The sequence below is a fragment of the Toxotes jaculatrix genome, chromosome 1 (assembly GCF_017976425.1).
Source record: "Toxotes jaculatrix isolate fToxJac2 chromosome 1, fToxJac2.pri, whole genome shotgun sequence".
In the NCBI taxonomy this organism is placed as follows: domain Eukaryota; kingdom Metazoa; phylum Chordata; class Actinopteri; family Toxotidae; genus Toxotes; species Toxotes jaculatrix.
The window spans coordinates 26,274,297-26,509,550 of record NC_054394.1 but is presented as its reverse complement, the minus strand read 5'-3'; the positions used below and the strand labels follow the sequence as shown (position 1 = coordinate 26,509,550).

At 39.9% G+C, this 235,254-nt stretch overlaps 8 protein-coding genes across 11 annotated transcripts; 4 read left to right on the top strand and 4 right to left on the bottom strand.

Moving 5' to 3' along the window:
* Positions 1-1,027: 1,027 nt before the first annotated feature.
* Positions 1,028-18,806, bottom strand: LOC121185822 (neuronal acetylcholine receptor subunit alpha-7-like). Its single transcript, XM_041044280.1, has 10 exons — positions 18,684-18,806; positions 15,312-15,451; positions 14,748-14,792; positions 12,657-12,766; positions 10,363-10,442; positions 7,117-7,284; positions 6,802-6,996; positions 2,992-3,078; positions 2,479-2,588; positions 1,028-2,331 (listed from the first exon to the last, which is right to left on the bottom strand). The coding sequence occupies exons 1-10, from the start codon at positions 18,736-18,738 to the stop codon at positions 1,789-1,791; spliced, it is 1,533 nt and encodes a 510-aa protein (XP_040900214.1). The 5' UTR covers positions 18,739-18,806; the 3' UTR covers positions 1,028-1,788.
* Positions 18,807-35,286: 16,480 nt separating this feature from the next.
* On the top strand, positions 35,287-47,226 carry LOC121183761 (ceroid-lipofuscinosis neuronal protein 6-like). Of its 2 annotated transcripts, XM_041040995.1 has the most exons (7): positions 35,287-35,467; positions 37,393-37,513; positions 37,662-37,760; positions 39,453-39,641; positions 42,269-42,324; positions 43,458-43,580; positions 44,333-47,226. In XM_041040995.1, exons 1-7 carry the CDS (start codon positions 35,412-35,414, stop codon positions 44,601-44,603), a joined length of 915 nt encoding a protein of 304 aa, XP_040896929.1. In that variant the 5' UTR covers positions 35,287-35,411; the 3' UTR covers positions 44,604-47,226. The 2 variants fall into 2 exon arrangements, with proteins under 2 accessions (XP_040896929.1, XP_040896938.1); XM_041041004.1 differs by lacking the exon at positions 35,287-35,467 and having other exon boundaries at positions 37,394-37,513; positions 39,427-39,641.
* A 40-nt stretch (positions 47,227-47,266) lies between these two features.
* On the top strand, positions 47,267-51,416 carry LOC121183772 (calmodulin-like protein 4). Its single transcript, XM_041041015.1, has 4 exons — positions 47,267-47,725; positions 47,916-48,056; positions 48,607-48,795; positions 50,796-51,416. The coding sequence occupies exons 2-4, from the start codon at positions 47,990-47,992 to the stop codon at positions 50,891-50,893; spliced, it is 354 nt and encodes a 117-aa protein (XP_040896949.1). The 5' UTR covers positions 47,267-47,725; positions 47,916-47,989; the 3' UTR covers positions 50,894-51,416.
* Positions 51,417-54,005: 2,589 nt separating this feature from the next.
* On the bottom strand, positions 54,006-118,028 carry LOC121183339 (A disintegrin and metalloproteinase with thrombospondin motifs 7). The gene is made up of 24 exons (XM_041040381.1): positions 117,700-118,028; positions 114,016-114,383; positions 105,547-105,730; positions 104,052-104,248; positions 100,776-100,859; positions 99,799-99,923; positions 97,531-97,680; positions 93,837-93,980; positions 89,812-89,956; positions 84,270-84,362; positions 81,372-81,517; positions 80,397-80,566; positions 80,117-80,250; positions 78,964-79,084; positions 77,805-78,049; positions 77,397-77,538; positions 74,704-74,830; positions 71,762-71,975; positions 68,606-70,447; positions 68,060-68,212; positions 67,242-67,415; positions 66,150-66,296; positions 65,810-65,972; positions 54,006-55,692 (listed from the first exon to the last, which is right to left on the bottom strand). The coding sequence occupies exons 1-24, from the start codon at positions 117,818-117,820 to the stop codon at positions 55,547-55,549; spliced, it is 5,535 nt and encodes a 1,844-aa protein (XP_040896315.1). The 5' UTR covers positions 117,821-118,028; the 3' UTR covers positions 54,006-55,546.
* Positions 118,029-119,460: 1,432 nt separating this feature from the next.
* Positions 119,461-120,606, top strand: LOC121184920 (relaxin-3 receptor 1-like). Its single transcript, XM_041042885.1, has one exon. It carries the CDS (start codon positions 119,461-119,463, stop codon positions 120,604-120,606), a length of 1,146 nt encoding a protein of 381 aa, XP_040898819.1.
* A 5,437-nt stretch (positions 120,607-126,043) lies between these two features.
* Positions 126,044-163,065, bottom strand: itga11a (integrin, alpha 11a). The gene is made up of 29 exons (XM_041035165.1): positions 162,926-163,065; positions 153,009-153,121; positions 152,441-152,532; positions 152,078-152,192; positions 151,812-151,939; positions 151,476-151,624; positions 151,235-151,379; positions 150,547-150,712; positions 150,005-150,075; positions 147,734-147,878; positions 146,660-146,808; positions 144,496-144,639; positions 141,072-141,275; positions 140,347-140,477; positions 139,914-140,080; positions 137,933-138,072; positions 137,343-137,453; positions 137,164-137,249; positions 136,796-137,006; positions 136,594-136,692; positions 132,209-132,285; positions 131,914-131,997; positions 131,543-131,633; positions 131,330-131,443; positions 130,019-130,102; positions 129,803-129,913; positions 129,508-129,603; positions 128,255-128,368; positions 126,044-127,356 (listed from the first exon to the last, which is right to left on the bottom strand). Exons 1-29 carry the CDS (start codon positions 163,063-163,065, stop codon positions 127,279-127,281), a joined length of 3,555 nt encoding a protein of 1,184 aa, XP_040891099.1. The 3' UTR covers positions 126,044-127,278.
* Positions 163,066-188,489: 25,424 nt separating this feature from the next.
* On the top strand, positions 188,490-226,751 carry coro2ba (coronin, actin binding protein, 2Ba). 2 transcript variants are annotated; one of them, XM_041031852.1, is made up of 12 exons: positions 188,490-188,572; positions 210,644-210,844; positions 217,324-217,440; positions 218,313-218,462; positions 218,989-219,153; positions 220,484-220,600; positions 220,702-220,806; positions 221,798-221,894; positions 222,007-222,119; positions 222,393-222,483; positions 223,902-224,041; positions 224,485-226,751. In XM_041031852.1, exons 1-12 carry the CDS (start codon positions 188,558-188,560, stop codon positions 224,617-224,619), a joined length of 1,446 nt encoding a protein of 481 aa, XP_040887786.1. In that variant the 5' UTR covers positions 188,490-188,557; the 3' UTR covers positions 224,620-226,751. The 2 variants fall into 2 exon arrangements, with proteins under 2 accessions (XP_040887786.1, XP_040887831.1); XM_041031897.1 differs by lacking the exon at positions 188,490-188,572 and adding an exon at positions 208,081-208,211.
* A 101-nt stretch (positions 226,752-226,852) lies between these two features.
* anp32a (acidic (leucine-rich) nuclear phosphoprotein 32 family, member A) lies at positions 226,853-234,943 on the bottom strand. Of its 2 annotated transcripts, none has more exons than XM_041031997.1 (7): positions 234,772-234,943; positions 231,348-231,497; positions 231,142-231,264; positions 230,854-231,052; positions 230,601-230,716; positions 230,448-230,502; positions 226,853-228,127 (listed from the first exon to the last, which is right to left on the bottom strand). In XM_041031997.1, exons 1-7 carry the CDS (start codon positions 234,823-234,825, stop codon positions 228,060-228,062), a joined length of 765 nt encoding a protein of 254 aa, XP_040887931.1. In that variant the 5' UTR covers positions 234,826-234,943; the 3' UTR covers positions 226,853-228,059. The 2 variants fall into 2 exon arrangements, with proteins under 2 accessions (XP_040887931.1, XP_040887995.1); XM_041032061.1 differs by having other exon boundaries at positions 226,853-228,124.
* Positions 234,944-235,254: the final 311 nt, after the last annotated feature.

Genomic DNA, 235,254 nt, shown 5'->3' with positions numbered 1-235,254 from the left:
TGCTGAATCCAGCCACTAGGTGGCGGTTTGGTAGTGCAGTGAAGTTTAATTGCCTTCAGACAGAAACTGAGCTTTGAAAATTTACAGTGATGTTATTTACCACAGTCCCAAAGGACTGCCTCCAACATGAGGCTGTATATTCTACATGGTAGCTGAGTATTTCAATGCATTGTTGAGGCTTAGTTACAACTACTCTGGACAAAATTAGAGCATCCTGATGCTTTCACACAAGGCTGTAAAAAAATAAATTAAAATTCACAGCACTTCAGTGTGATAATGCACTTGACTCTGTTGATGATATAAAACTCATGAGCAGTATGCAAACTGTCTTATCAGTATATGTAATGATGAATTTGCATGCAGCTCATAGATTATAAATTGTATTAAAAGTTTTGGTAACCTGGTAAATAAACAAAAGCTGTAAATGTCAATTACAAAATTCTCTTTACAAGTTTTAAAGACTCCACATAGCTATTCAGCTCTATTGTTTCAAGCAATCTCTGAAAACTTTTTTTTACATTCATGGAATGAGGAATGTAATGTGTGCTGTAATGTGCTTACAAACTGATTTGTAAATCTAACATGCAGCCTTGTTTCAAAAGTATATTTTCTGTAACAAGTTGCAGTGAAATTTAATTAGTACAATAATCAGTAGACTAATAATATAGTCCAACTATCACTGAGGATAAACCATCAAGCCAAGGCAATAGAACATACTGGTTCAATGCAATTTTTCATTCAGTTTTCTAAAATTGGATGCAGGCTAACTCATGACTCGTTATTCTTAACACAATTCTGCAGGAGCTGTATGGTAGTATTTTTGTGTTTTATCTATCCAGAATAGTTTTTTGCTTTTGTTGGCTGGATGTCAAAAATCCTGCTGCATCAGTCTGTTATATTTATGTTGGCTGTTTCAATGTGATAGTGCACTGAAAGTGGTTGAGGTTATCAAATACAAAAATGTGGACTGTGCTGCAGGTTACTTGGACTTTCTGAGCATACAAAATAGTTCTGTGCAGCATTTCCAAGTACAAAAGATACATTTATTTGTGAAATCTCACAGTACAAATCTTTACTGGACAAAAACAGAAACAAAATTAACTGACCAAAAATCTACTTTGACCTTGTGGTAATTGGTAAAGTAAGAACATGTTTAAAATGAGGTGTTTGGTTTTGCTCATGATAATAATCAACTGTAATTTGTGTTCATAGAAAGGCAATTTACACAAAAATAAAACTGAAATTTCACAAAACTGTTTTTGTTATACAAGTATTCATATGATACAACAAATATATGTCGATACAAGACACTGTAGTTGTTTCATATATGGAATATATTTGAGTATAAGGATCTCCTAAGATACAGTGTGATGAACAATAATACACAAGTGACATCACATAAACCACAGTTGCATTCTCTGTAAGTAATCAAACTGTATCACTTAAAGTCTTGTAGTATCAGAGTCAGTTTAAAACAGTACAAGGAGATCAAATTCAACTTTTAGTACACAGTTAACTTTTAGTACACCATTCGGCTGGGTTATATAAAAAGGCAAAAGCTGGTAATTTTCACCACCATAATGTAAGGCATGTCATTATTTATGCATTTCTTACACTTTGAATTACAACTCCTCAGTTTGGTTAAATGTTTAGTGATATCCAAATCCCATAGACTCTAGCTAGCTTATCTGGGTCTAAATTACTGCCCCATGATTTTACAAATTGTGGCAAGTGTGGTTGGTATAGACTTTTGTTTTCACTTGAGGACTTTATCAGGAGATAAAGTCCTCAAGTGAAAAAGTCTTTGGAAATGGCCTCTACAAAGTTGGGCGCTGACATGAGGATTCCAATGGTGCAGAGGATCGTGAGCAGAGAGAAAGCCACGAGACAAAGCCTGTCGATAACAGACGCTGCAAATTTCCACTCGTTGCACACCAACTCATCCTCATCTTGGTCGCGGAAGCGTTTGGCGATGTAGCGAACCTCATCCAGGATCTTGGCTAGCTCTGGTTCCACGCTCCCCACGGAGGAGCTCTGACCTACGGGGAGGAGCACCTCCTCCTCACCTGCTCGTCCAGCCACCTGTCCACACAGGACCCCGGAGTCAGGTGAGGTGGCGGCTGTGGAGTACTGAATGTTCTCCAGGCCGCGGACGCCAACATAGAGCATGTTGCATTTGGTGGATTGGGAGGCTGAGGCGCTGGCATTGAGTTCCATGCTGGTCAGGCTGCTCCGTGTAGCCTTATTGTGACAGGCTGAACGCACTCGCTCCTCACCTGGGCGCTTCATGCGCAGGAACCAGGCACACCAGTTCAGCAGGATCACACGGGTCTAAGGGCAAAAAAATGTATTATACAAAAAGTATAATTTCACTGCAGAGGGTATTGGGTGTGGCCAAGAGGCAAATGACTAAAGTGGTGTTAATGAGATCACAGTAAAAATTGCAGATAACGGTGTAACATGACACAACACACTCACCCACTTTGGCATCTTGCCTCCATCAGGGTCATGGTGGTGATATTGTAAGACCAGAACTGTAGCAATTACTGAGAGGCCAACAATAACCATGGTAGTGGCAAAGTACTCAGCTGGGTAAAGAAGAAATAGAGGAGGCCGTAAGAAGTGATATAGAAAGTTGTGCCATGCAGTAAAACATAAGTCAGTAAAATCATAAGGAGAAAGCAAGAGAACAAAATAAAACGGAAAAACATCTCACAGTCCTGCCGGGCAAATCCACCCTCTTGCCTCACACACTACTCACTTGATGTTTGTCAGAGAAATGCAAAAAGCAGTTTCTTTATTTCACAGTTTCAAATATAGTGACTCAGATCTATAAATAAAAACTATCTAAATATTGGATGGCTGCTTAAACTTAGTTACACTGTGATATAAGAGAACCCCCGATGAAAAATGACTAATTTTTCGCCCGTGTCGTCCCACTGATAGTAGTTGACACCCGTAGCGACTGCATTTAACTTTAGCCAGGCTTACCTATTAAAGGCACTGAGTCTGATGTGGCAGGCATAATATCTGCAACCAGCAGCATGAAGACAGTCAGGGAGAGCAGGACTGTAATGCCTGGGAGAGAAACCAAATCTCAGTTAGCACTTCACAACAGTATTATTAAGTGCAATGAAAAGTATTTGAATCACACAGTTATGACAAGGCCTCGTGATTCTTTGAACCTGCACAGGTTAGGTATTACTGTGAATGTCAAACACGCTTTTTTTATCCTTAAAAATAATTTGGTAAGTATATGCAAAAGATTAAGTGGGCTATGTTTTGATTTTTAGCATTATGAACACTCACTGTTTTCTTCCATTTAAGTGTTCCCAGTTGTACTGGAGTCAGTTCTATTCCTTTGTTCACATTTTGTTCGTATTTTTGCGTAAAGTCCTCCAATTTATTCCATGCATTTGTAATGCCTTATATTCTTATGCTAATTTTGCCTTGTTTCAGATTTTATGCTACTCTTCCACAGTGGGATACTGCACTGTAACCAACTGTGAAGGAATATCCCCCAAAATCAGAACCGCAGAGCTGTTAAAGCTTATCGTGTACCATAGTCACGCACTACATCACCAGAGAATGTACAAGCAGAGAAAGACAAACGGGTTTCTTTAATGTACCTGTGAGCAGACTTTATAGTTGGATCAGTCGAGGAGTTTCCACTAATGAGCTGACACTGTTAAGCCACTGGCTCTTGGTGTCTTACTAAAAGATGGGTTCTCTCAGCAGGATTAAGAGCCACAGGCACACATACAGTGTTTTTCTGCTACTGCATTTCAAAACAATGTCTGAATGACATATCTTTACAGAAACAATGCTTCTCTTACTCTGGACAATCCAAGCACCTCAATGCCAATACTTGAATTAAGGAATATTTTCTACTAAAAGCAGAAAAAACTAATAACAGTTCCTAGAAAGAGTGTTTCAGCACATCTAAACTGCATTCACCAGTGTAGCCTTTAGAGATGAAGGCAGATGTGAAGGTGAAAAATTCTCTCTCCAAATAAAACTTCACTATATGCATAGCTAGATGCCACATGGGGCAACCTGTTTTTGCTTTGTGATTTGAATGAACCAATTCTTTAAACCAATGAATAAAATTCCACGAAGTACGATCCCAGTAATTCATGTAAATAAAAAAAAAAAGAAAAAAAAAAGAAAGAAAGAGTCCGGTATTGCCAATGAATCTCATTATAAAAACCTTTTCCAACAATAATATAAAAAAAGATGCAGACATAAACTTATAAATCATACTCAAGATATAATGTAGGTATGACTGCATTTCTGTATTGACATATGTCATTTCTTCAAAGCTTTGCAATTACTCTTAACATCTTAGTTTTTTGTACTGCCCATGCTAAGTTTTCAGTGACCATGGCTGACATGCTCAGCAAAATGCAGAGACTATGAGAGTAAAGATTCACACACAATAATAATAATTCCCATTGGTCCATTTGCACAGTTTTGCTGCCACGAAAACACATTTCTCAATGAAGTTTCACCATTCTCGACTAATAATGGCAACGAGAGGCTGGGTTGATGTACTGACCTCATATACGGCAGATCTGTGAAACTACAGTGTATAATACCCTTTCAAAAACATTTTTAATAGAGAGCATTAAGATCATCATAACAGCTTACAAACTCTCATTCCCAATTTCCCAATCTGGGAAATGAGCCATCATGAAAAAACATCAGAAGGAATGCACACGTGTGCAGACCCACACACACGAGCCAACACATCTGGCTCCACCACCACCAATCCCACGCATATACTGTCTACAAAGAGCCTGTTTAGAGTAATTTCCCCAGCTTGAGGGATTAATAAAGTAAAAACTTAAACTTTAATTCATGCATGACACATTCAAGTCTACTGTGACATCTGAGATACAATTAAACAACTTTCCCAATCCTCTGAGAGTTTAGTCAGTCGCTAAGTGCTGATTATCAGCTTACTTCAGCAGCCACAGAGGAAGTGGATTAATGACAAACCATTGTTTTTCATAAAATGTGCGATTACCCAAGATACAAATGGGCGAGGATATCAAGTTGTTCTATATGGAGAAAAATTATAGAATAACAGAAAGGCTGCCTGTGTGTCAAAACCACTTGGGCTGTGAAGACTTGATCATGATCTCATTATCTTTTAGCCATTTTCTTTAAACTGAGCCATTTCTCAGCCACACACATACATAGCAGGAGGCCACCAAAGTAATGCTCAAGAAAAACATATTCACACAAAATGATAAAATTTAGCAGCAAGCGCTGTTTCAGTGGTCATGTAATTTTTACAGTAATTAGAATATAAAAGATTGGGAGTCAGAGAGAGAGAACAGGAAGAAGAAAAGAAGAGGGAACATCCAGAATGAGCTAATTCTTCAAAAGTGTATAAGATATGTGGCAAAAGTCATGAGACCTGTCTCGGGCTGAGCAGAATACCTAGATATTATAATAACGGAATATGATTTTGCCTACAAATGCATTGGCAGTATGAAATATTAACTGAGAAGTGCATAGCAGGTCACAGAGGTGTGCAAAGGCCGTCTGCCAAACTCACTTTACAATTGAAATCATCTTAGTAAAAATGTAGTAAATGAGCTGACAGCTTAAAAATACCGTCAAATCAGAAAGTATAAGGATAGATAGACGCAAAATAGCACTCCCAATGCTTTGTTAAGACAGCAGATTGGTCTTGTGTATACAGAAAATTTCTGTACTGGACAGAACATAAGCCATCTCACAGTTTTCAGACAATTTTTAGTTTCTTCTTCTTAGTTTTCAACAATTAAATAAACAGAGGCTTGTTTCTGAAAAAGTACAAAGCCTCTGTAGTCTCAAATTGACAGGCCAGTGTTTGGTTCCAGATCTAGTTCAAGTCCAGGTATTGTAGCAAGACTATAGTTGTCCCTCCTTAAATAATTAATATTAAAACAAGACGAAGAGTTTACAGCCATGCTAGGAGCTCTGTGAGGCTGAACTTAGTCACAGCTCTGATTTGAGCTAAATGCTAATGTCATGATGCTAACATGCTCATAATGGCTGTGTAACACCATCTCAGTTTAGCTTTAGTTTAGTGTTAAGTTGACACAATTCTGCATAACATTCAAACTATACTTTGCGTTGATGTTGTATTGGACTGCTTATTACTATCATCATGGAGGTTAAGTTTTCAGGTCATAGTTTGTCTTTTTGTGACTACGATCCAAAATAAACGGAGTGATGGGCACAAAATAGACACAAAATAGTCCTCTCGGTGCTCTGTAAAGAAAGAAATGTATTAACACATTTTAAATGAAATTGAAGTGATTGTATTTTTAGGTTGGCTCTAACAAACTTATCTTTTCACTGTTTTTCAAAGAAGCTCCTGCACTCAGATGAATTAAAAAATGGGGCACTTGTATTCTCTGATGTATATTGCTGTGCGTATTTTGATACAGATCCACACCCAGAGGCAGATTACATGCAAAAAAACCCCCAAAAAACATTTACTGGATTCTTGTGTGGAAGTACCTGCCAAGGGTTCTCGGAATTTCTTTATCCTAGAATTATCTGTCCTCTGAGTGTTCTCTGGTATTGCAAAGTATTTTACACATACGGAGGAGCAAAAATAAAAGACTAACCTTAAGACATAATGCAATGTAACACATCATAAACCATATTAACAATGATTAGTGTGAAATGTATTCTTTACAGTATCACTACTTTAGTTCTGCAAAGAAGCAGGACCAGACCAGCGATCTGTAGTATGTTGGGGTGTGTGTGTGTGGGTGTGTGTGTGTGCATTCCCCTAACCCAGTGAGATCTTCTCCCCAGAGTCTGCAGGCAGAAGGAAGACAAGCAGGGCCAGAGTGGAGATCAGGACACACGGAATGAGCAGATTGAGGCCATAGTAGAGGGTCCGTCTCCGCATCACCACAGTGAAGGTGATATCGGGGTACGGCTCCTCGCAGCACTCGTATAAACGCTCGTTCTTCTGTCCTGGAACCTCTGTGAGGCAAAACAAGACACAATCTACTCTGGCAGAATTGGAGTGACAGGTTATGGAGAATTTATCGCTTCACCGACATATCAATTCTTTGCACTTCACAGGACACTGGTCCCTCTTACCAACAAGATCCCACTCTCCGTTAGAGATGTAGTCGGAGATATCTGCCTCTATCATCTTTAAGTCCAGAGACCAGCCCCCATATGTCCAGGAGCCAAACTTCAGGTCACATCTCTGGACATCAAAAGGGAACCAGCGCACATCGATGTAGCAAGTGCTCTTGAAGATCCCTGTTGTGGTTAGAAACATGTTATGACCTTTGATATGTGCTATACTTCACTTATAGAAGGCTACATAAGAGAGACAAAAACTGATTAGAGTGTGTTTTCAAATACTCGGTAATAAAGGAAGCTCAGAGGGATTGGAAAAAAATATGACAGAACCCAACAGCTATAGAGACAGCAAATGGGGTTTTACTCCGAGAAGATATGGAGTTTAAGTGCCATCCATCCTAACAAGAATAAAAAAAAAATTTAAAAAAAAATCCAATTTGACAATAAGATGAAAGTGGCCAGCAATCCTTCAGCAGAGGCACCAAACTATTTCCATCCATATTTAAGAAAGATATGAGATGCTGGCAGTAAACAAGGTTTCTACTCTGTCTCAGTGCCATGAAGATGATGAACCTCAGCAGGGAATGAACGGAGATGGGGAGCAGACAAACAGAATGGCTCCTTTTTTACTGTAATGAACCTCAGTGCCGAAGACAAATGTAAGGAAACTCGGATGATTTGGAAGGTCATATCTGCATTCAGTTTTACACATTCAGCAGATGCGGTGAGCTCAAGTGGCGAACGGCTATTTTGCGCCAATATAGCTTTCAATGAGGGTTCATTTGGAACAAGGTTCCAAGGCAATTTACTTGTGACAGAGGCAATCAATCCGGAAGAAATTCAGTGATGGAGCTATTTATGCTGGTATCGATTAAGATGCCGAGGTGAAGCAGGCCAACGCTTTTGCATGGTAAGGAAAAAAAAAAGGGGGGGGTGGGCGCAGAAGAGCCTGCCAGGGAGAGCAGTAAGCGCAGACCTTTTACGACGACACAGCAGTGGCAGTAGTGGGTCAGTAGTGGCTTGATCGAAAAGAAGGCTGGCTGCTGGCTGCTCAAAGCGTCTGGCTCTAACTGAGTGTGACAATGATGGGCCCATGTGTTTGGGGCATTTGACATTAAAATTACATGGTGGGATAAGACAATTTAATAAAACGATTTTAGCAACAGTTCAACATTTTGTGAAAAAGCACTTGTTGACTTTCTTCTTAAGAGGTAGATGCCACACTTACTTACTTATGTCCATTCAGTGCAAAGCCACAGCCTATAACCGGTTAGGTTAGCTGTAAATAGGGGGAAACAGCTACCCTGCCTCTGCCGACAGGGGCCAAGTCAAAGTTTTGCACAGATTAAACAAGGGAAATGTATTAATTAGTGATCCTTTGAGTTGCTGATCAGATGTCTTTGTTTTTACCTTTGAGCCTCAGAGCAAGGCTAGCTGTTTAAGTTAAGAGAAGCTGCAACACCCAGATAGTTACAGACAAGAGTTGTATCAGTGTTCTCATCTCAAAGAAAATATTTGGCGACAACCACACAATTTCTTTGGTAAAGAAACTTTGTGAACTAAAGCAACTTTAACGCAATCAACTAGAACTTTTTGATAGATTTCTTTAAAGACATGGAATAAAAAAGACCAAGAAAAACCCAAACTCAATATAACTTTGAACCTAAAAAATAAACCACTGTGAAAGTAAGAAAAAAAACAAAAAAAAAACCAACCAAACCCTAGCTTTATGGATTTAATTCAACGCTCCAATTCATGAAAATTCAGCGGCTGCTCCTGTTTCAATAACCCTTTGTGGAAATCCCCATAAGAAAACACAGCACAATGTTTATACAGTTCATCATAGTTTATCATTATTTATACAGCGAAATGGTAGGAGCATGCTGAATATAAATTTTAGGAAAAAAAAAAGTGTATTTGAACCAAGGAGAATTATGTGTGCCTCTCACAGGAGCTAAAACCTTTTTATGAACAAATTAATTCAGTTTATATTTTTTATGAAATGATGAATCAAAAGACTGACAACTATTGATTGTGGTTTGATGATATTTGCAGATGATTCAGCCATGACAAAATAATGCGACAATACCTCATCATAATTAATGTCCCTTGAAAAATAACACCGGCACATCTCAGCGGCCTAGAGTAAATATTTGCTCAATATTTGCTTTGTTTATGCTGTTGCTGCTAAACTAGACCTGAATTCATGTTCACTGCTCTGAATTATTAAAAATTCCACACCAAAGGGTAGTGACAAGTACCTGTTCAATAATACTCATGTGGGTACAGATGCACACTAATAGCAGACTTAAATAATGAGAGCCATTCTCATATATTAATGATCCAAACCCACGCTGCTGTCCTTTGTGGACGGTCACACTGAGTTCTTTTAGTTTCACTCTAATGCAATAAAGGCTTGATAATTGAAGAAGTGAAGCATGATATGCATGTTTAGATATTTAGTCACACAAACATCAAATACTGCACAGCAGGGGTTAGGAGTTTGATCACAGACCAGTGTTTTTTTTTTGCTGTTGTTTTCTTGAGGCAGTGCTGAAACAGTCCTTTATTTTGTCTGTTCTTTTATTTCCTTTAACAATAATACAGACTTATAAATCTGTTTGCCTTTTCCTTCCATGCACTAACTCTTCTGTCAACTTAGATCCATTCTCCATCACCTGCCCTCCCCCACCCACCCTCCCACTCACACACTCGCCCCCCGCCCCCCCCATTAGCTTTGTAAAATAAACACTGGCCACTCTCATTCACCTTTTACCAGATTGTCAATTGCGTTGAAGCAACAGCTTTCCAGTCATCTGTTTTCTACATACTCATATGCAACCATTAACACTGGTTATGTAATTTACAGACAAAAATCTTAAAACTTAGTTTCTGTTGGACTTTAACATAAAGACATACCAGTGCCATCGTACTGTAGGGTAGTCATCTTACTGACTTTCTACCTTTTTTTTTTTTTTTGAAAAGCTCTAACAATAACCTGACCTCATTAGAAGGGATCCCTTACTATGTAAAGATGAAAGTCTTCCCATTTCTGCTTATGTACATTTAGCTGTTTCTCAGGTGTTTCTCAAAACAAGTAGCATCTCTGACTACTGTAAAATATTTCTATGTGGGGAAAAAAAAATAGCAGAAAAAAAGGAAGCAATGCACCCCACAGCTAACATTTCCAACGAGTAAAAATCTAGTTTTGTCTGATACTGAAATGTGAGTTTTAACTGAGATTAAGATACTTACCTGGAGGTATGTAGGAGCAGGTGCCTGAGGAGCTGACCACAATGTTGGTGTGGACTGTAGCATCGAATCTTTCATCTGCACTGTGGACAACACGGAACTACATCAGTATTTACTGCAGAGCTATCTGTAACCAAAGCACATCTTCAGTGGAAAACACATTCATATACTGATATAACCTTCACAAGGACCTATCAATTAGAAGGATGCAACTTAAGTTTGAATGAGCCACAAACAGCGAGGGGTAAAGATGTAGATGGATAAATACAAATATTTCTCTAACTCATTATTGCAGCAGGTACACACAGCACATGAGGAGTCACAACTGATGCAACGTTTCCCTGGAGATGGTTATTCAGTGGTTACCCTCATTCTCCCCTGCTACCCACGATTCACTGCCTCTAAATGAACTCCCCAGAGGTTGGGGCAGGGTTGAGCTGGAGTTCAAAGAGTTGCGTAAAAGAAGAAAAGAATAAAAAGAAACTGAACTTGCTGCAGCAACTAATTCAAAGAGTCTCAGATCAAGGCTTTACTCAGTGGGACAATGACAAATGAAGTACAATGCTTTTCCCACTCATTAGCTGATGGGGGAGTAGAGTGCCTCTAATGTGATTTGTTCAGATCTTTCTTTTAAAGATTGATTAATAGTGATCTCTTTAGCAATTTCCATGAGGTACATATAATAAAATGCTTTCTCCCATCTTTCTTATACAAGTTTATTCATTTGTCTAAATGATTTATTGCTCCAAAGAGCTCTTTTAGACTGCACCGCATATATTTAAATTGCAGAGCACCACTAACCTTGAAGGGTTATGTTCCTGTCTGAGAAGCTCACCCAGGAGGACGAGCCGCAGCAGTGCAACACTGCTTAATTTAACATTTATTAAGCTTGTACTGCTGCTCAAATTTAACAAAGAGATACATTCACTTTATGTATATTAATCTTTTAAGCTTGTACCAGATGCAAATGCTTAGTTTTGAAAACAAGATATAAAAACATAAGTTTTTTTGTTCCAAACTAAATAAGATTTAAGTTTGTCATATTGGGCAAATTTGTAGTTGAGACAAATTTAAATTATTAGAACAAAATAAATATAATTTTTTTAAAAAATAAGATGCTTTTGGATGTTTGTTGTAACATTTGTGTTGGTTTGGCAAATTACAGTAGTCAACATTTGAAGTGGATCAAAATTTTTCATCAAAGTTGTCCTAAAACCAAAATGGTTTTTGGTTATCCAGTGCAAAACCATTATGACCATTGTCTTGGCTCCTTGAGGCACTACACTCCTGCACTGCAGGTAATAATGTTAAAGAGGCATTTCCAGTCCATTGTGACTTCAGGTGAATCACAGAAGTACTGAACAACCAACAATTATTGGTTACCCTCTTGTCTTCACAAATGTGTGACAAACCAAAAATGGTTTTAGGACAACTTTGATGAAAAGTTTGGATCCACTTCAAATGTTGACTACTGTATATAAAAGCACATTTTCATTTTCTAATCCTGAGGGTTGTTTTTTTTTTTTTTTTTAAACTTTGTACACAAGGTTTGATCAAACACGTGTTTCATGTCAAGATTCAGAAAACTCTCCTAACAGCTCAAACGTCATAAATTGCTTGTTTCAACTTGATGAATGTCACCAGCTCATGAGGCAGGTTCACATCTGTGTGATTTGATCATTAGCAACATCAACACCCCCCTAAACTCCCCTATATAGATGCACCTGCCACATTCCACTTGAGGGCAAATTTCATTCACAAAAATGTCACTTAAGTGCAGAAGAGGAAATTTACACCACATTGCTTCAATTTCCAAAGAAATCAGCAGATGAAGACATAACAAATTTAGCAGTATTAATAACACCCCCCCCCCCCCCCCCCCCCCCCCCCCCCCCGAAAAAAAGATGTGAAATTAAAGACCAAAAAAACAAACGCAAAGCAAAGCAGTCCTTAAATATGGGAGTTGCTCAAGGAGAATTTCATAATACATTCACAAAGCATTAAATTAATAAGTAACAAGTTTTCTACAGATATCTTAACACAATGTTTTTCTTAATTACACATTTTTTAAAAAAAAGTCAGATCTGTGATGTATAATATATCCCAGTCAGTGTCACTGTACCAGTCTCATTTCTGACTCTAGAAACACAAAAATCCAACAGGCATCATCTCTCCAAGACCCCCCCCCCCCCCCCCCCCCCCCCCCCATTACATTGTGCGGAGGACAAAGCATGCATAGTGAGTCTGACACCATGCATATCCAATTACAGTGCAGCAACTGTGCTTACAATGTCTACCTGTTATACAGCAGAATGTCTGGCTTCCAAATGAGATGGTCAGGAAATCTCACATTGGTCACACCTGGATAGTCCGATTCATTCCACTGGAGGTAATGATCGTTCCAGTTCTATGGGATACAGGAACATAACATACTTTTCATATTTCACATATATATCTTCTATATTATCCTTTAAACCTGTATGCAGCTCTGAGTCGCCACTTTAGTAAGGCTTGTGTGAAAGCTCAAGTTGGGACAGTTTTTATGGGTAACATCAAATGGTGACATGCTACAAACATTGAGTTCTACATACACACACACAAACACACACACACACATCTGTTGACCAGCTGACTTCATAGCACTTGGACCTAAAACCAAACGGTCATCAAACAAGACCAAGAGTCCACAGTCACACCAGCAGTGTCAGGCACAGCAGCCAGGAACATGAGGGAAAGAGGACCCAAATGCAAAAACCCCAAGATGGACAGATAAGTGAATAATAGTCCTTCATTTAAAAATTCAAAATCACTGGTATAAAGTCCAGGAAATAAAGGGCCGGAAAACAAAACTAAAACAAGAAGTACTTAACTATCATACACAACAGAGAACACTTCAGGAACATAAACATAGTCCAAAACGAAAATGAATTTCCACAGTCATACCTACCAACTTGCTACTGCTTTTAAAAGAAATACTGATTTCATTCACTGATTCAAGTCTTCTTTCTATTGTTTTTGAGGAAACATGTTTATTTTCTTTCTTGCTGAGAATAAGATGAGAAGAATAACATGTATTGGTCTGTTAAATATGAAGCTGCAGTCAGTCGGCTTAGGTTGTCCTAAGGACACGAAAGTAAAGGTAAGGTAAGGTAAAAGATTTCATGTTTGAGGTCTTGGGTGTTTTATTATAATTTAACGAGGGTCCTCCTTTTTAACATTCGTGTGCACCCAGAGGATGCAGTGTGGCCACACAACATTTCATCAGGGAGCAGGCTATGAGACGTAAATCTACCTTGGACAGAAAACGTTGGCGCAGCTGGTATATGGATATAGAGTCCTACCCGACCAGGATTTGGATCCGGTGTGCTTGCTGGCTGTATTCATGGGTGAAGTGTGTTTCAGTATTGATCAGTTACCTGTCATTTATTTATCACCTATAGTTCTTATGGTCCTCAGTCAAGTCTAGGTAATTATTGGGATATATGATTTGCTGCCTTTTGGGAATGTGTACAGTGTCTTTATCCGTCTATCCGTCATATGTGTTAGTGCTCAGTGCAATAAACACTGAAACTAAAACTAGTGTCACTCAATTATTCATGTCATTATTTTCTAAATGCTACAGCTGTCAGTGCATTTATACTATGTTAATTCCAACACTATCCTGAGGCAGTAAAACATCTTATAATTACTACTCTCTGGCACAGATGATTGAGTGAACAATCTTACAGAGCCATCTTCAACATTTCAGAGTGTCCTTCAGAGATGAATGCTTCTCCAGGACATTTCGACTTTCTTTCCTGGAGTCCACACAAGTAGACTGAGCCAAGGAATGCTAAATCGACACTAACAGACAGCAGATACTGTGGATGCTGTCTGCGCTATCTTGTGTTTGAGAGCCGAAGTCGATTTTGCAGGTTGTGGGGTGAGAGAGACTGCCGCTGTGATTCCACGTGGTGATTTAAAACAGACCAAACAGCGCTGATACAGCATGCTGGCGGTGCAGCAGCGAGGAAGCTAGTGTCACACAATGGACAGGCTGCGATAAAACATCTGTGTCCATACACTTCATCTCACTACATGGAGCAGAAAGGGGCGTATTGCTCCTGTGGAAGATGAAAGGGAAATGATTGGGTACAAGTTGATGTGATAAACAAGATTTTAAGACAACTACGCTACATTTCAACATACTATACTAGTAGTTAGTTACATTTTTGTAATTAAATGCACACACAAAATACCAGGCTGAAGGCTAAAGTTAATGGTAAAGAGAGTTAAATGAGGGCTTCAGCATCAAATGGAAAGATTTATTATACAAAATATCGTAATATGCAGTTGAGCAGGTCAGTTTTTCTGTGATTTCACATACAATACAGAGGGAAAAGTCTTACCAGTCGTAGCCAAATGTTGGTTGTTAAAACCTGGTTCTTCTCATCCTGTTAGAAAAATTTGATATTTATTAATATTACTGTTTTGTTGAATATATTTATATTTAATAGATATTTAAGAATATTATTAATTTTCATTAAGGAGGAATCGTGCCAATCAAAAACTTTAAACGTCCACAGTAGTTTCACCTCTTAGCGCTGTGGTAACAGAAACCCAAGGCAAGCAAGTGTAAAAACAGAACAAACGATGATAATCGGGGGGCTTCCATAAAGAGAAGCTTGTTCTATCTCTCAGATTCTTTAATCAGTTGTGCTAAAGCTTTCTCCATGAATTACCCTTTGAATTTGTGACTTAAAGTTATTCAAACTTGGATGTAAATGATCCAAAACATAAAAAAATAAAAAGTTAGTTACTATTGACTCAGTACTGGAAAAAAAGAATATTCTTACACACACAAATTGGTTTTAGCTGTGAAGGGAAAAGATATTTACATTATTTATATTAACTGATGATAACTACAACCCAAACAAGATACATGCATACGTGGAGAGCCATTATTTACATACCACGTCCATGATCTGCCTGAGGCTTAAGCCGAAGTGAATAGTGAGTTTTTGAGAGTCATTGAAGACTGGTCTCTCCAGACGGTTGTAGTTAGCCATCAGATCACTGAACAGTCTGCGCTGGTTTGGCCCCTGGAGAGAAACTACAGAAGAGAGAGGAGCTTGGATGGTAAATACAGTTTCATAATCAGTTCAGAAAAAAAAAACCATAGTCAAACTTCAATTTACACAGCCACCCTACAGCACAAACATTTTTCCTTCTATAAACTGAACTTGATGAGCGACCGAGACTGCATCACAGTTCAGTGTCTGTCTTACAAGGCTAAGAGGATTTCTCTTTCAAGAATTAGCAAAAGCACTTTGTTTGCAAAAAACAAATAAAGAGTAAATGCATGAAGTGATGACCATGAGCTAACAATGACAAGAATGATGCTATGATTTCACCAACAGAAAATCTTTGTGAAATTTGGTGCTGAGCAGATAGTGTACAATGTGTTCCTAGAGCTTTTCTGTTGAAAATAGCTGCCTGCTGCAACCAAAAACTTCACTGAGGAGAGCCACCAGAGTTAAGTTTTAATCCATAAAACCAAAACAATGAGCTGCAAGATGCTAAAATGCTCTGTGAAGCTGAGGAGAGCTTCAGCTGTGAAGTGCTGGGTGATGTGATCAATGTGATCATCACTACAGACGACACCTTTCACATATTTGTAGTCATGAATTATGGTTAGTATAAAAAAAGTACAATGCGACTGAGCCGTCTCTCCCTCTGTGTGGGCCTCTCTTCACACCTCCTACCTCCCACATCACCCACTCTTTGCCTGAGGTTCTGGTTAACCATTTTCTCATTTTTCTTATTAGTGATCTGTTTCCTCTTTCTCTGCATTGTTCATCTCTGCATTGTTTCACCTTACAGCAGGTGACTCTCCTGCAGAGACCTGCTGGGATCCACCCTTGCTCTGAGCCATGCAGATTCTACAGCCTGAGTATGTGCCAGAACCTTTCTTTAAAATAATTTTGCATTTCATTTAAAGGCTGGCAAACAAATTCAAACCCTGGACTGGGTTCATCTCACTGTGCAATCTCAAATCAGACCTGCCCCTCATTTTAACACACTCTCGTCTCCCCTCTAGAGTTATGGAGCGTTGTTGGCAGCATGTATTCACTTCACTAATGGCCATAGCCCAATTATACTAAACCACCTATGAGAAGCACATTATCTCGATGATTTGGCAGCAAGCTCGTTGTCTGTGGGCATCACCCCCTTCCTCTGCCCTCTGTCACATCCGTTTTTTTTTTTGTTTTTTTTTTCATAAAAATGACTGAAAGATTAGATACAAGCATATCTTTGTCTGTGTCTGAATCCCATGTGGATCTGCCCCCGTCCCAGCTCCACCATAATCAAATTTCACTGTGAGGATTAGCAAGATGACATCAATGTGCGTAATTGTCTCAAGACATTTCTGCAATACATCTCAGTAGTACATTACTGTCCATCAGACCACATGACATGACACATTTCTGACATGTTGCCAGCATGTTGCTTAAAGCGAGATGGGAGCCATAAAAGGGAGAAGCAAAGCCTTTCTACCTCTTAATCAAATTAAACTGCTCTAATAATGTCAGAGAGACGGACAAGGGCTTTAAGTGCCCCAGACATATGTTCAGACCGTGATGTTCAGATGTGTATTTATGTGCACAGGCTAACATGACTCCTCTCCATCTGCCTCTCTATACTACTCTCTTGGGGAAGCCTCAATTAACAAGTGCAGACCGAAGAGCCTGAAGTCAGTGATTATTAAAGTAATTACCTCAAACAAAATATTAAAAATTCAGAACATATTTGAGTAGAACTGATGAGACGTAGAATGTCTTCAAGGTTTCATGAACTAGTTACCATTTTAAAATCAGAGTTTTTTTTAAGTGTGCATAGCTTGCGTGCTTCTTGACCAAGAACAGAACCGGCAGGGTCTGTAATTCATACTTAAAAATGGAAATATGTTGCAACATGGTGTGAAAGGAACAAGGAGAACACTGTTAAGCTGGTTGTAAGACAGCTGCTCAGTTATGTGTTTCAGTGAAGGTCTTGACATGGAGAAAATGGTTTGACACTTCCGGTGCTTTCCATCTGTCTCTCAGTCTCTTTGTGTCAATCTATCTTAACACAAACACCAAGCTGTGATCACGCTGTGAGCTTACAGTCACAAGTACAAACAACACAAATACAGGTTAATGTCATGTTACTTTCTTCATTTCCATCCACAAAAAAAAAACATCTGTAAGTCTCCACCTCACGTAGAATCAGTCAAATATAAATATATCGTTAATATGCTTAACTTGAGAATTGCTTTTAGTTAATATGAGAGAAAAAGCTATCTGACCATGCTGCCAGGTGACCTGAAATTTTTTACCTGCCGACATTTACTCTGTATTTGGCAGGTGGCAGGTGCTAATGTCACCCTCCGCGGACTATGAGCAGCTCTATGAGTTCATATGAACATGAAACCTATGATGTCATATGTATTGCAATCATTACTGGCAGCTGCAAATAGGACCTTGTTTTTCATTCTGCACATATAAAAGCATATTTCATAATAACAGGGGCAGAGTGGGAATAAAAATCAACCCAGGAGTTTTGACTTGGACTGACCTACTAAAACCCATCTGGAGCAACACATGGAACAGAATCACCTACATGTGAATTATATACATATAATTTTTTAATTGTGATAATCTATTTTTTACATATTTCATGTTCAGATTCTCTGATGGTTTTATGGCTGTAGTTTGTGAAGAAAAAAAACAAATCAGAAACACAGTCCACACCTACACACAACTAGTCTCAAATATGACCATAAAACTGAATCTGCACACTAACAATTATCAGTAAAAGCTCAACACTGATAACCCAGGTAGCTGTTTTATTTATTTTACTGCTGTTCAGTTTGCATTGTATTTCTCTCTCTTTTTTTAACTTCTCCACTTTCAACAACTAGAAGTTAGTAATCTATAGAGAGTGAAAGAGTTCAAACTGGACAATGCAGACATATAGTGGCTTTTCTTTCTCCATGGGATCTTTCTGCAATAAAATCCTGCAGGTCTGAGCTAATCACTCGAACTTTAATGTGTGTTTTAATTAGAAAATTGGAACTTTTGATGTAAACCAGAGCAGAAAACGCAGCTATACAACATCATCCCGCTAAATAAACTCAGACTAACGTCCTGTTGTCTCCACTGGCCAAGCAGCCATTACATACGAAGCAGCTTTCAAGTTAGAGAAAACACGTCTCCTGTAATTCCAGTTAGGAGGCTTGCAAAACTCAATTCAGAGCGAAGCAGGTAGATTAACACACACATTACAGGCAACTGACCGCCTACCTTTCACTGTGCAGCCGGACACTGCAACGAAAAGCAGAAAATGTAGTAAGTCCATACTGAACCGAGCGAGGAGTGAAAGCACGAAGACCCAGTTCAGTTCACTGCTGAACCTGAAGGGATGCGGGAATGATGAGAGAGAGAGAGAGAGAGAGAGAGAGAGAGAGAGAGAGAGAGAGAGAGAGAGACTGTGTGTGTGTGTGTGGTAAATAACTCCTCCTCCTAATTAATAGCCGCTCTTTGGCAGACAGCGAGATTTCTTGTCCCACTGGGCATCAGCTTCAGAGCTCTGCCCACAGTGATTGGTCTCTCTGAGTGGCCATGAACCTGGTATGTGCTTTTTTTTTTTTTTTTAAATCACTCTGTGCTCTTGTGTCTGTTGGGATCTATGTGGCTGAAGAATGTCAAGATGTCATGGTAAGTGAAACCAGATGGCCTGGGTTGTCACTAAGCAGAGGCCCTTTGTAATAAATGAGCCCAGCTGGGAGGTGAACAGGCCCTGACTTCTTGCCAGTATATGGTTGTTTTTGAGTAAATGGCCAATCTCTTTGTTTCCTCAAAATCTGCAAAGAGTGAGACTTTCTTTTCTTCTTGGAGGTTTTCTCCACTGACTTTGTGTTGTTAGGTGCTTGGTTGTTGTGTGCAATGTGTTTTACCTCTCAGCTAGTCAGTGTTTTGTGTGTTTATTGTGTCCAGAGTGTTTACAGGCACTTTTCCACAACAGTAGAGCAGCCACTTTGACAAAATGGATCCCCAAAGGGTCCAGTTCCTCATATATGCATACCCATTGCATCATTTCAGTTAATTTTCAAGACTTGCCTCTTTTTTTTTCCAAAATGAATTTAAAGAGTTTGAATGGGAATGTACAGGGATGCTGAAAAACGTTGTACATCTTACTGAGCTTCAGTAAATTCATTTTTGCAAAACAAGGTGACCTCTGCTGGTCACTGAACAAAATTACAACTATTTCAAAATTGCAGTTAATGGATGGACTCTTCTTGTATTCTATCTTTTGTTGTGCTGATCTTATTGTTTGCCACAGTCAAAGAGATTCAGCAGCCCATACTATTTTGTGGTTCAACCTCTTGGATCTTTTTATTTTTTTATATCAAAAGAAAACAACATGATACAAGGAGCAATTCCCCCTGGATGACAGCTGTTTTGGTGAGAAGGATTACCGGGATTTGTGTCTTATCAGAGGTAAACTGTGCTTAGTGCACAACGGAGTCATGTTCTGTGCTGTTTTTGTGGCTTTAAGTGGCAAAGAAGCACACAATTTGGACGTAAGCCAGTAGACTACTACATAGCGCTTTGGGGTTTCTATGGTGCAAACCACAGTGAACAGCGGTATAATGGCAAAGCATTGGTGAAACTGACCACACGTCCATACAAGATTTTAAAGGAACACTTGTTTTATTTTTGACTTGATGAGGGGATTGATACCACTCTCAATCAGCTGCACAGCATTGCCATAAAACCACAAAGTTTGATTTTATATTTTATGTTAAATAGAGAGGCTGTGCAGCCAAATCATGCAGCTGTGTTGGCTGTTGCAGGATTTCTGCTTTTTCTCAGACCTCCATGGGGACCTGGAGAAGCAGCTACACATCTGTGGGGATATCAGGAGGCAGACCACTCACTAGTCCAGGGGTGGGCAACCCGCTGCTCCAGAGCCTCATGTGGCTCTTTCAACCCTCTGCTGTGGCTCCCTGTGACTTTGGAAAATAAATAATGAGTATTTAATTCAAGTGTATTTTCATTTTAGTTCGTTGGCTTTTTAAATGTAATTCTAAATATGAAAATTACGGTGATCTTGTAACATTAAAATAAAACGTTTTGATTTTCGTCAAAACTGCCAATGTGCGACACCCGGCGGCAAGATTTATTGAGCTTTTCGACCCCCGGTCGGTAAACGATGGATAAATCCAAGAAAAGTTTCGCCGACGACAGCTTACAGTCCTGATGTGCAGACGCTGTGCGCTGAGGTTCAGCAGCAAACATCACATTAACCAGGTAAAATAAATATTTTAATTATAGGCTATTATTTTGCAAATATATATTTCACATTGTTTGCCGGCCCCCTCAACTCAATCAGCTTTACTGACCTTATAAAGTACACCGGCAGGCTGTTCCGTTCAGTTTTTCCCTGCGTTTGACTTCCAAAGTATGTGATAGATAGATAGCAACATTTTTGTGATAATTTCAAACAATTCTTCACTGCAGGTAAGAAACAAAACAAAACAAAAACAAAACAAGAAACAGATGCCTCTTTTTTCTTTTTTTTTTGGAGCTGACAAAAAAAACCCCAAAAAACAACAGCATAGCAACCGTTGCTATGTGTCTGTCCTTTAATGTGTCATAGGTTAAACTATGCCTGTGATGTGTGGATGGTGCCACTGATGACACATCACAGGAGCACTGAAATCTGGCTTATAAATCCAGCCAACACATTCAGTTAGCCTTCATCTCTGCAAGTGTGAAACCGACGGTTTTGTACCTGAAAGTTAACGGAGGACTTCAATGAACAAGTATAACACGCCGACCATCACCATGAAATCACATACACACAAGATACCGGAGGATACAATTGGTACTCTTCGCCTGCTGGTTGAATCTTTTGTAAAAAAGATGACACCACAATGGTGGAGATTGTTTAAACTGGATAACCCGGACGATGCCACAAAGGTTATGTTGGCAACGCTGCTTTTGGACATCATAACAACTGTGTCCAAAGCCGTGTCAGATGACCTTCCTGGCAAAAAAAAAGTGTCTGTGGAACATGTTCAGTCCTTTCTGGGCGACACAGTCCCTCAGTGTTTTGCTGATGCTCTGAGAATTGAACATCAAGAGGAGCGTGTCAGTTCAAAACTACTGAAGAAATTGCTTGTTGAAGAGGTTGCAGAGAGAGTCAACTCAGCGGAAGATCAGCGCATCACTCCCCCCCCCATACTTAATGCAATGATTGGCCATGCCTGCAAAATGTTAAATGCATACATGACCAAGATTGATCATTTTTACATACATCGACCACAGAGACCAAGCACAACCCGACAGCCACCCCTGCTGTTAGAAGACATCGAGGACCAAGAGTGGGAGGATATGGTGTCTGCAGACAGTGAGGACAGTCAGTCATCTGTGGAAACAGAAACCCCTGAGAAGTGTGAGACTGAAACAAGTAAAGCTGTCCAGGAAATAATGCAGAATGAGGTGAGGAAACTTACAGGACATCTTCTGGACAATATTTCCGAGAATGAGTGTGAACTGCTGCAAAGAGAATCATCTTTGGAGATTAAAATTCTGGCTGACGACATAACTCAGTTAATAGCTGATGAGGCTGAAAAGTTGAGTCCGAAGAAGAGAGTTACTGCATGGCCACGTCTACAATTCAAACTCAAGTCCCAGCAGTCTTTGAAAACTATCGGAAGAAAGATGAAGACTCTTGTCATAAAGCGCCTTGCCAAAGCATCTATTCATTGCATGCTGGCACAAGTGAAAACCACTTTCTCCCAGGACTCCAAAACTAAATGCAAGTGGTCAGTCGAGTCACTCATGGCTAGTATTGACTCTCTGCTTCTGGAGCAGGATGGCAAAAAACACAAATCTCAGGACGTTTGTGAGTGGAAGAGGCTGAAGAAGATTTTCCGTGGCAAAGATGGGAAATTCACTCAAGAGCTTAGCGACCTCCTCTACAGTTATATCACAAAAAGGAGAGACATGCCAGAGCTGTATGCTCAGATACAGAACAAAGTGCAGTGTTTCCTGGATCTGATGGCTTGGTGGCTAAACACTCAAGCCAAAAGCCACAGTGACAGGGTGACACAGACTTTAATGGACATTGAGTCAGTGGCAAAAATACCTCCGAAGATCTCTGTCATCAACAAGACAGCGCCTGGTGCAACTGGTGCCGTGTCTGCCTCAAAATGCCAGAAGACACATGCTGAACCCGTACGGCATGCAACAGACCAGACAGAAGAGAACAAAGCAGCTGTCCAGACAATCATAACGAAGTTTGTCTCGCGGGTATTCAACAAGTCAGAGGTGAAGTGGACCACTGTAGACCAAAAGGCCATCGCTCAACGTCTCTTTGAAAAGACATGGGCTGAAGTCCAGAGTGCAGATTTTAAGGTCACACCAGAAGATCTGGAAAAGCTCCACAAGACCATATACAAGGACCTGCGTGCGATCTGGGGCAACAGAGATGTGTTGATGGCTAACCTGACTTTGGAGGATGCACTAATTGAAAAATGGATTTCCAACTGCATCACACATCACCTGACATCACGAAAAAATCCCTTGTCCAGGTTCTTGAAGCCACTTAAATGAAATGTACCACTTTGTTCCCATTCCTGTCCCAAAAATTAAAAAAAATACTGTGGTGGGTTTTCTCCGGGTGCTCCGGTTCCCTCCTGCATTAATCAAACATAAATAAAATTGTCCCTGTTTCTGCCCCCAAAATTGAAAAAAATTATGCAGAGGGTTTTCTCCGGGTTCTCCGGTTCCCTCCTGCATTAAACAAACATTAATTAAATTGGCCCCTTATCTGCCCCAAAATTTTTTAAAAACTATGCAGAGGGTTTTCTCCGGGTGCTCCGGTTCCCTCCTGCATTTAACAAACATTAATTAAATTCAATTTTTAAAAAAAAAGTTTTGCTGTTATAGCTTTATTCATGAATTTCACATGTATACAGTATAATGAACACAGTAAACATTATTCTTTTGCACCAGTGTTTTTTCAAGTGAAAACCACTTGCATCAGCACTCAAATTGTAGACATGACCCAAAATAGTATGTAAGTTAAGGTTAACGGCACAGCCCTTGTGTCAATGTGATCATGCTCTGCCCAGTGTTATTGATTAAATATTAGTTGAGCGCCGTTAACCCCCCCGTTGTTTGAACTACGGCACGATCACGGAGTGCCGTTAGCTAGATCAACGGTAGCTAACACGGAGCCGAAAATGCACTCTGTACGGAAACGTCGAAGCAACGCTTTACTCAGGATGAAACAAAATAGGTTTGTGCGTGTAAGATTAGACTAACGTTACTCATACTTTTTTTTTTTTTTTTTAGGGGCTGGGTTGTTGTCAGTGGAGGATGGAAAGCAGAGTCGGTTTAGAAACTACAGAAACAGCGGGATGTTAAAGAATAATAATAATTATTATTATTGTAACCCAGGTCCCATGTAACTGGAAATAAAACTAGAGTGGGCAATACGATGAGACTGGGCCTGGGCTCGTTGTAGGGAAATACAACTTTTTTCTTCTTTTGTAACTCTAATAATATACTAAAATAAAATTGATGACCACCACAACTGTACTTTAAATGCAAAATTATCCTTTCCCAGGTATTTATTCACAGAAGTTAAATAAAATTCAAATAAAGTATTTGGACTGAAAAAACAAAATTTATAAGTTTTTGCAAAAAGGACAACTATAAAAAATAAATAATACCAAAGAATGTTTCCAAAATAAAATTCACAGGGTTTTTGTTTTGTTTCCTCTTGCTTCAATTCAAAATGACAAGTTAACCCTTCTTTTGTTAGATACTTTAGTTAACAACAGGTACCCTTTAATTTTCTGTTTCACACAAAACTCCTTTTTCCTTTTCAAAGAAAACCCTTAATTTGATACCTTTGCACCTTTTTTCAGTTATCCAATAATATAGTATTTTTAAATGCACAGTAAACTCAAACTCTGTATTATAACTGTGGGCCCACACACTCATTTGAAATACACCATAAGTTTAACCCCTTGCAGGCCCGTTGACGATGCTTGAGTGCGGTGAGGCCCAAAACAACAATGGCCGTTTCACTCAACTGAGCTTAAAATAAAAACAGGTGCACTTTGGTTTGTTCTGTTAGTACTCACGAAATCCCAGGGGGTGAGGGTAAGAGGGGAATGATGAAACTCTCACGGGGAATGATAATGGCAGTGGCAATGAAATGGCAGTCACAGTTCAATCACACAGGTGGCGATGGTACACAGCGGCGAGTCACCAAGAAGGTAAAACACGCATGGCACGTGCGCAGCACACACACACACACCAGGGGCCATCTTGTTGGAAATCCGTCTCGACCTCTCTCCTTCTCCAACATCCGCCTCCTTTAACCATATTATCATAACATGAGCCAAAATATCAAACGCTATCTCTGTTCGACTTAGCATTAGCATCGCTTTAGCTTATGTAACCATCTGAATGCTACAGCTACGATACACAGGCACATTAGCACAGTATGCTCTCGCTAGTTAGCATGTCGCTAAATCCGTTACACATCCCGTCTCTTCACACTATAACAGTTTAGATATAGCACAACATATCCACTTACATATCATATTCACCTCTGGCAGGTTACACAAAAGTTTATATCCAGGACCCACGAGTAGTCGACCTCCTCCATAAACTTAAATGCTCCCCACACAAGGCTTCTTCTTAGCTCTCTTGATCGATAGCGTCTGTCTCGCTCCTGTCGCATGCTCAATCCACAACACACTAACCTTCGCCACTAGTCCCGCCTCCCTTACCCAGTAAACACCTCTGATTGGCTTGTGAGCTTGACCTCAACCAAAGGCAAAACAGGTAATGAAATGATTGACACATGACAGATAACAGGTTAGGCTTTACACATAAACACTGCTTCTTCCTCTCTTCTTTCCGATCTCAGTTATTTTATGAACTTAAATGAACTTAAAGACCTTAATATTTATCTTTTAACTGTAAATAGTCCATTCTTGTAAACCACATATATTTATATTTTTATACAGAACATATTTTAACTGTTTTATCATTATGAACTGTAGTTATCATGAACTTTGCTTAATGTTGTGAATTTTTTAGAACATCATCAACATTATACATTTTAACTGAATTTTTATGCACTGTACCCTATATGAATTTTGTACAGGGCTACATTATTATTTTTATTTAAAAAAAAGGGGGCGCAACGAGTAAGGCGGGAGTTTGACATATGGAGCCGTTCAGTGCAGAGCCCTCATCATGCTCATAAAGTTTGAAGACAACCGACAACAACCGACAATACTCCAGCCAAGGTCGGTTCGCTGAGCATATGGATGACCTTCTTCACCTGACACGACCTCTCGTGGAAGAAGGGCTTGTTGACAGTTATAGCCGATCAAAAGACCTATTTCACAGTCCAATGATGGTGGAATCTTGTCTGCTAATTTTTCAAGATGAGGCCACTTCTGAGCTGTCTCTGAAGTAGGAATGTGCGATCTGTTGGCTGGAATGAACTCTCTTGTAAAGAGTGGTGGTAATAGAATCCGTTTAGGTAGACTGTACCCTCTTACTTGTAGATTAGTCAGTTTTTGACTAGGGATGACTGTTGACTTTGATGACATCGTAGACAACCGCAGATTGACATTTTCTTTCCTTGTGTTTAAATCTCTGGCTACTTCATCTAGAATGAACGTGGTGTCACTCTGAGTATCTAAAAGCGCATAGACCAAAACTTCATTATGTGGTTCGTCTACAGCTGAGATCCACACTGGCACGATGGAAGATGTTTGTGTGCTTAGATCACCTTGTATGACTCTGTTGGTAGTTGCTGTTGCAGCTATTTCTTCAGTATCTGCTTTGTTTTTTGATTTGTCATCTCCTTTTGGTGCTGACCTTTGATGTTTAAAGTTATCATCATGCAAACATGTTGGGTGTCTCTTCTGACATTTTTCACATGTGCTCTTGTTATCACACTTTCTCGAGTGATGACCTGTCTTTAAACAACCAAAGCAAAGCTTTTCTTCTTGCACGAACTTTACACGATCTTGAACAGTCTTGTTACTGAATTTTCTGCACTTAGCAAGAGTGTGAGCTGCTCCTTTGCAGAAAACACAGGATGGGATGTTGCTCTGTGTCGTGTTAGTGGACAATGACTTTGCTTGAATAGTTTGAGCTTTGGTGTATTTTGGTTTCTCACCTTGTATACTCTTGAGTGCTTGTATGGAGGATATGGGATCACAAGCGAGATCCGCTTCAGTTGATATAAACTTTACAAGCTCACTGAATGGTGGGTAATCCCCATTGATTTGTCTGACTTCCATCACTTTGCGGTTCCACCTGGATACTAACCAGTCTGGCAATTTCATTAGAATTTTCTGACACTCATTACAGTCATTGAGAACTTCCAATGTCTTGATGTGGGGAATTGCAGCTTCACAACTCTGAAGGAAATCTGCAAGTTCTCTTAGCTCACATCCATCTTTAGAGCTTATTTTTGGCCATCTGTACAGCTTGTCTCTGAAGGACTTGCCAATAATAAATGGATCTCCAAATCGTTTTTCTAACAGCTGCCAAGCTGAGTCGTATGCCTCTTCAGTGCCCAGTAAGAAGAATCCTTCTACAGCTTTCTTTGCAGCACCACCCAAGTATTTTCTTAAGTAGTACAGTTTCTCAGTTTTTGGAACATTCTTTCTATCTATTAATGTCTCAAAGGATAGTCGCCAGTCCTTGAACTTTAAGGGATCTCCATCAAATATTGAAGGCTCTGGTGTTGGAAGACGATTAGCACTTATAGCCTCTGCTAGTGCATGGACAAGATCAGAGCTATTTGGCCCTTGAAATGTGGGTAACATAGCTGGTGGAACTTGAGGTATGAATGGAGGACTTGAAGCATTGAGGTTACAATGTTCACCTTCATCATTTAACAAGTTGATTCCTACTGAATTTTCTTCAGCTTGATCATAGACTTTCACTCGAGCTCTTGCAGCATTTAGCTTCTTCGTCTCTTCAAGACGCTCAAGCTTTCTTCGTTGGCTTTGCATTGCTTGTTGTTTAACAAAGCTCTCAGCCTCTAACCTCTGTAGTTCTGTCTCTTCCCTTTCTTGTTCCCCCAATACCACTAAAATTTCCTGTGCAGCAGCAACTTCAGCCATAGCTTCATTTTTCTTAACTGAGTGGGTGCTTGAGTAGACAGAGCTACATTTCGTTCGACAAGATGGTGGCCTTGATACTGAACCTGTCGAATCCAGAATTGATCCCATGTCAGGCCAGAGTTCCTTTTCTTTATCTGATGTGTGCCCTTGAAGTTGTCTTTCTGCCTTTTGAATTATGAAGTCTGAGACAGATATGCATGTGTCAACTCTGCGACGCAGGTCTGATTCAGGAGTCTGCATCCTTCGCAGCTCTTCATACACAGTTCTTACATCCGAGCAAGTGCGTTGTGTATTCTCAATCAGCTCATTTAACTCTTCTTCAGAAGCGCCATCTGTCAGTATTTCCTTTCCTATTCTTGCTTGAGATTTCCACTTCTCATAAGTGATTCTGTAGCGACGCTGTACACCCTTTAGTCTTTCCTCTTGAAATCCTTTCCCCTTTTCTGTCAGGGTTTTGGTTCTTTGACTTCTCCGCAACTTCTCCTCTTCAGGAGATCCACTGTCAGTGGCTTGAGGTTGGGCTGCTACCTCAGCGCCTTCTTGGCTGTTCTTGGTGCTTTTGTCAGACATTTTAAGTGCATTTAAAGCCAAACTAGTGTATTGTGTCAATGTAGTCTAAAGACAATGAATTAGCATTTAATCCTACAACCTTAAACTAACAACCTTAATAAGAAAGTTATCAGTGTTTGATTTAAAGTGTGAAACAACACTTAATTGTAGACTATCTATGCCAATAATGTGCTAAATCACCTTATCTTAAACAAATAAAGATTTTCTAAATACACTTAAATTTTCCTTAGGTACCTTTTAAGCTTGTTTATGTTACACTAGAACTCAGTGCACCAAATCTTTAGATCTTAAACTAAATAAGAATCCTTTTTTACCATTGACTTAATAAAGAAAAAGAAACATTAACCTTCAGCATTGTAATTGTCACTTAAACCTTTAAACTTTAGATTAATTGCCTGCTTATGGCTGAATAACTGTTTAGACCCTTTAACACAAAGCAGCAAACATTGCACATAAGATGAATCCCAGAACGCATAGGCTTAGCACAGTAAATGAATAGATCTGAGTCCTTTGCTACAATCTTCAGTTTAACCACTTCTCACACCACTTTACTTGTTAACGTTGGTGGAGCACTCTCTGGCTTCGTCCTGAAAGTTGCGCCTTCAACACAGTCTAATCACCGTCGCTCGGGTTGCCATGCCGACGACGTGCCTGGGCTTGCTCGTCTCACACGCGGAATGCTCGTTGTGTCGTTACTCGCTGCGGTCCGGTCATCTCTCCTACCCGCGATGTGCAGGCGAGTTCTCACTGTAGCTCTTTTCACGACGACAGACGCAGGTTGGTTCTTTCATATACGGGCGTTTATTACTTGGAATCATTTGCCTTCTTCAAGTTCTTTCCTTCCACGTCTTCACGCCGTGAGAACTGTATTTGAACATATTAATGTCACATAAAACATATACAAACAACTTAAAGATGACGTGAAAAAGTAATTAACAACTTATAAAATACCTCGTTGGCTGCTGGTCATGAAAACAGGTTGATAAAATAACTTAAAGTTCGTCTTTGCCGTCCGTTCTTTCCCGAGCATCTGTATGCCAGCTAGGTGAGCTACGCATTTTGCATTGTTGCTGTCCCTCATAGTAAACCGTTGGACTGTAGCAGCGGTACGGAACGAAAATTAAGTTCCGCCAGGAGAACGAACATACAATGTACAACAATAGTTTATATATACATGTTCATACATTACAATCTTTGAACCGGTTTTAACCCTTTATGAATTAACAATCTATTAATTACACAAAATAATGTAATTGTAATATAATACATGAAATATAATAATGAAACATATTCAGTGCATTTATAAGAGCACTTACAGGTCCAGTTCCTCATATATGCATACCCATTGCATCATTTCAGTTAATTTTCAAGACTTTTTTTCCAAAATGAATTTAAAGAGTTTGAATGGGAATGTACAGGGATGCTGAAAAAAGTTCTTTAAAAGATCTTACTGAGCTTCAGTAAATTCATTTTTGCAAAACAAGGTGACCTCTGCTGGTCACTGAACAAAATTACAACTATTTCAAAATTGCAGTTAATGGATGGACTCTTCTTGTATTCTATTAGGATAATGTTGCAAGCACTGCTCATATTTTTGTTGTGCTGATATTATTGTTTGCCACAGTCAAAGAGATTCAGCAGCCCGTACTATTTTGTGGTTCAACCTCTTGGATTTTTCTTATATCAAAAGAAAACAACATGATACAAGGAGCAATTCCCCCTGGATGACAGCTGTTTTGGTGAGAAGGATTACCGGGATTTGTGTCTTATCAGAGGTAAACTGTGCTTAGTGCACAACGGAGTCATGTTCTGTGCTGTTTTTGTGGCTTTAAGTGGCAAAGAAGCACACAATTTGGACGTAAGCCAGTAGACTACTACATAGCGCTTTGGGGTTTCTATGGTGCAAACCACAGTGAACAGCGGTATAATGGCAAAGCATTGGTGAGACTGACCACACGTCCATTCAAGATTTTAAAGGAACACTTGTTTTATTTTTGACTTGATGAGGGGATTGATACCACTCTCAATCAGCTGCACAGCATTGCCATAAAACCACAAAGTTTGATTTTATATTTTATGTTAAATAGAGAGGTTGTGTTGTGTTGGCTGTTGCAGGATTTCTGCTTTTTCTCAGACCTCCATGGGGACCTGGAGAAGCAGCTACACATCTGTGGGGATATCAGGAGGCAGACCACTCACTAGTCCAGGGGTGGGCAACCCGCTGCTCCAGAGCCTCATGTGGCTCTTTCAACCCTCTGCTGTGGCTCCCTGTGACTTTGGAAAATAAATAATGAGTATTTAATTCAAATGTATTTTCATTTTAGTTCGTTGGCTTTTTAAATGTAATTCTAAATTTGAAGATTACGGTGATCTTGTAACATTAAAATAAAACGTTTTGATTTTCGTCAAAACCGCCGATGTGCGACACCCGGCGGCAAGATTTATTGAGCTTTTCGACCCCCGGTCGGTAAACGATGGATAAATCCAAGAAAGGTTTCACCGACGACAGCTTACAGTCCTGATGTGCAGACGCTGTGCGCTGAGGTTCAGCAGCAAACAACACATTAACCCGGTAAAATAAATATTGTAATTATAGGCTATTATTTTGCAAATATATATTTCACATTGTTTGCCGGCCCCCTCAACTCAATCAGCTTTACTGACCTTATAAAGTACACCGGCAGGCTGTTCCGTTCAGTTTTTCCCTGCGTTTGACTTCCAAAGTATGTGATAGATAGATAGCAACATTTTTGTGATAATTTCAAACAATTCTTCACTGCAGGTAAGAAAAAAAACAAAACAAGAAACAGGTGCCTCTTTTTTTTTTTTTTTTTTTTTTGGAGCTGACAAAAAAACCCCCAAAAAACAACAGCATAGCAACCGTTGCTATGTGTCTGTCCTTTAATGTGTCATAGGTTAAACTATGCCTGTGATGTGTGGATGGTGCCACTGATGACACATCACAGGAGCACTGAAATCTGGCTTATAAATCCGGCCAACACATTCAGTTAGCCTTCATCTCTGCAAGTGTGAAACCGACGGTTTTGTACCTGAAAGTTAACGGAGGACTTCAATGAACAAGTATAACACGCCGACCATCACCATGAAATCACATACGCACAAGATACCGGAGGATACAATTGGTACTCTTCGCCTGCTGGTTGAATCTTTTGTAAAAAAGATGACACCACAATGGTGGAGATTGTTTAAACTAGATACCCCGGACGATGCCACAAAGGTTATGTTGGCAACGCTGCTTTTGGACATCATAACAACTGTGTCCAAAGCCGTGTCAGATGACCTTCCTGGCAAAAAAAAAGTGTCTGTGGAACACGTTCAGTCCTTTCTGGGCGACACAGTCCCTCAGTGTTTTGCTGATGCTCTGAGAATTGAACATCAAGAGGAGCGTGTCAGTTCAAAACTACTGAAGAAATTGCTTGTTGAAGAGGTTGCAGAGAGAGTCAACTCAGCGGAAGATCAGCGCATCACTCCCCCCCCCATACTTAATGCAATGATTGGCCATGCCTGCAAAATGTTAAACGCATACATGACCAAGATTGATCATTTTTACATACATCGACCACACAGACCAAGCACAACCCGACAGCCACCCCTGCTGTTAGAAGACATCGAGGACCAAGAGTGGGAGGATATGGTGTCTGCAGACAGTGAGGACAGTCAGTCATCTGTGGAAACAGAAACCCCTGAGAAGTGTGAGACTGAAACAAGTAAAGCTGTCCAGGAAATAATGCAGAATGAGGTGAGGAAACTTACAGGACATCTTCTGGACAATATTTCCGAGAATGAGTGTGAACTGCTGCAAAGTGAATCATCTTTGGAGATTAAAATTCTGGCTGACGACATAACTCAGTTAATAGCTGATGAAGCTGAAAAGTTGAGTCCGAAGAAGAGAGTTACTGCATGGCCACGTCTACAATTCAAACTCAAGTCCCAGCAGTCTTTGAAAACTATCGGAAGAAAGATGAAGACTCTTGTCATAAAGCGCCTTGCCAAAGCATCTATTCATTGCATGCTGGCACAAGTGAAAACCACTTTCTCCCAGGACTCCAAAACTAAATGCAAGTGGTCAGTCGAGTCACTCATGGCTAGTATTGACTCTCTGCTTCTGGAGCAGGATGGCAAAAAACACAAATCTCAGGACGTTTGTGAGTGGAAGAGGCTGAAGAAGATTTTCCGTGGCAAAGATGGGAAATTCACTCAAGAGCTTAGCGACCTCCTCTACAGTTATATCACAAAAAGGAGAGACATGCCAGAGCTGTATGCTCAGATACAGAACAAAGTGCAGTGTTTCCTGGATCTGATGGCTTGGTGGCTAAACACTCAAGCCAAAAGCCACAGTGACAGGGTGACACAGACTTTAATGGACATTGAGTCAGTGGCAAAAATACCTCCGAAGATCTCTGTCATCAACAAGACAGCGCCTGGTGCAACTGGTGCCGTGTCTGCCTCAAAATGCCAGAAGACACATGCTGAACCCGTACGGCATGCAACAGACCAGACAGAAGAGAACAAAGCAGCTGTCCAGACAATCATAACGAAGTTTGTCTCGCGGGTATTCAACAAGTCAGAGGTGAAGTGGACCACTGTAGACCAAAAGGCCATCGCTCAACGTCTCTTTGAAAAGACATGGGCTGAAGTCCAGAGTGCAGATTTTAAGGTCACACCAGAAGATCTGGAAAAGCTCCACAAGACCATATACAAGGACCTGCGTGCGATCTGGGGCAACAGAGATTTGTTGATGGCTAACCTGACTTTGGAGGACGCACTAATTGAAAAATGGATTTCCAACTGCATCACACATCACCTGACATCACGAAAAAATCCCTTGTCCAGGTTCTTGAAGCCACTTAAATGAAATGTACCACTTTGTTCCCATTCCTGTCCCAAAAATTAAAAAAATACTGTGGTGGGTTTTCTCCGGGTGCTCCGGTTCCCTCCTGCATTAATCAAACATAAATAAAATTGTCCCTGTTTCTGCCCCCAAAATTGAAAAAAATTATGCAGAGGGTTTTCTCCGGGTTCTCCGGTTCCCTCCTGCATTAAACAAACATTAATTAAATTGGCCCCTTATCTGCCCCAAATTTTTTTAAAAACTATGCAGAGGGTTTTCTCCGGGTGCTCCGGTTCCCTCCTGCATTTAACAAACATAAATAAAATTATCTACTTTTCTGGCCCAAAAATTTTTAAAAATTATGCAGAGGGTTTTCTCCGGGTGCTCCGGTTCCCTCCTGCATTAAACAAACATTAATTAAATTCAATTTTTAAAAAAAAAGTTTTGCTGTTATAGCTTTATTCATGAATTTCACATGTATACAGTATAATGAAAACCACTTGCATCAGCACTCAAATTGTAGACATGACCCAAAATAGTATGTAAGTTAAGGTTAACGGCACAGCCCTTGTGTCAATGTGATCATGCTCTGCCCAGTGTTATTGATTTAATATTAGTTGAGCGCCGTTAACCCCCCCGTTGTTTGAACTACGGGACGATCACGGAGCCGAAAATGCACTCTGCTGGGTTGAGGTCATGGTGTCAAGAGACTTTTTTGTGCGTCCGGCAGTGTTCTTTATGTGTATTTTAAATCTTCAAGGGGGCGCCGTTGTGACATTTTGCCCTGCCCGATTACAAAAACCCCATCAGAGTCTAGGACCAGCCCCCAAGAATGTGTGTATGAATTTTTATGATCATAGGAGGTCGTTAAGGTCATTACAAATCCAAACGTAATTTCACGGCGGGGGATCGACAGTTGCCGCGCCGCCACACAGATGCCATTGCACCCAGCTTCACAGCCTTTATAATGTAGCTTCACCAAGTAGTTGGGAAGGTTGTAGAGCAGAAACGAAGCCGATGCTGTCAACTGTTAATGAGCAGTACACTTCAGAGTAAAAATAGGTCATTTCCTGTTACCAGCAGGGGATGCCACGAGTAAGGCGGGAGTTTGACATATGGAGGCATTCAGGGCAGAGCCCCGATCATGCTCATAAAGTTTGAAGATGTTTGGATAAAGTATGTGGGCATGAGAGCCATTCAAAATGTCATGGCAAATTCACGAAACGCCACCAAACTTTGGCGAGCCACAGAGGCCACACCCTTTAACTTAGAGGAAAGCCTGTTTATGGAGGCGTTCAGGGCAGAGCCCTCATCATGCTCATAAAGTTTGAAGGTGTTTCGATAAAGTATGTGGGTGTGAGAGCCATTCAAAATGTCATAGCAAATTCACGAAACGCCACCAAACTTTGGCGGGTTTGAAGATGTTTCGATAAAGTATGTGGGTGTGAGAGCCATTCAAAATGTCATAGCAAATTCACGAAACGCCACCAAACTTTGGCGGGCCACAGAGGCCACGCCCTTTAACTTAGAGAAAAGCCTGTTATAACTTTTGATTATCATGGTCTTGAGGTGAGGTCCACCAAATATGGAGTCGATTGGGCGAAATGCCTAGCACAAGTTCGTCCGCATACTACGTGACTAACATTACTCATACATGTGTACAATTTTCATGCACCTATGACAAGCTAAGCCCAATGCGAGGGGGGGTTTGAAAATTTCAAGGGGGCGCTGCGGAGCTGTTTTGCCCCCCCATTTACAGCGACCACTAAATATCAAATTTTTCGCCAGACCTGATGAGTGTGCAAAATTTCAGGAGTTTTTGAGCATGGGGAGGGGTCGAAAAATGCAGTTGTTTGGGAGGAATAATAATAATAAACATTAGAAAAACAGTAGGGCCTTCGCACCACTCGGTGCTCGGGCCCTAAAAAGAAAAAAATAAACGTTGTTGAAACGTTAAACGTTTGGACTGCTCTTGAGAATGCTTTGAGCTGGATTAATGCAGGCCTAGAAATCGGCCCTGACAGGCACATGTTGAACAGGTACTGGACAGGTTGATTATAACTGAGAAGTGGGGCAAATATTCCAGCAGAAATCCAAGCTCTACACTACATAGCTCGGTGGTTATGAAACATTTTTAATAATGTGGTAGTGTTTTTAAATTTACGGTTTGGGTTTGAGTTTGTGCCTACGAACGATAGCTCAGGGTTAACAATGCCCACTGCGCTCGTAACTCCTCTGTTGCAATGGGATTGGTTGGATTAGGCGGACGGGCGGGAACACGGCGGCAAACAGGAAGTGGAGATGAACCATGGCAGAGAGATGCAAGTGTAGCTAGTAGAGCGCCGTTAAACCGCCCCGTTGTTTGAACCACGGGACGATCACGGAGTGCCGTTAGCTAGATCAACGGTAGCTAACACGGAGCCGAAAATGCACTCTGTACGGAAACGTCGAAGCAACGCTTTACTCAGGACGAAACAAAATAGGTTTGTGCGTGTAAGATTAGACTAACGTTACTCATACTTTTTTTTTTCTTTTTAGGGGCTGGGTTGTTGTCAGTGGAGGATGGAAAGCAGAGTCGGTTCAGAAACTACAGAAACAGCAGGATGTTAAAGAATAATGATTATTATTTTTATTTAAAAAAAAAAAAAAAACACTTATTTGCAAACATGGTCTCGTTTCCCAACGACTGCATGTGTCTAGAAACGACGACTGTAGACAAAGTCGGCGGTTTAACGAAATAACGAAAGTGTCTCAACTTGTAGACCAGACTGAAGGTGTTTGTTATTAAGTCTTGTAGCTGCTAACGTTTAATAAACGGGCTGACTGTGACCACATCCCTGCGGTGGCATGTGACAGATATAAATAGAGGAAATGCTCGGGGTGGTTGTGTTACCTTCCTCTTGTATTCAGGCTTGCTCTTTTTCTTGTTCTCTTCTTTTTTCTTCACATGACTGGCTGATAGTTACTGCTCTATTTCAGAGTTTATTCAACCAACGCCCCCAAACCCAGTTTATTATCATTTTACAGTACTAGTCAAAAATAAAAGTAGAATTTTCTTTTTTTTTTCAGTTGCTATTCAAATTTATGTGGTTTAATATGTCAATGTACTCTGAAATTAAAGTTTAGGACAAAAAAAACAACAAAAAAATTAGAGGTTAAAAAAGTATATTAATCAACATTTTAGTGATATTTATACTAACTATGCTAACATTTATAACTTCATGTAAGGTGATTTATTAGAAAGTAAGAAACTGTACCTGGAGTGGTCTTTCTAATGATTCCAAGTGCAAGTAAAGTGTCATGCAGGAGGAGGATTTCACACAACCTGGCAACACAAAAGATGTTCTCATTAATGGCTTATAACTGGTCTGTAAAGCATTATTAAACCATATTTTAGCTGCAAAAACAAAATAAAGCAATAAATTAATTACAGCTTATCACGTCTTTATAAATGGTTCCTTACATGGATGGATTATCATATGAACCTGCTGTGCACAGGCTCAAGGGGCCTGAGAGGTCAGGGTGCAAGTGGTCTAGAACCTCTGTAGAGCTCAGTTAAAAGACTACAAAGATAAGGCAAGAGTATCCCAAAGAGACACAAAAAGGACAACAGAAACACAAAACAACCACCGTGAGACACAAAAGAAGTACAAGGAGATGCAAAACCTCCTCAAAGGGACACAAAAACAACTTATTATAGTTTGCTATTTCATGATCTATGTTTATGTCCTTAAATGCTGTCTGGATATTTGAATGATGAGAGAAGGTTTCGGGCAGGAGGTTGGAGGAGATTGACAGCTCTATTAGTCGTCCATATATGTTCTGCTGGTGTTGACAAGCAGCCCGTGTTCCTTTCGTGTGACCTGACAGGCAGGGCTGAAGTACCTACATCGTATTCAGCTGCACTCATTCTCATAGTGACTGTGTTCAACGTGCAGTAAGAAATAGCACAGCTGCACACAATGCAGAGTAATTTGAATTGGTCAGCACAGCCATAGCTGCTGGTGCAAACATCATCTGATTTTCTTTTACATATTCACCGTAGTCTGCTAAAAGATATAAACACATACAGTAAATGCAAATACTTAAAGAAGGGTTTTAAAAAAAAAAAATTCATTAGATATATATGTGCACACATGACTCACACTAAGCAAAGTGCTTTGTTACCTTTTATACGAAGGAAGTGCCCTAGCACTTAAAGTAGTAATGAAGTAGACAAATAAAAAGCAGCAAAGGCAGCCACGTGTTTTAACCTGAGTTTACTGCAGTAGTAAACACCATAGTAAACCTTACTTTACTGCAGTATTCCAAACATGTCTGTTAAACGCTCAACCTCTGTGCTGCCCTCGGCTTTTGTAACATTGCTTCATTACAATGACTTACAGTCGCTAAAAATGTGTGTTGACAGCACTCCTAGTGGTTCGAAGGAAAATGTGCCACAGAAGAAAAGACAGCACTTCCACTTTGACCTGTGGTTCTGTCTGACTCTGCAGAACTGGATACTGGACTTCGGAAGGCCTATTGTCATGGTAAGGAGGCTCAGAGCACAGTTCACGTAGTCTGCACCTAATGCAGTTCAGTGCAAAAAGAAAAAATAAAAAAAAAATAAAATCGATGGTTGCACCCTGTTTTGTGGAACAGTGAACATCAGTGGTGTCTTGGTATCATGTGTATTAGATCGTCCTTCCTCTGGAATGGTTTCCCCTGAACAAGCCCAGTGCTGGAGACTATTTCCACATGGCCTACAATGTCATAACACCATTCCTGATGCTCAAGGTAAGCATGAACAAAACAAAATACTATGGTGATTGAGAAAGAAATTAAACTAATGCAAAGAATGATGAGTATGACCTTTGCTATGACTTTTATAATGAAATAGAGTGTACATTTTAAAGGCAGGCCCACCATGGTAACCATCACAGCAAAACTTATCAAAAGCCCACCCACTAACCAGTGGACAGAGATAAAACCGACGCCAACGTGGACAGAAATACTAAACGCACGAAAACAGGGTTCATCTCAGTGGAATCACTTTGATTCCCATCACATTTATATGAGCCATATAGACAGTAGTCCTTGCAGCACAACCACTTTCTTTAAGACTGGAAGCTAGTGAACTATAATGGCATCTAATTGCCATTATGAATGACATTTACTGTTGCATATTAACTTTGCTGAAAGCCTTAAATTCCTGATGGGTATCTTGACAGTGATTGGTTCACCGTGAGTCGTCCTTGTTGTCTCGTTCCATCACTGCAGGGAATTCTAACATGGCTTTGTGAATAAGAAATATTTTATATAAATAAAGGAGGCCACTCTGTGGAATTCTGTTATTTTACCAACAGAAACTGTGCTTTCTTCTAGTTGTTATAATATATTTTATTGTTATAATTGGTACATTATAAGCGTGTCAATTATATGCAGTATGCATATATTATAGTTATTACTATTCCCTTCCTTATATTCATTATGATCAATTGTTCATCTTGAAACACATGAACATAGATCTCAGTAATGTAGTTCCTCATCTGTATTGTCTGCTTAGCATGCTGTAATGTCCGACCATGATTACAATGAGACTGATGACTGTAGTCAATTCCCACACCTAGTCTACCACTTTTAGGATTTGACCATTGTTTTATCCAGTGCTATTCATATCAGTTTACATTCCGTCATAGCTGTGCGTGTTTTATTTTGTTGAACATTCCTTCTTAAATTTGGACTTAACTTCTTTGTTCTTGAGGATCAGCAGAGTTAATTGAGCCGGTTGATGACCAGCTTTAAGAGACAGTTATCAAACAGGCTATGGGAAGTTTACAGATACTGAATTAAATTGCTTCAATCAGAATTTTGTTTTCCTATTACTGATCTGACATTTGGCACAAAGTGGTAAGGCAGCTCACAGTGACATACCTGCTTTTCAAGGCACCCAGCCACAAAGACCCGAGGTTTGATCCCTGAAGGTCTGCAGTCCACCGCATCACTGCACCGATAAGAACTGTGTAGCACAGAGAAGAGGGTAGAAAGCAGGGTGAAACATCTGAAACAAAGCAAACTACTTGTTATGTATTATGTACATTTTCCCGGGATAAAGACACTGAAGAAATAGTGATGAATTTTACATTTATGGTGGTGCTTTGTTTTGAACAAAGAAAAAAAAAAACTAGACAGCTAGGATTAGCAGTCAAAGTCACCATAACTGCCTGGATAGCGACAGTAATGTAGTACAGAAAGTCGACCTTCAACAAAAAAAAATAATAATTCAAGGAAGGAGATGTCTCATTACCATGCACACCCTCTGAAGTGACTTTAGGAAAAGCACAAGGACATTGCTGCAGTTGTCACTAATTCCTAAAGCTGTAGCCAAAATAATTAAAAAGTAGTAATGGATTATTTATTTTAGGACACAGTTGCTATCACATATAAATATTTATGTTTATAGAATATGTGTGTTGCTGCTCCATTCAGCTGATTGAGCGCAGTTCCAGCGCGCTGCCTCGCTCAGCAGTCTATCTCTGCATCATCACTTTTGTCATGGGAGCCAGCATCCACCTTGTGGGAGACTCCATCAACCACCGGCTCATCCTGAGTGGCTACCAGCTCCACCTGTCAGTCAGAGAGAACCCCATCATCAAAGACCTTAAACCTGCTTCGCTGGTAGGACTTCTTTTCCCTTGAGCGGAGCACAGTTTTACACAGTGGGCACAGTGGAAATACTGGGAATACATTAGGGAAAATGTTAACATTTTGCCTGTCACTGTTAGCATTTTATCTGCTGGCCATCTTGGGCTAATGGGTGACAGAAGTACTGGCAACTGTGTAAATTATTCTGCAGACTCTGTCAACGTTCTTTGTTTATTACCAGTTAAATGTCATACAACAAAAAAAAAAAAACACCTGTGTGTTGCTTGTTATGTGTCCAGAGACAGTTACTTTTAAATTCCTTTTTCTTGTCTGCCAGTGACACAAACCAACAACACACAGCACGCAACACAAAACATCAAAACATATATGTTGTCACACATGCTTGATCCAGCAGGATTTATCCTGCTGTGTGCGAGTGAAGGTTATTTTTTCTCTCTGCTCCTTCACTGCTTTCACAGCGATGTGGTTGTTATTACAGAACAAGTTATTATAGAAAAACATATATGGTATATGGCATATTGGGGCCAGGTAAAAGCGGTTCCAGTATATAGGTTAACTAATGTATGTTTGTTTCATGTGAAGATTTTAAGCACCGGCTTGATTTTACCCCTATCTAGGAAAGTTAATGTCTTGCTTTATCTTCCTACTGCTTCCTGACCAGTGGAGCAACCATTACCATGACTCAGTTTACATCCACAAAAGCAAACAGGTTATGGGAGAAAACAGTTTCAGGCCCAAAATGATTAATGTTTACACGTACTACAATAACCTGATAACTAGTCTGCATTTACATGTAGTTGTTCGCAGATCAGATTTCTCCCCCACTCTCTATCAGACCTGTGGACCAGGACTGTTGTATTTTAAGTGTATTAAAAACTAAATGTTACATAAGAAAACTGTTCAGGAAAATGTGATGTTGATGCTGGAAGAGATTTTTTTTTCTTATTCAGAGCATTTTCATTGACACATCAGTGACTAAGAGAGTACTCTGTTTTTTTTTTTTTTTACTATGCACTTGTGTCTGAATTACATCCCGCTGTGAAAACTGAATTATTTAGACTTATTTTTAGTTTCAGGTCAGCTTTAGTTAGACTTTATATTTAAGCGTTTTGATCTAAGGATGCACAGCTACCAGAAATAATCTTTTTATCCCACCACACTGCTGATGCTTTCCCTGCGCTACACACATAAAAGCCCTGTTGGAAACTGAGTTATGACTATACTGTAGCAGCCCAAGAAATAAGGTTCCTCTAGCACATATCATGCTGTGTATCATCTGGGTTTCATCTGGGTTAGGATTGGAAATTTCTGATGATCTTTCAGAAATGTAGTCACTGCAGAAAGCTGACAACAGTCAAGTTATTGAAGTGCATGTAAACCCACAAGCACCATCACAGTAGATGTTTGAGGTCTGTTATATATATTTGCATCCACTGATCTCTTACCTACATGCACTGTATTTGTCAGTGATTGTAGCAAACATGTCTTATAGTATAATAGAAATAGTAAGCATATGTTATAGGTGTAATACATTTGTTATTGTGTGAATTTTAGTGACACCTAGATCATTCACATATGATCCAGACTCTCTGTTTTCATTATATCAAACTGAACTATAAGTTAACTGTTAAGGTAAATACTAAATGTAATAAATAAATAAATTGGGTTTTACTGTCATCTCCGGATCCGCCATCTGAGAGAATTTTGAGATTAGTCTGATCAAATTAAAACTTTGAGAAGTGATGACAGAGTATATTTAGTGCAGATGTCTCTGTTTGATGATGAATTTAAGTTGTGTGAATTCATACCATGCCGAATTATGTAAATGTTTGCTTGTTTTTAAGAGCAAAATTTTAGACCCTCGCCATGTTTGTTTATGAAGCTTTAGAACTTGAAAAAGTCTGCATGTGTGCAGTGTGTTCAGTCTTACACAAACAGTCATACTTCATATGCACTGGTACATGTGGAAAAGCAATAATTATTTATAATGCATCTTTTTTAAAAAAAGTTAATTACAAGTAAGTCACGTGCCATCCAGTGCTGATGGAAGCTCTTTGAAGGGATTACATGTTACATTATAAAATTGCTTGAGCAGGTCCTGAGGTGCATTGATTGATTATTTTATGAAAAATGAAATTGAAATTAATTCATGAAACTAACAGCACATTCACCTTTAATGAGGTTTTATTATTTATTAAGTCAAAGTGGCGTTGTAATTTTGTGTTATCACAGCTAGATTTTCATTCTAATTCAATTCTGCAGATGTACAATAATTTTAGACAGTTGAAAAAAAATTAATGCTTTTTAAAATAAGGTATTAAACAGGAAAATGTGAACAGATTGTTGTAGACTGGTTCAGTACATTTTAGAAAAAAACATATGCATTTGTTATGCTTCTCCACTCATTTGATCAGTTTTTTCCTCTAATTTTGCACCTGCCTGTACGTGGGATTTCTACTCAGCTGGCGTGCTGTAGCGTAAATGGTGTTTGAGCAGTAGGTGGCACTGTTGCATAAGGCAGAGGGAGACGCAGTGCTTGCTTGATGCAGAAAAACAAAACACTGTGCCAATGAAACATGCCTGTTAATGCTGCATTGAGTTTCTGGTAATAAAACCACCTTTTTGTCCTTTCTTCACAGATTGACTCTTTTGAGCTGCTGTATTATTATGATGAACAGCTGGGACACTTGATGTGGTATGTGTTTGCGATAGCTCTTTGTGTTGTGCATGTACATTGGTGGGAAATGACTGGAATGCGGCAGAATATAGGGCCAAATGGCTTGCAGTGTATCAAAGTTTGGCCACCTCTTTCTGATTAAATCTGACTGGAACGAATGTGTCTTTTGAAAACACATGAAGGGAAGAAACCAATTAAATAGCATGCGAATAGTAGATTCAGATCATTTCAACGCAGTGGAGACCATGGAAAGCTGCAGCCAGTTATCAGTGTGCCGGAATTTGTGGCTTTTTTGCATCTTTAAGTAAAAGATTTAAGATTTTTAGAATGAGCAGATGGGTGAATGGTAATGGGAAACATGAATCGTACAACATGCAGGAAAAGAGCAGCAGAATCAGAGAAACTTTGCCTGATAACTGGGTTGTTATGAAAAAATAAAGATCAGAAAAAAATGTTGGAATGGGGTTTGATTATAAGCAGGAAGAGGGTCTCCCTTGCTTTCATTTTATTTACCTTTTGTTTTTTAGGGTCAGTCTGCTGAGCATAGCCATATATGCTCAGCAGACTCGCTATAGCATTATATTTTCACTCTGGCGGTGACAGAATTTCAGTTTGCACTGGATGATACTGCTGTGTTGTATGAGGTGATCCTGATGTGGGTGTGTTTTGAATATTGCACCTCTGGACAGAGCACACTGAGCTGACAAAACAAACTGCCACAAAAATCCAGGAGGGTACACTGTACAGAGTGGTTTTCTTTTCACCGCCTCACACATTGGTGCTCTTAGAAATCTAAGACAAAATTTTCTGTAGAGTCTGTAGTGGGGCAGTATTTATCAAGCTATCCCCCAGATGTTCATTTTCAAAAACAGATATCAGATTATTACTGTCACAACCTTTTTCTGTCCAGAACATTTCATGGCACTGAGTTAAATTATCTTCAGTGTGAAAGGATTTTCAGTCAGCGAGGGTGTGTTACATGTTTTTTGGCTCAGCTGGCCTTGAGCTAAGTCAGGATGATGAATGATGAATGACAGGTTTAACCAAACAACTTGTGCGGACTTATGCTGACAAACACACACTGTATACACTCTGGTCAGTTTTACATTTTCATAGCACAGTTTATAAGTCTGCCTCTTGTTTTATGTTAGGTATATTCCTTTCTTCATCATTCTGTTCATCTACTTTACCGGCTGCTTCACCGAGGCTGAAGGGCAGAAGAAGATTCCCGTCTCTGGTTGGCTGCTGCTGGGACCCAGCTCTCTCTACTACTGGTCAGTGTGGCTGCACGATACACAGACATCAAAGAAAAGAATAACATGATGATAACGTGAATTAATAAATACATGCTAAAACATTTGAATGATCTCTCTTACAGATTGGAGCGATTATAAAGGATCCTGTAAAATTACAGCTAAACCATTAACAGTTTTCAGTCAACAGTAACATTCAACTGTGAAGTTAGAAAACATTCAGTAATATTATAATAAATATTGTAATTGCGGTAAGGTTGTCCAACCTATTTTTAAAATTAATTTCTGTGTGGCTAACAATGATTCCCCTCCCTCTAAAAAAGAGGTATGAATGTGACAAAGTCTCTTTTGTCTGTTGATTGACAGTAAACAGAATGTAATGCAATGTGGGCATCGCTATGAAAACAGCGGGGGTCACTTACATAATAACAATAATGAAAGTTTGACAATTTAAATCACCATGTTTAACCAGGGCAGTTTTAATGTTTGTGGAAACTGTATTTTATACGGAACAGAAATGGGTAGAATCACATGACTTCTTTTGTGTGGTAGGAAAAAAAAAAAGCCCTGATATTTTCATCTTCACTGTGTGTGCAGAGAGCAGCGTCAATGACTGGCACAAACCTAAACAAAAAGCTGTGACTTTTTAAATTTGAAATTTCCCTGCTCATGTAATGAGTGAACATTTTCATTGTAGAACAGATTTCTGAACAATGTTGTGCAGTTGTGATCTGCCACTAATTAAAAGTTCTTGTGCGTTTTCTTTCTTCAAGGTACTTGGTCACTGAAGGACAAATTACAGAAATTTTCCTCCTCACCTTCCTTGCCATGGTTGCCACGGTGATACGTCAACAGCATAAAGGCCTCAGCCCGGACAGCAACGGCCTGTTCCTGTTCTGTAGTTTCAGTGTTACTGTGCTCCTGGTGGCACTGTGGGTGGTCTATCTGTGGAACGACCCGGTGCTACGCAGCAAGTACCCGGGGCTCATTTATGTGCCAGAACCGTGGTCCTACTACACCTTACATATCAAGAATAACCACTGACTTACACCTACTGAGGTCTGTGATACTTTGTGATTGAAGAAAAAATATTTCTGAATGCCTTGACATCGGATGCCACTTAGATTTGTATGAACTGACTGATGCTTCTTTTTACTTTAAATTCTTTGTTCTTCTTTATCTCTCTTTCTTCCTCCTGTCTATATCTCTATTGATAGACACACAGTGTTCAACAAGTTGGAACTGTGATGCTTGTTGAAAAGTTGCCCATTCTCACATGCAAGCAAACCTGCTCGGATGTTGTGACATGAGATCTGACACTATGACTACATGTCATAAAGTAGGCCAGCACCGCTCAACGTGTACATGTGACGTACCGCAGGTTATCAGGAATAACTGAGACGTGTCGCTGCTCATATCTCGCAGGAAAAGATCTATTTAATGTTTAAGATTTTCTGCATTTTTATCCCACTTTCACAATCACTGATGTTAGCTCTCAGTGACAAACACCCAAAGCATGTTGTTTAATCACAGCCTGATTATCTATAATTAGCTGTTTTTTAACTGACGGTGTAAAAACATGGTTGGGATTAACACACAAGGCAAAAGTTGGTAAAAAAAAAATGCAGGAGCCACCTTAGGGCCCCTTAAAAACCTGGCTAGCAGGTGCTCATCCTGCGTTTGCATCCAAACAAAACTTAACCAGCGAAGTGAATGACAGAGTTGACCTTTTACGTAGAAGCTCAAGATGAATGTATGTGTGGCATATTCTGTGAAGAATGAGAAGAAATTCTAACCTTGCTTGTGCTCATCAAAGAATCCAGACTATTGATTCCTCGATGCTTTGAGGTTGATCTTTCAGAGATCAGAAGAGGAAAAAAAAGAGTCAGGTTGTTCGATAAATGGGCTGCCTCCGTGGCCTCCAAGAACGAAATGAAGAAGAAGATGGCAGTCATTCCTCACTGATTACCTCAACACACAGGTATAAAAGATAATTTTAAGTTAGCACGTGTTAAATGAGATAAACTTCAGATATATCAAATCAAATCAAGCCTTATTGTCACTTTGCTGTACATACACCTGCAGTGCAGACAAAATGAGAGCGAGGAGAGTGAAGGTAAAAACAAAAGAAATAAAAATCGTAATAATAAATACTAAAGAGAAAAACAAACACACCCAAAAACCTGCAAACAGCCCCCATCCCCCTGACCCTCCACCCCTAAGTTAGTAATGGTGGATATGTCTGCAATTCAGCAGTTCAGTACTCTAACATCTTGTGGTAGGAAGCTGTTGATGAGTCTGGGGGTTCTGCCTTTTATGCTCCGATACCTTTTGCCCGAAGGCAGCAGTTCGGTGGAGAGGGTGTGAGAAGTCCGTTCAGAGCTCTGCTACTGCAGCAGCTCTGGTAGAGATCTTGGACTGAGGGGGACTGTCAGCCATACTGCAGCTGAAGTACCATGTGGACATGCAGTATGTCAGGACGCACTCCACCATGCCTCTGTAAAAAGTCCTGAGGATGCTGGTGGGGAAGAGGCTTTTTTTTTTGCCGGGCCCACTTTTGTTATCGCTGAGTCTGAGTCCTCTGGAGGTCGATGATCATTTCCTTGGTTTTGTCCACATTCAGCACCAGGTTGTTCAGTCTGCACCAGTCCACCAGGTGATCTACTTCCTCCCTGTAGACTGATTTGTCGTTTCCCCAGATGAGGGCCACCACTGTGGTGTCATCCGCAAACTTTGTAATCGTGTTCCCCTCAGTTCTGGCTGCACAGTTGTGCAGTAGTAGTAGTAGTAGTAGTAGTGTAAAGAGTTGTGCAAAGAAGTTGTCGAGTCTGTCGGGAATCGAGGCATCGTCATCCTCAACCCTCTGCCTGGACTTGTAATCCATCAGCACGTGAACTCCCTGCCACATTCGTTTGATGTTTCCTGTGTCACAGAGGTGTCGTTGGATTTTCTCTGCGTAGGTGCGTTTCGCAGCCTTGATCCCCTTGGAGGATTTATACAGATAAAGATATAAGATATAAATGTAAGGTACCATTTGGAGAACAGTATATTAAATGGAGGACTGATTCAGAGCTATAATTAAAAAAAAGAAAACATTCTCAGGTATGTAAGGTTTCACGCTTTGACAGATTTCAGTGAAATTTATTTGTCGTTCATTTAGACATGGGAGCTGTTTCCATACGTGGTCATAGTACTATTAAATAGAGAGCTACGTTTATTATTGAATTATAACCCTGCCCTGTTGCCAGCATACAGTCACTGACAACATACTGTTCTATACTGCACTATAGGAGTATATGTAATGAACATGTAACAGTGTTCAGTGTGAGAATAAGTCTGTTGTACAGACTCTTTAATACTATTCAAAAGGTCAAGGAAAACCGAGGAGCAGATGACTATTAAGGTACAGATGAAAACTTTTTTTTAATAAAAACAACTAAAACTTTTACTTTGCTTTTTTTTTTTTTTACATGGTGAGGGTACATCTTTTTCTTTAGAGTTGCTGTTCTTGATATAATATTGCCATTGTTCATGTCTTGTGTATTATTGTTCCTTTGCTTAAGATCACTTTGTTGCTTGGAAAATACCGTGTAGTTACAGTTTAGTTACTGGTTCCTCACTGGTAAGATTTTGCGTCTGTCTATTTTAATTAAAAGGTTAAAACTTACGTTCTTGCTGGTTATTTGACCATGAATGTGCTTTAAATCAACCCTTTACACAGAGATAGTTGAGATAGTTTAAAATCTTGCTCTTTATATGGTTAGAAGCAACTTACTTTTATTATATGACACTGTAGTGTCATATGGTGGGCGTTTAATAATTGGTCCATTCGTTTTATTGGAGGAGTGGAAAGGGAAAGGACAATGCAACACTGGATCTGGTATCAGCGTTTCCACAGCAACGCATATTAAATTACGTAGAGGCTTCCAGGTGGTGGACTTTAAACATAGGTGGAGGGACAGGTGACGCAGGCTATAGAGAAGCCTTTCCTTCCTGGAAAGACACAAAGGAACAGTAAAAATGGTAAGTGCAAAGAAACGTTCCATTAAGAATCTTTTTTCATGTATTTTCTTATGTAACAGCTGTTGTTGTGTACTTACCTGCCAAGTGACGCCGTACTTTTGTCACGTTGCAGGCTAAATTCTTCACACCGGTTCAAATCAATGGTAGGAGCACTCCACAGCACCACATGTTGTTTTTCATGTGTTTGCAATGTCCTTCTTGTTGAACCTTCTTTATTTTTTTTTCAAATATCTACAGTACATAAATCTTTTTCCCCAATACATAATGGGGGGAAAAAATAGGTATATGTATATGTATAAAAAAATGAATATATTTTTTTCATTTCTCTTGCAGAGTTTAAGGAGTGCTTCTCCTTGTATGACAAGAAGCGTAAGGGCAAGATTGATGCCAAAGACCTGATCACTGTTATGCGCTGTCTGGGTACAAGCCCCACGTTTGGTGAAATTGAAAGACATCTGCAAGTTCACAAAATTGGTAAAGTACAACATACAATAATTTGTTTGTGGCCCAATCGTGGTTGTAAAAGCTTGTTCAGGCTTACAGTGGCTAAAGAAGCCAAACTCTGAAGTCTCTGAGTAACACCCTTTCATAGTATTATAAACATACCTAGTGTACCATATGGACTAAGAAGCAGGAAAGGGTGGAGGTGGAGTTTGTTTTTAACTGTGTTAAACTGTCTATGAGTAGTTAGTTTGCCTGATAAGAAAAGTTGGTCATATTAATATGGCTCAGATTTACAAATTTGTCTCAGGGGGCGATTTACGATGTTTACAACATGCAATATGACACGTTAAAATAAATATAGAAAAATTCCAAGAGTTAAAAAGAGCAACGAGCTATATCTCTTCCAAAAACATGTTCTTTTCCAATTCCAGTATTTCTATCTTTAAGTGGCCCTTCCAGTCTAGTTTTACTGCACAGGTTAAATATTATGTGATTCTTGTCTGTCAACTTGTGCATCATTTTTTCTGATTATGTGAAAACATGCCACAGACCTGATGTGTTGTGCTACATTCATGTTTAGAAAAGACGGGTGAGCTGGACTTCTCTTCATTCCTGACAATGATGCACAGACAGATACAACAGGAGGATCCCAAGACAGAAATCCTGGAGGCTTTGAGGATGACAGACAAGCAGAAGAAAGGATACATCCAGGCATCTGAGCTCCGAGCCAAGCTCACCATGTTGGGAGAGAGACTCACGGACAAAGAAGGTAAAATAATAGCTGATTTAACAAGAGGACAAACGAGCAGTGGAACATCTGCAGAATGTGTGGACTGTTTCTCACCTGTGACAGACGAAACTGGAGGAAGCTGATAAGTTGCTGTGTTGATAGTGAGCTACAGTATCAACACAGCGACTTGTGATTAAAAACTTAAGTACAGTTAATAAAAGCTTATCATACATTGTTCCATAACCCAAAGTGAGCACATGGATGTATGGTTCAGACTTACAGCGCAGTCTGTGTGTGTTTGGACAGTTCATTTGGCCATGTGATACAGCACACTGGATTTGGATCCTACACTGTTCACCCAGTGTGGATGTGAACACCTTAAAATACCTTAAATTAGCATACCAGAGTCATTATTTTGCTCACAATACAATGTGCTGAATTACAGCCAAACCAATAAATAACAACTGGAATTTGTAAGGAAGGGTTAGGGATTTGGCGGATTTTTTTAGACAAGACTGTAACTCATGGTTGTGCTCATGAAAGGACACAAATCAATACATATACAATACAGTGCTGTCATTTCCTTTCATGAGTCACTTCTACTGTATCTTCCCAGCTGCCTTTTTAAGAAGACAACAGAGCGACTCTGAACCACAGCAAGTCTGGCTCAGTGTCTCCCTGGGAATTTACAGGCTGCTTCCCCAAATCCACTACAGCTGGCCAGTCTACAGCCAGAAACTTATCTTAGCATAAAAGCCTGGAAACAGTGGGAAATAACTGACTAGGCCCTGCCCAAAAGTAACAAAATCCACCGATTAACAACTTATCTTGTTCGTTTAACTTGTACAAAAACTGATGTGTAAAAATAACACTGGCTGTGGATCGATATTTAACGCACAGATGTGAGAGTGGTATCAATCTTCTCATTTAAGTTTTGGCAAGAAAGCTAATAAATGTATTTCCTGAAATGTTTAACTATCCCTTTAAGCCTTTCAGCTCACAGAGATTTTTGCCTGCAGTTTAAGGACTCATTATTAATTTTTCCTTTTTGACGTTAACATCACTGATAACAATGAAGTAATGGCAATAGTTGTTCAAGAGTTCTGAAGCAAAAAAAACAGAGTTGGTGGAAAGACTCCTGCGGGGATGCTCATTTCCTGTTAAATCTCTGGGGTTGATTTTGATGGCATTTGTGTTTCAAAGCCCAAACTCAGTCAGTCATACAGTTACTGGCCTCAAAGCAAGATAAAGATTTAATTCATAGTGCAGTCGGTGGATGGGTGCTATGCACATAAAGCAGTTTATATTTAAATGAAGCTCAGCTGCTTCCCAGTGGGGAGACATCCAGCACGTTGCTGGATTCCTGAACTACTGAAGCAGATACTGATGCCACTGCAAGTAAAAGAGCAGACAACACCGCTGTGAAGCTGCTCAGCTCCTAAATGATCTCGCTGTTGCTGCTGTTAAACACCAGTTTGAGTTTTCAGGAGATTTTTTTTGTTTGTTTTGACTTTAAAAAGAATGACTAATTTAGAGGCCAGAGCTCTTGTACAGCCGTTTGAATGGCAACTGAAATTAACTGTTCAGTTATGGTTTCTGATGAATTAATTAACATGGAACTAATATTAAATACTTTAATCTATAACAATCATAAAATATAAAATCCACTGATCATATATTTTTAATTAAAATCTCAATCTCCAAAGTAACCACCAATTAAAGTTCTTAAATAAATGTAGTGCAATTAAATCAGGTAACAAATGTTAACAAATTATTGGATATTTAATTTGAGTATGAATTCCCAGGACAATAGGGTGAATGATTTCAGATTTGTGATCCATAGAGCACATCTGATTTAATGACAAGTCCAGGAATAACAAACACACTCACACTCTGGCTCAGCAGGGGTGATGGACAAAACAATGTCAGAACAGTATATAAATATCCAGAGGCAAAGATCAGTAGCGACTAGCTAATGTCAAACTGTTTACCTCCTGGATAACTGTAATAACTCTGTTTTTTCTCTCTTCTGTGTCTAGTGGATGAGCTCTTCAAAGAAGCAAACATCAAGTCAAACGGGTCCATCAACTATGAAGAGTTCACCCAGATGGTGACGCTGCCACCTGTCGATTACTGATTTTTTGAGAAAGAAAAAAACCTTCAGAACAGCAGCCATGATAGGGAACTGACTTTACACACTGATCGCAGTTAGCAGAGAACACATGCTGCATTGAATCTACATGTTTAAAACCGCAGTTCTGTATTGACAGACTTTTGAGACTGAAAATAGCCCTCTCAGTGTTTTTTTTCCCTCATGATAATTCCCTGATTATTTAATTAAATGCAAAGCCTCTTTCCTCCAACTCTTTCCATCGGTTTCCTCTATGAGTGAACCCACTGTGAGGCACCGCTGTTCTACTGTATCGTAACTTAAACTGTACAATAAATTTTAGCATGTTGTTCTTTGTTGGGGTCAAATTTTAAAATGATTAAATTCTCAGTACAGCTTTTGTCAAGCCTAAACAATAATTGTGAATGTAATGTTCAGTCTGATGTAGTGCTGCATGCTTGTGAGCGGCACCTTTCGTTCCCTGATGTACTTTTTCTTCATGTGGCACTGTAAACTTTCCTCACATCAGTATTAAACTGCTTTCTCTTCATAAGTTTGTGTGGTAAAAGCTGTGGACTTATAAGATTATAAGAAACTTCTATTTTAAAAAACTGTATTTAAAGCCCTCAGCAAATCTTTCTTTATTTCAAATGTTTCAGCTGTGTGTCATCTTAAGTCCCCGCAGGCATAATCCTAAATCATGCATTTTTAATTTTTTTTCTTAAGACGACCACTGCCATAAAATATCTGTTTTTACAGGTTTTATTTAGTAGTATAAAGCACAGTATATAAATATCCATATGTAGTAACATATCACTGATTAATACATGAATAACATCTTTTCCAAAACATGTCATTGTTGTATGGCCTGGTAACAGGTCATTAAAATTAAGTTTACAGTGGGATTTTGTTCAGGGATTGTAGTTAGCCAACTGACTGCCTTGAAAAATGTGTTTAATAGCTAATGTGACTGTTAGCCACTTGGCTAGAGTCTTGATTTAGTGCTTGGAAACCAACATGATCACCAAATATACAAGACAAATCTTTAAAAACATAAAACGTACAGAAACAATCAGTTCAACAAACTAAGATGCAGTTAAAGGCTCATGTAATCCAAGCAGTCAAACATCGACTGTGATTCACTGTGGGAGTATATTAATAAATGAAACATGAATGCATCAGTCAATTACAAATGTGATTGACCCCCCGTTTCACCCCTCCCCTGATTGTCCAATCAGTTTAGCAATTACAGCTAGGCAGGGCAGGCGTGTCAAGCGTCAGTCAGAGTCCTCTAAATTATCTCTAAATACAAGGGGGGTGCATGCACAACGAGTAGTTTTCTGCCTCCAAAAACAAAAACATGTAAAATATCTGCTGTATTTACAGCAGATATTATGTGTCCTTATTTGTCCTTGCAGGAAAAGCACAGGTTTAACTAACAGCATTAACAATTTCTGTGTTCCACTTAAGTTCACCTGTGTTTTTACAACCATGACATGTTAAAATGTCTGCTGTAAAGAGGACTATTAAACAGTGTTTCTGCTCCAAGGCAAACATTAACATGCTTGACTAACCCCCTTTACTACCTGAGGGACTCACATAACCTTAGCTAAGTACATTATTTTGTGGGTTACAAGTTACGTTAAATAGCTTTGGCCACTAGGACTGGCACATCGAATGTGTATTAGTTGGCCCCATGTGCTACTATGTCAAAGGTTAGCATGGTATCATGTAGCTTAACTTCACCTATGAGCTCTGTACATTACTCCATTATTCAGTCACATAATGTTCCCTTCCTAAACATAAAAGAGAAAAATAGCAACGTTATCTTGTACCTGTTATCCAGCAGCTGGCTTCAGAGGTATTTAATGATGAAATGTTTGTCCAGGGCAAAATCAGTCTTTTTGTAGATTTGGCTGAATCATATGTTAAATCTGTTGCACAGCTATGCCAAAAATATTGAATATAAACGCCGGTTTCACCCTGGACGCACATTTCAGCTTTCTGGACAGACCGAACACACGTGTGGGACCACAAAAATGTCTTTCAAGATACAACCTGCTGCTGGAGAACAGATAACGTGTGATAACGTAGTGACTTTTCCAATAAAATTTCTAAAAGGGAACGCTATGTGAACAATGCAGAGTGATGAGGATACAAATAAGGCGTCTGTGTACCAATCAAAAGCACATCGAGAACCTTTTTTACAAGATCAGCTAAAAAGTTAGCTGTACGCAGAGTTTGACCGACTTATTTACTCAAATCAAATCTACCGGTGGCAGTAGTCAATCAGACTGAAAATGAGAGGCCAGCTTTTGTCTTCTTCGGTCTGACCTCAAGGACCTATTGTTGGAAAGAAATGAATTCTTGTTTTATTTTTCGATCTGAAGTCTATCTGCCACCATTATCCCCGTAAACAAACGCCACACTCAAATTGAAAGCCAGGGAACTGTAACAATAAAAAAGAGGCTTCTTGCATAATCAACTGAATCCTGAGCACCATTGCAAATGGGTGAAATTTTGAGATAGCAAACTGAACAAGGCAGCATGTTACAGCACGTTACTTAAACTGCTTGTTCTCAGTGCCTGCCTGTAAACTAAACAAAGAAAAATTCACTTTAAAACACATCAAGGTTTAAAAAAACAACTCATTTTTCAGCTGAATAATAGCCCTTTACATGTATACATAATACAACATGGCATTTATAATTTACTTTTAATACACATTACAACTCTACATTATAAAATAATAAGATACTTATGACTTCTAACTGTGTGAGATGTAGTGGCATTTCAACTGTAATTTGGTTCCTGTGTTGCTCTTGTGTAAAGTTGCCTGAGGACAGCTTGTAGGGTAGTCAACAAAAGAGGTTTTGCATCGTCTGAGATTAGATTACCTTCAGCAAACGCCTTCTGTCTACAGAACCATAAATCCAGAGTATTGTTAACGTTCTACTCTTCCAGGAAAGAAATGATGTTTAAAGTTGCAGCGCTGCTTCAACAGCTGTATTTATGGGACCATACTGTCCATACTGTCCATAGGCACCTTATCTCAACTCTTCATATTTTACAAAAGCACATGTTTTTTTTTCTTTTTTCAAGAACTGATTTTCTACTTATATACGTTTCCCCCCCCCCCCCAACATTAGACATTAAACAGCATTAAGATATACAGGGGAATATGATGGAACGGCAGCTGCCTGGACTGGACTGGACTTTTCAATTCCTGCTGAAAAGACTCTGAATTGCAGCCTAGATATGTGTCACTGCTTCCAATGATGAAATGCAGGAAAACCATGGTTGTAAAAGTAAAAATATTTATATACGTTTATATCTACTTGACTTTACAATTAACCTCACTAAACCTAATGTGATATGACACATTACTTCCCTCCATTTTGAACACTTTACACTACTTTACTTTACTAAACATTTATTCTACAAAAAAATTCTGATTTTGACTAATATTTCAATCAAGTGGTTAATAAAAAATCATAACGTGAAATTACCCAATATTCAAGTAGATAAGGCACTGGGCCTGCCAATACCTGACCCAAAATGTCTGGAGCCTGTGTGGCCTCTAGCACCAAGTATTTCCTGCAGCTCCACTTTTCACATTTACATCTTAACTTTGTGACTTGTGACAAAGTGAGTGGTAAAGCCAAAACGTGACATTACACGACTGTTACTGCTACAACTGCTTCACAGGCTGCTTTTTACAAGCTGCTGTGGACATTTCTACTGACCGTTTGCTATAACTCTTCCCCCCAACAGCAACTGTCCAATCATAACTTAGCAACTGTAACTGTCAAGCTCTGGATCTCTCCACATGTTGAAGCGGTGTGAGTAGAGTCGCGGAGTGGGATGAGACGTTGGTTTTGGAAGTGTTTTTCTCCCATTCTGTGTTCTCATATTATTATTTTTTTTCTTTTAACAATATCTGCAATACAGATAAAAACCCTCTACGTTTACGTTATGACCACCAGTTTTAGTCATTTCAACTTTCTTCCTGAGAAATTGTGCTTTGTCCGAAACGCGCAACAGGCATAGAAACAGTCACTGAGGGGGGATCAGGGCTTAGTAAACGGTCAGTAGTTTACTAATTTCACATGAAGCATTTATGCACCACTTAGTTTTAGCTACATCAGACTTGTACCACATTATACATAAAACCACACTGCGAATTTTAAACCTGTTTGTTTCAATCTGTACAGTTTTTGCTGCTGTCAGTGAAATGAAAGCATTGTACCAACCATAAAAATGAATGAGTGGTTTTTTCTACATGTGTGTATGTTAATAAGCTGGCTACACTCACTGGAGACTTTGCTATTTCATGTAGCCCTGCATCTGTAACAAGGAAATTTTGATTCATAAAATTTCATTCTGGTCAGACTGTATAATGTAAAAAATGCTAACAAATATTTACATTCTCATTGTTTAGCTAAGAGAGAGGCAATGCTTTGTTATAGTCCCGATTACTTTCAGATATATGTAATAATTTCACCAGCACAAACATGGTGTAGATTTAGAGTCAGGCTAATTTGTGATTAGTCTGTAGTGGTGGAGAAATCAGGAGAAGGCTCAGATTGTTGACTTTAAACAGTGATTTATATTTCATCACTCCGTGGTGCAATCAGTGCGCCTGTTGATGAGGCGTGTGAGTGGTTACTTTGCTGCGCCTCAGCGGCGAGATGTGCTGCTGGGGCGGGAACGCTGGCTGCAGGTTCTGCAGCACTGTGCTCGTACGTTGGCCAGGTGACAACGGCCAAGCAAGCGGAGGGTCTGGCAGAAACGAAACGTTAGCCGATCACGAACACAAACTGTTCCTGTGTGGGTAACAGAGAGAAGGGGGGGGGGGGGGGGGGGGGGGGGGGGGGGGGGGCGGTGTTACATATAGACGTGGAATACAAACTTACTTGAGCTCATACATGGTAAACTGATCAGAATGAATCTTAGGCACTGTATGAAGGACGTGAACATCATGAGACATGCCCTCTAAGTTGAACAGTGACAGATGAGAGTACACATGACAGCAGAGGCTCCTCGTGCTCCTTCGTCGCTGATTCAACTCAGATAATGTTTGAACAACTGTCTCAGATTTTTTTTTCTTTAATTTTCTGTGTGGGTTTGTGCAGTCTTTTAAAACTGCTGACAGCACCACAAGTGGATATAAATAAAACCAGACACCTTGAAACTGCACACAGCACAGAATCAGTATTGGCACCAATACTTTGTCGTTGTCACTGTTTGTCATTGTTCATTGTTTACACTTTCAGTTACATTCGCTGGGCCACAAAGTCACTGCATCCCTGGTCTCATGTAACCCTACACAAAAACGTTCCCAATAAGAACAAGAAAAACAGACTAAATGTTTGCGTTGTTAGAAGACAACCCACTATAATTAAAAAAAAGAAAAAGGCATTTGTACGTTTGTGTGCACACGTTTGTTCGTATCCATCAACCAGTGTAAACTCTTTGTTTGTCTGCTGCCTCGTCTTTTAAATCTCAGCACTTAAAGCCCAAGCATGAAATTATTAATCATACTGAATTATTACACTTCATCAGAGACTCATTGCTTCATAGTCCGATATTCTTCTCATTTAAGAGCAGCTAAGTGGGCAGGAATCAGAGGCCCTTCAGGAATTGAGCTAGTTTTTCCACCTGTCCTTTAATTTCCCACAAGTACTACTGCTGCTGCTGCTGCTGCAGCAAAATAAAAAAAACAAAAAAAAAAAACAACCCACACTTTCCTGCTAAAATTTTAGCTCAGGTAAGTTGAGATGAGTCAACATCTCTATGAGGAGGAGGCAGCAGCTGATGGCTTTAACAGGCAACTTAAGTAATGTAGGTCAGTTATAAACTGGCTGCCGGTATGTGATTTTCAGTGTCAGTGACAGTTATTCATTTTAGGAGAGAAACGTTTTTTCTCTGAAACCTGAAGCTCAAACTCCTTCAAATAAAGTTGAATTTTTACTCAGTCTACGCATGAACTGTGACATTATGATTATCAGATCAGAAGATTAAAATGCTTTTGTATGTAAATCAGAACTCTCAAAGCTGTGGGTGACTGCAGACAGCAGATGCCTAATGTTAAAAGCAAACTGTTGACTGTTTAAGGAGGGATGCTAAAAAGAAAAGTAAACTCAAACAGCAAACAAATATTTAAAAATAAAAAATGATGATTACCTGCAGCAGATCTGATTGCAAATATAATTTTCCAAGCTTTAATGTTCATTTGACCGATCCTGTGTTAAGTTCTATTACTGTCCTGATATGACTCTCAAATTCACAAATCTGCAAGAGCAAAAATTTAACTTTTAAGATGTGGGGAAAATCAGTGTGACAGTAAACATGCCAATAACACATCTTTTAAATAAATCTTGAAAAATTAGTGCAGGGGTCTGTGCTAAAGAGGACCAGCAAAAAAAAAAGAAAAGTCATTTTCCTGTCCACCTGAAGAACCGAAAGACTGAGTGGTCCAAGTCCAAATATTTACACTCCTTTAGTTCTACTGGTCTCCACCAACTCCTGAGGAAAGTATCTGGCTCTTTAGCTGCTAAATGCTGCACTGTGTTCAGCAGCCAGCCTCTAACAGTGTTCCATGCTGTTTGGTGCTCGATAAAGCTGAGCAGAGCTGCAGATTTGGGTGATAATTAGCTGTGGTTTCATCACCATGAGCGACTCATTTCATACTGTCCTGCTGTCATCTGATACACGATAAGACAAATATTGATTATAGCTGCTAACAAGTGTCTGGGCTGAGATCTCTCAAGGAAGTGGAAATGTGGCTGTTCTATCACTGGCTTTGAAGTTTAATGTTTGTTTCAGTTCACTGGACAGCTACTGGAGAAGAGCTTAGGCCTTTTGCTCTCGCCTCCAACATCCTCTTTGGTTGAACGGTGTAAAATTACAGGACAATATTTGGTCCTTCAGAGGAAAAAAATATGCAATACTTCCCCACCATTGTTATTTCTTGTGGTGTGGCCAAGACTCTGGGAGGGGTATTAGATCATTAGGAAGGGAATCTCTGGAACATACCACTGCCTTTAAATGAATAATTATAATTACAGAGCTGTAGTAAAGATCACTTGTCAAGTCCAGTATGAGTCTCCAAGTTTTCAGAGCTTAAATGATTGTTTAGACGTTTTCCTTCTCTGTACAAGTAGTTGTTTTGTAGTGTATTATTACTGGTACCATTATTATGAACATAAATAAATAAAATTATATAAATATAATTTAATACAAGCAAAAAACAAGCAAAAAACAGCCACTTGTGTGTTTTTTAAGGCTAAACATGAAGTGTGCACTGTGTAACCATTAAAATTTAGAGTTTTCTACATTTTGTGAGCACAATGAAAAAGATGATTAATTACCAATCACGGTTTCCTGGGAAAAGCAAACCACAGATAGTGACTGGTGAAACCAGTGTGTGTGTTTTTGTATTGACAAATTCTCCTGGTTTATTCAAGCTTCTACAGACAACAGATTGCGGGCTCAAGCAAATTGGACAACCCTACCTAAATATTAAACCTACTTAAACCCGACTGGTTATGCACTGGCAAAATCAGGGACAAAGACTGAGAAATGAAATCCAATAAAGACTGAAACAAAAGCAAAACTGTCACGACCATGCTCATGCGCAGAAGCCACAAGCACAGTAAGTGAAGCTAATTTGAACACATACACTTCTTCGGGGGTCAGAGCTCAGAATCAGAGAGTTCAGTACCCTCGCTGCAGTTGAGGTTGAAGGGATGGACGCATGACAGAGTGAGCACTGAAAAGAGCTTAATTAACAAATCTGAATGAAGAAAAGGTCACATTAATGTGAAATGTATCATTGGCTTTTTTTTTTTATGATAAATGTGTCCCATGTTTCTAGAGCACGTGTGCGGTCCATGTGAAGGATGAACTCGCATCAACTTATCCTCCTACTGCTAAGAATCCAACCTCGGCTTCATAGCAGGGTATTAATGACTTGCAGGCAAGATTTATTGTTGGGCATACAGAAATGGAAATCTGTCCTGGGTTTACACAGCTACACACGTGGTCCTGTCATGTCTCGTGTCATAGCACTAGTTTCATACTCTGAATGAAAAGTCAGATTATGCACTTGTAGCTTCTGTGTGCAGGTTGCTGTCCAGGCTTCACAGGCTCTGACAACAGCATGAATGTCCGGCAAAGAGTAGCTTTATTCTTGGCCACAGATTAGACCGGTCTATTGCTTTGGTCAGTATCTCACAGTGGGGCATGTTATATTGACACTCGACCTTTATTAAATGTCAAATGAAATACTGCCCAAGTCAGATTCCTTCCTGACCAATATCCAAATAAAAGTGCCTTTAAATTTGTAGTACTACAGATCTAGAGTTTGATTACTGACTTTTATGATTAGCTATTAACAAAACTACAAAAAGCGTAGTTGACGAAGTTTACACATAATTATACTGTGCAATGAATAAAATCACCCTCTGCTCCACCACTTCACATTCCCACCATGTCTAGTCTCCAGTAACTCTTAAGAGATGTTTCTGATCTGCGTCCAATTACTGTCAGAATCATTCTTTCTATCAATGCAGCATCAGAATGGCTCTGAATTAAAATCTGCCTATAAGCAGTGGTGTGGAGTGATAGCTGAAGAGATTTGAAAGGAATGCTGCTATACATCAGAGGAAACAGGAACTCATTTGAATGCATGCCAATCACACAGTGTAAGGTCAGATCGCTATAAGTTTTCTATTAGGGCAGTAATATATTCCAGAGTGTCCTGAATATTGGTGTGCCACACTGCAGAAGAAAAAATCATTATTTTGTGTTTCAGTGTAGGGTTTTACACTTGTACTTTGGAAAGGCCGAAAAGTGTATTTGCTGCAGGTAAAGACCATTTTAAAAATATATTTCCAGCTTATTTGCACAGCTTATTTCTGTAAGTTATTCTCACTGTAAACTTACATAACTCCTTGATTTTATATTTGAAATATTAAATAGGCAAAAGTTTAGTAAGTTGGTTACTCTATGCACTCCCTGATTACTTTATTAGGAACACCTGTACTCTTGTTTATTCATGCAATAATCCAATCAGCCAGTTGTGTGGCTGTACAGAGCATGAAATCATGTAGATACAGGTCAAGAGCTTCATCAAACATCAGTAAAACATGCACTCAATATAACATGCATCATAGTTTCCATACTATTTCCATAGTATCATGAATGTGTAATGTATAAACAGTGGTTATACATTAGGTGGCTGTTCACCATGTCCAATTTACTTCAACACATACTGAGGTAAGGTTCTCCTTTAATTTGGTGTTTTTTTTCTGATCAATAAATATTTCATATACAGGAACAAAATACCAAGTTTCATCCGACCAGTCTGATAATTATCTCGTTTACATTTTACTAACTGAAAGTGTTTATGCTTAATTGACCATAAAACATATTTGAAGTGTTTCTAACTAGGAATGAATGAAATTTTAAAGCTTTCACGTTTTCTGATTACTGATGATTGCCAGGTTCATTTTAAAGGATACTGATAATATTTCATATGTGTAGCTTCCACAAGTGAAGCTCACCTGTTGTACTCTTGGAAATTAAAAAAAAAAATTATTATTATTTATTTTATTATTATTTAGTAAGACAAAAAACGTCTGCTTTCCTGCAGATGATTTTAATCTAGATGGGTGGAATGCTTTAACTCTGTGTACATGTTTGTCATTTCAAACCTTTCGCACAAGGAACAAACAGTAATATTGTGAAGAAATGAGGGGGAAGGGAATTCTGGCACGACCTCACCTACTTCCAAGCTGCAGGGAAAAAGGATGAAATATGAAGAGGTTAAAAACTCCGGCAACACTTGCAGTACAAAGAACAATTTTATCGGTCAGAGCACCGTATTTCAGCTTGTGGCCTTGAAGCTGACACACACATTGGTCTTACGATAAAGTCGTTCTTTGGGATGCCGAAGCTTTTACCTCTTTTAAGGTTGACAACTGTGCATGTTATGACTGAAAGCCTGCCAGGCTTTGCTTGACAACAGGGGGGAAAAAAGAATGTTTACAACCATCTGATTGCCTTGAGAAACAACGGAGATGATGGTTCACACGCAGCGCCAACATGGCCAGCTGTTTGCTGCCACGTTATCGTACCCCCCAAATATTTATGATAACACTTTAATGCCTCTATGCCTTCAAAATGTCAGGAAAGCTGGCGTTCAGACTCTAACAGGCTGCCCTCTGAGGAACACTGTGATTTCATATCTGATATATAAAACAGAAATGCCACTGAACTGCTGCGGCCTACATCAGAAAATTGAACAAAAGAGGGAAAATGATGTTTGTTTAATTACAGAAGGCATAGATGGAAAATGAGCTGCAAAAGTGCTTAGTATTGCAGTAAATTGCAGTAATTTGTCTCATATTATGAAGGTGATGAAGTTAGATAAGCTTCATGCTCGAATCTGCAAAGAGAGTTGAGCTGTAAATTGTGAGGACAATTTGTACTGAAAGTTCGGGGAGGAAAAAAAAAGCTCTTTTCTGCCAATAACCTCTGCCTTCAAACATCTACTGGAGGAAAAGTATACCTGTACTGCAAAAATGGGGGCCTTTCCTTGTCATCGTCTTCAAAGAGACATGCACATCAAAGCCAGATATATAAACTTCAATCTACTGTAGTTAAAAAAGTTTTGGGATACACTGTGACAGAGTGTAACTCAATGAAAAGATGGAAATGTCAAATCCTGAATGATGCGTTTCAGGCAAAAGAGGACGTAAGACAGCCTATAATTTAATGTTGTGAATAGTTGCTTTGATTGCAAATGTCTTGTTTGAAAAAAAAAAAAAGTTTGAGAAAAAAAAAAGGTTTTCTGCGTGCCTGCTTAACAAAGAAGACCTTTGAGGCAACAGTCGTCAGCTTTTCCACTGGTCTTGTGATGTTGCATCATTAGAAGAAGAGCTGGTAGATTCCTAGTGATATCAGTGCTGCTTGTTGACAGCCAAGTATGGAAAAGTGCACTGCTTCATATAGTCAAAACAGCTGGTGCCATCAGACATTCTAAAAAATGTATACAATAGTGAATATTGAAAGAAATAATACTGCATATTCAAAACATTAACACCAGCTTCTTGATTATGAAAGATGCTCTTATATGGTCTCAAAACCGAAACGTTTCATCCGAGACATATTGTCGATACATTTTGCTGGAGCTCTCAAGAATCATAGCCCTAATTCACACTCACAAGGTCCTGGCAATTGCTCTAGCTTGACATTTCACTTAATATCCCCTATGATAAACACTCACGGTCCAATAACCCCATAACAGCCTTGACCACAAGCAACATCATCAGCAATTGAAATTTTACCTTCAAGTTAATGCTTCAGCCTTTTCTTCTGTGTAAATTGCCTTTTCAGATGTTCTATGAAGCAATTTCCCTTCAGTGGATCAAAGAAGATTTTTTCTTTTTCTGACTCCTGCTGCAATTACTTGACATGTGGGTCCATCCTCTTTTCTCACATATTGCAGTCAAACATACACAATTTCAAGGGCAATAAATGAAAGGAAAATCTAATATAATGTGTCTTAGTAAGGTGTTGAGTTGGCAGCAAGTCTCTAGAACTCTGCTGGAGGTATGGAACATCATTCTTCCAAAAGATATTAACTCATTGGATGTTTTGATGATGGTGGCAGAGAGCGCTGTCTAACTCCTCAGTCCAAAACCTCCCATAGGTGTTCAGCTGAGTTGAGATCTAGTGACTGCGAGGCCGTAGCATATGATCTGCATCATTTTGATTAAACCATTCACTGACGCCTCCTGCCCTATGGATGGGAGCACTGACATCCTGTTTCTCCATTCATTTTTTTCAGTTTTTTGTTTACTTTTGTCTGTACATAAACAAAATCAGAATCGAATCCAAACACTGACGTCCCTGATGTCGGGCCTTTAGACTCTTTCCTGTGGTTTGGAAATAGGAGTGTGGTTCCAACACATTTTCACAGACAAAATTTCAAAGCTTTTCCATGACTTTTCCAAGGACCCTAATTTAATTTCACTGACCATTCACAGCCTTAAAGTACATGAACAGAAGTGTACTGTAGTTGGTTTAGCAAACTACTCAAGATGTTGAATATCTGACAACAGCTGTTTCTTTCTTTTTTTTTTTTTTTGGCATCAGTTCTTCAGCCACCTGACGTGCCCAAAGTACTTCTGTGGTTGAATTGAAAGACCCTGGTCTACAGATACAAACTGGTTAGGAATCAAAATGTTACATGGAAGATTATCCATGTAAGATTACTGTCACATAGTCGTTTTAATTTTATTGCAGACAACAACATCTAGTTCCATGAGTTCTGGACCCAAGTGATTTCCTGACCACACATTGAACCAAAAGACAGGCCAACACTGCAATCCAGTGAACCATACAGCTAGCATGTATAAAAAAAACAGGATAACACCAAGCCCCACAGGAACAGAGGTGCACTGTGAAACAAGTCTGACATAGTGGCCACCATCAAAAGTGGAGGTCACATGACACCCTGGGACCCTGATTCTGCTTAACAGTGAATCGTGTTCACATGTTAATATTATACAGAAATGTTTCTAAATATTCTTTTCTGTGTGGCAGTAAGTAATTAATGCATGACATTGGTCCAGTATTACATCAGTTTATCAAGTGCATGCAAAATGCCTCACACTGTATATATTAATGAACAATATGGCAGTGATTCATAGAGATACGGTACATTCACAACTGAGTCTGATTTAAAAACCATCTTAAAACTATTAAAAATATATTGCTTAAATCATAAATTTCATATATAAGCTCTTTGAATTTGAGGCTTATTGCCTATGCATTTAACTCTTCACAGACCCCTCTACTTACTGAATAAGGAGGGTTTAAAGAATTCATTTGAACTGTTTCAGCTGAGGGATTTTTGTGGACGTTTCTCCTCTGCTTGGCAATGCGCAGTACGGAAAAAAAAAACAAAGGTCACAACCTAGACTAAAACCTTGAAGCCTGGGGCATCAACAGCATAAAATACTGTTTCTGCTGCTTTTCAGTCCCACAATTTAAAACTGCAAGGGAACAGATGACATGACCCCTGGGTCCACAGGGTCTAGTGAACTAACCAGCAGTACCTGCTGGTTAATTTTCCATATCCTCTCAAAAGATGAATGATCATAACTGACACATTACAGATCACCAGAATGCAAAAAAAGAACTGATTTTGCAAGACAAATTAGGCTTTGGAATGTGTGTGGTGTATATTTTCCATTGGAAGGTCTATTTAAAAGTGAAGTGAGGATTATGCTTGAGTTGCCCTGTAAGCCAGCAACCCATGAAACCAAGCTGGAGTGAAAGGGGAGAGGGGAGATTGAACTCTTAAAGCACCCAGTCCCTTAAACCAGACTATTCGTGGTTTTTAAATTGTTAAAAACTATTAGCTGAGCAATAAATAAATAATAAAATTAATTTTCTACACCATCCAAGGCTTTTTCTCATATAATAAAATATTATATGTTTATTCCATATATCCATATCCATATATAAAGGCTATCCTTGTCTTGTTTGTTTTGCCTAGCCTTAAAAAGAAAATCAATTTAAAATTGATTTTCAATTTCATTTTTTAAAATTTCCAATAGAAAATATTTTGTGGTTTTTGTGTTCTCATTATTCATATCAAAAACATAAACAGAACATACACAAACCTTAAAATGCCTTAAAGATAGTCATAGTACATAAAAGAGTTGTTCAGAGATATATACGAAGCAAAGGCTGTTACAAAATGTATGTTTTTTCAAAAAGTATGTTTTTTCTTCTGCTCTTTGCTACTTGCTTATTTGTGTATACAGTCGGCCAACTTGTTCTTTTTAATGTAGTGTTTTTCGAAATTTTTTATCTACCATAGAACTTCTTATGACATGGAGAAAACCAGACATTTCATGAGCAAATACTGATTCTCTAGGTAAACCTACCCTTTCATCCATTTCTTATACCTGTTTATCCTCTTCAGGGTTGCTGAGTCTTGCACCTACCAATTTAGAAGCTGCAGTTCATTTAATCTGCATGGCTTAGGATTTTCGGAAAAAACAAAAAGGAACAAACATTTGGAGAAACTTTCTTTCTGCCAGAACAGAAGAGCTAATGTAGAAGAGCTAATGTGTCACACTTTATGTAAATCAAAACTTAGTCCTGTCCTGTAATCTAGGTTTAAAAATTAATTTACCATAAAAGTAGGACTTTTAGTTCACTGTTATTATCACTGCTAAAATTTACACGACGCTGACACATTAAGTTGACTAGTTTTCATATACTGTACATTAGAAATGTAAAGCTGTGAGGCTGTTGTCAAAAAAAAAAATCACAACATGGAGATTTTCTTTCAGAAAATGCTCTGTATTAAATCTGTGAACTAAGCTTTAGCTGTAGAGCGTAGACCAGTTAATAGTTGCTGCAGCGTGTCACCCACAACATATTCACTGGCACTTCAGATTATGTGACAGCGAGGAGTCGGTGGGTGTGTGGCTTAGGTACAACTATTGTTCGTTTGGCAATCTATACATTGCATGTTGGCAAGCAGGAGGATTATCCGGGTTCAGTCGGTGTAACTACTGATGTTGACACCTAGCAAAATACAAATCCCTCGCAATTCACAACAGGGATCTGGAGAACGGTTAACAATCTTAATCTTTTTAACCGAGCAATAAGCTAAAGGCACACTGTCCTCAAATGCTCTCTGCTGTCATAATCACATCACAGTAATTATAAAATGCTGCTATCACTTGATTCTATAAGTAATATACTTCAGAGACAAATGGAGGGCTATCTGAGTAATCCAATGAGTAATCCAATGTAATCTTACATAACTATATAACCAAATACCCATGTTACATAAAGAGAGGAGTATATTGAAAGAGTAGCGATGGCTTGTTTACAGCTTGATTTACTCACCAGCGGGGGCGCTCTCACACTCCTGTAAGTTACACTTCTGTGTGCTCTCAGGCTGTGGCTCATGGTCACACTGAGCTTGCTCCACTTCTTCTTCTGTCTCAGCCTTTGTGTTAACACATTTGATGAGTCGATGCTGCACCCCGCCACCACAAGAAGCTGAACACTGCAGAGACAATTTTGAAAAAGGACTTTTGAGTGTCTTGCACACAACACACTGCAAAAAAACACACAACGTACATCCTGCTGTATTACTCTCTCTCATTTGAACTGTTGTGAGCTGTTTGTCTGTGCATGTGTGTGTGTGTGTGTGTGTGTGTGTATATATATATGTGTAGTGTACCTGTCCCCAAGATCCAGTAAGCCACTGAGCACAAGGCTGGCTGTTGCATGATTGGATGTTGCTGGGCTGAAGGTCCCTGTCGCATAGATCCTCCTCGGGACAGGTGACTATACGCTGCTGCTCACCTCCTCCACACACCTCAGAGCACTGAACAACACACACACACACAAGGACAGACTTAGGGAGGATGTCTATGAGCCTGTGTGTTTAGGTATATGCAGTACAGTCTTGACTGAGCTAATGGCTAAGTTTTTACAGAGGTTTCTATGGGTGTTATTCGGCGACTGTGAACAATCAAAGGATCATACCAGTACTTTTGCATGACTCAACAGTACACTGCAGATTGAGTGTGCATTCTGAATACATAGAAAAATCAGTTTGTAGAGACTTAGAGCTCACTTCACATAATCCATCAATTGTGACCATTTAGTCATTGTTTGTTACATAACTGTTGTTGAAAGCACAGATTCTTCTGAGATGTCTCACTTGTTGGTGAGTTCAAATACTTGTGGGAAGTTGCAGAGTCTAAGAGTCTTTTCACTGCAATATGCCGCCAAATTAATTTTATACATTTGATGACAATGACAGTTGACTGTCTTCCGAGTTTGCTTTTCTAACAATGTAGCTTGGGAATGAAATGCTGTTCAGTCACTACAGGTTAAGTCGCAGAACACCCACACACCATAAATACACAACAATAGCATGATTTTAAAAAAGACTGAATGTTGACTGTGAGTGAGTTTTCATCTCAAGTAGCTTTCAGCTCTCTGCAGGTGGATTTTCTTTTTGCACTGAAGTGAATAGAAACAAAAGGTTACCAGGAGGGTATGAATAAGTACATTCAAAAACCTACTGAAAATACAATTTACAATATGGTATGCTTTGAAGAATGTGTGCATTAGTAATACAATCCTTAGAGAGTGCGTTGTATCGTTCGCACAAATTGATCTAAATTGTTTTAACATGCAGCATGTTTTCCGATACACATTTCAATAGAACCTTCCCTTCCCTTCTATTGTGTTTAAAAACACAATAGAATACACCACTGTGTTTTTTCATAGTGTATTTCATTAGTTGCCTTGTGCGTCTCACCTGACCCCAGGAGGAGGTGTACCAGTCAAGACATGGTTGAGAGTTACAGGGTAGTTGGGTCTGTGGCCTGGAGGACATGGCCCGGCAGTGGAAAGGTCGCAGAGGCCTCTGATCCCGCATGTCAAAACACTGGACCTCTCGTGATTTAATGCCGCTTTCACAATTCTTGGAGCACTGGGAAAATACATGGCATGATTGTTATCGAGCAACAGCCTGAGCTGCTGGAGCTTCTAAGTATCCATTAGTGGTGAATCTAAGGCAACTGGATTTTACTGTGTGGTTTTAATGGGCTTCATCACTCATCCAAAATACTTCACTGAACTAGAGGCAGCTTTAAGTGATGGATGAGCAGCAAAATGTCTTCAAGACCAAACAGCACATTCAGATGCCTTTCACTTACTACATCTGGATAACCTTTGACCTGAATGACTAAAATCTTCAAAGACTAATAACTGTCAATATTTATAACAAGATATGCTTTTAGGACAACTTTTGTTCTGAAAGCACCTCCCTCTGGCTGATCACTTCACTTATCCAGCACAGTTTATCTGATTTAGGGATCATCATTTTCAGTTTCAAACAAAAAAAATCTTGGAACTTATCAGTGTTTATTTTGAATGTTTACAAAGAGCCTACCGCCATGCTAATGCCTCTGTGAGGCTGTACATAGGGACAAAGGTACTTTGAGCTAAGTACATTATTAAAGATGAAACAGTTTTTCCTGATGGGATTGTGAATATCTGGGCCAAATTTTATGACAGTCTAATCTAATCTACAGTAAAACAATGACCGTATCATATGTTTAGTAGTAGTCTCACCTTACTCCATTCCCCAACTTTCCACATGGAGCACGGACGCAGGTAACACCGCTGGGCTGGAGCGGGCCTCTTTGCTGGATCGCAGTCAGAGTCTGAGCCAGTACTGCAAGCCAAAGTCCTCCAGATAGCACCAAGACCACAGGTGGTGGAGCACTTTCCACAAATGTAGTAACAGGAGAAGACTTCTTAAACTTCATGATTTGAGAGTTGGATGCATAAACAGCTCAGGCATGTACAATAATAACAGTGTGAAGCTTGTGTTTGGTGGACAGGATTTAAGCATTTTCATGACATGCACATAAATGCAGATTATTTCAGTGTTAAATGTGCATCACAGCAGGGGTGTGTGTAGAAGGAACAATCTTTCAAATGTGCAACAAGAATTCATTAATTGACATTAGCTCTATCTCTGGGGCAAATGGCGTCTCCAAAGAATTCAGGTCAGTGTGTTCAGGGACCAAAACTGGATGCTGTGCCCGTATAATAAAAGGAGATAGAGGCATAAATAGTGAGATACAATAGGGGTTCAAGTGTGTGGAGACTCACAGCGCTCCAGTTGCTGGTGACCCAGTAGGCGGTCGTAGTGACTTCTGGAGAAGCTGAAGTTTGGGCAGATGTTGGCATTGGAAGTGGTCTCAAAATAGGTGGATGGGTTGGCAAAGGGAGCACAGCGGGTGTTGGTGATTCTGTGTGCTTTACTGGAGTTGTTCTATGTTGAGGAGTGGCTGCTGAGTTTGCTGGAAGCTGATGAGAAAGGCCTGGATCACTGTCACCGCTTCTCCTCAACATCGAGGGAACGACTATTTCATTGTAATCAAAATCGGCTAAATCCAATGGTGGAGCTTTGGATGTGGAATCTGTTCCAGTACTTTCAGTGAAGACAGGTGTTGTAGATATCTGCTCCATTATTGCAGCTGGCAGGAAATCAGCTGGAGAAGGCTGAGTGGCTCCCTCCAGGTTTGTAGGAGGTATGGTTTCTGTTCCAGTTAAACTTGTGGAGTCATCAGAGGCCTCTCGGTTACCTGAGATTGGCAGAAAGGGAATGGGGAGAGGGGTGGATTTCTGAGAGGCAGGAAGCGAGGTTGTGCTGAGGTCAAGGTCTGTATCCCATGAATTACCCTCACTGGTGGCATATACTGTATTAAAATGAGCCTGATCCAAGTCCGAATCCTCCAGCGTGAAGGCATCTGGAAATATTATTGATTGACTGGTTGTTTGAGGTATTTCTGAAGCACTTTCATCCAGTTGGACTTCAGTCTGAACCTGAATAGTTTCTGGTGTGGGAGAGCCAAGTGGTTCTGTACCTTGTTGGTCTGCAGAGATATCCAGATTTGGTGTAGTTATTTCATTGTAACTGTACTGATAATCATCATGTTTCTCCGATTCCTGAGAACTCACTGTAGTAGTGGCAATAGTACTGGTAACTGTTTGATGTCCATGAGTGGGATCATCCTGTTCTGGAATCACAGTGACATCCTCAGGGTGATTTTCCTCCTCAAAATTGTCATAGTTATTTTCAGCCTCCTCCCCATATTGCCCCCATTTCACATCCTGTCTAGGTTCCTTTGTAGTGAAATCCAGACTAGGCATTGTGCCAATATTTTCAGGCCACCACACACCGTCATGTCTCTCTTTTAGAGTTTGTGAATGTGGTGTTGTAGACAACGGTGGTGAGTGAGTAGCCGACACAGGCAGAAGATAATCCTCAGAGAGAAAGTCGTCCAAATTTTCAATATTCATTTGTATAGACTCCTTTGTTGCTGCATTTCCACTGTCCGTCACAATGTCCACATTTGTGTTCTGTGGCTCTTCAGTGTTCAAAGTGTAAGCAGTGGCCTTTGAAATTGTAGAAATGGCTGAAGTAGCTGTGGGAGCTCTTGTAGTTTCCATGAAGGCATTTTCTTGCACACTGTGGGTGGGCTTGTCGTCCTGTGGAGCACTGAATCTGTGACTGTCCCCAGAATCTACCCCATCGCTCTCAAAGTCATCCGACAAGTCCTCATGGAAGTTGATAAAGTTATAGTCATAGTAAAAATCATCAACTTGGACGCTGTTCTGCTCAATATTTTCAATGTTATTGTGGTAGTGAAAATCTCGCTCAACAATGTTGTTGAGGTTATTATGATTTCTTGGCTGGGCTCTGGTGGTGCTGTATTTGGGAGGAGGTTTGGCTTCAGGTATGGAGTTAATTTCATTGAGCACTTCTTTGCTCGACCAGCCACTTCCAGACCAGTCGATGCCTCCAAAGTTATCCACAACCTGCGGACAGTCCTGAATGTGACAGGAACTGACTGCTGCAGGTTTCTTTTGTGGGTCACAGTCAGCGCCTGTGTTTCTAGAGCAGGTTACGTTACGGCGCCGTACTCCACTTCCACAGGTCAGCGAGCACTGCAGGAAAGAAGAGAGAGAACGATGCTAATTATATGCATCAGGAGTTCCATAAGTATTTTTCCCGACCAACGTGCTTTAAAAATATACAGAAAAAATATACACTACACATCATCATACAAATGCATTTAAAAAGTAAAAACTAATAAGCAGAGCACTGCTGGCACTGTCCTTTTAGCCAGGCCTGAGCTTCCACAGCTCACTGAGCATTTCTGCTAAAGGTTTCTGTGACCCAGACTCATTGAGCAGCCTGGCAGCAGTGCTGAGATATTCCCTTTTAAAATGTTTGAGGCTCACTCAGAAACTTTAGAACCAATTAGAGAAGGCCCCTCCTCTAACCCCATGGTTAGAGCAGGTGGGGCAGCCATGTGATCCCACAATCAATGCGCGAATGTGCTCCTGGACTATTATTCTTCTTTTATCAAGGCATCAAGCTCACATTAGTCTGAAACTGAAATTTTGACCTGATGATGGCGCATGAGCAAAAGTAGAAAGATCACCAAGTCATTACAATTCATCCTATGGAGATCGTGAATGAGTGGAATCAGTGTCATGGCAAATCCTCAAAACCACTGTGAGGGATCACAAAAATCAACAGAATTCATCCTCACTGGACCAAGAATGTGTGTCTCTAATTTTTTTTGCAATCCAACCAGCAGTTGTTGAGATATTTCAGTCTGGACCAAAGTGGTGTACTGACCATCTGACAGACTGATATTGCCTTTGCTAGAGCCACACTGTGAGCATGGCTAAAAATAATGAGGTACAGAGACACAGCGGGAAAAGAGTGAGGTAGTCTCGGAGAGTTCAGACCAGGGTGAACTTCTTTTAACTCAGGCTGTAAATGGTCTAAATACGCCTTTTAAATCACACTGAAATTTGAGGAAATATTTTAAAGGTCATTCATTTATTTCTGTGTTAAAAGCAGAGATAGATAATATTAAAGACATGATCTGTGAGTAGTTACCACTGTGTTCACAGACCTGGAGGTTTGAGTTAATCTTCTGGCTACAAGCAATCAGCAATATCAGAAATAATCTCTACTGCTGAAGGCAGGTAGCTTGAGCTTGAGGTGTGAAAAAGTCTTGAGACACATTTAGCCAAATTGAAGAAATGCACTACACAAGAACTAGAAGATAAGAGCATGAATGCCTTACTCCATGATGGCGACATTATTGAATTGAATTTCCTAAAATGAGAAAATGGCCGTAAGCATTTCTGGTGACATGCAGAACAATTAGCATTTTCATTTCCTATACAAACAGCACAGTGCAACCCAACAAACCAAAACCATATATTCCAAGCCAGACTCACCTTTGACCAGCTGCCAGTGGCCCAGTCTGATGGACAGGGGATGTGTGTATTGCACGAGGATAGTGACTCGGGTTTGGGCATGTGTTCGCATTCGCTGGGCTGCAGGGCTCTCTGCTCCTCCACGCTCACTGCCTGGATGCAGAGCACTGTCCTTTTAGCCAGGCCCGAGCTTCCGCAGCTCGCTGAGCATGTCTGCCATTCCCCAACCCACCATCTAAACACAGAGACACAAAAGACGCAAAGATTTCCAATTTACACTTTTTCTCAATTGCTTTGGCAAAATTCCCAAATGAAAATGAATATTTTCAAAACTACATGTGCAAACCTATAAAACCACTGAGTACTTGTTCTTGATAGACCTGAATTTCTCATTCAAGTCCTAGCACATCTATTCAAGAGGGAGTACACTTGTCTGCAATTTGCACAATTCCCAGCCGAATACATCCTGCTGATGAAAACTGATTATGTTGCTTCTCAGCTGCATAGTTTTACTCTCCAAAACGTGTGTGAAGTTTTTCATTGTGTCAGTGATCACATGCATAATAGTCTATTCAATTATCAAAATCTGTCAGGCATTAATTCTTATCTGCACGGAGGTGTACCTTTGATGGATTTAATCATACATCAAGATCATTTATATGATTAGATAAACAGAATTTACTGGGATCATTAAGGATTGGTTTATTAAGTTGAGGCAGTGCTCACTATTTTTTTTGCATTTTCTATCAGTTTAGTATGTTTGCTTCTTAATGTCGTATATACTGCACTCAGTCCTCAGCATCATTACTTATTTTAGCCTTGGCCCATGCATTATCTCTTTCTCTGACAGAGGATGAGATATATTCATTAAACCATGGGCTGTCTTCACCACTGACTCTAAGATATTCTCAGAGATTCATACCTATTAATTAGGGCCAAGAGGGTCCAAGACGCTATTATACAGATCATGCAAAAGGCTCGCTCATTAAAATGTTTATAATTTCCTATAAAAATGTATCAGGGATTAGCCTTGTTGTTGTTTTTTTTAATCACTGGCAACTCTACAATGAACACAGATATCATTGCTGAATATTCCAGCTGCAGAGTATTAATGTAGAAAGTCTGTAAGATGGTGCATAAGCATTGGTCTCAACGTCTCTGCTTGCTGCAATAGATGCTGCTTGTGGTGACAACACAGCAGAATATTGCAGGGGAAACCTGCTTCATGTAGGAAGATATTTCCCCAGTTGCATTGCAAAGGTAAAATCTGTGGCCACACGGGCAAGAGCGACAGGACCTCCAGTCCAAAGCACTCCAGCTTTAATGTTTTATGTAAAACCTTGTCCAAAACTCAAACATGGATATTAGGAACGTTTCCAGGGTCCAGTGACATACCGAGAAAACATCTTGACATTTTGACCAAATCGGTTTACACAATGCCAAAGCAACTTTTAATTTTGAGGGTACTGACTTTACAAGACTTTGTTTTGATCCATGAATTAAATGTTTTGATTGTGTTATGACCTTTTGCAGGTAAACTTTGGTGTTGTGCTCAAACATATGAGCTGTTTTGACAAATGCACCTAGAGCTTTGATTATGTTAACACCGTTTCAAGAAATGAGCCAAAACAATTGCTTGGAAAAACTGTAATGGAACACTGATGATGGAAAATGGCAATATATTACAACTGTGCAAATGTAGATGACTCACACATGCAGCTTTTCAGGGCTATGTTGTAAAGTTTCACTGATTATGATTTTATCGGCCTCCAGCACACAATGTCCACATTGTGTCCTTGGGGTTTTAATATGTTTGATGGTCAATAGCAATAGCAAAGTTTTGCTTCATAAAATGGGGATTTTTCTGTCTCTGAGCCCTGACGTACATTTTCAGCTGCCCAGTGATGGATTACATTGTTAGAAGCCAAACACCAACAATACAAATGAACAATCATTATTAAAATGCTTACCCTGTAAAAGTGCGATAGAGACAGACAGTAGAACAGATTGGCAGCTTTTGCTAAAAGTTTGCTCATGCGTAGAGGCTGTGAATGCTGCCGATATGTTTGTTTCAAAGCTCAGTTTTCAATGTCATTATTTAAAAATGACATTTGGTAGAAGAAAGTGTGAATTTTTCATGTGGTGTACCACAACAGCTGGCTGGATTGGAAGCGTAGTTGAAGCACTGAGCTGTGGCTAATTAGCCACGCAGTTATTTGTCTACTGCGAAACAAAAGCTCACACAGAAAGTTAGACATGTACATAATAGTCATAAAACAATTACACACAAATAATCCCACTTAAAATGACTGATTTCTAACATGAGGAATGAATCACCTAGAGATGAAAACACAATGAAGCTCCTCTCATTCACTGATGATGTGCACAAGGCAGAGCGTGCGTGCACTGTTACTTGAGTTTTGTGTGGGATTGGTGGATCACCACCAACAATGAAAATAAAAAATATTTTTATTTCCATTTTCATTTAATGAGTCATTCTTACAAACATTTTTTTTGTGATTATTTAATGTTGACCCCCCTAAATTATGCAAAGACTTTTCAACAACATGGACATTGTCCTTTCATCTTTATTTGTAACATCCACAGACAAAGTGGACGGAGGCTCAAGCTTGGTGCAATGGAACTGATGCTGATTCACTGAGCTGTTTCACTACTGATACTACCACAAGTTAACAATCTGCACTTTGATGCAATAAAATGTGTGGGAGTAAGAAAATCTGAGTAGTGACTCTGGTGGTGGTGGTTCTTTGATCTCAGTCATTTTTCTGCTGTAAAATCATAAAGTAAACCTCTGACTTTAGGAGTTACTGTGTGTGACTTGGAGTTTGGCAGCTTGGGTTGTTTGCTTCCCCGCATACTGCCAAGTGTTTGCTCCTATTTTTGCCTCCGAGTGTGTATCTATGAATGCTGCTGGTGTCATTTTGTAAATAATGTCAACTCACATTGCTGGACATGGATCCTTGTTACAGTTGGTCTGGTTATCGTCAGGTCGGGTTAAGGGGTCACAGAAGTGCTCCTCCACTATCCCAGTTGTCTTTTCCACACAGTGAACAATCTGCCTCTGAACACCTGGAATACCAGTGAGAAAAGAATCTATGACACCAAGCGGACCACAGGTAGGTAAGAATTAAAGAGAAATAACACTGCTGAATACTGTTTTCAAAGTGCATATTACCGGTTCATTGAAAATTAACATAAAAAATGACAATGGTAAAAAATTCTTTTTAATCCACACTTTCAGTTAAGTCAGTATAACATTTAAATACACATCTTACACTAATGCAAGTAACACAGAATCACATGATCAAAATTTAATTTTCCTTCCTTCAGAAAATTCTAAACATTTCCATCTAAAATAAGATTAATTGGACAGAAACTGATTTCTGTCTCTATCACACTGAGAAGTGTCACATCAAGTTTTCAGACAGCATTACACAAAGCAGTACAAAAAAGGACCCGTCTCCATGGGCTGTAACAGATTTAATCTCCTCCTGTGATGCCTCTCTCCATCATTACTCTTGCCCTCCTGAGGGGATTTCCACCCCATCAGAGCAGGAGAAGCCTCTCACCTCTCTGTGGCCTCTGCTCAGTGCCTGCTGAGGGCCACCATGCGTGTCTGATAGCTAATTTACACCTTCAAAGACATCTCTTAAAGGACAAGACAGCTACGATAGATTGAAGGCCAGATGGTGGCAGAAAGAGAAAAAAAAAAAAGTTCAAAAAAACATCGAGAGCCATAGTGATTCCACGGCCTTTCTGGCAACATTTAAGAGCTACTCGAACAAATACGGCTCTGTGATCTCGCACTGTGGTGGATATTGAGGTCTAATGCATTTTGTATGGGCAGGTCTATTTAAGGCCTATTTTTCACTCTGCCAGCACTGTTGCTGCTACACAAATCCTTTATCACATACTACTCTATAACACTGCTGTGCAAAACTATAGCTGTTGCTCTCATGGCATTTATAGTAATGAGTTTCACCTCCAAACCTGTATCCAACTCTGGGCTCTAAAGATCACAACACATTTTAAGGATTTTTTTTTTTTTTACAAACCCACAAAGACTAGCCCACACACAAAAATGAATTCCACGAACATGCACAGATGTTTAGCTTTGGCAGTTAGTAAGAAGAACGTTGAACAGACTGAAACAGATCAAAATCGTTTAGATAATTTATGCTGCGCGAAAAGGTAGGTAATAGAGGGAAAACTAAATTTGCTGGGGTGACAGAGAGAAAAGAGCAACAATGACTATAAAACTCTGCAAACAGCTGGAGGTGGGAAAACTTCCAAAAGAGTTAGGTGAACCCCAGATAAGTTATGTCTCTGAAAACAGATGAACTAGATGAATATATATTTATTTAACTTTGCCTTTGCTTGCTCTTTTGGCTATTTCGCCTGTTCAGCAGTGAACTGGAGGATGGATCAACAGAGTCTATACCAAAGACAGCAGTCCAGAAAGTGAAGCTTGTTTCTATAGCAAGAACTGACATGATCATATCGAACACTTGTTTCAACTGCCAGGCAAGGCTGCTGTCTTTGAAAACCCGGTCTTTCATTTATACAACGCTAGTTCCACAAAAGATTAACTGCGGTCACATGGGATGTGCTTTCAAATCCTATGTTCGTACATCAGAACAGGACCAACAGTTCCTTTGTTTTCCTTTCAGTCACACTGTAAAGCCCCTAATTGATCTTCAAGCTTCATCAGCAAGGTCAAAACCAGCAGCTCTTATGGTGGATCAGACAGATCAAACACCACACTGAACGAATATTTACTTGACAAATAGCTTAATAAAGAATTACAGAAATAACAGAGAGTGCATACAAAATACATCTTGTATTGACTTGTGAAGTTGCTTTAATCCTCAATTATTGACACATCCTTTTATTCTGCTCATTAGTGTTTTGTTAGTGTATTGTAATTTTAACCGTTGCATAAACAGTTGCATTAAAAATGATCTTTGATAAAAGGCACAAGGCCTGTGTAAACAAAAGCCTGAAAAGAGAAGTGATAAGAAGCATATAATCACTGACTTTAAATTTTGCTGCATCTGCTCCAAAAGAAGTAGAAACCTGACAGTCCTTCTTTTTTGCCTGATGACAAAGTTGTTGCTTTTCATGGAAAAAAGATAAATACTACTTAACAATACTTCCTGGAATAGTTGTCAAGTGTTATCCTACTGAATTTGAATTGGAAAGGTCAAGGTTTTACCTTCCTTGTTGGAGAGCGTATTATTTGGAATGATTATGAATTGAATTTCCACGCACTTCTTGACACGGTGTGGCACTAAAATGACAAGTAGTTCTCAGACGTTTGCTTTCAGTGCACCATTTTATTCTTATTTTGATGAAACTCCTATTCTGTTGCACCTCTCATCCCACCCTTGCGACATATGCACTGCACATGGCACAAGAATGCCAAGTAAAGAAAAATGAATTTCAGAGCCAGGAAAACATAGCACCAGTCTATCAAATCAATGTGCCTGTTTGTGTTTCAGATGCCATGAACACAGGGCTGTTTAGGACTCTGGGACACGCTTTCAAAACTGTCTAGCTTATTTCTCTATATGTCTTTCTTTGAATACCTACCAAATTATTTATGGCAAAACCTTAAGCTGTTTGGTTCTCTTACCTGTTCCACAGGTAACACTACATTCAGTCCATGAACCGTATTTCCAGAAGAAAACTGACACAGGTATGTCGTTGTCCTGTGAGACATTTCGACTGATTGTGTACTCGTACCGCACTCCTGGATTGGTCTCCTGAAAGAGAAGCTGTGACACACAAGACACCGTCCAACAAATTCTGCAAAATGTACAAAAAACTAACTGCTTGGCAAAATATTCCCAGGAATAAGAAACTAATTCACTAAAAAATATATTTTGCATATTTGTCTTTCCACCTTAAGAGACAGCTTTATCTGGACAGCATTTTCAGTCCCACAGCAGCTTGAAAGGAAGGTCACATACAGAGGTAGAAAAGTAAAGTCTCATTAGGACATTAAGACAGCATAAACATTAAGTGAAACAGTTAATCCCACCTGAATCCACAGCGGCTCCATGGTGGGCCCCGGAGACGTTAGGTTTTCCAGGTGTCCTGTCCTCACATAAGTGAATACTGTCCCAGCTGCCTTGTACTCTCCATTCCACTGGATCGTCCAGCCACCGTTCAGAAAATACTTGTTAGGGTTGTCACTTCTTAGCGCCAAGAAATTCCCCGCTTCAGCCACCTCCTCAATCCGGATGTCCCAGGCTCCCTCTGGAATCAGTCCAATATCTACATAGCCTAAAGGACATTACATTTTATATAAGTGAATCTGAAACAAAGGGTATCCTGGTTAACAGTTAATAGACAGATTTACAGTTAAAGAGACAGAGGAGAAAAATGAAACCTTGGAATGCTTTAGACAAACATTTACCAAAGGAAAAAGCAGTGAGGTTTTGTTTAAATTATCACCCATATTTCTGAATTTATTTGCAGTCGCTTTGGTTTTGGTTACTAAACAGTGGAGTAAATGGAACCTACACATGGAAATCTCCCACTGTTTTCTTTTCTAATTGTATCTACAGTGATTTCATTCTGCAGTCCCAACATAATAACATGCTGTACGTCCTTTTTTCTGTAGCCAGAACAACAACATTGAAGAACTTCACAACTGTTAAAAACACTTATTTGAGAGGGTATGATCCTTTTTTTCACAGCAGACACTTTTCTTAAATCAACACAAAGGTGAATGCGGAAGTTTTGTACCAAACAATTTGATCACTATCTGTTTATGACTGGTCTGCTAACCTGATGTGTAAACAGAGTGACTGGCTGTTATGAAAACAGCTGTGACGTAAATATTATTGCATGATTTGTAATACTGTAGATTATTCAGGCTTCCTGTGGAAACAGGATTGACTAATAATGAGTCTAACGTTTTGAATAAAATAGGGTGACTTAAAGTGTTTCCCAAATTGAAATTATTTGTGTCACATTCTGTGAGTGTTAACAGGTGCCAGGTGTTTTTTTTTCTTTTTATACTCTTACTAAATAATTTCTACAGATTTGTCAGTTGAGATACTGTGCATTGTGAGAAATTACAGTCTCATAAAAACATAGCTGGAGTGTGTGAGGTTGTCATTTTGTTATTCACGCCTGTGCTTTTCCTACTGTAACATGACCTACTGCTAAACCCAAATCAGTCAGAAACATACCAAGTCCTTCACTCTCCTCAAATGTTCTCTTCACAGTTGTGCAGGTCGAACCATTTCCATGGCACACCCCACAGCGATCCTCTACAGCACTGGAGTCAATCACATAGTCACAGCCTATATTCTGTAACACACATGCAACAAAATAAATTCCACAATGCAATATATAGTTGAGATGTTGCAGTGATAACACAACAAAGGCAAAATTAGACACCAGACATTATGCTGCCTTTAGGGGACTGAACATCCCTGATCATTTCCTTCATGAGGGATTTAAATCAAAGCCAAATGTTCTTATCTATCATTCACATAAAGATTTGATAAGCCTTTGAACAGGATGTGCTCATGCATACATGACTTTGTAAAAGCCACAAAAAAAACATGTATCTTTGACTTGCTCAGATATGGCAGGTGATGCAAGTGAAAATCCCTTTATATTGTTCTGTGCTGCTTGCTCAGTACTGTCACACCCCATACTGTGCTGCTGCTCCCACCTGGCGCAGTTAAAGGCACAATATGTAACACAGAAAACAACTAAAGGCAGTGCTGGAAGAACTACTCTCATTTTCACTTATATAAAATTAGCAAAGCTACAGTAAAGAAATATTCAGCTTCTCTTGAATTACATTTGAATACTTTATTTATAACTAAATAAATATTATACTTATTTGGCCTTTGATGTTACAGCGACTCTCCAAAACATGAAATGAGGCAGGTAAGGTAGGAAACGTGAGTGCCTGACAAAAATGTCACAAAATGTCATGAAATCAGAGCCCAAGGTCTGTGATTACTGTCCACTAAGTATCCAAACAGTGTCTGTATCAGTGACTGGCATTTTGGCCCAGGGAGATAGACAAGAGCAGGCTGTTATCTTGAGAGATAACAAGCCACCACGTTTTTCCACCAACGAGCTCATTTTCATGCAGAATGTCAAATATACAACACCCGCCTGCAGAGAAAACAAGGTGAGGGTCAACAGAACGTACTGCATGACTAACAAAGCACCAATGCAATAAACAAAATACAAGAAGGGAATAATCAGTTAATCTTGTTTGGGCGGGGGGGGGGGGGTGAAAAACTGAAGAAGAGACAAAAAAAAAAAAGACCAAAAACATTTATCAGAGAATATGTGGAATAGCAGACACAGAGCTGATACCTTACAGATGCCACTGATGCACATTTCTCTGCTTTTGTTGCCTTCATAGCACGGTGTCCCATCGGTGACGGCATCCCGCATCTTTTCAGAAAAATGCTCATTCAGTGGACGGCAGTGCAGCTCACAAGGGTTGACTGATTTGAGTTTTAAGAGAGAGCCAACAGAAAAAGAAGATAGTTATGATAAGGATGAACGTGTGCTGTACACTAACCACCAAAGGTGCTCTGCTAAGTACTCTCCTAAATACTGTCACAGCCTGAGTCATGGTCGATCTGCTCACCTCTGTTGATGACTGCTTCCCACTGGTAGAACTTTCCCTTGTATGGCATGGTGTTAAAGTGACTACACTGGATGTCTCTGAAGGTGGGCAGGTCATAAGGACATGGTGTGATGTTACAGACCTTGTACCTGCGTCGTTCTCCCAGACAATACTTCCCTCTGTACTTCGGACTGTAGGAAAGTCAAAGACGTTATTTCGGTGCTGCTTATGTTAAAAACTTTGTGATATGATGGAAGCTGGTGATGTTTTAGTATTTTGTGTTTGAGCCAATGTTTGAATTGATAAGCATGAAAAGCTTTGTTTCATTTAGGTCAGTAGCTGGTGTTTTGCTAACACAGGCCGACTGAACAAAGTGGCTGTGAAAAGATTCTCGCTCTGAGCAACTGTTTGCATTTTGCAGGGTGACACTGAAGCTAATGAACAGTTGCATTACATAACTGACACATTTGAGCTAATGCTGAGCTAATTATTCCCAAACTACTGCACAATGTTTTGATTCCCTAAGTGGCAAAAATCTCTAAGTACAATTGGCTGGTTTACTTAAATGTTTAAACTGTTTTCAAGACTTACTGATATCACATTTGAGTTAATCCAGTAAAAAACCATATATTTTTTTTAATCTCACACAAAAAAGTCTAAAAAAAAAAAAAAAAAAAGGAGGGACAACTTTTCTGTCCTGAAGGAACTAATCTGTGGTAGAGCCAGACTGATACAGGACTGTAAAGGAAAACACTGATATCAATATGTGAGAACTATAAAATATAGATATGTGCTGTTATTGGTATAACAGCAGATATATTTTTTCCTTTTTTATATATATATACATAGCAGAAATAAACTAAGGCTAAACTAAGGTAAGGTAAAGTTCAGATTCAGAGCGAAACATAATATCTGTTCATTTTATTTGCTCAGCTTTATTTAAAGACAAGAAATCCTGTCAGTATTTTAAAGTGTATATATTGCTGAAAAACTTACACTGGGTTGTCACAGTCTCTCTGGGCACTCTGGACACCAGCCCCACATGTCCTGGAACAGGCTGACCACTCGCTCCAGGATGCCCAGCCCCCATTTACGCTCTCAGGGTTAAATCCAAACACTACACACTCCCCACCGAAACACCACTGATTTACAAAAAAAAAAAAAAAGTTTCATCATCTTGTTCTTAAATGACAGGAAATTAATGCATCATTATCTTGTATAGCTGTGGCCCATTCACTGTAAAGTTTCCATTTTGTCTGAAATACAGACAGTTATACAGTAATAGCTTGCACTCTGTATATGATGATACACTACACATCTCCAGATTTCACTATATGTATATATTTTCTTTTCACTTTCATTGACAGCTGAAAAGTTAAAGTTTTATCAGGTCCATTTCATCGTTTTTCTCTCTGGTATTTTACTTTTTCATCTGCACATAGCACTGTTCAAGGTTCAAGATTTCTTTATCAGCAGCCAAGAGTAGATTTGTTGTGCAGATGGGAGATTCAGCATTCCAGTTAAATAACAAGTGACACAGATTCAAAAGATGTTGAAACAAAATACGTTAAAACAAGTATCATCACAATAGCAAAAGAGAGCTGAGAGCTTTGTTTAGCAGTGAGATGGCCGCAGGTACAAAAACATTCCTGTATCGTTTTGTTCTCTGCCTCGGGCCTCAAACCGGAGCTGGAATTTGCTATGTGAGGGGTGGGAACAGTGCTGAAGAGCAGAGCTCACCTTACCCTGCTGCTTACAATTTGGTTTAAAGATTTTTTTTAGTTTTTCAGAGACAAGTTGCTGATCCATGACACAAAGGAAAAAGAAGGATTGATTGAATCAAAGTCTGATAAAAGTCAATGTGAAAATGGGCTACTTTTCTAAGACGAGACAAGCACTAATGTCCCTTTTTACACACGAACTCAGTTCTTATCAGGTCAAATTAGAGTCTTTAACTGTCTTGATACTTGTAGCTTACAAAGTGGTTTGTAATGATTGTAGTCTCACAGCTTGAAGCACGAGTTCTGAAATCTATGTTCATCTCCTTTGTCGTAGAAATGTTTTACTCCAAGAAAGATTTGTGACATCAGGTGACAAACTGACTGGTCTGTGTTTGTGTGCGGAATATAAAATAAGGGAAGAAGGACACAGATCTGAGATTAGCCAGTAGAAGAACACAATGAATGTGATAAAATGACATTCACTTTCACCCTTTCACAGTTGTTTGTCCAATAAAAAAAAGAAAAAATCCATTATCCAGCCCAGCCCGACTGTGACTCAACACAAAATGCTCTGTCAGAGTCATGTCTAAAATGTGGGGTTGGACAGTGTAAAAGGCTGAGGAAAAAAAATCAATAAACAGTAATCTAGCAGGGGTTGTGTTTCCCTTCTGATTGTGAACAAAAGGTTAAATAGGTTGATTGTAGCATCCTCAGCTCCTCCTGTGTGCCCTATAGGCAAGTTGCCCAGTGTCAAGTGTATACTCAGCTTCCCTTGAAAGCTCTGTCTTCACAACCATTTCAAAAGGTTTTTGTTACAAGTGATGTGAGGGTGACTGAAGTCATTAAAAGCTTTGGGGCTGCCACTTTTAATAACACGGGTGATCAGAGCTTGCTTCCACAGGTTAGGTGGTGCTGATTGTCTTTAAGTTCACATCTAAGTTCCTCAACTTCACCAAGTCAAATTGATCAAATCTCAGGTAGAAATTACCAAAAGCACTGGCAAATTCACTGTCTAACCTGAAGCCATCCATATGCCTACGATTGTTTTTATGCTTTCTATTTCAGTTTTATACCTTTGTTTAGCCCTTAGGATTTAAAAATTCACCTCCCTTTTGGCTGCATCAGTGAGTTCATCAATGTCCTTACAAGAGCCTTTAAACATCTTCCAGTAGGTGCAGTCAAAGCAAGTCAGAGGACAAGCAGCGGATTCCTCAGACCAGATTTTAACCTCTTTGTTGTGGTTGACAGAGCCTGGGGGGGGGGACAGGTGGATTGCTTTATATGCTCCCTTAACTGTACCGTAACAGAGGTCTAAGGTCTTATTCTGCCGATTCTGATTGGATAGGTAACATATCGGTAGAAGTTGTGGAATAGAACTGCTGAGTAATTTTTAAAACTAAGGTTTTGCACAGTGTTGTATAGTGGAGAAAGCCCACTTCACCATAGCAATCTACCTCTTTTAACATCATAAAACTAATGAATACACTCCAATGAAATATAATTAACTTTCAGGTGAAACAAGCAGAAGTGCTATGGCATTTAACAATTCCAGCTATTTAATGAGCGTGTCTTTTGGTTAGAGATGAAACTACATTAACCTAAACTTAATTAATCATGAGAGGAGATGTGTCAGGTCAGGATATGGGTGACTTCACAACCTCGGCTAAACAGTTTCCTCAGGGAAACCCAGAAAACTGCTAACTAATTGCTTTGCCAGAAAAAAATAGAAACCTTAAAGTAACATTACTTAGATGAAGGCTTTATTCGCTTTCATTCATTTCACCTCGCTGCCATTAGTGTGTGTTGGTACAGTTTTCTGTTTACTATCCTAATGGTGTACAGAAAACTACAATCCTTCTCTTTCAGTGTTTCTAATTATATTATTAAAGAACAGTGTTGTGGTAACAACTTAATTATTTACAGCCTTCTCTTCACAACGGTGACTTACATATTGAGCAACATGGTCACACAACAGTCTGAAACAGACCAGCCCTTTTTCTACATGTTGACTGCTATGAATCTGGCAAAAGTAAATACTGCAAACAAGAAAGACTCCCATGAACTAAAGTGCTTCCCTTAATCAAACACTGACAGCTGTCAAAGATGAAACCGGCATTCTAATCACAGTCCCCCGTATCTCATTCCTCTCACGGTCATGAAACTGAAGACGTACCTTATCCTCACCACAACTGGTCCCATCCACAGCCCCATCCAGCTTTGAGTGGCAGGTTGTTCCCACAGTGCACCACAGAGTGCTGCACACATTCTAGGAAAGCAAAGAGAGATTAACATATTACTTCCACAACCTGTTTGCCTTTCAAACATGTTGTTGTTTACAGTCAGTTTGTTTTCACAAGGCTTCCGCAGCACACAAGCAGTGGTATTGTACAAAAACGTTCAATGCCTTTTTTTCCCACTCAGATATACAGTAAATAGGCTTAATCACTGCATTTGAACCCGAAATAATAATGTGCGTATTCAGTAATCTACTATGTAATTGGAAGATTGCTTTGCTTTTAAAGTTTGTTTAAAAAAAACAACAACTAATATTTAGTGCTCTTCTATTAGTTATTATAGCTGCAGGTGTTTTATGTAATAAATGTAGTTTCTAGATTTTCACTATACATGTTGTATTTGTGTTGTTTTCTCCTCTGTTAACCCAGGCTTTTCCCTGCATGTTTACTTACCGTAAGAGGTAAGAAAGTGAATAAGCATATTTCCCCAAATTCTAAACTATTCCTTTAAACTTATGGTCACCCTTTAATTTCAAATAATACTTGACACTTTCCTATAAAACATCTGATGCAATCTTCGTACTATCCTCTCATGTTACAGCTCATGCATATAACAACTTTTGAAAGCCTTTTGAAAATGTATACAGCACAGCACACACTAAGAAACACATTTACCAATTTAACAACACATATAAAGTATAAAGAAATATGCAAGGAACAACAACGTATTTCCGTATTTGCTTATATCATCTCCGTTTGCATTTGTTTTCTTTAAGTGAATTGAGCTCTCAGGGCCACACATGTGAAATTTCCAACAGACCAACCTGTATTTGCAACAATAATGAATCAGAAGACCAAGAGGGAGATGTTTATTTCCTACAGTGGTAACAATCTGTGTGTCAAGACTGATAACACCAAAAGGTTAAATGTACTGTTTATCAAGGAGTTCCTGGCTGATTGGCACAATTGTCTAGGCCCATTCTTGTTGCTGTTGCTTGACATTTGTGATGAATATGTGGAGGATATTTTTCATTTTGGCAAAAATCGTCATACGATAGGATGATTTTTCAGATGTAGATGATTTTAGCATTTCAACTTTCAAATGCAGTAATTAACCGTTATCTGTGAACAATATTTAGCTGCTTTTCCGATTAATAATATGCAACTAACATAAAGATAAAGATTGGGAAAGCCATGCAGTTCAGATTTTCAATGCAGAAATAAACTTCCAAAAGAAAAAGAAAGGACACAGTGTCTGATCATCACATTCCACAGGAACTTTGAAAGACCAGCCCTTCTAAAAACAAATCTGTAGAGCTCACAACCCGGATCTGATTCTCCCTGGCTTTCCGCATGGTTAGTTGAGCCATACCTGTTAGGAGATTTATTAGGACTTTCCCTGACATCCTTCTCTGGCTGCATCTCATGAAAACAATAAACAAATCAATAGAGAAAGCCCCCAAATCCCAAAACTACCCATACATTGAGAAATGTATATAATCCCTTTAGACAACTAGACAAAACAATCAGATGTGCGCCTTACTTTGTCTCCACAGTTTTGTCAAACTGCAGCCCTGCCCAGTGAATATGTCCAGGGGGCTATACTACAAAGCTATTGTCAGTGTAAGCTCATGTTTAAAGCTCTTTGTGAAACTTGGCACAAGAGCAGCACCTGGAGAGAGGGTCAGAATTCACAACCATAGTATTTGACTTTACACAGTAACAAGTATGTGCTGCCTGGACAAATATAATTTGTGTTTAGTATCTACAAACAATGCATCATTTCTTGGGTAGCATGACATCTTCAGAAGATCAGCATCAGTTAGTTTAAATGCTAGAGATAAAGATATATACTAAAAGTTCAGAGTAGAAGTACAGTGGAGAAGTACAGCTTTAATTGGCAGACTTGAATGACAGTTGGTTCATACAACACAGGATAAACACAACTGACCTTTGCAGGTGTTAGACAGTACCAGAGACAGAGCCAAGTTCCTTTGCAGATGATTGACATGCTGAATGAATGAATGACTAGACAGAATGAAGCGAGAGACGAGTAGGTCCTCATTTTGTTTCTTATCATGCTCTGCTCGCATGCACATGATGACTCACATTTACTTGATTTGCACTAGCACACAGCAAATGACATTCCTGCCAAGTGCAAGACACGTGACAGTAAAAGAAGAGCACGTCAAATCAAATATATCAAAGACATAACGCACGTTTCAGGAAGGAAGATGGCTGCTAGTTGATGTAAACAATGAAGATTGTAAACAATTTAAAAAAATATCTTTCCAAGGATTCTGTGCGGAAGGAAATGCATTCAGCATGTCAGCTAGGTCTGAAGGACACACACCATAGATTTTTTTTGAGGGGGTGGGGCGGTAAAAATTTTATGGATTTTTTGACAGTACACCAGCCCTCTGATGTGGCGGCCCACCGGGAGTTGTCCCAGTATGGCCAGTCCGACTCTGCAGCAAGCTGATGGTGTTATAAATCTGTAAACATCCCACAGTTGTTTTTCTGTCCTGGGGGGTTCTTGTAAAACCTGCACATATGGTATCAAATTGTATTTAAAGAGACACTGTGTTGTAAAAATGTATGTGTGTGGTCTCTCTGTTTGTCCAATCTTTTTCCACTCCTGCTGCTATGGCCTAATGTAGTGTATATAAATTATTTATATCTGCTCCAAGCCATAATACAAATTCTTTAAGGCGCACAGCTTTGAAGGCACAGAGGATTTAACTGATGTATAACTTTGAAAAAAAAAATAAATAAATAAAATAAAATGTATGTGAATCAATTCAATACTTCAAACACGCTAACAAGATTCTTCAGGAGTGAGCTTGAATACTGGTTCAAGCCTTGTTAATCTTCCCAGAATCTCAAGCTGGTCCCTGTAATTGCCTCATGCCATGCGTGACCCATGTTACCACCAGCAGCTCCACGGTAAATTGTGCTTATGCAGTGAGTTTAAATCCAGCTCATGTCATAATTCCAGGACTGATGAATGCAGAGACAGGAGTTTCCACTTGCTAAAAGGACATGACAGGTTGTCTGGCCATGCTGTGGTGCTTACAACATGTCAATAAAATGAAACCACTGGGCTGTTAGAAAAGCACATGGGGCCCTTAACTCTATAGCGAGCTCCATCAGATCTGCTCATCTGCTTCAGAAAAACTACCTCCCCCTGCATTTTTCCAACATCCGAGGGGGGCGGGGGGGGGGGGGGGGGGGGGGGGTTAATGTGTCCAATCATTTCTGTAACTTTCTGACACTGACAATCCAACACTGGGTGATTCACACAGAGATTGGTCAGCTATGCAAAGGTGAGAAAGAAACCAGGGCTTGAGCTTCTGTCTCTAGCTCTCTTTTTTCATTCTTGACACAGCAATTTCTGTGACTTTTTGTGTGGGAGAAAAAAAAGTACAGCATTTTGAATGTCTTCCAGGAGAGACTGTCTGAAAATCCTTGTATTTAGAAGACATTGTGTCTCTTCCTGTCTGTGACAGCTGGCTTTTCATTCGGCCTTCCAGTTTGGCCGTTCAGAATAACTGTAAACAATTTCGTCTTCCAACAACGTTGGACAGCACATATACAAACTAGGCTAAGGTTTTGGTTCAAGATCACCTCACTGCTAAAAACATTCAAATAGTCTCAGTGGTGAGACTGCGAGATGCTATCATTACTGATAGACTTGCCTGTCAAAGACCTCACATTTGAAAGGTCACACTCAGCTGTAAAGGTATCATCTGAATTAACATTCATATGAATTGCTAATGGGAAAATAGCATAAAGTGGACTAATATCAGCTCTACCACTAGTAAAACCATTATAAGGTGAGGGTCTATTAAATCTAAACATTCATAAAGAGTAAAAAGCAGTTTAGTATTAAGTGACACTGGTAAAAAGGAAAAAGGTATGTGCTGATCCCCGTCTGGACTTAAAATCTTTAGTACAATCACTGGGATCATTATGGTAGAGGATCGAACCTTGGAGACGTAACTCACTCTCAAACTGGTCTGAAGATGTGTGCAAGTTTTGATAATGACCACGCGAGTGATAACTGAGTGCCAAGGATTGTCGAGGCTGGAGAGCAAGTTTGCCGGCACTGTTCCTGCACCTAAGCTGCTCACATGTTGTCTATTCACAGTAATAAAAAAGATGCTCTCAGCCCCAGAACACATTAAATAATCCATACAGAGCATGTTGTTGACATAGCAGATTGAAGAAGCCGTGTGTGCAGACTCAATACAATAGTGAATTGACCTGCACTGCGGGTAATAGTGGGGAATTCAGCTGGAAATTAAGACTTGTGTCCTAGATTCCTTCAGGACACTGAAAATGTTGATAACTCAATAAGTCTCTCAATAACTCATCCTCGGGCTCCTATTTGTTCAAACACTGGTTTGAATTTTGGCTTGTCAAAATGTTGATCATTGTAATGGTGCAAGGAAGTGTTCACTTTTTGCACACTAGTGTGTTTCTGATTCAATTGTAAATGGATAAAACTGTCATTTCCCCCCATCCATCTACGCTCAATAACCCGTTATGACAAGCACCTCAACAGCATGATGCTGCCAACACCAGGCTTCACCTGAGGGATGGTATTAGCCAGGTGATGAGCAGTGTCTGGAGTTTGACAGACACAGTGTTTGGAGTTGTGCCCAAAGGCTTCAATTTTAGTCTCATCAGATCAGGGAATCTTTTTCCTCATGCTCTCTCAGTCCTTTAAAGGCGCTTGCCCTGTTCAACTCATCACAATTCTATTGGGGAGGTCTAGAGAGAGTTTCTTGGACTTCATGGCTTTGTTTTTGTCCTGATAAGCAATGTCAATTCTGGGACTTTATACACAGGTGTGTTACACTCTAAACTATGTCAAGTCAACTCAATTTGTGACTCCAGTCAAGCTCGAGACTCGTCTCAACAGATTTTGGAGTGCTACAGCAAAGGGTCTAAATACTTTTGTAAATAGGAGATGTCAGTTTTTGATTTTTAATACATTAGGAAAAAATTCTAAAAACGTGTTTTTACTTCATCTTCATGGGCTATGGAGTGTACATTGAAAAAGGCAGTTTTATCCATTTAAAATTAAATCTTCAAAACAATAACACAATAACACAAAACAATAACAATGTGCTATTAACAGTTAATAGCACATTGTTGTATGAACTGAATGCCATCATTAGATGGTAAAATTTGGACACTGTACTGAACACTCAATGGGATGAGGGAACAATGAAGGAGGTTGTGGGGACAAAAAAAGAACATCTTTTATGACAGTTTTAAGAGTTGAAGGTTTAGCCAGAACAAATCAAAACAAAGAGAAAAGAGAAGTTCTAGCAAAGATACGAGAAAGAAAAATACAAAAAACAAGACAAGACAAAACAGAAAAGAACAAATGAGGATAAAAGTCTACAGTGGGGAAGATAAGGAGAATACAAGAAACACACAAGCTTTGTATGGATATATTTAGAGTCTTACGTCCATGTCATCACAGAGCAGTGACCCAGATCCATACTGCAGCCGACACTGATGGGCAGCGCTGTACAGAACCCCAGGAAGCACCGAGTCCAGAGACAGCTTATCCTTCACCGGGGCATCATCAAGGCACCAGCCCCAGCCGCGACTGTGAGGAGTGGGAGGAGGGAGTGGATAGTTTTTTTTTTTTGTTTTTAAAAAGTATTTTATAAAAACAAAAATCTTTTCTACTCTGCCTCTCTCTGCAGCTTATTGTTTCTTTTGTTTCAACCATTAAAAAAAAGTGTCATAACTGTTCTGGACTCATGGATATGCGCAGGTCTATCCCTGGAATTACCCAATATCCCAAATGTAATGCACCTGAAGTTTCTGGCAGAGGATACATGGTTTTGCTTCCAATAAATAGCAGAAATGAATGCATGAATGCACTTTCATCAACAGTCTAATCCAAAAAAAAAAAAAACTGGTCATGTTGCCTTAGGGTTTGATAACAAAATGGTTTCTGGGAACTGCAGTGGACCAACACATATCAAATATCCCTAAGCTTGGTTCTAGTACTGCATATTCACTAACAAATATCTGGATAAAATCATAGAAACACAACAGCATTGCACAGACAGCAAGTCAAAATAAATAAAAGAAAGTGGTCAGTCATGGCCTCATGATGACTATTAAAAGGCTAAAGAAAATAAATGGGTCTTTAGAGATCAAGATATAGCAAGTAAACATGGTTATATAACCAATGCAAGTTTTCAAAAACTTATTTTTGAAATGTTTCACGAGTAAGAAAATCTATCTATCTATGTTAGAGCTTATAGAAACACAGGTTGCATTTTGGTGAGGAACTGAATGTAAACAGAAACTTTGTTTACAAGAAAACTCTGTGGTGAGCAAAAATTATTTTACTCTCCCAAAAAAAAAAAATGACTCCTTTATTTATTATGACAATGCTCATGACCTCCTCTTCTCTAACAACTTGACAATCAGCATGCAAAGAAATGAACTCTGTGTATCTTTAATTACATGACTACCAGGGCGAATACTTTATTCTGAATACTTTTTACCATAATGCACTCTTCCAGGAAAATGGATTACTGGTATCACAGTCATATTAACAGACTTTTCAGCTGTGGAGTGGAATATAATTATAAGGATAAGTGGGTTTTCAAATTTCCTTCAATATAACACAAGATTGTGATCCATCCTGATGAAAAGAATAATCTTCAGAGATCATGCTGCAATGTAGAGTAAGTTCCTATCCACTCCTTTATCTTACATTTACATTTATGACATCTGGCAAATGCTTATTTGGCATGACATAAACAGTGCTCAGTTTTCATTACTCTGTCAAAGATAAAACCAGATTCCTGCACACAGCAAGTGGAGTGGAAATATGTATATGTTGATAACAGAAAAGATGCAGAGGCTGATTGTTTAGCCTTTAACAACAAAGTCATTAATGTAAGATGACCTCACACTGACGACTGAACAGCCGCAATTAAAATGTTCTCCATGAGTGGCTCTGGACTGAAAAGCAGCTCAGAGGGCAATTTAGGTTCTACCACCGCCTTTGTCAGAGCCAGCTTTCCTGGAAATGTTTATGCCAATTAATTAACTCTTTGTTTAATCCTTATACCTCTAAATGAAAATTAATTCACATTCATATGAAATGTAATCAAACATGCTGTGTTACGTGTGAAATATCTCTGTCTTTTAGCCTCTTTGGCCTTTTGAGGGATTCTCCTCCGGACATTTAAAAGTGGGTCTGTTTATGAGTAGCTCATCTATGTGATAAAATCTGAACCACTCAGCTCAGCGTGACCTTCTACATTCCACATAAAAAAAAACACCTACAGACCAAACCTCTGAAGCAGCATGAGAAGTAGAGGCCTGCGAGACAACTACAGCCATGTACAATAGAGGCCTTGTCCTGTAGTCAGTGAAAGAGATCAACACTGAGAAAATGGGGGGAAATGCTGGCATTTAGAGGAATGAGATGGGTAGACAAATATCAGTTATCAAGCCTCATGTGACGAAAATGATCAATACAAATTTAGTGGGTAGCTGGATGTGAAGGTCAAAAGACAGGATACAGGAAAAAAAAAAAATCAAACAAAACCATGGTGGACACACCAGAGAGGTGGGAGAGAAGAAGGCGTGTTTACATAATCTATCCTTTATTTTAAGCAACTCTAGCTGTGTGACTCCAGGGAGGCCATTATCAAATATAAATCAAACTTTACTTATTAGTGCATGTCCATGTTTTGCCTCGAATTTTATTAAACTGGAAATGAGTATTAAGTGTAGTGCAGCTTTTTAAACAATAGTTACGGTATGAAATGGTATAATAAAAACTGATGGCAAAAATACATCAAAATCCAGTCACTGTATTTCACGAAGCTACAGCTGTACAGTATGTTGAGCACAATGCTAAAATAGAATGCTAACATGCTAAACACGATAATTATAGCCCTATAATATTGTCAGACTGATTCCTTTGGATAAAACAAACTTTTATCTACTAACGTGTGGAATTTGGTGCTTTGAAGCACCAAGACATCTCCCTCTGTCTCCTTTATAATTACCATGGCAAAGACACACATGCACAAACACACAAACCCAGTGGCCTTTGTGTTGCGAACTCCCACGGGTGTAAATATCACCCCGCAGCCCTTTTTTCTCCTGTGGAGTCAAGAAGCTACAATGCTGTCAAGTAGCTCAACACCCACTAAATGAATTCCAGATGCTTGGAGCTGAGAAACTGGGGCAACGATGGTGAAATATTTTAGACATTCAACACATGTCCTGCTGATGCCAGAAGAGCAAGTCTTTGACAGTAGCAGCAGGCTGTATAGTTGATATACACACGCTTACACACACACAGTTCTGTAGATAGATACAGTCAAGCACACTGATATACTGTATAGGCATGCATTCTTATCTAACTGTAGTCTCGGTGGGTACGCATTTAGACTGTCTACACTCCTTTAAAATCAACAAACCTTCTAATGGCCAAAATTAGGAATTTCCTTAATTAGGGTACTGTATTTCTCTTTGGTACCATGCTAAAGTGTAAACAAATAGAAATACAGTGGCAAAAATGGAAGCCGCCGTGACCTGAAATAACGGTGTTCAGAGCAGCTCAGTGTTGTTTGTAGGGTCGTTATCTGTACACAACACCAGTAATCCTATCTGTATATTACATGTATAAGACAAGTTGGACACTTGCTGTGTCTGTCCTCAGGTCAGGATGCTATTTACAAGACTAAGAAGACTGACAGATGTATAAATATCATTACTTATATTTCAGATGTAAAGCACAGCTTCATTTGAATTACATAAGAATTTATTTTATTTTTATTAGTTTGTTTTACTTAGACAACTGGTTGCTGATCAGCAGAAACAGTGTGCAAATGAGCCAAAGTATGTACTCAATGTATGTACTCAATATGCACAAAATACTAGAGGGTGCAATCATAAATAAGATGACTGATCCCAATTAGTTCCACAAAGTTGGGAAAAAGGGAGCACCAGTATTAGATGTCTGCTTGGTACCTGCAGATACTCTGATCTGTATCAGGTGAAAAAAGAAATCGGAGCACCCCTAGTGTCATTAATTACAACAGTGGAGCATACACTTTGTCAGGTATTATCCGTGACACATCTCCATCTGGTACATGTGCAGCACAAGTCATTATACTAACAAAGTCAGCCGCGACCTGAGGTGGCAGATGAAGTGTATATGCTCCCATATGAAAGCTGTCATTTTCTTCAAGAGTCAACATGACAGAGGAAACTCATCTAGAACTCACCAAACCTCTGGCACAAATGAAACTCTTATTTTATTTTTTCTCCCACACATATACTGTATATACACTATGTATGTGATTTTTACTTTATCTTAACTTGATCTTTACCTGGTTGCTTCAAAAATTTGTGGGCGCGTGAAGACTTGAACTTCAACGCACAAACTCAACTGTGATATGTCAGATAGCAGTGCAGTGCAAACAGCAAGTTTTTACACTCACTCTAGGAAGCGGGTGATATACTGGCGACTGCAGAGTGACCACCTGGGCAGGGAGGTGCCATACAGGAGCTGTGGAGACATGACGAAAGGTCGTTTCCCAATGGGTTCACAGTCATTACCGTTGCCATCATGCTGAATCCCAAAGCTGTGACATAAAAGCACATCCCACAGAGTGGGCAATTAAAGTCAGTGGGCACAACATGTAATACATGACTCAAAAAGCAAATATGTGCCACATAAAACAAGTGGATGTGTCTGCCTATGAACTGTACACGTGTAGATGCCAACAATTAACATTTATTATTTTGATGTGGGTGCAGCAGTAATGAGCCACTAAGTTTCTGCCACAAAGAAAAATCTGTACACAGTGGTGACAAAAGAAAGCAAGGTAAACAAACTGTTATTAATCCCATAACACCTGTAACAATGAGGTTAAAGCCACAATTGAACCTTAAACCTTAATGTGAAATTAAGCTTATAAATGCTCATATGAAATTTGTGGTGACGTTCAATGTTTCTGAGGGTTCAAAATTTGATTAAACAGCAGTTAAACTTTGACACTTTAACAGGGAAGGGGGCAACATCATCAGGCCTCTCAGTTTTAGCGGGCAGCTGTTAAAACGACAAAGGTTGCTGGCATATTTAATCAGCTGTAGGCGTATGTGAATTCAGAGAATACTAATACTACATAATGAAACTTAACTTTTGTCTGGTGACATTAAACTTGGATTTGTAATTTTATACTCAGTCAAAGGTTCTTTCTCCAACTAAAAGAAAACAAAAGAAAACAAACAAACAAACAAAAAACGCTTTGCTGTCTGAAGCTTTGCTAGCAGCTAGTTAGCCTAGCCCTCCTGTCTGGATCATAGTTTGCTTTTTTGGACAACTGCTTTACATCAATACAAAATCAATAAAGAAATTAGCCTCTTTGCAGTACTATCTGTTGCAAGCTCTAGCTTTAAGCTTCTCATGATGGAAGAAGGAAAAAACAAAATCACTGTTACTATGTTCATTCTCTTTAGTTAATCAGAAGAGGAAACCTACGACCTAAGCAGTAGATGAAACACAAATCTAACCTAAATGGGGTCTAATTATTAAGACTTGTGGTGACAAAACTTTATACACATTTTATCTTTAAAAAATACTATGTAAAATAAATAACACATGTAAACTCATAAAAATATTTCATTGCACTTCTGAATGCTAAAAAAAAAAAACCTCAGTCTATCAGTAGACCACTGGAACTTTTTCTCCCTGCAGGAAGAACCACTTGGTATTCACAATGAGCTCCTGTCAATCCGGGACTTGTTCATGAATTCAACATGAAATATACCCTGAACATTTATCCAGGACTAGCTGTCAACCGTGCACACATGTGGTGGAGAATAAGGTTCTGTCAATACCTTATCAAAGGGGAGGTGTTAAGGCAATCCAAGCTCAGCTGCATTACAACAATCAAGATGAACAAACACAATGAAGCTATCAACCACACACTGTTTTCAATTAGTCTGAGGAGAATCTCATTTTAATTGCAATTTGCGTGGATTTATAAATAGACTGATGGAGTAGAAGTAACAATGTTTACTTTTCTATGTGCCTATTACAGTCTGATTTATTCCTCATCATTACAACACAACAGGGCCACAGGCACAATGTTGAGTGTTATAATGTGACAGTGGTGCCAATAAAATCTGTATTTTTTTTATTTTTTCTTATACAGAGGGCATACATAAAAAAAAATTCTAATCAGAGTAACAACTTGTCTCTGTGCAGCATTAAATGCATATTTCCATTCACAAGAAATAAACTAAATGCATACGAAAATCAATGCGTAAGATATGGTGTAACGGTGTGTGTTCTTAATCCTACTTTCAAAATTAGTGTGGTCTGTAAATCCAGGGAGCCACAATGCCACAGGCAGTTTGTAATAGCTTAGTTGCAGCTTAGTTGAAGTAAAAGGAATAATTTTTAAAATTTCTAATTACATATCAAAGACTCAACCTAAAAGCTTGTTTACCACAGCAACAACGGGGCTAAACATTTTTTCTAAATGACAGAATTCAAAATTCAAATTGCTTGTATTGCAATTAACCTGACAGTACAAATTACTGTGGCAGAATGATACCGTATACTCCCACCCTTATTTTCCAGTCTTATTTTTCAGTCCCTTTAGTCCTTTAGTCAGTCAAACACCCAGTGTCACTCACATAGATAGAATGGAAATTAGCTCTCCTCTGTTCTTACAACAAAAAATAATAATTAACCGACTAATTAAATACTCATAATAACAGGTTATTTAAAATATAATTTGTCAGGAGAGGTTACAAACAGTGCTCGTTTCTTTACTCCTGCCTTGAAATTTCCGCTGGAATATGCCTTTTGTTTGATGTACTGTTTTGTGTTTGTCTATTTTGTGTATGTTTGTTTGTGTATTTCTGTTTGTTTAAATACTCTTTATTTCTTTTAATTATCCAGTCTGTTGTGACGTCATCTGTGGAAGAAAATCCTCAAACACGAATCTCAAAAATGGTAATTAAGAGGCTGCAAGAACTGTGATGAAAAATAGTAGTAATGGGTAACAGAGGGCCAATTTATCATCAGGAGAATGTGCACCCACCTTTGTGAGGAATTTGTTTATATAAAGTAGTTCAGTACAAACCAAGGTGTGTTAACACATTCAGACAGACAGAACATTAATGTGATGAACAATCAAGAAATCAGTTCCAACTTCTGATAAACTAAATTTTTATGGCTTTATTACAGCACATAATGTTCTGCAATCAGCTCATTTCCTCTTTGTCTGTTATGAATTTTTGCACTCACAGATAAGAAAAGATGACCTAAGTTTCTCAAAAAGTAGACTCACAATGCCAGTGTAATAATGTCCAATGAATGGAAGGAACCATAAATGAAAAGTGAATAGATTACAATAGAGGAGAAAAGAATTAAAAAAAACCTGTTAGTGGTAAGGAAATTTTGTTTCCACAGCTTGTACAGAGCGTACTGAAACTAACCCATCTTCATCATCATTATCATAATACAGCAGCTCATATTTCACTGAACTCCAGTTTGTAAGACTATCAGTCATTGCTTAGTCACTGTTAGTAGGCACAGATGTTCTGTCAAGCTTTAGATTAGTTAACAAAATTCTGTATTAAGAACAATAGTTGTCATTTCAAAAACTTTGGTGTCTTTTTTTCGTTAGCCTTTCCAAAATCAAAAAAACAAGAACAATAGTTTAACATGTTTAAACCGTGTGTATATCTGCTCTAATGTGAGATGCACTCAGTGGCATGCTAAGCTAACTACCCTCCAACCTACAGTATTAACCTAGCCAGGGCAAGAAGCATTTCATACTAGATTACTTTGTGGAGTTAGAGTATACCTTGTTTTCTTAAAAAGCCCCATTCACAACTAACACTGACGGCTTTGTCCCTGCTCTTTATTGGATTTGGGGGAATTGTAATTCCAGCGACCAGTCAGTTGCATTAAGGTTAATTAAGTGAAATGGTGATGCTGTGCTTTTATCATCTACTTTTCTGCTGATTGTTTAACAATGTGAATATTTGAGGAGTAAGAGTGTGGCCTGAGGTAGAAGGGGATGAGTTACATGGCTCTTGTTACAGTTCAACACTTTGAGCTGAAAGAAAGTGAGAAGTGAGTGTGCGCTTGTGTGTGTGTGCAGTTAACCTTACTTGTGTCCCAGCTCGTGCGCTACAGTGAAGGCCAATGGGAGGCCTGTGTCCTCACTAATGCTGCAACTGCGATGCGGCTGACAGATCCCCGCCACATGAGAGAGACCCAGAGTCTCACAAGGTATGTTGATGGCTGCACAGATGTCCTTCCTTTGAAAAGGAAAGGTGTCGGTGAGATATCCGTTGAAACAGAGGTCAACATGAAGAGAGAAGACACTGAGGATCCGAATGATAAGGTGATAGATAACAGATAAAAATGATGGGAGGTTAAAAAAAAAAGAAGTAGGAAAGGGAAGTGGTGGGGAAAAAAATATGAAACGGGCTGATTAAAAAAAAAAAATCACACTGGCTTCAAGCTGTGTGCATTCATTTGACAAATGTCTTCTACAACAAGCAGATGTACAGGTTCCTAATGAAGTGCTCACTGCATGTTGCCATGAACATATCACAGACCGCTCATTCGGACATCTGCTTAATATAGGAGAGAGCTCACAATGACTAGTTTGTACTAAAAGTAAAACTTTGACATTTTTGGACATTTTGGGTTTTGGCAAGGTAAAAAGACAAATACAAGAAATGCTTAAAATCCAAAAGCCAGAAAACTTTTCATTAATTTTTTGGTGGATAGTTGTATCTATGAGCAAAACAGCACAGGTACACTGAAACACTAAGATAAGTTAGGTCCAAAGACGTATTGTTCTGTGGTGGTAGGCCTTTATTTACCACCTTAATACTGTGTCTACATTTCAGCCTCATTTTTCAGTCGTCCATATCAAACATGGTCGAAATAGATACGCTTCTATTTCAGACAATCCAGCTGTCTATGTAGGCCACGTAACGGCTCACTTTTCCCTCGCGCTATATGCGTTTAAACTTGACCCGAAGTGTATTTTTAAACTTTGAGTATCTTCCATTTTATGCATGTAACGACAGCGATTGTGTGTTGGGCTCTGACATCATGTCTACACAGGAGAAGCAGCGTGAGCAGCACATTAGAGGACGAGCAGCAGCAGCTCCAGTCGTCCGCCTGTGTCTACACTGGATATGTTCAGGCACTGTAGTGAGTTGCAGATCACCTGCATTTTGGCAGCACCCAGAGCCCAATACAATTTTTTTTTTATAAATTATATATAGTGTGCAAATAAAATGCAAGCCTTTTCGAAGTCTGTGTAGACACCTGGATTAATTAAAATAGACAAATATCTGTTGCATCAGGCACCTGTGATGGGCGTCGACGCGGCTGAAATGCCTCCAGTGTAGACACTCCGTGAGCGCTGCCAAAGACCTACATTCAAACTGTGCCTGAAAGCACAAACGAGTACAACAGCTGGGTTTTACTCTCTACAGCTATGTAACAAATGAAAAGAAAAAGAAAAGCTACATCTCAGCACAGCTGGGCAATCATGAAGTGAAGCAAAGGTGAATGTCGGATTGTCGAGCCAGACTGAGGCAGATACTGTTTCTCAGTGTTCACAGATATGTAGGTGATAACTATCAAGGACAGGAGTGAAATGGCAGGAACATACTACAGTCTCAAAGAATCATTCTTCCACCTCCATTCTGGTCCATCCTATTGATACTTTCAACAAACACTAGATTTCTTCTGTAGGTAGAAAGCTGAGGGATTTCATTTTGAGGTGACAAGAACAGTACCCCGAATTGCGGTACCAAGGTGACCAGCACTAGACCTCTCCTGTCAGAGCCAGAGATTTAAGTTTCGACTGTACCTGGTTCACAAGTAAACAACAGAAACCTTTTTGTCGCGGTAAATATTCTGCAACCTTGTGAATGTCTTCACTCCCTTATTCACAAAATGAAGACAGTCTGTCTGTTCCTTATTTGCAAACAGCATTTGAACAGAACTGTTTTTCTAAAGGAGTGTTTACTTGCTCGAGTCTTAATGCTGTGAATTATGTGGGATTTTGCAGGGGGGAACTTTGATAAAAGCTCATGTTTGTCCAGTACTTGATTATGCAACTGGTGTTTGGGGTCAGAACCAAGGAGTTAACCAGTACATCTGATATATTTCCTTGGAATTCATATATATGCTCCAACTCTACCAATAATAGGAGATATAGGGTTGGAGCTGTGTGATGATCAGTGAAAGCTTTGTATAGGCAGGTTATGAAATGGGTTAATTAATATGGGCAAGAATATTTAAGGTGGATCAAGGTCTAAGGTAAAAAGTGATTCACAATGTAAAACGTGGAGTTAGAAATTATGTGCGGTTGAGAGTGAGAGAGCTTGGTAAATTGACTTTTCACTTACCTGGTGAGCAGAACCGCGACATCGTGGTGCAGTGGATGTTCGTCTCCTTTCATGTTGAGTTTCTTCTGCCACTTACAGAAGCTGTTCAAGCTGTTGTCCGCATGGTGGGTAATCTTTAAGTCGTCCTGTTATCCACGTCACATTGAGATGAAAACATACAGTAAACAAATCAAAAACTTGCAGCTAATGTACTCTAAGTGTACAAAATTGGCTGTTGCTGGAGCGCGGCACAGCGAAAAACACAGGTTCTATTTGATAAAAAATTCTATAAAATAACTGCTTTAGGTTCAGCAGAAGTGCACTGCTTTTTGCCCTTTAATGGGCCCTAATAACAGTCATTCAGACAAGAATAAGGTAAAATAGTATCATATGCCACTGTGATGCTGTGTTTATGCCATTCTCACACCAACCTTATCTGCAGTATATTTCTATATATTGTATATTGTGTATATTGTATTGAACTCAAATGTTTAATGACACGTCTCTGCTACATACGTAATTCAGTTTGTATCTTTCTTTTTTGAGCCTGATTTGTCTCCATATTATCAGTTCACTCGTTTGTTGTTCTTGTAATAGCTTCAGTTCTGTTTATTTGCTTCATGCACATCTATATCTTATTATCTGATGCGGCAGAGGACAACAAAGAACACACTTAAGTTCTATCTGATAAGCGCTGACGGCTGCCAGCCACATAAAAGCAACAATTATTTCAAACAAGAATATAAGCACAAAGTATGACTCATAGTGGAGTGGACAGACAGACAGACAGACAGACAGACAGACAGACAGACAGATTGACAGATTGACAGATTGACAGATAGACAGATAGATAGATAGATAGATAGATAGATAGATAGATAGATAGATAGATAGATAGATAGATAGATAGATTTGTTCTTGGTATAATCTAAAAAATTTCTGGTATAATCTCAAAAAAAAAAAACACAGTTCATCAACATACACAAATACATTTTTACCTCATCCTGTTCCAGTAGGATGAGTCGAACGACTACTATGTTGATTGCGTTTCCAATACTGGCATCTCTGAATAGACCCGCCACCTGAAAATAAATAGATAAATAAAAAAGAATTTATTAAACATTAGGACATCACATGATTCCTACTGGGATTCCTACACTGGGTAGGTCAAAATAATCCTTAAATAATCTTAATGACACAATTAATATAATAAAAAAGGCTGTTGATATATAATTTGTTCCATATGATAGACCTTTCTATATGGTTTGACCAAAAAGTTTTATATTTAAAAAGTCAGACTGCTGTGACAGAGCCATTACTCCAGCATCTGACTGTGAGTGATTTGACTGTTGGATTTCAATTTCGAGGCCAATGCATACACTTAAACACAGCTTTTGCAAATTTGCTCAGAACAAAACAATGCATGAAACATTTCCCCTTTCAGAAACATCTTGTGCTCTGTTTGGCCATTTTGATTCCTTTTATGCATCAAGCAACCTGCAATATAGTCATTCAGAGGACTCCTGTCTCTGGGGGATGAAAACAGCCTCACACCTTCAAGGTCTGGTACATCGCACCTTGCATTTTAACAACTACCCAACCTCCAAGGTTTGAGACCTATTTATTCCACGTTCTTACAAATTATTAAAGGTATTAAAGGTCTAAGTGCCTTTAAAGGCTTAATGGTCTATCTATCAGTTTAACATTTCTAGTTGTATGCCACACAAATATCAACAAATGCTACAAAATTACCCTTTCAACTTTGAGTGACTGTAACTTTGACTTTCTAGTTTGCGCTCAACTAAGATGTAAGGCATAAAAACTGGCGTCCTACACCCTAAAATAATTTCTTCCTCAAAATAAGATGGTTTGCTTGGATGGTTTTGTCACTGGGTTATTTTATATCCACAGCATCAAAACTAATGAGAAACTCAGGTGTGAAAATTGCATTTAAAAAAGTCTATAGCTCTGACAGTAACTTGTGCTCTTGAGCCAAGGCTGTATGTGAAAATTCAGAGAGCTGCTTTATAAAGGGCAGGAGGCGGTATGAGGCTGATTACCGGAGAACAGGGAAGGATCAAGGTTCGCCGTGTGGAGAAACGAGAAGCGAGAACCGTGAAACAAAGGTCTCACGTGACACAAGACTGTGAGCATCATTATCAGCTGGCTCAACAGAGGCTTCCCCAATGAGCAACGCCAACGCTTTACTGTCGATCTGTTACGGTCTCACCACGCTCTCGCTCTCACGTTAAGGTCTCATTAAACTCTCTAGTTAATGCCTTTTGAAGTTGGTAGCATGTGTCGTTTCCTTTTGCCGGAAACATGCATATCACAAATTGTTTTTCTGTTACGGGTGGTTACCATTTCGTTCTGACTCCAGAGCACAGGGGCGGTATGTTGGATAATTTTTTATCCAACTATGATGGCATTTGTTAACAAAACATTGTTGTATTAATACTGGCAGCACTGAGCCTGTGGTCTGTTTAGCAAAGTCAAGATGCACACAGTAACTGAAAAAGAAGCCGTAATTGGAAAGACGAGGGAGGACGGTGGAGAACGACTCTGCACATGATGAGGAACAGATAAATGACTGTAACAGTGCATTTACTACAAGCATAATGATGCTTGAAAAGTCTGCTCAGGTGTGTAGAGGCCAGGTGTGCAGAGGTGACAAAAAGCATTCAGGGTTTGAACTTTTCTCTGACTCTCTCCGCTTTTTTCTTCACACCACTACTTCCATTGCTTTTCACTTGTACAACCAAGTGCAACTCCATGAAATAAAAAACAAAACGAAACAAAACAATGCATTTGTACATAACCACTCAGTTACTACACGGACTTGCAGGGGCAACACTCACATTATACTGGCCAGATTTCTTTCATTTTTCTTGTTGTTGGACAAAACGTCTACATACTGAACCTTCTGTACAAATTGCGAGAGGCACTTTGGACAGAACAGCTTTGACACACATAAAGGGCTTAATTCATCAAAACTCTGTTTATACGAGCTGCCTCTCATAGTAGCACTCATTCACCGATATTTTTAGCACATCTTGTAAATGAACTGACTTGGCAACAATTTTTAACAGCTTATCAGGAACAATAAATATGCTTTCAGTCTATCTTTATCATTTCTTCTCTTTTGTCGTTCTTGCGAATAAAAACAGAGCTGCAGCTATTTGAGGCTCATGAATTTGTTTTTGCAACAATGTGCTGTTATTTTTTTTTTACATGTTTCCTCTCAAGCCACATACTGTGCATTTGCACCAAATACTGAAGGTTAAATAGTGCTTAATGAGTTCCCCTTGCCTCTATCTTTACTGTACGTCCTTAGGGTCAGCTTGTTTGTTAACACAGTGATAATAAATATCCCAGAGGAAATGCAATAATTTACCAGTAGATCACCATGTGAAAGGAAGTGGGGAGCTATTTTTGTGAAAGGGCTTCCAATTTCTTTCTGCCGAGATTGACTCTCCAGGCTGTTACATCTGTGTAAATCATGTCAGTGGGTGCACGCAGTACAGCAGAACGCAAACATATGAACCTTTTGTGAAGTGACAACTTCAAGACGGCGTCTGCGATGAGACAATGGAGCATCTGGTGGCTGAGGAAGATGATGCCATTACTTACTGTTTGGACATGTGCAAGAGGTTGTTTCCCTTGATCCCGTGCAAGATTGTTTTCACCGAGCTGAATTGTTTGGAAGTTCAAAGCTGTAGTGTAAAGGACTCAAAAAAAGAACCATGAGAGGATGTGGAGAATAATGGCAACTTCCTCTGTGTATTATTGTCTGTTAAGTCAGTTAATCCGTGGGCTTCTCTGTCAGTGAATTCCCTTTCCTGATATTCTGTCCTCTGACAGGACTTTCAGTAGCTGCAGTCAAATCAGACATGACTTTACTGTGGAAAAACCCACGCATGAGCTAATCAATACCAGAAAAGGAGTCAGTTTACTTAACCCCTAACTAGGAGGTAGTTATATCATTTATTATGACAGGCTCCAGGGTCATGGTTGAAAAAAGATAGATGAAAAAAGTTTAATCCACTCATTGTGTCACCTGGCACGAGGATGGAAAAACTGAAACACAATCTGGTGTCAAACAGCAGTGACATCCAAAACATCTGGGAAGATGTTTTGGAGTCACTGCTGTGGGAAGATTTTTTTTTTTTTTTACAGATTTTAGGTTATTACATATCACTTTTTGAATCATGCTACACAAACTACATTTTATCTTCAATCTTGTTCAGGTTTTCTTTTTTTTTTTACATACTCACAATGTTCATGACAGCGAGGACGTAGCTCTCCACAGCTTTGCTCCCATGGTACTCTACCATTTTAGGGTCGGCCACCACCAGCGTCTCTACCCACTTCTCTTTGCTGACTGACCGTTGACGAATTCTCCTCCTCCTCCGCTGGCGGTGCTCCCAGCGCTCCCGACGTTTCTCAGTGTCTTCAAAACTTTGAGGGGAATCTGGAGATGGGAAACAGAAATAGACATTTAAAATTTTCTTACTGAGGCACAGGCTGTGCTTACAAAAGCACACGTATGACTTTTTTCTTTGCATATACATTCTGCTGTATATACCTATTTTTCTTGGATCAAGGGCTAAAGCAGCTCATGTCCCCTCTGCCCTTATTATCCCTCTTCTCCTATTAAAATATGAAGTTGATGCAGTAGGTGTTTTATTCAAGTGCTTGATTAATGATAAATAGGAATCAATTTAAATTAAAAATCTTGTTAACTCTCCGTTACAGATTTCTGAGAATGATAATGATGAAGATATTCTTATATAGTAATTGTTAACAGTGCATAGCTAGGGGTAGATGATACAGGGCTTTCATTTATTATTATTTTACTTTTTTTTTAATTTTTTTCAGAAAATAGTACATCACAAAATAAATTTATATTATGATACAAAATTACATGTACATGATAATGAATTTTATCTATATTGCCACCCAAAGCACCCAAGCCTGTAAAATAAAGGTTAAATAAAATAAAATGTGGTGGACACTGTCCATTTTTGTGTAGACATTTTCAAGAGTGTATTTCTTCATTAAGACTGGCTGTAACACTGAATTCTTACCTGCTGTAAAGTAGTTTTTCAGATGCTATTAGTGGAATATCGTACACTGTATGTATGTATGCCCTCCTTTAGGTGCACACACTGGTACTGTCATCATTTCCATTTCCATACAGTATCTCTCTCTCTCGCTATCTATACATTTAACCACTCAACTATGAGTCATACTTCTGAGAGCAGTTCCTTTTACATCAGCCAGTGACCACAAAAATAAAAAAACTATATCTAATACCTGAGTCTGATTGGTCCTTCAAATCGTGTTAAACCTACCAATTAGTCACACACCACTGCGTTGATATCAGGAAGAAATTGATTTATGTGGCAAAAGCTGTACAAGTTCAATCTCAAAGCACATCTTCTTGATCTCTCTAGGATGCTCAGTCTTCTTTCAGGGTCAATTAAGCCGACCCTGAATTTTAAGAAGCTGATTTATGAGCTACCAAATTTCAATGTTTTTATTCTTTGGACCTCCGCTGATTAGCCGGAGAGAGGCTCATGAGAGAGAGACAAGAAAGTCTGATCAGTTATCATCTTCATTCTGGTCGTTCGGTACTCAGTGTCTCATCAGTAATAAGTAAACTGAGCATAATGTGGGCCTCTTTCATGAAGGTTTTAAGTATTGTAAAACTTTTAAGTATCACTTTAAATATAGTCTGTGTGTGTGTGTGTGGTGAAAATTATTTACTTTTGACTCCACAGGTACCGTTGAGAGGTTGTTTCCCTGAGATCGGCTGTATGACTGGACTCCAGGAGGGAGGGGACACGTGGCGTTTGTAGACGGCATGGGCCTGTGGTGCTGAGGTCTCATCGCTCAGTTTCTCCAGAGGTTGAATAAAAAACTCTTCATCAGACAACTTGAACAGTCCCGTCTGAAGAAAAGAGAGGCTGCAAGTCAGTGTCCTCTTCATCTCTCCAAATATTTCATTATGTCTTTTAATCGCATCAGAGAGTAGTTACTGACATATTAAGCCATTTAAAACAAACTTCAATATTTCAAAAGCACTTAGGAGCAAAACTATGTTCTTTATTTGATCTTCTGCAGTCATACACACGTCATGACAAGGCATAAGTTGACATATAACTTTAGATCAGCAATGATTTGCCAATTAATCATTTTGCTGATCAAAAGAAAATTCATCAGTAACTATTTTGATAATCAATTAATCACTGAAGGTTATTTTTAGGAAAAAAAAAATTGTTCCCAGTTCATATGTGTAAGAATTAGATGCTCTTCTTTATATATAATAATACAGTAGATATAATATTTTGTCTTAGTTTTGGTGCATTTTGTCTTCAAAAAGCTGCTTTTAAATAACAATTATACTGTTTCTCCTGAAGAGAAAATCTGATTCATCCTTAGCGCACAGACACAAACCCAGTAAGCTTCCAGTGAAAGAGAATAAATAGGGTGTGACTGAGACAGGGGAAAGATCAGATGCCACATAAATTGCTGCACCCTACACCACAGTGGCACGGTGCCAAAACCAAATTCCAGTAGCCCACTCTTTTTTCTGTTGACCATCCTTGCCCTATATTTAATTCCCACCCACCTCATACCCCTATTTTCTCTCCCTCAGCTGTCACGGGGTCCCACTGAAGCTCAGACAAAAGGGCTGGTGCTACAGTATATGTACATAAAAAATATTCTACAAGGGGAAAAAGAGGAGTCGATAAAGAGGAGTTTTTAATCCCATCTCCTGCACATACAATAACAAAGCTCGACCAGCTTCAAAGACTAAAGAAGTGAGTTGCTACATGTCATGACAGGATGTGTGTTAAAAGATGGACAGACTTCTGCAGATCTATACAACTGGCTGATATAAGAAGAAGCTGTTGTCCTTTTGGCATTGATGCTTTGCTCTTACAGTGCCCCTTCATCTAGCAAACAACCAGACTTATCAGCTGGTTCCCTTTACACTGTCCCAAACAGCTGCACAAAGTCAGTAACTGACACTTGCACATTAACAGCGGGAAGAACATCTCCTAAAAATCTCTTTGCTGCAGAAATGCTACCTTCAAATTTAGTCTCCAAGTACCAGATAACAAGCAAAATCTTCAAAAAAACGTAAAATCTTACTCACAAAGTGAACGTTCAGCCTCATGCCATTCTGTCTGACATGTTCTGAACTGGTTAAATTTGTCCTTGTTTTAGACTCTGTGAAAAACATTATCTGTACCGACTGGGCTGATGCAGTGAGCCGCAGGTGAAACAAAATCCGATCATGTGTCGTAGTCTATGACTTTCATTTGTATGTATGTAGTATTTTGAATTTTGAATGATTTCACAATATGTAAACAACACCACGTGCTTCAGCAATCTAAAGTATGTCTGTGTTTTTACTCATTATTTACTTCATATGGCCTTAGTATGAACACACAGGGACAATTCAAACAAAACACTGCATGTTATTAGAATCATAGCCACGTATACACTAGAGAATATACGTTGCTGCAATGTACAGTATATTTACTATGCAGACTGAGTTCTCAGTACTATATTCCATTATGTTTCCATCAGCTCTGTAAATAACATCGTTGCACTTTGTTTGTTTGTGTGTGCTGTGAATCTCTGCAAATCTCAAGTTGTCCCAGCGCCACTCTCACCAACAAACCTCTGCAACATGTACTTTACCAGTGACTTCACATGGAGTTCTTACGTTATTCTATTTTTAGCCTGACCCAAACCTTGCAGGAATGTGCCATTCCACCTCTTCAAGGAATGAATTTGGAAGGAAATATATATATATGTAAATTTATAAGAAGGAACACATAAAATACAGTTTATTTTTAAGCAACAGCTTCAGCAAAAAAACTTGAGTTTCTGCCTGTGGTTCAGGAATGTCCCACCACAACAAAACCTTTAGTCTGACACTTTTTTCTTTAATGTGGTACATCACAAAACTTATTATTAATGTGTGTTATTGTTGGAGTGAACCCTATATTTGCAAGACAAAACAATTTCTTAATATATATACAATATTTCAGGTAAAAACAGGAGGCATATTCAGTTGCCATATGATTCAGCAAAGACTGTTACTTGACTTTTTTGTTTTATTTAAAAATTGTTATCCACGTGTTTCGGTTTTACACACTACATACACTTTGATTAACATGTTGGTATTTGCTTTGATGTTACGAAGAATAAGACGACAACTACTTTTTATCCGTTATATAAGTACTTACATGTCTGAACCAAAAAGAGCTGCTGTGCCCCAACAGCAGCTAATCTATGTCTATCAATCTAATTTGCACACACAAGGAAATAGACGTGCAAACAACTGACGTGAAGTCTTTTGATAAACGTGCTACAAAGAAGAAGATTCATTACTCCGCCACAAAAAGGCGGCGTGCAGTTCATTGCAGTTCATAGATGTTAGCATGCGAATGGATTAACACAAAGCTGATTAACATAGGTAGATGCGTGCTGGATAAACCTGATTACCTTTCCACATATATGCTTAACAGGGTTTCTTTGTAGAGCTTCAGTAAGTGTGTGCATTTGCATGACAAAGACCCAAGAAAGTAGAGTATTAATGGACAGATAAGCCACATACTAAGAGCCCCTTTTAATAAGAGGTCCTGCTAAATTGCTGTTAAGAAGACACCTAATTATATCAGCTTTGCTTGTTTAAAGCTTGCATGATGCAGCCCCACTGTGATTTTATTAGAGCTCGCAGTATGTCTGTTACTGAGAACGTGGTACCCGAGAACATGCAAAGAATGGAGCTTGCGTGGTAAGAAGGGAACTTGCTCACTGGTGCACTGTTTGCGCTGATATATTGCTATATTCTGTCAGGTGACGTGACAAAAAAGACAACTTTTCACTTTGCTGATCTCTTTGAGAAAAGAAATTGCATTTCAGAAAAAAAAATCATGCATAAACCTGGTAGTTCTACCATTGTATCTGTGGGCAGATATAATTTTAAGCATTAGTAATTAAGGAATGATAATGTTACAGCAGCAAATGTTAAAAATTCTTTGGCTGAGAAGATTCATGAGATGACATTTTCTGTATTACACTACAAGGCATTTACATTTCTGTCTACAGCAAGTTTGTGAGAAAAGAGAAAAAAAAAAAGTTTTTAAGTAAATAAGAATGTGAAGCTACAGCTTATGTCAAGGGTCTAAATATTTTTGGTGGAGGGCCAGATTTGGCCTACAGGTCGCTATCTGCCTGCCACAGCTGAACAACCACATATTTTGGCAAAAAGGCTTCTGGATGATTTTTTATTTGGACAGAAGTTTAGATCTGTGGATTCCTAAACTTAGTATTTGGTTGCAGAAGGTTGTTACGGGAGGATGCTGCTCTGCTGAGTCCATACCAAATACTCAGCATCCACAGGGGTATTATCTCCAACGCTTCGTTATTTGTATACAAATATGTCTGTAATCACTAGTTATTTAAGAAAACACTTATTGTTAGGCTGTTAATGACAGTGAAGAAGAAAACAGTCCAGCCCTAAGGTAGTTCTTTGATTGGTGCAATTACTCATGCTCCTGCCACAGTGCAACTATTAGGTGCACCTGCTTTCAAAATAGCTCCTCCAAACAGCAAATTGCATTTCTTCAGCTCCGTACATAAAGGGTGCAGACAGAAACAACAGTCAAATAAATATTTTCCAAGTGGAGAAAATCTGGGACATGTCATTCTTTCAAAAAAGCCTCCAACAAAAGGACATAAAATCCCCCACAAAGAAGCCTGAGACAATGTAAAAAGAATCCGCAGGCCTCTCTCACCTCATCAGTCATCAGTGTTTAGTGCTCCTCCATCACAAAGACGTAAGTGCACAATCTGTTTAATCACAGACTAGAAAAAACATAAATGTTTATCTCACATTTGGTTAAAAAAAAAAAAAAAAAAAAAAAAGCTGTGGATAATCTTTAGGAAGAGAGGCAAATGTTTTACAGCGCAATCTTACTTTGAAAGTGACATTTTTTTTTAGAAATAATTTCAGAAATTTCACTTTTGATTTGTTTTGAAATGAAAGTGCTGCCTTTTCAACTTTACAGTCTAGCTGAAATCACATTTAGTCATCCATTTCTGCAGTCAAAAATAATGTTATTTTCTTTCTTTCTTTTCATTTTTATTACTAAAAGAAAAAAAAGGTCGTTGGAGAAAGATTAGAAATACTCTTTTCCTGTCAGTGGCTGAAGGGGCCTGATTGACAGCAGCTGGACAACCAGAACTCCATGTGGGAGAGACAAAGTAAACAAACTTGGACTGTAACTTACAAGTGATGGACAGACAATGTTTTGTAAGCAGTGGTACAGAAGAATGATAACCACACCAGCATCTAAACTGACTGCAATTGGCTGCTGTGCAGTTCTGGCATAGCACCAACAATGTGGATTACATGTCTGTGTAGACTTCAGAAAGTGAATGTCTGCAAGGGATTAACAATTCATTATTATATAAAATGTCTTTTAAATATATTTTTGTGTGCCAAATTACTTTTGCTGTCCTCTAAAAATGCGTGAAGATAAAAGTGAGTGTGGATTAGTGCTTGTGTCCTGAAGTGTACCTGATTAATGGTTCCCTGTGGAGTTTTTTTAACCTCTAGTATCACTGTGCAGCAGGTTTTTCATGAGTGGATCCCTGCTTTGTTTGTCTTGTGCACACACAGGTGAAATGATACACCGGTCTACCCATGGTTTCACACCGTCCTGCTAATCAGGAATCAGGTGGTGGTAATGTGCCAAGAGATGCAGCACTAAGCCAGAAAAGACAGGGAAGGCTGCAAGCAAGTAAATATGGATCTAAACAAAGCATACCTTTCTTACTCCAGTGAGTCACGCAGCCACAGCTTAATATATGCAGACAGCATGCAGACACGATCGAGATGTTCGGTCTCTATTCAGATAACCACAGGACTGGTAAGATGTGATCTCTAAGACTATCTGGGTATCAGCTGGCTACAAATTGGTGCAAGATGTGGAGAATTCGGCTTCTCAGAAACAGCCTCTGTTTTGAGATAGAATGCTGTCATTGATACCTCTGTTTTATGTAGGTTTTATGAGACATTTACAAACCAAGGCCAGACACACATAAACAGAGCATGTATGGAGATACAGTATATGTGGCACCAATCAGCCACAGGCACATTAATACACGCGTCTTAAGTAAATAAGTGGTAAATTGGTGCATTGTCCTGTTTGGAATATTCCAGGTACGGGGCTGTGCCCATTCAGTTGCAAAGTTTGGATATATCATGTGCCAAGGAAACACTACCTCAACCCCAACCACATGCTCTAACATCATCCTCAGATGATTCAGGTTCTATACACATGACTGTGCTTTTCAGTTCAACAGAGGAAACTTTCTCAGGTGCACTACAAAGTAGCCACAGAGTTAGTAACATCAGAGTCATGTTTACTGCTGAAGAGAAAATTGTTCTGGCAAGTTGAATTCACCCTCAGGGAATTATAAAAGACTAAAATGGCACCTTTCTTTTCTCACTTGCTTGAGCCAGGGTTTGTTTACTTTAAATGCAGTGGGCGAGCCTGATGTTCGATGAAATTCTCAGCAGGGCTGGATTTACAGGTGAATATGGTCAAGCACAGCGAGTATAATCAGAGAGCTAAAAGGGGTAATCTCAGTGGGAATTTGGTCCACTCGAAGCAAAAAGAGACTGACTGACAGGAAGGTTTTATTTTTCAAAATAAATTTAAAAATCATTATTACACAGATTACTGTATTTGTAATACTTTTTTTTTTTTTTTTATTCGTGTGGTGATTCTGGATGTGACTGCAACCTCTGAGGTGAAAAAAAGTCTGGGAAGTTTTTCAGGCAGCCACGTTAAAGGGCAACTCCACTGATTTTTCATATCAATCTGTTTGCAAGTCTTGGGGAGTACTACTGCATACGTGGACAAAAGTTGTGTGAGGCCCTTTGAGAAATGTGATGAATTACAGTCTTGTTTTGGTCTGAGGACTAAAACCATAAAAACATTTCGGCTAACGGTTCAAAGCTATATTAGACATCTTTCTTTTAGCCTCTCTTAAGACTACTTTTGGATATTTTCCTTTAACAGATATTGTAAAATCAGGAGCGGAAGACAGTAAATGTAGAGAGAGAGAAAGTGCGTGACACACAACAAAGCTCCCCAGGCAGATATGTCTTTTTTCATTTTGACTTGTCATTGTATGAAAAGTTACTAACATTAACAATGGCTCTGTTCTATTCAAGTGTCCCAGTAACTTATGACAAAGTGACAGTGAGCTGATGAATGGAATTCATCCATCATCAGTTTTTCTGTGAAACATGCCTACTGACTGGAGAGTGTTTTTAACCAATCAACTTTAAACAAGCATTTGATTTTTATCCCAAAAGAAATTATGCAACAAAAAAGTGTTAAAGCGGGTTGTAATGTGCAAAACATCCTGTTTAAAAAATAACAAACTGCTGCTTTATTCTAACATAAAAACAATTTCACATGCTGCTTTTACAAGTAAGAATTAGAAACAAGAAACAGGGAAGAACATCTAACAATAGCCTGATTTTTATAACTGGTTGTGATTAATAACTTATTGTGATAATAGATGCATGAATCAATCTCAGGCATAACCACTTACAATTTGCATTCTCTGAGTATCTTTGATCCAACCCTGTCTACTAGAAATTAGGTTTCTATAATTATTGATCAAACGTAATATGGAGAAATACTGACGCAGCATTGCAATAACGCTGCGTTCTTCAGCTTCGACATAATTGAAAATGGTCTCTTGTCAATTTAAAATCTATGAATGCAATGATCCTTAACATTTCCATTATTGGTCTAAAAATTCTTTCCATGATGAGCGTGCATCTGCACTACCAGAGGCAGAGCAGAACATAAATGGCTGGCTGCATTTTGAACGAACTGTCTTTGGATTTGAGTGAACAGATTGTGGCCCATTGCTTTGTTCTTCAGCCTCAACGGTTACGAGGGGCGATTGATTGAAGTTTGTTGCCTAAGGTAGCAGGAGATGAATTATACAGCTCTTGTTACATGCACATGCAGTTCAACTCTTTGAAAGTTTGAAGTTAATAACTTTTGGGGTATTTCTGTTTCAGGCAATTGAAAATTGCAAGTCAGCACTGTCTGAGAAGATGGACAACCTCGGCTACCTCGGCCTCAAGGGCTTAGAGAGCACCTGGAAGATGACAACCGTCCTGGAAGGCCAGTCACCGTCACCATATAGGAGACCATATGACAAGATCCATGACATAAGCTTGACAGATTGACAGATAACACAACGGTACATTGCCACACAGCGGATTCTGAGCAACATGTCAAGGGACAATCTTGTCATTTTCCAAGAAATGTCTCCAGCAATTTGTAACCACAAATGAAACTTGGGTCCACCACTTCCAACCAGAGTCTCTGGCTCCCAAGAAAGCCAAATTGGTGAGGTCTGTAGGCAAGGTGATGGGCTCTGTTTTCTAGGATTCTAGGAGTGCTGCTGATGGACTATGTGGAAAAGGGTCACATTATTACAGGGGCCTACTAGGTCCTACGAGGTCCAAGATGCCAACCCCTACAAATAAGGGATCTGCATGCTCCACGACTGCTTCATTATGTGTGTAAATGTAAGAGGGGATCATGCTGGAAAACAAATGTTTTCTAAAATTGACTCTTTCTACCTGAGGACACAAACTTATCAATAACCCCTTGTACATGGTGAATACTGTTATAGAAAAATGGGGGCACAGTAAAAGTTTACTGCAAATCCTAAAAGTGTTTTTATTATATGTGTGTGTGTGTGTGTGTGTGTGTGTATACAATGTATGTGCCACTGCTTGCAAACATGATGTTCAGGGGGAAACATTAGTGGTTTCAACAAATTATCAGACTGGGTACATCTTCTGCACTTAGTATAACACTTAAGTTCCCAGTCTGAATAGAAGATAACTTACACACCTATGTTTTGTGGAAAATCCATCCAGGGTGTGTAGCTGTCTAAAGACCTTTAGGCTGTCAGATACGTCTGAGGTCTGAACATCCATTTGCACGGTTTTTATGTTAACTCCTTAATGCATGCACTTTACTTAGCTCTGAAAACAGCATTCTACAGCAGCTGACACCTCTGTGCTTAACTTGAATTACACTTGAATACAACTTCCAATGCACTTTGAGCTTTTAAGTAACTTTAACTAGTTTGTTGATCACTCACCAGTCCATCACAGGTACTTATGGCTGCGTTCCCTTTAACAGTGGCCCCATCCCACACTTCACCGAAGAAATGGCACTGGGACGATCCAGGAGGATGGATCTGGGCCCCATCCAGGCCACCGTACCTCCTCTCCGTCAAGAAGCCTGGAGCTAGCAGGTGTGGGTTGAGGGTGAGGTTAAAGTTCAAACTGTGGCCGTGGAGCCACAACTGGTAGAAAACTCGATCTAAGTGCACTGGTCCCTCTGAGGCTTCCCGGCGCTGCACTCGGCGAGCATGGTGAGACAGGAAGTTGGACAGGAAGCGACCTCTGGCATCCACTCTAGTGGGGCGAACAATTTCATACTGAGGCAAATCCTGCAGAAATCTCTCTATCAAAGCCACGGAGGGAAGAGAAGACAAAAGAGAAGAAAGGTTATTAAATCATGGGGAAAGAGGACGGTAATTAAATAATCAAGTGGCTGCAAAGCCGTAAACAAAACTGAGGAAGCTCTAAACAAACCCATATGGGTGTCTAATCTATCATTTTTATGTTTGAATACAACTGCAGTGTGTACACTGCCTGTTAGAGGAGCAGGCCTTCAGACAGGATTATTGTCTGCTATCCTCCTTTTACTTTTTACTCTCATGTGCAGCAAGTTTGATTAAGTCAGTGAAACTCATTCTTCTGATAAAAATAACTCTCCTTAATTTCCTGTGATCTGGAACAGCTGAATCAGCAGCATGAAAGGCAGTGTGGGAAAGATCTCCCTCATATGAACAAGGGTAAAGAACAAGCAGCTTTAGGAAGAAGGATTAACAGTGCTCTGCTCTTCTCAGTTCTATACATGGTGACTATAGTGTGTGTTTGTCCCACACCATACATTCAGATATCTCCAGCTTATTGTTCAGCAGAGATTCATTCTTGCCAAACACTGCATATCTTTTTAATTTAGCACGCCACACTGAACGAGTACACCCACACACACAGGACAAAGTTTTAAGCGTCGCTAGAAAATGAAGTGACAAAGAAATGACACACGAAACTACAATTTGAAGTTTGTGTGTAGAGGCTTTTGAAAAAATCATGACCAGATTTGTTTTCAAACAGGAGAAACCAAAGAACTGAAATCTGTCAACTTACTGTATCCAAGCAAATCCTAGAGCAGCAGCACATTTGCGAATTCACAGTGTGTCTATATGAACAGGTACTTTCATAAAAGATTTTTTTTTTCCTGCTGTTCATGAACCATGTTTAGCAAACGAATACCTAGCAGGAATAAAAGTAGGTGTCAGCAGCAGCTTCAGGACTCAACTCTACAGTGCCATGAAAACAGTTTTGCCTTTTACCCTCCACAAGGGCTTTTTTGAAATGCATAGTGAATAATAAAATTATTGTATTTTACAATAATGTGTTACAGATAATTCTCCATGTGATTCTTTTTAGACACAAACTTATTTCACCAGATTTCGCCAAGCTCAGTACAAAGAGGGCTGGAAACGACATGAGAAGAGGCAAATGGATTGTAATCTAAACAACCAAATAGGCTTGTAATATAGGAAGTATCAGCCATATAAAAAAAAAACAAAAAAAAACACAAAACATTACGGTTTCCCAGTAATGTCTCATTTATTTTGTACCGCTCATAGTTCAAATAGACACTTGTTGAGGCATAATTTATCATTTCCAGACACACTGCTTTTGAATGTGGATAATTAGCGAGGTACAAGGACCTGCTCCTCTGCTCCTACGCCTTCATAATACCACCATTAGCTTCATCTCGTTCACGAGAAAGGAGCAGAACGCAAACAATGATATCACGTAGCCTTGTGACAGGTCTCTCTTCATTCACCATTGCACTGGATTATCTGCACAAATATTTTCAAGAACACATGAGCACAGAGAGATGTAAGCTGTCTCTGGCAACCAGCTGTTTGGAATGTCTCACTGAATGAAGAGCAATGAAAAGCACCCACATGTAAAACTTTTCACCTTTTATAAGGACACTGATTTGTTTTGCACAATTTAACTTTAAACAAAACCCTGACATTCCTGGAAAAGGTTTAATTTATTGTAAAAGTAATGACTGCCATCAGTTGGTCATAATGACTGTCTTTCATTATATGTATTTTTGATGAAGATCTGGATCCAGATGGGAAAAGGAATTTTCTAAATATTTACTAAATAAAAATTTATAGGGCCTTGGCAGAATGTATGCACTCTCTGGTTGGCGTCAAGTTCATTATGTGTAAGGGATTTCATAACACACGAAGGATTTTCTCCATCTGTAATGATTCCCTGTAGCATCTTAATTAACAAAATACACACAAGTATTTAATTTTAAATTTAAGAGACTTCATTTCGGCTTTTCATTCAGCATTTGTGCTCCGTAGGTCTACAAGCAATTATTAGCCACGAGAAAAAGAAAGGAATTTGAAATTCAATTAAAAATGCGTTATCCATGATGATCAGAAACCATCATCCTTACAAAAATAAGACTGCGAAGAAAACACCTGTAATTGCATGAGTAGCAAGGCTTAAGAGGTGGTTCTCAGTGTGGGGACAGGGACCACCAGGGGGTCTTTAAGTGGCAGACAGGAGGCCCTCGGAAAAACGAGCAATACTTATCAGGTTCCTATAAAAGTCCTCTGAATTAGAATTAGCTAATTAAACTGGTATTAGGACAGCTGCTCCCTCTCCCCACGTTCACTTCTGTAACTAAAATTAACACATCTATGTATTTCTGTACCAAGTAACAATTTTTAAAAAGATCCTCAAATGTCTTTTCAGGAGAATGCCTGTGTTACAGTTCTTTTCTTGTTCTTAGTAGTTTAAAAATAAACTTTTGGATTCCTGTGCCAACACTTGTCACCTGGAATCGTTACTGTTTGGGAGGTGCTCTCCCCCAGTGACACAAGTCTGTCTATAACGTCTGACAGTACTTTGTTTTTCTCTCAAGGGCACACAACTGATTTATACCGGATGAGACAGAGCGCATCCAGACTCCTTGTTCGGCTTGTTTCTGTAATCTCAGGAGAGGCCTGACTTTTAACATCCAAGCCACGTACTAAAGGGAAGACTGAGAGGATGAAAGTGCAGGGAGTGGAGGCAGGGGAGTGCATCCTACAAGACAACAGAGGATTAATTCTCTGATGTGATGATATCCACTCGGCCTGACAACTAATAGCCTCCTGCCTGGTTTCCAGCCTACAAAGTAGAATGGAAACCAGATCCATCATGAAACTAATAATAATAATAATAATAATAATAATGCATCCTGTAGATTCCCAAAGTGAAATTCTGCTTCCTGCCCTTCAGTGGTGAGGTCAGAGGTCAGTGTCAGTCACAGAGCACCAGGACTGTGCTGAGATTCTCTGTTTTGCTCAAGGGCACTTTACAGAGGGCGGGTGGTGCTTCAGCCTCTGATGATTCATTGGAAAGAAGGACTCTCTGGGTAAAACACTGAGCTAAACCTTGGGCTTAATTACTGTGGTAAGCCCAGGACATTGTAAACTCAAGTCAGTGCTGGCCTCCCCTCACAGTGAGGACATCTGGCCTGATTCTCCCTTTACTGCGCTCAACTGGATGCGCTTAAGACGCAAAATGTGCACAACAGACGCCGACAGGGTTCTACCAGAGTAGAGGGGAGATATCATCAATCTGTGAATGTTTTTTTTTTTTTTTTTTTTTTTTTCAGGCCCACTAACCTGGTTCATGTGATAATCCCAACGTTTTGCAGTTTTCCAGGACGGTGAGAAGTGCAACGAAGAAGTGAATGGGAGAAACTCCTTGTCCAAAAGCGTGAAGCCCGCAGTCCAAACGGGTCATTTTGTCAGGACGCTCGTCTGTATTTTAGAAACATTTAATGACTTGCTAACAGCGCGTCGACTGCTAATTCAAATGATTTCCATCTGGGCTGGATGCACTTTTCGCTTTGTTGCGACTGTGCACTTAAACTGTGACAGTCCCAACAAGCTTCTCCCCTTCAGGCCTGAACATCGTGCGCCTCCACGGTGCGTTTTTGTTGCATTGCTCAGTCTTTTGTTGACTTGCTTGTATGTCGGTGTTAACGTTTGCTTACGAGTGGCAGTCCCCTCTGTCCTCCATCAGTCTCCTCCCGACAGCCAGTGACAGCTTAAAACTTTCCTCTACAAACTTTCGCAGGGCCACCCCCACAGATGGGTGGACTTAAGACAATGGGCTATCTTTCAAGAGGGTTGGAGGCTTAAAGGGGAACGCTACTCCGAGAAATCGGATACGGTGATACAGTCCAATTGGCAGTTGTTCCCAAAACTGAGGTCCTTCGGGTTCTCAGTGGGTCAGATGAGGACCAGCTTCAGTTGAGTTTCATCCACTCAACTGGAGGGCTTTAGTTTGTCTATTATTACCTCCCCTGGTGCTTAAAGGGTAAACACAAAAGTCTTCCCCGGTGGAAACTCCGGGGAAAAAAAACATCCATAAAGTTCCGAGGAAACTGAGGTTGAAAGCGTAAAGTTCAATGGGATTCGTGATCTGAAAATAACTTTGGTAACATTGAACCTACTTGCATTCATGTAAACATAAAAACATAAAAAAATATTACAGGGATTGTCGTAAAGGGGTTTTCATATTATATAATATTTCATATGATCGATCAAATCAAAACTAGTGGAATAAAATCTATTGGGGGGAAAAAAAATCTCATGTTCATTAAGCTCTACAGCATTGTTTGACTTATTGCTGTGGAGTTTTACCTGCCCAAGCTTAGCGCCCCCTCTAGCGGGAGAATAAAGGCATTATGGGCCACTGATGCAGAGATGATGCTTCTGCGTAAAGGTTTTGGATGCACCACTCCTGATGTGTTTATCACACTCCCGCATTTATTATATAGGTGTAAATATTTGAATGGAGTTTTGGCTCGATTATACGCACACTGATATTGATTTTGTTCATTGATTCATTTCCTTCTTTCTCCGCTCATACCTTTTTCAGTGCTCAAATTTTATTGACAATACGAGACGCTCGAAGTGATAATTCCTGTATTTTATTTAAATTCTCTTGATGAAAAGTTGTTGAATCCATCAGACCCATTTAATGCACGGGCCTGTGAGACGCACATTCCACCACAGGCCAATAATGAGCTGACATGCTGTCAAAGTGCAGTATAAATTCGAAGAGATCAAACAATAAACCATTCCAAATGTGTCTGCCGCTGGATTCAAGACGCTTCATGCTCATTTCAATAACTGGGACTGTCTTCTTCTCTGTCACGTCTCGTTCGACCAATCGTGGCTCAGCAGAGGAGCGACCTCACCTGCATAAAAGCAGACTCCAGGTCAGTGGTCATTCGCAGAGGTGTGATGAAGATTAAAACTCGTTGAATGGTGATAAAGAACGGAAACACGCTCGCATGGGGCGTCTCTGCTGTGTTTTCTAGCCTGCGCGCACCGTAGAAAGTCTGGTGTGAGTCTAGGTCCCTAACTTTAAAGATGGATGAAATATTTAACTCCAGCGGAACACTCAACCGAAGTTCACCTGGCGATGAGCAATTTAGTTTCGAAGACATCGATGTGAGCGCGGACGGTACCCCCATCCTAAGGATACTCATCTCCGTGGTGTACTCAGTAGTTTGCGCGGTGGGCTTGGTGGGTAATCTGCTCGTCTTTTTCCTCATGAGGGTACGACAAGGTCGAAAGAGATCCACTATCAATGTTTTCATCATCAATTTGGCAGTGACGGACTTCCAGTTCGTGCTCACTCTGCCCTTCTGGGCAGTGGACACCGCGCTGGACTTCAGCTGGCCGTTTGGAGATGCCATGTGCAAAATCATCCTCTCGATCACCGTGATGAACATGTACGCCAGCGTCTTTTTTCTCACTGCCATGAGCGTGACCCGCTACTGGTCAGTCGCCTCGGCTCTGAAGAAAAAGACTCACAGGAGGTCCCGGTGCGTGAAGTGGGTGTGCGCGGTGCTGTGGGTGGCTGCCACAGTGGCCACAGCTCCGACAGCTATCTTCTCCGCCGTGACTGTTGTCGCTGGAGAAAAACTCTGCCTCCTTAGGTTTCCCGAAGGGCACGACTGGCTCGCCCTCTATCACATTCAGAAAATACTGATAGCCTTTATCATCCCTATGCTTATAGTCTGCGTTAACTATCTGATGCTCCTGCGCTTCGTAAGACAGAGGAGCATGGACAGCAGCAACCCTAAACGCAGGTCTAGAGTCACCAAATCTGTCGCCATAGTGGTTTTGTCTTTCTTCTGCTGCTGGATGCCAAATCATGCCATCACCTTCTGGGGTGTCTTGGTCAAATTTAACGCAGTCAACTGGGATAAAACATATTACATGGTGCACACGTATGTGTTCCCGGTCACCGTGTGCTTGGCGCACGCAAACAGCTGCCTGAACCCGGTGCTTTACTGCCTGATGAGGCCAGAGATCAGGAAGATGCTCAGCGCTTTGTTCTGGAGGGTCTCCACTCCATCCTCCACCAAGGGATGCGCGACGCGCTCTCTTACGCAGGGAGAAACCCAGGGAGTCGTGCCTCTCCAGATTATAGACAACGGGGAGTATACGCTGTCCATCATAGACCGCAAAGGCTTATCAAGCTCCAAAATGATCCCCTACAGCGAATAACTCCAGTCTGATGAAAAATGGATCGAATCTACTACTTTCTTTTGCGCTGGTTGTTCACCTGTAACTGCAGTTATTCGTGCGTAATGCTTTCCACAGTGTCAGTCTGAACATTTTAAAGGACATCTAACACAGATGCACACCATCTCATGTTGTGTTTGTTATCATGGCATAGATTGTGTGAGGCAAGTGTAATGTGGCATTTCTTTAATTCCTGAAACTGTGACTTGTTGACTCCAGTGATGGAATAAACCAGCGTGCATTGGATTTCTCTTTAGTTTCTCACCTTTTTTTCTTTTTGCCCTTTGTAAAATTTCTTTTATGATATGTTTGCCTTTACTTGATAGTTAAGAGCGACAAGATTAGGGGGAACAAAGAGATGGGGACACATGGGACATTTGGGTCAAACATCCCTGACCAGAATCGAACCCGAACATATCAGTATCTTAGACACAGGACTCCCAGAAAAATGTGGGATCTCAGAAAAGGACCGATTATGGATTTGGAGATTGAAATAGAATCACAAGTTTGCAGTGTTTTCTATTCATGTGCACTCTGTACAGCCTGTCTGTAAATAAACTGTCTTTTCCATCTGACGTAGTAAGTGGCTGATTTTGTTTCTGTATTCCTGTAGAAATCACATGGGTTAACTTCACACTCCGTCTTTAATCCCAAGGCATCTTTAATTCTCGGAGAAGAGAAATTGCCATAGTCAGCTCATGAAGTAATTCCCAGGAACATCTAAGATGTGTTCAACCACAGTCCCAAGTACCCTGAAAAAAGTATACATACATACATATATATTCTCACATAAACCCTTTTACACTGAAGTTTCTCTCACATCATCAAAAAACAAATGTGGACTCTATCATCCTGGTAGATAGAACAGGTACACTTCTGAAAGTGGATTATTTGTTTTAGCAAGTCACGTGCACCATTAAGTTTGACACCTGAACAGTGCAAAAATGAAAGACACACCTGCAGATGCAAACAGTGACTCAGATAAATTATTAATGCACTCATGCAGCGCTGGCTCCAAATTCATTTTCATAATGTGGACTGTTTGATTGCCTACCCTCCGGAAAAAGAGCTGCAGAACCAAAATCCATTTCCAGCCTGCTTATTAACATTTACAATTGCAGACTTGATGGATTTTTGTAGAACTCTTTATTTATAATTGCAGGTGACTGACTAACTCTTGCTAATAGCTCATTAGAAATCGAGAAACCCAAAGCCCTTTATTAATGTCACACTAACATTTCTAACTGCATTATTAGTGAACAGAAACACACAGCCGTGTTATTAGTGAAATAATGAATGAGGATTTTTTTTCACTTAAAAATGAAATAAAAGCAGCTTTTACCATAATCATTTCATATTTACTGTATTTTTCTCTCTACTTTTTAATATTTTGCACAAAGCTCAACAGCTAGTCAAACTAACAAAGTTAATAAATTACTGCACCATTGCATATTTTAATTAGCAGTTTGTTGAAGGTTCATGTATTTTAGTCCAGATATTCTGCAGCCCCATGCATGCACCATCAAGTATGACTCTTGAACAGTGCAAAAATGAATGGCAGGAAGACGCCACATCAACAGATGCAGGCAAATAATGATTCCGATAAATTCTAAATGAATTCCCGCAGCATTGGGCTTAGAGTTTAAATACTCCATACTCGTTTTCATCATGTGCAGCCTGTTCTGCTGTTAATGTTGAATTTATATTCAACAGTAGCTCTCAACACGCGGGTTGTCTCAGGTGACCCATGGGGGAGGTTAATAATAGCTGCAGAGGTTTCAGCTGTCGCTTGGCCTTTGACAGTGGTGCAGGTCCTCCTCAGATGCTTCAGCAAACAAAAAGCAGGAGAACCCAGAGCTGAGGGAGTCTCCTGGCTGCCGGCAGCTGGGATTGTTGCCAGGTTTGTGTGCTAATGAGTGTCTGTCTTTGTTACTCTTCCCGCCTCCTCCTGCCCGGAGGCTTCTGTTTTGTGTGGTCTGTGTATGATGCTGCAGGGAGGGTGTACAGTGATGGTCACAAAGTGTCCAAACCAAAGACCTTTGCCTAAAGCAACAAGTGCTGGGAATCGCTATGCGCTATGATCAGTCCATGTTGTTGAGCTATGTGATCACAATATGTCCCACATGTGACATCCTCTATCTTTTGACTTGGATGAGAAAAAAACAACAAGAAACCTCAGGAGGAGCAGCAGAGGAGTTATCCCTCTTCCAGGAGAGACAGCAGATAGTGAATATTATTCAAGTAGAAATACCTCAGTGCAGGTATTTTATCATGCAGCAATTTACTTGACTTACAAATAAAGCAGTTTAGTAGTAATACAAGGGGCTGTGTGGATTTAAATCAAAATCTACATTTCCACCTTTATTCAAAATTGAATTTTGGTGATTTACAAGTTCAGTCACATTTTTTTTTACTACAGTAGCTACAGGTTATGGAAACAGTCACACATGGGAGAGTTAGACTTGCAGGTGGAAAATTATAGTCATTACTGGCAATGTGAGTTTGTTTTACAAACGTGTTGACAAAGCTTTAAGCAAGTGCAAGAATATTAAGGTCCTAGATTTAGTTGTTATGTAGGGTTAATCTCTATGTAAACATGTTGTGGTGGAGAGACTAAGATTGTGGCTTTAACTTGTGCAGCTGATGTGCAAATCAGACATTTGATGACATACTGTACGTAGCCTGGCTGATATTAGATCTCTTAAAATAACAATCAGGCTACATTTTAGGAAAAAATATGGTCATTAAAACTTGTCCATGACAACATTTCTCCACAACCTCAATATTTACAGTGCGGTATTAGGCTTATATCCTGTGTACTGACAGTTTACCCGGTTTACTTCTGACTTGTACTGTCAGGTGTAAACGCTGCAGTTATCATGGCAGGAAAGACTGATTGCTTTGGCAACAGATTAATTTGACTTTTATACTCCAGCAGTATTATCCTTACTTTACCAATCCTTACTTTACCAATATTTAAACTGTACGCACATACGGTATACCGCATGCCATACAAACACATACATATTGCATAACCTTTAACAAAAGTACACTTAAAGACACTAACTGTAGGGCATTTTGTATTTTCATTCCAGTATTCTCCTTGGTGAGGCACATGACTATTAACTCATTACTGAGTGCAATTTCCCCATTAGTGCAATTTCCCCATTGTGGGACTATTAAAGGTTTTATCTATCTATCTATCTATATGTGGTTATGGTTATTGGCTTTGATGGTGCCTGACAGGCCTCACATCTACACTTATGTTTGAGGTCTTATTAATATACATCAAACATCTGAGTTATGCGTGACTCAGACTGTTAATCAGATTGTCGTTGCTGAGCTGGTAAACATTAATGCATGGCACAATCCTTCATGAGTCATGCATTAACTCATGACAATCACCATTAGTATTAATGGTTGCATATTAGTGCACCGGTACTGTAAAGTGTTACCAGTTGCTTCTGGTATTCTTGGATTTATTGCTTTTCTTTAATTCTGTTTCTGTGGCTGTTTTCCTTTTTTTTTTTTCTTGCTGAATCTTATTACATTTGCAGCTGCAGCAGTCTAATTTCCCCCTCAGGGATCAATATGTTTTCATTGTTGCACTGTCAGTGGCAGATGGTTTGCATGTTTGACTAAATCACAGCACCACGTGTGTGCCCATATTCAGTTATTATAATGGGATTTTTTTTGTCCAACATGTAGCACAACTCTAACTACCACTTTAAATGGTTCTCATTTGCCTTTAGATTAGATTTTACAGATGTCATTGACCGGACAGCAGCGGGAACAATACCTGTAGAGTTTAAATAGATTTGATCAACAGATGGCTGCACAATTACCTTTTGTATTTGGAGGCAAATTACTCTTTGTGTTGCTGGAAATAATGCACTGAGATTAAAATTAGGACAAGACCCATGTGGCAAACCTGTCAGTTAAACTGTATACAAAAGCCTGACTCTTTGGTTACGTTTCATTCACTGTGTTTCTCGAATCGAGATGCAGCCACTCTGTGCTGATGCTGTAAACATTTTAGGGTTAGGAACACTCAGTCTTCAAAAATAATTGATTAGAAATCAATTTTTGCACCTCAAACCTTTGTTTTTCAATAAAAAAATGTTTTAGTCGGCTGTAGTTCTAATAGTCCATTCAAAGACACCTGCTTAGTCAAGGCTGTTTACTGCTGTTCAACAGATATTTATAGGGACAGTGATGAGAGAGAGGACTCCACTTACAAATTGCAATCCACTTTGATTATCTGTAATCAAACTGTCTAATGATTTCTCCATGGCTGTGACTGCAGTTTGAGAGGACAAACACTGCCCCTCACTGGTAGATGAAGACCATCACAGGAATCATTCTCCAACAGTTTCTCGTTAAAGGGGATTTTACACATAAAATACTTGTGGCATGATCAGCACCTGTGACAATTAAGATATCATTTATCAGTGCTTTATAAATCAGCTACAAGGTGTTAATATCAACAAATGTTGGGTTACCAGGTTGTGGACACTTTCAAGTATTAGGGAGACATCACCAATGGACTGTTTGACTCTCTGGGAAAGGGCTGCAGGATGTCTGGACCGAAATCCATTTATAAACAGCCCACACTCCTTCAGCGCTTTTCCAGAGGGTGAAACAGTCCATTGGAGAGGTCTCCCTAATAATTTAAAGTGCTGGCTTAAAAGACAAGATCTTAGCCCTCTAAAATCTGGTGAAAAAGGAGTTACAAACAGGAGAAATGGGGTCTCTGACACCTGTGCGACACAGGTATGATTGAAGGAACAGATGCTACTAAGCTGCATTGTGGGAAATGTAGGATCCAGTGAGTCTCCCACCTTAATGAGGCTGGAATACAAAGTACCCCATTAGGCTGAATAGGTTCAGCAGTTTGAGAAATATGTTTAACCTCTGCACCTTGCAGCAGTGATGAGAGGACTGATTGACTGACTGATATTTTTTTAATTAAACATCAAGCTATGGCCAGAAGCCGGTTAGCATAGCTTAGCACAAACACTGGAAACAGGGAATCATCTAGCCTGGATCTCTTACTACTAATTCTTGGCCTGGTACAGTAACTGTAACAGTCTCCAATGTTGACCGGCGACCACGCAGGACCATGGTGAATTGTTGTTTGTACACTTTGTTTGTACACATTGTTTTTGTAAAGCTTAAACAAACAAAATATGACATGTTAGTGTCAATGAGCTCAATGAGCTAGAAGGCCCGTTTTTTTTTTGGACATATACCCAGGCTAGCAGCTCTGCAGTTTTCGGTCTTTGTGATAAGCTCGATCAATTGGCAGAAAACATATAAGCACCGCTCCTGCTTTTTTTCCTCCTTTTTGCCGTTGAAACTCATCTGATATTAACTGAAAAGACATTCATAGACATATACAATGTTTTATTTGTTCGCGTGTTACAGCTCTTCACACCTCATCAAAACAGAACAAACTGACATTCATTGGCAGCATGAGGAGGGTGCTGACCTACTGTAAGCAATGTGCATTCACTGGACTCCTTTTTTTATGGCATCTGATTATCACTTAGTTACAATTCTATTTAAGAATTACTTTGTTCAAATCCTGAAAATTTTGCCAGCAGTATTTTATGCACACCCTGTGCTCTGATGCAGTGCATGTTAAGAGACATGCAGCCGTCTCATAGTGTGACAGGTTCAGTAACACAAAGCCGACTTGTTTAATTTGCCTTGTAGCTTAAGTTACAAAGTAATGCCATGAACCTATGGGAAAGTACTGAAAACCATTATAATACTGAAAGAGTATAAAAAGCTACTTGACTATTTACAAAATTCAAGTTAATTTTGTACAAAGTAAAAGTGCATCAAATGTTTAAGGAACATCCTGCGTGTTTTCCAGGATGAAAATATTTAAAGAAAGGAGTGAACTCTTGAGAGAGGATACATATTTAGAAGATTTTTTTCTCTGCAGCAAAAGATAGAAGAAAGTCTCTGAAAATTAAACATCATGAATCTTCTTTGTACTCTGGTGACGTTAGTTCAGTTTTGTTTCTTCATAAATTATTATGCAAGTCAACTGAACAGGTTGCAGATAAAACCTTTCAAACATCGAATTCAATATACAGTATAGCAACTTTACATTTGCGGTAGCTTTTGGGTGGCAAGTCACCCTTGAGGTTCTTCATGTCTTTCAAACTTTACCATAAGAGTTAAATAAATACACATCAGGAAGAGACAAAAGAGTGATTGGCTGAAATTTGCCTCGAGGGCAAATTGTGGCCTGAAATTCTTGGAACGTGTTGATCAAACCTCGCTCTATTCTTCATTTCAAACGGCCAGAAAAAGCACCAGAGCTCCAGCCCGAAGCCAAGAAAACGAGAGCCCCAAGATTGTTTAAGGGACGACACCGAGGGCAGTGGAATACATAGACAAAGAAGGCCCTGATGTCGTAACAGTGCAGGAATGCTAAGTGAGTGTGACAGTGCTGACTCTTGGGGGTCAGGGGTTGTGGCGTGGGACAGATCCAGTGCACTGAAAAAGCCTTGCTTCAGCGATCATGGGGAGCTGTCTATGCGGTGCCACTGTGGTGCTGGGGAGCAGGGGGATGTGGGTTGGTCCCTGAGTGTCGGGTCCCCTGTGGAAAAGGCGTCTGCTGGGGGCCCTCAGCCTGCGTTACCGTTCTTCAGCCACTTTCCCGTTGGCCTCCCGCTCGTCCTCGTCCCTCCGCTTCTGCCTCCGGAAGAAGCCGAGCTGGGTGGGAAAGCAGTCAAACACAGCTTCAGTGCCCAATACAGTGGAAATGTATTTAGCTACTGCTGCTGCACACATGGAACCATCAAGACATTGCTAATATGCAAATGTTTACCAGGTACCAGGCAACTATTTCGATTCTTTTCTTGGTCTTCTATAATTATCAGTTTATTTATAACACTGCTTTTTTCCACATTCTTTCTATTTTCTATTTTATAACTGGTAGATTAATCAATGATAAAAATATTTATTATCTGCCGCCAGAAATCTAATGGTAATCTATCTAATAATCATTGAAACATTTCACAAAATAACAATGTTGTACTGAAAAAAAAAATCAGTTAATTGTATGTACCTTATGGTACTTAATTTTTACAAATGTTTTTATACAAAAAGCTCTGAGACAGGAAAAAGTGGGCAAGACCAATGAAGTTAAACGATAATATCAGCCTGATGGTGGCACCAGAGGAAACATCAGAGATTTTTCAGGCAACTTATTACAAGGAACATCACATGAAGAAAAGTGCTGAAGCTTAACTGTTTCACTTCTTTCTTCTCTTGTACAATGAAGTGGCCAGTCTCCTTTTTATTTAAGTTATCCATCAGCAGGTACAGTTTTACAATGTAATTCGGGGGTATCCGTGTTCTAGCAGTCTTCTAGCAGAAAAGACCCCACAGGATTATGTAGGGCCTATGAAGACCTAAGATAACCTCTAAGAGTGTATAAGATCAAAATGAGTTTGGTAAAAGAACAATATGCTACTATTGACTCTAGATAAACACTGTATTTTGCAGTCTCAGCAGGGATACACTGTAGGTCTTAATATAATACATCTAATCCTTCAACAGCTTTTTTTCCTAATGGCTAATAACTAATGTGCATGATAGGATGATTTACCTTCCATAGAGCGAGACTGAGCAGGGCTAACAATAGGAGTCCTCCCAGCGTGCTGCCAATGATAATCCAGGTGGGGATTCTGTAATCTCCCTCCTTCCTGATCTCCAGTATTATCTGTCAGACAAAATGGGATGATGGGTTAAAACCTCATTTCTTTTTCAGATACAAACTGAACAACACAGCTATTATATAGTGTTATAAATATGTTTGGCCATCTTGCACAAAAATGAAAACACAATGCACATTCAGTAATATATATAATTATGACTCAAGTATTTATGTTTAAACCTATGATAGCCTGTAATGAGTACAAACACTGAAGATGGCACAGCTGTGACATTCACAGGCAGTAATAATGCACTGTACCCAGAGATGATGATGATGAGGATTATAGTGGTTTCTGCATCCACACATTTGTTACTGTAGTTATATTCAGCACATGGACAGTAACAGGCCCAACATGGAGTAGTTATTTAAACATTATAATTTTTATTGTAACTCTAAGTGAGATTTATGTGGAATAAAACAGTGCCTATTTTTCAGAAATAGGTTGGAAAGACATTTAACCGTAGACATTTAAAACGTAGTTTCTTTCTTTCTTTCTACATATACTGTATATTTAAAGGAAGACTCACTATTTGCAGCACAGATTATAATCAGTTTCACCACAAATTCTATTCCCCCCACCTTTTTTTTTTTTTTTACACAGATAACTCATGTAGAACTTAGGCCAGTTAAATGAAATCAGTGTTTGCTCACAAAAGCCAAGCCAAAAGTCAAGTGTTTGTACTAGCCAATAGATGGCAGCAAAGATTACCGTACAGGTCCAGACTTTTACATGTTGTGCCGCTGGTCCTTTCGGTCCCTGAGCACCACACAGCACGTGTGCTCCAATACCAACCTTTACTGTCTGATTCTACACTGCCTCAGCTGTGGAGCGCCATGCTCAACTGTAGCAGAACCCACTGATGGTTTTTTTTAGAAAGTGGTCCCGGCAGCAAAACATGCTCTTGTTTAGTCTTACGTAAATTGTACCATTACATACTTTATACTATTTTAATACTTTCAGTTCATTCACACGTGTTTTGAAGGCTGATCTGTTTGAGCACAAAACACTGTATTCACACATGGATAGTATGAAAATCACAGAGGGGATAAATCTGATTAAATTATGATGCTTCTATAAACTCAGTTTTGAGTCTGGTCAAACTCAGGGAAGAGGCAGTTTACAGCTTTTGTTGTTGTTGACTCACATGTCTGACAGGCCTCTCTTCATGTAAAAACATGGGGCTGGAGGAGGGGAGTTCCACTGATGCACTGGTTACCAGTTCCAGGATTTTAAACTTCAGCTGGAGAGGAAATCAAAACATGCAGCCAGTGTTCACAAACACATTACACAGCTGAAAGACTACAAAGCTGTCATCGCCACAGAATCAAAGCAGAATAACAGTAAGATGAATGGAGAAATTGCATGCATGTGTATGTTTGTTTATAAGCCGGGGCAATCATCAATCAACTATTGATGCGCGTTTTGAGCTCCATACTCACTGCGTGTAAGGTATCTATTCGTAGTACTCCTGTGATTCTAACCCCAATGTCTCTGTGAGAGGCCACGTTGACAGTGCATTGGATTGGCAGAGTTAGGGTGTTGGATCGGTTCTGTGTGCAGAGACCAGGCATTAGCCTCAAAGAAAAAGGTTACCAAAGACAAAGTTGGAAATAAAACTCTTATTCGGGAATGAATTTGGCTGGTTTGCACTTTACCAAGCGTGAGAAGCGTGAAAGGTCCTCTGGTGATGCCCTGCTCTCTGCCACATGCTGAGGTGGTAAACAGTGCGTACCATCTCTCTGTGTGACATAAGAGTAAAAATCACAGCTCAGTTTAATTAGAATGGGATTTTCCCACATTTTGAAGTAGTGTGAATGGTGCTGCAGTAAAAGCGTGACTCTGTTTATAACAAGGTCGGAGGGTTTTTTTATTCTGTTTTTTTTCCCCTTTAAAACCAAAAACACTAGAGCAACAGTGCAAGCAATGGACAGCGTGTTGTCTGCTCCATCATAAACTGCAAATGTTGGCATGTCCTACTGACAACCTTACTACCTACAGTGGAAACTGAACATTACTTCCAGCATTTCATAGAAATACTAATACTACTACTACCAAACTGTGGGGTTACACGTATGTAAGTGTAAACCTATGATAGCCTGTAATGACTATCATATCAGCTGTATAATATTTCCCCACTGTGTGGAAGTTAACATAAGCATCTCGATCACGCCCTGGCGGCCGGCTACATCATGGGTCATAAACCCCACCCCCCTCCATGGTAGCAGATGGGTTTTAGATAGTTCTTATCACACTGATGTATGTTCACATGTTCGTTTTTCTGATAAGTTTGGTTTTATTTAGTTATCTGATGCTATAAAAAGTCTTTATGATGTCACCTGTGATAGACAACTGAGTCAGTGGGTGTACGGGTGGGACCCCAAATGATGTCACCAGCCCAAAATGGCAGAGCCCACAGATGAGATACTGTGGCTTTATTTTTTGCACGGTGGGACGAAGTGGAGACGTGTTGTCCATCTTTATATATTGTTATTGCCACCAACCCCAGCCAATGTACATACATTCCATATGTAAAGACAAAAAACAATCTATAAATCTTACCTCTATCTTGCTTTCCCAGGTGTCAAAGTCAACATGAAATAACATTCTGACTTTATATTTGCCTTATCATAAAATAAAGGCTAGCTGTACACCGCAGTATAAGAACAATGCTGATACTTTATTTCCATGACTTCTACATGGATCATAACTTTTGGTTTGAGGCACAAAGATTTAGAACAGTCAGTAAGCTTGACAGTTCATTCTTGACCTTGGGCAGTTGGAAAAGAATCTCATTTAAAGGTAAAACAAGGAAAAGCTACTGTCCAAACCACAAAGGGCTGGAGCAGCAAAAGGCCCTGAGTGAATACTGAAGTGAGCAGGGGTTTGTAAAAGCAATGTGCTTTCAAAAGTTAGATATTCTCACTTTAAATCACTGACACGAACTCTGAAGCCCCACATTAATTCACCTGGTCAATATGGAAGTCAGATATCTGCAGGAGCTGGTTCCCATTCTTCGTCATTTCTGGGATCTCAATGTTCAGCTGTAGATCTCTTACTGGAAAGTAGCCAAGGTTCTGGATCTGAGAGGCAACAAAGAGAAAACTGTGTAAACTATTCCCAAGCAGTGTTTTCCTGCACTGTACATTACGGTCATGGTGATGAGGCTCTTGGGCTCTTACCTGGAAAGTGAAGTTGACAGGAGGACCGATAACTCCAGGCTCCTCCAGTGACAGGTCTGATTTGATCTCATACCGAGTCGGATTTGAATCCCTTTTGAAGTGAGGAATAAACATGAACAAGCAATAAGTGAGAAGCAATATTTTCCATGATATCCAGGATTTAAAGCATATGATGTGAAGTTGAATACATGATAACAAAGGCCCCGTTCCAGCTCCAGTATCTGCAAGTTATTTTCCCACATTTACATTATTCAATATTTTCCAGATGCCATCAAATTCACTTTCTAACTTCCAAGTTCACTGCGTCCAAAATCCCCACAGGAGCTTCAGCAGCATGCAGTGTTTGGTAAGGACCCGAGAAACTGACAAACCTGGTGAAGAGAAGGTCTGCCTCATATTTCAGTGAGTAATAGATATCTTTGAAATTATCAGCTGTGCTCATTTCCTCGCCATCACTGTTCAGAGAAGGAGACAAAAATATTCAAACAACGTGAGCAATGATGTTGCAGCACGACACTCCAGTTGAATTATTTATCCTTGTTCTCAGTTCTCAGTTGTCATTGTTTGGATGTCAGTAAGTTAAGGACAGGCCTCGCTCCATGCGAATAGGAAATGCATTCAGTTGTCAAACATTTTAAAATACAGTGTTTAAATTTCTGTTCACACCTGCTGGCTTCCAGGATAACCCTGACGTGCTCTAGGAAGACAGTACGACTGAACTCAAACTCCAGACGAAATGACACCTACACAGAGGAGAAAATAAGGTTTAGAAGAATAAATCACTCATTTATTGCATCAAATCACATTTCCTTTAGTGTTTTAAAACACTAAAAGCACAGATCAGAGTTTCTTTTCAGTGCATATGCTACTGTATTGTATATACCCTCCCCAGCAGTAAAGGCCATGCATTGTGGATTATGCAGTAAAGCCTGCAATAACCTGCTGTAAGTCCCAGGCTTTGACCCCAGGCAGCCGGCTGCACAGTTGGTGCTGCTTAAAGAGAGCCAGGGAATTTCCCCTTAGTTGTGGACAATGCCATAAATACAAATCAACATGACTACACACACACATACAACGACCGGCGAAGAGTCGGATTCGGGGCAAAATACAAGCTGAGAGGTAGGAAAGGGGAGAAAGGGGACAGACAAAAACAGAGGAGACAACGGGTGTGCGAGAAAATGGAAAATGATGGAGGAATCCTAAACAAAAACAGAGGGAGACCCTTAAATCTGGAGAGGAGACGAGAGGAGGGTTGATTGGCAGCAGAAAGCAGACCGAGCGGAGCAGAGCCAGGCTGAGCATTGTTTACAATCCTTTATGCCATAATGAAATCCTGACAGATTCCATCTGACCGGAGAGGAATGCATAACAAGGTTTACTGTAGCTTCCCTCCTCCATATAGACTGACTAATCCTTGACAGACCACAGATATAGTACATACTGTACATACAGATATAATGACCTATTTTCTTTTACTCTTATGGTTTTTATGGAAAATTCAGCCTCCTCTTCACTGTCATGAATCTTCTAGAGAAGAAATGTTCATCTTTTTGTCCTGGCTGTTTTTCAAAATGACTGCATGAATCTATGTGATGGTCATTTAGAAGAAAGTCAGAAGAAAACACACACACACACACACACACACACACACACACACACACACACACACACACACACACACACCCATAAGAATGCATAGACACACATGCATGCAAGTGGTATGGGTTTGGAAGACATGATTGTCTGTGGCTAGAGGATTTTTGTGCGCCAACATAGCTGAACATGGAAATTCAGGCAGAGCATGAAGCTCCCCTTCCTCCTCTGAGCTGATGTAGTCTGCCCACATCCCTCCCACATTCACTGACAGTCAACAAACAATTAATTGCAATAACTAGTGTAAACGGTCAAGAAAAACCTCACTTTGCTGCAGCAGTAGTAAAGTTTACAATACGTGCTAGTTTTACACTGGTCAGAAGCAACCAGAAAAGTCAAAACATGAGTGATAACTGGCTATTTTAAAAAGCTTGCCCTAAAGTTCCTATTTTCCTTCAGTTAAACTGTGGTTCGGGCTGGTTTGGCAGTGGCACTGATGTACAATCAGCCTTGTTTAACTCTGTGCCACATTTTTAAAAGGACCTCGACCAGAGCAGATCAGCCTTGTGGCTCTGGATGCTGTTCAGGCTCAATGAGTGGGTATGAATCATTCAGGGAGTTTTAGAGAGTGACTGGAGTCCTCTTGGTTCGGTTGTTGGGGAGCGTTACAGAGAAATGTGGTGATATTTCCGTTGCCAAGGAGATGACTATTGTTTGTGCTAATGACGTGGTCGGGACATTTCACGAACTCTTACAATCACCTTCATTACTCCATTCCTACAGTATTTGTCAGCAGATTTTGTATCAGTGTAGAAAGGACGGAAGACTATTGTTCAGACGTCAATGAAAAAGACTGCTTAGGTATAATCTGCTCGCTCTTTAAAAGCTTTTAATTGCGTGGTGTGATGTACGATCAGTGTCATCCCTAGCGAGGTTAATTCAAACGTCACCCTCTAAAAAATAAAACTTGATGCTTTGCTGTAAAATACACTGGAAAGCTGGAGAGTCTCATAAATATCAGTGACATTACAAGTCTGTGGAAAGGCTTGGAAGCGGCAGAATTTTGCATGAGAATCAGTAACAGATGAGAGAAAAAATACATCTCAGTATCTTTCACTCAGTCTCACCTGGTGCACCAGGCTAAGAGAGGAAAATTTCTTAATGGCTAAGGACAAAGTTTCTTCTGTTGCTAAGATGTGCTTTGTTTATGATGTAACCAACAACAACCAAATGAGAAGCTCGTTTGAATTTTTATAGAGAACAGAGGGAGAAGGTGTTGCTTGACTGGTTTTTATGTACAAGAGACAGTTACTTTAGCCTTTGAGAAAATGCTCTCAAAACATGCAAAGTCACCTTCAGACAACTGTGTGAGTGATGGAAACAGGACTCACATATGTTATGGCCTGTGGCCCAGAAATTCTCCAAACTTCACACCGTAGGTTTTCAGCTGCAACAACATGTTTCCCTGCCAGAGAGTGTGTGTCCTCTCTCTTACAAAATGGTAATCAGATCAAAAATCTACAGCATGGAGGTACATTCTTGAACTTGGGAACACATAAAATATAACTTCAAAGTTGTCATCATCAAAGATGTGACCTGAGTAACTCAAGAACTTTGGGCACATTATAACATTATAAGGGATCGTATGTAGTTTATGGTCAAATCTCATGTGACTGAAGTTGTGACCCCGAGCAAGTTTCATTTGCTGAAGAAGGCTGTTGAGTATAGTTGAAAGATCCCCCAAAAAAAATAAGTGAAGTAAGACCTTATTGTTATAAAACAGTAAATGCATTCCCAGTTTGGAAACATGGCACTCCAAAAAATGTGCAGCACTTAAAAACTAGTGCTTTATCAATATTTAAAATCTCTTATTTACTCTTTCTGCTCACAGCAAAAGGTCTGGCTTCTACTATTTTCCTGGTTAGGTGCCTTATTATTCTGAAATGGTAGCGTGTTTCAACCCCTAAATTTGGATACTGGATTAAGGAGGCTCTTAACTGTATCAAGCTGGAGAAAACAAGAGCTACCAAGGGCTCTCTAAAAACCTTTTACACAATCTGGAAGCCCTTTGTGGATCACATGAAATCCCTGACAATGATCAAGCTCTCTTCTCTTTTAAATTCATTACTTAATCACTCTGTTCAACATGCATTTTTACTTCAATTTCTATTTTTTCCTCTTTTTTTTTTTTTGAGAGATCTTACCCGGTGCAGTGAAGTTAGATGTGGATCTATTGGGGTTTATTTTTCAGAGATTGTGAGTAAAGTTTCCAGGAAATTAGCTTGAAAATACTGAACCCATAAAATACAGCAATACCAAAAATATATTAAAAATATTTGTAAATAAAATCTCTCATTGACTATACTAGTGTAGTTTAGTAACTTGAACTTTAACGTAATCAGGTTTGAGAGCATGTGATAAGTCTGGGAAACAACACAAAGGATCAAATTTCAACATCATAATTCTGCTTTGTCAGAGCCATCTTCTACTGGCAGAACTGTAAATGATGTTAAGTCACAGATGAAACATATAAATTAACATAAAAAATGTTGATCTTAACTTTCAGTGTGTTGTTTTGTCTTGATAAACCACTGAAAGCTTTTTTATACTGATATAATAAGAAGAAATGCCAGATTAATTGTGTTATTACAGTTGCTTCCTATTCACATTCATCACAGTCAGAAAGTTAAATACAGAAGGACATGTTTTAGTGTCAACACTGGAGACTTTGATGTTGCTATAGAAGGAAGGGATCTCACAAATCAGAACTAGACCTTGCTCTTGTATGGATGGCTTGTGGTTCTTACATTAACCAGTGTGGTCTGTCATGGTCATCTAAAGCCTGAGGCATGTGTTTTGGGCCCCTGTGGTCCAATACTGTTCACGTCAATGTTTTTTCATCCCCTGGGTAGCGACACAATGCGAGCTGCAAGATTGGTCTGACAGGGCTGTGGACATGTATCCAGATTTTTATTTTAGTCAGAAGTGAAAGCAATTCAACTGATTTTGATCTTATTTGGGAAATTCAGTATGAAAAGTCCAATATGAATGATTTTTTAAAGGTTGGAAAGATCAGCTTTTACATCTGCTTTCCACTTAGTCACATTTAATAAAGAAATGATGATTCTCATCTAAAACACATGGCCTATTTGGACATAAAAAAAACCAGAAACAAAATGTCAAATTTAATATAGGAAATTACTCAGGAACCACAGCAAAACCTTCAAAACTACCAATCTTTCTATTTTGATTTGTTCTCAGATAAAAACAGCAGTGAAGTGTACATTTAATGAGTTAATCTGTTTCCTTAGTTAATTATCTAATCACAGACGAGCAAAGTCACAACTCCTTGACGAAAGTCAAAATTTTAGACATGTTAAAACATGCAAGTGTTTGAGTGACTTTTTGTATAATGAAATATATCATCATCAGAGTGACTGAGAGTGTAGTTATCTCACCAGAGATTTGGCCCTCATGAACGGAGCACTGACATTGCAGATCTTCTCATTCCTCAGTTTGTCCTCGGTGTAACACTCAATCTTGATGTCAGAGTTGTCCTGGATCAAAAATAAGAACAGTTTAGGTTAGCGCAGCACGTATCTCATGGAACCTTCTGGATCTCATGGACCACATGAAAGTGTTTTGGTGATGAAAAGGTACCTTGACTATGAGGCTAGAGAAGCGTAGATTGTGTGTGTAGGTGATATTCAGGCGAGCATTGTAGGCGTTCTCTCCTTTGTTCTCCAGTCGGACATCCACCACCATCCTCCTCCTGTTCCCCTCTATCACACGCAGAGATCCCTCCGTCCCTTGTTCGCTTAAATGGCGGCAGAAAGCACCACGAGACTGAACAGGCTGCACGCAGAACTGACTGGGAGGCAGGTAGGGAGGAGGAGAAAGCAGAGTGAAATCACAAGTAAAAGAGCAGCAAAGGATTGAGTCTATTTTTTTGACTTAGGTGTGTAAATACAGTATGACTGTGTTTTCTCATGAGTGTGCTGTGTGCTGCGATGAATGTGTGTGCCTACTTTCGAGTCATCAGGTCGGTCATACTCTGCAGCGCGAGGTCCGGTATGCAACGGTCGTCCTCGTCACAACCATTCCAGAAGGGCAGCTGGTCAAAGAAATAAGCGTTTGTGAGCCAAAGAAACGACTAATCCTTTCCCTTCCTTTTCATTGAGGACAAGCTGTCCAGATTGTCTCTCACCTCAGTCCTCACAACGGTAGGCCAGCTTTCATCTAGAACTGGTCCATGGTCTGGATCTTGTAGTCCCACTTGTACAGAAAACACAATGGGCCTTGCATAGTCTGTGGTCTCCTAATAAAAAACATTAAGTTTAAAGATTATCCTGTGGATTTACTCTATCATTGCACTTTATCTATGGCACTCAGCTGTTTTTTTCTTTCTCGGATTACACAGATGTACAAGAGGAGGAAATGCTGAAAAAGACATGATTGTGATCTCACTTTAACATACAGCGAGTAGAGTGTGAAATGTCTTTGACCAGTGTCTTGGACCAAATTAATAATGATATTTGAAGACCAAGGTAGCTGGGTAGAAAGAAGGTGCGTCTGAATACTGAGCATGTTTAACCTTCACATGATACATGATAAGTTTTCACAGAATCCTTTCAGCCATCCCACCTGGGGTACATAAGTCTTGGGATGTGTAATTAATTTACAAGTAAACATTAACATTAGCAAAATTAAGTAAACCAATATAATTTCAAGCCAGTTCTCTTGTTGAAAGTTACTAATGTCTTTGGAAACACTGGTTGCTCCCATCACGGGCCTCACCATGACATGGAAGTAGATGTGTTCGCAGGTCTCCTCTCCAGGCAGGAGGGTCAGGTTTTGAGGCTGCAGCCTGTTTGGGTTGTCCAGTATGGCCCGGGGATTGAAACGTCTCTCCGCAATGGAGACATTATATTTGATCCCTAGGGGGTCATAGGACGAGTTAATAGATTACACACTGTATGTGAAACTGTGAAAAAGCCTATTCTATTTGTGTTTAAGTGTTCCTAAGATAGATGGGCCTCTGTTCTTACTGAGGTTAGTGCAGATTAATTGACAAATGGCAGCGACAGCGTCTATGGTAAATGACATCACTGTAGCAGTGCAGAGCAATATTAGCTTGACTCATACATATGATGAATGTGTGACCAACATGTACAAGAATCCAAACCCTCTGGCTTCAGTACTGGGTCATTTCCAAGCCACATTGTTTTAAAGGCTTTCCATTTATTGCATCTTGTGTTCATGACATGAAAAAAAAAAAAAAAGGTTGAACTTGTGCATGTATTGTGTTGGAAGTCAAGTAGAGAATTAGAGAGCTGGAGAAATCTTATTGTCTTGCACAAAAAAGATCTGGTCAGGATTCAAAATTGGAAGTCATTCTTCGTTTTTCACCACATCATAATTGTTATTATCAACAAATATAAAACATTTTTCCTTTTTTTGATGAGAAACACTCTGAGTCTGATTTTTCCATTTTTAAGAACTACAGGGCTACACAGCAGCACCTATCATCAGTCAAATCACTACAAGGGATATCTGAAAAGTAGTTGTTTTTGTTTAAACACCACTCTCAAATATTGTAAAGAGATATTTGCATATAAAGATTAATTTGACTGAGACAGAAAAAAAAGTTCCATTTTATGCAACAGACCACTGCGAACTCACAAACACCAGCACATCTGCCGCGCATTACTACACAGACACGACAATAAGATGAAAATGAAAGAAACATGTTCCACTATATGCAACCATGGAAGACAAGATAACTCCCTCTGCTCTTCCTCTGCGCTGTTTTGGCACATCTGATGGATTTGATAAAGATGTGGAAGGGTCAAGAGGTTAACTCAGAACACGCTCCCCCTGCACTTCTACCTCCTCCTCCTGAAACACCGTGAAACCAGACCGTGCCATGATATCTCTTAAAACAAATTGTGAGCAGAGAAACCTCGCATTTATTTGCAGGTGGGCTACACATCTGCAGGACTGAACTGTCCATGTGCTGTCAACCAAACAATGAGAAACACCTCTCGGTTTTAAGCCGAATAAAATGAAAAAGAGATAAACTTGTAGATGCATTCCAACCAGCATTCCCACAGTAAAAGGAACATTTGACACCACCCGTGTGGTTCAGATGTACCACCTCTGGAGGCAGTAGCATTAGCTTTGGCAGAGAAACAGCAGTGAGATCAGAACCTCTTGATGCTAGTAAAGACACATTTTGCTTTGGCGCCACTCTGAATGGAAGGAGCCATCACAGTTTTTATGGGAAGCCACATGGTAAAAAGTCTGTTGGATCCAGGACATGAAGGATATACATTCAGAGGGCCGATTACCCCTTTCTCACTTGAAACCAGCCATGTTTCATCCTGTCACGTACCAATGTCCAAACAACAGCTGAACTATATTGCAACTACAGATCCAAAACATACATTTTTCTGCTTGAGCATATTGGTAAAAAAAAAACAACAACCAAAAAAAAAAAAAAACCCCCAAAAAACAAAAACGGTCTGTTGAAGGTTTGACAGCTTCCAGGTTTGACAATACAGCACTGTCACATCTTTCTTATCGCAGAAACTAAATATGTTTAAGTGGTCTACATGCTCTTTCAACAAGACTAGAGATTTGACAGGCTGTACAATAAATAAAATTAACTAGGCTTTTGATAACTGTGGGAAGACGCTGAAGATCAGGCAGGGACAAGGGAAGGAACTAGGAAACTTTACTGTGCTTCTACAGCGGTGGATTATTTTTGCTGGCTTACCAATTTCCTGTGTGGGAAGAATGGCTGTCCTGGCAGTGATGTTGAAACATACAATGGCAGACATACAGGTCACATCTTTGCCACCTCTCTGACAGTCCTTCACAAAGATGTTGATCTTACTGGGCTCAAACCTGACAGTGGCATATATCCGGATGACACTCTGTGACCTGTGAGGGCGTAGAGATGTCACAGATGAAGCAAACCCATGACCACTGAGACTCAACAATATTTCTAAAAGTATGATTCTTTCTTTCTTGATCGATTCTTGCATTAAAATTTAGCAGTGAGCTAATCACATAAGGGATGAGAGAGGATGTCTTTAAAATAAGTGATTACATCTATTAATAGAACTGAGCCCACCTTATACTTTTTTCAGAAATAACCGCAACAACAACTTTTGGTAACAGTATTATTTTCTGGGTGAAATACTAACCAAAGGAGAACAGCTGCACCAAGGGAACCCACTGCCAGGTCCACTAAACCGTCATCGTTCATGTCCATTGTGCCATGGATGCTGCGGCCGAAGTACTGCAGGCCAGGAGCCAAATCTGCCGCTGCTATCCGCTGAGAAACAGGCAGAGGGAAAAAAAAAATCATAATGACAACGACCACAGCTGAGCAGCTGTATGTGCAATTAAACTGTGCAGTTCAAGTTTTCAGGAAATACAGCATGCAAATTATTTGAAGCCATAATAGCAAACAGACATTACACATTTCAAATGAATTAGTCAAGAATAATAAAAATTCCTCCATCATTCTGAAAGTATTTCAGTACCTCTTAAACTACATTGCTATTTTCTTGGTGGTAGTGTAATTGCCGCACAGGCTGCATCCGATTAACTTAATTTGCTGTCTGTTCCTCTTGACTGACAGTCAGTAATCTTTCCTGTCAGTGCAGAGACTGTTGTTGTCCACCTGTCCAGCAGCTGTGCTCAGTGTGTTCCTGTCACCTACAGTCACCTGATCCCCACACCTGCCTGAACATCACCTGCCTGAACATCACCTGCCCCTCATTGCTTCATCAACAACTCAGTACATATCAGCTCCTGTTCACCCAGTCCTCAAACGAATAGCCTACAGTGTGCTTTGGAAAGTGGCCACCGGTAAAATGATTATAGTCAAAACATCTTTTAACTGCACTGTCTGCACACCTCCTACCTGTTTGTATTTGCGCAGTATTCTGTTGTGCTGGCAAAAGAAAACATAAATGGCTCCTTTGTGGTCGTCTTCCAGCGGGGCTCCCACCACCAAGTCGTTGAAGCCATCCCCGTTCAGATCAGGGACCGGAGCCAGTGATGAGCCAAAGCGAGCGTTCTGGCCACCGTTATGGATTTCCAACGCCCCTTCAAGGATAAAACGATTCTGAGGGATGAAGGGAAACATAATTACACTAAACCTTGTGTCATCATATTCATGAACTCATAATTTGTTATAAGGCATATCTTAAATCATGCTTATGAATGTTTTTGAATGTAGCTGTTTTCCCTTTGGATATCATTTTATAAATATCTGAAAGCAACTGTCCCTTAAGGGATAGTTTGGATTTAGACACAAGAAGTTGTTACTATATACTCTGGTGTTGATGTTGATAAACAGACATTAGCTTTAGGGGGAAGTTCCAGATCAGGAGATCTGGCTGCTCATCCCAGAAAATGAACTGCAACAAACAGGGTCAGTGAACAACAACATTTTTAAGCCACAACACAAGATTTAAAAAAAAAACAAAAAACGGATGCATTTCCAAAGTTTAATTCTCCTATCAGAAATCACTATGTCCACATATGAGAATGGAACTCACTGCTTGAGCGCATCAATATTACTAACTACAGATAACTCCCAGCATCTTCTGTCAAAAAGATTGAATTATGCGTTAAGGGGTTAATGCTAAAGAGAAACAGATTGCCTGGAAAATCGCACTCAACACACAAACTGACACTGATACTGACACAAACAAAACGTGACACGCACATGCATGGACAATATACAGAAAGCCTACAGTTACACCATGCACATGTTGTTGACGTAACGTGAATGCACACACAAATACAAGCTGTGAAGGACAAAAGCTTTATTTTAAACAGAAGAATACACACACATACTATCTGTTACTACTGTGTATCATGTCTCTGGTGGGGGGACCCCTGCCTTCTGGCACAGCTCAGTTTTCCAGTCAACTGATCTGTTCTTTAAATGATCTGCCACTCATTTATTTAGTCATCTTATGATACCAAAGGAGAGATTGTTGTCCTCTCTGCTCTCCATCCCGCTAGGTTTGTTGTTTCCATTATCTCAAAGCCATATTTAGACAGCCAGTCATGCTGTGATTTATACAGAAAAAAAGCAACAAACAAGAATTTTTGTTTTATCTTTATTCTAATCAAACAGAAGATAAAAGTTGGATCAACTTCTGTGTTTTCCACATAATTCTGCCTTTTTGAACTCAAATAACTTAAACATCTGGCAACAAAAAAAGTGAGGAATTTTACCTTCAGGTCATAAAAGGATTAAAGAATGCCATATAGCTTTAGTTCATTTATTTGAAGTTCTATTCTTAGCGAGTGTTAAGTCAGGAAAATTTCCACGTCTTTGAAAGGAACTACCGGCTGGATTTTTTTTTTCTGAAAAAAAAGCTTTCTGACAAAATGGAGCCAAATACTTCAGTCCATCAGTAGTCATGCATATCATTGCTCCACTTGGCGTCCCAGTTCATAATATAATTTAGGGCCGACAGACGAAACATGAGATCACTTGTATTTTCAGTTGAACAAATGGGAAGGGAGTTGATTAAGGAAGGTAGCTTTGACTTCTCTGCTACCTGATGTGTGCATGTGTGACAGGGGGGGTGGGGTGTGTGTGTGTGTGTGTGGGGGGGGGGGGGGGGACTGATAGAGAAATGGGGAAAAATATATTCAGCACTGTTTAAATTTGAAACATATGGTTTGCGTGGAGGCCATGAAAGGTCATGACCAGTCTGCAGTGGCTCAGGTTAAAAGTACAACTTCTATACGTGTTAGACAGCAAATGGAATTTTAAATTTGACAAGCTTTGCAAAGACAGCTCAGGGTCAGCTTGTCATTGACTATCTGTACTTATAATAATGCTCATCATTGTTGTGACTGCATCCCAGCTATACATTTCTAATAAGGCAATACATTCTTCTCATATAGTGTTAAAATTAATGTCTATGGCAGATAAAGCCACTCAAGCTGCTCTGTGAGGCCATAGGCTCAGTGGTGCTTTGACTTAAATGCTAATATCAGAATGCTAACATGCTGTCAGTGAGAATGTTAAACCAATAATAACTAATTACTGTGAACACAGCATTTACATATTGTCATCACTTATTTAATAAACCTTGCCTTTACACATGATATACAGCAACAATCATCCAGTGTTCACTTTTGGTTCTGTTTTGGTCTCCATCAACTCCAGAGGGAAATATTCAGCTTCATAGCTAAATTCTCCACTGTGTTCATCACTAACTGACTTTAACTGTTTCTGTTTGCTGTTTGGTGCTGGGGGGTGGTGGTCACAGGGTTTTTAGAACCTTTTCAATGAAAACAGTTGTCTGCTGTGGCCAAATATGACAACATCTGAGGGGTAAGAGTAAACCAAAACAATAAAGTTGTGGGATGGAAAACCAAAACAATGAGCGACACTATAAAGAACCAGAGAGCTGAGGGAAATTGCAGGCTAGGGTGATAATTCTCTGCAGCAACAGAAAAACATCTCCTTTTTTTAGTGAGATACTGACCACCATTGTCATTTCTAAAGCCAAAGTAAGTCTGCAGAATTATGTGGATGCGGATGTGGATGTGAAATATTCACTGTGACAACAGGGACACATTTTTGAACCAGGGCGTTCAACCCTAAATAGTTTTCCAGAACAATGTCACTGTGCAGCATCTAGACCAACACCTGAATCAACCACATCATCATTATTAATTGCCCTGAACATGTGGTATTACTGTCCTGACGATGACTGACATTTTTAAATAGTGATTTCTTTCTGTTTGTGTTTTTGACTGTTCAGCTTCGCCTGCCACCTGTGATGTGATTTGGGCCACACCAGATATTTAAATACCTCTTCTATGCCTGTTGAATGGATTCAAAACAACTGAAGACATTCATTATTCCAATGAGCAAGACAGACCTGGAACACCGGGATCTTTCCTTCTATTAAAGAAAGTTTGCGCCTCCAAATGCTTTGCTGGAAACGGGTTTAAAAAGGGCAGAATACTTTCCTGTTGAGTTCATTCTACACATCTAATAAAGTCTGCACACTGGCATGGCAAAGCTTTCTCATTTGATGTGCACATTTAATCTGGACAAGGCAATGTGTCAAATGTCTGTCCGCAGCATGTCAGTGTGTTAAATGTGGAGCTGGAATGCAACAGGGTCTGGTTCAGTGGGTGTTACTGGACACTTCTGGTGAGGTGTGTTAGAAATTACTGGGAACGTCTGGAGTTTGAACAGGTGTTGACCCAGTTCTGTGCAGTGGGCGGCATGGCCCAAAGTTGATTAGTACCAGTATGTGGCCAGCACCTGTGTATTTGTTTAAGTTTGCAGAGTTTATACCTACCAGCTCTGTCACTCTGTAAATGTAGACCTTTCCCTTCTCCAAGCCTGCACTGAAGAACATTGGTGCTGCCACTAAAAGGTTGTCAGTGATGCCATCCCCATCAATGTCCACAGGTGCAATCTCACTGCCGTAATAGGAGCCAATCTGAAAGAGACATATACTGTATGTATGATCATTATCTTTCATCAGTTTTAACCCTTTAAACGCAATCAGATTAGTACACTGTTGCATGCAAAAGTGCATTTATTTTATGAATTAAAATCCCATAACAAATGTTGACTGGTACTATATAGCCTTGAAATTCTTGACTTTTCCCCCACTGTTTGTTGAACCACATGTTGTTTGGTTTTTCATGATTCACTGATGGTCTGGAGTAGCTTTTGAGGTTAAATATTGCAAGCAAATGGGAGCCTGTGTTGTGTCACAGCAAGGGTCAGAGTCCTGATGCTTTTGTAGATGCTCAGACTGTGAAGGCTTTACGGACAGAAACCGTATTAGTCACTGGAGTGGATGGAACATCGTCTATTGGTTTTCAGATTAGAAACATCTGCCTATAAAAAGCTCTTTTCTCAAGAATTGTTAGATGAAAAAAGTTCTCTTCAAAAAAACATCTGCTGGTCTGGATAAGCCGTTGCTGACAAGGTACAATGTAAGCTGCTGCAGGATCACTTCAGACTCGCATCCTGTGAAAAGCTGCCAGTTATGAGTGTAGCAGTCATTAACACACAGAGCCGTATGCCCTTGAAATGATTATCTTTTTTTAAACTTTATGTGACAAATGTGAGAGAAGGATTAAATCCCAATGGATGATCTGCTGGACCATATTAAAATATGCAGTGTTAAAATTATATGACATCTACAATAATAATTTATGGCACCAAATCAAATAGAAACAGTAACAAAGATCAGATATCTTTGCATACTGTGAATTCGTCTGTATGTCAAATCTCACCATCAGTGCAGCATGTTATGTTTATGTCATTTAAACTGTGTAAGTGGAGCACAGTCTTTTTGTTCAGCTTAAATTTCAAACTGAAAATCCTTTTGGCAATCAGCCTTTTCCACTGAAAAAATAGTCCATGTCATGATAATTTTTCCGGCCATTTTGTCTCATTTTATATGCTCATGAATTGGAATAATTCTAATGCTTTCCAAAATCAAATATACAGACTATGCTGAGTACCAAAATGTCAAAAACAGAGAGAAAAACAGGATATCTATCCCTAAAGCTGGCTGAAGCAATATCCTACATTGCCAGTTGTGATCCTGGTTTTTATGCACATTATGCACATGAGGAGATGCACCCTGAGGATGTTTTTCTTTATTTTCCTCAAAAATTTACTGTAACTGTATATAATGTAGCTAAAATACCTTTACTTTTCAGGACATGAGTCACACCAGAAAGTGGCACAAATTCATCTGTGTGTGTGTTCACAAAATTTTTAGAGGGTAGTTGCTAAACTACTGTAGTTGGCGAGCTAACTGCTAACGTGCTTTCCAGCTGGGAACAAGCTAGTGCTAGTCAGTCGCAATAGCTTTCTCTTACTTCCCCTCTGGCATTTTGAACTCAGAAGTGAACATCATTTCATTCAACAAAGTTTAACTTGACCCAAAAATATTTATTAAAAATTGCACATATTTTGTTTCGCCCCCACGAGAAAATCTACTGATTGCAACAATTCCATTTAAACTAAATGATTTTCCGCCATGGTTCAGTTGTTTTTAAAAGCTGTGTGACTGGGTCTTATTTGATCCTAAGCTAAATATTATGTGTGCTTTACCTTATATAAATATCAGTGTTAGGTACTAAGTAAATTTAAAGCTATTACACATAGAATTCAGGGTCAGGAAGGTCAGTCTTTGATGCCCCCTAGTGGTAGTATCAAAATCAACACTGTGGCAGACAGCAATGCATACTATCAGCAGTCTTAAAGCAATTAATAGACTCTAATGTCTACTGTAATATAAAAATAATTTATGACGTGTCCGTGTAATCACATAAAAATCTACACAAAAGATCTTTACTGACTCTTATGCAAGCAGTGTTTTATAACAGTGTTTTATAACATTCGTTGATGGACTGTGGCGCTATTCCAAGCACGCAGCTGGCATTCATCTGATAAACTTTTTTATTAAGTAGGGCAAATGCTGTATGGTACTGTACCTGGTGGCCCTTGAGGGAGTGCAAGATGGTGAGGTTGCCCGAGTTCTTCAGGGTGAAGATGATAACTTTGCCGGTGTGGTTAAATCGTGGAGCTCCTGCCACAAGTAGACGACCATTTTTGGCTGACACCACAGACGTCACAGTATAACCTAGTTACGTAAAACACACACACATTAATTCTGCCTCTGCTCACAGACAACAACCCTCTGAAGTAAGAAGTAGATTTAGAAATTGGTCTTACTCAGTCTTGCCAAACTAACCCATGTGGGATATTAATCATGATTTTATACTCCATCTTTTTCTTCTATTGACTATGGATCTGTAAATTAAGTAAATTGATAACTTGATAGTTCATTGTAATTAAAAAAAAACCCAGGCACTGCACTTTATTGCACTGTTTGAGCGTGCTAATGAGTGATGGGGCTGACCTTTAAGTTGAAATTCATAGCAGTGATCTGCATGACTCAAGGAAAAACTGTAAAACGCTGCAATTTGAGGAGTTCAAACTCAGTGAGGTGCATTTGGTTACGCAGAAGTGGCTGTTCTGGTTTCTCAGCTTTCTCGGATTTCTTCTTCTATTTCTTCTATTTCGTCTTTTCCCACTAAAAATTCCACTTACTCCCCATATACTTTTCCACTTTCATCTCTCATCTTCATATCCCTTTTTTCTCCCGGCTTTAACTTTCTCCCTGCCTGTTCAAAATTATGCCTCCACCTCATATTACTATTGAGTCTAGAATGGCTTCCATTGGCAGCCTGGCGGAGAAGCTCAGACACAAACCACTGATGGTAAAAGCAGAGGTCTGTGGTGGTGGAGGGAGATGGGGTTGGATATGATGGGAAGCACTGAAGCAATGGGTACACTTTTTAGAGATAGGTTGCAACTCAGACAGTTGATGCTAAACCACAGGTCCTCTATCACAGCAACCATACATCCTTCCACCAAAATGTAAAATGTAAACAGAAACTAAAGCCTGATGAGCACAACAGCAAATAATCAAGGGGCATGAAAGTTTAATCTTCATTGTTACAATAACAACATTGTCCTCTACATATGTTTAGGGTGTTACGTACCCAAGTAGGCACCATGGTTTTTGAGCTCTTCAGGGAACTCCTGTGCATAGGATGACTTAGGAGGGACCACCTTCCCTTGCCGTGTTTCCTTCAGCACTGCTCCGTTCCAGTCATAAGCCCCAACAGCACCCACCAGAATCCCATCCTGTAGATGATGTGCAGTGTAATATACTTATATACTTCATGTGTATGTATTATTCACACAGCACAGTAAGTACTATATATGATGATGATACACTCACAGAACATAACACTCTTTGACCACCATTTTGGAGCACCGTCTGTGTGTTTTGCTCACCGTAGTTCCAGTCAGATTAATGGTGGTGAAACCTAATCTTGTAACAGTGATAAACACAAACTCTGAGGGAGGTCCTCATTACATTTTCTGGATGACTTTAAAAGGATATGAAGAAAATCTAATTAGTTTACCCGCCTTTCTCTCTCCTACAGAACATAAGATCATTTTCATGAAGATTTTGCTACAACAGAAACATATTCAGGTTTTTAGAAAAAAGAATTATATTGAAGTATTGATTTTAAGACCTTATTTAAGACCTCTTCTCTCAGGAAAGTTTAAAAACTACTAGTGGAAATTAAATCATGACAAATTAACAGCTACTTCATCAGTAGCACCACAAAAGCTACAGCAGAATATTTTAACACAATGACAAACCACAGTAAAAGAAAGCACCAAAATCTGCCTTAAAGTCAATTATCAAATCACTGCTAAATCTCGATCAGTGCATATTTTTAACTTGTCATTCAACAAAGGAAACAAACCAGCAAGTGTAATTAGCTTCAGACACGAGAGGGGCCGGAGGAGGAATTTTCTTTCTTCCATGGTTCACCATACTTTGAATCACTGACACTATAATTATGGGGTTCATCTGCTTAATGAGCTCAGTTTTTTTTTTCTTACCATACACATTACGCCAACAACACATTTTCCAGTGTTTGAGCATATGCCAGAAGGCTTGCGATTCCTTCCTGAAAGATGGAATTGAGTGCTCACCACGCTTGCACGACGTCACTCTCTGAGAGCAGAGTTATGCCAGTGTGGTTATCTGTTTTGGTCAAAATGGTCTCCATGGCAAATGAATGAAGCCCCAAAACAGTTCAACCTTATAAACCAGTGACCTATTTCTGCTGCAGCTGCATGTATGGACAAGTGCCTTGCTTTGGTTCGTACGTCAACTCTTTATTGTATTGGAGGAGTTGTGGTTATAAATAAGCATACTAAATTTGTATAGAGAATATATACATTTTATTCAAGCTCAATAAATGACTAATAAAGGAAGAAGCTAAAGGTAAGCTAAAGCTAAAGAAGCAAAATGTTTTTAATTTTACTTTTATTGTTTGTATTTAACATCAAGCCTTGAAATTATTTCTCAGCATTGCTTAGTTACAGTTACAGAATTCAGAGAAACTGCAATGTATGCAGATGCATGAAACGTCTGGATAGTATATGACATAAGCAGCCTTCAGAGTTGGCACATGTCACATTCAGTAAAACCATCTGGGCTTTCAGGACTGTTTTCTCTTTTAAAGCTCTGACATTCTTTCCAATAAGTTATCCTACTCTCAACACTCACGTTGGTGTTGTTGAGCATCTCTGGAATCTGGCCTTGTGGACTGAATTTCCAACCATTCCTGCCACCCAGCTGCAAATTCTGCTTTATATTTATTTTTCACCATAAATGGGATACATTTATTTCTCCCTTGACAAATCACACTGTGAAGGGGAACTGGAAAATCAAAGCAGTTGCATCAGCAAATGTCTGGACAGAACCAAAAAGAGAGGAATGGAAATCAATTAATTGGTATGAACAGCAGGTACAGAAGAGATGTGCCTTATCTTACCCTCCTCCGACTATGTCACCCTGAAAGCCAGAACACCTGCAACTATCTGCTCTCAGATACAATCGAAAACCTCTAGGAAGGAATAGGAAAAACAACCCATTCTGAAGCAGAATTGTCTCAACTGTGTCTCAGCTTCCCACTAATAAGTTTCCCTGGGGAACAAGTGGTGTCTTATTTCCCATCACTGCATAGCTGAAGTGGAAAAAGGCCTGTCTCCTCTGTCAGGGGCTCCTAAATCAGGATGACCTAAACCTCTGGGGCCACACAGCAGGCACCCCAGGGGGGAATGGAGGCTGATAAATGGCAGGTTTGTGGGGAGGAGTTATGATGCACCAGAAATTGAGACAATGTGTGTTGTTCTATATGTTGACAGATGGTATGAGACGACGTGGTAACAGAAGTCAGACTCACCTCGACGTTGTGTGCGGAAAATCCTGCCTGAGACATCTGGAGGCCAAACGCTGTCCCATTCTTACTGGTTCCTGTGTAAACAAGTCAGTCTTTTAGAGTTTTGAACCAGACAAACTTCCAACCACAGTTAAATTTTAAGGAGAACGGCACTGAAGTTTCAGTGTGTATGTTTCACATTTAGGAGATTTAAAAGATATTTTTAGGTACTAATTGCAGCAGGCTTAGCTGCAGCATGACTGCTAGGGTTGCAACATATTATTACTTTGATGATCATTTAACCTTTTAATCTGATTAATCATTTAGCTTCTAAAATGTCAGAAATTTATAAGAAAAGGCCCATTGCAATATCCCAGAGCCCAAGGTGACATTTTCAAATTGCTTATTTTATCCAACCAGTATTTTTCCTTGATAAATAACTTGGTTGATTATTAAAACGGTTGTATATAAAAGTTACTAAGTTACAATATGAAGCTGAGCGAGAAGATTTTCTTGCTGTGTATTTTTAAGCAGCTTATTTCCAAGAAATTAGTTTCTTGAAAGACCTTCCAAACTGAAGATGCGTTCTCCAAGAGCATCCACAATATCCTTCAGTGCTGACTCGTCTGTCACATTAAAGAAGTGTTTGTCATCTGGGTCACTAGCGATGTACTTGATTTCATTGAGGAAAGCCTCAGGGTTGATTCCTCTACGGTTGTAGTAGCCGAGGACCTGTGATGACAGTATCAAAGTATTTGTCAGTCCATGCATGAAGTACTTGAGTGTCAACCAATTTCATTAGCTCTTTGAGAGGTTTTCAGAAGCTTTTGATTTTCTAACCCAGTGCCAGTGCTGTCACCAATTCCAGTTGGTTTTCAACCAAATGACTCCAGAGTTTTTGCTCAGATGCCTGTGCCCAGGTTATCCATTGGATGGAAACACGTGTACCATTGGCATTACCAGCAGTGGCACAAACCAAAGAACCATGTGGTCTGGAGGAGATCATTTACACCTTTAACTGCACTTCCAAAGAGCATGTGTTTGGAGCTCTCTGAGGACTCTGAGTGTTTTTGGATCCCGTTTTAACTTAGATCTTGAGAAACTTGCTTTAACTGGACTCCATGAGGTCACCTCATTAATGTTTATGGTGTTTTAATGCTGCGCAGGAAATTTATTAGCCATCAGAAAAGCAAGTGGAAGCTCATAAAGTGTAAACCATCTAAACCAGGTGAATAATAGTTCTAGCAGACTCACAGCAATGGCATAACGGGTGATCCCATCCTTCTCGCTGTCCTCGATGGCTTGCTGGAGATCCGCACTGTCATGTGACTCTCCGTCAGTTATCACTATCATCACCTTCTTGGCACCGCGGCGACCTCCTTGTTTGAAAGCTTGTGAGCTGTGAGAATATGTTGGCTATGCTCAATAAAATAAATTACAGGATGGAGGAGCAGTGAAGTAGTGATGCTCAGTTTAGCAAATGGAGATACTGTACCGCGCTACGTTGATGCCCAGAGCTGTGTTGGTCTCCTCGCCCCCTCGTTGGTTGATACTGCGTGCCCTTTTCACCACTTCCTCAACTGATTTGTAGTCACTGAGTTTGAATTCATGAACCACCTTCTCACCATACTGAACGACTCCAACCTGTCCAGAGAAACAAGGACAATGATCTATCACAATCAATAAGAGCTCAATCGTCTTGCAGTTGACTACAGTAATAATTAAATATATAATTCTTCTATAGATTAAGTCCACTCCATTGCATGTATCCAACAAGTAATATTACCAATATATCTTATCTTCTTTTAGTATTCCTTCCTTTCTTACACACCTGTATTTGACCTGGTCCAATATAGAACTTCTGAAGAATGTTGATGAGAAAAGCCTGCACTTCATACCAGGGGTAGATGGAGTTTGAGCCATCCAGAACGATCACTATGTCCATGTAGGTCTCACATCCTGAAAAACATTTAAAGATGAGATTTAATCCTGAGTATACATGGAGAAAACAGATGTTCATAAATGAGTAAATAATCCCCTGCTGTGACTAAGAACGGACGAATCTTTGTCAAACTGAAAAATTACTTTCAAGCTTACTCTGAAAGGCAGGAGCAATCGTTCTGGAGAACTTGAAGCTCGCATTGACTCTGGAGCATATGCCAGTGCTGTAGTAAGAGCTGCCACACTCATAGGACCATAGCGGCCCACAGGCCTGAAACATAAAAGCGAGCATTTACACAAGCAACATTATCGGCCTCAGCATATTACAAAAAGTTAGGTTCATGCTCTCAGAGAACTTATGTAGGGAGAGCTGCAGTAAGACAACCATGTAATCAAAAAACAATCTTGTGGGATTTCTATCAAATGTGTTCTTACTTACTCTAAAGTTCTGCAGCAACAGACCATTACTGTGTTATATCTCAAGAAGATAAACCCAAGGAGTTTTAAACCCGTTCTCACCACAAAGCTGTTGTCTTTAGGGTTAGATGTGAGCGTCATTCCCAGCCTCATCTTGTCCTTGCGCTCTGATACGTTGGTCAGAGATATCCTTCCTTGAGGGAAAATGAATCTCACTGAGATGGTCTTGGATACACAGACTCATATATACATAAATACAAGCAGTATCCTTCAGAGACCAAACAGAAGTTCCACCATCTGGGACTTTGGTTTGTTATTGCTGTCTGGGCAGCCAAACCAGTGTCTACATCCTCAGATCTAAACGTTTACTTGACAAAACTTCATGTGCCTACCTCACCAGCATGACACATGTGCAACCCATATGAAGGAGCATGCGGTGAGATGTGTGGTATAACACACGTGTGGAAATGTACATAAACCATTTTAAAAAATAGTAAAATGTGGAATGATTGGTATGGTCCCCACAGTTCTGTCTCACACATGCCACCGTGATGCTTACGGAAACACAAACATGCTGACATCTAAACAGTAATACATTTTTCACTGCCACTGTATGTAGTGTTTCTTGCGATTCCCTGGTAAGAATTCAGTGGTGTTTGTGATACTATACCTAAGTTGAGTTTGGAGCAGCCATTGCCATTGATCCGTTTGTTCAGTGAGCATTTATAAACATCCCCTGTCTGGTAAGGGCCATTCATTTCATACGGGGCACCCACTAATAACCTGCAAAAACCCAAAATGCAAAAGTTAGAATCACTTAAAATCTATGTCAGTATTAAAGTGCACTTTACACAAGTTGTTATTTATTGTCTGTAAACAGATAAACAGATAAATAGTAATGGTACAGAAAGATTACCAATAACCTTCGTTCTGTTTAAACTGGTCTTCATCTGGTGTCTAATTCTCTGAGGGAATATGACTGTGACTGTTAACACCAGTCACCCAGACAAAACACATGGGCTGACCAAGAAGGTTTTACACCTTTATTTATCCAGGGAGTTTAACTAAGCATGTTTAATCATGTCCAGCAGCACTAGACTTCACACCCATAAACAGTTCCACACAGTCACACCCAGTAGCTGGCCACTACAACCAGTCATCTCCTGTGAGTAATATCCTATCCTGTATCTTAAGCTATATTAGCAGAAATGTGGAAACACACATATCTCGTCACATACACTGCATGGTACATTTCTGTCAATGTGACTATGCTAACAGTCTGAAGTTCAGCAGGTTTAAAGATTTTAATGTGTAAGAACTGTCGAATGCATACTCCCTTTAATGTTCCTTAAATGTTTACTATTTCCACCCTCAATGTAGCATGTTAACATGCTGACAATTTGCATATTGCTATTGAACACATAGTAACACTAAGGCTGAAGGGAATGTCGTTAGTCTGATCATCAAAAAACTGACTCTGCACACCTGAATACTGGACAGGCCATTGGAGGACAGACCTTCATTATAAGATATGGGCCAATATACCGGATGAGGGCCGAAGGCCGTAACATTGATCTCGGAGAGAAATAACCATTTCACTTCATGAGAGTTGTTTGAATAATAAAATAAAATCAGTGGAATTGTGTTGTCATGGACCACCACAGGATCTAGATTTCCTCAAAGAGCAGTTTTGGGCGCTGGACATTCTTTTCACATGACGTGATGTTTGCTAGGAGTGAGTCCTGCACTTGACTTCACAGTGGGTTTCCTGTGCGGGGTCAGTGTGGTCTTATAAATGTCACTAAGAGGTTTTAGATGACTTGATGTGAAGGAGAATATAAAGTTGTCCAGCGCATTTACTTCAGGACTGATGGAGAGCATAAAGGACTTAAAGAGAGCTATAAATAATATGCATTTCAGAGATAAGAACTCTTTGTGCTCTGTGAGGGAAACACAGGTTAATTAATCACTGACAATCTAGAAAGTCCTTTAGGGTTTCATGCTATATCTTGTGATGTGTGTCTGTTTATCACGTGATGTCTTTTAGATGAAATGACAAATAACCATTTCTACATCTCAACACTCCGCTGTCACAAGGTTCAGTGTCCAGTTGCCTCAGGTTTTAATATTTCAGCAGATTACATGGCACAGTCAGACTGCCCTGAGCTCCATTCCTCCGTTATAATACAACCAACAATGGAACTAACTGTCCCTATGAAGAGTTTTAATAATCACAGAAAGAAAAACAGCTATAAACTCTGTAATTTAGTGTTACATTAAAATTAATTAAAAAGGAAAGAGGTGTGATCAGTTTGTCATATGAACCAACCATTTTTACTTAACTGTTTCTATCACACAATAAAAATAAAATACTATATCATTACCATTAATTAATGCATAATCACTGCACTTTGCTTCTTGCTACTTTACTGTTACTGTTTAGTGGGAATGTTAAGTCCATAAAATCCGTGCATAAAGTAAAGCGTCCCAACATGAAAAGTTGTCACTGTTTTTTACACATATTAGTTTTTTCGCTCTTTTTTTTGTTGTTTTATTTTTTTTGGCAAATTTCACCTAATTCAAACATTCGATGGCAAGCTGAAGGCTGTCCTAAACTAATCACATTCCTGGAAAAGCATCAGTAAATACAGTAGGTCAACTAGGAATTTAAACAACTGTGGAGTCCAAGTGAAAATCACAGGGAAGGCAGTGAGCAAAGGAGCAACTCCCAGTTCAGTGATGTCCCAGAGGAAAGACACTCGACACCACTTTATTGCAAAAGCAGACCATGGCCAACCTCCTGCATGGACTTCTAGGTCAAAGTCTAACAAATAAAGAAAGACAGATCTTAAGGTTAAGGATTTCTAGGCCAGGCTCAGTCATGATTCCTGGAGTTTTGAAAATGCTGCAAATTCCCAAAAAAACACTTGGTAATATTTAGTATTTAGCAGAAAGGCGTGCAGTCAGAACCTTCGCTCTAATTTTCTAAGATCAGCATGACGTAACACGATTTCAGTGCAAATCAAAGGTGTTCTGGGAATTCCAGTGTATCAAGTATGTGGCGGAAAACATTTAATTAATTAGGGCAGAACCACAACAACAGATAAGAGTTAACAGTACTGCCTGGTCCAGAAATGTTATCTTTCCTTCTCCAAGTTAGTCTCTTGAGCCCAGCCAGAAAAGGCATTTGAACTTTGCTGTCAAAAAAAATGTTAAAATGATTCAGCTCACAAATTAATTCATTTCTTTGTGCTATAATACATATACAGATGTATACATATGTATATATGTATATGTCAGCAAATACAAACGAGACTATTCTCCGACCTGGGTGGCAAGCTTCTGCATACAGTTGAAGGAATAAATAAATTTATATTGACTGAAAATGTAACGTACAATTCCATGACAACTGGGTAAACTGAGGAAAATCGTGTGATATGTTTAAGCTCCAGCACATTATTGGACTTTGTGGTGAGCCTTTTCATCTACTGCTTCCAAGGTCGAGAATGAACTTCCAGTCTTAAATATATTTCTAGTGTTCATGTGGCCTGCCATCTTTATTCGTGATTTTCTTTCTGTACATGTCATGAGTGGTATATTCAAGGCACATTCACAGAATCATACCAGTTATGATTTGACATTTTACAGCAGCAGTTGAGGACAAGAGGAAATGTTGTTCAAACAGTCCATCACCGCACGTCAAACAGCAACTCATATGGAAGTAAGCTTCAGTGTTATTGCTCCTGAAGCCAACTTTTAAAGTCTCACAGACTCTGGAAGTCATTTTCACCACAGTGGCTCCAACAGAGTTCATACTTTCATAACTATTAATATCCTGATTATTACTTCAGTTATTGCTATCCCTTGGCAAGAGGACACACTGCAGCGTAAGTTCAGGTCAGGATACAGCTACCTTGATGAAAAGGGACCATTGTTGCCTTTGACTTGGACGCCTGCCTCCGGACCTTCTGAATTTCACCAGGGGCTGTTCAAACAATCATGTTCCAGAGCTCATTAGGTTCGAATGCTAGCATCGGCGCATCATCGCTGCAAAAATGGTAATGATGCTGAAAGAAATAACTTGACCCAAAATGAATGCGTGGACATTTTCTACCATGGTTACCAGGGAATACAGGATTTTGGGGTTTGAGGAAGTGCCATCCCCAAGCCCAGGCTGTCATTAATGTGGTAATGTTTTTCATATTTGGAAGGAGGATATGTATACGCTGTGAAACCACATCCCTGCCCCAAACATGAGTGTGCTGCTCCAGTGTCACGCTTGCTCATCACATTCCATTCATCTACATTAACGGGATATCTGTTCTTCTGTTAATGCTGCCTCGTAAATCAGGGGGATTGTAATGGTCACATAATCATTTTCCAAAGACATTTATTTAACACGCCTACTTCACTTGAGAGCATTGACCGGACAGTGAGAGGGTTATTGGAAGACATGGGATAAATTTACAAGCACATACTCGTTCCTTCAACTCATTGTCCTAGAAGGCACTTTGGTCTTTTTCAGCTTGAATATTGAGTTTTGTTTTTTTTAGTCATGTCGGTGGGTTGGTCCACCACTTCCCTCCAGACTGAAATATCTCAACAACTACTGGATGGATTGGATTAGATGAAATTTGAACAGACATTTATGGTGCCCACTGGATGAACGACTGACCTGCAGACTCTGATCATCTGCCTCACAGAGCTGCTTGCATGACTGTAGACTCTTGGCTCTGTTTTTCAGTAATTTGTTTTCATTGTTTCTCTGTGCTACAGCAGCTATCTCCTTCCATCTTAAATACTTGATTTAAAGTGAATGCTATAGACATTACAATCACATAACTGTGATGTGTTGTGTCTGAACTGAAATTCAGTAGATCAAATTTTGTTTTCCTACCAAACTCAGGAGGTGCAAAAACACTTTTCTTTGCAGTTCTGCAAATGAGCTAAATAAAGGGACAACTATTTAAGGCCAGTGGTGAAAGACTTCACAGAGTCCCTGTAGTTCTTTGTGGTGTTCAGCTCGTAACTGAGCTAAGGAGTAAAGGTCAGGTCTCCACTGAGGAGACCTGGTATAACTGTAGAAAAATAAACAGTGGAAATAGCGAGTGGGAGGCTTTTGTGGCGTATGGCTCGAGCATGCAGGTCCGCGTATCCCATCAGGTTTAAATACCCAAGCTCTTTGCCAATTGGAAGTGATGTGGCCTCTTCTTAGCTCCCCAAAGAGTGTCTACTCTGGCAGAGTGTTTAGAGCACCGTAATGCTGCGTAGACACGTGAGGAAATAACGCATTCTTGACACGATGACCTTTCCTCAACTTGGTAGCTCTGTCAGCAGTTGTGGACAGAAACTGTCAACAGACCTGACACTGATATCTCAACATCCTGATGTTTATGAAATCAAATATTGTCAAAAAATATATATATATTTTTCTTACTCTCTTAAATTTTGATTTGCAAAATTGTGCTGTTTAAACCATATGGCTGGCTATGGGGAAAAAAGTCTTAAGACTCAGACAAGTTTGTTTTTGTTTTTTTTCTACACACACTCAGATACATGAAAGCTCTTAGCAAACACTTTCTTAATTTGGTCCTTTTGAATTTAGCTGCATGCCTGTCTTACTTCAGGATCGGGCCATAAAAAAACTTTTTTTTTTTTCTTAAGAGTCACTTTCCAGCTGTGATCCTGTTCCTATCCAAACACAAAGCTGAGGGTTTTGAGAAATCGGACAACTCTGGAAAAGTTGACAGTGCTGCAGTTTGGCAAAGATGCTCACAGGCAACATTGGCGTTTTCATTTTTTAACAATTTAAATGCTCTTCAAATCTGACTTGAGGTGAGTCCACTTGAGGGAAAAGGCATAAATGGCCAGGGACAGCATAGAATGTCTGCTGCAATTTATAGTACGTGTAATGTGTATCACTCAAAAACGGTTTTCTAACTGACTAATGTAAATGTGAAGTCACATTTGTGAATCCAGTGATCCAGGCTATCAGATAAACATGCAGCAGAAATGCCCCCCTGGAGTGCTGACACTTGGTGAGCACATGTCCTGCTGCAGAGTTGCTGATGGACACTTCAAAGACGGATTTTCATTCACTTGAAGCAAAAAAGAGCAGATTTTGTCCTCATGTGCGGAAATATTTGCCTCATCAGCACACTCAGTTTGGGGAAGACATAAACCTCTTAGTTGACAAACATGAAAATGAGAGACGTGTGGAGTTAGTCATCACCGCTCTCATCCTGGGCACGACTCTACGACAAAGCATCACTGATATGGTACCAGAGATGGAAAGCAACAAGTAAAGCACTCGAGTGCTGTGACAAAGTTTAGTGTTGTTTATATCCATTGAGTGCCACTTTATGCTTCCATACGCAATACTTCTATGTGTGTCCAAATAAATTCCCGTACATTTACTACATATTTATTTGTCAGCTATAGTTGCTACTTTCTCAGTGGATTAACAATGAGATTATTTTTAATCATTTTAACTCTCCTTTCACACTTGATAATTCATTCTGTTTTCTCATCAGCCTCAGATCCTGCAACATTTCTCTTCGCTTCTCTTCTCCTCTCTTTCTTTGACATTTCTTGGTCCAGCTGAGAACTGTCAGACTATGGACTGCACACACTCTCCCACAGACAGTGTTGCTTGAGTATGTGCATGCAGCTGTGTGTTCACATACCCACACCTACGCACCCTGCTGCACTGACTTAACAGGCCTTTTTAAACTAAAGTCACATGGATGAGTAACCTGTCTACTGAGCAGACAGATGACTCATAAGCAACACGTAAAATTAGTTGGAGACTCAGCACTATGGATCACAGCAGGTCCAGCTAGACAGTATACTGTATCATTGCAATATTATAACAGTATTTTATAACACTGTTAATACATTTAAAAATAGGAGACATTTAAAACAATATTTTCAATTTGAAGATTTTCCACCACTTTAGTGTTCTTCCATACGACGACCATTTTACTGCTTATGAAAATGAGACTTTTGTACAAGACGTATGGACACCTAATAAAGATGCCAGAATCCTGGTCCTCGGAGCTCCATGTGGTGGTGTGCTGTTTGCACAGTCTATGCTTTACTGTTCTTCCACTGCAAATGTTCTCACCTCGTTCTCAGACATTTACCTCGGCGGAGGCAGCGTCTCTGGTGACCTTTATTCTACACATGTCAGACTCGTCAGACCTTTTCAGTTCTGGTAGACATGCTTGGCTGACAGTTGCTCAGAATGGTAAAGAGGTTGGATTTTACAGCGAAATTGACAGAGTGTGTGTCCTGTGTGCCCTGTGACAAAGGAAGACTGACTTCTCTGAGCTGACATCTCTTGCTCGTCTGTCAGTTTATCCTCCATGCATGTCCTAGTCCCTTTCTGCTCACTTAGAACACACATTTGCATTTCCAAACCACTAACCCACCTTACAGGATAAGACTAGTTATTCTATATTTTTATCATTGTCAAAAAAAATCACACGAAAAGACCAAAAATCAAACCTGTGTTAGTCTGTATCTCAACACTTTCTGTCTCTCTCTACCAGTGGTTCCTACTGAAGATGTAAACCTTTAACAACAAGTCGCAAATTTTCCAAGTCTCCATTTATTGATTAAAACAACTGAGCACTGTAGTTTTTGCCAAATGCCTCTCAATCACAAGTAAGTTTGTTTATTTGTGGGGGACTATTTTTAACTGTAGATTAATAGACATTTGGTGTGCTAACGAGTGTTTATGACAGCAGAATGGTGTGTCTTGGATTGCCTCACTCATTAACTGCAGTGCCCATGTTCATTAAAATGAAGAAACATATCACTAAGTCAAACAGTGTGGGTCCTTGATGTGTTTTTAACAGTTTTTGGACAACTACAGAGGTCTTTGGCACAGAGAAATATTTGTAGGATCAATTCATTGTTGGTTTTGGTCCTGTCTTGGGATTTGCTGACAATTAATAAAAAGAAAAATCACCCAACATCCTTTAAACATCAGAATCCTAAATCTTATCCTGAGCCGAACTTGAGCCTGACTCTAACCTTATCCCCAAAGCCAAGCCATAACCCTGATATAAGCTCAAATTGGGTCTAACAAAGATTTAAATACAAGAGAACATCTTCACACACAAACACATACACAATGGAAAACACTCAGTCATTTTCTAGCTTTCTAGCTTTTACAAACAGACATTGAGAACCTCCAAAGGAAGGCGCCCAAGAGGCGTCCTGATCAGATGGCCAGACCATCTCAACTGGCTCCTTTCAATGCAGAGGAGCTCAACTTCCGATTCCCTCCGGATGTCTGAGCTCCAAACTGTCCAACTGGTTGGAGGCCCTGGGGTAGACCCAGAACATGCTGGACAGACTATATATCTTATCTGGCCTGGGAATGCCTTGAGGTGCCCCAGGAAGAACTGGAAAGTACTGCTGGGGTGAGGGACATGTGGACTGCCTTGCTTAACCTGCTGCCCCTTGTGATCTGACTCTGGATAAGTGGCAGAAAATGAATGGATGGATGGATTTTATTGACCAGTAGAATATAGTGATTCACTGCCAAGTGCAATATTCTAAAGCATCTTTATATATGAATACAATACTTTCTCTATTCAAAAAGGAACAACACTAGGCCGCACATCCTGTTTGAGGGTGATGGAGGATGGTCAACTTGCCAGAGGAACAGTAAAAATGATCGGCATGGAATAGTAAGTCAAGTATGGTATTTACAGCATGTACATTGGTCCCATTATGTTAGCACAATAGCACTTAGTGTAAAAATTTGAATTATACCATTGGACTGTTCTTTGGAAGACATAATGATTGATAAGTTCCTAACGAGCTATAACCCAGTTGTAGCACAACGTTGTTGTAACAGTGATTAGATTAGGCATGACTAAAAATGCCTAATCACTGATGTGAGAACATCATTAGAGTCCGTTTGTGTATACAGGCAGCGTTTTTTAATATCTGCACTGGGTTCTCTAATGTTTCAACCTGATAAATGATACCAATGGGAAGCATCAACAAGTACTAATACTAAACATTAAAATAGGTCACTTGTATTTGCCTTCCAAAACAACACTAACAACTCCCCCATGGTTAAGGTCCAGAGCTTCCCACTGCATAGTTTGATAGTCACAAGCTGTACACACGTTTTACCCAGTGGAGTCTACGTTAAGTTTAAGTTACTGATTTGATTTTGATTCCGACACCAAAATACTGCACAGCATTTTCCATTATTGTGAAGAAGGATTTTACTGCTCTGGGAAGGTTAGTACAGTGGCACTCGTTTTATGTTTTGTGCATGTTTATGTCACAACAGTCACGAGGTACACTCTAAAAGCATGGCATTCACATAACAGAGTGCCAGTAGTGTTTACTTGTATATTTTCAGTTGGCCAGTGCAGTCCTTTGTGTTCTGTGTCTTAATCATTTTTAATTTAACTTTTAGAGTTACAACAAAGTTGTCATATGCATTGTACACTTAACCATCTACTGTCACAACAATAAGAGGTTGTTTGCTATGAAACTGTTTGTTAACGATTGTTTTAAGACTTTAAACAAACAACCAATTTGGTCATTTTTTTGGTGAAGCCAGTCTAGAAGCCACTGAAGAAAAATAGATGTGTAATTAAAATATATATAAACAGAGCTAATGATTTACACACACACACACACACACACACACACACACACACACACACACACACACACACACACACACACACACACACACACACACACACACACACACACACACACCACACAGAAGCACCACTGGAACTTGGCATTGCGCTAGTACAGCGCTTGCAACCAGACAGTTCGGGGATGCCAGTAACTAATTTTGGCCACCACACGGTGCCAGTTGGCCTGATAATAGTGTGCGTCAGGAGTGAGTTTGTGCTATGAGGTAATATGATGAATGTGAGGTATCCAGCTCAGAGCTACAGTTTGTTTTGCAAGCACAAATTGATGGGAGGAAACTTTGCACAGGAGAGGTACAATAGATCACTATCTTTCCTGGGAAAAAAATGGAGACATCCTATTTTCCCTCTGCCAAGTCAGACGGTCTGTCAGCACTGAAGCTTGTCAGCATGTTTTACAGTCATAATATACTTGACCTCTTCATCTTAGCCATAGATCACCAAGGTAAATTCTGGCAGGTTTGCAGAAGCTAAAATATACATCACAATGAGACATACTTCTCTGTCAAAAAATACAGATAAGGAAAGTTGACGCTGTAAATCAAGATCTCATTGTGGTTCTGGAAGCCGTGATAATGTCAACACAGCATTTTAAAAGTATATTAGATACAAATCAAATGTTGCTGTCACATAATGGCACCAGGGCTCCTATACAGCAAACTAAGTTTGAAGTTGTGGTGATAGTTTGCAGTCACAGAAATATATGTTTTGCTTATTTGATCCATAATGAATGGTGAGATTTCTAACCACCATTATATGAAAAGACAGGCACTGGACAGCAGAATTCAACATCAAAATGCTTTACAATTCTACTTTACAAGTGCAAAACATCAACAAGCTATAACATTTTCATAGCAGCAGCATGTAAATCATATAAATCTCTTACCACTTTTCTCCTCCAGTAGCCACATGTTGCTGAACAGTGTATCCAAACTGGGCTTGTTTAGGGCCTTTGATGATCCTGTGTCTCTTTGTGTCAATATTGAAGCAGTCATGGAGTCCTTGAAGAAGAAAAAAAATTTTCATCAGCACTGGCTAAACAAGAGCTTTAAATTTCTGCCAGTAATGACCTTATGTTCAGTTCCTAGTTCTATAGCATTAGTATGATCTGTTTTCAGTAATGCATGGTGGTATCTTAGCTCAACAGTTTCATGGATGTTTGTACTTAAAGAAAGAGATATTACATTAACACTGATAAGACCTCAGCATCTGGCCTAAGTGCAACAAACAGTGACAAATCATTCTTACTCATCCTTAAAAATATCCATACCCCATCTCATGCCTGTTTGTCTCCCCGAGCCAGTCTAAACGCAGACTTCCCTCATGAGGAAACAAACATTAATTGTAAAAACAGAACAGCTGGGCTGTCTGTCACATTTGACTGATATTCTTCCATCAGACATTCGCAGACCCAGAGTAGTTTTGGTTAAGCAGCATAGTCTCAAAATGACTAATCTGGCATGCGTCATCACAGCATATACATGTAAGAGGCCTACATCAAAGATGTCAGATCTGTTATTTACAATTCAGTGGCGAGGGAGCTGAAAAGGCTCTAGAAAGTTCTTTCCATATGAGGAAATTACAAAAAAACCTGCACTATATCAGTGCCTAATATCTGGCAACTGCAGTAATATGATCAGTAAAGGGACCCAGCAACGGGTTCTGTTTTTCTGTTGCAGTTGAAAGCTGCTGAAGTGTAACCTGACATGTTGTAACAGGGTAAGTAAAAGCTGCTATGGGACCTGATCAAAGTAAATCTGTTCTCCGGATTGTGTACTTGAATTTCTCCTATATCTTGGGACGTCTTACCAGGTGGTAGAAAACAGCAGTGAATGTCTGTTTTCAATTAAAATGCCAGAGAAGGTATTTTTTCAGATTTTGCATGTCACTGAGTTACCCATTATGGCTTATTAATGGTGACAGCATCATTTTGCTTTTAAATTTCCATCAAAAGAGGAGGACTCTGTGTGAGGACATGGAGGTGATGAGATTTTCCTCTTGGCTGAGGAGAAGGGGAAAACAGCGTAATCGTCTACCACTCTCTTCCTCTCGATCCATCTCTCTCCGTTCATCTGTCTTCTACTTAATCTCCTGCTGATCTCTGTTTTCACCGGTTGCCAGACCTATCGTTAGTGCGCCTGTTGATCGGTGTTGTTCCAGTGATGATTCAGCTACTGTAAAGTCAAGGATCATGTTGACCTTTATACAAGAGCGTGTTGATCCTCTAAACACAAAAATACACCATCTTAGTGGATTTGGATTTGGGAACTATCACATTTCAGAACCAAAAAACAAAAAAAAATGCATGAAGAAAAGAGAGTGTGAGGGAATGTGACATATACTTTGTTTAATGAGACAGAGCGGTTTGTTGTTTGGTTTTTGTTGGAGTTGAAGACTATTGTGTAAAAATAAAGTGGTTTCTCACAGTTTGAGCTGCACAGCTGAGAGCACAAAGGCCTTGGCTTTTAAGCACCATAACCCCCCCCCCCCCCCCCCCCCCACCCTCCGCTCCCCTCCCCTTCGTACATCTCTGTGGCTCTTGTTCACACACTGTTGGACTTATTCAATCCTTCGCCCTCACGCTAAATGTCCCCACACTCACAGCACACTCTCCATCTGTGAGGCTCTAGGGTCAAGTCAAGTCAAGTGCGCCTTTTTTCCCTGCGAGGGGAATTTCAGTTAAATGTAAACAACAAAGTGAAAGAATGCTCAACAAAGTTGGAACACATATAAAATTCTAATTAACCACAACAAATAGCAGATGAGATCAAACTGAAGGCAGTTATACTCAGGGTTGTCTTGTAATGATGAGAATCAGGAGTAAAGATGGTTTTTTTTTTGGTTTTTTTTTATTGATTTATAGTGGTCATGGTCTTCAATTGAAAGTTATAAAACTTTTATACAAGTTTGAATATTGTATTAAATATATATTAATAAAGATAGTCTTGGTCTATTACTTACTGTTATGCAGAGAAAACATTTTCATTCATTAGAATTGCTGTCGCCTGCATTGTCTACACTATATAACTGTGTCGCAGATGTTTAATGATGTCCAAAAACTTAGCAGATTCAATGATTTATACCTTTCGCCCACTGTAAAGCTTCAGAGTCTTTTCAAGACACTTTTCAGAAAGTAAAGTAAAGTGTACAGATGGGTCACAAATTACTTGTGATTAATTAATAGCTGATCTACGCAATTTATACAGAGCGTGTAACAGGCAATAACAACCAACATCCAGGACACAACATCCAGCTAAAGGGCAGATGTTGTGTCCTTAAAACACCAGAACCAATCTGAGTATGTTATGGTTCATTTTCACATTATGTACCATGGCATAAATATATGCCATAGTACATTTCAGTTATAGTTCAGGTACAGCTGTAACTCATCTTCATTTTGCTGCATAGCAGACAAGATTTATTTGTTTGGGTGTGCAGTTGTTTGCATTTTGAGATGCAGAAGAGAGGCTGCATATTGAGCAGCTGTTTGCTGTGAGGAAAATGGCCACTCAACAGGAATGTGAAGTTGTCTGCATTCCTCAGATAGTGAATATTTAGGAGAGTTAATAGGTTGTCTAAACAAACAGGAAACAAAATATCTACTCCTGCTGTTCCTTAACAAGTATCTGTAAACCTGGGACTGAAACTGAGGGCTTTTGGACTGCGGGGACTGTCAAAACCATCATGCCACAATTTTACCACAGGACACTGTGCGAGTGGAGTGGCCGCCACACAGTGAATAAGTCATTCATTTTTTACGTGTGCAGGAGTATATCACACCATGATTGGCACAACCATAGACCATTTGTTCTGTTTCATGAAAACCTCCATTAAAATAAATAGCCATCGCTGCCATGCAGGATCTTCATGTAAATATTGACACATTCTCCACATTGGTCATTTCCTGTAGTATGAATGGTTCACATGTTCAGCTGGTCTTTCATCCTGCCACCACACATCCTCCCAAAGTTTCTGTTTATCTAGAGACATAAAAGGGGTGACTGAAAATAGATTGTTGGGAACAGATAGGTGTATGAAAAATAAATAGAAATCAGTAGGTAACTCTCGACAGTTTGGTGCAGCATAAATCGTTTTACAAATGGAGGGCAATGGGCTGTGTCATTCTGAAGTCTCTCCATCATTGTTCAACTGGAGCACAAAAATGTTCTGCTACAGTAGCTGATTTAATACTGTGATGACTTTAAAGCACTGAAAATAAATTTCCCAAGATGCAATCACAGAAAGGCTGAGGTCCAAGACCAAGAAATGAGCAAAAGCTAAGAGTGGGACAGGGAAAAGTGTCAGGGTGAAAGCATGAGAATGGAGGTGATCCAGTTTCCATTTCAGGCTACTAATGTGGCAGAGCAATTTAATATTCCCAGTAATATCAGCAGCTTCTAACGCAACGTCGGAGTCTTGCTGAGTTTCCTGTGTACCGGCTTCCATGCCCAGATAAATAAACCTCAGGCCGGTGGCTGCCGGTGCGACCCACATTAGTCCGCTGCTGCCTTTGGCCCAACACCAAGCTGCAGGAGCTCCACCACAGACCCACTGACAAAAAAAGCAGCCGTGTGGGTGCGTTGTTCAAACTGCTGGCCTGGAGACATCCTCATATCAGACATGCATGATGCAGTAAGATACAGTGTAATGTGGTCTATGAAAACACACTGTACACTGATGTTTCCTCTTCTTTACTGCTTTTTAGTCTATGTTTATAATCAATTTTGGTGTGTGTATGTGAGTGTATAGACACTGCATCATGACTGCATCTGGCTGGTGTTATGGGGCCAGTGGCATGAGTCGTATGAGAGCAGAGTCTCCACATGAAATAAATCTCAAACGCAACAGAATGTGCTGTCCATTGATCCATTCTGAGTTTCCATTACAATGGTTTTCTCTGGAAAGATACTTCAGAGTGGACAATATACTTTCAAACATTTTGGCACCTTATGTCACTCTCGCCCCACGCCAATGTAAATACCCTGAGAGGCACTTGGTATCCAAAACCAGATGTTCCCAATACACAACGGCCAACTGGGCACTGCTTAACAAGCTGTTAACCCTCTGAGCCAACAACAGGCCCACCAGGGAGTCAAACCAAGTCTATGTGGCGGTGCAACATGGGATGTATGCAACCAGCTATCACACACAACTACGTGACAATGTCAAGACATTTGCATGCTTGTTATAACACGATGTGGACTGATTTAGAGGTAGAGCATTAATTGCTATTGAAAAGTTTAGACTTAACTGTAACAGTAAAATTTCAACAGCCTGTAAATTTAAATGAAGTAAAACAAAACCACTCTTGATTAATGAGCTATTTTCTAATCGATCTGACAGTAGTTCAAACAACAAATAGCTTTAATAACTCACTTCAATGAGACACTCTAACATTAACCACCACTGGGATATCTGTTGCTGCCAATATATTTAGTCTCAGTAAATGCCAACAGACAGGACTCACTTTTGAAAACCACAAAGTCAGCTGACACAGCGCAAACATCTGCCAACACGAAAGAAAGAAGAAATCCCTGATTAGTATCCTCCCCAAACTACAATCATCTCACTCTTGGACAAGCTATTATCAATCAAGATATCTTACAAAGAAAACGACAGAGATGTGTGAGGCATGATCTGCTCACAAATTTGTTGGCAGAGGTAAATACCTGCGATCAGTGGAGGTTCCAGGGGGGTTTTGGACTTGGAGAAACTGGTTCTTGTGAACTGAATAATGACGTGTATTTGATTTTATACAACGACCATGGAATTTATGCTTTTTATTTATTTATTTTATAAAAGGGGGCAACAGAAAGCTGGCCTCTAACAAGGGTGATCGCTGTTCATTTCCTGTATCACACTGACAGTTAACTTTGATCTCCTGTATCCATGACCATCCATGGAACCCAAACCAAGAAGTTTTGTAACCTTAACTAAGCTCCCAAAACACATCCTTATCTCCTTAATCATGTAGTTCCACTGCCTAAACCCAACCAAACCTTAACCATAGTGAACACTATCTCCCGCAATGAGCTGGTGAAAACAGTAGAGTATTGAGCAGGAAAGCAAAACAGACCTACAAGCAGAGTGATTATTGGACTTACATTTGTCAGGGGCCAGAATAATCACTTCAAATTGAATTCAAATGTTGCTCCATGCTAGCCAGAGCAACTGTATGAGGTGAGATTGTGTGAGGAAAGTTTGTCTGTCAGTTTGCTCTTGAGTTCTTCTGGCCCTTAGAGGCCAAAAACTGTAAATGCAGCTGGTATATTGAGGCAGAGCAGCTCGATATATATAAAGCTTTGTGCTATGGTATCAATTAACTCAGTGGTGAAACAGAGCTAAGTTTGGGTTATGCTGACTAGAAAAAAATGTTATAAGTGGATGATGATGCAAACACAGGCTCCAAAATTTCCTTTGGGAAGTGGCCATGATGTAATTGCGACCATTCACTTTTCTCATCGGGAGGTTTACTCATTGGGAAATAATAGACTTGGCCTCTACATTTATTATCAGAACACCTCATAGTGTACTATTGTTTACTTAATCCAGTCAGAATCTGGCATACTGCAACTTTTGTCTTAATGGACCATAGATTTTTGTATTTCAGAGTGCCTGCAATAATAGCTAATTTCTTATGATTAACAGTTTAGTGTTGTCACTGTCATTTTCAGTGCACTCTTCAACTTCTACATTAATATGGAAGTCACAGCGGGCACTCGTCACGACAGCTTTATAATCCTGCCGGAGTAGTGCTTTTGAGGACATGTGCCTTATAAGATCTGGTGAATGTATGAAAAAAAGTTCTATGGGGCAAAAAATAAAGTTAGGTTTTTACTTAGATCTCAGATAGCAGTTTTTTGAGGCACAGTATACCGGCTGTTTCCATCACATATAGGCGTGTAATCGAAAGGACTGATAACACTTTCTCATGGGAAAGACTTTTGGACCCCACTAAATATGAGATAGTCTTACTCAAAGTTGACTGGATGGGATCATTGGTCCAAAAAGTCCCAGGATTTCACAGAAACAGCACAAATAGCGGACCAAAGTGCAACCTCCTTCTTATGCGCCTGTCAAAACATCTCCCACCACAGCCAGCATCAAGTCTGTCTTCGCAGACTCCAGCTACAAGGTCAGTGTCTCCCTCACTGCGTGGCATCCCTCCAAAACTTAGTTCCAACGAATTCCAAAATAAAACCAAATATTTACAATAGAGATTTCCTCGTCTCCACTCCTTAGTTTTGTATTATTTACCAAACCAAATAAAAGATTGATGAATTTCTTCTTCTGAGAAATTCCAAATTCTTGTAGACCCTCTTCTTTAGTATGACCCTCGGAGTGATGCAGCATAAGTGAGTGAATAATGCTTACATGCAGCCATGGTGACAACATGCACAGTATTTTATGGAAACGTTGGCCAACACACAGTGTGTTAAAACACTGTGGTTACAGTTCACAGTGTTCACAGCTCAAAATCTAACCATATAGAGATTTCTACTGTGGCACTGCACCCGCTGCTTAACTTTTTATTGAATATTTAAACTGAACAATGCATTAGTTTTAATTAGCTTTCCTTGCACATGCAGAAATGTGTGATTCATACTGAATCTTTGAAAAGAATACAGAAATGTGCCTCTCAAACCTTTTATTCACTCTCTGTCTCTCTCTCTTTTCATCCTGTCTAGATGTGTTACTGTTATAGTGATTTCACTGGTAATTGACCACAGTTCTGGCTCAGCACCAACAACTCTCCAGTCACTGGAAACTTGACTGTGAAAAGATAGCATCAACTTTCCTTTGAGAGAACATGCCTGCTTCCAGTGAGACACAGAGCACCTCTGTAGACTTGAGGGGGGACAACATATCCTTCAGTAAAGCCACATAGCTGCTTTGCTGTCTCTTACCATAAGACTGAGCCAGGATGTCAGGTTAGGATGACATTCACAGACAGCCATCTATTCACCTAAGATATTCTGATATTATATATAGAATATGTGTGTATGTTTGAATTTTAAATTAAGTAAGAAATTCAATGTTGAAATGCAAAAAAAAAAGTTGTCTAATGTTGCTTTTTTGCAGACCTGCTATTTATGTCAAACCTTTAAAACCAACTGAGTCAAAGTTTCCTGTGTCTGTTGGAACGGGTCAGAGTATAACTAACAATTAAAGTGCCATTATTATCTACTGCAAAGCTACATGAAGAAAAAAAGAAGGTCAGATTCATAAAACAGCACAACACAAGCATGTAAGGATGAATACAGTTCACACACACACACACACACACACACAGAAATACCTGAACAGTAACACACACAGATAAACACCTTTCACTCACCTAACTGCTGGCTGCAGATCCAGAGCAGGAGGAAGCAGTAGTACTCCATATGTTTGCCGGTGCAAGAGTGCATGTGTGTGTGTATGTGTGTGTTTGTGTGTGTGTGTGAACTGCTGCAAATGTGTAAGTGGTGGGCTGAGGCAAAGAGACCCAGCGCCAGGCACAGTTAAAGATCCCACTCTGATTGACTCTAAGTCTAAGTTAAAGCGCTGCATATATCTTGGGGAAGTAGGAGGGGACTGTCGAAGAAGAAGAAGGAGGTCCACTCTGACACAGCAGGCAGAAATACTCTGTCTCTCACACACTCATTCAGCTCAGTGGGACTGAGAATGACAGACGGTGAAAGACTGTGAATCCTGTGCGAAAGGCACAGTGGACATGTTTTAAAAACATGTTAAAGTGGAACAAATTAAATAAGAATTGGTGAATTAAAGCCAAACTGTAAACTTTGGCTGGGCACATCAGCTGACTTTATGAAATGAGTTAAGTAACTTAACAGAAAACTCTGATATTTAATTAACGTAAAGAGGCAGGCAGACACTAGACACTAACCACATTGTTAGAGTCGCCATAATTTCAAAACATATTTGGAAATGTCAAAAAAAAAAAAAGGAAATCTAAAAAAAGAAACATGCAGTAGATCAGTACCACCACCAATCTTTTCTTCATAACAGAATGGATTGGACTCGAGCTACGCACCACAAATGCTATCATCATGGCACAACCACAAACTAACCAGTGTATTAACGGTGGAACGCAATTGTGGGGTTTGTATGTTACCTCATACCCGTGCAGTTGAACCATCCAGTCCTAACTACAGAATGTATAATGATCCCGCTTACGTAATAAGACACAGTTTGTGTACATTAGCGCTCCTGAAATCCATTTGTGGTCACCTGGTAGGTCTCCAATTCACCACTTAACTACTGTACGTCACACAAATGCACATCTTTGCTTTACATAGGCCTAATTTTCATTTTGGTTTGGAAAATTATTTTTATACAGGCAATGATTGTAGACTATGTTTGAACACATCAACACCTGTGTTTACTTAATAAGCCACATAAGTAGCCATATGTTTGGATGGTACCCCAATATGTGAAGCAGTGGTCTAATGTCAAATGGGTGGCAAATGTTCCACTGATACACAGACAAAGCCAGGATTATTATGCTAATTTAATTATTTTGTGTTTTGGACTGATATTAATAAACTATTTTATGGACATATTTGTTCATGTTTTTTCACCTCTGTTGTATTGTGTCATTAAGGTGCAATACAATACCAGGCAAAATACAATTTAAAGCTGTGATCTTTTTATATTGGTAATGGATAGAATGACTAGGTGTACTGAGCAAGGCATCACTCATAGTGACGGACACACCCAGTGTGCAAGATAAAACACTGTTCGTGTAACACATAGATTATATTTCTGACATTGTCTCCAGTGGAAGTTGAACAACATGATCAGTCAGCAACATACTGTAACTTATCAATCATTATTCTGGTCTTGATGCTGGTGGTGGTGGTAATCGTTCTTAGAATCAGCATCAGGAGCTTGAAGCAGTCTGCTAATTTGGGTACTGGGTATATTTATACTGGGTATATTTATTTGTGCTTGGCCAGTGTGTGGGTACATGGGAAGAAGTGCCTTACATTTATTGCATAAAGTGAACTAGGAGGGTATTGCGTCTTGGAGTTAAAATGACAGGATGCTACTGGTTAATTGGAAAATATACTGTCAGAATCAAGAGGTGAGGCTTTACAGAGGTCTAAGGGAGTAGGAATAAGTAGCCTTCAAAAGTAGGTGTCTTCTATCATCTCTCCACACATACAGTATCCCGAGCAGACAGAGCCCATGTGAGACTATGAAGTGCCTGTGAAACTCATCACTGAGGTAATCCATGAAGAGTTTGTCACATATCCAGATCTGATATCCACCCTGTGAGCAGCTGTCTATCTGAAAATCTGTCAAACTGACAAATATACATCCCAGGGTCTAACAAACAACTCTCTAACTTAGTCTGCAGTCACAGCTCCTTTTTCCTTTCAACACAGAGCGACCACAGATCACACAAATCAAGCCGGCGTTTGTGCTTAAATGACTCAGGATAACCGAGCCTTTCAAAGAAGGACTTGCTTTCATTAAAGGTGCTTAAAAACTCATTGGATTTTTTTCCCCCTTCATCACTTCTCCTCAGCAGACTGCTGGCCCCTTTGTTTCTTTCAAGTCAGGAAATTAAGCCCTGTGCCTACTGCTGGTGCCTGAAAATGTCCACATAGCACTACTGATATACATCAACGGGCAGGGTTCTTGAAATGAGTTACTGCGTTAGGTGAGTGAAAGTAAGTGATATTCCAACGTCAGATACGGTGCAAATGTCTGCATTTGACATTAGGACTTCTCCGCTGTCTTAAACTATAAAAACATCAACATGACACTGGCATTGTGCTGTGCTTCCTGCTGACATTGTATTGTTTTAAAGCAAAAGTAGCTCTGCAGGGTATACTGGGTTACATCATGAAAACACAGTAATTTCCCCAAACAGACTAACAAGACAATACAACAGAGATGTTTTAAGAGGCAGCATTCCTTGCTCATCATAATCTATTGGAAAAAAAACATCCTCAAATTGGAAGGGAAATCAAGACGTTAAAGGGTTTTGGCAGTCATTATAGCATAAAAAAAAAAGTTATCCATAAACATGAAAAGTTTCATAACAAGAATTGTTTCATCCAGTACTGTGGGAACATACTCATAACTCAAGAATCTCCCACTGTCAGCTTGTAAGACAAATGATAGATCAGAGAGGAGCCTACAATTAAGATTAAGGTCTGGTGCTCTGAATGAAGGCAGTGTGCCAGTGCAGTTAAGCAGTTGGGCTCTTTTTGTCAATGTTTCAAGACCAGAGGGGGGTGGGGGGCGCAATTCTCCCCAATGCTTTGCTGCTAACCAAAATTGCCATGTAGATATTTAGCTCACTGTCAGTAAAAAGGGACTAGTGTTAGGGCGACCAGAGCTGAACTAAACGGAGTGTGAAAAATTAGGTTTTGAAATCCTATTCTTTTTCCCTCCTCCAGACCATATAAGCCGTACAGAGTCCCACTGTGAAGTGCAGCCTGGAATCAATACTGAACAGGAGCTGCACATACATCACCTTTTTAGGGCCCTTTCCAACACCACGCCACAACTGCAAGCAATTACCTCAATCACCCCAGGATTATCTGTTTTTGTGCGATATATGGCTGTCTCCTCGGGCTAGAGCAGGAGCTTTGGCCAGACACAGGACACGTCTTCTGGGATCAAACATAAAGAAGCAAATAGCCAGCCCCCCCTCAGAGTTCAGACTGTAGAGACTCCTGTAGAGTCTCTACAGCCTGTCTCCTGTAGAGACCCACCATCAACCACCCATCATATTGTAGTCAAGTTTGAGACCTCTAAGCCTGGTCTCTGGGGCTTTTATTCCACTGCTTCAGAACTGCTTCTGCATTAGTTCAGCAGCTAAGGTAAGATTTGAATAGTGCAGGTTTTTGAAAGGCCAAGCTTTATTTAAATCTGAACTTACTCACATTTGATTAAGTGCTTCTGCAATTTTACCCATCACTGAGTGGAGATTAGTTGATTTTTGACCACAAGGGGGCAGAAAAAAAACAAAAACATAAATCCAAGCTTGACAAATGGACATCTACCATCACATTCCCAGCTTTTGAAGTTGTCGCTGTTTGTGTTAGCAAACAGTGGCCTACTTTCAAATCTGGAAAACATGGATGATCTGACAATCTGAAAAAGGTATAGTCAGTTTGACAGCCCCTCAGTGCATGTCATTTTAAATCAAAATCCAAAGTTTTCCAACAACTTAAGTGCAATTAAAATACAAAACTAAACAATTCATCACCTCCAGTTTTATCCACAGAAAAATTACACAAACTCAAACAGAGATGTCTATCCCCCCCCCCCCCCGAGCTAAAAACATTTCTCTCCCTAACCCTGAACCTGCCAAATAATTAATGCTGCACAGTAGATCTAAAGCCAAGTAGCCTTTCAAGGGCTTTTCAGTTTTCTTGTGAATGGGGAAAACCACATCTCTCTCTTGTCCGCTTCTCTTTCAGATCACTTTCTGTCTCAGAGGATGGACTTCCTCAAAAGTGCATGAGATCTAAAGCAACAAAACAATGCAAGGAAGTGTTCACCGCTTGACTCATATCAATGAGCCAACTGCAAGGGAGATACTGAATGTCCCATATGCAGTCTTTATGTCCATAGTACCACATCCAGCTGTCAGAAGTCATCTCCAGTTCTCTGTTACTGTCTGAGATACTGCTTGGAAATTGTTCTTCAAACATTCAGCTGTACATGCTGAAGCTTATTGCCCGTGGAGATGTTACTTTCCACAAATCACAGCCAAGTAAGGCAGGGGCAGGATGAAACAATGAATGGTTTTTATAGCAGCAGAGAACACATTCAAAGTCCTCCAAGGAGCTTTCGAAACATGTTGCCGTTCCAGCCGCTCGTTTTTGGCCCTGTAGTATCTGCTGTGAGGACGGCAGGGAGAGATCACGGCACAGTTCCAGCAAGTAGCCCTGCACAAAGCATTAACCTGGAGAAAGCGTTGGGAGGTCATGTGCAGGAAGCTCTTGCAGAGCTCTCTGTCGAGCATTATGTGCTGTAGAACACATGAACCAAACAAAACCACATCTATTATCCACATATAAAAAACCCAAAACGGAGTAGTTTGTCAGTCTAAAATCACAGGTTAACATTTATGTATTCTGATGAAAGTGTATATCTGATATACATGTTTTTTCCACTAACTTTAATGGAAAACAGGCCAAGTAGACAAATATTAAGAGACAGGAGAAAGTCAGGTCTGATAATGAAGCAAAAATACCAAAGTATTCTATTACAAGTAAAAGGCCTGCTTTCAAAATGTAATCGTAGTGTTGGAATTAAGAAAAATTATCAATACATTAATGAGTAAGCAGCACTTTACTATCCTAGATGGCAAAGGTGGGACAGCTTATAACAACGTTACACATGGCAAAGCATTAAATCTGTCAATATACATTTTTTTTTTCCATTTTAGTATACTAACCAGTAGCATGGTAAAATGATAAACATGGTAAAATGACAAGAATGATTTTTCCCCTTTGAACTGTTTGTGAAATAAAAAACAGAAAGTTGCACATGTATAAACTGTATTCATGAGTTTATTAATTATGATTTAAAGATTTAAATCCACATCTTTTGTTTCACTAAATGTATTAAATCATCTCTCTGGAATGAGAGGAGAGGGTCAACCAGTGTTTAAGCAATACAAATCAAAGTCATGCATGTGGATTTGGATGAAGAGAACTTGAGTGACAGAATGCAGGCCCAGAGGAATTCAGTGGTTTTTAGGCCGCCATGCAAAAATCCTGTTACTCTACAGAATGCAGACTGTTTTTTTATTATGATTTTTTGGGGTTCCAGTGTATTTTGAAGCTTTTCTTTCATGCTTTCGTGTTACAGTATGTTATGAGTATGCATGAGGCTCAAGAAGATTCCTCTGTTGGAAAGTGATGTGTATACTTCACCTATGAGCAAGATTATACTGTGATGAGTAAACAAACATAGCAAGGATCTCTTTCTCTCTCTTTTTCTGTCTCTATGTGTGTGTTAAGCTGAAATAGTCTTCACTTCGGTTGTTCTTTATTTGTTCTGTGAATGTTTTCTACAGATGGCATCTAGAATAAACAGTCTATCATAGATGTAAACTCAACCTGAGATCTATGGTTTTAAGCTTCAAAGACTGTCTACCCACGTAGCTGAAGTGGAAATGCGTAATACATCCCACATATCATTACGAGTTGCAAGTCACTGTGGTATCTTTGGGAACTGCAAATGGGAAATACAGAGTTATATGCTGGGCTTCTGTTAATTTGGGGGTAAATAAGCAGAGCTGGTTGAAAAATAGGCATCTGACCAACTGTTCTGTATTTCCATCATTCAATTTCTTTGCCTAATTCCAGGCCCTCGAGAGCTGAAGTCTGTCCCAAGATGCATTAGGTAGAAGGCAGGAAGTAACCATAAACAAGTTCAGCAGGCTTGTCACGAATAGCAACCAGAACTATGTATTTGGGTAAATATTATCTCACAAAATGTGCTGACTTTGTACTGTGTAACCTGTAGAGAATTTTGGTGTTTCCACAGTCGCTTCCATTCAGGTAGAGAATTTCTAGAGCCAGCATTTAGTGGTCATTAGAAGACCTGCATCATAAGGTACTTTTAAAGGTAATTTCATGTTGGTCAGCAACTGACTCACAAGAAAAACATGTATTTTCACGGTGCATACATGGAGAAATCTCTTCATAATTGAGCACTGGATTAAAAAATGAAATTAGATAAAAGGTCTATTATAAAATCCTAAATCATTGTGACCATTGTGTTTAAAAATGTGACCATTGTGTTTAAAAACTACCTGTCCAGTCAAAAGGAGAGTTAAAAGAGGGAGAGACTGGACTTAGGTTTGTCAGGTGGGAGGAAACTTGACTCCAAATGCATGCGAATGTTGTTAACAAAATTAAAAAAAAAAAAAAAAAACACTACTAACAATACCTGTATGTTGCTGCAGAACAAAAATTTGGTTGATGTATCTACAGTTTGTCTGGAGATGTAAATTCATCAGTCTGAGAGTGAACCAGTCATCACAGGAATCGTGAATCTACGAAGAGTTCAAAGAAATGGTTTTTCACCAATGTTCATCTTAACTCACATCACTGCTCAGCTCTGTCTTACGAGTGACTTTCCCAAAGAGAAAAAAACAATTATTTGGTAACTGATACAATCTCATTAGTAGTTGAATACCTATGGAAAATCTCAATATATAGTAAAAATGAACATATTAAAGAGCCACGTACAGAAAATGAGAGAAGTAAATGTTTCTGTCTGAGCTTGGGTGAGTCATTCTAACTTTTCCAGATCTCTGGCAGAGTATTGTGCAGGTTGAGTTGTGCCAGTAGCAATAGTGGGAAACAGACTAATGTGGAAACTAAAGCCACACGCCACAAGATGGACGACAATGGAACGCCGCAAAGCTCACACATCCAGATTCAGGGCAAAGCCATGTCTCTCGACACCCAGCTTAAACACAAAGCCTCGGTGCCCATATGAAATTACTTCCATGAACGTAGTAATGTGCTATATGTCAGTAAGGATTTTTCCCGGTCTGCTCCCTGATAATGGAAAGATACAGTGCTTAATGTAGGACAGTCATAGATATATAATATACAATTAGCTCTTATACAAGCCACACTCTTGTGGTTGTGTTACTTTGCAGGACATACGCACAAAAAAAATATCATAAAGGAATTACGGTCACTCACCAAGTTCCAATATCCAATCAAGCAACTCACAACTCATGAGTCCTCATGCAGAGACTTAGGTCATGCCGTTCTGTGGTCTAACATAAACGTCTGCCTCCGTCATGTCTTCATCATGGGAGAACACACACTCCTGTTTCATTGCGTTTGCATTTACATTCATTGTGAGACAGATGGAAAAATTGTACTAGGCTTTTTCTCCTCATGGATCTCAACGGAAAACCAAACTGCCTACAATTTTCTGCTTGTAATTATTAGGTTTCACAAAGCTTATATGCAATTATCTGTTGCAGGTTGACCGCTCAAACACCAAGTTAAGTCCCTCTCATAGACTTTTTAAATGCAGTCCTTATGACAACACATGAATGGTTGATGTAACACAACTTGTGGTGTTATGTTTCCAAAGGGACAGTCTATGTGTGACGGTATTTTCTGTTCTTTTACACCCTGGCAGCTACTGTTCCAATGAGAGTTTAAACTTTCTGTTTATTTTTGTACCAGCCTCGGCTGTTCATTTGCTCACGAGAAGACAGATTATGTTTCCCTAACTATTTGGCAAGCAAAAGCTCTCTGCCCTAAATGGGTGCTAATCCAGTTTAGTTTGTGCTGTACTTTGTGTTTGAAAGCATCTGTGAAGATTAGAGTGGGGGCCTCTCCGGGAGCACAACCTGCTTTCGTTGCTTGGGTTGAGGTTTTACAAACTACATGAAAATGTGATTACCTCAGCATGAATTTAACTGTTGCTCGTGCACAGATAGAAACAGAGGTATAAGAGATTTGTGATGCTAGATTATGATTTACAAATAGGACAATGATCACATTAAAAATACCACAATATAGTTTACAGTAGTGTATAGTCTGGATGGATGACTGACCAAGACTATAGGTCTGGTGCCAGAGGCCTCTCACCACCAGGGGCTTTGCCCTCAGGTCAGCCTAAACCCCCATAGTCAGAGGCCCCAGGACACTGGGGGAAAATTTGAAATGTATGAATGTGTGAATGGGGGCAGCAATAACTTAAAGGTTTGAGGAGGGGGCTTGTGACTGTAGGGTTCCCGGGTCCCCAGACTGGCCGAATACACCTGAGTGGGGAAAATAAAGGAGCAGTGTTTGCCCCTCCCTTATTACCACCACGCAGTGCAGGTTCCCAGTGGCTAAAACATGAGACTGCAGTTGTGCTGTGGAGGGATTGTTTGATATTCAAGAAGTGTTTCCTTGGAATAAATAACATAATGTGAAATAAGTCAGGAATGTTATTGGTGTCTCTGGTGACCACATGTGCTAAAGAACAAAACTCAATTTACAAACGGTCAATTAATAAAGCATTACATGTGGACAAAGCCCTGAGTGAATCAAGTGCAGGCTACATACCACTGAGTCTTAAATGAAATTAAGTGTCGGATAAAAAAAACTCTTCTGCTAAATTTGGATAATTTGGATTTTAGTTTCTCAGTAAGACTGAGTACTGACTGACTGTGTATCCTCAGTGACTGTACAATAACACTAACAGGCTTTAATGTAGCATTGGTATGCATGCATTTAACAGGCTTAGATTATATTATATGATTAATGTCCTGGGTGGTACCTGTAGCACATACAGTATAAGATTTAGTGGGTTCCACAGTACAGACTGACTTACATACACACCACAGCCTTGCCAATTATACCAGACACACTAGATTAAACATATAATGAACATCACATACCTTCCACAGAAAAAGTCTGAAAAATGAGCCATGGAAAAAAGAAATGCAGCTACCTTTACCAAAAACCACAGAGAAAGCAGGCTGGTGCCCCACTTCTACCCTGCCAAACAGCTGGTGTCCGGGAATGAGATGTTTAGCTGGAAATACCAACTCAGACTTTTAAACTTTTTCAACAACCCCTACTGCTCTGTGATTTACTATAAGAGGACAGCACGATTCCAGGAGCAGGGTCCAGAGCAATGCAGGGTCCCTGCATGCTGAGCGCTTTTCCTCTGCCAAGCACAGGTAAATATGGCCCCTGTGGATGTTGACAGCTGGAACCCCCTGTTCAATTGCACAGTTTATGAGCAATGAGTCCATTCTGTACCTGAAGACTTCTGGGTACAAACATGTCTTCAGTTTCATAAAGTGCTCCTTCTGCTTTCTGTCACTGGTCATGCTTTTAGGTCTCTCGAGAACATCGCTTTTCTCATCACTTACAGTCCAATCAACCCCTGTGCCTTCAGAGAAACAGAACTTGGATGCAAAATGACTCAGCCTCCTTCAAACCCTTCACAGACCATGAACACACAGATTTAGACAATTAAATTATTGTTTTTTGTCCTTCAAGTCATAAAGAAATGCAGGCCTCTCACTTAATTAGTGTGGTTGTATTCTCTCTCACAGCTTCAAATACTTGTTCCTAACACCAGCTGTTTCCACACAGATGTGCTTGTGCTTGAGCTATTAGCCGCTACATGATGAAGCATTAGAGAGGGACGTCTACTCCCTCATAAGGCACAGCAGATTGCAAATGGACTGCTGTAGTTACAGTGAAAAAAAAAACAACACATTTGTTTTTTTGTCTGGCTTTTATATAGAAGTCTCACGGATGTTGGGCAACAGGCTCTCTGAACAATTTGTGTTAATTTCTTATTTGTCAGCCTAGAGCAAGCCTTACACCTTTCAACAATTGGAAATGTTTATCTTAACCATCAGCTCACACAATCTCAAATTCTCAAAGAGGCATGCCAATATTCTCCTGAAGATATCAAATGGAGCAGATTTTTGATTGTGTAATATCTTCCTTGAGTCTTCCCCAGAGTTCTTAATATGATCCAACACCTCTGCTGTGTGGAAATTGCTTTATGTCATAATAAATCAAAGCAAATGCCCAGACTGAACAGTCCCTTGTTCCATGTGGTAGACATATGCCACTGGTTTCAGGCGGCTGGCACTAATCAGGCTTTGCATGCGTTCCAAGTTTGATTACCAGCTCAATCAAACACAATCAAGAGGAAAGTCGGAATGCAACCAATCCCGAGCAGTTAGGATTCGAGACATCTGTCAGATATGAACAATGCAACTACAGACCAGAAAACATCAGGAGTCAAAGAGCAGAGACAAATTTACAAAACTGTAATGAATCCCTCAGTTTTTAAAGATCACAGAGAAACATTTAATTCCTGAACCACCCAGAAGCCGTTCTTATACTGTCAGACAATAGTGGACAGTGTATTTCTCTGGGTATTTTTGAGCTTTCTAGCATCTAACCTGACTTTTTGACTCTCAAGTGTGGGTAAACATGATTCAAGCATCTTTGTTTTCACTTTTGGCAGTACGCTGGAAAGGATGCAGGCTTCTGCAGAAGGTTCAATAGCATTCCACTGCTTTTATGATAAGCCTTAGCCTGTTAGTGCTGAGCCTGGGAGAGAAAACTTCAGACTGGCCAACAAGCTGTGTAAGCAATGACAGGAGCTACACTAATTGAAGAAAGAACACTGGACTTAGTGTTGGACTATGAGCTAGCCTGTCTGTCCTTGCTGGTTTTGAGATAGCAAGACCACACAGCCACATCCACGCCACTTCTGTTTTTGTTGTACTATCATCTCAGCAGAGGATCGACACAACTTACTCAGATGACCTGGAAGAAAGAAAGAAAAAGAGAGGAAAAAATGGTCCATAGTTTTTGTGTGGTTCTGATGGAGGACAGAAAGGACGGATTTAAATAGGACTGCGACGATTGTTAGTATAAATTGTGGTTTTGCTTTAAAAAGATAGTAATATTTGAATCTGAGAGGGTATAACTTCTGAAGTGATTTTGTCTGTGTTATATGCCTTCAAGTTTTTTCATATCTGAATTATCTGTGATATACCTGCCTCAGCAACCCCATGGCACAGCAAAGCCAGAAAAATACAAAAGAAACAAGTCAGGAATGTATCAAGTGCCAGTATGGTACCCTTCAACCTGACCACAAATAGAAACCAAATGAGCATAAAAGGCACTTCATATTCACTGGTGGGGACTGAGCTGTCCAGAAGAATATTTAAATGCACAATGTCTGCCAAACTGACTCACTCAATCAGTTCAGTGAATGATCCTCAGGGAATTATAAGTTTTGAATGTGTTTTCCTCTTGCTTATTGACTTTTATGGGAGCCAAATATATAGCCTTTGGCTATTGTAAAGACACAATGAGTGAACAAGAGTAGGGTAGCAGTTTTACTTTTCTGTCGACTAATGGCACATAATGGAAGAGCACCGGTGTCAGACCTTTACGAAGCATATGGGGCAAAAGTTATCACAGTACAGGTCATGTCTATATTTGATGAGAACTTGTGTGCTATGTTTCCAGTGATTTCTTTTTTTATTTGATGTCTATTGGATTGCAAAGGTCTGCTTAACTGCTACCACATGTTGAGTCTTTGTACTGCTGTCACTGATTTAATGTGAGTGTGTTGTTTTCCAGACTCTGTGTGTGGTGAATGTATATGAGCGAGAGGGAAAGAGAAAGATACACAATGACAGAGAGAAATAAAGAAAGAATCTATATGTGTGTCTGGCTACTCAGTTTTGGTCTTTTTCCAAATAGTAGCAACACTGAACACTAAATCACTGATGTATCTGCCTCCTTAAATCTATAACCCTTATAAATCCTAATATCCATAACTCAGCAAAGGGTTTGCCAAGGTCATTTTAAAGAAGCAGGAAAAGAGGTTATGTAATGTTTTAAAAATTATAACAACATTATAACAGCATTAAGTTCAGAAGCATCTCTCCTTGACACTGACATGAGTCAGAGTCTGGTGAGGACTGGGGGAATCGGGGGCTTTTTTTTTTTCCATCTGAGGACTTCGTAAATCTGCCCCAATGACCGGCAGGTGAAAAAATAGAACAAATGAGAGGCTCTGGGAAGGGAAACGTAGCTGGAGAGGAGACGAATGAAAAACCGGTGGAAAATGACTTAAAGAGAAGGCGAGACTGGAGCAATACATTCGTGTGTTGAGTGAATAAACTGTGGAACTGATGGTTCATGGTTGAGCTATGCATCACTTACACAAAGAGGCGCACACTCATGTGGACTCTGCAGTGTGTGCTCCTACAAAATACACAAGCCTGATTGATTACAACCTCAATCACTCTCACTCCCACTTGCTGTCTTACTTCCTATTTCTGTTGACCTCTATCAGCTGCTTTGCTTGCTTCTATCCATTTCTTCATGCTCTTACTTGCCCCCCTCCTCCTCTGCTTCTTCTTCTCCTTCACTTTGCTTCAGAAAAAGAAGTGGTTTGTGTGCAGACTGTGGCTGGCTGGAACACTGTGCTGTGCAGTGGAGAAGCCGAAATTTGAGCCCCTGTGCATTAAATGTTCCACTAGAGCAACAATTTCTGAAATCATGCAGTGGGCCAGTGTTAGAGGATCCGGTGGGGGGGCCTCAGTCAGGGTAGAAAGGAGTGAGAGAGAGAGAGAGCTGGGCTAATAGGGCAAATTTCTCATTATTATAAATAAGAATTTGGCCGTTCTGGTGGTCAAGTTGGTTTTGGTGCACACCATATACTGTAGATCTGGAATAAAATCTGACCACATACCTTTGCTGTATGTCACTGTCTTCTCATCCATCATTCTTATCTCTCTCCCCACCTTCTGCTGTCAGCTGGCCAGCAAAGCAGAAAACGAAAAAGAAACACAGAAATCAGTTACAGCACCAAAGAGTAATGTATGTGCAGTGTGTATGCGAGTGTTTCAAGACACAGAAACACAGCGCCACCTGTAGATAGGTTTCAATCCGGGACATTTTGTAGTGTGATTAATTTTCATTAGTTGCAAGGCTCAGTACTTTAGCACCTGAGGCTGAATTTTCTTCCGTCTGACTTCTGACTAACTTGACATTGGTTTTTCATCAATTTTTGTCCTATAGGTTTTCATGGAACCAATCAAGTGCGGTTTCAGCAGTGAGGATCACTTCCGCGTTCAAAAAGCTGCAGTTCCTCGGCTGCCGCTGGGGGGCGGGCTCCAGAAGTGAGCAATAGGTGGGTTTCCACATGACGTCACGACACAGCGGCGCGAGGGCGCCAAATTCAGATGAAGGGCAGGAAGTGTTTCAGCCGTTAGCTGACTGCCACACTGAGAATCTACCGTGTGGAAAAAATGCCTATGTTTTGTGTAGTTTACCGGTGCTCAAATCATTCCAATAGAGAAAAAGAAAAAAGCTAGTATAGGGTACCAAACGTAGTCACCCACAAAGATGTGAACTATAAAAAACTGTAAAAGGTCGTAAAAGGTAGATCTTAAACCTACGTCTGCGGTCGGGAGGAGCAGTCTGCTAATGCCCGTGTCTGCAGTGGTCACTTCGTCAAAGGTATGTTAGCAAGCTAACTTGGTTTTTGTGGCTGTGTTTATATCATTAGGTTGTCGCTTAATGCTCATTTACATAGTAATAATTATTAGGTTTCCGGTAGTCTAATATGGACTTCATTGGGACTTTTTAGGCTGCCCTAGCGTTTTAGGGGACGTTGACTCAGTAGTCCAAATGCTATTTCGCTGTCATGTCATACATTAGTATTTCTATGTAACTGACAAATAAACCCCCTTGTATCCCTTTAAGATGTGTTTGTTGACATTATAGCCGCTATTGCTAGCTGCTAGCTATACATAACCAGTATAAGAATAAACACTCACCCTGTGGAAGACCAAACGATAATCGTCTTGGAGCCGTTTGGTACCAAGGTTGTGGACCCACCCGCTCACAACAAAGTTATATTCCTCCAGGCTTATGTAGGCTTTCATTTGCTGTTTCGTATAATAAGAGGTCTGAAGTATGAGATAATTGGTGATCTCAACAGCCTCGATTGTCGGCAAATCTTTCACGTCCGCTGAAAACTCGCTCATCTTCATGAGGTACGGGTCACGTCCAACATATTGTTTGATTAATTGTGTGTATCTCCGTCTCCACACGGGATCTAAACCCGTACAATACGGACTCTCTGCTAATATTTCCTCCATTGGCTTTGACATGTAACTTCCTGCCCTTAATGTGAAATCGCTCCGCATACGTCGTGCGTCTTCATGATCACGTGACTGAAACCCAGCTATTCTCCATTGACCCCCGTTGTTAAAATAGCAAACTTTACAGGCTAAAAAACACAGCCTGGTACATTTTTTGATTTCGGTCTCTATTGATAGTTTTAGTTTTAGTGTTATTTAGGCTTAAATTCTTACAGAAATTAGGGCATGGTTACGTTGAGTGACAGCCCATAGACAGGCACAGGCAGTTAGCTCTTTGCTAAAGCATCGGCTGGGCTAGGCGGCTACATCCAGAGGCCTCCGGCTACCTCCAGGGGTTGACGAGGGCTGCAGTGTCCGTGTTTGTTTGCCAGTGTTCGGATAGGTTTTTGTGATAATGTGGCTTGTTGTAGTGTAGACTGTACTAACCGACCGTCAAAGGAGTCTGTGTTGCAGTTTTTTCGGTAAGTAAAATTCTCACTATTTTACCTGGATGTTTGCACTAATTAGCATGTATTAGCATATTTGCCGCTGGCTTATGACATAATTGCCGATTTATGGTCGCTGCTGATACAGATAGAGGACCGGAGCGGCTAATGTTAGGAACGCTGTTGCGGTGTGTTCCGTGCTCTCAGAGTCCGTTTATTGTGGGGATACTAGGCTACAATTTTATTTCGTCTCATTTTTTTGTTTAAAAAGTCGAACATTGCATGGGCAGAGCAGCTCCGTCAGTCAGCGGCTGCTGTTGTTTGTGTGCTGCTGTAACTGTAAGTGGATGGAGGCAGCGGTGAAAGCCGGTAAATATTAAATATTGCTCCGAGCTAAGTGGGCGGGTTCTCGGCCGGCGGACCCCGGCTGACCCATAAAGTAACCGCTTCTCCGCCAAATATGGAAAGTACACGTCACGTGTGCTACGTCCATATCTTATACAGTCTATGGAACCAACGCTTCCATTCAATCATTTGAAAGAAAAGGAAAAATATTAATGATTAGATCATAATAAATGATGACAGACTTTTATTCCTGTTTCCAACTTACAACACATTGGTAAGTACTTATAAAATCCCACAGCTAGAGATCATTTAAACCTATAAGTTTTCAAGTCATTAAGTCTTTCTTTCAAATACACTGGCAATGTGCAGTGAGGCAACTTGGAGGTAACAATATGAATTCACCACAAGAGGGCAGCAAACTGCTAAACATGGTGGATTCCCCCAAGTTACAAAGCTGTCAGAGGGTCAGAACAGTAAACAAGGAAATTCCTAATGTAAAACAGATTTGCTGTAATTCACTGAAACAGAAAGGAATCATGCATGTAAAGCATATAGTTAAACCAGTGACCTTTGTTGTTTCTTATTCCATTTATCAAAATGAACATTGTTGACATCCATGCACGCTGATTTTCACAATGAAAAATAAAAAAAAGTTCTCTCCTCCCACCTCCATTTTCTTTGAACAGGAGCATGACGACGTGATGGAACATGTGGGACACAGTGGCTCCTCCAGGTCTGCAGGTCTCCTTTTTGTCACCTCCACCCATAGGATGATGTCTGTTCCTCTCACGCCTTTTTCAAAGCGTAAATTGGAAGGATTACGTACTTCCAACATCCTTAAGAAGTGAACTTCAATGAGTCAATGCTATGGCACAACATGTAAGTTTCACAGTAGATCATACTCACGCAGGTGATAGACATGACTAATTGACTTCTGTTCTCTTTATTTAAATTGGCTGAAATTCCAAAGCTCTTTTGGATGTAATGGAAAGGCTTTTAAGAAAAAGGTGATTCTGCCATAGTTCTCATATTCCATTGCGTGTTTCTGCCAGTTCTGTGTTTTCTTTGTCACTAAATCTAATGTCATTTCCAGCTCAGCCACTCCCCTCTGCCTAGTTTCCCACCTGCTGGTTGCTCAGCCCTTGCACACACCTGTTCCCATTTACCTAATCATCCCCTCTGCATATATACCTCCGTGTTTCTACTCAGTTGTTTGGTTGTCTTTGTGCTTATGGCTGATATTGCCGAGCTCTCCAGACCTCAGCTTGCATCCCTGTTTGACTCCTGTTCTTGACTGTTTGCCTTCCTGCTTGACTATGATTCTGCCTGCCACCCCTTTGTACAACAACTGTTGTGTTGGATTCTGAGCTTTTAGCATAGCTAGCTTAGCTTAGATATTTTAGCACACAAAAACATCAGTCCCTCATGAGAAGTGTTGCTTATTAAAAAAAAAAAAAGTACAATCTATGATGTCATTTAAGATTTAATAAGCAACAGGGTATACTTAATAATACCTTATCCCAACTTAAGTGACTGTCTTGTATTCCAGACCCTCTTTCCCCACCCATAATGTGCACACAGACACAGGAAATACTGTTGTTCTGGGCAGGAAACGCTGAGAGTTGGGCTTCAGATGACACTCCTAAAGACTGAGACTGAAGAGTGACATGGCCACTGAATGACAACATGGGTGAGTTTCATGAAGCCACAGTAAGACAGAAAAAACCATAATAGCCTGCCTGCAGTGGATAATCTCTGTCATGTCATTCAGTATGGACTCCTCTGTCTTTGTGACCTTTACTCCAGCATGTACAGACACTTACAGCACACACACACACACACACACACACACACAAAGAAGATGTAGATGCACAAAACAAAGCCAGTATTGTGGGTCGCAGCTACTAGAGAAGAGTCTCTCACAGCTATGGGAAGTTAAGCCATGGTAACTGAGTTGGAATCTTACCCTGCCTCTAGCATTCCTCCATTTAGACCATTAGTATGACAAAGATGTGCAACCCTGGGAGTGTGGATGGGTCCCTAGTGTCCTTAGAAGGAAAAGAAAACATAAGAAAAGTAAAATAATAAAAATATCAAACCAATTCTTATGTCTTTGAGAGGTTTATTTAGTTTTAGAATAGCATTTAATGTTATACATGTTATACAACAGCAGTTTGCGGTAGCACAAAGATTAGGGTACATATGGGGGTGGGATCACTGAGAAGATTATTTTGAGATTGTACTTTATTTCACAGTTTGGTAAAAGTGCAACATCAAATCAGACTCATGTTCACTGCAGTCACTTGCGTTCCACTCAAACAAAAGTCATCATATGTATAAAACAAACATTTTAATAACTGATTTTATTTTTTTTAAAAATTTCATTCCTTTTTTTCCCTGAGCTCTAGTTAAGAGTTAGTAGGTTAAAGGATATATGTAGAATCAATGCCTCCTCCCATCAGTGCCAGTGTCACTTACACACACATACACACTGGACGACGTGCAGTTCGCTCCATGCCTGAGTTGCAGACTGCGACACAGCATCCAACTCCCTCCCTCCCTCCCTGTCTCTGTGTTCCTGCAGTCCTCTCCCCTCCTGTCCCAGGCAGTGTTGTTCCCGCCTCCTCCTGCAGCCCTGCCTGACTGCTCATCAATAAGCTGTATCAGCCCATCACTAATCATATTGCGAGAGTGAGAGAGAGACACAGAGAGAGAGGGCAGGGCAGCCAGAGTTAGTGTGCATCATCAGTGTGCGTGTGTGTGTGTGTATTTGCGTGCGTGCAGCTGGTGAGGGAGGAGGGAGGGGTGTATCCTAGCGGGGAGCTTTTCCCTGTTGTAGTAACCAACTGCACGCCGACTGCCAGCCATTACTTCACTGCAGCAGCAATCTCCCTCTCGGTACTTAGTGAGGCAGACACACTAACCTGTCTGTCCCCTCCTCTTTTCTCTCTCTCTCTCTCTCTATCTCTCTCTGCATATTCAGCAGAGCTGCCCTCCTCTCCTCCTCATCACTCTGCCACTCCTGCGGCATTGCTCTCTGCTTGAAGGGGACACCGGCCTGCTCCTCACCCACTGATTCTGCATGACTGTCACAAAGGTAAGACCGCTGTGGATGTGGAGCAGCTCTCAGGGTGTCACCAGTGATTTGGGCTTGGAGTTACATTGGAGTGTGAAGGTTATTTAAGATGTTATTCTCATTTGTGTGTTTTTCTGTGTGGAGGAGCGAGGATGAGTTGCTGAGTGGTGCTGGAGTTGCTGGGTTGAGCCAGGTTGTCAGGATGCTGCTGCCTGAGGATGTGTGTTAATGTGTGTTTGTGTGACTGTGTTCCCATCCAAAAAAAAAAAAACAGTTCAATTCTGTGATCGCATTCTCTAATCTGCAGTGTTGTAAAGGCATTCTGGGTAGAAGGAAGTTATACATTTCTTTGTATAGGAACTATATAAACTTTATTTAGAGATTTAGACCTTTTTTTGAGACTTTGAATTAAGAGTAGAAATTAAAAGTCAGGCCTGGCATTTGAACACTAAAGTTTTGGGTAATTTTGTATAATTCTCCCTTTCAAACTCAGTTGTCATGCTGTATGTGCAGGGGGGATTTGAGAGATCATGTTTGGTAGGTTGGATGTTTTGTTTGCTAACTGCTGCAGGGACTTAAGCGTATCTCCTGAAGTGATTTATAGTACTAATTTACAGAATTACTATTACCGCTTCAATTTGCAAATTCTGGCTTGAAGTGGATTTCTAAGTTCTTCACAAGAAAACATGACTTGAGTATTTCGGATTTGGATAGTCTCAGTTTACATCAGACATATTGTGGCTTCTCCTTGATCTACTGTGGCTTAGCTTAGACCCCATTTATATATAATTTTGGACAAAAGTGTCCAAAAAAATTAACAAATTTAAACATAAAAATCTGTTCCAACAGTCCCATTACGGGGACTTAACCACACAGCAGGTTTCCACAAAGCAAACCACTAAATATTTAGGGTTAAGTCTTCTGATATACATCAATGCAGTCATGCAATGCAGTGGTGTGTGTGTTTGTGTGTATTTATCAGTCTCCTGGTGATCTTAAAGTGTTCACTGCTTGGGTGAGTGTGACCACCAATACACGCCCAAGTGTGTACTGGTGGTCGCAGCCTGCGCTTAATGCTGCAGCCGCCAGCTGAATCCTCTTAATCAATTAACAGAGAGAGAGAGAGAGAGAGAGAGAGAGAGAGAGAGAGAAAGAAAGAGAAACAGGAAGTCACACACACACACCACACACACACACACACAGAGGAAATTAGCACACCTACTCCCATGTAGAGAATTAACCTGGACCAAAATAGATGACCTACTGTAGACACATGACAATGGCCTATTTACTCACACTTATGGTCACACACCTGCAAGTCCCACTCAAAAGTTCTGTTAATACAGAATGGTGTAGTTTGTATTTCTGGCCTGAAATCTCTAACAAAACCACACAAATTCACAGACAATTGCTCTCAAAGTAGAATTTTTCTGCCTGTGTGTGAGAGACATTGTGTGGGAGGTGTGTGCTGCTGTGTAGGTGGATGTTCTCCACTATGAGAACTGAAAGAGGAAAAGGTCGGGTGCTCATGTGCTGGCATTGAGCAAAAGCCTAAATCTGACTGCAGACAAGGCCAAAGGCACTGAAGAGAATTTTAATGAACATATCCATGATTTTTCTTTTTTTTTTGTCTTTGCTTGCATTTTCATTCCTACCTGCAATTAGGGAAATGAGGTGAGGAGGAAGGAGTGCAGAGAAGAAAAAAAAAGAGACAAAAACGTGCTTTGACATCTTTGCAAAGACGGTATGAAAGCACATTACCCAGTGGTATCTAAAAGATGATGAGTGTGTGGGAGAGGCAGGGAGAACGAGAGAGAGAGAGAGAGTCTAGGGACGTGTTTTCACAGCTCTGTCTGCCAATGGCAAAGAAGTCACCTTGAGAGGGATACAGGCCCGGAGCTTCTGTGCTGACGGGGCTAAACAGCCTTCTACCCCTCAGCTCACAGATGCAGACTGATGATGTTCCAGAGAGACAGACAGTCCCCGCAATGCCTAATTAGTATCAGACCAAGATTTGTATTGTCTGGTCTGACTAATTAACAATAGAGCATGGATTTACAGAAAATTGCCAAGGGGTCCTTTAGGCATGTAGAACAAGCGTGAGAGTCATATTGTTTATGTGGTTTTGGCTTGTGAGCATTGCAGCTAATCAGTATGGCCATTCATGTTACCTCCTCATCACCACCACGTTTGCCTATGTCGAAATATTTACATGATGTATAGCATGTGTAGTTGTGTGCTTAAATAATGTTTTATAATTTCAGTATACAGTTGTAGCAGTACATTTAGTAAAAAACAAAGACAATCTGCAAATTGCAAATAAAACACATGCTAGTGATCAAGAAAACTCCAAACTTCTTGAGATATTTGATGTTAGTTTCTACAGATTTGTACAGCAACAGGTTTTTCCAAACAAAGTATTAAAGCTTTTCCAGTCAAGTTATTCTGTTTGTTTTTTTCTGTTTCTGGGGGATAAGTATTCTTTATCTCCCTCCCTCCATGATAAATCTGTATTTACACATTTACCAAGATACTGTAGCTATACAAGCATTAACATATATTGGTTATTGTTCATCCCTCAACATGTGCATCCAGGATTAATTTTGCAAAGCAGACATAACTTCAAACACTGCTAGCCAGATTAATTATCGCAGTGGTGTTGAATGTAAACATAAACATAATAAGCATAAACAAATGGTAGATATTGCCAATACCTGTTTTCTAAGATGTTGTCAGACTTATAACATATAATATTCTGTGAAATGTCTTTGTTTCTCACTGCAACAGACAGGTCAACAAACAGAAAGAGAAACTACCACTGACTCCTCTCAAAATGCAGACAGAGGAAATAGTTCATTGCATGTTTAAATCCTTGGCCTTTGCTTTCAAACACTGCTCTACTGGGCCGAGTCCTCTGTGAGACAAGGCCTTAAGCTCTTTAGCTTTTAAAGACCCACAATTTAGTCTACAATCATTTCTTTGCCTGGACATTTATCCCATATATTGCTACCAAATATCATAATTCCTCAAATTGAAAATCGTAATATGATTAGTAAAATACCTGAGGGTACTGCATCCCTAAATTGCGGGATGATGATTATTATACTGTAGGATTATGACCAGAATCTGTCCTCTGTGTGTAACTATGCCAAATGCTGCCACCGTGGTGGGGCAGGGACTTTTAACACTACTGAGGGGTTGCAAAGAGGATTGACGCCCTACTGCTAAATACAAAAGATGTCTATTCTTTTTGTTTTTTTCAATATTTTTTCGACAGTGTGTCACTGAGAGGCAAAAAGAAAGATTAGGAGAGAACGGAAATGTCCTCAATTCAGTGATATTACAGTTGCATGGTATGCAGCTTTGGTAGTTAGTCCATTTCAGGGAATTGTTTTATATTTGTCGGTGTTAACTTTTAATTGTATGGAAATGCTGTTAAAATGACTGTTGAGCTTTTTTGTAGCTTAGCTACAGATTAGTGATATTCCAAACGCTTTGGCTGTGATGTGGAAATGAGTAGAATATTGAAATGAAAACAAAAGGACGTTTTTCTTGAGTAAGATGCTTAGTGCCGCATACAGCGTTCTGCTCTCAGCGGTGTAGCGGGAAACTGCCAACACAGCTAGCACATCAGGGCACAGCACAAGATTATTACTACTATATCTGGACACACTGTTCTCATCTGCTTTGCGATTGTGTGTTGTTGTCTGCTTGTACACAAGTGTGTGGATGTGTGTGGGAGGACACAAATGTGAGTTGGCAGACACATCATGTGTAGGTGGGTGGAGAACTTCCATTACTACTAAATCGGAACGGAGTATTAGAGATCGTGCGATACCAGCGGAAGAGCAAACCTGTTTATTCTGCTGCCTTTTGACCTCAACGTGTGTGAATGTGTGATGTGTGTGTGTCTGCATCCTGAAGGCTGTTTAAATTGATCACAAGGTAGCCGAGTGAAATCCTAGAGATTGAGCAGGAACAACAAACCTACAGTGAAACTACTCTGCTTTCAGTTTGTTCCATAAAAGACCACTTCAGTGTCCTCCAACAACACAGGGGGCAACAGAAGCTAGCTCTAGCATTGATCGTTGCCCTGGGTTACCTTCCTGTCAGTTTTAGTTTTGCTGTCAGTCCACAGGGCTCAAGGGAGAGGCATAATGGCCACAGCGGGATTTCTCTGTGAAAGAAACTGACCTCTCCAGAAGACTGAGGTCAGCCGGCCCTGCGTCTGCCAACCAACCTCAAGCCAGAGACTTCAGGCAATAAAAGCACAGAAGGACTGAATTCTGTTCCATATTCAAAGCAATTTCTGAGCCTTTATTCAAATCTGCAATAAAGCATAATGGTAAGTTGCTGGCATAGAAACACAGGCGCACAGGCCATTTGCACCATTCTGTTGAATACCCCCTTGATCAGAAAGCTGTGATTTGCACAGAGACCCCTTAAGTGGTTCAGTTGTTTTTGGTTGGATACCACAGAAAGAGCAGTGTGCCAGGTCTGGGGAGGGGGAGTGGGAAGAAGGACAGAGGGACGCTAAGGCAGCAGAAGAGTGACCAAGACAGGGGGAGGGGGAGACTGACCTTTGGAGTACCCCCTTTTGTTCTTTTAGACACCAGCAAAAATGCTCCCCAGCTAACACTAACGGGAGTCCATGTGGTGATAAGTAATTGTCTGTTCCCAGAGGACACACATGCACACACTTATTTATGTCTGTATTGCTATACTTGCAAGGATCCTTTATGACTTTATCAGTTTTTTGGCTCGTAACTCTAACCTTAACCATCTGCACTGCAACCTTAACCTCACCCTAATCCTATTTTAACTTTAACCCCCAACCCAAAAGCCTAGGCCTCAAATCAACTGTTGAAGGCGGGAGGAGCACCCAAATGTCCTCCCATTGCAAAAACGTCTTGATTCTGTAGACACACGTGTGTACATGCACGTTTCTCTCCAGCAAAGGCTTTATATTTAACCTACTGACGTGAATTCTGTATAATTCAAAGTAGCATTCCAGCTGTGTTAAGTGTGTTTGCAATTATATATCTGCAAACACCACAATTATGAAGGACGCCCATACTGCTCTGATGTCAGGCACACATATGTGGTTGGAAAGACATCTGAAAGCCATTTTCAGTGTGTTTATGGTATAGCTTCTGCTGTTAACTGTAAGGCTGTTAAGTCTCTTGTAGCGTAAAACGATTCAAGATTTGTTTCCAGATATGAAAGCTTTGACAAATCTCAGTGACTATCCTGTTTCATATTTATATGCTTTTATGGTGATTTTATTTGTCCAGTCAAAATGGAAAATAAACATTTGCTGTGAAAAGGCTGCGCACATGCACACACACGTCCAAGCACATCCACACTCAAACTGTCTAAATTCTTTACTCCGGGCACCTCGCCCACCGTAAATCTTAATTGAGTCTGATTTAAACCACTGGCCATTTGTCAAGCTTAATGTTTACCCGCACGCTCTCTCACACACACTGACACACAGACTGACACATTAAACTGAGGTAAATCGCTAACCTAGCAACCCAAAACCTGCTATTCCTGGAGTAAGAAAAATACACAACAGCCTCTCAGATTAAGAATACTAAATCCAGAATTAAGCTTTTTTTTTTTTGTTTCTTACGTTCACTCTAAAAGGAGCAGATAAAAGAATTAACATGGGGAGAGAAAGTTGTGCGTGTGTGTGTGTGAAGGGAGGCAGACAAAAAGTGTGAGAAAAAAGGGGAATCGTTGTAAGAAAGCCACAGAAAAGCATTCACCACAGGAAGACATTCAGATCTCATGAGCTCATTGCCTGTCAAAAAGCTTCCTTACCCTGATCACTATGTGTGTGTGTCTGTGTGTGTGCGTGAGAGTGTCTGTAAAAACTGTACTTTTCAAATCTGTGTGAAAAGCCTGAAGTCTGTTTCCAAAAGAGTTGGGAAACTCTTCTTTCCTTGTGTCACTGCATAAATCATTCCTGCACTGCAAATGCATTCACACAGTCCAGACTCTCATATTGTAGGTGACTTTCTCACCAAGGCATTAAAGTATGACTTGAATTCAAGTGCACAGGGGAAAGCTTTGTTGTGGCTTTTGTTGGATAAAAGTGTTCATTTTTGGAGTCCCCCTTTGGGAGGTTTCTGAAATAACACAGGGCGGAATCATGAGAAATTATTTGTGAACATCCTCCAGCGGAAATAAAGACACAGGAGAGATTGACCACTACCAGCATCCCCTTTCCCCTCCAGCTGAGATTAAGTGCACGTCTCATGGAATGTGTGTGTTTGTATGTGTGTGTGTGCAGTCTGTACAATCAGGACATAGGATGTGCTTCCTGTTTGTGGGCCTAGGGACAAGGCAATAAGTGCACTGAGACAGATGGGTGTTTTACTTTGTGTGTGCAAATGTGTATGATTGTGTGTAGAAGTTGAATGGGTAGTAATTTTTTTTTTAAATTTGCATTAAAGACAATTTTTATATCTCATCTTTGGGCTTTTTTTGCTTGTATGAGGAAAATGAGACTGTGTATCAGCTGAAATGATTTGTTGAGAGATAATCACTCCTAGGTTTATTCAGACGTTCCATCTATCCTCTTCTTTCCCTCAGAGCAATACTCTTTTCTTGTCCTTTCATCCACTGCATTAATGTTATACATGATAATGAAATCTCCAATTTGTTCTTGTCTCTTGTGTCCTCTTGTAAATGTCCCTTTGGCTTTCATTCTGTATTACACCTTAAAGCTGCAGCTGTCTGCTTTCTTTTTTTTATGTCTAGCTATCTGTCTTTGTCTTTATCTGTGTCTTTTCTTTCTCTAAGTCCGTCTCTCATTTAGAGGGTCCTAAAATTCCTGTGACCACTACAACAGACTTATAGTGACACAAGAGGCTCTCTTGTCAGATAGTCTCTATGGCACATTCTAACAGACTGAATGGCTCGCAGCAGCTGTAGGGACGTTATTTATATGAGAATGCCCAATAACGGTGATTGAATATTCTTCTCTCATGAGTCTCACAGTCAGTTATCACAATTTTAGGCGTATAAAGGCCTTGTGAGAGCAGCATTTATGACAGTGATTATTTATTTATTTATTTATTTTAATTTATTATTGTTTTTTTGGCATTTCATGGATTGGAGTCCAGGTCACTTTTTCAATTGTCATATCATCATAAAAGTTGAGTTAATACCTCTCTAGAACCGTTAAACTGGAGCTGAACATCATAACCTTCATGAAGGTAGGGTTTATTGCAGGACACAAATTCCCCAAAGTCATTCCTGAGATGTGGGAACGCAGTAACATCGTTTAACACCATTAAGAAGTCTGACTGATGAGTCGATCAGACAGGTTTTAAACAAATTAGTAAAAGAAGATTAGTAAAAATTACTTAGACAACATAGGGGAATGGTAAAATCATGACATCCACAACAGTCTACAAACCAACGTCTAGTTCAGCTTTTTTGCCTGCTGTAGTTTTCTATGTGGGGATTACCGGGCTCTCAGGTGTGCTCACTTTGGGTTTAGCTAATCTAGCAGAAATGTCAGCTTGTTGTGAGAAATTTCACAAATTAATCATAACCAATTACTGAAATACAGTACAAAAACCACAAAGCAAGTAAAATGACTCGATAATAGGAACTTAAAATACCAAGATCTTCTAGTTAAGACTGTCCTTTTTAGTAACTCTTATTGCACTCAGTTGCACTGGTGAAGCTGAGGTGGTCAGTAAATGTCACTTAGGCAGCTGCAGATCAGGGTGGTCCGTCTTCTCACTGAAACAGTAGCTGTCCGGTTGCGAGGCTTGATGAAGTGTCATGGAATCCACTTGTGTAATTTTATCCCACATCAAATTCCTAAGCCTGAGGCTGACAATGGCAGTGCTGTATAGTGTGTTGTGTTTTTATTTCTTGCATGCTTACAACAATGTCAGCTCCCATTTGGGGTATGTCCTGTCAGCGCTGTTGAATGTTTTGTCATTTGTTTCTCACACGTGGTATGGTTGTCAGGTGTGATGTGCTGTGATGTCTTATGCTGGTAAAGACACTGGTTCAGACACGATGCATACCACATGTGAGCATACAGGTTATGAATTTATCTTTGTGTGTGTTATACTGTAGGTGGTACTGTATTCTGCACTGAATGAGAGAGAGCTGAGTGAACATAAGTGAGCAATGAGTGGGGAGTGGGGCAACGAGTGAGAGCACATCCATGGAGGATGATACTACCACCCACACTCTCTCTATCTCACACACACACACACACGTACAAACACACACAAGCACACAGATATCCGCATTGGAGTTCATCGGGGTCAAATTCAGCTCTGTATTTTGCCTCTGGGCACTGTTAGCTCGTATAAATATAGATGTTAGTCTCTGTAGCACAAAATACTTCCAATTTTTTTCATTTCCTTCCCTCGTGCCATCTTTCTCACCTCATGTCTCTACTGTTCCCTCTCTCTCGTAGTCTGTTTAGTAAAAATGAGATGAACAAAAAGTGTTAAAATCAATTTTTTCACAGGTAGTTAGTCACGGTGGTTTGTTGTTCTGAACAAACAGATGAGCCCATGAGGAGATCACATGAAGCATAAATACATAAGCCTCTTATAAATGATGCAGTATAGAGTAAAGTGTCAGATTGGAGCCACAGATAAACCCTGGTGTGTCAGCAGTTTGTTAGATGAGCGTGGCGGAAGACGTGCGGTTTATAAACGAGGCTGTTTTCAGTTCAGTTGACGTTTGGAGAGGTCAGGGGCCAGGTGGTGCAGGAGAGAAGCAATTGACGCTGCAGAAACCTGGGTTCAGGTCAGAGCTCCTTCAGGCTTGGGACTTAACCACTGATGTATAAAAGAGTGCACTCTTCTTGCTGCACTAGTGATGCATGGCGGTTGGTCGGGGTGTCCTGCAGAGGGAATGGAACCTGGGGCAAATACCGTTAACAGAGCAATACGCCCTTGAGGGGAAGCTCCTTGTAGATCATAGGAATCATATGACTGTCTACACCCTCCTCAGACCATCAGAGGATTTAGACTTTCCAAAATGGGAGAAAGGAGGACAAGATATAAAATTAATTTAAGTAGAAGAGTAGAGTTTTACAGCCCTGATCTTAAAGCAGCCATTCAACATGTCAGTATATTAAGTTAATAATATTAAAAACTACTTTGTATTTGTCTTGAAAGGCTTTGCATAAGCAGCGACATGACACACTGCATCACTGGGGGTTGATTTATGCTGGAGTTAATTTCAAAAACCATTATTCAATTCTTCCTTCAGAGTTTTTTTTTTCATCACAACTGTGAAACGTCAGTATAAGTGTCAATCTGTCCTTATTTTTGGAGAGTTTGTTATTAACTCCAGCTGTCTGGATTTCCATTGCTGTCACTATGGAAACACAGTGGGTATGCCTGTCTGTCTAAAAAGGAGCAGTCCAGCAACACTGGCGAGAAACAAAGAGGCTTTAGAAATTATTGAACATTAGAATTCATACTACTCCTTGTTTTTATGGCTTTAATAAAACATATTGACAATTTACCCATTCATGCAGAATTCTATAAAAGCTCAATTTACATGCTTGAGTTTTCCAGGGACGTTGTCTTGCACCTGCACATTCTTTTCTCTATTTTGATTAGAAAGCAAACTCAACCTTCTGTCTCGTTTTTTTTTAAAGTCTGACGAGAAAAAAACTTTAAGCAGTCACCTTTATGATCTTGTTGGCTTTTTGATAGGAAGGTCTATGCGCTTTTGATAAGAAGACAAGAAAGCCCGTTGCTCAGGGAAATCCATCGGATGCCTCATTGTTGAACGTAGGCTCACTGTATGCATTTTCTTTCTGTGTGTTATTGTTTACTGGACAGATTCACCAGCTGAGAGCCAGCTGTGTCTGCATTCCTGCCCTTTGCTTCTTCACTGTGGGTGCTGACTGCAGCTGAGAGGGTTTTCTGGGTCTGTGCTGATGTGCCAGCTCATTTATTTATGTAGATGTTTCGTGGAAGGAGATGAAGTGCAACTGAGGGCAGTAACACGTGAAAAACACGCACAGACCTGATCAAGATTTAGCTCCAATCTAAGCATTGCTAATAAAACCTGGGTAATTAAAGTTTAAGTGCGCAGTGTTTGTTTATAAAATGTATTTTGTTCATTTTTTGTGCACAGATCGTAAGTTTAAACTTTTGAGAAATAATTATTTTTCATGCAAAATTTCAGGAAGCTAGGCTGGCACAAAATTTTTTGATAGAACCATGGATGGATAATTGAATGGGCCTACAGGGCATAGGTCCAGGGGCCTAAGGGGTTAGTGCTGCCTTGGAACAGAGGAAATCTTAAAAAAAATGACCTCCAAAAGACAAAATGATTAAAAAGAGACACAAGGAACCCACAAAAAGATGCAAAATGAATAAAAATAGATGCAAAAAATTAAAAAGAGATGTAGAAGGCCAAATTTTGTTCAACGCAACCTAAAATAGCTATTTGGAAAATCTTCCACGTACTTCAATCTGGGACTCCTGCTTCTATAATTTTCACTTGTGTAGCCCATTAGTCAGCCATAACCATGCAGCTGAGTTCAGAGGTATTATTCAGTCTGCTCTCTGTATCCTTCCTGTCTGTCACACAAGATAAGGTCCGGCAGTGCTCCTGTAAATGAAGGATAGGAGCTGTGAAATCCTGTGCTTCAGTTAATAAAGGCTAAAAAACATTATTCCACAGGGTCAGGGGCAAAAAAAAAAGCGGTTCTGGTTTTGAATGGGAAGGTGCTGAGGGTAGCAGCAGCAAAGAAAAGCTCGCAAAATTAAAGAAGTCCTCGAGTCATGGAAAGATAGGATTTGAAGCTTTGACATTAATCCTCATTTTAAGCCTGCAAATATTTCTGACCGCACACCCACCTCATTTCTCTACTGCTCCAGAGAAATGCAGTGAGTTTTTTGGGTGAAGTTAGCATCCCTTAGTTAGTTAGTAAATTCATACTACTGCATGACTGTGAATTACCCGGTCTAGAAGCCACTGCGTCTTCACACAATTGAAACCTTAGTTAGCAATGCCATTCAAAGGAAACATCTGAGAAATAGCAAATTTTCCTCTATTGGCGATGCTAATAGCTGCTGTGCTTCCGTACTGTTAACACTCACTGACTACAGTAGCTTTATTTCTGTGATTTTGGTGAAAAGCAACTGCACTGAAAGATTTACTGAGACTTCCTAACTTGCGGGACATTAACAATTTGGGACATTAAAAATATAGCGTGCAGATCAGGACTGACTATAAATACGTATCATCACTGATTGAATGTGTTTGGAAAGATTACTGTATAATCCACCCAAAACAATGTAATACACAGACACACACACATGCACAAACTGGGATACACAGAAACAAGGACGATTCAGATAATACAGGAAGCCAAAGTATGACTTGGGAAGTGAGCAGATCAGTGGGGAGTAGATGGTGCCAATAAAGAATCCCTTATGGAATAACATCCAAAATTAAAAATGTGTCTCCACAGAGGATAGCGAAATGAGGTCTGTGTTCAACTGGATCAACTGGATTTTAAACTGGGACACATAGACCTGCTGTACAGTAGAAGTCCGATCGACAGGCTGGCAATGAACAGATCAATGCAACAGACCGGAAAGAGGTGCATGAGTAACCATATAGTACATATCTGACATACTGCTAGCAAGCCACTGTCCTGCCATGTGAGTGGCATTTCCTTGTATAAGCTTTATAATTACCTCTTCAACAGTGGAAGAATTATAATAAGCATATGGGGGCACATGTACGTAGAATGACAGCTGCATTAACATTGTAGTCGTGTGGTTCGTTCTCCCTGGGTGATCTCATCAACACAGTGGCTCCTCTGAAATAGGTCAAATTCACAACACATTAACCTTCACCCACATATGGGAATACTGTCATTTCAAATGTGGCTTAACAAGCTCTCACATGGATGCAAAGCTGAGGAGGACAATGTTGTAGAGACACTGGAGAAACAATCCCAGACATGCAAGAGTGCATACTGTTCCTTAGACAGTAGTTTTAACCACAACTGTACATGTCTGGGAGTGTGTGTGTGTGTTAGAAACCGTGGGACGGAGAGGTGAAGAGCACTATGTGCTTCCTCTTTTCACTTGTCTGATTTTAAACAGTCCAGTCACCATCTCCACTCATGATCTACACGGGCTTGATTGCTATCCATGTCTAGTTTGAATGTGGAAACGACTTTAGGCCATTGCTGCAGTTGTGGCTCAGCCTGCTTACTTCAGTAGAAAAACCCATTAGGAGTCTTTCTTCACAACCCCTGCCATGAATAAACAGGAACATCTGGAGTTTCCCTGCCCCCACTTTAGAGCTGGCAAAGGTGCCAGAGTTGCTGCAATCTGTTTGTCTCTCACAGAGTGGACCCTCTTTGTGTCCTGCCTATGGTAATAGACTTTGATATGCCTGACTCTCATTTCTGCTGAAGAACCATGATAGAAGATATTTTTTGACCTCTTAATAGCATCATGAAGAAGCTTTATCTTGGTATGCTCTCTCTTACTACATTTTTATTCCTACTGTCCTCTGGCTACTCATTGATCCTCCAGCATCAGTATGTGTACTTGCTCTGGGGAACCTCTTTCATTGGCTGAACATATTATCTTTGTCATTTCATACAACATGTAGTTACTCCATGGACCCACTTTCGAGTAGTTCATTAAACTGCGAGTAACTATAAAGAGATTACAGAGAACTGAGCCAGTACACTAATTTTATATTGATGTGTATGAGGTTCCTGTAGAAGGACGTTGGCTATCTCATTGCCCCGTATAAATGTATCAGGCAAATCACTCTGTAATAGCTTTCCACTCCTGGTATCCGGTATCTGCACCTACCGTCGGTCAGTTCATCTCTCCAATACTGTGGTCCAGCGATATATATCTCAACAGCCCCTGGACAGATTTTCTGTGAAAATTCACAGTCACACAATGATTCCTTGGGCTTCTGGTGACTCGCTCACATGTTGTACAGCACCACCATTGGGCCAAAATGTCCACCTGTACGCAAGAAAAATAAAAATCGAAAAAGCAGAGAGACCATGGAATTTACTGATTCATGCTTCCCCAGAGGATGAATCCTTTCAGCGCTGGAGACTCAATTAAATTTCTTCCAGCGCCACTCTTATGCCAAAATGTCAGCACCGTACATTGTATCTCATAATTTAGTAGGTGACTGCTTTAAGCTTCTTTATTTTTGTGCCATTTCTACTGTTGATTTCATTTAATAAAATATGTGGCTCCAAGTTGCTATTTAAAATTTGTTGAAAATTTGTTTGTTGGCCTGTAAAATTATCTTATCTCATAATAATCAAAGTACTAAGTCAAAGCATTGTTTGATTTATGTAAATGTATTTTTTTGGCACCAACATGATGAACTTTTATTTATTTTTATTGGAAACTGGAGCATTAGATCTGTCTGATTCTGGTCTCTCTTGGATTAATTATCATATTCTCCTACATCTTTCCAAGCATATCACATTTACAATAGGAAGATCAGGATTCTAACAGCACAGATCCAAGGTTCAGTCGGTCACTGTCTGGAATGGAGAAGTCCTTGGCCAGGCAGATGGTCTGGCACTTGGGTTGGCCCCGCTCTCTGTCTAGGTTTGTTTTTTCACACTCTCCATCGCTCCAGTCCTGTGAAGACAGACAGAGTGAGAGAGAGAAAGAGATGGTGAGAAGACATAATAGAAAGAGAAAGCAGAGAGCAAGACAGACAGTGAGAGATTGAGAAGGTAGCGAAACCAAAGGCGTGTTCGGTCCATCTGGTTGCTGACGTAGTTGAGCAGGATTGCCTGGCATACCGAGTCTCTGCGCTCCTGAACTTCAAAGCTTTGAGCCTCATCCAATTTGGACGAACAAGTAGCTTTTTACCAGACTTGTGAAAAACTGAGTAATAAATACTTTGCATGAGAAAAAGATCAGATGGCTTTAAAACATTAGAGATGGCTCAGTGTTTGAACCAGTAAATGAACTGATTGATGTTTTTTTTTATGGAGAAGAGAAACAAGCGGCTGTCCAGGTCTTTTCAGTCTTCCCATGTCGTAGCTCCTGGTGAGGGTTTCTTTTAAAAATGTATTTGCCCAGCAGCCCTTTGGTACCTACTAATAAAGCATAGTAACATGAGGGTCATGTGTTCCAGTAAGCCATGACTGTGTGATAGTGAGCCAGCATGCACAAAACAGAACCCTGAAACTACAGCTGCTGAATATGATTAAAGCATTGATAACTTTATTATTTACACATTTGCTTTTCCTTCTGTGACTGAGGCCAGTAATGCATCTGAACTGCATCGTTTTTGGAATGATTGACTTGCTTAAAGGACCCTTTTGGTTCTCTTGATGGAACGTATGGACAAATAACAACTGACAGGAGAGCAGGCACCAAGATCATCTCTTTCTTTGTTCAGGAGACAGTGTAGGACTGTGGTAATCCCTTATTGTGACTCTGCTTTGTTGGTAAATGGTAAATTCACCCATTCAACCCATTCACACACAAATTCATACACACACTCACTCACATACTGATTCTGCAACCATCAGAGGCAATTTGGGGATCAGTACCTTGCCCACGGACACGTGGACATGCAGACTGGAGGAACTGGGGATCAAACCATTGACCTTCTTGAGACACAGCCGCCCTTTGGCACACTCAAACACAAAAACACGTCAACACATCTTATGAAAAACAGCCCCTGACCCAACGTCCTGCAAGTCGACAAGTCCCATCAGAAATCACCTAAAGTTTTGAAACGCAGAATCTTAACAGATCTGAAATAATAACTCACCGACTGATTAATCATTCCACAGAGCTGTTTCTGTGGTATTACCTCAGTGATGGATTTCAATAATCTGATGAAAGTGCTCCTGCATTTTGGGCTCAGTGCCATTTGGCTTTCTCAATTTGAACCACAGCCAGAGGGATTTCATTTCACAGCTGATGAGATTTGTGTACTTTGCCATCAATCAACTTTCTTTAGTGCTACTTCTGTAAAAGTTTGTTCTTCTGAACACAATTTCAATTATGTATTAGCTTTGCTCAAACAGATGTCCACTACGTAAATAGTGGAAATTCAAGTTTTCTCTTCAAACTGTAGCAACATCAACTGATTACAGCAGCTTTTATCACTGTAAGGTATGTAATGTAAAAGTAAACTTTAGTATAAAAAAACAACAACAACACTACAATAATAATAATGATAATAATTATTTATCTACAGATATGATGATGTAGTATATGACAGCTCACTGTGATTTTAAGAAGGTGGTCATCAGAGGGCATCAGAGTATGAAATGAAATGCTTCTTCCGTTGCTTCTATTTTAATTATTTTCCTACTACAGAGAGTTTTGTCAAGATGTGTGTGTGTGTGCGTGTGTCTGTGTGTGTGTGTGTGTGTGTGTGTGTGTAGAGAACACACGTGGTCTGACAGAGGGGAGTTAATCTCTGTCGGGTAAAAGCATCCTCTGCTCCTCCCTTCTGTTTGCTTTTTTTCTTTGTTTCTTTAAATATTTCATCATTCTTTCTCAGTCTACCTCTGCCCTTTCTTCCTCCCTCGTACTCTCTTTTAGGCAGCGTCCACCTTCCGTTATCTGTACTTGTCTTTTTTTTTTTTTTACTGTGCCTATGCTCATGTCCTTTTTGGTTTCTCAGTCTTTCCACTGGACTTTTCCTTCACCTTAAGTCTACAACCCCCCTCTGTCATTCGGGGTGTGGGGCCCGGCTCACATCATTATGCTCCAAAAAGCATGTGGCACAAACTCCTGGGGGAAAAGCAAAAGCAAGCACAGGGGAGATTATTAATTTAGACCTTTCTTCAGGTTTTTGGACTGACTGATCATATAAGTGGAAAATGAAAAAAATGTGTCTGATTCGTGTTTGAATGTGAAATATTTTAGCTAGTAAGAGAGAAGAAGGAAGAAAAAGACTATACTAATATTCAGTATAAACCCATAGTGATTATATTACCTGGATGATAACACTGCTGTCAACAAACTCCTTTTACAGTGGATGGATTCCTGGACACCCACTCCTCCATGTTCTTGTGCTCTGATAAGTGCCCTTCAGCTGGGTTTCTGTGTTTCCTGTCCTTGAGTAGTGTGCTATTTGCACCATTACGGCTGCTTAATGGGGCCGGCTTAAGGCCTAAGAGCTGCCATTAGCTGAGCTTCAAGCATCTCCTGTCATTGTCACAGGGTAACACTCTATCATCATGAACACACACTCCGAAACTCGTGTAGCACAGCCTGCTATTTCACCAAGCTTCTATCTGTGGCGCAAAGACTGTATGAAGAGTAATCCTTAAAATGACTTCACCCACTTTGTTCATTGTTGTTACTAAAGTATTAACAAAGATGAATTCAGTGAGTTTAATGGTCTTGTTACTGCGATGATTTAATGGTATCCTTCTGCGCTGTGCTAGCTGTTGGATGCCGAGGCATTGGCTAACAGTCTGTATATCAAGACTACAGTCATGAAGTGAGCTAAGCGCTAACAAGCTCACAACGGCAATGCTGCCATGCTGATATATATTGGGTAGTTTATTTAGCATGACATGAATAATCGTAAATCTTTGCCCTTTCACCCAACCCTGCGGTTCACTTTAACATGATGTGTTACAGTTGAGTCTTTTTGGTGCGCTTGTGTGTGTTTTGTCTGAGAAGCTCCATAAATAATACAGTAGACATTAATGGGCAAGGTAATGGGGACTAAGTGAGTTCCAAGAGCTCCTGTGACCTCTCTTGTCAACTGATTGAAATGAATGCAGGCTCAAATAAAAGATTACCTTTCCAACATTCCTGGACTGGCCATCTGGAAAATCTGACAAAAAGCCAGATGGACTGATTCACTTCAGGCTGCTGGAGCAGGTGTGTTAAATCTATTCTGTTCTCTTTTATTTTATTCCATTTGCTACTTGCCCACAGCAGCTATCCCCTGCAGTGCCGGTTGTGCCTTTTGTTTACTTTTTTGTATATGAGATGCTGTAAGCAAACATTGCTTATATATTCTGTCTGCATCAGACATTATGCATTAGTGTCAGCTGATTTTTTTTTGATTGGTCTGTAAATGTGCTTATAGTCTGTTGTCTGATGGAAACTTGTGAGTGCACCTTGCATTGAGGTGCCAACTTCTTTACTGACTGCTCATATTTTTGATGATTTAGAACAGCTGCCAGTCATAGTTGCAGACTGTAGGCTTTAACTTGATTTGCTTCATTTAGCACAGAGAAAACTACAGCTCCAGCTACATGAGTCATCATAACTTGGCTTCACCCTTATCTATAGTACTCAACATTTCTATAGTTTTAGCTGTAATCTCTGTTTTTTTACTTGGTGTAATTTCGTAAGGGAAAACTACACTGTTGTTGTCAGACTGGCAGATTGAATACTGATGATTGCGGTTTTCATGTGTTGTATTAGATAAGAAAAGGGTCGGCATTGGTGCCCTGAAGAAGATTAATGTCAATGGATCTGACTGCCCGCTGTTAGCTAGTAAAATGCAAATACTTTGCTCTAATAATCAACAACTTCACAACACACAAAAGCCTTTTATAACCACGACTGTCCCATCAGACATTGCTATAGCAGTGTAGAAAATATTCCAGCACTTTCAGCTAAGCTGTGACACTTCCTGTGTGAGTCAGAATTAGAGTGCCCACTTCACGCTGCGAGAAATTTTTTGCCAAAGGAGCCAATAGGATATCTCTCTTGTTGTGCTATTTATTCCTTGCAGAGATGGGAAGTTGTCCTAAATGAGTGTACAGTGCCACTGCCAAGGGAGAGGAGGAAAAGACAGAACATGACATGGTGGCTTGACAGGACTTCACTGTGTCTGAGTGACGAGACATGCAACCGCCCTGCGGATTTGCCTTTTGTATGTATTGAATGTGGGTTCAGATGGTCCTACTTCCTTATTTGGCACCAACACTGAGAAAATCTTGATTGGAATAGTTTTGCCCGTTGATTTGATTTGGTGGTGATTGAATGGCCTTTTGTGGTTCATAATGAGTCTCTGTGTTGCCATTGACTGTGTACAGTTCAGGAAGTGAGTGGACGTTTCACTGCAGCTGGGACGGCTGGAGAGCACAGTTAAGTGATATTGCTATACTTATGAAAATAACTATTTGAAAGTGGATTTTTTTTTTGTGTGTGTTTTGCAGTTCTACTGTGGGTTTTAGATTTTGGTGCTTGTTTTCAACTGAGACAAAGACTTACTGCTTTTATGAAATTGGAAAGAGGGCTAAAAACTCAAACAGAGAGGAGGAAAGAGAAAGATTTAGAGAGCACCAAGCAGAAGCGGTGTCTTGAGGCAAGATGTAAAAAAAAAAAGAAAGAAAGAAAGAAAACACTCAATAAACACACTCTGCTCTCTGGAGTGGTCTGCCTTGCAGCCACGAACACTACTGTAAATGTATACTGGTGCAAACAGGTAACACATGGTCAGACATGGGCACAGACACAGAAGCCAACACACATGTGCAACATAAAAGGAAGACAAAAGACAAGTACGCTACACACACACATACACACATATACGCACCACACTAAGGCGAACCTCCCTCACAGTGAACCTGCAGGGCTCCACCTACATTTCAAACACACAGACAATCATCAGGGGAAGCAATTTTCACTATAACACCTGCCTCCCCCGGTATATTGACCTGACCAGGGGTCGTCTCAGAAACTGTTTGTAGTGAAAGAAAGAGACCTTGGGGTTCGTCAGGGAGGAACAGGCAGGGTTTAAGAAGTTGGTGTCATTCGCACAATTATCTCCAGCTACATTAAATCTTTAAATATGTATTTGAGTCATTTAGATGAATGGGAGCAAACACTGATGTTCAAATTAACTTTGGCTATTTCAAGTGTTGCTTGCACATTGTTGACACATTTCAGACCACGGCAACATAATAACTGTAATGTGTGGATCACACCCAGCTCTTAAGTGTTGTAATAACTATAACAATATAAATAGCTACAACAGACGTTGACATTGAAGGGCATTGTGCTAATTTATAAAGACTTTTACATACAAAATACAAAATAAGAAAGCTTTGCTATCATCCTGCCTTTGGCAGTGTTGCAGTTGTCTACAAGGTCCACAATTACAGACAGTTTCATACCTATGGAGTGAAGGAGTAGAATAAAAAAGGTAGTGATAAGAGATTAAAAGACAGAAAAAGGATGGAGGGAGTAAAAAACTACTGGTGCTGGGAATTAGTCGGAAGGGTCATCTGATTCTAACCAAACTGTGGGTGGGAAAGAAAGGAGGATGAATGGCTACCAGTCTAACACTACTCTTCTGGACAAGAGTTTGAACTGTGTTAGAGACGGAAAGAGACAGAGGGCTGACTGAGTGGCAGGATGGGAGAGAAGCATAAGAGCAGGAGGGGGAGAGTGCTGGGCCCGCAGCTATCAGTACTAGTAGGAGGAGAAGAGGGAGGGAAGAGTGAGTTTAAAGGGGAGGGGGGAAAAAACATGAGAGAGAAGGAGGTAGAGCTCACACATGCCGCCTGCTTGGAATTGAAGGGAAAGGAAGGAAGAGCAGAGATCCTGGCAGCTTGCTTAGAAAGGAGGGTGGATGTTTGCAAACTGAGAAGGCCGCAGGAACACAGTGACCATAGAGTCACTGTAAGGACACTGGTAAGGTAAGGTGACTTTTTCAGTAAGGGGATTATGAGGACGTTTGATTACTGTTCATATATGTGATGTGTAGTAAATATGAAGGGGGATATTGGATGGATAATGGTGAAAATATGCACCAAAAAGCTGTCTGCAAAGTTCAGAAGGCCTCACACTCTGTAACCCTGGAGGGAATCATGCTCACAGCGCACAAGTCTTGTGATCTGCTTTGGTAGATACAGTAATTTCTTCTCTTGCTTAGTTGCTGTGTTTTTGTGTTTGTGCATGCCACTGCTTACTGACTCTGTGTGTGTGTGTGTGTGTGTGTATTCCTGTGCTGCAGACACTTGTGAGATAAGAAAGACACAAACACTCATAGACAGACATGCTCTCTGTGCCATACGCCATTGGCCACTGAATGAGCATCCTTGTAAAGAGAGCTCAAAGCAGGCGAGTCTTCTCTTCCCCTCTCGTCCAACCGTCCCTCAGGCCACTTTCAGCTGCTCCTCTGTTCTACATTAATTCTTTAACAAGCTGCCATTATGCTGCCCATACAGACATGGCTTCAGAGCAGTCGATCTGGATTTGAAAGAGATGAGTGTAAAACCTTTATAGGGAACATATAATAAGCTCATAGTAGAATTATATATGAATCTGTGTCATAAATGGACATTTAGTTCCTATGGAGCATCATTTGCCGTTTGATCTCTGGCTGATTTTGATCACAGAAAAAATGCCAACACAGCATTAGTTAGATCTACATAAAAAAACATCATAGTTTATAAACTCATCACATTAGTTAAACTAATATTTTATAACAATTATCTTGACTTGATTATTGATTATCTACCAATCATTTCAGCACCATTTGTAAAATTTAAGAACTCACACACACAAAAAGAACCTGCTTAATGTACTGTAACAGCAGTAGCTGTGAAATACTGGGTGACTTCATCTACCACGTTACCCACACTTGCTGTTACTCCAGTCTGGTCTGAGACGGAAAGGGACAGGGAAAGACAATAGCAGCAGCATGGTGAGGGGATGTTTCTATTTGTATGCGTACACCACTCCCACCAGTTCCCGTCCTTATCCGAGGAACAATGCTGAATAGACGATTGCCTGATGTCATCCGGCATCGCTGCCACCGATCTGACAAGAATCATGAATCCCTCGTTAACTGATATAGTCTCCATCAGACTTATCACAGAAACTGTGCACAGGAACAGATCTGGTCTCAGAGAATTTCTTAGAAGGTGGCCATGTTCACTGGGGAGAAATTCCCACAACTTCTTTCCTTATGGGACAAAGGTCATTTGACATCCACTTCCTGGGACTGAGTCAACTTTTCAGTCCTTATGCAGGGCCAGCTCATGCCAAAAATCAAGAGCTCCATCAATGCATTCTTGTGGTGAAGTGACAAACAAAAGAAGCGTCTTGAGTCTCTTTTGTTGTGTGTAATGGCTGCAAACAATGGCTGCTTGTCTGTTGTACAAGATCCTCGTGAACTAAAAGAGTGACAAACAACAGGACATACTGTAATGTGCTGCGCTAGAGATTAATCATTTTTATTTATATATTATCTTTTTTTTGTGATCACACTATTTGGAAGAAATGTCTTTACTACTACTGCTTTTCCTTCTGGACATGTTAATCACTGGCTATAAGGCAACATGAGACAGTGTCACAACAGCTTTTCTGAAAGTCTCACTTCCATCACCAATTTGGACGATGTCCCACAACTGCATGTGCGACTGTTATCATGTCTGCACAGATGGGACAACCCACCCTGCAACTGTGGGTTTGGTACATGGGAATGTGACATTAGGCTTCACTGATTCTTTCTTTACGTTCGTCATTATGAGTCAGGCACTGGACATCATGTCCAGTGCCTGACAGTATTCACAGAAAGAATATAATGTTTCTTTGCAATGTAAATTATGCGTGTTTAGCTTGGCTATTTCACCCTGGTGTGTTTCTATAGTCTGCCTGCACACAATGTTAAAATTACTTATCACATTTACTACACTTACAGGGTTAAAAAACGATATTAGGGGCTCTTACTTTTTTAGGTTAAATCCACGCTTTATACACTTTATACACTGAGGATGTTTTAAAGGAGGAGATGTTGATAGAGACTGATAAGAAGAGGCAAAGAATTGTGTTGAGACACTGAAGTGCAGGTAGACGTTTAACAGAAAATGAACTGACAATCTTATCAAGCAAAAATAGCTGGTTCCAGCCTCTAACATATACGGTTTTGCTGTTTTTCTCTCTGTTTTGTATCATTGTAAATTGAATATCTTTGGACTTTGGGTTTTTTTTTTTGGTTAGGAAGACATCATCTTGGATTCTGGGAAATTATGATGGTCATTTTCCACAATTTTGACATAAAAAACAAAAAAAAAAGTTTTGATAAATCTTTATCCTTGATATATTGTTTTTTTTTTCTTCTCAGATGTCATGGCGTCCGACCTACCGAAGCTCCAAGTTTCGAAATGTCTATGGAAAAGTAGCCAACCGGGAGCACTGCTTCGACGGTGTCCCCATCACCAAGAACGTCCATGACAACCACTTTTGTGCCGTCAACTCCAAGTTCCTTGCAGTCGTCACCGAGAGTGCCGGCGGGGGCTCTTTCATTGTTATACCTGTATCCCAGGTAACTGGCACTTTTATACTCTTGATTTGCTGTTTGTTGTTATGCCAACCAGAGTAAAAAATGAATGGGGTCCTCCCCTCTTTGCAGACTGCCGGGGTTGTCTGAATTCTGTACATTACTGTACGCTTCATTGTCAGAAGAGATACATGATATTAATGTTTTTAAAATGCTTAGCTGTTGGTAGTTCTGACAAAAAAATGCATCAGGTTTGGCGGTGTCTGTTTCTACATAAATGAAGCACAGACCCTGCCTGCTATTACAAAACACGCCAGCCCTAAAATCCTTAAGCCAGAATCTAAGGCATTGCATTGCTAATAGGAGAATATAAAGGCATGTTGGTATTGCCCATAAATACAACAAAAAGAGCACTACTGTATTGGAAAGTCTGAAATTCTTTTTCATATTATAAGCAAAGAGAATGTGTTTCTTCTCACTGAGAATTCAGCCTTAAAGTCGCACATTTTAGATGTTTTATGCAGATAGAAAAGTGATAAATTGTCTGTGGAAAGTAACTTTTCCAGGAACTGCATTTCACTGAAAATGTGTTCGTTCAGATTTGATTTGTGGTGATGAAACTGAATTTGATATGGAAAATAGTTTCTAAATGTCGTGCCTGTAATGAATTTGAGGTGCTTATGTGGGGAACAAGACAAATGTTTCCCATTGGATGCTGATCGTTGTTGTGTTCTCTTGTGTATTGCTGTATTAAAAGCAATGCAAGACAAATATTGGGGTTATTTTTCCAACTTTTCAGATAACATTATAGGCCTGAGAAACCATAAAGTGCTTTGCCTCTTTAAGAGAGACTCTGCCAAGGTACTTGAAAAGCTCTTGGCTGCTGAGCAGGGTCGAGTCAAGCTGTCAGGCAGAAGACGTATTCAGTAAGCTGAGCAGCTCTGCTGTCTGAAGCAGGGAGACCTCAGCTACATTTTACTTTACATCATCATGAGCTATGGTGTTCAGTCATGGAAAAAGACTGACTTCTGGCTGTCAGTGTGTGTGTGTGTGTGTGTGTGTGCGTGCGTGCGTGTGTGTGTCCTGCAATTTAGGCAATTAGTCTGTGTGAAGAGCCACAGTGATGTCAGCCTTTAATTGTTTTCTTCTGATCTGAAGAGTCACAAACTATCCACTGTTGCTATGCTCTATCATTCTATATACGTAATAACAGAGTACGTAATAAGGGATCACTTGATATAACTGTTCATAAATTGATTTAAGAAAGATTTTATTTTATCTACCCACACCGCTCAGCTGAGAAATGCCTTTTAAAACTGGTGAGACTGCAGGCGGTTTCCGTGCAGCGCTCTTTATTTATGAAACTCACTTTGAGCTTTGAGAAGGAGAGTGGCACAGCATCACAGCATGAACGTAACACTTCCTGGCACCGTGTTCATTTTTAAATTGTTGCTTGCAGAGATAGAAAGAGAAGGTCCTCAGATGTGACTACTAGGTGGCTTACTTGTAACTCTAATAATATATTTTAAAGAGTATGGTATCATTTATCACTTATGCAGGCTTCACTAAGGAAGAAATAGCTATTATTATTATCTGCAGTTTTATCTCTTCACCGCTAGTTTTAATTGCTGATAGTATAAAGGTAATTTAGGTGGTCATTACTTAATCTGAGGAAAATGAAAATAATCTGAAATAAGCAGCTGGAAAATCTTCTCGTCCAGTGTTTTGCTCTTCAGTCTAATGGCATATTTTGATTATAGGGTAAAAAAAAAAAACTATTGCACATTATCATTGACAACAACTTATAATTCTTGAACTGAAACTCATTTTTCATGCTGTGTAATGACTCCTTCCATGACCCATCCAAAGACCATAACTTGATCAATTTCCTGCAAGTCAAAGAATCGCACTTAAGCATTTCCTGGGGTTTGTGCTGAGTTATCGAGTTCAGACATGGCATTTATCATACTCAGCAGCAGCGCAGATGACAGCTTCTCTGGGATGGTAGCAGCTGTTTCACGCAGAATCCTCTGATCAGAACAACAAATCAGCAAACCTAGGTGATATCAGTTAGCATAAGGATGAACAGAACCTACCCTCCTTAGAGGTATGGTATCCAGTCACACTTTAACCAAAATCAATGGCTGTCTGTATCAGAGGCAGTTTGGGCTGTGCTGTGTATATGAGATCAGTCAGAATGGGAAAAAAATCATAAAAACACAGTAACACAAACAGTAACAGACAGGTGAAAACATAGCCTCCTTGACAGATGAAATACATAAAATCAAAAATCTCTTTTCCCTTCTTTATTGAAGGCACTCTTATGCTAGTGAACTTGCAAAATGGGCTCCTCCTCTTCCATTAGATAAACAAACTAATCTGTGGTGGGTATGGCTAATGGCGAGGTATGAGCATGGAAGACATATTATGATGACAGCCGGCGAGACAGCCATATGGTTAGCCCCAGACGATGCCATCAGCAAGTGGAGGGACTACCGCTGGCACCACCTGTCTCACAGCCCGGCCCAGAAAATGACACACAAGGTCACAGACGCTTCTTCTTCACCTCAGACAAAGAAAGAGAGTGCAGTGGGTGTGGTGCTTCTTGAATCACTGCTACTCCTATTACTACTACTATACTACACTATACTGTAGAATTACTACTGTTATTAATTGTCTTCTGTGATAGAAAACTGAAAATCTTTAGGTTTTGATCTGTTGGTCAGAGTAAACTAATCATTTGTAAATGTTGCTATGGACTCAAGGATATTGTGATGCACATTTTTTCCCATTCGCTGACATTTTGTAGACAAAGCCATCAGGGAAGCCTGCTCTGCAAGCTAATATACCAGCAGAGGTTACATGTGTTACATGATAAATGTATATTCTCCTATTCTAAAGTCATCCAGAGTAATTTACAGTTTACATTTTTTTATTGGCATCTATATAAAAAGGATATTTCCAACACATGGTAAACAAAGCTCATGTTTATCAACAGGGATGTTACTTTGCAGCAGTATTACGACTATTAAGTTGAAATATCACTGTGATGTCTCTATAAACAAGGTCCTACTGTACCGTGAAACAAATGCACCCGTGATCCAGTGACAGTGACCAGAGCACCTGACTGTCCAAACACGGCAGGCAGAGCAGACAGCCATAAAAAAGCACCAGCAGCATGCATTAGGCCATCAACATGAGACAAACCACAGCAGCCGAATATTCAATCCATTCAACTTACTGAGCATGACTCAGCATTTGCTTCTTAGCTCAGTGAGGAGTGGACGGCCGTATGGGAGACTATACCACAGAATATTCTGCTATAAATCTCCTGCTAACGTTTATAGCCTTTTGAATTAGCCTGCGCACTGATGTTAAACTGCAGCAGCAGTGAGGTCTTTAGCAAAAGAATCCGAAAATGACAGCAGTGTAGCAAAGAGACTTGTATCGTTAAAATAAGATGAGTTGTTCAGCTCCTGCTGTCGTGTAATTCAAACATTATTCCACATTACAGCCAGAAGAGCCATATAATATTTTCAAAACATTAATCTCCTGAATGTTCGAATAGGTTGCACTAATACTGTAATCACAGAGCAGCAGAGGTAAGCCACATTAGTAAAGATTTATTGAGCATTAATGATCAATAAGAGTTGGTAGCAATCACAGTGTGCTGCATCTGGTGTGCTGGAGCCGTTCACCAGCACATCTGTGTGTCACCAGCACAGCTCCTCTGTGCCACAGTCTCAGGAAATGAGCTGCAGAAAGACACTGAGGCCCGATGTTGCTCTGTGTTGTTTTCCTGCCAGTTATCCAGCTAAACGTTAGCGGGTGGTGGACAGTCACATTGACTATTTTCATAATTCTTAAAAATGTTTATTCTGTGGCAGAGAAGTAACAGTGGAGGCTCTAAAATATGTGAAATCGAATTTGAAAAGACTCTTTGTTTAATCATTTCATTTTCCATTATGATTTTGGATTTGCTCATAATATCTCACGGACCCTGTGAACCCTGTGGTTCCCAACAGGCATCATTTCTTTGCAGGTAATTAGTTCCACCTGTGTAATGAGTCCCTTAGATCCAGTGTTATTAATGTTTTGAGGCCGTGTTAAAACCTGCCAGTCACTGTAACATTTATAGAAAAAGCTTATCATCAAAACTCTTATTAGCCTGACTTGTCTTTTTTTTTTTTTTTTTTACATTTAACATTGAAAAGGGAGCATATTCTCATACTTTCCTGAAGTGTATGTACATAAATGAGTTTATGTGAAGTGCGAGCAAATCTGAGTTTCCATGTGAGTATACTGAGAACAAGATAGTGATGCCAAAGAATTCAATTCCAACTTTCGCCCACTTCCTCTTTAAGAAATTCCATTGTATCTCTTTTTTTTTTACCCTCCTGCTTTGCATTAATGATGAAATCATGCAATGTGTCTCAGTCTGTTCTGTCTATGGACCATTCTCTGTTGCTGAGTCCCACTGTGTCCTTGTTTCCCTTCTCTCAAATTGACTGAATTGATGTCTCACTTCACCGTTGTCAACTTTTGGCAGACCCTGATTTCTTTTGGTTTTTTGCATGGTTGTGTTCCTTATCTTATTAGCAAAGCCTTCAGTATCTTTGGCAGTACGTTAACTTGAAACCTGAAACACTAAAAAATATATATATTTATTGATTTGCTTTCTTTTTGTGTATGACTTTATACATTGACATATTGATACATACGGTATCAGTTCTGTGTGTTGCTGTGATTAGATTGATATGAACTGTGGATCAGATTTTGAAACCACCACCCACTGTGTCCTCTTAGTGCTAGCTATCTAAATTGTCAACTAGGTGTCAGTAGCAAGCTACTATTGATCAGTATGGGTAGTAGCTGATAAGTAGGTCTGTCACTCACATGCATTCACAGAATTCCCTGACTCAGGCTGTATTTAGGAGGATTGTATTTTTGCCTCCTGCTGCTATAAAATGAAATTCCTATTTTTGGTTTGGGAGAAAAATGCATCTGTTTCGCTCTCTGTTCAACGGTCAAGGTGCAGAGATGCTGCTGATACATTTTCAAGACACTTTACTGGAAATAGAAAACCATGTAGTATTCAAAGGAGGGTTTGTTAAGGCTTGATAACGCATCAGATGTGAATGTTCAGGGTTCAGTAAGGACAGCACATGTAAACCCACACACACACACACACACACACACAGGATTTCACTGAGGCATGACCAGACGCTTCTAAACAAATCTCTGAGGAAATAAAAAGGAGGTCAATGGACTGAAGTGACATCAAACATTCATGACATCATGACAGGCATTAAAAAGGTTCCTGTCATCTGTTGTTATGAGCCAGTGCCCCTCTGTGGACTCCGTGGGTTATTGCAATAACAATAACGTGCCTCAGACGTCCCAGTGCAATATCCAGGTCTGTTTTGTTTTGTTCAGGATTCATCGAGTCATTTCACTGATGTGATGGAACTTGGATTATGTTGTATTAGTCTTTCATGTTCACATCAATAAATTGTTTTGTTTCATGATCTGAATAGATCAATACAGATGAATTACTTGCATCCAGTAGCAATTTAAATACACTCTTATTATTTTTATCACTGCTTATTAGGTATTGGGAAAAAAAACTCATGTTCTGTTATTTTAAACATGCATATATTCTGTTCCACTCAATTCTGTTCCCACTAGTATTAATTTATAATCTCTTATAGATGGCGTCGCACACAGAACACTAGATGTTTTTTACATTTGCCATCACATTTCTATGTACTGAGCTCACTTTTGCAAAACTCCTCACACAGGTCTCTCTACCAACATCCTGCTAAAGTGCACTAATGCCACCACAACACTACATATTTGAAGATCAACAGTGATAACATTTGTCTTCAACAAGAAAACTTTGTCACTGAGACGGTCACACTGACCTAAAAAAAAATCACTATAGCAACCAGTAGCAATGCAGTGTTTACCACTATTCTCTCTGAAGTAGCTTTTATTTAATTATATTTATTTATTTGACACAAACCAAGTTTCTAAATGCCACTAATTTATTGCATGGTGCTACGTTACAGTGCACTGCATGTCAGAGAAATGAAGCAGAATACAATAGTGCTCCTCAACCCTGTCTTCTTCATTTGACCTCAGGAAGAATCTCTTTGCAGCCTGATCCATCCCTTGCAGTCTTCTGCAGATATGTCCAGATATCCAGCCTTCATTGTGTCCAAGAGGGAAATCTGATCACGGGTCATAAACTTTCCATCATCATGAGGAAAATAATTCCTCTGTGTGGTTGAGGAATGGAGAGTCAGTGACACCCTCCTGGTATGGGCTGTAAACCTCTCTAGTGACAAAATGATTCAGCTTCACCTGGCACGAGTCTTTCGGGTTTGTTTTTTTTTTTTTTTCAGTATAGAGAAATGTGTTAGCAATTGTTTGATGTTTTCATTTCTCTCACCTACATGTCTGGAATCTCGAAAGCAGAAAAAGGAAATGTAAAATGTTGTACTTCTCTCACTCTGTTTCAGTCTGGCCGTCTGGACTCTCATTACCCCAAAGTGTGCGGCCACCAAGGCAATGTCCTGGATATCAAGTGGAATCCCTTCTTTGAAAACATCATCGCATCCTGCTCTGAAGACACCTCGGCAAGTGACCCACATTCTTCTTGTTTTTGTTTGTTTTCTTTTCTTTTCTTTTCTTTTTTTTTTTTTTTGAATATCGAAGCAGGTTGGCTTGATGACTCTGAAGATGTGAAGAACATGCTGTATTTGTGAAATCATGAGCTTGTTAGATGCTGAGGTTGACGGCCACTGGCCCAGAAGGCAAAGAGGTCATCCGTTCACCATGGCCAGAGGGTCACTGATTCAGAGAGTTTGTACTGCGACACAAGCTGGTGATTGGATATCTGCTGGCAGCTGCTCTGGTTGATGTTGCCGTTGTGAGCCAATGGCCTGAAAATGGCAAGTGACAGATGTGAAATGCCTTTCAGCAAGGCATGAATCTGCTGGCCCCTCAGTAACTGACTACATAACTGTCATTAGATACAGCATCAAATCTCAGTCGCTATCAATCTTAATGTCACGTTACATGACCAATACTAAGACCTCCTGTAGCCCTGTAGGTTTTTCCAGTACATGCACCTACCTCACATTACTCTACTCAGCACTGTAAAGCCATGGTAGCCCTGTGTCCTGTGTAGTACTTTCACTTGTTGAAGGATAATCTCTTCTGGTCAAACACAGAGCCTCTAGCCATAGCTGTAATCCACTCTAATCCTAATGCAATGGATTGCATTGATAGCATGTGTTATTTTTGATCAGAGGGATCTCTGGCTGTGTCATACTGGTTTTGTTTTGCAGTTCACATGCAGTTCACATGCAGCAGGCCCTTGACAGAATAATACAATTCACCCATTAACCTGTTAATTGGTCCGTACATATTTGTGTTTTGGGTGCGTGCTTCATAATGGTGTGCCGTGTATTCGTTTATATTCGGTGTGTGCTTGTGAACATGGCAGGTGCGAGTATGGGAGATCCCAGAGGGTGGTCTGAGGCGCAATATGATGGAGGCAGTGCTGGAGCTGTACGGTCACAGCAGAAGGGTGGGTCTGATCGAGTGGCATCCCACCAGCAGCGGCATCCTCTTCAGTGCTGGCTATGACTATAAGGTACCACAACAGAAACACAACAGGCTTGAATCAACACAGTATATCGACTGTCGTCGCCAGCACAGTCATTTCACTTTCATTAAATGTAGGTTAAAAGAAATGCTCCCTCTTAGATACACAAATACTGTTAGACATTGTCAGTGTGTGCGATATAGCTCGTCTCAGGGGTTACTTTGTGATGTTGACGGAATTAAGCTAACAATTGTGTTAGCCAATAAATTGTTTACATCATTTATCAGGCACAAATGATGTCTATTCACTGGTTATAGCTTCTTAAATATGAGGACTTGGTACCTTTCTTCATTCTATGTGACTGTAAATTGAATATTTCCAGGTTTAGGTCAGAATGAATTAATAGATTTACCAGAACAGTAATAGATTACTGTTTGATAATGTGTCCGTAGCAGCACACCAAAACAAAAAAGCCAAATTTCATTCACAACCCCACAACAAAATCACACCACTGATTCGAAGCACCACAGCCATCTTACAGCTCCACCCAAACAATCTCTCCTGACTGCGTCAGATCCTGATCTGGAACTTGGAGATCGGAGAACCGGTGAAAATGATCGACTGCCACACTGACGTCATCCTCAGCATGTCCTTCAACACAGACGGCAGCCTGCTGGCCACCAGCTGCAAAGACAAGAAGCTGCGAGTCATTGAGCCACGCTCTGGGAGAGTCCTTCAGGTTAGAGGGAGGGGACTGATATTTTTTTGCGTGGTGTGGACATTGTTGGAACAACTGTCATAGTTTAAAAAAATATTCCTGAACAGCATGACTGTTTATGAGCAAATGATCTATAATGTCTTTTGAATGTATCACTTCTACTGAACCTCTCATTCACCACAGGAATTTAAAATGACAGTGTCCATATTTATAGTATTAGTGGATGGTAAGTATACCATATGGCCAAAAGTATGTGGACACAATTTGTTTACTTCTTGACATTGATAAGGCCAGGCACCTTAGTTCCAGTTAAAGGAAATCTTAAGCTCACTCCTAATGTTATAGCTTACAGTGATATTTTAGACAAAAGTTTCCTTCCGACTTTGTGGTTTGTTGAAGATCCTTTTTTATGTTAACAAATAATACCCCCAGTGCAGAAAACACAGTCCATAAACAAATAGTTTTCACAGCTCGGTGAAGAAGAACTTTACTGGCCCGCACTGAGCCCTGACCTCAACCCCACCAACACCTTTGGGATGAATTCAGACATCAGCGGCCGACTCCACTCGTGCTCTTCTGACTGAATGGAAGCGCATTTCTTCTTTCCCAGGAGACTGGAGGCTGTTATAGCAGCAGATTAATGCACTTTGTTTTGGAATGAGATATTCAACAGTCACATGTTGTTGAAAGTAAATGGTGTCCACATACACTCAGTTTTTCCATATTGTGAATTGTGGACTGTCTTTGGCTCTTGAGCCCTTGAGCACAAATTGAACCTCCATTAAATTTTCCCACTAATTCAACTTGTAGAGCCAATATATTTTATCAAATTCATCTTGAGTTCACTCAGTATATTTTAAGATATCTTGCTAAATAAAACATAAACTGGTCTGCACCACTCAACCTCTAACTCTTTGACCTTGGTTATCTTGCTGACTGATCACCATGAAATGGGTTTTGATTAGACCCGTGTGCTGCTCCCCTGCCGCACCAAGTGGCAGCGATCAAGACAAGGCAGCAGGAGCAGGAGAAGAAAAAGGAGACAAATCCTAAAAATGTTCTGTTCCTGAAATACAGATTTATGTTCATAGATTCCAACAGAGCCATATTGTTCACTGTGGAAGAAGTAAATGAGACATAATTATGTTTATGCTCGCATGCAACACTTTTAGCCCAAGTGTTTACAAACTGTAAGCTTTGCCTGGGACTCCTGCTCTGAATAATCATAAAAATGCCACATGAATTCAGTGAATAATTTAATAATATAGAGAACATGCTAGAGAATTAGTTTTTCCTGGCAGCTGTATGTATAATTAAAGCTTTTCTTTATCTTTGCACTCTGCTCCACCAGCAAGCCAGTTGTAAGAACCACCGTGTAAACCGAGTGGTGTTCCTGGGCAACATGAAGCGGCTGCTCACCACAGGGGTTTCTCGCTGGAACACCCGGCAGATCGCTCTCTGGGATCAGGTCAGACAACGCCTCCATATGGCTCATGCCTATAATGCCAGACTGGGTGGAGCGAGTGTGTGTGTGTGTATTTAATTCCCTGTGTGTGTTGCTCTTCCCAGGAGGATTTGTTGATGCCAATTGTGGAAGAGGACATCGACGGCCTCTCAGGACTGTTGTTTCCCTTCTACGATGCTGACACACACATGTTGTACCTGGCAGGAAAGGTTAGAGCTGCCCTCACTGAGTCACAACACTGACTTTATTTTTGACTACTGTTTCTCAGATCTGCTGTTTGGTACTACGTGTGAAAAGTAATATTTTTGATTGACTTTTGTACATATTTGACATTACTACTATAAGGTTGAAATGAAATGAATAGTGGTCATTTGTCTTGGGAACAGTGTTCAGGCACTCAGTCCAGAATTAGTGTGGATTCTATGTAAACAAGTTATACGCTGTTTTTAACGTGATTAACAGTAAACTAAGATAAAGCTGCAACAAAAGGTAATTCTGCATCTCAGTAACATAAAATATTTGTCACGACCTTGCTCAAGGCTGGACAGAGAAGGGGAGACCACACACGAGTTGCAACTAAAAATACATTTAATTTACGTAACTAAAAGGGAAATCAACCTATAGACAAACTAAATACAATAAACCAAACAGAGTGGAAGGGAAGGACTGGCTGAATGTCACCAGCGTATATAGTGCAGCCAGACCGAATCTCCTTGACGACCAGACTCCGCCCACCAGGCTCTTGCAGGGAGAGGCTTTGCCTGATACCTGATCAAGCACAGTGCTTTATCCATGATAATGTTCTCTGTAAGCGACGACAGTTTGCAAGATGTCGTTTAAGATGCAAACATTGCATCTTAAATTAGATGCAAGAAGGAACATCTTCCCTTCATATTACTGCACTGTGAGGTCTAAATGAAAAAACTGTCACAGCCATTGTAAGCTTTTAGTTTATGTCTTTTGATTTGTTTAGGTGTCATTGCTGTTCAAGAGATGGAGCTTTACATTTTCATCCACACCGTATTTTCTTAATTTAAAAGTTACTTCAAATGATTTAAAATTCTGTATGAAATATTAATAAAATATTGATTGGAAATCAGAGTATAACAAAACTACATGCGACTATGGTATACTTTGATAATCTTCCAAGAGCTACTGCTTGGGTTGTAATATAACATACACATTCTGGCTCCTTGGCAGGGGGACGGCAACATCCGTTACTTTGAGATCACCACAGAGAAGCCGTACATCCAATACCTAATGGAGTTCCGGTCCCCGGCCCCACAGAAAGGACTGGGTAAGTCATTTGTTGTTCAGCAATCTCTGCTCTCACCTACTGAAAGCAGAGAGAGAGATCCCGTTGTCAAGATTTAATGTTGCCGTCACACTCTTCTGTCCTTGTCCTGCAGGTGTGATGCCAAAGCATGGGTTGGACGTGGCAGCCTGCGAGGTGTACCGCTTCTACAAGCTAGTCACCCTGAAGGGTTTGATTGAGCCCATTTCAATGATTGTGCCAAGGAGGGTGAGTGGGGATCATAATTTCTGCAATATATTACACTTATCCAGCAAGTAATGAGTTAAAAAACTCTTAAGTTTTGTCTGAATTTAATTGCAGTAGTATAGCATGTAATGAATAGAAATATACTGAGTGAGGTTACACTTACTGGTTTGAGAAAAATCTTAAGACACCATAATATGACCTTTTATGACCTTTTCTTCCCCAGACCTTGAGATAATCAACTAGGTCAAATGTAATCGATAAAACAAGAATGTATGTGGTGTTTCTGGTTTGCAGTCAGACACATACCAGGAGGACATCTACCCCATGACAGCAGGAACAGAACCCGCGCTGTCGGCCAGCGAATGGCTGAGCGGCATTGATAGAGGTAATCTATCCCTTAGACACACACTGGGTTTGGCTAATGACTCTTCAGTGGTTTATGAAAAAAAAAAATTACTAGAAGCCACTTTTTGCCAAGTATAAACCCATGTTATGCAAAGATCTTAATCGAATACCATAATATCATCACATTAGGCCTGATGTGAATAACATCCTGCAGTGCAAGACTAATGCAATGAGCTGAAAGTCATTTCTTAGGCATGACAGATATTTAAAAACAAAGCCACAGTAAAGCAGGGTAATGAAACGTCACCTTGTCCTTATTTTGTTTTGTTCCTCATTGCCAACTCTGTCGCACACTGTCACATATGGCTTGTATTGTCAGCAACATGGTGCAAATTCCCACATATATTTTGTTTTAATCAACAGCATACAACGTGAACTGGGCTCTGATTTGCATTTCATGGAGCCTTTGAATTAAAATATCAGCCAACTGAACATTCAATCCAGGAGGGAGTCTATTGTTTCACATCAGTTCTTCGTGGTCTGTCTGCTTTCAATATCAATGTTTCTCATTAGAACACAGTAAGTCTATGGAAAAACAAAATAGGGGGCACAAAGTATTTCTTTAGATGTATGAAGTATTGAGACCAAACTTCATAAAACTTCCATTGATAATTATTAGTCCTAACATTTAAAGATTCTGACAAGGCAATGTTTGTCATTCATTTTAACCCATCAGGACAAAAACAGCCTTTGTGCGACGCTTTCGGTGGTGGAGAACTATCCCTTAAGTGCCAGTAAAGCCCTCCAGTGCAGGTGCAAACTTTTGTTTAGATATACTTGGTGGTAGGTGAGACCTGCCTCCTAATAAACACAGCTGGAGAGATTCTGGCAGCGGCTGATGCAACTACTCTTCAATACTTTTGACGACTGAAAAAACAACAAAAGAATAATCCCATAATAAATGAAGAAAAGTACCTGCTTCCTTTTGAGAAGTAATTGTCATCCATGAGTCTTTTTTTCCCAGTGGGTGTATAATGACAATTGTGTTTCATTATGTAGTGAGTAAATTTGCCCATTGCATTGCTGACACACCTGGCATCGGCCATGTTTTTCCACATATTTTCTTCTATGTTTGAATTAAGATCTTTTTCCCAGGATTTAAATGTTAAATGTTCTGTTATCATAGTTCACAGTTTGTTATCCTTTTCTTTTAAAACAGATCCCAAAATCTTTAATGAAACTGCCTTTTAATCATCTTCCAGTGTTAAGATGACCAAAAGACTTGTACACATGGACGTCCATGTGCTGAAAAGCTGTCACAGTTATGGGAGTGGGACACACAAAGTCCAGCACGGAGCAATAATAGATTCCCTGTGGTGATCTGTAGAGGACTTAAGCCTCTTTGTGCTTTGTGTTGATTTTCACATGCTTAGTGTTTTTGCTCCTTTGTGCAAACAGACCCAGTCTTGATGTCCCTGAAGGACGGTTACCACCGGCCAAACCAGTTAGTGTTCAAGGCCCCTGTGAAGGAAAAGAAGAGTGTGGTGGTGAATGGGATCGACTTGCTGGAGAACGTACCACCCAGGACAGAGAACGAGGTAATAAATCAGTTATTACTCGACTCTGCTCTAAATCTATTAATAAAATACCAAATACAACTAGTTTTAGAAAGTAGCTGCAAAGGCACAGATACACTATACATTACATTGGTCTTTGCTTTTGTTTTACAATCGTTTCATTCGATTCCTTGATGCATTGCAAGAAATTCAATAAATAAATAGAAAAATTTGAGAAATGGAGCAAGATTTGTTTATTGGATTAATTTACACTGATGAGCTAAGACCCAAAAAAAGCTACTAAATGGACGTTGAGGTGAGATTGTTTTGTCAGTGACTACAAAATGTTTTTTCCCTCACCTTACATAGTGCTCATTTTGCTCTTTTTTTCTAGTTTTTCATGCTTGTGTAAAAGTATATTTGTTACATGCATCTTCTAAAGTGTTTTTTTCTGTTTTTATTTTTGTTTTTTTTTCCCCCTGAAGCTCCTGCGGATGTTCTTCCGGCAACAGGATGAGCTCCGGCGGCTGAAGGAAGAGCTGACCACCAAGGATGTGCGAATACGCCAACTGGAGCTGGAGCTCAACAACCTGAAGAACGTTAGCCCCAACAACGTCTGACCTCTTAGCCTCCTGGACTGGCAAAGCTGCTTCCTTTGCCCCCCCCAGTTCTGACCTCCAACGAGCTTCTGAGCCCTCCCACTCTGCTTTTTTGATATATCCCATTATATAATAAGTTCATTCCTGCCGCCCCGCATAGTGCACACAATAATATGATAACTGTTGGATAATGTCTTAGCTGGTGCAATTACTGGAATATTGTAAAAATGACGATAATGAGTAAAGTAATAGAGGCAAGGCAGTGTTCATGGATCGCCACCTTAGGGAAAGTTTGAGATCCAGTCAATTTTGGTATTATCTGTTTTTACAAATTAATATTCTTGATCTACTCCGAAGCATTATGATTAATTAGTGCATATTTTTTCGGCCAGACCGCCTAGGCGTTCCTCCAGGCAAAACTGGAGGATGTAAAGACTGTCACTGGCTCCTGTTTTTCTTCCCCAAGACCTTAGACCCTGCCGCAGACACAGTTTGCAGCGAGCTGCAACATCATCTCAAAATGGCTGACGTGAAGTAGTTTTGCACCTAAGAGACGAGAAGAGCGTTCAGAGACGTGGATCATGTTTTTCCACAGAGCTGCTTATCCCATTACTTCTTTTCTCACATACAAATGTTGGCTGTAAATTTCCTTCACAACAGTTCCACATAGCTACGCAAAAGCAGTCTTTTCCCAAGGATAGTGGATAGTTCATTCACTTAAAGTATTTTTTATTCTTTATTTAAATAGTGGGAAAGCAGCTGGGGAGACATGGATCCAGAGGTGGTGGACTCGCTTAACCACTCAGAAATAGTCTCAAGGGAAGCTTTGCAGGCTGATATTGGTTTTTAGGGCTAATTTTGAGGGCGATAATGTATATTTGCTTCTATTTATTTGTCACATTTTACCTTTTTAGCTAATAACTTGTATATTTGTTAATCCCATTGTTTTTTGTATGATGCGGCTGCGCAAGTACTGATTGTGATGCTTGGTAGATTTTGCTGAATGTTTCCGGTTGCAATTGTGCAAGATTCGTGTGAAACTGTACCTTGGTAAATGGTATTAGTTTGACTCCAACAACATGACATGAGACGAGGTGTGAGAATATATTCCTGCCTATTCCTAACAGTACAGAAAACTGTAATAATAACCATCCTTTTACATTTAATCTAAGTATACTGAGACGTGTTTACCGTAGATGTGTAATTCTGCTCTAGAGACTCAAGGTTGCCTCTTCTTCTTCTCTCCTTCTTCACTTGCACCATCAACAGACTTAGGCTAGATTGCATTTAAATGCCTATGTTTTACCATCAAACAGTTTTTTTTTTTCCTTGCTGCCTGAAATTTAAGAGAAGTGGAGACTGAATTAACATTTGATTGGCTCTATTGTGCCAGCCAGGTTCAAGCAGTTACCAAAAAGATTCTGCTAAACATGCCGTGTGTCTTTCAATCCAAGCCCAGTCGGATTCAGCCTGGAGTTATTATTGATTCTGTATTTTATGGACCAGGAAAAGGAAAAAGATGAATCCACATCAGGCACAACAAGAACGGAATTTGTACCTTGAGAAAGTAAAAAGTAAGTTAGTTAAGGACTGAAGGTCACGTCTTTCCTGATCACATCACAGTGGATGTATAAAGGGTCCAAAGCTTTATAGCTTCAGCTAAAACAATCAGAAAAAAACATATGAACCCTTTAAATGTAGACTTGAACCACTGACACATTAATGGTAAATGAATGTTTCTTCCAAGATAAATAAAAAGGCTACAGGGAAAGTAGACATTGGGAAAGTGATCTACCAGAGACGGATGACCTTCAGTGAAAGACAGGACAGCTGTCAGGACCTCTCATGTAGTTGTACTGAGGATTAAAATCTGACTGCTCATTTTTGGGAAGGTAGGATCACAAGGCAGAAAGGTTTTCATGCATTTAAAATGACTGAAACTCACTCTGTACAACTGTTGAATGGCTTTTTGGATTTGACGAACTAGTGTTGCCATGGATCTGGTGAACTTTTTGGGAAACAGGCAAATCCCAGCTTATATTAGTTGGGTTTGTTCTTTGTTAGTACTGGAGGTCTACATCTCATGTGGAGCTCCAGTATCACATCAGTCTACTGAAAAAATGTATCCTGGATTGGTTTTCCATGTGGAGATATAAAAAAAAGAAAAAGACTGTCATCAATACCTGATGACTTAAAACTGGAATTCTGTGTACACTTTGCTGTGTTGTTGTTCAAGGACCACAAACTTCAAAACATATATAAAAGGGATTTATTGAAGTGAATGGGAGGGGAAAAGGAACAGAATTTGGCTGATGACAGTGGATTTAACATAGAGTGAAAAATCACTGAGGTAGGCCAATTTGACCATAGAGTATACTAGTGAAAACAAAGTCCAAATAAGTGACCGTTTCCCATAGTTTACACTTTGAAACAATACATCTTCAATGCACATAAGTTGCAGCTGTAACCTCCATTTATATCAATTACTTCTCTACACTACCACCACAAATTCAAACATTGCCACCTGCGTGTCACAGAAAAGAACATGGAAGAAGCAATAATGAGTTCTGATGTTGGACATTTCTCTTTATGGAAAGATTATGCATACAAAGTTATCTTCAAATTCAAGAAATTTCACACTGCGTATTTTAGATAAAGCAGCATACATATTTAATATCTTATTACAATTCATAGTTTCACCTCAGTTGTCTGTTCAATGTCTGCCGTCATCAAAGAGAATACAAAAAAATAGATTTGGTCATTATTTACAAGAACACGTAATTTCCGAACTATCAAAGCTGAGGGTTTAAGGAGGAGGAGCAGCTTTGACAAGGGCAGACATTTTTTTGCAAATGATTTAAAAATATGCCCTGTGAGGGTCACACTGTGCATGTTCAGACAGAAGTTTCACACCAGGACTGCAGAGAGTATTGGCATACTGGTGACACTACAAACACATAACTTACATTTAAAACAAAAAGAAAAAAAAAAGAAAAAAAGTACAATTCAAAAATAAGTTTAAGACGAGGAGAGGACAGCCATACATGAAATCCAGTAGTTGACTTTAAAATGTATTAGACATGCACTCTTTTTTTGTTTCATTTTGTTTTTTTCTTTTGAAGGGGGGGTCTTAAAATACATGAGTCATCAGAAACTGGTCTTACACAAACAGTGAGAAAACAAAAACATTTCTTAAAAAGGTTTATCTTTGCTATTATTTGATATTACAAAATCGGTGTCCACAAAGCAGTCAAAAGTGGACAGTAAAGACTGAAACAGGGGAGCATCAAAGGTACATAAATTTAACTTATTTCTCCAGACAACCCCATCTACCTGACTGGCCAATAACAAAAACCACTCCTACTGCAATATGAAACTGGGGGAAAAATACATGGGGTTGTTGGGAAGTGACTGGGAGATACAAGTTTAAAACAGTTCACAACTTAGCTTCATGAGGACTCTCAATCATCTTCATCCTCCTCCCCTTCGTCGTCCAGTTCCCTTTTCCTCTTCTGACCTCGCTCTTCTTCTAGAAAATAAGAGTCACGTTTAAAGATCCAAAAACACCAGAATCGAACGAACAGGCGTTCCTATGAAACTTCTCTTTCAGGTTTTTGCGGCTTGATGACAGCAGTGTTGGCTCAAACTGTTTTCACATTTCAGGGCGAGTTTATATCAGTTTGTGATGGACAATAAAGGTTGTCTGAATCAGCCAAGTTCCAACTCTATACTATGTACTAATTCTAAGCAAAATTAAGTAATCTCAAAACTAAAAAACCCAAATGCCTTGCTTTGGAAAATACTTTGCTGTCTTTTCTTTGCAGGTGCATGTGCCACTTTCTTATTGAGTTTTTTAACCTCTAGCAGTGCTATGGAGTAATGTTTTCATAAGTGGATCACTGTTTTGTTTATATCACATACATGCAATTTTCATTCTATCCTGTATGATACAACTTTTTTTCCCCAATAAGGAAGAGAAAATCCTTCCTGACGCGATGCAAAGTCCTGCCACTGGTTTCATGCTATTCTGCTGTTGCTGCTCAGCGGCTGCTGGTGGTAAGTAGGGATGTCCCGATACAACTTTTCACTTCCGATACGATACCGATATTGCAGCCTTGAGTATTGGCCGATACCGATATCGATCCGATACGATATCAGCACAAATCATACATACTTTTATTACTTACTTTGTAGTGTGTAATGTTGAAAAGGCTTGATCAAGAGATGTTACTCAAACAGAGAACAACAGTGAGCAACAGTAGGTATGAGAAAAACTGACCCATTTATTATTAACCAATTGGTTACATAAATTTTAACCTTCAACATAATATCTACAGTATTCTACAATTAAAAAAAAAATAAAATAAATAAAAAATAAATTAGTAGACCCTGAAAATAACCTGAATAAATCCAATAAAAACAAAGTATACCTTTAAAGTGCAAACAATTCAAGTTCAGTTATTTTTTACTGTCAGTATATGGTGGGAACAACTGAGGGCGGGGACAAAAACAACACAATATTGTCCACTGTCCAACTGCTCAAAGAGTTCACAGCTCCAGTTTCACTGACTGTGCCCAAAACAATGTGATCATTGCTCTTCACTAAAAAAAATAGTGTAAACAAAATAAACATATCACTCTAATAATAACAGCAGAAAACAAATAATAATCAGTCAGTTAACTAAACTGCTGACTACCCTTACTACTCCTCCATCTCCACTTTCTGCAGCCCGAGCATGATGTGGAGATTTTTTTAAGAAGAGGCATGCTCTGCTGTCAGCCTGCTCCTGTGCTCCTGTGAAGCTAACAGCATTTGCTTTCTCCACATGTGCGACAATAGACTTTTGAACTTCTTTATGCATCTGGGGTATAGTTTTGTCGACAATGTAGTGGCGGCTAGGAATAATATAGCGAGGCTCGAGGTGCTCAATTAAGCGTTTAAACATTACTCACCACCGACAGGGGTGGTCATCAAGCACAATAAACTGGGCTGGGTTTTCTGTTATAGCCAGTGCCTTTTTGCCGTCCCGTGGGAGTTTGTCACGCTTTGCAAATGTTTCGGCCAGCGTTGGTTGTCTGAGGGAGCCAGAGGTTTGTTGTTTCTTCGCCTCGGTGATCTTGCGAAAATCCTCATGCTATTTTTTGTGATGCTACTTCAAATGCGCGATAAGGTTGGTCGTATTAAATTTTCCCGGTTCTGTGCTACCACGGGAAACTTGTGCATGACAAGTGTTGCACTCAGCTGCAACGTCTTTGTCCGAGTTTACGGTAAAATCTTGCCACACGGCTGACATCCCACAGTAGCGCACACACGTTGTTGTTGTTGTGATCACGTGGGCTCTGCATGCTGGATCAGAGACGCTCTATTGGCTGGAGCCGGGTGCTCTTCTTCTTTGGCATTTCTGGCGGGTGGCACCAACGTTAAGGTGCATTACCGCCACCTACTGTGTTGGAGTGTGAACCAGAGTCGCCTATGGATAGAAGTGCTGGAGCAGAAAATGGACTGCTTATCGGAGCGCTTATATCGGAGATTTTAGATGGAGTCCGATAAAATCCGATAGTCGTGTTTTGGCTGTTATCGGACAGATATCCGATATTAATATCGGATCGGGACACCCCTAGTGGTAAGCATGGAAAGAAGCGTCGCCATGGACCAACAAAAGCATAACATAGCTTTGTTTACAAGGAAATTGCACAGTATGCTGATTTCTTTTACAGGAACTGCAAAAAACAGTTTACTGTAACTGTTTACTATAACTGTGGATACAGCTAAGTGCTGTATCCACTTAGCACGTAGCATGGAATTGGGAGAAAGCTTCTGAGTTAAAGTCAGCCACCATTTTACTCACCTTCATCATCCTCATCGTCAACCTCTCTGTCATTCAAGTCTTCGTCCTCTTCCTCCTTTTTAAAAAAAAAAGACAGTAAAAGTTCATATGGTTATTTCTGACTCCACATTTTTAACAATTGTGGAAAGCAAATCTCATTTATTCTCCTCCCACCTCTCCACTGAGGTCCTCCTCTTCCTCTTCTTCATTCTCCTCTTCATCTTCCTCTCCCTCTTCCTCCTCCTCGTCTCCTGGTGCTGCATCTTCATCATAATCTTCCTCATCTACATCTGGGTGAAACCGGCTGGTGGTTAATTACGAGCCAAATGCTCAAACGCCAAAATAAGCAACTTTAGGAGATGCAAGAAAAAGCACAGCTATAAACATGACTGTATGTGACGCACTTGGGCAGTAGCCTCAAACTTACCATCTTCATCTTCCTCGTCATCATCCAAGCCCTCTGCGTAAACCTCAGCGTCAGAATCCGGTGCCTCTTTGTCGTCTTTGTCGTACCCATCCAGGTACGTGAGCTGGGGTAGTAGCTTGAATACGTTGTCTCTGTATTCGTTCAGGTTTGTCACTTCACAGTTAAACAGATCTAGGCTTTTCAGGGTCCCCAATTCTTTCTGTTAACAGAACAATCAAGTTCGATAAATAACACAGCCAGCTGCTTTGTATACTGTGTATATTGTAAGTATTTTTCAGACTTGCTTACCAATGGTTCTATTGTGCTGAGGTCTTTAATCTTGTTGCCACTGAGGTTGAGATGTGTGAGGTTGGGGCACTTCTCTGCCAGAACTTCCAACCCACCTGAGATCCTGTTATCACTGAGTTCAAGCTGTGGATCAATTAAACAGTCAAAACGTGCACACACCTTGAAGCCTAAAGTCACAGACATGTTTTGTGTAGAAAAACACCGACCTTTTTGAGTTTATTTAGCTTTGGCAAGTGCGCAACTGTCGTCAATCCAACGTTGATTGTGCTTAGAAACTCCAGCTCTTCGAATTCATCTGTTAGACCCTCGATCTTGCCTTCATTTGAGCGACAGTTATCTAGCACAAGTTCTTTGACCTGTAGAACAAATTAATACATATGGTCAGCATGTGTCCAATTTGAAAAATCAGTTAAAAAATATGTCAAAAGTCAAATACAAAGTGCCATTTTCTGTCAAAACAGAAACAAAAATTTAAGTTAACACTATTTCAAGGTTAAAAATCTTTGGATAAAAGCTTTGTTTTAATAGTTTAATAGAAGTATATAAAGTATATAAAGTGACATAATGCTCAGTGATATATCAGTAATAGCAGACCAAAAATGGACACTAGGTCAGCAGCTAATGATTATTTTCATGATTTTTTTCAATTTATCGATAAATTCAGTGAAAAAAGATTTCCCACAGACCAAGGGGACATTTTAAAACGTCATTTTTGTCAGACCAACAGTCTAAATCAAAAAAATATTCAGTTTACTGTCATTTATGACTCAGTAAAGCATCAAATCCTCACATCTGAGACGCTAGAAAGAAAATGTTTTCTGTTGATCGACGAATCAATTGTAATATAACAACAATATAACACTCTGATGGACTCTGAGGTCTTTTATTTTTTATACTTTTAAGTAAAGTCTGCTGATATTACTTTTGTACTTGAGCAAAATTTTGAAAGCAGGTCTTTGTAACTATGCAGGATTATTTTTATTGTCTTGTGTTGGTATTGTTATTTTACTTATGTAAAAATAATCTGTTCTTCTCCCGCCACTGTTATGGTTTTGTAAGACCGATTACACACCACTCTAAATAAAAAAGGATAGAACACTAAGTACTAAGTACTAAACTGTTGAAGAGATACTAAAATGTTCATCCATCAGCATAGTCCCTCAGAAATAGCTAAACATGGTGGGTGTCACTTTATACAGCTGCATGCAAACGTCTGGGGCAAATTACACATTTTGTTTATTTATGAAGTGAAAAGTAGTAAATACAACCCCTGCAGCAAACAGACATTAAAAAGGAGCCTTTCTTCAAATGTTAATGCACTGTTACACAGTACTTAGTAACCCCCCCACCCCCTCCATCCCCCTTCGGCAGATTTCACAGCTTGAAACTTCGGAGTCTTTCTATTCCTGATTTAGGAGTTTTCACCCGCTCTTCCTGCAGATCGCTTCGAGTTCTGAGATATTTTCAGTGATGTTCATATCAGTGGACTGTGAGAGCAATTCTTCAAAAGCTTCAGCTTGTTTCTTTAAGTATAAATAATTGTCTATATAATTTGTTAGAACTTTACATCTCTGAATTAAATAAAAACTATGACAGGTCCTCTGTCCTCCCGCCCTGGTCTTAAAGAGGAAGCCTGTGTCAAGGCTGCAACCAGTAAATATTTTCATGATCAATATATATGACAGGTATTTTTTAAAGCGTAAACCAGGAAATTAGCAATTATTCACATTTGAGAAGCTGGTGCTAATTTTTTGTCATATTTGCTTAGAAAAATACTTAAAATAATTAATCAATTTTCAAAATTGTTGCCAATAATTTTCTTTCAATCAACTAAATCATTTCACCTCTTGAGCTGTGGTTGGTTTCTGGGTCCCTGAGGAAATAATAAAATAATTAAACTACAATGAAGGCTATGTAGTTGAGGTTACCACACACGCCACAATCAGTGGCTAATTACTTATTTATTAAGTTCATTAAATGAAAAGTAACTGTGAATTAACGTTTAAAGAAAAGCTGATAGAAACTCGCCCAGGTTGGCCCACACTTTTGAATGCAGCTGTGTATTATACAATATATAAGGGACGATTTTTGATCCGGCGCATTGATATTTAAATAGTCTGATGTGCGGTCACAGGTGTGCTGTTATCGGATATTTTACCGCGGCCCTGAAAGTGACTCAGCCAATCAGCAGCGAGGAGCGGGACTACAAAAATAAATAAATAAACAAATAAACCGTACATCAATAATCTTTAGCCTGCACACATTTCAACGCACTGGTCTCTCACTCCCATTATGTAAATATCCCATTTATCTACTTTTTTTCCCCCAGCACAAACGGACATACTCCGGCGGGTTGTCAGGGTTTATTTTTTATTTATTTATTTTTACTGGTTACCGAGTTAAAGTGTAATAAGAGACGAGTGTGAGCGGCGCAGATGCACATTAGTCAAAACAAGTCGGAGCCAAACAGACCTACGAGTCGTGCACAGGGTCATTTGTGAGTAGGAGGGGCAGCTAAAGCCGATTAGATAGCTGCCAGGCAAACGTTTGATTGTTGCTTGTGCTAAACAGTTGCCGATTGGATTGGTGGCGTGTGTAGACTCCTATTATTAAGAAGGTATGATGAATCGTTCGTCATTTGTGTCGAATGAACGGGATATTTCGGTGTATTTCGGGTTTGCCTTTGTTTCTCGGTAAAATGGCGGCGTGTCCTAGTTCTGGAAAACTAGAGCAACAACGCGGCTCGGCAATTTGGTTCCATTAAGGCAGGACCTCTCGGGTCGCAGACGACCGAGGGTCCGCGCTGAAACGGGCGAATGAACACGGCGGGCAGACAACAACGGAGCGGGGCTGTGTTTGTGTCTCGTCTCTCCGTGTTGTCGCCCAGCCCCGTGGCTGATAACGGTCCGCGCTAACGCCGCTTTCTTTCGGCCATCTGCGCGCACCGCGTCTCCGGCTGTGGGCTGCACGGGCTGCGGGCTCCGTAAGCCGCCCGAATGCGCTTCCTGCAGGAATAAAATGATAAACGACTTCAGCAGGACGGGCTGAGTAACCTTAGGTCTGGGATGCAGTTGTAAGGCGACAGATCGAGGCTGTGATCTTTATGCATCGTTAATAATTTCATGACTTTGAGTATCCGCATCCTTAACGCGCCAAGTGCACGGCTAAAAAAAAAAAAAAAAAAAATGTTTCGGTAAACGCATTTCCCACTCAAAGCCTGCAGATAGCACATCAAACAACCGGTAAATAACAACAACAACGCGGGTTTTAAAGGAAAAGGGGCGCGTTCGTAGATCAAAAGTTACAAATATGGCTTCTCATACCGCTTGCCTTGTTTATACCGCTGGCATTAAAAAAAAAAAAAAAAAAAAAAGCAAAGCAAAGCAAAGCCGTGCTGCATTCTCAAACTGCACATCCAGAACGTGAGCTCCGAGCCGCACAAAAGTTGGACCCGCGTACCTGCAGCACCTGCCGGCCGCAAACACGATCGCGAGGCAACAATGTGACCCGACGGCTCCATCATCTTTTAACTTGTAGGAAACTTTGTATCCCCAGCACCAAGACATCACACGAAAGATTCTCCATTAGCTGAGTGTGAAACATTACCAGCGGGATGCGAGGCCAACTTACATCTGACGGAGTGCGGTTCCGCAACTCTAGATGAATCCTTTTCTTCATGTCCATCCTCGATCAAGCGCGCCCGTGATATGATACACACTTTTAATAATTACTGCAAATCCAACTACCACCTCCAGAACAGACTGCTGTTGTTCATTCAAACTTGATCCGCTCGGTGGGCGGGAGCACGGCTCGGGATTGTCGTCACCGCCGGCCAATGGCAGCGGCCAAATAAAGAGGGAACGGATTTACAGACACACGGGCCAATGGAGCCGCCCTTGTAAAACTGGGTGGGGTTTTGTTGTTGAAGTTTGGTTGTTTGTTAACTTAAGTTTACATGGTTAATGTTATACTTACAATACTATAAGATGTTTTTCCAACTCAGCACATGTCGTGGTAAAGGGATGCAACATGTTTGTCTGTGCACAAGTGTCACTATTAAACCTCCACCTTACTCAAAACCTTGTCCAGCTGGTATGTGGAGCTCTTGGATTT

Bases quoted from the DNA above. Each gene is read 5' to 3' on its own strand.
- LOC121183761 (XM_041040995.1), top strand. From the start codon at position 35,412: ATGCACTCTGTACGGAAACGTCGAAGCAACGCTTTACTCAGGACGAAA. The intron at 35,468-37,392 runs GTTTGTGCGTGT...GTGTGTTGACAG, and splicing joins CTCAGGACGAAACAAAATAG to CACTCCTAGTGGTTCGAAGG. The intron at 37,761-39,452 runs GTAAGCATGAAC...TGCTCCATTCAG, and splicing joins CACCATTCCTGATGCTCAAG to CTGATTGAGCGCAGTTCCAG.
- LOC121185822 (XM_041044280.1), bottom strand. From the start codon at position 18,738: ATGGACTTACTACATTTTCTGCTTTTCGTTGCAGTGTCCGGCTGCACA. The intron at 15,452-18,683 runs GTAGGCGGTCAG...TCTCTTCTGTAG, and splicing joins GTCCGGCTGCACAGTGAAAG to TTTCTCTCCAGGGGCCAAAC. The intron at 10,443-12,656 runs GTAGACATTGTA...TGTTGTCCACAG, and splicing joins GACATTCTGCTGTATAACAG to TGCAGATGAAAGATTCGATG.
- LOC121183339 (XM_041040381.1), bottom strand. From the start codon at position 117,820: ATGACCCGTTTGGACTGCGGGCTTCACGCTTTTGGACAAGGAGTTTCT. The intron at 89,957-93,836 runs GTGAGTGTAAAA...CACTCCTCACAG, and splicing joins TATATCACCCGCTTCCTAGA to TCGCGGCTGGGGCTGGTGCC. The intron at 66,297-67,241 runs GTGAGACGCACA...TGTGTTGTTCAG, and splicing joins ACACCTCCTCCTGGGGTCAG to TGCTCTGAGGTGTGTGGAGG.
- anp32a (XM_041031997.1), bottom strand. From the start codon at position 234,825: ATGGACATGAAGAAAAGGATTCATCTAGAGTTGCGGAACCGCACTCCG. The intron at 231,053-231,141 runs GTAAGCAAGTCT...TTCTGTTAACAG, and splicing joins TCAGCACAATAGAACCATTG to AAAGAATTGGGGACCCTGAA. The intron at 230,503-230,600 runs GTGGGAGGAGAA...TTTTTTAAAAAG, and splicing joins AGGAGGACCTCAGTGGAGAG to GAGGAAGAGGACGAAGACTT.
- LOC121184920 (XM_041042885.1), top strand. From the start codon at position 119,461: ATGGATGAAATATTTAACTCCAGCGGAACACTCAACCGAAGTTCACCT.
- LOC121183772 (XM_041041015.1), top strand. From the start codon at position 47,990: ATGCGCTGTCTGGGTACAAGCCCCACGTTTGGTGAAATTGAAAGACAT. The intron at 48,057-48,606 runs GTAAAGTACAAC...ATTCATGTTTAG, and splicing joins TCTGCAAGTTCACAAAATTG to AAAAGACGGGTGAGCTGGAC. The intron at 48,796-50,795 runs GTAAAATAATAG...TTCTGTGTCTAG, and splicing joins GAGACTCACGGACAAAGAAG to TGGATGAGCTCTTCAAAGAA.
- itga11a (XM_041035165.1), bottom strand. From the start codon at position 163,065: ATGAAAATTTTTTTTCTTCTTCAAGGACTCCATGACTGCTTCAATATT. The intron at 153,122-162,925 runs GTAAGAGATTTA...GGGTTTTTGCAG, and splicing joins GCTACTGGAGGAGAAAAGTG to GTTATTAGTGGGTGCCCCGT. The intron at 144,640-146,659 runs GTACAGTACCAT...TGTCTCTTTCAG, and splicing joins ACTCCCTCAAGGGCCACCAG to ATTGGCTCCTATTACGGCAG.
- coro2ba (XM_041031852.1), top strand. The intron at 220,601-220,701 runs GTCAGACAACGC...TGCTCTTCCCAG, and splicing joins AGATCGCTCTCTGGGATCAG to GAGGATTTGTTGATGCCAAT. The intron at 221,895-222,006 runs GTAAGTCATTTG...CTTGTCCTGCAG, and splicing joins GGCCCCACAGAAAGGACTGG to GTGTGATGCCAAAGCATGGG.